General features: G+C 44.1%; 8 protein-coding genes across 15 annotated transcripts; 6 read left to right on the top strand and 2 right to left on the bottom strand.

Annotated features, from left to right (window-relative positions):
- The first annotated feature begins 2,832 nt into the window (after nt 1–2,832).
- Nucleotides 2,833–35,821, top strand: LOC142796497 (uncharacterized). Its single transcript, XM_075887272.1, has 3 exons — nt 2,833–3,172; nt 27,221–27,529; nt 32,387–35,821. Exons 1-3 carry the CDS (start codon nt 3,164–3,166, stop codon nt 34,994–34,996), a joined length of 2,928 nt encoding a protein of 975 aa, XP_075743387.1. The 5' UTR covers nt 2,833–3,163; the 3' UTR covers nt 34,997–35,821.
- A 29,551-nt stretch (nt 35,822–65,372) lies between these two features.
- Nucleotides 65,373–82,288, bottom strand: LOC119170474 (fatty acyl-CoA reductase 1). The gene is made up of 12 exons (XM_037421649.2): nt 82,027–82,288; nt 80,655–80,771; nt 78,333–78,511; nt 77,521–77,593; nt 76,139–76,245; nt 74,071–74,248; nt 73,038–73,082; nt 71,780–71,898; nt 69,738–69,977; nt 68,356–68,485; nt 67,442–67,569; nt 65,373–66,049 (listed from the first exon to the last, which is right to left on the bottom strand). The coding sequence occupies exons 1-12, from the start codon at nt 82,123–82,125 to the stop codon at nt 65,842–65,844; spliced, it is 1,623 nt and encodes a 540-aa protein (XP_037277546.2). The 5' UTR covers nt 82,126–82,288; the 3' UTR covers nt 65,373–65,841.
- A 534-nt stretch (nt 82,289–82,822) lies between these two features.
- On the top strand, nt 82,823–129,129 carry Liprin-alpha (PTPRF interacting protein alpha). The gene is made up of 25 exons (XM_075887271.1): nt 82,823–83,412; nt 83,948–84,049; nt 86,436–86,600; nt 92,344–92,418; nt 92,524–92,616; nt 93,577–93,795; nt 95,093–95,239; nt 95,572–95,682; nt 95,743–95,820; nt 96,236–96,430; nt 98,571–98,662; nt 99,516–99,792; nt 101,169–101,404; nt 103,520–103,739; nt 104,885–105,012; nt 105,758–105,844; nt 109,107–109,294; nt 112,120–112,228; nt 114,171–114,252; nt 117,535–117,735; nt 117,861–118,036; nt 120,968–121,065; nt 121,624–121,799; nt 125,908–125,976; nt 128,721–129,129. The coding sequence occupies exons 1-25, from the start codon at nt 83,164–83,166 to the stop codon at nt 128,775–128,777; spliced, it is 3,630 nt and encodes a 1,209-aa protein (XP_075743386.1). The 5' UTR covers nt 82,823–83,163; the 3' UTR covers nt 128,778–129,129.
- Nucleotides 129,130–149,092: 19,963 nt separating this feature from the next.
- Rab3-GEF (Rab3 GDP-GTP exchange factor) lies at nt 149,093–220,310 on the top strand. Of its 4 annotated transcripts, none has more exons than XM_075887275.1 (35): nt 149,093–150,191; nt 152,700–152,841; nt 153,636–153,794; nt 155,463–155,594; nt 156,392–156,586; nt 159,879–160,067; nt 161,684–161,842; nt 163,676–163,742; nt 165,041–165,184; nt 166,179–166,283; nt 168,027–168,210; nt 168,790–168,853; nt 170,465–170,710; nt 171,974–172,120; nt 172,811–173,096; nt 174,113–174,178; nt 176,144–176,279; nt 177,588–177,771; nt 179,124–179,300; nt 180,048–180,197; nt 181,038–181,122; nt 182,002–182,094; nt 187,213–187,394; nt 194,100–194,267; nt 197,007–197,199; nt 198,444–198,564; nt 199,591–199,807; nt 201,120–201,146; nt 201,381–201,491; nt 202,961–203,125; nt 203,923–203,995; nt 205,792–205,898; nt 217,163–217,235; nt 217,625–217,671; nt 219,991–220,310. In XM_075887275.1, the coding sequence occupies exons 1-35, from the start codon at nt 149,608–149,610 to the stop codon at nt 220,066–220,068; spliced, it is 5,256 nt and encodes a 1,751-aa protein (XP_075743390.1). In that variant the 5' UTR covers nt 149,093–149,607; the 3' UTR covers nt 220,069–220,310. The 4 variants fall into 4 exon arrangements, with proteins under 4 accessions (XP_075743390.1, XP_075743389.1, XP_075743391.1 ...); XM_075887274.1 differs by having other exon boundaries at nt 170,462–170,710; XM_075887276.1 differs by lacking the exon at nt 174,113–174,178 and having other exon boundaries at nt 170,462–170,710.
- A 5,611-nt stretch (nt 220,311–225,921) lies between these two features.
- On the bottom strand, nt 225,922–227,878 carry LOC119172216 (uncharacterized). Its single transcript, XM_075887282.1, has 4 exons — nt 227,547–227,878; nt 226,902–226,999; nt 226,478–226,814; nt 225,922–226,223 (listed from the first exon to the last, which is right to left on the bottom strand). The coding sequence occupies exons 1-4, from the start codon at nt 227,731–227,733 to the stop codon at nt 226,063–226,065; spliced, it is 783 nt and encodes a 260-aa protein (XP_075743397.1). The 5' UTR covers nt 227,734–227,878; the 3' UTR covers nt 225,922–226,062.
- A 78-nt stretch (nt 227,879–227,956) lies between these two features.
- Nucleotides 227,957–232,302, top strand: LOC142796498 (uncharacterized). 5 transcript variants are annotated; one of them, XM_075887279.1, is made up of 6 exons: nt 227,957–228,213; nt 228,508–228,678; nt 228,768–228,944; nt 229,018–229,092; nt 229,393–229,464; nt 229,815–232,302. In XM_075887279.1, the coding sequence occupies exons 5-6, from the start codon at nt 229,462–229,464 to the stop codon at nt 231,996–231,998; spliced, it is 2,187 nt and encodes a 728-aa protein (XP_075743394.1). In that variant the 5' UTR covers nt 227,957–228,213; nt 228,508–228,678; nt 228,768–228,944; nt 229,018–229,092; nt 229,393–229,461; the 3' UTR covers nt 231,999–232,302. The 5 variants fall into 5 exon arrangements, 4 of the variants coding, with proteins under 4 accessions (XP_075743394.1, XP_075743393.1, XP_075743395.1 ...); XM_075887278.1 differs by having other exon boundaries at nt 229,812–232,302; XM_075887280.1 differs by lacking the exon at nt 229,393–229,464 and having other exon boundaries at nt 229,812–232,302.
- A 6,582-nt stretch (nt 232,303–238,884) lies between these two features.
- fzy (cell division cycle 20 protein fzy) lies at nt 238,885–269,795 on the top strand. Its single transcript, XM_037421652.2, has 10 exons — nt 238,885–239,021; nt 242,545–242,768; nt 246,616–246,734; nt 248,230–248,365; nt 252,630–252,755; nt 254,053–254,243; nt 257,108–257,437; nt 258,266–258,391; nt 258,732–258,849; nt 269,360–269,795. Exons 2-10 carry the CDS (start codon nt 242,558–242,560, stop codon nt 269,539–269,541), a joined length of 1,539 nt encoding a protein of 512 aa, XP_037277549.2. The 5' UTR covers nt 238,885–239,021; nt 242,545–242,557; the 3' UTR covers nt 269,542–269,795.
- Nucleotides 269,796–282,676: 12,881 nt separating this feature from the next.
- LOC142793510 (uncharacterized) lies at nt 282,677–288,015 on the top strand. The gene is made up of 4 exons (XM_075885782.1): nt 282,677–282,731; nt 285,198–285,324; nt 287,390–287,478; nt 287,971–288,015. Exons 1-4 carry the CDS (start codon nt 282,678–282,680, stop codon nt 288,013–288,015), a joined length of 315 nt encoding a protein of 104 aa, XP_075741897.1. The 5' UTR covers nt 282,677.
- The last annotated feature ends 343 nt before the right edge of the window (nt 288,016–288,358 follow it).

Here is a 288,358-nt window from a genome sequence, read left to right as displayed (position 1 = left end):
ACGACCTGAAGAGAAATCGCTTTCACTGGCACGTCAAGAAGATGTGTGAAAAATACAAAAATACTGACTATAATTATTGAGAAGCCCAGTCCGCAAGCACTAAACTGACGCTCAAACTAGTGTTTCCGAAGCATTGTTCTCGGTAACCGCGAATGGTATGTGATGAAGCCTGCAACAACCGGCTGTATTTACTTGATATCCTATAATAGATAACAATGAAAGAAGCATGGATTTGGACATCAACGTTTGATGAAATAGCTTGAAGGTAGGTTTCGAGAAAGCACCAGTTGAAACCCTAGAAAAACTCATATTCTCTTTATTTGTTACCGGTAAAACACCACCCTCTATCCAAATTTCAGAAAGCGGCTAGAGTATCCGCCCTTCCAGGCTACGGGCTGGTTTAAAGGCAATCGTTTTGAATACAACTAGCCAATTTAAACAGCCGAAAACAGATTTTTCTTAGATATTCTAATAGGTGCTGAGCAGAGACGAAGGGAGAAATAATTTTCGAGGGTGGAGGGGGGGGAGGGTATACCTTTTTAATGCGGTGATTTTTCGCTCTGTATGTCATGGCAAAAAAAAAATTAGGGAAGGAGGGGGGGGGGGCAGGGGCCCGTTGTGCCCCTACAAGGATGTGCCACCTCCTAGATGCGCCACTGGTACTGACGGAATCATGGAAAGCTGTAGAGTAACCGCAACAGAAACTCTCGTAATCATTTCTGTCGAGTATTTGATGGCGGGATCCGCATTTACCGTGGTTAATATTTTCATCTGGCTAACTCAATTAGAAAAATCTCTCGTGAAAACTTTCGGACTACAAAGACCCAGAAAGAGTGATACTTGGGTAGGGAAGCTGCTTCAGTGTAGAGGAGCTACAAACTAAGTTTTAAATTGAAACATGCTTTGATTGATTGATTGATATGTGAGATTTAACGTCCCAAAACCACCATATGATTATGAGAGACGCCGTAGTGGAGGGCTCCGGAAATTTTGATCACCTGGGGTGCTTTAACGTGCATCCAAATCTGAGCACACGGGCCTACAACATTTCGGCCTCCATCGGAAATGCAGCCGCCGCTGCCGGGATTCGAGCCCGCGACCTGCGGGTCAGCAGCCGAGTACCTTAACCACTAGACCTCCGCGGCGGGGCGATTGAAACATGCTATTGAGCTAAACTGATAAGACGGAAGTGCACTTGTTTCAGTTGTGATTGCTTAAACTCTCTCTGTCTCTCTCTCTCTCGAAGTCCTAACTGGGCAATCATCTTTGTGTGGTTACTATCTCTACTGCTTCTTCCATACCTCCGTGTTAGCTGGTAAATGTTCTGCGATAGGGCCATTTCCCACAACGCTATCAAAACAAAGGTTCAAGCTTGCTGAATTATAGCAATTACTTGAGATAACAAGGTATAGTACGAACAAAGAAGTCACCACAGACTTTTAATAACAAAAACAGCACCAATTTTGGAGATCAACTGCACTCAATAAAAAACGTTTCAACGCGGGAGAAGCCCACTGCGCGCTAATCACGTTACATCATCATCATCATCATCATCATCATCATCATCATCACTATCATCAGCCTGACTACGCGCCCACTGCAGGGCAAAGACCTCTCCCATGAACTGCCAAACAAGCCGGCCTTGCGCTTTCTGCTACCACGTTATACCTGCGAACTTTTCAATCTCATCAGCCCACTTGACTTTTTATCCCCCTAGTCACGTTTCTCAGGACTACAAATAAATTTCTTCCATGCACCCATCTATCAGTAGTTACAATTGGATGCGCACGTCTAAGCCTGTAAGACAGAGAGAGAGAGAGAGAGAGAGAAAAAACTTTATTATTTATATATATACAGGGAGTAGGAGAGAGATGGCCCGGTGTGGGCCACCCCTCACAAACACTAGGTGGGCTCCTCGTTACAGAAGTCCATTAGCAGCAAATGCGACTCGAGCTCGGTTGACCAGGGCCTTCTGGATCGCAAGGTCGGAACAGCTAAGCAGGGCTGCCTTCCAGTCCTCCCGGGTGGGGTTTGGTTTTGGGGTGAGGCGCGGGATTAACTGGCATGCCCACACCATGGGGAACATGTCGGAAGGCTTCTCCGCACAGTGCGGGCATTTTCCTGTACAGGCGATGTTTCAAAACTGCCGAGCACAGCAGTGTTGTAAGCGTCCCTCGCCTTTGTAAGGCCAAATTTCGTAACATTAATCCGTGCTCATGCGCATCGCACTCCGAGCGTCCTTTCGCGGCCGGAAGACCGAACGAGTCCCGTACCACGGACTGCGGCCGAGATTCCGGACGCGTACTGACTTATTGCTCCTAGTATATGCCGCTAAACTCCATGGCGTGCAGCGAGAACGGGGTAATGGCAGACGGAAGCTGTAAATGACACGCAACCATAGCGCCTCTGGGCACAAGAGCGACCTTCCTCGAGGACCGCCCGTTCCCGCTTGTCCGGCAAAAGATGCCCACGCTTCTTGGTCGCCAATCCCACATGCCGCCGTACTTCGTACATCCAACCGGAGACGCGTCGCATTCCGAGGAGACGGCGTGTCTCGGGGGCGCGGACCAAGAGAAACGCCGATTGCGTGAAGACGTCTAATGGATGGTCGTCTACTGAAGCTGCAAGCGGCGGGAAAGGTGGAGGCCTGGGAGGGTTTGCCAGCGAGTCTGCAGGAGTACGCGTCTCCCCTCTTCTCGTGCATCGGGAAGCCCACAGCGCAGTTTTAAAGGGAGAGGATGACTCGGCGGCGGCGGACCCCCAAACACGGTGACCCAAATGTGGACCCAATGAGAGGCACCACCGGCAGATCGGCCGCCGGAGGAAACGCGCTTCGCACTGGGTCAGGCCCAGAAACCCTGCAGCTGCGGCGACGTCGGCCGGCTTCTTGCAGCAGCCGTGTGTGTCACCCGCGCGGCGGAGGAGAGCCTTTTTCACCGGCTGCGGTCGTCACACACTCGGGACAAGAGAGACGGACTCCGCGCGGCCGCGTGCTGTCTTCTTCTCTCTGTCAGTTCACGCCGAAAGTTGCGACTATATACTGAAGGGACTCACTTCTTGGGTTGTGACTCTGCCATTCCTTTACGACTGTGCTTCGACACTTCGTCTACCTCGAAACGACCCTCACCGAGTACAAGTGTGCGCCATCACACGACTCGACATCATGCATCAGGTGAGAATCGCGGCACCAGTGGTCAAGGAGCTCTTAGGAGTCGACAGCGCAGCGGGATAGCAGAGATTGTGGTGTGTATGGATAGAATCGCACTTGTCTATAGAGTGGTGGAGCGCACGACCGTCGACACTGTTATTGACCGCAGCTGCTACCTCACGTTAGCTACAAGCTTCTGTTCATGGTCGAATTAAAGCACAGGGACCTACCATGCGGTACGAACATGTTAGGCATGTACGAACATGTTAGGCATATTTATGTTAGGAACATGTTTATGTTAGGAACATGTTTATGTTAGGAACATGTTAGGCGGTATGAACATGTTAGGCATATTTCTGCAGAAAACGGCAGCTGCAGTGGCCGTCTGGGTGCTTAGACAATTGTAATTCCGCCTGTACGTATAAGAGACAATTCGCATTCCGCAAAGAGACTCTCAAAGTCTACTTTTCAGTGAGTAGATGCTGCCTGAAGATGAAGGTGCAAGACTTGGGTAAAGATTAATGAAGATTCGTTACCCAACAGATAAGCCGTAATTTTGCATTGTAAACTTGTACCGCTATACATGATACAGTGGGTGGCATGAGTAAAAAACTGTTCGGGCAATAACATGGATAGCTACTGCTAGTGCAACATGGAGTTCGAGAGTTTACCTCAGAAGCCGAGTAAGACAGAAACGTGTGCTTGAATATCGTGTTACTTTACAGTGAAAGCTTCTGCTTGTTACTGAGAGCTGCATACATTCCTTCGTCCGTGCTTCCTTTAAGCTGCACCAGAAGAAACCATTTCGTTTAACATCAGCATCAGTTTGACGCCCGTTTCTTGGCTGGAAAGGCTGCATTACAAACATAAACGACACATGCATAAGAAATACGAACGTGAACGAAAAAGCACTGCAGTGCGATAAGAACATTACGAAGGATAAAAGTTCATTTCTTAATAAGGCACCAATGCAATGCCGTACTGTAGATCCCAAGTGTATACTTTTTGAATACAGGTGTTTGGAATTCAAGGTGCAGATTATGTCCAGCTTCATTCTTTCCGTATCCGTGTAGACTTGCATAGATTCTCAGACGGCAAATGCCCACTCTTGCCCAATCATCATCCAAAACAAATTAATCTGAAGACACGTATTCATCTGTTTCTTATTTTTTTTCTCGAAGTACGAGTGACTAGCAAGCAAGTTACGATAGCAATCGACCAATGGTACTATAAGCATCATGCGTATGAACTCCGAAATCTAGCATTACCTTTAGAATTCGCATTGCTCTCCTCAGAAAGTGCTTCTCACTGCTATCAGCGTTGATTCCCAACCTCGTCAACAAAAGAAAGAAAGGCTCGACCCTAAAACGCTTTTAGCGTGTCAAGCGCGCCGCTGCCGAAAACGCACGCCGGCCGACCGCTCTAACCGAACGTGACAGGCGCTCATTTTGAGCTCGCTCCGAGTCGCTCCACTCAGGCACACATACAACATACACATACAAGCGAGCCCCAGAACTCTCGATTGCGGAGAAAAAGTAAGCATGAAAAAACGAAAAAAAAAAAACGCGGCGTCGGCCGGAGTAGCGGGATCGAACCGTGACCGGGAGAAGAAGCCATGACCCAAGCGGCGTCGATTGACGTCCTCGCTTCGTTTCGGTGGCAACAGCCTTGCCCTTGGCATTGCTGCCGCAGGTTGCTTGAGAGAGCAAGCCGCCGCGCCGGATAGAGGTCACAGCGCGTGAGAGCCGGATACTGGGGCCGATAGCACACGACGGACGCGTTCGGCCGACCCCCAATAAGCAAGCGATGCTGCCTTACACACGCCTGAAAGATGCACCTCTCGTGTGTCGGTGATTCGCCCCTTTTTTTTGTGTATGTGACTCTTCGTCTCCCTTCGGAGCGCCTCCTCTGCTTACCATAATGAACGGGCTCGCTGCCCGAGACTGAATACAAAGAAGCGTAGGAATTGGGGATACTCGCCCGGTACGCGTTACGTCATTAGCGTGGAGGAACTCCGAGTATTCGGCGCGTAAGCAAAACGAGGGAAGACAAAACAAACAAAACAAACAAACGCGGGGACGTGTTTTTTTTTTTTTTTAGAGAAGGGCCACAGTTCGAGCGCTATCTCGATGATTTACTTTATACGCACCCTCTTATCAGTCGACAGCGCCGGAACGACACCGCGAATTTACGACTGCGAGAATAGATAGGTTGATGTCCTCGCTCGCGGTGCCTTCCAGGGACGTCTTTACGCTTCACGAGAGTGGGGCACGTCGAAAGACTACATTGTTTTGTACGCGCGTATATAGCAGTGCCATTGATATTCCATCCGTGTAAACAAGATGAAAACAAATGCGGTCATTCTATCGCACTGCTGCGGTTCTTTACGATTCGGGCGGCGTTGCACGACAGACGCATGCTACATGTGTATATAACATCGGTATAACATTGGGAGGACAGGGCACTGCCCTTGCAAGGAACTGACACTGAAAGACACCACCCGAGACCACATATAAATGAGCAAGAGGGTGGTGTGTGTCTGTGTATGCGTTCTTAAAGAGAGTTAAGCGGCCCCGAATGCTTCTGCTACAACATTACAGGCTCAGCATATCTATGCTAACTGCTAAGTGTTCGACCAAGGTGCAAATGTACCAGCGGAACTTGGTGATAGATTTCTAAGCATGTCATTTTCTTGTAACATCGCGTACATATTTAATGTTTTATACATATCTAAGTAAATCGCACAGAGTGAATTGACTTGCCTTGATGATGTCGTTGGTTTCGACAAATGTGTACATACACAATATGAGTTGAAACATGGCGCCTGTGGAATAAGAGCCGCCAACATTGCTCGGTGGCGCTGATATAGCAAATCATATAGTTTTCTACAATACTTATACTAGATGGAACTCTAGCGCTAGTGTCTATGGAAGCTGCAACGCACGGCGCTTCAGCCAGCATGGGAATTATGCACAGTGCACAGATTTGTCTTATCTTCATTCTCATAGCTTCGTTTGGCTTCGCGTGAATTGGAGCCGCTTTGTAGCAGGTTGAAAATCAGCAAACGTTCAGCAGTTCTACTTCACCACAATAACATTCCAGTTTTACTGATTCAAATCTATTCGCAAAGTTCACAGTGATACACTCTTTCATTCAAAACAAACGCGAAAACATAAGGAAAAACGAAACCTCAAGAGCGTTCGAAGACCGCGAGCGCGAGGACTAGACAAATTTCAGTGCTACCCATCATTCCTATGGTGGATGAACGATCGCAGTGCCAGAGTCCTCTCCCACTGATTTTAGTAAACTCTGCGTAGCAAACAATCAGCGACAAAGACTTTTTCGACTACTGGTATTTTCTAAGACCACTTTAACGTTTCCCAGTGTTAGAGTGAAGAGTGTCAGAGTGATGAGCCGCCTTCAAGCACGAGCACCGTTTTGCAACTCATATTGGCCGCCACTCTTTAGTCTTCACAAAAGGTTTTGCGGTCACTTTGCGATTAACAGGATCTGTCGAAGGGCTTTGCCATCTTTTGGGCGTGTTGGTAAATGGAACTCGAAAATATATTGAGCGCTAGCAAACAGGGACGTAAGAAAGACGTTAGCGATAGCGCATTGTGTTGTCGTCTCCCTTACGTCCCTGTTTGCTAGCGCTCATTATGTTTTCGAAAACAGTCGAAGGGGTCTTTGGCGTGGTTACTGTACGCATTGCACGCTAGAGTGCAATGCATTCACTGTACGCATCACTGTTCCTAGCTATGGAGCAACACGGGTTTAAAAAACAAGTAAAGTCTCACTCAGATGTGAATATGGCAGTAGTTTCAAAACTTTAACGGCTCTTTATACCTTCAGCCTGGTTCGAGCACAGTAGACACGCCTTTTTCGCGAGGTGAAGAAAGGCCCTTATCCTCCACGTGTACCATGTGCGGCTGGTATTCATGTAGGCTGTCCTGAATTAAAAAAAAAAAAAAGCTGTGTCAGGCTGTTCAAGTGAAAATTGTGGTCATCATTGCTATCTACGATCCACGCTATGAATAAGTGATGAATGTCGTGTGAACTGCTCTCAGTAAATGTGCCGTGTAGCATCCATCAGTATTGTGTTTAGTTATATATACACTTTGCGGTATACACTGACATAATGACTACCATTTGGGAAAAGAAAAAAAAAACTGTGAAAAAGATATATAGCTGAGATACCGTTAATGAGTGAAAGTATAGTGATGTACGATAATTAGACAGACACATGAAACACTGAAAAGTGAGACGCCAAGCGCAGTCTTCCACAAAAAAACGTAACGCGGACGTTCTGACGCGTAACCACCTGCAGAACCAGTTAAAAGCGCGCATGACACCAGGGGAACACACAAGGCTGAGCACACAGGCTCGCCGCACACCCGAGCGCAAGCTCTGATCACGTGATCTCCGTTTTTCTCGTTGCACAATGTTTCGCAAAGCTGTAATATCACGAGTAATACGAGTGGTACCGACTTCATAGCGAAGGTGGGATCGTGCCTTGGTTTATCCCTTTCCTATTGTGTATGTCAGGTCTCGAAGCACGTGCAAGACGTAGAGGGGTTTGTGAACGCGAGACTCTGAGTCGTCGGTTATAGTTCAAAAGGCAGTTTACAAACTCGGTGAGCCTCTGTTCGGCCAGTAAACTCTCTTCCCGTAACGTCGCACATCTATTCTCGTTGTGTGTCATTCGCACGCGATATCATTGGCTAAATATTGATAGCCAAAAGAATCGAAGATTGTATAGGGATCAACATATGAAAAACAAGCGTAGAAGGAGCAAGAAGACAATTCTTAGAAGAAAACGATCGTGCTTGTTACATTTGCACGCAATGAACACGAGGTTTTTGTCAAAACAGGTGGACTCTGTACACATTTAAGTACTTAGAGTATATATACTGCTGGTCACTTAAGCAGAAATTACGCGTGTGGGAGCACACGTTTTATTTTATAGCAGCTGTGGCTGAAAGTGCGTTTGCATTCAGATCCTTATGGTTGCTTAGAAGAAAGAAACCAGAAACTTAAGTTCGTGTGCGTCTGCTTTATCTCGAAATTGACCATTTGTTGAAAAACTTCTTTAGCAGCTTGTACACGTTTCATTAGGGGACTGCCAGGTGACCTTGAAAAATTATCCAGAGGCAGTCGTACACAAAAAAATATGCCACCGTCATAAGTGCATGAGCCACTTCACACGTTCGTGCCGGAGTCCTTTATTGATGGCCCCACCCACTTGCCCAGCAAAGTTGTATTAAATGAAGGTTCTTACTCATGTATTGCTGTTGACACAGTTATGTTATGCTTTGCCCTAGCTTTAGGGTAGTGCAGTTGGCAAGTCAACAAATAATTAACACCTAACATGGACGTGAGCGACAGACTTGACATAGAACCTGTTTCATGTTATAAATTAAAACAAAAAAAGACTTCATTTTCAGTTTTTTTTTGTTACAGTTCGTGTAGGAAAAAGAAGGATAACATGGCACAGGCCAGAGTGAGACGCTATTAAGGAACGCCGAGTGCACTAAATTTAGAAGACAAAAAAGGAGGCCGAGTGTTCGAAATGAAATACGATTATCTGGCCATCATTAAGGACAGTACGAGCAGCGCAGGTAAGCGAGACGTTCGAACCAAAGGCAGACTGGCTATCAAGTGCGAAAAGCGCGTTGACTGGGACGCGGGACAACTTCAAAGGCTGCGTCTGGAGGAAGCCAGATCGCAGAGCTCTTGTCTTCTACAACTTTTCTACTAACGCCATTTTCTGGACCGCAATATGTATAAAACGTAACAGACATTCATTCGTAAGAGTCCCGTTATGGACCCCCGAAAATTCCGTGCCCTATCAACACCGTCCAGGTGTGCGCCCCCACGCAGTCGAGGAAAATATAAATCGAGGTCAGGCGCTAATTGCGCGAGATTCCTTCGCCCGTCGGCGCTCAGAGCAATAGGCGCACTCGCTGAAAGGTGTAGAGTTACCAAATAAAAAAACAGAAAGGTGAGATGGAAGCACCGCGAAATGAATAAAAATGAGGGAGCCGGCTTGTATGTAAAAAATAAAGCCCGGTTCGTAGGCTTGTTTCTGTTGTACACGCACGTGCACAAGGTCGGCGAGAATCTTTTGAAGAAGAAGAAGAAGAAAAAATTCATCCGTCTGGACGCTCCGGCGAACACGTTGTGCGGTCTTTAGCGCGTGTCCGTATTGGCGAAGCAGAACTAAAAACGGGGTAACACGTCGGGCATAGTATACGCGGATGTACTTTATAAAGTGTCTCGAAGAAGTAGGCGTAACATTACGTGGAATGCGCTCTACTTTAAAGAAACAGGGGAAGAAGAGGAGCACGAAGAATTGCAGGGCTGTCCGATGTATGACGTAGAGCGTGACATCATCAAAAACAAAGATTCACCAAGCATTTGTATCGGGCAAGGTCCTTTGGAATAGCGTATACACTGGTGAGACGACCAGAGTGCGGCAGCGAATTCATGAGTGGACTTAATAATTGTTGAGGTCTTACGTCCCAGAACAACGATAGGATTAAGAGGAACGCCTTAGTGGATGGCTCCGGAAACTTTCGACCACCTCGGGTTCTTGAACGTGCACCTAAATCTAAGCACCGGAGCTTTATCATTTCATCTCTATCTGAATCTTTAAGCCGTGGCCTGAATCTGATTTCTGTAGCTTCGGATGAGCTGTCGAGAACAGCGGCTTCTATAGGCCACCGCGGCAGGTATAGGGCAGAGTTCTTCGAGCACAGTCAGTGCTTAGCTAGTACTCGAACTTATAGTCAGTACTCATTTGGTACATCGAAAGCCAACTATTTCGGCTGCACAACACGGACTGCATAGGTGATGGGATGTACTTTGTGCTAAACGAAACAGTCATTGTACGAGTGGATACTACTCCGCATAACACAATATGCGAATCAGCATCATTCGATGGTGTTAAAAACTGCGGTAACTCACTTTTGTTCGCTAACTTTGGAATAGCTGTTTCAACATTACCGATCGGGAAAAGTTCAGAAAAAAAAGTTCAGCATGCGATGAACTTTTCGATGTGCGTAAGAAGTTTTGGAAGGAAAAAGGAAATAACTATAAAGTGAGTCCGGGGAGTTGGTGGAGAGAGCCAACCACGCTCAAAGTAGCAGAAACAAGACGCACTGAATGGCTGCTTCAAAACAATCATTCCAAAGATACGCTATAAATGCAGACTAACGCTTACTGATAAAAGCTATTACGAATATGTTTTACAGAATTTCTAACACTATGTGGGGGTCTTAAATTGCAGCGTGGTTCAACCCTTAAAGGGTTCTGAAATGAATTCACAATAAGTTAAAGTTCAAAGATGCCTTCACCGCGTCGTTTTTCATAACTATCAAACTTGGTAGAAATAAACATTTTTAAAATAAAAACACAACAGAAACACTTTTGCTTTACAGTTTATCGTCGTCGTGTTGTCAAATGGGTACTTGTTACCATTGTTCCAGATGATTTTCATCAAAAATTCGCAAGTTTGTCGTTCGCGAACTACTAAACGTATGTATACGCGAGACTTTGCAGAAATAGTGTGCGTTGATAAGTTAGAGTAGGCATCTGTTAGAAAAATGTAAGAGTTATGGGTACTTGGGGGGTGCAATAGAAAATTTCGACATTTCAAAATGTGTTACTGCTTTAAAAAGAACCTCGTTGCCTTTTAGGGCCGGCAAAAGGAAGTTCGACGTTTAAAGTCAAGCTGCTATAATAGATATAGGTCTTCCAAGCTGTGATGGGGGTGATGGTAAATATTTCTTAAGCTAACAGATACGTTGGAAGACAGAAATTAGCCCCTATAGTGTGTCATCTCCCACACTGCAAAAGGTAGAGTTTCGAGTCAGGGACCCCATTAGTAGTGGCTGCTGTCCTAGTGCGCCGGACCGATGCTTGTTGGGCCGAAAGGTCCGGGCAGCCAAGCAAGGCCGCCTCCCAGGCCTCTCGGGTTGGACTGGCGTTCAGGGGTAAAGGAGGATTGAGCTCTCACGCCCATACTATGTTGTAGGTGTCAGCCACCTCCGAACAGTACCGGCAGAGGCCGGAAAAGGAAGAGTTGAAATGCTCAATAGCACTACCGGACACAGTAGCGTAATGGTAAGAAGCAACCAAATACGCTTCATATTACACGGACGAGGAAGAGACGTAGGACTATAGTCGTATGTGTTTCGACACGACTTAGCGAACGATACTGACTGTGCAGGAAAAGTTTCCGTCATATTTACATTTTCACGAGCTCTTCCGCAAGAACCTTACTTTATACGCTTCCTCCTTTATTCTTACTTTGCAACAGCTTCTGCTTTTTCAAAACGCCTGTACCGCACCGCGTTGATCGTGAATCCTAATTCTCCCAGTTGTACACACAAATTGTCGACGCGCGTGCTTCCCCCTGTCGAAATCTTTCTGTTCATTTTCCTTCTTTCCAAATTCGAAACCGCGAACAGTGCACGCCTATACCAGCCCCACTCTTACAGTAGGTCTTAAGTGCACATCTACTTCTCCAGAGATACTGAGGCCTTGATAGAAATGGCGAAAACAACACCGCCTTGTTCCGTTATCGAACTTAAGGGGGAAAAGTAAAGTTTAAAATGGGACTATCGAAAGTGCATTGCCGTCTCTGATAACAGCGCAGGCGTTCGGGAAAGTAAGTGGCGTTTCCCTCGAAGCCGATCAAGCGTGGTAACTTTCACGTCGCGTATGCAATCGAATCCCGAAGGAGATCTCTGCAGCGGCTATAGACTTACGGAAACCACTTGAAAAGCCCGCGCAACATTGTACAGTGGGAAGTACTCGTTAACGAGAGGAAATAGCCCTTCCTTCCTAAAGGGTGAGCCGTGGCTCGGAAGGGAACACTTTCGGTGCCGTCCATCGGGTATAGCGCGTGCGGACGGCTTGTACGGGGAAGGAAAACAACGAAATCGCGGAACGCGAGCGCGCAGCAGTCGGCCGGCAACGTCACAACAGCGCGCGCCGTGCACGCACGAACGCGGACGTCTGAATAAAACGGACGTTTCCTCGACTCCCGAAACACTGCACATACGCTCCGTACGCACGTGCACCTCCACATATAGCCTGTATCGGATGTGGTCGCGGAAGCGTCACGTTCTGTCTGGCGGGACGCGAACGGCTGCCGAGAGTACGGCAGTGGCAAACCGGGCGTGTTCCGTGGCGCGCTCTAGTGCCGTTGCCGAGAACCTTGATCGCGTTCGCCGTCTTCTTCCTGCGCTCTCGATATGCCCGATAAAAGCTTACACGCACGCTCAAGGTGTGTGTGTGTGTGTGTGTGTGTGTGTGTGTGTGTGTGTGTGTGTGTGTGTGTGTGTGTGTGTGTGTGTGTGTGTGTGTGTGTGTGTGTGTGTGTGTGTGTGTGTGTGTGTGTGTGTGTGTGTGTGTGTGTGTGTGTGTGTGTGTGTGTGTGTGTGTGTACTGTAAACACTGTCCATCGCCGTGGGACGAAGCCGCATGCATAATATACGGCCCTGAGAGCGTGGCGTCTTCTGTGCCACGCCGCTGTCAGAAGACAACGTGGACTGGACAGCACTCGTGGAGACAGATGCGGAGGTGATGCGTGGCGCTTCTGCGGTCGCCTGTCGTCGCCTGCTGGACGACACTGAACAGGTTCGCGTGCGATTAAGGAAGAACGATGTGTAGCGGTGTGCCTCGCAGTGGCCTACTGCGATGACAGCTATCCGTTGGCTCTTGTTGTTGTCGTTGCTGCTCGCGTCGTGGATCGACGTGACCTTGCGGTTGGGGGACACAGCTCGGCATGAATTTTACCATTTACTGGACTTTGTCATGACGGGCGCTTATAATTAGTTTACTACTCTCTTTTGTTGTGAAAGTAAATCACGACCCTGATGTCTATGCGAAAGGTATGCGGCTGCGATGCACTGCCCCCAGCTTTTAATTTAGATTAACAATGAAACAACGCTATTACATATTAAAAGAAAAGCGGCGCACAAAAAGACGGAGACAAAGAAGAGAACCACACACAGCGCTGCACTCACAACTGAAAGTTTAATCCGAGCAACAAGAATTTAAAAAGTAACAGCCGCGCATGACAGGTGAGGTACAACGAGATTAAATGATACGCTCATCAATAAAAGTGAACTCTTTTTTGTGCAATGTTGTTCTTTGTCTCCGTCTTTTTGTGCGCCGCTTTTCTTTTAATATGAATATACAGCAACTCGCCCAACTTTCTATTCTGTTACAACGCTATTACAAAGGCTATGGAATCCATAGAAATTTCGCTTTCAGATCATCTTTCTCACTGGCCATCTGTATTCAATACAGCAGCATCGGAATGAGCTTAATTCTATCTTACAAACAATTTTATAGTTATTATGTTCAGCCAATAATATATAGGGATTAAGAAGAATGCTAGCTGTTAACATATTTTGTGTACGTCAAGCAAGATGTATGAAACTGGATCACCTATCAGTAGTAAAAATTGACGAGATTTTAGTACTGTATATGACGTCTTGGTCTGCCGCTCCCTGATGGCTGCTGTTTCTCCCCAACCCCAAACTTTCAAGATATCTCGTCTGTTGGTCGGTGTATTACCAATTTTATTTAACTTTTTCTACGAGTCTTTTCTTTTTTCTTGAAGGGTTAAAGATCTAGAACAGTGTCCCGCATTGCCATCCTCCAAAGGAAAGCTTAATACCACAACGCGTGGCTACAACACGCGAGTTGTTGCTCCGCGACGTTCTGGACGCTTCTCTCTACACTGTCGTTCGCGTGTTGAAAAAACGGTAACTGAAAGCTTTTTTTTTTCAATCAAGTTGGCTTTCTGTAAATCAGAAACAAAAAAAGAGAGCTCCGCAAGCCATGACTCTGAAGTCGTTTTGTCGGAGCACTTGTATTCCGTCGCGGAAATTTCGCAATTCAAAACATTATAAAACGAGTGTGATTTGAACAAGCTGGATCCTTCTGCTTCGTAAAGCTAAACTTCGTATATGTTTCCAGCACCAATTCAGCAAGCCGACATGCCTCACCTTTTTTTTTTAACCTGTACCTGTGCTGCTGCTGTTTCCTGTGCAAACATAAAACATTGCAGGACGCGTGAGATTTTTGTTTAAAAGTAGATCGTGATAGCGTAGTCCGGCCTCGTGCGCATCGTATTCTGAACTGCCAGCCGTCTTCGGCTCTCGGCGCCCGCCTCAACCGTGCAGCAACGGGAACGAACGACATTGCACGTAACATTAGCTGTTTCAAAGCGTCATTGAATGCCTAATGAATGGGCACAGTAGTTAACTACCCCCTACTCCACAATTATATCCTTTGCGAATCAGCGAAGGGCCCACTGCGTATTCGTAGCGCAACACGCGATCTTATACTGTGCTATTCACTAGTGCTGCTGCTACTGCTGCTGCTGCTGGTGGTGGTGGTGATTAAATGCCTGAGTGCTTTGTAATGACTGGATTCCCCCTAAACGGGGCCGTTACAACGCAGTTCCTCAGGACCTGAATAAAGTTCTTTGTCTGTCTGTCTGTTGTAATGACTCGGGTTTTGAAACACCCTCTCATTGCTCAATTCTCACACATTTTGACGCCTGGCACGAGTCTAAGCTTCTGTCGCGCTATAATACGATGCGTCAAGGAGATTTCTTCAACTGCATGACATTGACGTAGCATTTTTTTTCTTCCAAAACAATGTACCCCATACTGTTTGTAACAATGCAAGTGTTGTGTACGTAAAAGTAATTTTAATGAGACGAATAGCAATGACTGGTGCTCATTTCGTGAAAATAAACAAATCTCGCGGCTATGTCGCAGAACGGCTGCTTGCCACGCAGACGGCCTCGGTTCGATTCTCACTAGACCCTCAGAGGTCAAACTACTTGCATATGCTGACGATGTTGCGATATGTAGGATTTCTGATGAAGGTATCAAGCAATCACTAAGAGTTTATAAATCGTTCGCCAGAGTTTCGGGAAGTCAGACAAACTAAGGTAAATGCCTCGGCTTGTGGCCTGCTTGGCTTTCAACCTTTGAATTTTTTGCAGCCATTAAATGGACAAAAGCGCCAGTTAAATATCTTGGAGTTCGGCTCGAGTCATACAAACATGCTGATTATGATTGGAAACAGCAAACAAAAGAAATTAAAGAGAAAGCGAATAGGTAGAAGGCAACTTATCTGTCCATGTTTGCTAGGGCTACTGCAAGCAACTGGTTCTTTGTGTCTAAGCCATGGTATGTGATGCAAGTGCTGTACTGCTCCCGTGTCAATGTGCGAAAATTACATGGAGTGTTTGCAATATTTGTGGGGGGGGGTCTAACTGAGCAAGGCGCAGTCGCACGAATTTGTTTAGACGGGTGAATGGTGCAGACCTTGGGCTGGTACATCTGTTTGTCAAGTAGTTATAGTAAACAGGTTTTTTTTTTTGTGAGACAAGAGATCGTTTCCTGCTAACAGTGTGTCAAATAAAACTAGGTTGACTGTTGCCTGAGTTTTTTGTGAACACTCAAATTATGAGAGGTGCAGTGCAAGGCTACATGAAGAAAGTTGTGGCCAGCGTAAGGTTTTGTGTGTGTCCGTTTTTCGACTGACAACCTGTGGCCTGTTAAAACGAAAAAAAAACTTTACAAAGATTTATGTGACACTGTGTTCCCCGTCCCACTGTACTGGGTGCTATTCACAGCACGTGAGGGTCAGAAGGTACTTAAACGAGTAAAGAAAATGCAGGTGTACCTCCTAGTAGAAAAACGTTCGTTTTAAAATTACACACCGGAACCCTTCTTGTAAGAACCCTCATAGAGGATGAGTGTGGTTTTTATAGGCCACAGAGATCTGACTGTCTAATCTGTAAAAAACCGGAAACAATTGATCACATTTTCCTACTCTATTGGAAAACGATATACTTTTGGTAAGTTTTACAGACAACCATTAAAAAAGAATTTCCCTTAGACCCTCATGGAATCGGGTAGTTAGCAATAGAGAATGATGATGGACTACTTTTGATTTAATCATGATGACCGCCTTGCACAGTATATGACGCTCTCGAATCGCTGAATTTTACTGTGACCCTGACAGGAGACGCGCAAGTCAGTATTTTAAAGAAAGAATATCAACATTTCTCGAGGCAGTAAGAACAAATGTATGTGTTCCTTCATGGTTAGAAAGGGTAGAAACCCTGCTTACTATGAAGGAATTTTAAGGTGTGATGTGTTTAGCAGTACTTGACAGCCATAGCAATTCTTCTGTCGTGTTTGTTGTGTATTCTAGTATATTTACCTCGTCATCCCGTGTGTGTAGCCTAATCATAAAAAAAGAAAATAAAAAATCACGGCATATTCACGGAGTGAATGATGATGAGTGGGAAGAAGCGCTGAATGGTTATATATACTACTAATACTGTATATATTTATACAAGAAATTCTACAATTCGTAAGTTGTAGCTATACATTGCTTCCGTTCCCTCTTCATTATAGTGGCTTTATGGTCGGTGAAGTGGTGGTTCGGCGATGAAGCATAGTGGGATGTTTGCAAGGACGAAGTAGTGGGCAGCTTGCAAAGGTGGAACTATAGGTGGTCATGTACAAACAAGGAATGGAGACTGTGAGACAAACTATGGTTCTTTAACGCGCATCTGGATACAAGTACATGACCATTTTGCATTTCACATTGGCTACTTCTCAACAGTATTTGTTTCATGGTCGGTGAAGTGGTGGATCGGTGATGGGGCGTAGTGGGATGTTTGCAAGGACGAAATAGCGAGCAGCTGGCAAAGGTAGAACTATAGGCGGTCACATACGTACGTACGTACGTACATACATACATACATACATGCATGCATACATACATACATACATACATACATACATACATACATACATACATACATACATACATACATACATACATACATACATACATACATACATACATACATACATACATACATACATACATACGCACATACATACATACATACATACATACATACATACATACATACATACATACATACATACATACATACATACATACATACATACATACATAGAAGGGATGGACAGACCCTCACCTTTAGGAGCTTCGCACCTAAAAAGAAGCATGACTGTGAGGTGGAACACCCGCTCGCCACGCAAACGACCTGGGTTCAATACGCACTCGAACCCAATACTTTTTATAATTTGTTTTATTATAATCCTTCTCGATTTTTTCGGTCACGCACAAGATTATGATTTTTCGCTTACAACCAACGACACCGCCAACGATGCTGACGCCGGAATTTCGGTGAAACGAACTCTTTAACTAAATCCCGTTAATACGAATACGAAACAGTCAGCAAAGCTAACCTTGTTTGTATTCGAAATATGGTACGTTCGCGGCCGACTCCTAAAGTCCGGTCATTTTGCAGGCATGAGGTATAGTCGACTGATGCCTGGTAATAGCTGCGAGAAATGTCCCTCAGGTCTCCGTCCTACAGTAGGTTTCAATGTAATAGACGATAAACATTACAGGAGAAACGTTAGAAGACTAAGTAAGTGCTAAATGAAGAAACAAAGGGAAGCCGTGCAAGGTATAGGCGCCCTTGGTTTTCGCGCTCAAGCCTATAAAAGCAATTTCGCCGGTCAATGATCTTTTCCAGATGTGGTGCCTCCGCGAATATCGTCGGTATGGCGAGAATGCTGAAGTAAAAATAAAGAAGAAAAGAAAGGAGAAGAAAGGACGAGCAAGAAGAGCAACAAACAAACAAGAAAAGTGGACGGAAACAACGCCAGCGCGCGACTCGTGAAGCGCCATTAGGAGTTGCAGCTCGCATTCTGCAGAATGCCTCGGAGGCACGAAAACGGCGTTTCGCTTTGACGCAACTGAAAGCGAGCGACTCAGTGACTCAGTTTTCAAAATACAGAACAAAAGAAGAAGAAGGAACAACGACAGCGAAGAGGACAACCTGCAGCAAAGGAGTAAGAAAAGGAGAGAGAGAGATAGAAAAAAAAAAGACGACGTCGTTTTTACAGTCGACGTCTTCTGGAAGGAGCCAGCGAGTTGTGTAGAATAGGCGGATACTCAGGGGGAGGGGACGCTAAGAGGCTGAGGGGAAAGGATCGGGGATGGCAGCCTTCCACTCGAGTTTAATGCGGTGATATTTTCTCCCTTTTTTGTTTCTTTACTTTCGCGATCGCGCAACAACGAAGTCACTGCAAGCATCGTCGACGAAGCAATTTTCGGACGTCGCGCTCTCGGCGGCGGCTTGACAGCGCGGCAAATCGGTGCCGCCTGGTCGGATGGGGGCAGCGACACGTCCGAGCAGTCGTGTGGCCGGCAGGAGCGACCGCGGCCTACTTCGTTTTCGCTCTTATCTCGAGCGAGCATCGTCGGCCAGAACGCGAAAGCTCGCAGTTTTAACTTTTGCTTTGCTCGCTGGACGATCATATATGTTTGTTACAATGCTCAAGGGCGTCCTTGCTTGTAGGGAGCGCAAGCAAGAGTTGAAAATTCAGACCTTCCCCGTCCTCTCAAAGCTTACTTGAGGGACGGGAAAAGCGGCGTGCATCAAAAAAAGGTACTGTGGTAACCATGTCATGCGCACTTTGCAAAAATGATGGCTGTCACGGATGCACATACTGTTTTGGACGAGCAGCCTTTCGCGCTGTCGGGTGTGCGCTTGACCGGTATTGGAACGATATAAATGTAAAACTAACTGAGAGAGAGATAGAGAGAGAAAGCTTAGAAACACTAAATAGAGAAAGTATATAGTCCACCCAGAACAGCTATTTTGAGTGGTGTTTTGAGGGGCTTTTACAACGGTGGTATTGGGCGCTATGCTAGATTTTGTCAGACTTTTGCATTGTGTCCACTTTCACTGGACCACATGGCGGCTGCAGCGGCTTTTGCCTGACTGGCTTTAAACACGAGCGAGGTGAAGTTGGACAACGTGGCACAAATAGATCGGCTGGGCATATTTTCTTGTTTTAGGAATTGTTGTCTTGTTCTCGTTTTTGATGACAGAGTGGCACTCAGTTAAAGGAGATGTAAGAACCATATTTCCAAAATTAATTTTACAAAATTTGTTTCTCTGCCTCACTGTGCTGTGACGACAAGCACTGCTGAAAACTGTTCTGTTCTGTTCTGTTTTAACTGTTTTGCTGTGGAAAGGCCGAGGTGCCTATTGCCTCGGCTGCTCCATATCACAAAGTTCTGCAGCGAAAAATAAAATAATAATACAGAACGGTACCCAAAAATTAAAAATACGAAAAAAAAAACATAATTTCACACTGAAACCAGTTCAAATATCATGCCAATACATAGTTTTCTTCGCGCAGTTCACACAGTCATAAACTACTTACACACACACCTTACTAATCTAATGTCAGTAAATACATGACCACATTTTATATAATATCCATCTCTGGCTGTCAGTCATAGGCGCTTGTCCAGTCCGGTCTCCACTAAAAAGTCTGTCAGGAAGATTATTGCCTTTTTTCTGGAAATTCATCTCAGACCATGGTCCAAGTAGTTTCTTTATTGCGAGGGGCCGTCTGTCCAAACTTGCTAATTTGTTCTTTAATTTTTTTCTTTCATTCGCGTATTTAACGCACTCCAAAAGAATATGGCAAACATTTTCTTCTGCATGACCACAATGACATTCCGGTGAGTTGGATCGATGTATCTTGTGCAGGAAGCTGTTTGTGTATGCTACTTCCAATCTATGTCGGTGGATCAATGTCTCTAGGTATCGTGGAAGGTCTGTCGCTATGGAAAATTTTCTGTGTGGATCAACTTCATAAAGTACCGTTTCCTTAGATTTAGGGCTCTCAAACCACTTCTCCATCGAACAATGGTTAGCTCCTTGCGATATAAAATGTCGAATATCCGTTCCAGACATAGGGATTGCGCAATCCCATCCTTCCTTCAATGCTTTCTTCGCGAGACTATCAGCATCTTCATTTCCCTTTATTCCAATGTGGCTGGGTATCCATTGGAATACAATGTTGGGACCCTGCGATGAGGCATATTCCACAGTTTCTGCGATACATTGTGCTATTTCACCATTTTTGTAAGGTGATCTCACATTTTTGATTAGCTGAAGAGCAGGTTTGCTATCAGTGCATATCACCCATTTTCGTGGCTCAGGATTCTCGCAGATAAGCTTAACTGCTTCAAAAATAGCCACCCATTCTGCTGTCGTCGATGAAGATTTGTGCGATAATTTGTACATCTTCTTTTTCTGAATTTCGGGTATAAAGACCGCATGAACTGACGCTTCTTCAGTGCATGATTTGTCTGTATATATCTTCGTTTTTTCATTGTGCATTACATGAAGCTGATGATGCACCATCTGTGCCGCTACTAGAGGTGCCATGTCTGCTTTCTTCTCTATGCCGTCTATTTCACGGATAACGTTGAGAAGTGGCAGCGTCCAAGGTGGTTTTGAAGGTTTTCATTGTTTAAATTCTGGTACTACTGCTTGAAATGATGATATAGTATCCTGTAGTCTCGTTGCCGTTCTTTGTGTTAGTGCACCAGATAAAAAATGACTTTCATGTTGCGTGAAAATTCTAAATAAATTTCGAGGCGTTTCTTTAGTTCGGAGTACTGCCAAAGATGGCTCTCGAGCCTCCGCATACACTAAATCACTGGAAGTTGACCGTGGTAAACCCAGACATACCCTCAAGCTCCTTGCCAATAACAAGTGAAGTCTCCTTTCGGTGGAGGTCGGGAGTGCGTGCAGCAGAGGCAGTGAGTAAGTTACGATGGGGCGTATCCAGGCAACATATAGGGCTAATAACGACACTGTAGTACCACCCCACTTGGCCCCGCAGAGATGCCGGAGGATTCGAATGGCCTGATTCACTTTTTGTTCAAGAGACTGGACATGAGGCGACCATGTTAGTCTCCGGTCTAAAATTACTCCCAAGAATTCATGAGTTTTAACCAATTGAATAGGCTGATTTTGGAGAATAATCTGGAAATTTCCAGGTCTTTTTAATGTAAACGGAAGTATGGCTGTTTTAGCCTGACTCAGTGCCATACCTCTTTTTTTGAGAAACCGGTCTTAGCTGTCCTATCTTAGCTGTCCCGACCCCACCCCTCCCTCCTTCCCAATGCAGTAATTATTCATGCACATAATATCACTATTATTGTCGAATTGAAGAATGGGATCGGGCCGCTTCCCGAAGACACTACTCAGTGTTAGTGTGCGACATATATTTCTGCCAAGAAAAAAAATTGCAAAGAGAGCGAGAAAAAAGAAAGCGTCGAATGCATGTTCCAGCTTGCCATGTCTATACACGAAAACGTACTGACGAAGCCAGGCTGTTTTATCAGCGGTATTCTTGATATCATTCATAAAATTCAGTAAGGAAATACGACAAGAGTGTCAGGAGGATGCTACAATACGAACTCTGGTTGTTAGTCAAAGGAACGTTGGCCTCTTCTTACACATTCATTTCCGAAATAAACCTTCGTTCGATAGTCAAAGATTACGTCCTTGCTTGTTTCTGCGCTGAATTTTCGACACCGATTCGCGGTGACTTGGCGACTTCGCTACCCATGAAATCCCACCGTGACATGACCAAGTGTGAAAAATAAAAGAAAAAACAGGGAGCTAGAAATAGAAACAAAAGAGAGAGAAAAGCCTAAGGGCCTTGCCAGCAACAACTTTCTGCCGCGCTTAACGGAAAACACATTGTCTGATCCCAAGGGTCCTGGCACAAGTCGTGACTCGTAGCCTTTAAATACGCAGGCTGCGCTGTGCTTCTGCAAGCATGACTGCAAATCTTGCCCAGGGAGGCTATGAATAGTTTCGGAGCCTTTCTCGGTTCACCGGCGGGTAACCGGCTGGAAACGTGTTTCGAGCTGCACGCTTTCTTTGCACACGTCGGGCCGGTGCGCAGACGATGCGGGGCGAGAGCATCGCAGGAGTGGCGACGAAAAGAGAGAGAAGCCGCGCACAATACCGCGTACGAGGCTCTGCTTACCTCGGCATCTTGTTCCCACCCTAAATTATGGGCCTTACAGGCACTCACCAGGGACGCTGTGTGATTCAGAACGCGCGAATCGGCGATTTCAAACGTATACCTGAATCTGCAGGTGCGTTTCGTCATTCATTTCGTGCGTTTTCATTGTGGGAAAGCCCCGCCGCGGTGGTCTAGTGGCTAAGGTACTCGGCTGCTGACCCGCAGGACGCGGGTTCGATTCCCGGCTGCGGCGGCTGCATTTCCGATGGAGGCGGAAATGTTGTAGGCCCGTGTACTCAGATTTGGGTGCACGTTAAAGAACCCCAGGTGGTCAAAATTTCCGGAGCCCTCCACTACGGCGTCTCTCATAATCAAATGGTGGTTTTGGGACGTTAAACCACACAGATCAATCAATTCATTGTGAGAAAAAAACAAACAAACTCGGAAAGCGCGTGAGCTTCGCCTTCTAGAGTAGAACGCAATAGCGTAGAAACGGAATCCTGGTTTGAGCAAGTTGGTACTGGTTCACACCAAAGAAAATTCGAACGATGACGCTCAACACAAATGAACAGGACGGGTGCCAACATATAACAAATTTTATTCCCCATGTGAAAATATTTTATAGCGCTGTACACATGTGCACTCACCATCGCAGTTTTTTTTTCTTTCTTAACAGCCAATGCATCTCAAGGTGCTGCTGCGAAAACTTAGATCTTTATCTTGAAATAATAGTAAAGCTTTGCTGCGCAATCGGGCTCCGTGCACGTCGCCTCGAATCGCGCCGCAAGGAAACGTATGTTTGTGTGTTTTGCAACGAGCGTTTCAAGCTATACTGGAATGTCTACTGCACGCGCAGTTGCCAAGTTTCCATTACGCTAATTGGCGAAGTAGCCACCTCGCGTCCGTAAGGTGCCATGCGCACCAGCGCAACTGCACACTTCGTCATCTTTAAACCACCCACTCGTTGTACAGTTCTCGCGTTCTGACGCCTGGTGGGAGTATATGGCTCTACCACACAGCATTGCATGCGTAAAGGACACTCCACTTACTACGTCACGTTCTTTCAGTGTTTTCTTTTTTATTTCTTTCGTTTTTTAACACGAAAGTATTTTATACTAGGGCCCATCAAAACTTCAGTGATGTATTTCCGTCACGGAAATGACGTCGAAAAGTTACCGCAAGCATCTGTGACCACAACGGTTTTGTTTAATCATTGATCATATACTTAATTTCTTCGGGATGGAGATGTATCGCTAAACGTCAACGTGGGTGCGTTCACGCTAAATGGAGCTATAGCTGTTAAGTCAAAGATTGAGACAGTGTGCAAGCTCTCCTTAATGTACAGTAAACCTTGACTATTTCTGTAAGGACAAGTTTCAGTTCCGTGTTACACCGATTCATATGATGGAGAAATCAACCTCTTTTTTTTTTTTTTTTAGGAAGCAGGCTTAAGCACTGGCGTGGCTTGTTAGAACGCCTGCACACCATGCAGACGGCTGCATCAGACTCTCACCCGGAACGAACATTTTATTATTTGTTTATTTGCATTTATTTCGAGTTTTCGCTGAGAGATAAAGCATGTTTTTTGCTCACAACCAACGACGCCGACGCCAGGAATATTTGAGCGAAGTGAGCTCTTTAACGCTATCGTGTTAGAAGAAAGATCTCGATTCATGATCAACATAGCTGCCGTGAGCAGGCAAACGTCCAAGTCCGTGAATGTCTTAGTCTCACTGACAGATTTGCATATCTTCACGATAGGACACTGTGCTCACTCACGGGTGCATTGTGCCAAACTCGCACAACAATATTTGAGAAATTAAGAGTGCTTCAGAGCGTGAGGGCGAAAGGTTTCGCGGGGACGTGAGTTTGAGTGGGAGTGCGCGCATAAGTTCACATGAAATCACACAAGTCTGACTCGCAAATGCCAAAGTCTCGGCTGATTTACGTAAGAGAACAAAACGCTGTTCATTTTCTAAGGCTTACACACGCTCCTGATCGCGACTGTCATTCACAACGACCTGCCATCACGGCCAAGTTTAATGGCACGCAAATAGAGATAAACATTAATAAGATAAACAGTCATACTGAAGTTCTGATTCAAGTCAACCAAATGTTGCGAAAGATGGTGGCTTGCTGGGCTTCGCTGCTGGGCTGGTTGGAAATTCTGCATACTTAACTACTATTTTTGTGAAGTTATGCGGAGTTTCGTTTTTATAATAATGTTTATCTTTATTTGCATGCAGCTAAACTTGGCCACAAACAAAAATCCGCATAAATTAGCAACAATAGTAGCTAAGTATGCAGAACTTCCAACCATCTCAGCAGCAAAGCCCAGCAAGCAACCATCTTTGGGTACATTTGGTTGACTTGAATGAGAACTTGAGTATGATTGTGAAACAAACATATATTCACCGATGATTATGATACCGCCTTATGCGAATTCTGAGAGCAGGTTCGTGCTAGGGCAATATCGACTGTGCTCGCAGTTTTGGATTTCTACAAGGTAGCGACTACATCATTAAATAATAATTTCTGCGGAGTATGACAGATATCATTGCGCCATTATTAGTCTTTCTGCGAATAAGCGAGGCACTTGGCTAATGATCTGTCAAGTATTAGGTGCACTTTATTTATGCTGCATGGGGCTGATTGACTGATTGATTGAAATAACTTTATTGACAAAATGCTACCGGAGTTATTTTGTACTGGCAAAATTGCGGAGCTGTCGTTCTGCGGGGGCCGCACAAGGTTATCGCTGCGCAGGAGCATCCCACGAACTTGTGCATACCGTAACATATATTGTGGTTAACGTCTATATGTGAGTGATATTAGAAAACTCGTAGAATACTGCCCCGCCGTGGTGGTCTAGTGGCTAAGATAGTCGGCTGCTGAACCGCAGGTCACCGGATCGAATCCCGGCGGCGGCTGCATTTTCGATGGAGGCGAAAATGATGCTGGCCCGTGTGCTTAGATTTGTGTGCAGGTTAAAGCACCCCAGGTGGTCGAAATTTCCGAAGCCCTCCCACTACGGCGTCTCTAATAATCATATGGTGGTTTTAGGACGTTAGACCCCACATATCAATCAACTCGTAGAATACTCCAAACAATTAGTATATTGACACACCTAAAAACAGAACAAAAAGAAGGAGAGAAGAGGGTAGTTTCTTCATGAAGTCGGGAATTTAGTTACCCACATTTTCTCGCAAATGCGATATTTCACTTTTGCGCATGCTTATGACGGCACTCTATTTTCACATGTTGTTTTTTCTGCATTTCAAGCAAAACTGCAAAACAATCCCTTGTGATTGCTGTGATTCATCTGTGTCTTCTGTGCGAAGATGGATCTGTGCTTTAATTCACAGAAGCTTCTTACGCTAGGATCGTTAGCACGAGAAAGTTCCGGCCAACCATGGTATTGAGGATACCCCCAGCGACTCCTGTTGGCCAATGGGCAAATAACACTTACGAATGTAAAGATATATGAGCTCGACCCTTGAAAGGTGCGCCAGTGAAAAAAACATGCGGCTAGCTTTCACTGCTACTAGCTTCTACCGTTCCTAACATGCAGTGCATTGATATATAGCACATAACAGCCGCTCTCAACTGGCACTGTTTCACTGGGTGCACTCTTCGAGGCTACCAGCTCTGATAACGAGAGAAGGCTTTCGCACCGCAATTCGCCCGGCGCGCCACGCCCAAGACGGGACGCGCGTCGGTTCGCCGGCGCGCGTTTTCGTGATAGGCGCAGAACGTGCAGTGAAAACACTGGCCGCAAACGATGACGGAGCGCGCGCCCACTCTTTACAGACTGCCGCCGATTCCGACGCCGAGACAACCCAGATGGCAGCGCAATTAAGCGCGCGCGCTTTCTGCTTTACACAGCGTCCGCACACACGCTCAGAGCGGCCGCGGTTTCGGCCTAGGGGCTCGCTTGTCGGCTGGAATGCCGTCCGACCGGACCGCTGGGCCCGAAGACGCGCAGATAAAGGCGCGCACTGGGAGCCTCCTGGCTTCTTCGAACCATAAGCGGGGTGAGGAGGAGCAGAGAATCGCCTCGGCATCAGGAAGAATGTGTGTCAAGATCGGTGCGTCTGGAGAGGGAATGGCTCCGTTTTTTCCTGCTCGCGCAGAGCGAGCCGTTAGTGTTCGCGCGTGCGGAGCGGGGCAGCAGTCGCAGCTAGCCTGGCAGGCAGGCTGAGAGCAGCACCCTACGGGTGGGGCTGCAAACTTCGCCTCCGCCGCCGTCTCTGAGGAATCTCGGTCACTCCTCGGGAGCCAATATTGGCGTTTCTGAGAGTACGATGGTCCCTAAACCTCGTCAGGCACGCCAAACGCACCCTCCACATAGATTTTTATTTTCTTCTGCCATGCAAATGACACTATACGTACAAGTTTGATCTCAGTACGTGTGCAGGCAGGACAAACGTCATTGGATTACATGTTGAATAAAGCAGATGGCATATAGCCTACCGTGTTGCGTAGTCTCAGCGTTAAGTAGCGGTAGAGAGCCGAGTGGTGTTCGATCACCCCTGAGACTGTTAAAGCTTGTCCCTAAAGAGTCGTTGTAGATAGATTGCATTCGATTGACGTAAGTCGAGCAACGGTATAAACGGTACCCGCGAAGCCCTTGATATGGAAGAAGTGACATGAGATGACCTTTATTTGAGTCGTGAGGAACTGGGATATATAAGGGAGCTGAAGGCCCAGCCAGGTACTTGATGAAATAGTAACTAAATGTTCTTTTCGCTTCTGTATTTCCCTTGCTGGGAGACGGGCGTGGCTATGCAATGAGTGAAAGAGAAACCATTTGTAGCACCAAGCTAAAGCTTTCCATGAATCACCCTCCACCTGGCGGACTTCCGCAGAACTGACTTGCCAGCTTGGCTGTACATGTCTCCAACGTGACTGCGTTTTTTTAGCATATGTATGGTAAGGCATTATTATTCTTATATGTGGGAAGCAGTAGTGATGAAGAGCAATAAAGGGTATAATGACATCGATATATAGTTCTTCTAGTAGTGCAGATAATATTCTGAGCCTTCTAGAAAGCCAAAGTCCCGTTGGTGGAGAGATTACTGAATTAACGGTTAAACAAATCAATCGATCAACCGTGACCTGCTTGTTTACGCAGCCGTGGTTAACGGCGCTCTGGCTCCTGCCGCTGGTGGTAGCCTCCGCCAGCCAGTCCTCGGCAGGTGACGGCAAGGAGCAGTCAAAGGCCTCCGCAACGGCAACGCGCTCCCGTCGTGGTGCCATGGAGGACCTGCAGTCGCAGATCCGCTGGGAGTACGGCGGCTGGCGGCCCATCATGCCCGGTAGCCCCTTCTTCTTCGTGAAGACAAGCCGTGCCGTGTCGCTGGACGGCAGTGCGTCTGCACTCACGCCCGTCCGGATGCGCGCGCCGCAGTTGCACAACAGCATCCACAAGGACGACTCAAAGGTAGGCTCTTGCTTGAACGAGGCTCCATGTCCCAGCTGGTTGGCTAAGCCGCGTCTTTGAGCGTGTACAGACGCAATCACACTTGTCTAGAGCGCCTAGACGGCCGTGTCAGCTACCGTTGTATGCAGAAATATGCTATGACCACCGCCGTAATGATATGTAACACATCATACTGTACACGTTAGACCGTTGTGCTAATTCAAGCTTGAATGGAAGCTCGTAGGGTAATGTCAGGTATATAGCATCTGGGGACAGCAAGTGTCCACAGCCATGCGCTCCACTGCTATTGACAAGTGTGACTCTGTCTGTACAAGGAAAGCAGAGCGGACAGACGACAGATGCATAAAGCGCTCTTCCGTTTAGCCCATCTACCGTCCTGCCTGTTGCACTGTGCGCGCTTCAGATTTGAAGCTGACGCAAGATAAAACAGACAGCACAGTGAAATATTATCGCGGTTACTTGCGTATCTCACTTGACAAGCTGAGGCGTAGCGCAGCATTGCGCTAAGCTGCTGAGTATATATATAGGAGTTCGTGGGTAGAATGTTAGTGACATCATCCACACTCAATGGAAATAGTCGAAATGCAAATGCGCACATTTGGCGTGCACTGGGCACAAGTTAAACACCATGCATAAAGAAAGAAAAAAAGGAATCCCGAATCTTCCAGTAAGGTGTGCCTTGTAAAACACACCATATAGGGGCCCGTACGAGCATTGAGTTTAAACTTACGTAATAAGCGGCGTGGCTTTCAGAGTGAACCGAGTGGTCGTAAAAAAGTGTACAAGATGCTCATAATGAAACCTTCAGGCAGGTATCTGTCCTGGAAACATTACTTCCACATTTAAGGACTATGTACGGCCGTTTGTGAACAACTGTGGCTATTGCGCAGTGCCACCCTGCCACATATGTGTAAGCGCATTTATTGATAATTTCATTTCATTTTTCCCCACTCCTCCGCTCTGTCTTTCTCATCTTTCCACTTCCTTTTCTCCCAGAGCAGGGTAACCAAACGGACTGCTTTCTGGTCGAACTCCCTGCCTTCATTCCTCTTTCCTGTCTTCCACGTTTTTTATACAGCTCAAGTGGGCTGTCAGCATTGACAGGAAAACCTTCACATCGTCAAAAGTCAATCAGTCTAAGTGTACTTACGTGTCTTGAGTTGCCTTGCGTGTACGTATATATATGCTTTATGGCAGTCGAGGCCCCGCCGTGATGGTCTAGTGGCTAAGGTACACGGCTGCTGACCCGCAGGTCGCGGGATCGAATCCCGGCTGCGACGGCTGCATTTCCGATGGAGGCGGTAATGTTGTATAGGCCCGTGTGCTCAGATTTGGGTCCACGTTAAAGAGCCCCAGGTGGTCGACATTCCCGAAGCCCTCCACTACGGCGTCTCTCATAATCATATGGTGGTTTTGGGACGTTAAACACCACATATTAATCAACCATGACAGTCGAGAAAAGTGATCCAATGTTTAGTCGTTTCAACAACGCATTCTGATGAAGTAGTGAGGTACTTAGTGTGGTCAACCAGAACTCTTAAGCTTACATGGCCACGCAGTCTCAGAACAGTGCAACAGAATCCACTGCGAGTGGGGATTAGCCCACGAAGGCGCACTTACTGAGCCACTAGCTACATGGGTTCTCTTGTAGCACGGCGACCATTCGCTTATACGCTTACACCAGCATGCTTTCCTCGGTGAGGAACTTATTCAAAAGCTCCGAATTAGGCCAAAGGAGTGAATAATATTTTTTCTCTCCCTTGTTTTTTCTTACGTCTCGCCCAGACATGTAGGTTAACGGATTAATAATATTTGAGAAATATATTAGTACTCACTAATTCCGATCACGCATCAACCCTTGTGACGGAAATTATGATACATTATGATGAGCGCACGTATGTGGTAATCTTGCAGTACTATTGCACCGAGTCTTCATTTCGGCATAGCGAGGCTTGTGACAGGAACGGGTGCGGGTCTCCGCAATGGTTATGTGATATTTTATCCAAGAAAGGCGGTGTACACATGAAATGAATGCTTCCTATTTATTCCAGCAGCGCAGCGCTGCTCGTCGGCGACCGTTGACACGCATCAGGCCAACTCAAGAAGAGCGGACAAAATGCCCTAAGCACGCAAGCGAGCTGTCTGTTTGACCACTACCAGCGCTGTGTCCGCATTTCATGCGCTGAAGAGTATTCGTGAGAAAGACTCCGCGAAACGAGCACCGAAAGGCATGAGCGCCACGTCACACACTATGGAGACCCAGACCAGACGGAAGTGGCGCACGGAAAGCGCAGCACACGGCGCATGCAGTGATTCTAACCGGCCGTCATGCGGTGACAAATTCGCTCGTTCTATATTGCACCTCATTACACCGTGAGTCGCCGGCCCACTTATGCGGTTGTGTCCCGAGATAGTGCTTTGCACGACTTCAGAACGCGCGGCGCCTGCGGCACACACCGCTGTAGCAGCTCATATAGGACTACCGCGCCCATTTGGGAAAATAGAAGCAGCTCGTGATAATGGGCTTTAGTTTGTTGTGCCCCCATTCCACATCGGTTGAAGCCCTCTGTGCAAGTAATGGTCGATGCCCAAAATGATGGCTGCACGTGCATTCACTGTTTGAACAGCCACAACAGGGGTTGGTTGGTTGTACAGTACTTGGGGATTAAAACATGACAATCCATGACTAAGTAACTCGCATACTTTCGTATCTACCGTCTGCAGTTCAGGTCATATCGGCGTAATTTTGATCAGAACGCGTAGATGAGAGCCAGAACTTTCTTGAGAAGCCAAATTCATCGCGGCATGACGATGTTATCTCAAGGAATCATACATACCAGTCGTTATAGAAAAACTGATGCAGCGTTTCAAGCAGTGAGTACTACACATAGCTAAAATTTGCCGCACGTGTCTGAGACACACAAAGAAGGAATGACACAAGAAAAAAAGCCAAAGTGGTTAGCCTCATAGGCGTGCTCAGGGTTCACCATCAGCAAGAAACGATGGGGGGAGGGGGAGAGGTTTGTCACAGTGCTTCCTCACACTTTTTTGAGATGGTCGCTTCACAATAGGCGAAAAAACGGCAAATGAAGCAACGATGTGTTTCACGTGATGGGCTGCCTTTGGTTCCTCGCTTTAAAGGGCCACTCACCACCACACGTTTAAAGACGAGAAGGTAATTTCTCCTCTCCTTTATACACACGATGCATCCTTCTTGCCCCTTAGTTCTTGAATGCACGTGAACAATATAAGCACTAAGTGCTAGAGCCTATCAAGATTTCGCGCTTCTCGGCTGCACGCTGTTGTCGCCGCTTACGCAGTTGTAAACACAAAAAAAATGATGTTTGGACAGTTGATTGTGCGCCATATTCATGTGAGACAAAAAAGAACAGATGGGCGGCTGCATGGCAAAGCAGTGCAGGAGACAAATCGCATGTGATATTTTCGCGTATATCAATGAATCGAGACCATGTACGCTGTAGACGTCACGGGAACAACTGTCTACGTCACAGTAGTGCGCCAAGAAGAACGAGAAATATCAGGAAAGAATATTGCGCTATCTTTTGAATTTTGGGAACCTGGTGAGTGGCCATTTAAGCAAGTAAAGAATGCGAAGTAGACCTCTCGGAACACAACAGCAGGTGCCACCTGCGCCGTTGAATAGCTGCGTGGCCATAACCCTGCTTTTTAAAGGGCCAGTCAACAGGCTCCAACTTTTTTTTTTACATCCCCCAAACCAGCTCGCGCATCTTTCCTACGCCTGACCAACCTTTTTCCACGCGCATTGACGTCAACTTGGTGATCGGCGACGTTGATTTAATTACTGTTTGTTGAGACTTGGTTTGGACCAATCGACGAGCTGCGTGCCACGTCACGTCGCCGATTGCTGAGTTGACGCCATGCACCCAGACACAGCCCGCGCAGCAGCCAATCGAAGAGAAGCGGTATACAACGCCACCTAGAATATCCTCACTCAACTGCAGCTTGTGTGTACTTCCATGAGACAGCGCCGTCTATTATACTGTTCGAGAGATGCTGCCTTCCTTTTTTCTCGTCTCTTCTTCTCTCGGTTCCGCCACACGCAGTACAAGGTAAGACTAAGAGGATCTTCGCCCCTAAAAAGATAAAATGCTGCTGACAGATAGGCTATGTTTGGTTAACCAAGCCTTGTGTGATTAGCCTGGTATGGGAAGTAGTATAAGCCAAGAGGCTTAAATTTCCTCGCATGCTGCACTGGCCTTAACAGGATGATTGGAGGGAAGGCTCATTGGAGATAGGCAAATGAATAGAAAAATATGGGCAGAAAAAGGGGTTCACATCTCGTATCGAGTTGCGTCAGCGAGCAATGTTCTACGATACTGCAGTATGAGCTAATATAGTGAAAAGAGGCTCAGTAAGCCAGAAAAACACATAAAGGCGAAAGATGGGTGAAGACACTATGCTAACGTTTCTGGTACGGGATGACATCATACATTTTGTGGTGTGTGTTTGAGCCCAGTAGAATGCCCATCATAAAAGTGAACTGTACTGCATTTCAACGCTGGCAGAAACGAACGTAGCAAGCTTAATTTTTTTGTTAGCGACATCAAGTCAAATACGTAATAGCAACTTGAAGTGAGTGACGTCACACTTGCATATACAGGGACTGAGATTCGAGTGCAAATTTCAAAATATGGGGCTTTAGCTTTCTCTGTCTATATGCTAAGTAATCCAACAAATGCCACAGTGTAGATAACCCTCATCTCTAATAATCATTTTTACATTTGAACAAATTAAGTGTTTTTTGCCATTTATTCCAAACAGCTTGCATAAGAAGTAATCGCACGTTTATTTTGCTTATTCTATGATCAAACGCAGGAGGACCTCAAGGCAGAAGCCTCCAGTGCGTCGGAACGAATGGCCGAGTCGCAGTCCTTCACTCGCCACGTTCCGATGGGCGCTCCAACTGTCGGCAGCGGGGCGGGATGCTGTGACTTTCAGCCGGTGCTGTATGTAAAGCACCAGTCCAATTCCTATCAACAAGCCAAAGGTTCGAGCCCGGCGTGGCAAGCCACAAAACCAGAAACCAACTTGGCAGGAGACGATGACGAGGACTACCAGAAGGACACCGGAAAGCCCGAAGGCGACCTCAAGTCGAGCGGCTCGCAGATTGTGCACGGAAGCCCCATAGGAGATGAGAGACCCCAGCTGCCCCACCAACTCCTTCAAGATGGTCAAGATGCTCAATCGTCGCATTCATCATCGGCGGGCCTCGAGAGCGTGTTGAGCAAACTGCCGCTCTCCATTCACCCCGTGCTTCAAGGTCAGGGCGAGCATATAATGTCAGCCCTGTCGGGTCTGGACGGAAGCATCCAACCGGCCAACATTGAACAACTACTGCAACACGTGCACGCGTCAGGTGGTGTAGCGCCGGACATCGAACGTCTGATAGCAACCATGGTGAACTCGGCCCACGGGGGTCAAGACCACGGGCCTGGATTACAAGGTCCCAATGCCCACCAAGACAGTTCAGTGCCAAACCTGCCACCTGGCGTCCCGCTTGCTCACCCGGGTCCAGGGGGCCAGTACGGTGAGCACCCAAAGGCTCCTCCGTACCATCCACGTCCTGACAAGAACATTTTCCGCTGGTACCCCAAACCGAGGGCTACTGCACCTCCACCACACAAGCCCACTTACATAGAGATGCCCAAAAAGCCCGGAGACATGAACAGCAAGCAACAAAATTCACAAGGAAAAAGCTACGGTGGGGGTGGCTTGACCGAGCAGATGCTCGTCCAGAACGCACTTCACGCTATGCAGAATGTGCAGCACCAAATGATGGGGGCGACGCCCGTACACTTGGCTGTCGTTCAAGGTCCTATCCTAACAGGCAACGGTGCTCACCACCTACCACAGCACGGACCATTGCAACAGCTGGAGGCTCCCCCACTGGCCCATCACTACGGCGGACTAGATGGCGACGTGGCTCACGCGGACAGTCAACAGCACTTCGTCACTGCTAGGCCTCACGATCCTCCCAACTTCGACAGGCAAACGCCCAGAAGACCCCCACAACAGCTGCTGCCACCCCCACCGCCTCCACCACCGCAGCACCTGCAGCAGCGTCCACCACCAGAGAAACAACCAGACCAACACCAGCCACACCAGCAGTTGCAACAGCACCATCAAGAGTACCAGCCTCAACATCATCAGCAACATCAACAGCATTCTGTTCCTTATCCGGGATACCAGGAGCATACCATCAGCGCCGAAATTGTCCGTGGGCGACCGCAGGGAGATTACGACCCTAGACAGCCTCCCAGAATCCACGTAGAAGACGTTCCAGCTGACGTGCTGGCGACAGGAATCCATCCAAGCGGCCACCCCATACGCGTTGATGGCATCAACCTTAACATCATAGCGCCATCCCCACATGAGCAGCCACCGTTCCCTCCAAGGCACGCTCAGACGACAGCTTCACCTTCTCCCGCTCCCGTGTTCACGCACTACCACAGGCCCGAAGACGTTGCGAGCGCGCCCTTCTTCCAGCACCAGCACCATCAAGACACTTCGCAAGACACTCACCAGCATCACAACTACAACGCCACTGCGGACGCCACTGGCAATAAGGAGCACTACTATGACCACCCGTCCTATAACCACGACGACCGTAAACAAGACAATCGAAGCCATGGAGATCCCGTTTACCACGAAAGCCAGAAGGAGGGACACTACCAAGACAAGGCTCAGGAGGAAGACAGTGGAGAGCCGTCCAAGGATGACGGGGGTCACACTCCGGACTCCGAGACAGAAGAAGTCGATTATGACCAATACACAGATGAGATTACGGAGACCCCTGCTCCAGACTCGAAAGGAGTCAGCGAGACACCACAGCAGGAACAGAAAGACAAGAATACGCAGAGGGGAGCTATACATTTTCACCCGATACAGACAACAACCGTGCAGAAAGAAGAGGACAAGGCACAGCTGTATCACGCTTACTATGCGCCAGCCCAACACAAACCACCTCCAGGGTACGTGCGAATGACAGTGGAAGAATTTAATAGGCTTTTCAAGGACGCCGAGATTCAATTCATTGGCTCGGAAAGTGATCTGAACAAAAAATTGTCTGGGAAGACATCGCAAAGCAAGGTACAGTACTCGCAAACTGAAGACAAGGACTCTCAGACATCTACTGTTAAGATCGAGACCGTCGGATCTCAGGCTGAGGAAAAGAAAGTGGCGATAAAGACCTCCGTTTCCGTGAGCACTAGCACGAGTACGGGTAACAAGGGCGCCTACCACTCATTCATCCAACCCAGGGAGAACGCCGGCCGTGCAGCAAGCGACCCACCTCTGGCCCACCTGCAAGCCACCTCGCGCAAGACGTTCAAGACGACCACGAGCAAGCCTTCCACGCCAGAAAACAAGGACAACTCCTTTGGGGCCAGGATCAAGATGCCAAGAACACAAAAGAGCCAGTCGTGATCCTGGTCTGCGTATATGATCTAGTGTCTTTCTTTTTTTAAGAAGACAAATGGTCAGCCAAGAAGGCTGGTCTTTGCCGCCTTGTACAACACTGCCTACAAAAAGATCACAAGTACAACTCCATAGGGCGGCAAAGCTTTCGCCTGTAAATTGGAAGAAAAGAAAGTTACCATGGCAAAGGAAATGCTCTGCGATATCCACGATTAGTCAACGTGTGCCGAAGAGATCTCTTCGAGTTGATGTCACGCGCCGCGAAGAGAACAAAGAAATAGAAGATACTTGAGCACGAAAAGGGAAACATTTAGAAAATTATGAAGACAAAAAGAGAAAGTGAAGTATTCAGAGCAAATTGAGTTGAAAATAACGAAACGGTGTAAGCTACACGAATCACAAAGATGGGTGGGAAAACTGAAGAAACCGCGTTTTCGTGCAGCGTTTGCCGGATGATTGTTCTACATGTGTGCAAGTGTGTGCGTGACTTTATTGTGATTCTCTAGCATCAGCATTAGCCTGTGTGAGTGTAATATAGCTCCACCGCCCTCCGTGAAATGACGCCAAGAGGGACCAAACGCTTCACGCCACCGGATTTCAACAGCCCATCTTTACTTCGTCGCTTGTTCAAACGCCGTTCAAAGAACTTATTTATTCTTACCTCGGAACTAACCGGTAAAGATAGTGAGTGTGAGTGAAACTGAATGAAGGAGGCAGCATCGTTCAGATTTTGATCTGTAAACGACGTCGGGCTCAGACCGCAGCAAGCACCAGATGGCGCATCTTGTACATAGTGTAATTCAGTCCAGTAAAGCCGTTTGTATGAAGTCTCAATCATTCATTGTTCAACCCACAGTGGCATCACGTGGTATATAACGTAAACACACTAGAGCTGCGGTACGGCGATCAAACTAGAACATGAATTTCAAATGCTACAGCCCTACTATGCAGCAGATTTTTGTGGTAACCATTCATCACATGAAAGTATTCCACGCGCCCCTCCAGTATTTCATTAAACGTGCACCATGCGGTCGTGAGTGAAACGTTTAAATGTCTATAGGCGAACAATAAATGCCTATAGGGGAACACTAAATGCTATGGTGGAACAAACGCCTACTAAAACGTCTGGTCACGAATTGCTGTGCCAAAAAGATCACTTATGGAACACTTTTTGAACAAGAAAAAGAGAGAAAAGCTTGGTCCGAGAAACTTCTTTCTAGCCTGCTAAATTATAAGGTTTGTAGAAATTCACCCCTTAATAATTATGCCAAGAAGTTTCTAATGGGGCCTGAGGTGCGTATTTATCATCAGTGAGATGTTGTCAAAGGCCTTATAGAATTATCTTGCGAGAGTGGCCTGAATACAATACTTTGAAGGGTCTTCTGCTGTTCAAATTCGTCCGTCGCCATCTTCATTATAGTAAGCAACAGTGTCTGTATGTTTCTGTTCACACGCATTCCTCTTCGCCGAAACTCAAAACTTAAATATCAACCGTAGTACCTTGATTTCCTCATCTTCTAATAGAGCTATGGCGGTGAAAATAACTCCACCACAGTTCTCAGAGCTCGACTTGTCGATATAGCGTAATCAATGTTTCACTGTAGCATCCCTTTGCAACAAACATGAACTGAGCAACCAGCTTGCTTTCCATGCTAGTTGCCCTCTTCCATCTGCAAGCGCGTCACTTTCCGTTCCCAGACTGTGTGACTAACCTGCCGAGAGCGTCCGGAACAAACATTCTTTTATGTGCGCGTATGGCTACCATCATAGAGTTTCCTAATATACCCTAGAGGGAACTCTGGCGCTAGTGTCTACGCGAGCTGCAACGCACGGCGCTTCAGCGAGCATGGGAATGATGGGTAGTACACACATTTGTCTAATCTTCGTACTTCTGGCTTGCTTCTGGCTCCGTGTGTGTTCGTGTGGCTTGGAGCAGTCTTTTACGAAACAAAACATCAGCAAATGTTCAGAGGTTGTGCTTCACTGCCTTATTTCTTTAAAACTTACCCTTTCAAATCAGGTCACGAAGTTCAAAAGGGTTTATCCTTTTGTTTAAAATGAAACCGTAGCCAGCAATAAACGAAGCCGCAAGTACGATTCGCCACCCGCAAGTACGAAGACTAGACAAATGTGTGTACTACCCATCATTTTCATGGTCGCTGAATGATCGCAGCACCAGAGTACCCTCTAGTTAATTTTAGGAAACTATATGGCTGCCATATGGCAGGATTGTAGTGGCAGTGGGAACGTTAAGTTCGTCCAAACTACGCAAAATTATCTGGCTAGCTTGGAGACACTTTGCGCGGTGTGACTGAACGCACCATGACTGTGAGAGAGAGATAATAAATGTTTTAAAGAAGAGAGCTCAGGAGAGGCAGCCTTACTTCATGATGCCTTGAGCTCAGGCCACGTCCTCGGATGTTGTGACTATAGGCTCCGTTGATCGCCGAGGTTGGAATTAACGGCCATTCCCGGGACAAATTAAATCTATTCCGTCTTACGGTGAGAGCCTTGGCACACTACGAGACTGACGGAATTTCACTAGTCCCTGCGGTGTCAGTTACACGTACCAGGGCTAGTTCGATATTTGCAAACACCACGCCACTTCATACATGGTGCCACTATCGATACCTAGATTAAACAACAACCATGAAAACTCCCCCGAGATGACTCGAGCAACAGGACCAATTGAAAAGTTGCATGGAATATCTGGTCGTCGACGCGGCTGTATATTAAAGGGGTGTCCGCAGTTTGGTGAACATGAACTCATTGTTACCGTTACACAAGGGCTACTAACTGCGTAATTATACGAATGTTAAAGCATTCTAGAGGGGGCCAGATCACGTTGACCTCTTAGAGGCGAAGCTTATTCAAGCATCCGCTAGAAGTGCTGCTTGACCCAGGAGCCCTATAACGAAAGTTAAGTATGGCGTTCACATCATCCCGTGGTAAACGTGCAGGTCACTCTCGATTATACCGATGTCTCTGCTCACAGACCATAGGCTACCCTTTAAACGCCAGGCCAGTCGATGTTGCTGGTAAGCCAACGATGCGCACAAAAATACTACACTTACAAAACCAAGTCAGTGTACTTTTTATAACGCTTGGCTGAAATCCCGAAAATGCGGCACAGACAAATTATTCGCCCCCTGCCTCACATCGAAATCGGTTCCCACAAGGCGTGGAATCTGTCGAATTGTTTTACACATATTGCTGCCCTGTGGCCAGGGTGTAGAAGTAGTGGCAACAATAAATTAGTAGAAAAAAAGGCAAACCGAAAAATTCGGCAGATCCCACTCCTCATGGGAACCGTTTCCACGCGATGCATACGACGATTTATTTGTCTGTGCTGCAGTTTCGACTTTTGAGCCAAGTGTTACGAGGTGGCTCGGCGTGTTTTTATAGCTGTTGTTGTGGGCGCTTCGTGGGCCTGCATCGGGCCCACATTACGTCAGCATCTGGTCTTCCTCCGAAGCAGCTCGAAGTCCCGGCGTGGCTTTGGGGTAGAGTACCCGACGCCAACGGAAAAAGCTCGAGTTGGATTCCTGCTGGTACCACGATTCCTATTCTTCGCGTTCGTCGAGCTAACGCTCGCAATGGTGGTTTTTCGTAACGCTCTCGCATTTACATTGCCACGTCGGTTCTCGCTGTTCCTGAGTGGAAGTGAAGTGTCAGTCACCTTTGGTGCATAGCCGCTCACCACGTGCGTGGTACGCGGGTAACTGCCACACGTGCATGAAGGGAAGATGTTCGGCGATGTACGTGACAGGTTTTTCACGTTATTCACATCACGACCAAGCTGTTATACCCATAAAATCCTCTTATCCCCCCTTACCAGTTTTGGTAGACGCCAAGTTCAGGAGGTGATAACGAGAACACGGAGACGTAGGGGGATACATACATACATACATACATACATACATACATACATACATACATACATACATACATACATACATACATACATACATACATACATACATACATACATACATACATACATACAAATAGATAGATAGATAGATAGATAGATAGATAGATAGATAGATAGATAGATAGATAGATAGATAGATAGATAGATAGATAGATAGATAGATAGATAGATAGATAGATAGATAGATAGATAGATAGATAGATGGGCTGAGTAAGGCGGAAAGAACAGTGCTGGTACGCAGCTTGCAAAAAGGTTGTCACAGGCACGGGACACTTGATTTTTTTCTGAACGGCCCACGGCAACGAGTAGGAGCGTGTAACGTATTCTCACGGTTTCCCTGCGGGACACTAGAGTGTGACATTCGGTGACGGACAGCTACAATTCAGGAGATGCTCAGACGAAACAATTGCTGGCCGGTGCCCCGCCGCGGTGGTCTAGTGGCTTATGTACTCGGCTGCTGACCCGCAGGTCGCGGGTTCGAATCTCGGCATCGGCGGCTGCATTTCCGATGGAGGTGGAAATGTTGTAGGCCCGTGTGCTCAGATTTGGGTGCACGTTAAAGAACCCCAGGTGGTCTAAATTTCCGGAGCCCTCCAATACGGCGTCTCTCATAATCATATAGTGGTTTTGGGGCGTTAAACCCCACATATCAATCAATTGCTGGCCGTTAAGACCAGGAGTGCTATGCAGGATGACGCGAGCTTCTCGGGCAGACGAGTTTGCCCCGAGCTCGCTACACGGCGGCCATAGTAGCATCAAGACAGTGCGGAGCGCGTGACAGCAGCGTTGATAAAGAATTGCTACAAGAAAGCGCGTGGCGTTGGAAACGCATGTGGGACACTGCGGTGGTTATCAAGGAAACACCGCGTGCAAACACGTCAGGGCCGCCACTCAGTCAATATTGTAACAGTTCAGCGACGTTCAGCGTGATTGTCGGGCTATCTTTTTGTCAACTCAGCACGCGCCTCCCGCAGGCGTGTTCGTGGGCGCTTGTCCCCTTTCGGGCAGGCTCTTTCGTTTTTCCTGCAGCATGGAAATGTGCGCACTTGAAGGCAGCAAGGGTCCACACGCAGAACTCTCGCGCTGCTCTCGTTTCGCATCTATCAAATATTGCAACTAAATATTGCCCCGCCGCGGTGGTCTAGTGGCTAAGGTACTCGGCTGCTGACCCGCAGGTCGCGGGTTTGATTCCCGGCTGCGGCGGCTGCATTTCCGATGGAGGCGGAAATGTTGTAGGCCCGTGTACTCAGATTTGGGTGCACGTTAAAGAACCCCAGGGGGTCAAAATTTCCGGAGCCCTCCACTACGGCGTCTCTCATAATTATACAGTGATTTTGGGACGTTAAACCCCACAAATCAATCAATCAATGCACCTAAATATTATGACAGGTTGTCACCAGCGGTGCTCGCATCATGGCGGCAACGCGGCTGTGAGTGGAGTCATCGTGAGCGCGGGGAAGTCAAATGCGATAGCAGCGACGTGATGGTAAAACTTTTGCTTCTTCGTGTGAGTGAGCATAGTGTGCGCGATAAAGCTGATAAATGAATCGTGTCACTCGCTGGCGTTGTGGCGTGAGCACTGCTTTTCGGCAAAAGCAAATGTGGTGGGCAGACCCGATCTTAGCCGCGCCCATCTGTCAATCAAACTGATTGACACGTGAACTCGGATACATACTCGCTGTCAAGGTGCCTGTGTGACTGTCAAGCATTTGATGCGGTGGACGCTAAGCAGCAGCTTCTTTGCATCTAAAACAATTTGGTCATCTTGCACTATATGTGCAAGGCTGGAGCCATAGAGGACCTGTGGTAATCTACGTCTTCCAGCTTTTCGATTCGGTCGTCTACTTATCTAATTTGTCTGCTTGGAAGTAAGGCCGCATCAGCTCTGTTTTATATTTGATTATACCAATTACCTAGGGGACATAATAATGGTCAATTTTGTCCTAAATAATAAGGTACCAATTAAAACGTCAATAATTATCTCGGGTGCAATTAACAAAGGCATTATTAGTGTAGAGCTATTTAACGTAATTCTTATTAGTACGATCATAAGTGTCATCATATCATTAAGGTATAATTACCGTGGTTTTACCTAGCGTGGACATGATTAACGAACTAGCATGGTTTAGTCAGTGCATTTATTGGCATGTTTTAGTTAGCATGGTTCCAGCTTCACGTGGCTCCATTTCCATGGTCTAATTAGGATGTGGCGTAATTACGTCGGTCTTACTAGGACTTGGCCTAATTACCTCATAGCATGTCCTGACATAACTCAGCAAATATACCGCCCAACTGAATAGCTAATAAGCCGCCCGCACCGGCTCGGGTGCTAGCGGACGGTGAAGACAACCAAGGCGTTCACCAGCCAGGCAGCGCGCTCGAATGTGCAGGCTGGAGAAGATGACTTGATCAACACGTGGCCTCAGGTTTAGCTGCGGTTGCGATGTTGTGAAACTCTCGACCGGAACCACGGTGCAAAAATACTTTAGGTGAGCAAACGCCGGGACTATCCGTTGCCCGATAATGCTCTTCTTCGCAATGAGCCCTAGAGATGGCGCTGCAAACTTTGCCCCGGCTTCCCTTCTCCCTCTTAATGTAGCAAAGCCCCGTACGTGGGAAAGCAGCAACGCTCATTTATCGTCACCACAACACCCTCGCTGCACTGTCAACCTCCTCCCTTATCATCACCTCTTTCGCGGCGTCACTTTATGCGTGTCGCGTGGTTGTTATCACGACGGTTTCCAAAGCTGTTTTCTCAGATTTGGAAACCATCGTCCATAGAGTTTCTTAATATACACTAGAGGGAACTCTGGTGCTAGTGTCTATGGGAGCTGCAACACACGGCGCTTCAGCGAGTATGGGAATGATGGGTAGTACACACATTTGTGTGTATGACAGAAACAGATACGCAAGAATCCAATCAATGAGCTAGCACTGAGAGGGAAAATACCGGAATTCAGAGTCTCGCTTCAGAACAGGTAATCAATGAGCTAGCACTGAGAGGGAAAATACCGGAATTCAGAGTCTCGCTTCAGAACAGGTACTCGGCTCTTAGTGAGGAAACCAACCTTAGCATAGATACAATGAATGATAATCTGACGAGTATCATTACGGAGTGTGCAGTTGAAGTTGGAGGCAGGGTAGTTAGAGAGGACACTGGCAAGCTTTCCCAGGAAACGAAGAATCTCATTAAGAAGCATCAAATCATGAAAGCCTCAAGCACAACAGACAAAATAGAACTGGCAGAGCTTTCGAAGTTGATTAATAGGCGTAAGGTATGCGATGTAAGAAGGTATAATATGGAGAGAATTGAACACGCTCTGAAAAACGGAGGAAGCGTCAAAGCAGTGAAGAGGACACTTGGGATGGGCAAAAATCAGATTTATGCACTAAGGGACAAAGAAGGCAAAATAACTACCAATGTGAATAGGATAGTTAAAATAGCGGAGGAGTTTTACAGAGATCTATACAGTAGCCGGAACAACCACGACTTTAATACTATAAGAACTAGCAGTAACCCAGATGACACCCCACCAGTAATGATAGAAGAAGTCAGAAAAGCTTTGGAGAGAATGCAAAGAGGCAAAGCTGCTGGTGAGGATCAGGTAACATCAGATCTGCTGAAAGATGGAGGACAGATTGTGTTAGAAAAACTAGCCACCCTGTTTATGAGGTGTCTCCTGACGGGAAGAGTATTAGAGTCTTGGAAGAACGCTAACATCATCTTAATACATAAGAAAGGAGATGACAAGGACTTGAAGAATTACAGGCCGATTAGCTTGCTCTCTGTAGTATACAAGCTATTTACAAAGGCAATTGCTAACAGTGTAAAGAAAACGTTAGAATTCAATCAACCAAAAAAAACAAGCAGGATTTGGAACAGGCTACTCAACAATCGACCACATTCATACTATCAATCAGGTAATAGAGAAATGCTCAGAATATAACCAACCACTATACATAGCCTTCATAGATTACGAGAAGGCGTTTGATTTAGTAGAAATTTCAGCCGTCATGCAGAGACTGCGGAGTCAGGGTGTCGATGAAGTATATATAAACATCCTGGAAGAAATCTACAGGGGATCAACTGCTACCATAGTGCTTCATAAAGAAAGCAACAGAACACTAATCAAGAAGGGTGTAAGGCAGGGGGACACCATCTCCCCAATGCTATTTACCGCGTGCTTACAGGAGGTTTTCAGAAGCCTAGAATGGGAACAGTTAGAGATAAGAGTTAATGGAAAGTACCTTAGTAACCTATGCTTCGCCGATGACATTGCATTGCTGAGTAACTCAGGGGATGAATTGCAACTCATGATTACGGAGTTAGACAAGGAGAGCAGAAAGGTGGGTCTTAAAATGAATCTGCAGAAAACGAAAGTAATGTACAACAACCTCGGAAAGGAGCAGCGCTTCGAGATAGGTAATAGTGCACTTCAAGTTGTAAAAGACTATGTCTACTTAGGGCAGGTAATAACCGCGGAGCCGAACCACGAGATTGAAGTAACTAGAAAAATAAGAAGGAGGTGGAGCACATTTGGCAAGCACTCTCAAATTATGACAGGTAGATTGACACTATCCCTCAAGAGAAAGGTATATAACAGCTGTATCTTGCCGGTAATTAGCTACGGAACAGAAACCTGGAGACTTATAAAGAGGGTTCAGCTTAAATTGAGGACGACGCAGTGAGCATTGGAAAGAAAAATGGTAGGTGTAAGCTTAAGAGACAAGAAGAGAGCAGAGTGGATTAGGGAACAAAGGGGGGCTAAGGATATCATAGCTGAAATCAAGAAGAAGAAATGGACATGGGCCGGGCATGTAGCACGTAGACAGGATAACCGCTGGTCGTTAAGAGTAACTAACTGGATTCCCAGAGAAGGCAAGCGGGTATAGGGGGAGACAGAAGGTTAGGTGGGCAGATGAGATTAAGAAGTTTGCGGGTATAAATTGGCAGCAGCAAGCACAGGACCGGATTAACTGGCGGAACATGGGAGAGGCCTTTGTCCTGCAGTGGACGTAGTAAGGCTGATGATGATGATGATGACAAACATTTGTCTAATTTTCGTACTTCTGGCCTGTTTCTGGCTCCGTGTGTGCTCGTGTGGCTTGGAGCTCTTTTTTCACGAAAACATAAATTAGCAAATTTTCACCGTTTGCGCTTCACAACCTTATTCTTTTAGACTTACCATTTTGTATCAAGTCACTACGTTCAAAAAGGTTTGTTCTTTCTTTCAAAACAAAACCGTAACCAGCAATAAACGAAGCCGCAAGTACAATTCGCCGCCCGCAAGCACGAAGACTTGGCAAGTGTGTGTACTACCCATCATTCCCATGGTCGCGGAAGGATCGCAGTGCCAGAGTGCCCTCTAGTTAATTTTCGGAAACTCTATGCCATCGTTTACGTGCCTGGTGTGCTTTGAGGAATTCGCCAACAGCCCGCCACAGTCCTCAGTCCGGCGAGCCATCTATCAGCCTGCCGCAAACGAGAACATAATCGGCCCCTACCCGCCAAATTCTCGCTAAGCGGCGTTCACTCACCTGAAGTATTCTTGCACCATGACCGGAACGAATCTCAGAGACAACCCTGTTGATTATTCTATAGTAGACTTATAGAAGGCGTGAAAAATATCAAAATAAACCTAAACATGTCGTGCCTTTAAAAAAAATGGCAGCATATCCACGGAGTGAATGATGGGGAGTGGGGCGAAGCATTCGTCCGTCCATTCGTTCTTGCTTCCGTCCGTTCCTGCGTAAATCTCTGTAACCGTCCATGCGTCCATCCACCCGTCCGTGCGTGTGTCTGTTCGTGCGTCCGTCCCTGCGTTCGTCCATGCATCCGCGCCTGCGTCCATTCATGCGTCCGTTCATGCGTCCATCCATGCATCTGTCTGTGTGTCCGTTCGTCCATCTATTCAGCACTCTAAGTACCACCATCTCGCATCTTTTCATCATATATTCTCCATATAGAAGCACCGCCATCTAGCAGACATTTCAAGGACTAAATGGGAGGTGACACATGCACACTTTCTTACGGCTTGCGCTTCGGGTTTACTTCCCACCTTTAACCACCTCGAGTTCATGGTATTGTTACGACCGGCCCTAGGGAACCAAGCAAGAAGAGTTTGGGGGAGAACCGGTTCTTGACCGACGGGGTCGTCCACCCCCACCTCCCCATTCAGGCTCCTCCTCTCACCGGGAGAACTCCGGAATCTGCTGTGCGTTCGTGACCATGTTTGGTAACATTTTAGGGCGCCGTGACCATATATGGACATCGTGTTAGGTTGTGCCACTCCATGTGTTGTGAGAGGTGTTTCCCCCTCCCTCGTGGCCGAGGTGACGGGGACACCGTATTGGCTGACGATGCGGACAAGGCACCCAGTGTCAACAACGTGGCGCTATAAAATGCCGAAGACGTTTTGTATCACACTCACTCTTCTCTCTTTGGATCAGTTGACCACTTCTCCACATGTAAATAAATCTCTGTCGTTCGTTCGGGCGCTTCTTCTTGCTGAATTGTTGGACGATGGATCCTGCGACGGGGCCAGCTACCGAAAACGAGACCGACAGGACCCGGAGTCCCAACAACTGGTGGCAGCGGTGGGATGCCGATAACCCCGAAAGCGACCACTGGACGGAGTGAGCCCGAAGTTCAACAACGGGACGACAGGAGAAGGAGGACACGAGCTCATCGACTTCCAAAGAGAATCGAACGGCACTTCTGAGAGGCACGACGCCGGAGACATGACTGCGAACTGGGTGAGTGCCGGCTTTCTCTGTTAAATTTTGCCAGGCATTTACTCTATGTGTTAAGTAAAAGCTGGTAGAGAGGGGCTGTCTTGGTCATTGGGTTAACAGGTAACTTGCGTCAGGCAGAAATTGTGTGATAGCTTGGTTAAGCTCTTTCTGTCAGTGGCGTCAAGGTTAACAGTGGCAGGGCAGGATTCCGTATAAGAGCTTTTTGAAGCTTTATTTGTAGACTAAGTTAACGGAAAACTTGAGGCAAGGCAGGAACCCAGAGCTGTCGTTGCCGTCAAGGTTAATTAGTTGCAGGACAGGAATCTTTGTGGAACAGAGACAGCGGTACTGGAGGCAGCCATGAATCTGAAATCCCTGCGAAAGTCCATGTTGTTGCTACTTGCAAGGGAGTTGAATCTGGAGGTGTCGGACTCTCAAAGAAAGCCAGAGCTGATAGAGGCGATTCTCGCATTGGGGGCGGAGGATGATGAGCTGTCAGAATGTGTCGAGGAGATTCAGGAGAGGCAAGCGGCAGAGGCCGGAAGAAAGGCGGCCGCGGCCGAGGCTGAAGGAAAGGCGGCGGAGGCCGAAAGGAAAGCGGCAGAAGCCGAGGCAGATAAGAGGCGAAAGCACGAGCTTGAAATGAAGCGCCTCGAGCTAGAGATTAGCCATAATAGTAGAGCAGGAGGCAGCGAGGCATCCGGTACCGCAGAGCGGGGCAGGTTCAAAATGACGGACCTAATGAGATCGTACAAGCTAGGGGAGGACATTGGGCTGTTTCTCGTCAACTTTGAGAGAACTTGTGAAAGGCAAGGTTTCAGCCAGGATACGTGGCCTCAACGCTTGTTGTCCCTACTTCCGGGGGAGGCCTCGGAAGTAATCGCGCGCCTCACGAAAGAGGAGGCTGACGAGTACAGTGAGGTAAAGTCGAGCCTTCTCAAGAAATACAGGTTGTCAGCGGAAGGTTTCAGACAAAAATTTCGCAACGCCGTAAAAGAGAACAATGATTCATACCCGGAGTTCGCTTACAAGTTAATGGCCAACATGGGGGAGTGGCTCAAAGAAGCAGAGGCGTATGGGAATCATGACAAGGTGCTCGAGTGTATCGGTCTGGAACAATTCTATCAAAGGTTACCAGAAAAGGTGAGGTACTGGGTGCAGAATAGACCGGACGTGAACACCGTAACGAAAGCCGCAGAGCTCGCTGAAGAATTCGTTACGCGCCGCGCCCTCGGGGCAAACAGCGAGCCTAAAAGGGAAAAATTCCTACTACCGAATAAGGCGCCGTTTAGAAAACAACCGACAAGTCTCGCACAAAAGGGTGAGGAAAACAATTCATCTAACCATGGGGCGTCGGCAGAGGCAAGCAAAAGGAAATTTGAGGCGAGAAAACCGGCTGCTTGTTTCAATTGCCACGAAACAGGGCACTTCGCGAAACACTGCCCGAAAGAAAAGGGGGCCTTTTTATCTATAAATGAAGCCGACGAGAACATGAAGTTGTTAGAGCCCTATATGTACGACCTTACCGTGAACGGCAAGCAGTGTCGGGTTCTTAGAGAATCCGCAGCCACTATGGACGTAGTTCATCCGTCTTTTGTTCAGTCCGGACAGTATCAGGAGACTGTGCCTGGATTAGACAAGCCGTAGAAGCAAACAGTCAGTGCCTCCCCGTAGCTAAAGTTGTCCTTAAAGGCACATTTGGTACATTGGAAACGAAAGCCGCGGTATCGCCATATCTACCCCCTCAGTATCCTTACTTATTTTCAAATAAGTCAGATCAAATGCTGAAGGAGAAAGGTCTAACGTTGGGAGAAGGCATAGTGCAGGCACTGACTAGATCGAAGGCACGTGCGCTGGCTGCGAGAGCAACATTCACTGAGGCAAACAAGCCTCAAATCGACAACGGGCCTGGTTGCGAGTTGGACACCACGGTAACAAATCGACTTGTGCGAAAACAGGCTGCAGAAGCCGTAGTCGCGGAGGCAACCATTCCTAAAGGCGACGTTGAACCTCCTCCCGAATTGGAAGGGGTCAATTACGCCTCGTTGACCGAGCAAATAGAAAATGCCGTTGCTCCCAAGCCGATTCCTGGTAGTACAGAGGATAGCACAGAGGGTGACACATTCCAGGTACTAGGAAATAAAAAAGAGTTGTGTGTCATGCCAACTTCGGATAATTTCAGTCGGCTGCTGCAGGTGAGCCCCGCTTCATTAATAACCGAACAAAAGGGGGACCCGACGCTTAAGCAATTCCAGGACAGTTCGAAAGAGGGAATCGCCAAACGAAATGTGAGATTCCAAGAGAGGAGCGGCATACTCTATCGAAAATATCTAGATAGGCGAGGAGTAGAGTTTGACCAGGTAGTCGTACCTCAGGCGTATCGTCAGGATTTGCTTAGTTTGGTGCATGGAGAATCATGGTCAGGCCACTTAGGCGTAAAGAAGACGAAAAATCGTCCTTTACAGGAATACTACTGGCCTGGGTGCTTTAAAGATGTAGAGAGGTTTGTAAAATCTTGCGATGTGTGTCAGCGAGTGGGTAAGCCGGGAGATAAGGCGAAATTTCCAATGAAGCTGGTACCCGTAATCACGGAACCCTTTTGTCGGTTGGTAATTGACACAGTAGGTCTTTTGCCCAAGACAACTTCAGGCTACCGTCACATCCTGACCTTAATCGGCCCAGCTACTAAATTTCCAGAGGCGGTCCCGCTAAAAGAGCTAAGTTCCGTGGAAGTAGTGAACGCACTTCTGTCCGTGTTTGCCCGGGTAGACTTTCCTGCCGAGATACAATCAGACCAGGGCACCATTTTCACGAGTGCCTTAACGACAACCTTTCTAGAGCGGTGTGGCGTGAAATTATTGCATAGTTCAGTCTACCATCCGCAGTCGAACTCGATAGAAAAGCTTCACTCCGTGATGAAGCGAGTGTTAAGAGCCTTATGTTTTGAACGGAAAACTGACTGGGAAATATGCTTACCGGCAACGATGTTTGCACTAAGAACTGCACCACATGAGACAACAGGGTTTACGCCAGCGGAACTTGTTTACGCCCGCAGACTGCGGTCTCCTCTTCGTATGCTGAGAGAGTCGTGGGAAGGTCAGGGTGATGATCCTGTAGTAGTGGAATATGTCCTCACCTTATTGGATCGTCTAACAAAAGCCCAAGAACTGACCGAGAGTGTGATGACCAAAGCACAGCAGAAGGCTAAGCTTTACTACGATCGGACAGCTAAAGCACGACACTTTGCTGTAGGAAACAGGGTCATGTTGTTGAGGCCCTCCCAAAAGAATAAGCTTGAAGTGCAATGGGTCGGCCCGGCCGAAATTACTCGAAAATTGTCTGACACCAACTATGTGGTAAAATTACCAGGAAGTCGTAAGGTACACCAGGTGTATCATAGCAACTTACTCAAACCCTATAAAGAGAGGTAAGTCATCGTGAACATGACTTTAAATGTTCCGGAAGAGGTTCCGGCAGAAATTCCTGAATTAGCTCCCGAATCGGACGAAGTCCCGATCGAGAAAGGAGTTGAGGATTTTGTATCAAAGTCACAGCTGGCAATGAAGCAGAAGCAGGAATTGCGTGGTCTTTTGACCGAGTTTCAGGACAGATTTGTAAGCGAGCCAGGCCGGACATCCGTTCTCACTCATGACATAGAGCTTACCTCGTCGGAACCGGTAAGATCTAAGACGTATCGGGTGTCACCTCGCCGGCTTGAGCTAATAAAAGCAGATGTTAACAGGATGCTGGAATTGGGCGTGATTGAGCCATGTGAAAGTGATTACACTTCCCCGTTAATTCTTGTGGAGGTACCCGGCAAAGATCCGCGTCCTTGCGTAGACTATCGTAAGTTAAACCTCATCACCAAAGATCAGACATACCCAATTCCCCACATTGAGGAACGCGTCGAGAGGGTAAGCAGCGCGCAATTTATCTCAACGCTAGACCTAGTGAGAGGTTACTGGCAGGCGCCGCTCACCGAGAGGGCGAGCCGGTATGCGGCATTTATTTCACCATTGGGGACATTCCGCCCTAAAGTGTTGAGTTTCGGCCTAAAGAACGCGCCTTACTGTTTTTCAAACTTAATGGATAAGGTTTTGCGGGGTCAAGAGGACTTCGCATTGCCTTACTTGGACGACGTCGCCGTGTTTTCCTCGTCCTGGCCAGAACACTTGGCGCATTTGAGAGCAGTACTGACACGCCTACGCGAAGCAGGTTTAACGGTAAAGGCGCCCAGGTGTCAGCTAGCACAAGCAGAGGTACTCTACCTCGGGCATGTTATCGGTCGAGGGCATCGCCGTCCCTCTGAAATGAAAGTGGCAGCTATCCGAGACTTTCCCCAGCCCCGAACGAAAACCGATATTCGGGCTTTTCTTGGAATAGCTGGTTACTATCATAAGTACATCCCTAGATATTCCGACATTGCCAGCACTCTTACTGACGCGTTGCGCAAGACCGAGCCCCAAATGGTCGACTGGGATGAGGAGAAAGAAAAGGCTTTCCGCGTTTTGAAAGCGGCCTTGTCGAGCCAACCTTTGCTTAGTTCACCGGACTAATCGAGGCCTTTCATAGTCCAATGCGACGCTAGTGATAGAGGCATGGGGGCAGTTCTTAGTCAAAGGGATGAGGGGGATCAAGAGCATCCCGTCCTCTATGTTAGCCGGAAACTCACCCTTCGCGAGCAGGTTTACAGCGCTAGCGAAAAGGAATGTGCGTGCTTGGTTTGGGCAGTCCAGAAACTGGCTTGTTATATTGCCGGAAGCAAGTTCATTGTGGAAGTGGACCACTGTCCTCTCACCTGGCTACAGACCATGTCCTCTACGAACGGCCGCCTGCTGCGTTGGAGCCTCGTTTTGCAACAATATACGTTTGAAATACGCTACAAAAAGGGTGTACTCCATGGCAACGCTGATGGTTTAAGTCGATGCCCCTGACGCGAGAGGATGTCTCGAGAACTCTGGCATTTTTTTTCCTGACCTAGACAAGAGCTAGTGATTGCTTTTTTTTACTCTTTTAGGTGTACTTGTTTGAAAACGTTGAAGACACGGCTATCAAGGGTTTCGGGTTCGGTGTGCTTCCAGTGTTGTTGTTTTGTGTCACTTTAAAGTGTGAGTAACATTTTGAATAAAATGGTGTGTTTCCTTTAATATCAGTTAAGGGGGAAAATTGCCTGGTGGAGTTTGGCGGAATTGTCCGGCGCTCACCGGCTTAGTAGTTGTGTTTTCATGTGCGTATGTGATGTCTGTTGAGCCCACAATGAAGCAGGTGTTGCCCTCTACTTCATCAAAGATGGTCGTCACCAAACCGACTGCCGGCGCTGATCTCTCCTGACAGTGGCTGCAAACCTCAGCCCATCGAGATCTTCACCCCCCCGCGCGAGAGACTGTTACGACCGGCCCTAGGGAACCAAGCAAGAAGAGTTTGGGGGAGAACCGGTTCTTGACCGACGGGGTCGTCCACCCCCACCTCCCCATTCAGGCTCCTCCTCTCACCGGGAGAACTCCGGAATCTGCTGTGCGTTCGTGACCATGTTTGGTAACATTTTAGGGCGCCGTGACCATATATGGACATCGTGTTAGGTTGTGCCACTCCATGTGTTGTGAGAGGTGTTTCCCCCTCCCTCGTGGCCGAGGTGCCGGGGACACCGTATTGGCTGACGATGCGGACAAGGCGCCCAGTGTCAACAACGTGGCGCTATAAAATGCCGAAGACGTTTTGTATCACACTCACTCTTCTCTCTTTGGATCAGTTGACCACTTCTCCACATGTAAATAAATCTCTGTCGTTCGTTCGGGCGCTTCTTCTCGCTGAATTGTTGGACGATGGATCCTGCGACGGGGCCAGCTACCGAAAACGAGACCGGCAGGACCCGGAGTCCCAACAGTATATACTAGTTCACTGTATTTTTGGCCATGTGGCCCAACGCACGCTAAACCTTTCTAAAACCAAGGAGGTTACACCCAGCGAGTATAACGTAGCAACCCTTTCTTGTCAGATCCTGCTCAATGTACATGCCAATAGCTGCTAATGGGGATCGCAGCGTGCGCGTTACCTAAAGGCCGAATGCTCCTGTCTCTCATCCCCCCTTAGCAGCCATTAACATGTGCATTGAGCACTATTTTTTATTGTTCAACAACGCACAGAAGAAATCTCTCACCAGAACCACCTTGGAGGTCAAAATCGTAAGGACCGCTATTTCGAGTATGTGCCACTGGTGGTTCCGTACAACGAGAGACGCACAAGCCACGCCATAAATAAGATTCGCCCCTTAAAGTATCATCACGAGAAGTTTCTGAATTGCATGGGTGCACTTCTGCACTGAGTGAAACGAGAAACAAACGAACGATGATGCCTGTGGTTTGAAAACACCACCCAACTTTGTCGACATTGACGCGATGCCGGGTTCTGTCGTAACCAATGAAATGCCGCGCTCTGAGAAACGGGGTGTCGCCACAGCTCGGAGAGATCCCGAGCTGATCCCGAGTTTCGCCAAGCTCAGGCAATCCTGCACTGCAGCCCAGGCCTGTTGCAACACCACAACCACCACCACCGAACATTAAGGCGCCTGCATGCAGGTGCTCTAAGCATGCAATTATAGAACACTTTGATCCAAACACGGATGGATCACGATAATTTAAATTGAGAGACACACTACGCTAAGCCGCCGTTTGTACCATTCTCAACTGCTTTCTTTATTTTTTCACATCGAAACAGCTCACGACACTATTAAATACAACAATGCAAGCAGTGCTGAATCTGTTTTGCATGCGGGAAGTCGTCACCAGAAGAATAGCCTTATACAATAATATTGAGCGCAGTCCCTCAATACTATATACAAATCGTCGAAGTCCTGAATGACTTGGGATGCTTGAACATAGAGCAGCCTGCCTGCTTCTTCGTGTGATGCATCGCCACAAATACCACTCTATGCATTTTCACGACACTACCTGCAGCTCACTAGCTTAATTTTTAAATTAAAATACTGAATTCGCAAACATAACGTACACTCCTTGCGACTGCAGGAATTATGGTGGAGGTGTCGGGGCACAGATCCCAAGTGTTCACAAATGAAATGCTCGATAATACGCGCACAAAACGTTACAAATTTCTTTCATTTTGAAAGTCCGGTATTGACGACGCTACGTCGCCGTAGATGTGCTCGATTCTCCGGATGAACTAGAAATGAACGTAACCATAGTGCGTCGTCTTTGCCTGCCTGTAGAGAAGAGGTGAAATAAAAATAAGCGACGCATTGCGAGAAACGACGAAAACGAAACAATAGGTATCCACACAATAATAGAGTGAACTAAGAGCTACGCAGTTTAAGCCACGCGACTGACATGAAAGTGACGACACAACGCACAGCCTTTAGGATCGACCTATTATCTTCGTCATAAATAACACACCACCGTACCTCGATATCAAATGCAGGTGAAAGGAGCCAAGAATGACGCCATCTTTCATGTAATGGCTTGCTAGTGGTTTGTTATGTCTAATGTACTGTGGCTTAATGACTTTACATTAGACATAACAAACCACTAGCAAGCCATTACATGAAAGATGGCAAGCCATCTTTCATGTAATGGCTTGCTATGTATGGCAAGCCATCTTTCATGTAAGCAAGCCATTACATGAAAGACTAGCCATTACATGAAGTAAGTCTTAACAATGGCTTGAATTTCAAGTATGGGAAAAAGAAAGCCGATAAAGCAAGGGTGGTATTGAACGTCGTGCAAGTAGAAGCGGAGCTTGAACTCACTAGGTTAGCTAAGAACTCGAGACCTGCCCCGCCGTGGTGGTCTAGTGGCTAAGGTACTCGGCTGCTGACCCGCAGGGCGCGGGTTCGAATCCCGGCTGCGGCGGCTGCATTTCCGATGGAGGCGGAAATGTTGTAGGCCCGTGTGCTCAGATTTGGGTGCACGTTAAAGAACCCCAGGTGGTCTAAATTTCCGGAGCCCTCCACTACGGCGTCTCTCATAATCATATAGTGGTTTTGGGACGTTAAACCCCACATATCAATCAATCAATTAAGAACTCGAGACGATACATAAATCGCATGTACAAATGCATCAGATGAACATTCGTTGTCTGTGGCTGTGCGGAATGAGCACGTGGTCAGCAACCAACCATGGAATGAATCTCTCTCGGAGAAGAAATGGAGGACTCCGAACTGTACGTAGAAGGCCCCGAAGGCCACGTCATCAAACAGTATGAACGTCTGGTCTATCTGCATGACCGGTATAAGACATCCGGCTATGTAAGCGCTGAAGCAAGCACCTGCACGCAAAGCAAATGACGTTTATCAAATCCACTCTCCTTTATCTTTAATTCTTTATTACCCCTCCTTTTTTTAAAGATTCAAAGGAGTGATTCTCAAACCAAACGTACTTATGACTGGCAGTTATGAACATTGTATCTTCGCCCATCTCTGCATCTCCGCAACGCACCATCGTAACTGAGCGGGTAGCATTGGCAGCAAAATAAATTTTCAATAAATATTAGGCTAAGCTTCAACGACCTTCACGTTACAGCGCCAACGAGGTCACCGTGCATATACGCCAGTCGTAACTTCTCTGGTGCGCTTTAGCTGTGATTTTTGTGTGAACGAGTTAAGCCAGGCCACTTCAATCATTCTGCCATCTTGTGGAATTCAGCAGGAGTCATTTGCAGTACTCTCCTATATTTATTATTAAATAAATCATTTGGTAATAAACGATGTCGCAATTACGAGAAAATAATCAGTCACTGTCATTTTTTTAGGAGCAGACATTCAAAAAATGTGAATGCGTATGCATACCAGTACGCCTTCATACAAGTGGCATGTGCGTGTGTGTACGCTATAGTTCGCATATGATGAGCAGCATGACCATGTCGTAAAGCCATCGGCCCTGCACTGGAACGACTACACAAAACTTTTCTTCTATAGCGGAGCCCTTATTTCCCGATGATCACGCAGGCGATTTGTGTACTTGCTCATGCTACGACACCATAGGGCGACAGTATTTCACTTTCTACTCTCTCTATGCGAGTCGATGCTCACCGAATCCGTGATAAATAGTGGAGAGGACATGCAGCAGGCGCTGCTCCTTGTAGTGCGACGAGTCTCCGATGGCGAGCTTGAAGGTGGTCCTGGAGTAGAGGCCTACGCTGAGGCCCTGCGCTGCCTCGACGGGCAGAAGGGCCCAGTGCAACGGCATCAGGCCATAGGCGAGCAACCGAGTGAACAGGCTCAGGACGAAGGCACTCGCCGCGTTTCTAAGGCCTAGCAGTTGCACGGGTCGCTCAGAGGTGAACGTGTGAACCAGCTCGCCACCGAAAACCTGCGACAGAGGTATTGGCAGCACAAAATGTTAATCTGCATACTTGCGGTGAATGATAGGTTGAAATTTGTCCCAAGTGATTGGCAGGTGAGATATGATACATAATATATAAAAATTAAAAAAAGAGTAATAGTACTACAGATTTGACCGTAAACGAAGGCGTTCAGTGATCGAGTCATTGTTAAGACACACTTCTTCATCGATACAATGAGGCCTCATTTGCTCACAGCGCGTTCCCACGCGTTACGTCTATAGCACAAGCTATGAGTGCGATAAACAATTGCAATGAATTTTAATCTTTGCTTGAGACGTCCTGACGCTCAGTCGCCAAGAAGACGCAGAGCAGAGAGAGGGCGTGCGGCAGGGTGCGTGAAAACGGCATACCGCCAATTTCTTTATTACTTGCTTGTTGAGTAACACGTGTGTGTGTGTTAAACATAGTTGTGACCCACTTGATAAAGTAAAGCAGTGATAGAGCTATTTATGCATTCTGTGTCAGTTGCCCTAACCTTGAAGTCTGATGCATATCAAACGCTAAGCAACTAAAGGCAAGAGAACTATTCCAATAGTTCTAGACTTAACACACTTCAGCATTCCAGAGATCTCGACGTTGCGCTAAAGTCTCTCGTATATCTTTCCTACGTATATGCTGTCAGTCTTGTAAATGCGCAAGAATCACCCAATAAGTAGAGTGCTCGCAAGCATTACCATACGTCTTACCGCGTTTCACAGATTTCTTTGAATGACCCAAAACGTTAGCCAGACGCAGATGTGAGCGCAAGCTCTCGCACCTACGGCCGATGTGGCAGCCAGCAGTTGTGGCACTGCTTCCAAGAGGCACAGCCTGAGTGGTGAGTACCCAGATGGCGCCACTCAGCGAGCCCCCGACGCAGGCTCGCATGTGTCGTGGGCTGGTTGGTGTTCTGTGGCGAGCACCTTATAGAAAAAGGTGCGCCGCTTGTGGAACGCGCTCGGCTAGCAGGCGCTGGCACGGAGCCTCACGCTGCAGCATGCACAGCAACAAATGGCCACCACGTCAATTACGTTCAAGCCGGCGCAAAGTCGATGAACGTGCCTCCTTCGGGAATCTTCTAGTGGTCAAGTTGGCCCGTGTCCAAAGAGGCGGCGTCCCAGCCCGCCGTGCCCCATGGCCTCTTTGTGTCTGCGGAAATCGCTCGGAACAAGAGAGGTTGCGGCTCGTCCGCATCCAGCACTACTGCCTAGTTCACACTGAAACATCCGCTTTCCACAGCGACTGAAATTCCCCTGCCGCCGAAACACAGCGTTGTTCGCACTGGACGCGCCCCGCGCCGCCGAATATGCCATCTACTACGGGGCGAACGCGGGATGGATGCGCTGTCACCCGGTTGTTGTCGCGGCTCGCAAATGCCACTACGCTATCCAGTGGTGTATACTTCGACAATTCTCGTACGCAAGAAGCAAGAAAAGACAGTACTCCTTACTTTGCTGGCAAGTGGCTGTCTTGTAATGCACGAAGAGCAGAAAAACCACCGACGCCAGCGGCGTTGGTGCGTTAGTTTTGCTCTGCAAGACCGCAACAAGCTCGGTCACGCGACCAGCAAGCTCGGTCACCTCTTTCACGAAATACGCAGGCGAAGTAGGCACAGAGTAGGTTACACTGCCGTTGGTTTCAACATTCAGTTACGTGCACTGCGGCAAAACAAGTGAGTAGGGCTTGGCCACCATTTTTCAAAATTCCTCGACGAGCGCTCCTATTGGTCCGCGGTGACCGATTCGGCGGCAGACGCCGCAAAAATCGGTCCGAGAGCGATCGGCGCGGAGAGGGCCCTTTCGGCGGATCTCGCCGCCGCCGAACTGGATTCGGAGCACTTTCGGCGGCCGGAATGCTCAGTGTGAACGCGGCCTACGTGTGCGACCACGTCGGTGAAGGTGACGACGACACCGCAGAGCACGATGGCCAGCAGCCGCAAAAGCAGGTAGTTCCGGATGACGGCCTTGCGGAGCGACCGGAGGATGTCCGATCAATTGTTCGGCTCAATGGCGTACCTTCCGCGTCGCAGCCGCGGTTCGTGGATGGTGGAGATGGCCCCTCGTCGCACAGAATGGCCAGGTGCTTCTCCTTATCAACCACCACGAAATAACTTTGTCAGCAGTCAAGAAATATGCAGTCGTCTACGAGACACTGGTTCGCGGCGTGGTGACGCCTCGGACGCGTAATCAGCCTCCTGTAGATCCAAGAAGCATCCGCATTTCAGCGAACAGTCCAGCACCTGAGACGAGGAGTAGTCCGGGGCTATCTTGCGGTCTGCTGCTGCCAGGATCGACCGTCGACACTTGCGGACACAGACACGGCTGATGGTTGAGCGAGTTGTTCAAGCAGACTGTGAGTGGAGGTGTGGAAACGTTTTCGGCAGGCAGACACTGCATGCGCACGGCGAGGTCCACCGTGGCCGTGCGATGCGTAATTTTACCTATTCAGCCCACGTAGGAAAAGGCTGCAGCTAGAAGTTTGTCAGCAGAAGCCGCGCTATGCGCCATTGTCTTGAAATATATCCACGCAAAATGTTCAGAACAATTGTGTTTAGAAAATTTTCTTAATGATTTAGAGTACTTGATACTCTGCGTTTGGAAAAAGTGGTTAAAGATTTTGAGTACTTAGTACTCTACTGTGCGAGAGCATAAAGTCGTTCCATGGGCTTGTGGGTATAGAAAAAATTGGTTAAATGTAGTGTACTAGGTACACTATTATGGGTGAGCAGCCCCTGGATAAACTTCTTGTGTATTTAGAAAAAGTGGTTAACGATTTGCAGTACTCGGTACTCTACTATGGGAGAGCTCGACGCTGTCCAAGCATCAAACGATAATTCAGAACCCTTTTCACATTTCACGTTGGCTTGGGCTTACTGGTAATGCATACTGTGAATAGGTTTTAGCGCAGACCTTATACACTAGTTTGAAGGTCGTCAATGTTGCCCCAGTCAAGTTGACCAATCTAAGCAGGATGATATTGTTGTGTTAAAACCAAAAGAAGTGGAAAGTAAAGCACGGGAATAAATTCGTTGCACGGACCGAAGCTATTTACTGAATAACGCTTTTGCGCGGTGGTATATCTACGTACACCCTCCAGCAGAAGATTGCAGTGTGTGAAATTTTCCGGACAGCCGGCAAAAACAACGCCCTTCCGTGCAACACACGCCGCACCTGTTGCATCATGCGGCTGCCCGGTACGTGTTAAAATAAAAACAGGAAAAAAAAATCACAGCATGTCCACAGAGTGAATGACGATGAGTGGGGTGGAGCGTCCATCAGTCCGTCCGCGCTTCCCTCCGTCCATTCGTTCTTACTTCCGTCGTTCCGAGCGTCCGTCCGAGCCACCATCTGTCCGTCCGCCCGTGAGCCCGCCCGCCTGTGCGTCCGTCCATCCATACGTTCGTGCGTCCGTGCGTCCGTCCGTCTGTGCGTTCATTCGTCCGTCCGTGCATCTGCCTGTATGCCCGTACGCGCGTCCGTCTATCCATGCGTCTACTTGTACGTCTGTATGTTCGTGCGTCCATCCGTCCATCTACTGAACACTCCAAGTACCGCTATCTCACTTTTTTCATCATATATTCATCATATAGAAGTACCACCATCCAGCAGACATTCCAAGGACTAAACGAGAGGTGGTTACCTACTACTACTACTACTACTACTACTACTACTACTACTACTACTACTACTACTACTACTACTACTACTACTACTACTACTACTACTACTACTACTACTACTACTTACATCATGGACGCATGACCCGTGGCATAAGGAGCTTCGCTTCTAAAAAAGGCATGCTGTACATGGGAATATATATATTTCTTATGTCTGGCAACATAGCTTCTAATGAAACGGACCAGCCAGTAGCAGTTCTGGTGACACATACACTTATTCGAGTTAGATTAGAAGCCTCATGCACCAACAGTGCAAAAATTAGCATTTGTATTGGGACTATCAACCCGCAAACTATTTCTGCCGAATGTATATCTAGTTGGCAGAAGAATGCCCGAACTAGCGGGGAAGCACAGCATATTAGCATGACAATTATACGGCAGGACATACTTATGTCCCTTACGGGACACTTGGTGTGCTCGGTATTTTCTTAACGACACTGTAGTCATTATCAGAGAAATATTGTTGCATTCGCAATGAATTCCAGGCTACAACACTTTACAGATATTCTTATAAGTGAGTCAGCTCGCTGTCTCTTTCCCATTTCGCCAAAGGAATAAAATTTCTTCATTGGCATTGGTTAATAACCAGTGATGCAGACGTGGCGGTACTCGCCAATGATTAATTGTGTCCTTTCTTTGTCTTCCGCGTTGAGATTAAGTCATGGAACGTGTAGCTGTAGATATTACACTGAGACCATCGAAGAAGCTTCGGAAGCAACGCTAGTAATTGACGGGAGGGATAAAGCTCATTAACAAATATTTCGCTCTCCATCAGTAACACGCCCAGCTGTTCGGCCTCCACGGACGTGTTGGGCAGCACGGCAGCAAATGCTGCACCATACGTACAGTCGAGCAATTCTCGCGAGACAGGCTCGTTATTAACATAACCAGGACTGTGAGGCTTCTTCTTTCGTAAGGCTTCTTCTTGCATACCTGTATCTGCAGATACGTGCAGATACCTGTATCTGCACGTTCTGCTGCGAATGTCGTCGAAAGATAATAGTCTTCTGTCTGAAGGCGCTGCGTCAGATATAGAGACCATCTGGCGGCGTCATCGGGAAACATCAGCTTGTGCAGAGCCCACGGCCACTGCCAGATGGCAGCCCTATATCGTCGACAGAGTGCTTTTTTGTACCTGCGTCGCATTTTCAGCGCTTCGTAAGAAACACTATGGTATTTAGAACTACGTATATATGTAGTTTATAGCACAAGAACACATCGCCTAATACTTAATGTATTGATGTTGCGTCTCAGATATGCGTAATCTTTGCTTTTTGATCGACAATGTCCCAAGTACACAGCCACCAATTTAAGATGGCTGGGCGTTCAGCAAGTGCCAGAACATTGGCTGGGTGACTGAATTTTGTGACAGACAGACAGACAGACAGACAGACAGACAGACAGACAGACAGACAGACAGACAGACAGACAGACAGACAGACAGACAGACAGACAGACAGACAGAACAAAATTTCTGCGTTTAAGTTTGGATACTTGATCGTCTTTAAGAAAGAGAAAAGAAAACCTGGGGCCCTGTGTGGAGCCGCGCCCAATATGAGTCGCTACACGTAGCCATGCTTGAAGGGGCTCTAAGCCTCAACTGTGACCATGGAGAACGTCAATTTGGTTTAGAGTCATAGAGTACCAGTGATAGAAACATCGACTATTTCGCTAATTTTCACCATGAAGGTGCCCCTCGGCAGTGTTGACCCCGCTTTGAGCACGGTAATTTTACAACTCATTTTGGGCGCGAATGTTTGACAGGTTATCGGCAACGTACAAATAATATGTTTATAGCCAGAGTCAAAGGCATATAGGGTGGTAAGCCAGAATAAAAATAGTTAGAACAATGAACAACTATTTTTCGTGCACTTGCAGACAAAATAATAGCGAAATATATCCTTCACTTTCATAACATAATGAAGAGAATCATGAATGCTGATTACAAACAGTTTCTGAGGTTTGTGTCAAATAAAAATTTTGCAGAATGCGCTGTCAGTACGCGGTCAGAGTATGGGTGCGATAAACGTACTCTGCTGATTGTGAGAGTACGTCTAGCTATCAAGTTAGGCCACTGCGCGAGAAGGTGTTTTAGTAATAAAACTCTCCTGTAAGCATTAACCAACCGACCCTGATAAAGTGGTTAATAATGTATGATAAATTGTACGCAGACATTGCAGTTAACAGTTTTCGACCGTAGATTGTCACCTTGTTGTATTTCGTGTACGTATGTAAACACAGCTTTTTATAAAAATTTTAGGGGCGAAGCTCCTTGTAGCGGCCCCCGTTCATCTCTCGTAGTAATAGTCGTAGCCGTAGTGTGTAATTAGTCTTACGTTTTGACCTGCAAGGTGGTGCCGGTGGGAGGTTTCTTCTGTGTGTGGTAGAACAATAAAGAATTCGTAGCGTGCGCGTTACCTAAAAGCCGAATTCTCCTCTCTTTCATTCCCCATTAGCAGCCATTGGCATGTACATTGAGCACTATCTTACAAGAAAGGGTTGCTACGTTATACTCGCTGAGTGTAAGCTCCTTAGTTTTAGAAAGGTTTAGCGAGCGTTGAGCCGCAGCGCCATGAATACAATGAACTAGTATATACCATGAACTCGAGGTGGTTAAAGGTGGGAAGTAGATACGAAGCGCAAGCTGTAAGAAAGTAAAAGCCAGATTCTCCTGTCTTTCATTCCCCATTAGCAGCCATTGGCATGTAGATTGAGAAACATCTGACAAGAAAGGGTTGCTACGTTATACTCACCGGGCGTAACCTCCTTCGTTTTAGAAAGGTTTGGCGAGCGTTGGGCCGCAGTGCCATGAATACCGTGAACTAGTATATACCATGAAGTCGAGGTGGTTAAAGGTGGGAAGTAGACACGAAGCGCAAGCCGTAAGAAAGTGTGCGTGTGCCACCTCTCGTTTAGTCCTTGGAATGTCCGCTGGATGGCGGTGCTTCTATATCGGGAATATATGATGGAAAGATGCGAGATGGTGGTACTTGGAGTGTTGAATAGATGGACGAACTGACACACAGACAGATGCATGGACGGACTCATGGATGGCTACACCGACGGATGGACGCATGGACGGACGCAGGGGTGGATGCATGGACAAACTCAGAGACGGACGCACAGATGGACGTGCGGACGCACGAACAGACGCACGCGCGGACGGGCGAATGGACGCACGGACGGTCACACAGAAGGACGCATGGACGGACGGAAGCAAGAACGAATGGACGGACGGATGCTTCGACCCGCTCTCCATCATTCACTCCGTGAATATGCTGCCATTTTTTTATGTTTTGGGCTTTTCCACCCGACCTTCAACTTTCACAGTTAGCTTTAGCACTATTACAGCACGATACAGCTACCAGTCAAACATATATATTATCAGTTTTTGGCGCTATTTAAAAGCCTTCTGATTGCTCTAACCACAGGGAATGATGCGCATCATGCGTGCGCGAAATTCACAAAGCATCATGTCAAGAGCCTGATCCTCTTAGAGGATGAATATAACTGATTACGAAGTTTTGTACTTGTTTAGGCGGCGCACATCGTACACGTGACGTTGGTCGAAGGTTCACTGTAAACATGTACCAAGTACTTAGAATCGTTAAACATTTTTTTGGTGTGTATGTGGAAGTTGTGTTCCGTTGCAGTGTATTGTTGGATTGTAATTGATGTTCACTGTCCGTGAGAATACATTTTTTAAACACCGCCAACATTTGCAAAGCGTTCATATGAAAGCAGGAAACATGATGGTCGCCTCTCTGGGAGGCACCTTTATGGCTGTTCTAAGAGAGCTGTAGCGAATAGAAGTGCAACACGCAACGAGTTTTTAAATGTGTTCGTCGTAGCACGTGGTAAATACGTCAGCAGGTAACGTCATGATGAGGGCTACTTATTTAAAAATTGGCCGCGTATCCGCATGTTAATCTGCAAATGTCGTCGAAAGACGATAGTCTTGCGTGTGGAGAGAGTGAACAAAACATTTATTTGATGTTCTGCGCAAAAAAATCAGTGAATGGTATTCTGGAGGGGCTGCGTTAGAGTGCCTTGAGCGTGCAGCGGAGGCGAACGAACGCATCAGGTCACGCCACACGTGAGCGTCATCTGGCAGTTTTCTTGGCAAACAAAGCGCGTGGCTCTGAGACGGGTGTGCGCGCCCGTCTCAGAGGTGCTAAGGTGTAGAACGCAAGGCGACGGGTAGGTGCCACCACCATCTAGTCTTAGCGAAGCGTTGGAAACACTTGCCTTTTCGTGTAAGCGTTGCGTGGACAGCGCACGCCCCGCCGCGTTGGTCTAGTGGCTAAGGTACTCGGCTGCTGACCCGCAGGGCGCGGGTTCGAGTCCCGGCTGCGGCGGCTGCATTTCCGATGGAGGCGGAAATGTTGTAGGCCCGTGTGCCCAGATTTGGGTGCACGTTAAAGAACCCCAGGTGGTCTAAATTTCCGGAGCCCTCCACTACGGCCTCTCTCATAATCATATAGTGGTTTTGGGACGTTAAACCCCACATATCTATCAATGCATGGTCAGCGCAGCGTGATAAGCGCCACAGTCCTTAAGATTACTTATGTATGCCTTTTCTAGTAAAATACGTGCATGCAGAATATATACGTGTTGTTATGGTGCCCCAGACATGCGCAATAATTGATTTTGAATTGACAATTGCACAAGTATGAACGCTGAAGCTTGAGCAACGTTGGTGGGCGCTGCGGATGTTGTCGGCCGTTTCAAGTACCCGCTGCCGTTAAGAGTGGACAGACAGACAGACAGACAGACAGACCAAAATTTTTTAGTCGAAGGTCCCCAAGAAATACTATCGTCGTTTAAATCCCCAAAAGCTCTCGCGGGAGTTCAAGTGCATACACCGGGTCCAATCAAATCGAGACCAACGTTATTTCTATTAGCCTCCGTACGCACACACCACCGCAGCCCCTAGGTGGTATAAGCGTTCATTAAGAACGATGCACAAAAAAACATTAAGAGACAGTGTGCAGAGGAAAGAAAAACATTGACGTAGTTAGCAGTTGAAGATTTTAATGAGATATGCATACAAATACAATACAACAGGCCTACAGTCGTGCAACGCAACATATACTACATGTTCTAAACAACACACATGTGTACAGCAGAGAGAACAGAGAGCTGAAAGAGTTTAAAATTACAAAATTCATCAGATGGCTTCAATTAGATCAGTAGTTCATTTTTTTCTTTTTTTGACATCGTAGGGATAGAACGTTATATGAAGAAACACACGGGTGTGTTTGCCGCGTTTCTTTGTTTGTTGATTCCATTCGATGGTCCCGTTTTTTCATCAGAAGTACGCAGTGAGTTATCAAGGCCTCAGTTTTTATACTTGTTGACTTCCCTGTAGTAGTGAGCCTGTATAGTATCTTCTCGGAAATAAAAAAAATCGCCTTAACCTTCGTTTTTCAAGACCGCCAATACTTGTGCGTGTTATTGCCCATAGCCTGCAGCTTAGCGAAAACACATGCGCAAAACAACAATAAAAAAGAAGTTATCCAAATTTATACATTGATGGTTGTATTCTAATATGCAATGACTATCAGAAATATGTGGAGAGAAAATTGCGTCCAAACCGAAAGGTAAAGGGAGTCATAGTTCGGAAAGCCGAAAACCACTTCCCGCAATTGATTATTATCTTGATTCTTTCAGAACGAACCCAAATGATAGCTACTGTTAACTATAGTAATGTACGTTGCTCTCAGTGTTTGACCGTTGGAGTCTGCGTTGTTAGGTCTGTTGTGTTTTCCTTTCTCTCCTTCAGCCACGTACCCCGATATATTTGCTGTGAGCATCAGACAAATCTACAGAGAAAACAAGCTAACAGAAAAGAAACAGTGCAGAGGTTCACGGAAGCGTAGGCGTTTGAAGTGAACAGTGGGCGAACAGGGAACACGGAAGGAACACGAACAACGACGCATCGTGGTAGGTTAGTCGAGCAACACGCTTAAATGAAAACGCCCCGATGTCCCACAATGGCACCAAAGTGCGTCTGCTCAATGCAAATTGCTTCACGTAGACGGTACGGTTGTCTCTCGTACGAAATTTAAAGTTGCGTAGTGACTAGAAATGTATGTGACTGTGACGAATAACATTGCGGAGATTCTGCAGTCTCATTGATATTATCTGCGACTATATACGGGAACTGGCAATGAGTGAGTGATTAAAAAATAAGTGATTCGATGCTTGCAAAAAAAAATAATAACGCATGAGATATATTTGCTGAAGTATAACGCACCGGACACAGTTGTAACTTACTGTACATGCATACTCGGCATCTTCTGTACACCAATGACGAGGTAAGGGCCATTTTGCCATGCGTACGCGTATTTTTTTGCTTACGACTTTAGAGCTCAGTAGTGACACGTGACTGTTCATTCTCGGTTCCTTTTCTGCTGCCGTGTCCTCCTCGGTTATGGCTTGAGCGTCTTCCTTTGTCCGCTATAATAATTTATCTCTTCTGCCACCATTTCTTACCTTTGGGCCCTTCGCAAAAACCCCGCGTAAACTTATAGGAGAGAACGCGTTATTCTTAGTTGTGTGGATGACTGTACCCTCCACGATTGCATTGAATAAGCGAGGAAACAAATAAAATGTTAACAGTTATTGCGTTGTGTGTTTGTTCCCCCATCGCTCTTCGACCAGTCCCGAATACTTAAGCCAAATAAATTTAAAGGGCCTCTAAACTAGCTTTGAAAGTACAGAAAACGAGCGCGCTTTCCCTCCTGGCGTTTTCCGCATTTTGGGCACAATTCGTGACGCCAGCAGTTTGTTCATGGGGCGATCGTGAGGAAGTAAGCTCTCGATTAGTCCTTACACGAGTCGTATCAGTTTTGAATTGTCCCTTACCCTGCTTTCCCGTTCAGTCTTGCGACCGTTCCGCCTTGACTCTCGTGTCTATCGCACGGAATCGACAGATTTCACTTCACTTTGTTCGTTTTTGACTACGCAAGCAGAGATAACAACGTGTGGAAGAAAAGTGCGAAATCCTGACAGACTCGACGCTTAGCACTCACACGTCCACGTGATTTACGAATAATCAAGTGGCGACGAGGAGAGAGTGCCTGAAAGAAGAGTCAGCAAAGGCTGAAAAAAAAAAGAGCGTCTTTGAACGCCGAGTGGTTTGTAGGGGCGCTTCAACGTAAGGCTAACGTTCTACGGCCTGACGCTGGTAGGTGCGGGGTGTGGCGACGCGTCTTCCGGGTACGGCAGCCCCAAGGCGGACGACACGAGGCTTAGCAGGGGCAGGAAGAGCGAGACGAGGCCTTGCCAGAGGCGACACGCAGACTTGGACTTGAGCATGATGAGCCGCCAGGCGAGGGCGATGAGCGCGGCGTACAGCAGCTGCTGGTAGATGTACAGCCTGCGCAAAAAAAAAAAAGAAAAATGGAGAGACGCAACTGAAGGACTGTATAAAGTAAGCAATAAGTCAGTTTTGACTTGTATGCTGCCACCGTGAACGTTGTGTTCAGTACGAATGCGCAAAGAGAGAGAGAGAGAGAGATGAAGACGAATGACAGAGAAGCCATATCAAGCCCAAACTTTCAACTAAATTTATTTTGCCCCTGATTATGTACAGGAAAAAATAATAGCAGTGACGACTCAAAAAAAGTCTTCTACAAAGAGATTAGTGCTTTGTCGGTGAGGGCCCGTGAAGGTCCTCAGCGACAATCTAACTCATAACTGGTGTTTTGTCTATTCCATGTACGCAATGCGCAGTCTATATTGTTTCAGTATATAAACAGGTTCCGTGGCGTGGCTGTGTCTTTTGTATTACCCATTTCTTTTCTCCTCTCTCTTTTTTTTCTCCGTGCGCAGTCCTACTGAAACAATGGAAGCACCACTTTGCTCAAAACGTTGCTATCATTCATTCGTGTCGCATCGGCGGCAGAAGATTCATGAACGAGATCAAAGCCACACTCGGATCCTTTAATTCGGCAGCAAAGCCACGTCGCACAGGTGACGCCATCGGCGCTTCTCTGTATGTGCCCCCACACACTCCACGTTCCTTTTTATCTTTGTGCAAGATAACTTCACAGTATTAAACATGGTGTTTCATTTTTTTGTTTTTTGAGTGGGGGGTATTTTTTACCCAAACAAGTATTAGTATTGTTATATTCGTAACAAAAATGGGCACAATGTTGGTGAACCCCATGCAATGCGCAGATAGCAGGAATCAAAACAGCAAAGTTGCTACGTGAACGATTATTTTGTCCTTGTGGATCTATCAGGCAATAACCGAATCAATTGCTCAATCAGTCGCAATTGCATAGTTCCAAATACAATTGTCAAGCTTAACTCACTATTTCTTTTTTGCATCTCTTCATCTGCAAGCAGTCATCCGAAATAGTGTTCGCACGAGCGTTTTCAAAACTATAGGTCATGCACATTAGAAGCTTTGTGTAGTATACAGTCAAAGTTATTGCTATCAATTGATTTGAGGAATTTACTACAATTACAGCAACTGGACTTGGTGTCAGTTTGGGCAAAACGCCTATGATTTAACTGAACGGTGTGCATCGAAAAAATGGAATTGAGAGTTTTATTATCCAGCCAGCTTTCGTGCACACTCTTTGCCCTTGCCCTTGGATGCCCAGCCGCATCCAAGGGCAATACCGTTGGTAAGCCACTTTGGTGCCTCGCAACTAAAGCTCTCTAAAATAAAACAAGGGGGCCACGCGAAATTCGCTTATTTGGCGCACATTTGTAACAAAATGTGTTTCAAATTAAGCCCCGCTGTCAAGCAAGTGAATACCTGCGCAGAGCGTTCCGTCCCTCCGGCACGGTGGAAGGGTCCTCCTTGAGCACGAACTTTCGGGTGCCCACCACGTAATCCTTAAAGTAGTTACCCCAATCCAGCAGTCGAAGGTCCGCGCAGAACGTCTGCAACGGGGAAGCCCACATTGTGAGTGGGTTTCATTCAATACTAGCAGGCAGGCTTAGTTTCATAAAATAACGACAACGTGCCCGAGATGCCTGCGTCACACCCGACACAAATGTGCTGCACGAGTGTTCCTAAAGCTGGCTTTGTTGCAATAAGGGTTAACATGCAGTGAAGCCCCACAAAGCGTTATGTTGTTAGGCTTCACTGCATAGTAATACTTAATGCAACAAAGCCAGCTTTGCTATAAATGAGTGGAGAAGGCAAGAACGAGGGAGAGGAAAGGATATCCTGCGCTTTAAAAAAATACGTGCAATTTCAATTTTTTTTTGGCAAAAAAGTGTACCGACCATGCTCAACACATTCTAATCATCAACTGACATACAACCCCCCGCCCCCCCGAAAAAAAAAGAGCCAACAAAGAAAACTGTTCGTTTTCTTTGCTGTGAAACAATAATAAAATATCTAAACAGTGAAACAATAATAAAATATCTAAACGCTGCTCATCCTTTTATCATTTTGCCATCGTTCAGCTATAATGGACCAACAATGCTCGACATGGTATTGCGTGCGACAAAGTAACAAGCGCACAACACTATAATGAACAAAGAGAACAGGTACGCACGTCATTATTCCGCAACGAAGTGTAATAAAGGCGCCTAAAGGGAGCTACATATGTAACAGCGATATCGTCCAGAGCAATAGTTGGTTGTCAAGCACGCCTGCTCAGTGTGAAGCAAAAGCACCTGCACTAACTGAACGCCCCGTTTTGGGGCCAGTACACGCACCTTTCGATCGGCGGGCGACACCTCCTGCAGTAGTGCCAGCAGGTTCCCGCAGTGGAATCGCCACTCGTGGGTGGTGAAGTACTCGAGGGAGACCATCACCTTGTACAGCTTGTTGAACAGGCGGAGCATCCTGCGTCGGGAAGGTGTAAGAAAGTTTTGGCAGGACCGATCTCAAGACGGACGGTGACGTTACAGCGCGATGAGCATTGAAGAGTTGAGCGCCAACCTACTGCATTTCCTTGTCACCGGCACCCCTGTCTGTCTGGATGTTCGTGATTGTTTGAGGGTTTGTTCTTTAGTTCGTTTGTTTGGTTGGTTGTTTGTTCATTTGTGGTGAGCGCCATGTGACTGCAACCCACTGCGTGAATTACGTATGTACTGCACCCTGGCTCCCCATCGTTTGCATAATTTCCAAAGCTGGCGTCGTCCAGCGGCGTCTAACTAATAAACGCGCATCAAAAGAATACAAACATTTCATATGTTTACTTGCGTTCAATTCACAAAACCAAAGCAGCAGGCTAGTAGCAGTATAAGCCTGTCTGTTTGACGCGATCACATAGCACTCCATTCTTCGTCTAACATATTGAAGCGTACACGTACACAAGCGCACTTGCATGCTCACCACACGTACTGCATACGTTGACAACGCAGCAGGTTCTCTCAGACTGAAAGTCCGTGCCAGTGAATAATTTTGTATCAAGTCCATAGTTTTTTTTTATCTAAAAATGTGGGCGCGCTTATGAGACATTTGAGCTTATGTGCTTATGAGCTTATATAAGCCACGGTCATTCTCAAAAGAACTACTTACACACAACTGAACAACAGAGTCGAGTGACACTCAGAAGAGTGGTGGATCGGGCTAGGCAGTAGGTGCCTCAACGACATACTTTGCGAACATACAAATGACGTCCGGAACAAGAGGGATGGTCTTATGCCTCATCTCTGCAATCAGTGCGGTTGTCATCCGGTGTTTGATAACACGACTGTTTTGCACAAGGATCAACGCACCCGCCTCATTGCAGAAGTGGTTCAGATAAAGTGGTAGGGATGATCCCGCTCGAGTGAGTCGCGGTGCTCGTGCAAACATACGGGTACATCAGCAGGGTTATTTTGGTTTTTTTTTTCAGGGTTTTTCTTTTTTCAATTTGTTTTTTTTTCTTTTGTCATGTTTGTATACACGCACTGTTCTTTCTGTTGACGCGTGACTGACACGTGTCTGCCTTTGCTCGTTTTGTCAGTCACTATGCAACCACAGCCTGCATATATATACGTCTCGTTTCACGATAACGCTCTGTTGAAAGTTAGCACTTGTCTGCGTCCTTTGTTTTCCCGTCCCTTGTGTTTGCTTCCGTGCCATTGCGTTTCCGATGAGCGACACTCACTTGGGCTTCCTTCCCGAGAGCCAGAGGTAGGCGTCGAAGATCACCGCCGGACACCGGTGCTCGAAAAACATGGAGAGCACGTTCAGGAAGCGGCTCTTCTTGAAGCTGCCGCCAGGGTGCCGAACGGCGTGCGGCATCGGGTGCCACAGGAGAAGCGGGTAGGCGATTGTCTCGATGTCACCCCACGTCAGCTTGCGCAGGGTGCCCGACGCCACGTGGTACACAGCGACCTTGTCCGGCCTGCAGCGGGGTATCGGGGTTTCGTGTTGAGCCGCAGAAGTAAGCGTGTGATTAGTTCCTTCACGTTGGGCACAAATTATTTCAGGAAAAAAAAAGAGTTGCAAATATTTTTAGCATTTTGGGCAGCTCAGTTGGTAGCAGATTAAAAGAGATGATAATACGAGAAGATGAAAAATACCGAATCCAGCTATCGTCCACTTGGCTGCGTTTAACGCTGGTCTCGATTAAGGAAGATATCAGATGGTAAAAGAACAAATTCAGAGACACCCATAACCATCTGCGCACTTTTGGGAAGATGAAACGCAATTTATTGTTACCGTCATCCCTTCATGTGCCTATGATGTGTATGAAATCCCTATGTAGTGCTTTAGAAACATCTTACATCAATGAACTTGCATGCAAATGCAAATAGTTCCTGGTTAGTGTTATACTAAATTTTTAGCAATCCTTACGCTGAATCAACCTACCTACCTACCTACCTACCTACCTACCTACCTACCTACCTACCTACCTACCTACCTACCTACCTACCTACCTACCTACCTACCTACCTACCTACCTACCTACCTATTTACCTACCTACCTACCTACCTACCTACCTACCTACCTACCTACCTACCTACCTACCTACCTACCTACCTACCTACCTACCTACCTACCTACCTACCTACCTACCTATCTATCTATCTATCTATCTATCTATCTATCTATCTATCTATCTATCTATCTATCTATCTATCTATCTATCTATCTATCTATCTATCTATCTATCTATCTATCTATCTATCTATCTATCTATCTATCTATCCGCCTACAACTTATAGCTCACCTGGCCGTCTCAATAATCGTATTGATACGAAAAAATAGCATGGAATAACGTGACTGTATCACGAGCATAATTGACTAGTCATAACTTGAAAATCATTACATGTATGTCATGAGTGTCATGATTTACATTTCATGGTCTTTCTGCCCTTGCAGTGGTTTCGTTTACATGACGTTTTGCAAAACTGGTATGGTATGACATCACTGCATAGCGAACATAAATGACAGACCCTAACATGGAAATCATGACATGAATGTTATAATTTTCAAGTCATGACTAGTCATGAAGACATACCACGCTCATGGTATGCTCGCGGTCATTTGGCTAGCTTCACATATACCAAATTTGGTATATCGGGACGTGCGTGGATGACAAAGATACATGTCTGCTATATACATGCTATATACGCTCATAGCGTGCTCGTGGCCGTTTCGCTAGCTCCACATCTACGAAATTCGGTATTACGTGACGTGAACAGACGGCGAAGGTAAAGGACACTTCCAAACATGATAATCATGGCACGGTAGTCATGCACGGCATAATTTACGTCCACCTCGTAACGTTGTGCTCATTTTAAAGTGACATATCAACCTTCCTCAATCGTGCTTTGCATATCATCGATTCCCACAGCACGTGAGATCTGTTAAATTTTTACATATAGACCTCTATATAGTCTACAGTCTATATAGTCTAAGTCTATATAGACCTCTACGTGTAGGCGCAAGTACATTGATTAGTGGTTGAAGGGTGAATATAATGTTCTATGTTTCAGAGGCACGCATCACTGAGCAGTCCCGTGCGTGTGGCTCAAAAAGAGACGGGAAAGAAAGTTGATCGATCGATTGATTGATTGATTGATATGTGTGGTTTAACACCCCAAAATCACCATATGATTATGAGAGACGCCGTGGTAGAGGGCTCCGAATATTCGGCCACCTGGTGTTCTTTAACATGCGCCCGAGAGAAGGCGACTTACTTGTGCATTGCAGTGTGCCAGGCAACGATGATCATAGTGTTGATGACCACATCTACAGGCACGAAGTCGGCTGCCTTCTCGGTGTCTGCCACCATAGATCGGAGAAGACCTTTGCCGGACTTGTAAGAGAAAAAGAAAACTATAAACTACCCACAGACTATTTATCAGCTTATCTCTTTTTTTTAAATACTTCTCTCACTTTATAAAATGTGCGTTGGTACGGAGACCACGGGTTGATGCCTGTCCATGCGCTTATCGGAGTGTCTGTAATATGTCATAATGGCGTTGACCTTCATAATTTAGGCCGTGTAAGTAAGTCTGTTCCTTCTAATTGGATTGGTCTTCGGTACTCCGCTTGCTCAGAAATACCAGTGTTGACGACACCATATTTTCTGTTATACAGCAAACAACTATTGCTTATAGTTTATGCGAGTTCCACTGTCGCGAAAGTTTCCTTACTTAAAGGACTACTCATTCACCATTCGCAGATTCCTTTATCAACTGACTATATATAATCTGAATGACAACTGTTGCTTGAAGAACCGTTCGTAAATTTAGGAACAGAACGAAATAAAGCTTTCAGATTAGGTGGCCGTGGTGCAGTGGGTAGCGCGACCCGCCTCTGTTGTCACGGACCCGTAATGTCGTTCGTTGGACTCCTATTGCAAAACTTTTTTTGTTAATTTCTAATCGTGCGTATTTGTACGTCATTTCCGTGACAGAAATACGTCACTGAAGCCTTGGTGGACCCCGGCATGAAACACTTCGGTGTTTGAAAAGAATTATAGCGAAGGGGCATTAGAAAAGGGTGTTCATGCAGCGTGCGCTGTTGTTTCTTACAGCAAAACATTTACTCTTTGCTGCTTTAGTCGCCACTGGTTCACTAACGCACCATCACTTTACAGATACGTTCCAACAAGCGGTGTTTCAAATAGATGAGGTAGGGATCAACGTTTGTCTCTCTTGTTTTCGATAAAAAACTTCAGCGTCTTGGTTAATATTGTCGGGGATCCTGACACCACTGCTAAGCAAAACATGATGTTTTTAGATAGTAACGACAATCTTTTAACTCATACTATGCATAGTGTGGACTGATGGTGAGCCGTGGGATTGACCCCCCCCCCCCCTTTTTTTTGTGGCACACACACGTTAATGATGAACCATGATCCTAAAGTACTTCACCCGTAGAAATGCACCGCAGCTATGTTGAAATGCATAGTAAGTATACGTACTATCAACATACTGTGAAAATACTTACTGCGACAAGAAGTCCCGTGGGTCCGTTGATATTATCAATCCAGCCCTGCGAATGATAACAAAAAATTGCCTTAAATTATCTTACGATGGGCTAGTCTTGTGCCCGTTGGCAGTAACTTAATTGTCATCCAATAAGTCGACGGCGGGAAGGCAAATAAACATATGAGCTTGCCGAACAAGTCTGCCATGCAGTCGCGTATTTCTTTAGGGTGTAAGTTAGCAAGCCCCGAGTTATCGCTGCTCCTTAGCTTTTGATAGCTCAAAGGAAACGACGCATCAACAAGCGCCTGCCTTGTGTACTTCATCGGTGTATCGCTTCCTTTTTGCGGAAAGTCGTGGGATCAAATCCCGATCGTGGCAGCCGCATCTTCGATGGAGACAAAAATGTTTGAGGCCTGCGTACATATATAGGTGCACGTCAAAAAAACCCTGGTGGTCAAAATTTCCGTAGTCCTCCCCCAAGGGCGTCTCTCGTAGTCGTACCATGGTTTTGGGACGTTAAAATTCAACAAATATTGCAATATTATCACAAATTTGCGGTCAACGTGACGTCACATAACGCAAGGTCACATCAAATGACATCACCGCCTCAACCACCTTGGTCAGAGGAGCGCCGATCACGGAGGCATAGCAAAAAAGGCGAAATGTACATAGAGCCTCTCATGCCCCCTATCTTGGAGGCTATGCGAAATCAAGATAGTTGCAGCAAAGTTTCAGAGGAAGGGGATGATTAATGCATCGACTGAGGAAAAGCAGAAAAAGATGTCTGTCACCAGTGAGTCGTGCTAAATGAATTCATAAGAACACCTGTGGGTTTTTAATATTATTATTATATTGAGCTCTCAGAAGTTACGAATGCTTTAAATAACCAAGACTGCCAGCACAGACGCACTCGCGGATAAGGAGGACACGTGGTCAAGCAGATAAGTTCTGCGGTAAACGGCGGAGTAGCGACCGTTCGATTGGGCCCAATACAATACTAATAAATTTTATTATGGGTGCACTGTCACGTATAAGTTATAACACTCCCTCACCGGTATGGGTTCCTGCCAGGCGGCCGTGACGATAGACGGTCTGACGATGGCCACCGGCAGGGATCCCCTCTCGTCGGCCACCAAGGTCTCGGCCAGGGCCTTGGTGAAGGTGTACATGTTAGGCCGACTGCCCAGCAACTTGGGCGTGATGGCCTCCACCAGAGGATCGTCCATCCAGCTACAGTGTACGTCACCATATGAAAGAATAACTAGCGAGACTCAATTACATAAAAATGATTCGCGCGCGAGTTGGTTCACGGCACCTGAAAGGTTGTTTAAGCGTGTAAGAAGGAGACCAAAGGAAGTGGCAGAGCTGGTGGCATTAATGCGGAACTGTTTTCTTATCTGCTTACGTTTTCTACATAATGTTTTCTTTTTCTAGGCTTCTTACTTGCGCTGGTTCACCATTGAATAGGCTTCATTTGTTTCTGCGAGGAACGAGTAGGGGGAGAGTCGAATAAAAACATTGTGCTCTGTGATTCATTCGACCACGGAAGCAGCTACCGTGCACAGCACACAATTGTCATATACAGACACAAAAATATCTTCACATGTGCGCAAAAGGTGTGCCTAGATGCCACTTTTTTCTGCCACACTTGTACTACACTGTGTAAATGGCAGGTACTCCTGCAAATGTTGTTGTAATAAACGATTGAGTCAGAGGCGCAGCACCGCAAAATTCCGAACTTCACTTCTCAAAAAAGGGAAATTCTGTAAATCTGATGCCGTCTTGTATTCCACCTCAGAACTGCTACATCAAAATACTCTACTCAAAGAGCTAAGCAAAAGTATTGTGAGACATCACGATGCACATGACCAACAATTACAAGTAGTGCACAATCGATTCGCATATGATCGTGGTACTTGATCTATATGAGCCTAAATCATCGCTTTACATCTTCAGCGCAGTTGAGTGAAATTTACGTACATTTATAGCTCCTTTCATTACGACACCAATAATATGGACACCAAGGTGCATCTTCGCTATCGCCATCATCTTCCGTATCAAGTTCAAATGAATTACATCACCTCACACATCGTGTGTTCTATATGTGCGAGTGAAAGCTTTGTGAAGGCTGCATACGGGCGCTGCTCAAGCATAGATGAAAAGCGTCGGCCGGCCTCGTAGGGCGAAGGAGCATGAAGGAGGTAGAGTTGAGGTGCGGATCTGCGTCGCTCAAACAGCAGCTACGAACTTTGATCAAATTGGTGTGGTCGCGAGCGTTGTCTCGAGAGAGATCAGTAGACGGCTCATACCCTTGCGGGTTGTGTGCTTTCACCACTCGATCCGCTTTAAAGCGACAGACAGCACGAAAACTGCTTCATTAGCTGCAGAGGCTGTATTTCCTTGTGCCAAAGTTTTGCAGTTGCACCAGATCGAATCTTGAAAGAGTTTGCTCGCCTTACTTCTTCTAACATTCCAATTTCTTACTATCGCATTCACTGCTTTGCCCTTGCAGCGAAGGCTGTATTTTCTTGCGCCAAAGTTTTGCAGTTGCACCAGATCAAATCTTGAAAGAGTTTGCTCGCCTTACTCCTTCTAACATTCCAATTTGTTACTATCGCATTCACTGCTTTGCCTTTGCAGCGAAGGCTGTATTTTCTTGCGCCAAAGTTTTGCAGTTGCACCTGATCAAATCTTGAAAGAGTTTGCTCGCCTTACTTCTTCTAACATTCCAATTTCTTACTATCGCATTCACTGCTTTGCCCTTGCAGCGAAGGCTGTATTTTCTTGCGCCAAAGTTTTGCAGTTGCACCAGATCAAATCTTGAAAGAGTTTACTCGCCTTACTTCTTCTAACATTCCAATTTGTTACTATCGCATTCACTGCTTTGCCTTTGCAGCGAAGGCTGTATTTTCTTGCGCCAAAGTTTTGCAGTTGCACCAGATCGAATCTTGAAAGAGTTTGCTCACCTTACTCATTCTAACATTCCAATTGTTACTATCGCATTCATTGCTTCACCCTTGCAGCGAAGCTGTGACATCTTTAATTGTGGGACTATTCCTCACAAAGGCGGTTACCACAGCGATCCTTCAATGTCAAGCGAAAATAAGAAAATTTTCGTACCTGACCGCGTCTATGACGTTCTGCGGGTCGAAAGGTGGCGGGTAGATGACCTCCGCCACCTCCTCCTTGTCGCAGTTGCAGTACGCTGTCGACACGTGCACCAGGGCCTGCGCGCGAAATGAAATTCACGATAAGTTTGAGCACTTGCTTTATTATACTCACATGGCATATGCGCTGTTACCGCAAATTACCGATCACTACGGACAGTCAAAGCAAAGACAGCACAAGCACCAGACGGCTGAGGTTTTCAGTAGGCAAGACAGTGAGATACAGCAGCTTTTGGGCGAGAAATAATCCTAGAGATCGGCGCAAAAAATATATGGATACAATGAAGTATTCTGCCTTTCGCACGTGTGGTCTTCTCATTATCTACGTTTTTTGCACAGATCTTTTACGACGGCGGTGAGTGGCAAATACATCTCAGTTGAGTAGTCGGGGAACATAACGTGTCGAGAAGACTCAGCGTAAACAGCGTATGTCGCACTGCGACTTCCGACTTCTTCGCGGAAAATACAAAGCCTGTAATAAGGCTGAAAATGCGCGTGACGTCGAGCATTAAGCTTCTACGCAAAACGTGCGCTCTTTGAATGCTCCCAGAACGGCTACGTGACAATTAACGGCAAAGAATATCCCAGCGCTTTGCAGTCGTAACGGAGATGTGACCTGCACCAGCCAGAATTACGTTCAGCAATGACGATAGATTGCAAAAAAAAACATAACCGCAACATAGGCTCATTGCTGCAACAATTTACACGGGTGTTTTGAATGCTCCATTGACATTGAAGAAAGCATACGTATATTGTGGCTGTTTCATTTGTAATTACTCGTCATATGTTAAATCACCTGCGACGATCGTGTTGTGCCCCAACGAAATTTCGTTTTACCTACGTATATGCATCGTCTAGCTGTGTTTTAGTTTATGGCGTAATCGGGAATAGCGAACTATAGACACAATCGCACGAAAGTGAGGAATGCGTGACGATTCGCAAGAAAGCTATGAGAGACCATACATATTTCACAGCATGACTACCTTTAGCTATATGCACATTCTGAATCGCAGCTTATCTTTTCACAAATCTGGGAATCTCGAGAAAAAAATTACGCTCCCGCATTAGTTGAACATAAAAAAAAACAATGCTGAAAACTCACGTAGTGTAGTGTCAGAAGTATTTATCGGAGAAACCGCAGGAAAATGTTCGGCGCGACACAGTGACCTCACAGAGTGGAAGAACATTTTAAGCGGCTATTATGCGTAAGTGATTTTATTCAGGTTAATTAATTAGATAGCTTTTCAGCAATATTCTCAAGTGAAAGAATTGTGTGAAACTTGTTTCACCACTCGAAGAGCGAGAACCATGCAAGATGACGATATCGCCAATTACCTTTAGCTTGCTCATACCCTGACAGAGTTGCAGCAGTCTCCTTGTGCCTAGAACGTTCATGTCAATGGAACTCCTAGAAAACGGACACAAAAAAGCACATGAACATTACAATCCGAAACAATGTGGTCAAGAGAGCTCGGAAGTTCAGGCGGGATCGTGATGGTCAGCTCTGAATACAGGGAGACATTTCTTCGGTTCATGCAGCCAAACAGTGTCATAAAAAAAACGTATTGACGACTCCCGTTCCAGTATGTTCATTCTCATTCTATTAGCGCAATGTAAAAATGACTTCCAGAAAGTACTCTAGTCAGTCTATATGGTCGAACTATGCGAGCAGAGTAACCGATGGCAGTCGGTGCGTGTCTATATGTCAGTGTTGCTTTAGAACCCCTGTGAACACAAAACTGCCCGATGATCGCAATGTCACACTAAGGCTGACATTCTTCGTTCATGCCTGCGCCACAAATACGTAGATACTTCTCGCGTGCAGGACATTCGCCTTAGGGTTGTGGCCTTTGACCTGAACCAGTATTGACGGCCGCTCCAGATGATGTGACCTCCGACACATGATGCACGGGCATAGCGGGTTCGTGGGTAGAGTTACCCCAATCGTGGGGATGGTTTGGTATATCATGAGTTCGGTGACGACTTATCTCAATAAAAGGCCATATGTTATCGCAATGAGAGGCAATCGTTTATTTGAAGCAAGGCGACCGTAAAGCAATACGGACAAGAATGAGTGTTTCGAGAGTGACAACAGCAGATCATCCGGCATCACATCTCACTTAAAGTTTCTATAGGTGAGCACTCACTTGAGCGGTTCGTCGAACTTGACAATAGCGGCCGAATGGAAGACGACGTCGACGTTGTCAAGCAACGCCTTGCGGTGTTCGGGGCTGAGACCCAGCTCCGAAAGGGTCAAGTCCCCTTCCACGGCGATCACCTTGCTCCGCGCGAAGTTCGAATCGGAACAGCGCAGGGCGTGGAAGATCTGCGCCCAAGGGTGGTTACTACACGTCATTCTCGGAAACCGACACATGGGCGCATGGAAATAAGGCAAGGAAGAGGCTAGAATAAAGGTGACTTCAATTTATCCCAAAACAATAAAATAAGCCCCTCCGCAATGACCACAGGCATTGTATGGGCTGTTTTTTTTTTCTGGCGTAACCAGTTGTACACTTGGCCTGGAAGAGCATGTCAGAAGTGACCTGCGCTCCTAGAGAGGAACACAAGTGCTCGCAGCTCAGAGCTCGGCAGGAATGACAGCTCAGAAGTTCAACATAAATGATACTTTAACGCCTGCAGAAACACGTTAATATGCTTAGGAACATGACATCTCGTGCAGGCGCACATGTATGTAGAGTAATGCAGAACCTTGCTCCGCATACCGAGGCGATTGACAGTAGCGTTGATGGCACGTCCACCAGCGTTTGTCACCTCTGCAGCCAGACACACTTCCCGTGTTTTTTTAAAAAAACACTTAATGCACCATCCTCAGGCGGCGCATGCGTGCAAGAGTGAGTCAACATTACATTTGTGATGGCACAGACGGAATGAAAGTCCCCGATCGAGTGTATTGTAATCGCTCTCGGTTTCAGTTTATTTTCAACATCAAGATACAGCGTGCACTGATGTTGTGGGCAGTAGACAAAAAAGCCTCTAAAATAGGCTTGAGAGCGTCCACTTATCCATGTGACAGGCAGCGGTACAATAAATGCTGAGAATTCACAAGTAACGTGATGCAGTAAGTAACACTGATCCCGCAACAAAACGATCTTTCGAGCCATCTAATGCTTTGCCGAGTACGTAAAAGACAATGCATTCAAGCGTTCTTTTCACTTCCAGAACTTGTCTCCCTCAACGTTGCCCGTCAGCCTTTATGCTGCTCCGACCATGCTGTATCTGTCTCTTCGATTGTGTGGTAACGTTACTCTCAAATGAAACGCCACCGCACCACTCAAGGTGCTCTAAAGTAGGCTTCGCTGCATTTAATGTTTGCTTACAAAAAAGACAGCTTTACAAACATCATAAGCCGCTAGTAGTGCTTTTCCAGGAATAATTAGCCAATGCGTCATTTATAGATTACCACGGCGTTTCACTATGTAGCTGAAGTGCCCCATAAGAGTGTCCGGCAGATTTGTCGACCGACTTATGCATTTTGTATCTGCAATAACTGAGGGCTTGTTGTTTTACATATGACATCACGCATTAAGAAAGCCGGGGTAAGCATTCAGGCTCACACGTCGTTTCACAAACACAAAATAAATAAATAAATAAATAAATAAATAAATAAATACATGAATAAATAAAGACGAAAACACGCGTCATTGCACCCTATAGTTATGCCAAGTACTTATATATATTGGAAGCCTACATCATCGCAGAAATTTTGAGTCATGTCATGGGCCTTAAAACGAAGAAAGTATACCTTGCGCTATGAGTTTTAGAGTGCTTGTACTTATACTCGCACATGAATTAAGGAAGAAAGGAAGGAAGGAAGGAGGGAGGGAGGGAGGGAGGGAGGAAGGAAGGAAGGAAGGAAGGAAGGAAGGAAGGAAGGAAGGAAGGAAGGAAGGAAGGAAGGAAGGAAGGAAGGAAGGAAGGAAGGAAGGAAGGAAGGAAGGAAGGAAGGAAGGAAGGAAGGAAGAGCCTAGAATGGCCGGGATGCTACCCTTCACAGCGGGCAGGGATGAGGGAGTTTGAAAGATGGACAGAGAGAGAGAGAGAGGGAGGAGAGCACGTACACATAAGCCACACGTCACCGTCATCTTAACACATTAAGTCTATATTCGGCGGTACAAGTCTGTTGCCTTCAAGAAGTCGAGAACCGCCTTCGTCGGTAAGCGTAGCATTGGCGAGGTCATGAATAGTGAACATCGAAGAACGTTAATGGTGGTGAAAAGATGAAAGGAAGGAGGAGACAAAGCATATTATGTAGCTCTTTCAACATAATTAAGAGGAGAAAAAGTAAGAAAACTTGAGGTGAGTGGAGATCGTGCTACAGACTGCATTCCGTAACATTCACAATTCAGTTGTTTGTGTCGTGGTTCAGAAGGTAACAGAAAAAAAGTAAGCATGGCCATCATAAATGGAGGTATTGTTTTCAATTTCTGTAGAAAGAAAAGAACTCTTACTTCTGACTCTAGTAATTCATCTAGGCGTGCTTGGGGCGACGCTCCTCCCTTGGCACGCATCAGGACAAATATCCGGCGCAGACCACCGCATGATCGCAGTAACTTCTCCAACAGCACCTGCATTGGGTGTTACTTGAGGTATTGTGCACTAAGCATGTACCTATATGGAAAATTTGCTTAACAAATAATTTGGTGCTTTTTCCTTAAACACCTCGATACGATTAAGACGCACTTTAAGAGGGCCCCTTGGATTGATTCTGGCTATCTAGGGTTTAACTTGTAGCTATGTGTATAATTTTTGTTTGCAGTTTCTCATATTTTGTGTGGGCACGACATGGACGCATAAATTTCAAGCCAGTGCCAATATTACATTCACTCGTTCAGTGTACCACACGTATTCTGGAAACGAAACGAAAACGATTAGCATGTGAAACTCTGGCTTTCCATAGTGCATCGTGTTGCACATTTGATAAACCTTACAACAGGTTTGTCAAAAAGTTCTCGCTCTCAAACGACAATTTTCAACGCTCACGCGTTGTTTCCCATAGCCATGCACTAAAAGTAACCCTTTCTGCGCATAAGCAAGCTCTTCCGCAGTAACACTGTATTAGTAACAAAGCCAGCTTTACAGGCATCTTTTATGAATCGCGCATTATATTATTACTCAATGAAATCTGCGCAAAACATTTCTGATTGGTTGCAATATACTACTTAGAACATTCCCAGTTCTACTTGCTGAATTTCGTGAATCTTTTTTGTAGGTGCATAATCTATAAATACAACTTTTTCGTCTGCATATGCTGGGAAAGCACCCGCCGTTACGCTACGTTATTTCACTATGCATTTTTTTATCAGCTCGAATGTATATGGTGTAGCCTGTACATTCGATAACGCTAAATATTGGAATATTATATTTATTGATAACGTGGCTGGATTATCAAAATACAAAAAAACTCGCGTTTTGTTGGCCTCTTTTTTTTTAAACAGCACGAAGGTGTTTTGCAGCAGAGCCAACCTACATTTGTCATTTATGACTTGAACTATGCTCAGATTGTTATATTCACTCAAATCCTTCACTTTGTAGTGCCTGAGGTGTTTTGACACCAAATAGTTAATCGTACGCAGACGCGTTAACGTATCATGTACACTGCCGTTTTCTAAATGAATATTAGTGAGCCACCTGTCAAACAGCGAGCAAACGCTTAGTCTGCTTGCAAATACAAAACTTTAACAGGCTTCTTCTAGCAATGGAGGAGCCGTCGGCTTCAGTTTCGTTTGTGATTCAGAACGCGGATACATCTAAGTGTCTCAGGAGGAGAACCTATAGTGGCCTTTCGATCGCAGATACGATGTACGGGATGTAAACACTTACCTTTCCCATAAACCCGGTTGCTCCAGTGATAAAAATGTCCTTATCCTTGTAGAAGTCGGATATAAAAGGTTTATCCATTGATGCCATCCTGAGCTCCATCCGTATGTTTCCTATGCGCTGCTTTCAAGTTGACCAGGTTACATCGAGATGGCGCCGCTGTGGTGATAGCTTTGTCTTTGTCGTTTTCCTCCTGATACTAGCACTACGTGAAGCATTCATATGTTGTTATATGTGCAATGTACCTATAAGCACTCAGTTCTCCTGCGCCATTCTGAAAGAACGCAATGATCATGCACCCAAAAGTGCGCGCAGAAAGCACATCGCAGTATTGTGATGCCCTCACGCGGAGACAAGAGAAAACTACAAGACTCCTTGGTGGCTTATATAACATGTAGTAGAGCATGTGTATGCAAACCACATCGTTATAAACCAACTATTCATGCCGTAGATGTTCAACGAGTACAAAATACGTGGTTGGAAAGTTGAAGGTTTGCATTAGAGTGAGAAAACTTGTGGGCATAATGAAACGTTGAGGACTGCTAGCAACAAATAATAAACAAACGCCGGGTGGTCGTGTGCGATACAACTAGGACCACTAACAGTTTTGTTGGCTACCAGCCGGTGAGAAAGCAGGCATTGTGGGATACGCCTAGTTGTCCTCCGCTTTTTGCCATGTAGGCTGTGGGCACGGACTGGGTGAGTGAGTTGCGCCGATGATAAAAAAAGTGAAGTAAAAGAAATCGAACAGCGCAATGTCAAAATGAAACGATCAGCACCACAGAACGAGCGCAGCGAGCAGGCCTACGGCGAAGGCGGTGCGGACGGCTCCCGGGGCAGCCGTAGCAAGCACGGGCTCCCAAGATGGTTGCACCGGGCCCCGTAACGACGCCCATCCGTCGCTTCGTGCGGACCTCAACCCGGCGACGGTCTAAAGCCGCGTCCGATGTAGCCCATCATTCAAACAGGCCAGTGTCCGATTAGGCTTAGCACCCTGCGGCGGCTTGGCACACGGAGCGTTCGTCCGTACGCGCGGTGAAGTTGCCTCTGGGTCCCGCTGGAGAGACTGCCACGAGCGACGATCTAAAGCTTGCATAGAAGGGCCGCGGCGTTGCGTCGGCCCAGCGAAGCGGCGCCAAGATGTGGAACATGATGTGCGACGTGATGCCGACCATTTCGGAGGACAGCATCGCCCAGCGGAGCGGCCAGTTCTCCGGCGATGAAGCAAACTTCGAGCAGCTCATGGTCAACATGCTCGACGAACGGGATAAGCTTATGGAGACGCTCCGAGAGACGCAGGAGACTCTCACAAACACGCAGCAAAAGCTTTCGGAGGTTGAGAAGGAGCGCGATTCGCTGCAGAGGCAATTGCAGGCCAACTTGCCACAGGTAGGCCGCCGTGCATTGTTTTCTGTGTGCCGTTGATTCTCCCCTGTGTTGTGCGACCCCCCATGTTTCCGGCAAATGCTTGAAATTGTTCAAGTGCGCGAGTTTGTCGGGGACGCGCCCTGTGGATCTCGACAGTGCAGCTCGTGTGTTTCGTAACGCGAGAAGTTTGGCCGTGATAACACGCCCACGGGTGTGTGCGTTGGCTGTGTGGAATTCAGATTTGAAACGACTGCGACTACTCGACGGGCTTGCGACCATCTGTGAATGTGGAATGTAGTGTGGGTGAATTTGTGCTCTGCCTTCCCCGTTTCCTTGTTGGTGTTCTTGCGGTTCTCCTTCGTGTTTCACTGTCGTTTTGTTTTCAGTTCTGATCACGTTCGTCAACACGAAACGCACCATTTAAACTTGGCGATAAGACCTTGAAGAACGCCCGCATAGACGTCAAATATTAAATTTCTGGTGTGGAGATGCTTCTCATTTTGGTGTCAGTGGCTCACAGGAAACACGGTCTAAATATTTGCTCTGAAACTTCCAGGAATTTGCAACACTCACCAAAGAGCTTAATCATGCAAGAGAGCAGCTTTTGGAGAAGGATGAGGAGATACAGGAGTTAAAAGCAGAACGGAACAACACAAGGGTAAGAGCTTTCTTTGCACATAATAAGATAAATGTTTGTCTCGTCAATGTGTATAAAATGCAAAAAAGCAGTATTCGGCTGCTTCTATGTACCATGATTAGCTATATTATCAAACCTACCTATTTCTAGCATTACTCTCGGTTTAGAATTCAGCCCTAACATGCCTTAGCTTCGCTGTGGGCCAACACGGATGCCTTGATCTCAGGTAATAAAGTTATAGCTGTAGCCTGGTGCTATGATCACAAGCCCTTGGATGGCAATGCTGTATTTAAAACATCACTTTGTTGTGTTCTCCGTCATCAAAATTTCTTTAAACAACTCTGGTCAACACATTTAAAATTGTGGAGTGCACTGTTCATTTGGATTCCCAGATGACATGTCTCAGCTGTAGGATACATTCAGTAGCATGTCGTCACCATGCATCCTGTTTGGATGCATTGTACCAGCTGTGTTCACCGAAGCTTTTGCTGTGACAAAGCAGGCCCTTTGCTATGGGTGTAAAGGCATTTTAGTTGTTTGTTTCTTGATGCTTGTTTCACGAGAAAGTAGAACATTCTGATAGGCTGAAAAAGTATTTGTGATAAAGGCTCAAACAATCTGCTGTCAGATAAGAACCTTACATACTCCATCAGCGGCTATCTTGTGTGCCACTAAACTACGTCCTCTTGGGTCTTTATGGCTGTTTTGACTTTCGTTTGTTGTTTCCTTAAGGATGAAAGCGCATTCTTTTCAGCTGATCGGCACTGTAAGTTTCATATTTGCACTTGATAACAGCTGTAAGCTGATAAACACTTGTTTATCACTACTTCATGTCAATGTTGGCATTGTCCGAGCTTTGTGTTGGTCGTTTACTTTGCTGTCAGTGACCATGGATGAAAGAAACTACTGATAATTTGATTTCAGCTTGAAATCTTTCTCAATGTTTCAAGAAACAGTAATTTCTTTTTTTTTGTTTTTTTGCATAAGTATTGTATGTATGTAAACATTATTGGCTAGGGGAAAAACAAGTACTATATACTCTAGAGGGCTCTCAGCTTGCATCTGTCAGCTTTCGCTAGCCGTTCCAAAGCAGAAAAAAGCTGCTATTCATGATACCATTAAGTTCACATCTTGGTGCAATTGCCGTTTTGACATTATTCCTAATTTGAATATTGGTAATCGCCCTTAGCAGTCGAATGTATGAGCACTGAGGGCACATAACTCAAGCTTAGCTGTGTTTGGCCAGCTCTAAAGAAAGTTGTCTCTGCAGTATTTATTAGAGCACAACATTAAGAATTAAATGAAAGAAAAAAAGTACAAACTACACAGCCGTTACGGTGAAGCGGGGATAGTCCTATTTGCCGAGTTTATTGCATTTTATTTTGTGCGCCTCATGGTAAAGCAAATATTCTTCGGATTAACAGGAATACATATGTGCTTCCCTAAAAGAGGTGCCAGGCCAGCGCAGACCACAGATTAATACTCTGGGATTCTCGGCCAGCACCTACGTGCATGTAAATAAACATAAAGAGAGGAGAGGAAAGTACTATTTGAACTCAGATTAAAACGTAAAGCTAGCACTCTTCCAGACAGCCATGGCAAGCTGACAGGCGAAGGCAATTGATTTGAGCTGTACCTGCCAGTGGCAAAGTTTAGGGTAATGAGGGCACCATATGCTTGCAGGACAAGACAAAATAATGTGTTCTACATTGGCTTGTGTAGTAGGGCAGTTGGGACAGGACATGGGGTTTCGGGGCTGTAATAACATAGTCAGTCCTGCCGCGTTGGTCTAGTGGCTAAGGTACGCGGCTGCTGACCTGCAGGTCGCGGGATCAAATCGCGGCTGCATTTCCGAAGAAGGCTGAAATGTTGTAGGCCCGTGTGCTCAGATTTGGGTGCACGTTAAAGAACCCCAGGTGGTCGAAATTGCCGGAGCCCTCCACTACGGTGTCTCTCATAATCATATGGTGGTTTTGGGCCATTAAACCCCACATATCAATCAATAAAATAGTCATGGGCAAGCAGGCGTGATAAACGAGATAGAGGAAACATAATAGCAGTGAAGCAGGTGGGTATGCTAAACAGTATAACTGGTGCAGGTAAGCTTGAAGATGGGCTAGTCAACTTCACGAAACAAGTAACATCAATGACAAGCATTGTGCTGTGTGAAGCCATTGCAGTTTAGTCATAATAACATTCGACTCAAGCTTGGTTGGGAGCTTATTCCAGGTAATGCAAGGCACAGCGCCATTTGTAGGGAACGGTTGCCTTCACTATCGTCACTTGGATATCATCGCTTTTACTTGTTGTCGCAGATTTTCTTGCAGCCACAGCTAGGCCACTGCTGCTAAAAATCTCAGTTGTTGGGCAGAAATGCAAGCTACCTTTTCTGCAATGTTGCTCACAGTTGCTGCTGGAGCACCTGGAGTGCCTAGTGTCTCGGCACGAACGGTCCCTACGCATGACCGTGGTAAAAAGGCAAGCCCAGTCTCCAGCTGGTGTCTCCTCCGAGGTCGAAGTGCTCAAAGCTCTCAAATCACTGTTCGAGCACCACAAGGCACTTGATGAGAAGGTCAGTGCGTCTTTTTATATATATATATATATATATATATATATATATATATATATATATATATATATATATATATATATATATATATATATATAGGATTAACTTTTCGTGCTTTGCCTAATATTGGAAGTTCTTTAGGGAGTATTTTTTATAAAGAAGAGTTGCGTGGGAGCCTCTATTAGTTGCTTATAGTCAGTCCTTGCACTTTATCTTGCTTAAAAGGAAACCAAAGGGAGACAGTAAATTGGATTATACCGATAATTTAACTCTCAAAAGTGTAGTGTTGCTAACTTCTCTACGATAGCTTTATTAATGTATGAGAAAGACAACATTCCGACTGTCAAATTTAAATTTCGTGCCGAAATCTCTTACATTGACTTGAGATTTCAAAGTTTTTAAAAAAAATATTTTCGTCACATCGGCTCAATGAAATTTGCCTAAAAACATGCTATATTAAGTCTCTGGCTCTCCCGAAAAACAATATACTTCATTTTTACCGACTAGAAATTGCATAGGCTGTAGTAGACACCTTCAAAACCTAAGATGCCACGACAACTAGTGTGGGAACTTCAAGGTGGTGCCGCCACTCGCATTTTCTCTAGGCATTTTCTTGCAGCAAGCTTGGTGTTTTTGATATCATGAAAGAGTAATTTACTAGTACAGTTGATACTGGATATATCGAACTCTATGGTGATCGAAAAATAGTTTGATATATCGCTAATTTGAAATACAAAATATTTTAGGCCTAAATCAAAGCCTTTCAGGCCTCGGAAATCATTACAAATGGTAAATATAACAATTTGCTCGCAGTATATTGAAGAACAAGGTGTGAGTTACAAGTTACAGCACTTTATTTCGCATAAAACTAGTCCATGAACTTGTCTTGCTTTTTGCGTGCCGTCAAGATCCAGTCATCCTCAATGTCATTGAAGCTTCTCAAATAAGGAAATTCAGCTCCTTTGGCCACAACAGCGGTGATTGACGCATAACGCCAATGCAAGCTTTGTAACGCGGCAAAAGATTGGTTATCAGCGACAGCGAAAACGTTGGCATCATAGGCGGAGCGTACGGGGGTGCTGGGGGCTCGGACCCCCTTTGGGCTGCATCATGGGGGGGCAGAGTCCCCCCCCCCCCCCCCCCTGGTGTGGTCCCGGCACATTTTTTTAGAGCTAAGCTTAGACTCTCATCTTACGCCAATGTACTGTTGGCCATCCTGTCTTGCAGCTATTTCATAAAGGACTCTGTATACCCGTTTCTTTTCATTTCGTCATTTTAAAGTTTGATTATATGGCAGTGACAAGCAGGGAGTCTAGCGCCATGGTCGCATTGAGAACGAAGTCATAGGATGACGAAAACTGTGGAGTTGCATGGTTCTTGTGCAAAATAAGTTCGGGATATGTACGCGTACGTATCAAGAAAATGAGTTTCTTTTTAATTAAAGGGACTCTAAAGTCAAATAACAATTTACATCAGAGTGAAAGCTCAATGTATGACGTGTAAAACGACAGTATTATCAATAGCAGTGCCCTACTTGAATGCACAAGAACACATGCGCCGCAGTAGGACATTTTCAAAATGATCCCGGTGACGTCAGGCGAGTCACCTAAAATTATTCACTAGTAATCGAAATAGCTGCACTAAATAAAGAGCCTTTTGTTCTGCTTTGATTAGTGTCGGCAGCCGTGCAATAAAGCTGGGCAACCTTGTGCACGGCAACAGTGACGTGAGACGTTCCGTTTATGTGGGTAATTTGAAGTGCGTTAACCAGATGCGGACCACTAAAATGTGATTTTATTTTAAAATAAGCACTTCCTTTGCATAAAAGTCGCAATACGAGGTTTCTGGACCGTCAATTTAATAATCAACGTCGGCTTAATAGTTGCCTTTAGTGTCCCTTTAACAGACACTTGTTTTTTGTCTTCTTAATAGTAAGGCTCTCTCTGGGAGGGAGAGAGAGTGTGTATGTGTGTGTATCTATTGTCATGACCAAGAAACGCTGGGGCATGGGCGCGTGGGGGCAGCTAAGGAATGCGAGGAAGAAGAGGCAGAATAGAACAGCTTGCCCGACGAACGGGTGTTGTCTCTGTCTCGCTCAGTACAATGGCGCAGTTCGACAACTTAACCTTGCGGCTGAAGCCACCTGTACCTCTGTAACTCGTGGGTCGTCAGCAGCACGGGTCTTTCAATCCAGGAACGCCGTCCACGCTTCCTGAGTAATGGAGTTCACGACCCGACCGCTGCTGCAGCTACCCAACGATTCATCGGCCGATGGCGTCAATGCCTCCTCGATGGCAGGCTACCACTTTTATCTCAGTATGCGCATGGACTGCTATCATCTGAGAACGTTGCGCACGCTTTCCGTAGCCTGTATCTCAGGCACAGTCCCCTTACAACGGGTGAACAACCAAGGGACGCTCTTGAGGCTTCCTTGAGCATGCTTGTCGCCACCGTGAATACTGCTAGCACCGCATGCTAGCAGTATTCACGTGAACCAGAGTGGTTCCGAGGCCTCATGCGACAGTGCCGTGGAGCTGCGGCGTACCATCGCGCGACTCCCTGTCACAGTCAACGCTGTTACAGCGACGAGATCCGTGCTGTTCCCTGCCATCTTGCCGGTCCTGAGTGCTAGCATCGACATGTTGGATGCAGTCGCCTCACAAGACCTCAAGGCCTGCTCATCTGAGCAACGCGGAGATCTGATGTGCGCCCTCCTGCAGCTCTCAAACCAAATCTGCTGCTTCGACTCAGTAATCTCTGCATTCTCACATGCTGACCCACCATCACCGGCCGTCAGCGAACCACCAGAGTTTGACGGGCTCCAGAACGACGCCAACCACTGGGTGGCAACCGTCAACGCGCACACAGCGCGGGTGTCCTGGACCAGAGCATCAGAAATGGTGCGTGGCTGTGGACCGGCTTCGGGCAGGTGCAGTTGCATGGCACCGGTATGAAGGCGTGAAGCAGCACACCTGGGTGGAGTGGAGCTCCAAGCTCATAGCTGCCTTCATCGGATTTCTGATGCCTTGACCAAGCCCCAGACTTTCACAGAGGACGGAGCCCACTATTGGCACCACTTCGAGGCTGCAATGGTTCGTTGCAGCTCGTCGATGGAATGCAACGAGGGGTTTCTTGTTGCTGACCCTGACCAGAGTGCCTACAGTTCTACTCTGCAGGTCCCGGACTTTGCATCGGTATTCGACCTGAAGATACCCACACCAGACCTTCATTCGGATATACTGCCCTCGTGCACATCGTTGTCTGAAAACATGGAGGCGCTCGCCCCTATCGTACCAGACACAACTGACCCCTACCAGACCACAATCATGAGTAACAAAATGTACTCCTTACCGCTTCACAAAGCAGAACTTTCCGAGGATGCGAACAAGATCAGCCGTGACCTGACACAGCCATATTTTCGGACGCGCAGACGCTAGCCGCGCAAACACTCGGCTCCCAAGGGATGTTTCCTTCGTGAAAACTCAGCTATCTAGGCAGGCTGAGGTCCCTGCCCTTGAGAACTTGTCGAGGACCAGCCCCCCTGCTGTTCCCTCCAAGGACACCACGTATGCACGCGACAGTTCGCCAGAGGCCACCGGCTCGACTATGTCAGAGAGTTCTGCTGCGGTATTGATGCCCAACCATCAGCTGCGTTGCATCTCATTTCGAGAAATGGCGCGAACGTCCACACGGCTGCCTTGCAGAGCATCCCGGTGCAGTTCGGTGCCCCAGTGGTGGTGGGACAAACACCAGCGTTTCCAGGTTACTCTGCGACCTTGCCGGAGCAGTCAGGGCCGTCCACCTGAACTGTATTCTACGAATTGTCAGGAAACGTTACACCATGGGCGAGTTAGACTGCAGCGACAGAGCCAATTCCAACCACCAGAAAGCACACTGACAGATATTCAAGCAGAGGCGCACAGTGGCGTAGACCAACCAGCTCGAGGCAGCCAGTGTCGTCCACCAGAGACGCTTCTCCCTGACCGTCACCCAATGTTGCATTGTGGTCTGGGCGAACCACCATGATGCACCAAGCCCGCCCATCAGAAACTTTGCTGCCAGCTCCGCGCGCACAGTCATGGCCTAGTGTCATGACCAAGAAACGCTGGGGCTTGGGCGCGTGGGGGCAGCTAAGGAAAGCGAGGCAGAAGAGACAGAATAGAACAGCTTGCCCGACAAACGGGTGTTGTCTCTGTCTCGCTCATGACACTATATATATAGAGAGAGAGACAGATGAGTATGTGAAAGAGCAAGTTTGGTGCTCTGCTCTCTCTAGGAATATGAAAACTCTCCACCTATAGTTGGCATAGTGGCATACTCATAACTGCGCGGGTACACTTCCACGGCAGCAGCAACGGCAGCCATGATCACAGCATCCATGCAGTCAGAAAGAGCTACGTCGTCAACTGCACCGGTGCTATAATGCGAGAAGCCAAAAGCTGCTCTAATGCGAAAAACTAAAAAAAGCGTAGCCTTTGAGACATGCGTTTTAAAACCGAAAACACTAAAAGTACGTCATGAGCTTGCACATCTCGAAGGCCGTGTTTTTTTAGCTTAAGGAAGGGAATGCGAACATTGCAACGAAATCACCAAGTCACTTCGCATTCTCATTTTAGTGTCCTCGGCAATCGGTCTTTTTTAAAAATGCTGCCCCTGCGCGTTAAGACCTGCAAATCGTGCATTAAACATACTGGTGCACTCGCAAGCGCCGCACAACAAACTAGGTCAGCACGATAAAGTCACCGTCTTTTTGTCACCTGCGCGAGAGAAGGGATCAGAACTTCTTAGAACCCAGATGAAAATTTATCAATATGTGCTAGGGAAAATGCACTTTCTGGGCTTCAGCGCGGCATGGCGTTCCATATAGCGGATGTCTCACTGTGGGAGAGTTCATTATACGAGTGCACTGGTCCCATACTTTTTCATGGGAAATTCAAGGGAATTTCTCAACTGTTCGATATAGCCAATAATACAATATATCTGAATTTGATATATGCGGGATCAACTGTACAAGAAAAATCGTTTGTTTCTTTGGTGTTCCTTTAATCTACAGTAAAAATATTGTAAAACTTGTAAGTTCAAAATTACATATTGTTAATGATTGGCAATCAGTGGAAATTTTTGTGGCACTCTTGTAGTTGTCTATTATTCCGCCCTGTAAAATAAACATCACTCGTCGTAGCAGTACTTTTTTTTCTCTGGAGTGCTTGCTCCTTTCAATGACGAATCATTTCAGCTATGAATTGCATATAGTCAGTTGCATTATAAGGAAAAAGATCTCGTACAAGTCAATGCGCATTTCATTGAAGATGCATGTAGTGTCGCATTCAATATGACTTGCAACATGGGAGTGTGTAGCCTCATGAGCGCAAAGATTGTGCATGGTTTTAATTTGCCCTCATTTCCACATCCAAATTATATTCTCTAAGTTGGAGTGATCACCAAGTGAAAGAACAGCGTTTAGTTGTGGAAATGAGGGATAGTGGAAGCCATGGGTGAGCTTTGACTTCGAGAAGCTACGCACTCTCATGTTTCAAGTTATTAAAAGCACGAATGTGCATCTTAGTCATTTCATCTTGGCACTGTATCGGCAGTCTGCAAGTTGATTCTAAGCGATCCAGATAAGCAAGCATTGGTACAATGAAGGTGGGGTTGTGTGCATTACTTTATTCCATTTCTACGTGCTTGATTATTTCACAAGTGAACAGCTCCCATTAAGCTTCTTCCCTCACTTTCACTTGTGCAGGTGAGAGAACGATTGAGAGTTGCATTGGAACGTGTCAGCACCTTGGAAGAAGAGCTCAACAAAGCGAACGAAGAGGTCAGATGTATTTTGCTTCTTGTGAACTATGTTATTGTTTTATCGAGGTCTCCTATGCCTGGAAGCAGTGTGCGCCTAACACGGCTACTTGCCGTTTGGTTCCAGATTACCCAATACAAGACTAAAGGTGCGACCACAATATCGGAAGATAGGAAAAGCGGGGAGGGGCCAATAGAAAACTCTTTACATGTCAACAAGGTGAGTGTGCCGGTCCTTGACTGTCGCTCGATTTTTTTTGTTACCTTTTGAGGACTTCTGCTTTTATGTAGGAAGTGCATTAGATGAAGCCCCGCTGACACACACATTTTTCATCCTGCTCTTGCCTTTTTAGGCAGGTGCTGTCCCTGTATGAAGGCACAGGGCTTCACTTCGGTATCAATTTATTACATTGCCTTTTATCTGACCCACATGCCAGTGAGCTCGAGTATGATGGGTGAAAGCCCCTCAGTGACCCTTTTGTTTAGACTGCCCAGATAGATCTTCCATTTATGCACTTTTCTTGGCTGAGGCAGTTGTCTTGTACTCATTTCGAGGGTTTCTTGTTTTGTAGAAACTGATGTAGGTCTAATGCTCTGTATTTAGCTTACGGGTAACAGCTGAAATGGTATAGTTTATTGAGAAGTGGAAAGATATGTGGTGACCATAATGTGACAGAATTATGATAAATATGAGGAACCTTCTGACTTTGTAACCGGTCAGATGTCATAATTATAGTTTCCAAATTGCGGCTGCCATAAACATGGCTCAGGGTTTGTTAACTGTGTTTGCTCTCCTCATCCACTTGTCCAGAGTGTTAGTACATGATTTCTTTAGACGGAGTCTAATAAAACTTATGAAGTCTGAAGAGCAAGCAACCAAAGCAGGACAGCTGATTGCCTTGTTGACAAAAAAAAAATAGTCCCGCTCCTGCACTGGGCAATGTGCTCCGAAAGCGTGGTCACTGGCTGTTCGGCTTGTGACATCATTCTGGAGTGCACGCTTATTGGTGATGGCTTGTGTGCATTTGCCTTTGAGGAGGAAATGCCACAGACTTCTAAAGTCGTCTCCGACTACAGGCGTCCTTTGCGGGACAGCAATTACTTCGTACTCGCGAGCCATATCCCCCTGTTTCCTGTATGCTTCAGAGCCACTTGGCTTCACAAAACACTGCGCTTGTAGGTGTCTAATGGTACTGCGGACGCTGTGGAAGAAGCATGCAAGCTGGTGGAGCTGCGGGAACTTGTGGAGAAGCAGGCGGCAGAGCTTGCAGTGGCGCGCAGCCGACTCAACGAGTTGCTGCCACGGGTGCGTGAGCTCGAGGAAGCTCTGGCCCTGGCACAGAAGGAAGTCACTCGCATGAAAGAAGAGAATGCTCGACTTGCGAGGGACCTCAAGGAGGTATGTGGTTTAAATCTTTGGATCATGCTCTCTTCTTGTGTTTTTAAGGCAGAAACCTCAAAGGGTTGCTGGAGAACAAAAAATACAAAAAAATGATGAATACTTTGAAATTCTATTAGGTAGATGCGATTGTTTTGATGACTAAAGTGCACTTCATGTATTTATGTGCAGTTGGCTGTATTTATTTTAGAATTGTCACTGTGCATCGTGGCTGCATGGCAGTGTGCATGAGGCTGCACATTCACAGTAGTGACATCAGTAGCCCACTCAGCAAATGCAGGCTGCACCTCGCAGAGACTCTTTCTCTGCCTCTCGTTTAAATTCCTTTCTCCTCCCCCTTTTGCAGATGTGCTGAAATGTGTACTACCCTTTCGATTCTTTACTCTATCTAGGAGCATTGTTTGCTGCCAGTGCCACTCGTACTGGTTCTAGGAACCGTAATGGGAGCAGAGGGGGCTGAGGCATGTGGGTGGTACCTAGAGAGATTATCATGCCTGTTTCCGGAAGTGTCACCTCCCCTATTTCAGGACACAGCCACTAGACGTAGCAGTTTGTGAAAAATGCGTTAAATGTAAATTCATTATTTTTTGCTAGTTCCTACGTAAAATGAAAGTCGTGTCTCCCGATTTCAGTGCATCCAATCTTTTAATTTGACTTAAAATTTAGCCTGGAAAAATTTTGTGCGTTATCTCTTGTGGACTGCATTAGGTGCTGACCCTGATAAATGCGGCCTTGATTATCGTGACCTCAGTGAGTATAATAGAAATGAGATAAAAATCACAGTTCGAGCCATAATCAAACCCAGACATGCTGCATGGCATTGAAGTAATTCTGCCACAGAGCCACACCAGTGGTTGAAACCACTATGGAAGAAGGCCCTATACAGTCATGATGTCGGGCAAGGGGCCATGTTAACATATGTAACAATGTATGGCAGAAGCACTAAATTGCACCAGGCATGTCACTATGCAAGTTGAGTAAGGCGTGGATGGTTGAAAGATGCATACCCATTGCAAAGGGCTGAGCTATAAATCATCATCAGCAGCAGCCACAGCATTAGCAAAGTGGGGAGCTACTAACGGGACCACTCAAGCTCCAATGGTGATCATCATAAAATAGCCACACCTGATTGTTTTCACTTTTCACACATATTTCAAACAAAAGCAAAACAGCCCCTGTGAGTTTTTTCTTTTTCTTTTTGTATCACTGAAAATCTTTGTTTTCTCACACTCTTTATTTGTCTTGGTATCATTTGAGGTAGCACAATCTTTTGTATGTCAACTTGTCCCCATTGCAGAACAATGCACAGAAGGAAGACCAAGAAGAGAGGATATCAACGTTGGAAAAGCGTTGTCTCAATGCCCAGCGTGAATCGGTCTCCCTACACGACTTGAATGAGAAGCTTGAGCAGGAGCTTGCTAACAAGGAAGCGCAGCTGAAATTGGTGAGTGGCTACTTCTCCTGGCTGCCTTTGATATTTTTGAGTCTTTTCTATAAAAGCAAATAGAAAGTAGCTTTTGCATGCGCTGAAATAAATTAGCCGTAATATGTTTATCCTTTGTGTGTATCATCTAGTGCACATGGAATCTGAAGGAATGCATATGCATGCTCATGGTGAAGTTTGAGCAGAGCGCATAATAGAGGAAAAATGGCATTAACTTGACTTGCAGAAAGGCTATAGCTTGCATACATTTAGTGATCTTTGCGAATGGTTAACTGTGAAGAGCAATGCCGTTTAATGCAGTTGCTGTACGTCTCTATGGTCTGTTTTTTCAGAGTGAAGAAAAAATCAAAGCTCTCCAGGAACGCCTGGAATTGGCTGAACAAAAACTTGCGCAGTTTGCCAAGAAGGAGACAGACGTGGATGTTTCATCGATTATTGCTCACGTAAGCATCTTTCACCCTTGGACCTTCAGCTGTTTGTCTGAGAGTTGTTTTGTTTAATAGGAAAAGCATGGCTCCATGGAGGACACAGTCAGTCGACTGGAGCAGCAACTCGAAGAAAAAGCCGGGGAGCTTATGCGGGTAAGTGTGACAATGATATTCATTACGTTGGGCACCATGTACAGAAAGAATTTGATTGTTTAATTGATTGATTCTCATTGTAAATGTGTGCATCATTTCTTACTAGAAACTATACTTGAAAAAAATGTTATCGGTGATGCTCTAGACCCACTGGCAGGCACTTCGGTTGGGAAGTTCAGCCAACCATACACAATATTGTCCATTTACAAGCCCCACTTGTCAGGTGTGTTCTAATGCGCTCCAATAGTAAGGGCCGGATGAGTGTGAGAGAGGGTATTTTCGTGTTACATTTACTCTTGTAACAGTCTTTGAGGAGCTCTACTTGCAAGAAGCACAGGTTAGCCATAAGTTGCACGTTTAGCTGGTTGTCACATTTCTGCACTTTTATCACATGTGCTTTAATGTTCACTCGTAGGCACGCCAGCGGGAAAAGATGAATGATGACCACAACCAGAAGCTGTCGGCGACAGTTGACAAGCTTTTGGCGGAGAGCAACGATCGGTTGCAGATGCACCTCAAGGAGCGCATGCACGCCTTGGACGAGAAGAACATGCTGACGCAGGAATTGGAGCGCACACGCAAGGTCCTCGACGAGACCCAGGGAGAAAAGGTGTGGCCTCGGCTCTTGTGCTTTTGTGTTGCTCATAGCTTCTTCGGCCGTTTTGTTCTTGAAACTAGTTCTGCCCTTTGTTTTTTAAAGGTGCACCTCAGTAGTCTTGGACTTCTTGTGTGATAAGTGGTTGTTTGCCACTTGTACAGATAACTCACATGCCATCCCTATTGCTGGCTGATAATGTGTAGCCATGTTTGATGGTCAATCTTTCCTGTTGCTAATGTCTCAAGTGTACATCTAAAATCAAAGTAGGCTAACCGAGGGCTCCGCTATATGGCAAAGTTTCCTTGATGTCTTGGTGCGTAGCCTGAGACTGAAAACAGCAACTTGTTTTTAGTCTCGCCATTGTAGACATCAATGTGCACTACTGTGGTTTTGGGTCGTTAAACCACAATAATATTATTGTTATCAAAGTCCACTGATCAGCTCTAGATGATCGGCTCCTAAAATATGCTTTTCTACTGAAAAGCCATTGTTTGCATACTTTGGATCCAATATGTATGTACATTTAAGTATCAGCGCTGGCAGGAATATTTTGTCTAAGTTAAAACGCAAAAGCCACCTTTCGCTTGGATACAGGCTCGTAGTCATAAGTTATGGGTATTTCCTGGGAAAGAAGAAAGATGTGTCAAATATTCTGTGCAACGGTGGAAAGGTACTTCATTTTTGTTTCTAAAAGCACTAGCTATTTTTGGCAAAAAACATGAATTCGGCCTGTGGGAGCAAGGGAAACGAGCTATAGGGAAGCCTTACTTTACGCACGGCCTCGACAGGAAACATGACTCTTGCGAGGAATGCATTGCAGTAACCTCGCATGAGCTGAGACAATCATGAGGTGTTAGCCACAGCCGCTGTTAAGCATAGTCTGAAAAAGGTGGATGACGTTTGTAAATTACGCTTCTAGAAGTACCTGAAAGGTCAGCCTTGCCATGAGCTGAGCTAGAAAAAAAAATGCTTAACTTAGGCAATAAGTTCAAACATTAGCATGGCATGATCTGATGAGATTTGGGCAGACTGGTTATTGATAAACTTATTTACTATAATTTAAATTGCAGAGTCTAATCAGAAAGCAACTGAGCAGGGGTACAACAGTTGCTTTAAATGCACCAATTCGATACACATAGTTATTTTTGCAGCAAGTGAGCAAAACTGTGAAGTTTGTTGTAATTTTACCCCACTGTGCCAAAATACCCGACCCTTCGGCATTTTCTGAGTTGTGCTGACTTTAGCAAAATGTGGAGGCTGCGTTGGCCACCAGCTTCATCATTTTACGCAATTTACGTTCACCGCACTACAGTAAAGCCTTGATATAGCGAATACAGATGTAAGGAATTATTGTTTATGACGAAGTTAATGAAAAATAGTCATTGCCATTTATTCAGTATCATGAAACAGTCTTACCAAATTTGTTATAATGAAGCATTTTTCACGTCAGATGCAATTTTGTTTTAATGAGCCTTGACTTTAATGCTAACCCTGCTGTGAAAGAAAACAATGAAGTACAGGGATTCTAAAAATTTCTTAACTTGTTTCATCGCGTCTGTGACATCTACAAAAATTACTGGTAGTTATTCAAAACTGTGGATGACGTTTCTGTGGCCCTGAGGAGCAATAAACAGAAACGTAGGCCACTTTTTATTTTTTTTCTAGTCAACTTCCCATGTTGTATTGCAAGGTTTTAAAAACGTTGGAGAAAGTCTGCATCGATATAATGCAAAACGAGCTAAAAAATATCTCAAGCAGTCGGAAAATACTAATTTTTTGGTGCTATAAATACTATGCACTATACCATGTGATTGGGTTGTGTATGTTTGTTTTGTAAGAATAAATAATTATGCCGTGCTGCTATTTGCCTGATGTTAGTAAGCAGCACTGTCTTGTTGAGAAATTTCCCATCAGTTTAGCTAAAGCACGTCTCAGGAATGGAAGCATTGATTGACACAACGTATCAGAAAGATTGGGCGTGCATTGTATTTTTCCACCAAACAGCAGCAGCAGTGGTGCCCTTTATGTTATGTTGCAGCTGTAAATCGAATATAAACCTATGCATATTAAATTTTCTCTTTTGCACAAATTTGCTAATGTTATTGAGTGTGTTCTGGGAACTTATTTTTCTCTTCTCTTTGTTTCATCACAGGAAAAAATCTTTGAGGAATTGTCTAAAGTGAGAGCAGAGATGGAGATGATCCGCCGTGATGTCCAGAACTACAGGACAGAGTCTCTTTCAAGGTGAACTGTGACAGATCTGCGTCTATGCTTACATGGAAGGGCCTGACAAAGCTCTCATACGTCAAAGTGATTGCACATTTGCATTGCTATGCATATAGCGATGTAAAATTATTGTGAAACAGTAGAACTTGTGGGTCTTTCTCTGTGCATTCATTTGATGCCATAATGCTCTTATCACAATGCTTTTCAGCTTGTTCCACTGTTAAAGGGAATTTACAGTAGGGGTTTGTGTCATTGGTTATTTCCAAGATATGGCGCAGGGACTCTAAAATGAGTTCTTGTGTAAACGTATACCTAATTTATTGTTACAGGGTGACTTTTTTTTTTTTCATAAGTAGAGACTCGAATCGTGTCCGATTATGTTGCTTTTTTGATAGGTGATAGTTTTCTTCAACAGTGTACTAGACTGTACAAACAAAATCGTGCTCAATTTTAGCAAATTGGCACATGCTTGATATAAAGAATAGTGCTAACATTGAATGCAGGGTTCAACCTTTTAGCCTCATTTTATAACTCGTTTACAAGAAAAGCTTTTCACCATTTCTCTGTGTGATGGTGTTTCAGATTAAATCAGAAATTGCTTTTTCCGGGCAGTGGCTACCAGATTTGCTGGCTGCTCTTGTTTTCGTTAGACAGCTGCAGTGTTTTTCATGAATATTTTTATGCTGACTTCACCGGGAGTCTTATTCATGCTCTATCAAGTGCAACATTTTTTGTTGCATAGACAGGTTCTTTTGCTTACTGAGAGTTTATTTAGACAGTGGTCAGCATTTTGACATGTGTAGAGCTTGGATAGTAAGTGTGTGCCTTGAGGAGCCCCTGTGTTGAGTACTTTCTCCACAAAACATTGCAGGGTGACTTCAGCACGGAGTCTTGCGCACCATTCGCCCCTTTCTCCGCAACGAGGCGGAAGCAACGTACTGTCGCCACCGTCTATGGTGGGTCTGGTACCACCGTCCACTTCGGAGGCGACTTCAGGGGTGGTCTCTTCGGTGGACGCTTTCCGTTCCACTTTGTCTGTTGGTGGTGGTGGGCTGGACATCAGCTCGGGCCCACCCACCACACCAGGCACCCAGCACCGCACCCTGCCGAGGGTCAGGCGTCGGTCCCTCGATGAAGACTCTGGCAAGGTAAATTGGCCTTCCAAGAGTCGCAGGAGGATGCTGTTGAACCAATGCCTGCTAAAAAGGCTGTGCCTAGAACGTCACTCTTTCATAGAGAGCCTCCTGCTGGTGCGCTATTTCGGAGGCCACCGTGCCTCCAGTTACATGCTACGACCAGACGCCGTGGCAGAGTGCTTACCACCTAACGACTTGATCATGTGATCGACGCTTAGTCATGTGCTTCCGAGCAGCTGCTAACGACGTTGGCGGATGCTCAGAGGCAGTTGTGAGAGCTCTGCATGTCTTGAAGGAGCAATATAACGCATAATTGTATCTGAAAGCATAACTTTGCTAAGCAATTAAAAAAATGCACAAATGTTGCTGAAGTATGCTAAAGCTCTAATGTCTTAAGCCGTGGACTGGTGTTTATAGGAAGTACCATTTTTTAGCCCATTAGGCTTATTGCTAAGGCAATTAAATAGATCTTAGGAATTTGTAGCTTGGCTAGTTGGTACAACTTCAGGACAAGATGAAAAAAGCACGAACACATGTACATGTAAAGGCATGTGCTTTGTCATCTTGATAGGTTTGGGTTTGGAGGGGGGGGAAGGGAGGGGTTCAATTGTTAAGCTTTTTCTTTCGTGGTGTTTGAGATAGGAAAGAAACATGTAGAGAACACGTCCATAGTTCAGGGGCAGTGCATCTGTTCACAACTTGCTACTTCTCTCCGCCAACACTGTTTCACTGATTAGACTGCGTCGCAGTGCCCAACATGTAGTTGGTAAAATCAGCATCGCTGCAGGTCTTTAGTGCTTTGAATTGTAGAATTTTGCAGTTCATGTGTTTAATATGTGAAATTTAATTGTTCAAAACAAGGATGTGGTTACATGCAGAGCTGTTTTATTATTATATTTTTATCCTTGTCCTTTGCTGTCCAGTACACTATTCACCAATATAACCCATCAAGCCCACATTCTAATGTACAGTAAACTCTCATAAAACAGAATCTGAAGGAACCGGGAAAATATGTTCCATTTAACAGGATTTTTGTTTACTGAGAGGTGATCATGGGTTCAGAATACAAGCCCGAAACCAAGCATTGCAGAGGTAATAGTTCCGTTTAAACAGTAGTTCCGTTAAACAGCTTTCTGTTTAGTTAGAGTCTACTGTACTGCCATGGCATTTAGCATGCTTGGTAGTTGCTATTTGCCTGGCATGGTGAGTGATTTAATGTTTGCCTACTTCCCTCCCTCTATCCTCAACAGTGACTTTCGGCCCTTTCTTATCTAAGAGGATTCATTGTCTATGATCTGGGTCAGCCGAAGAGAAGTGTTTGAATGTGTGATGTTCAGATCTCTGACAATTCGCAAAGATGTTAAACAGCGAATGGCTTGTGCCCCCAGGGTCTGGGTGACTCTGAGTGGGACAAGGTGGTTCAGGGAGGTACTGGCAGTGGTTTGGACGGAGGGGTCAGTGACCCTGAGTGCAGTCCCACGGAGGAAGACGAAGAGGACGGTGGTGGAGCGGGCCTTTTGGACAGCATGGACCACCTGCTGTCCCCAGTGGGGCACCACTCAGATGCCCAGGCACTGGCGCTAATGCTTCAGGAACAGCTGGATGCCATCAACAACGAGATACGGTAGGTCTCTTCGTAGACCAGTGCCCGTTAGTTTTTTTTTTTTTCCACTTTCATGCTTTTTTTTATTAGTGCATTGCATAAATGCCAACAGGACGAGAACTTATTAGAACATAGGTAATAAAAAAAGCACCTGGCATTGCAACTTTCTTTAAAAGCATTCAGTGCATTATTACAGGGCCTACTGAATATGCACTCTGATCTGGGAATCCCTCGTCATTAGAGGCATGCAGTGTGCCTGATGGTCTTTGGCTGGGTGCTGTATGTAGCTTTCCTCGTTCTTTTACTTATTTCTTGTTTTTGTGTGCCTCGTAATAAGCAATTTGGCTTCACTTTTTGGCACTTCTGAAGAGTGCTATGTGCGCTCAGGCGCAAAGTAATGTCATAAGGGAGCAGCATGACACATACAAATTACCCTTGCAAGTAAACTGTGTTGTGTGCTGTGGATGATTAAATTCTTTTTGACAAATAAGCACACTTGAATAAGAAGTTGTTCTATTCATTACTGAAATATTAGAGAGTTCATAGAAATGGGTAAGTCTGCTGAGCATACAAAATTAGTAGATCCTACTGTAAAATCTGAGTTTCTGGCACTCATCAGTCTAAACTAGAGCTGTGCGTATAGCAAAAGTTCGGGTTCAAAGTGAATTCAAGTTTATGAAGTTTGAGAGTGAATCAAAAAGAATAATTTTCGAATATTTCTCAAATATCTTTAGAATACTTTGAAGCGAAATTAAAGAAAAAAAAAGTGGCTAAGAATCTTTGAGCATCTTTTTATGAGAAACGAACACTTACAAGTCACAAACAGTCACAGAACAGATTTATTAATAACGATTATGGGGCTTTTGTATCACAAGAAATAAAAAAGTCATTTGTTTTAAAACCATATATTTGCTTTTTGTGATCATTTTTTCCGATTCCACAATATCTTCATTGAAACCTATGTAAAAAGTGTGGTAAAAATTTGTTGTGCTTGCTAAAGTGGTAAAATTTATGTAGACATCACACGCACACAAAAAAAAACTGCTTATTAAAAGCATTATAGTTCCACAACGGCGTGACCAGGCTGCGTCATTTTGCACTCTTTGGAAAGAACATTCTTCAGTCTTCCAATTTCCAGCTCAGCGATGAATGAACATTAAAAGATGAATGCACAAAAAAAATGTTTAAAGTTCATTTCGAAGTCTTCGATTGGCTCTTTCCGTCATATTGCTCCAGCATGCCTCGCCATTGGTTCGATCCTCACTTCTGTAGAGCATTTTCCGCTGCTTGTGCATCGCAAGGTCACCGATTTTTAAAGCGGCATTACCCAGCGATGCATCTGCACTCGTTCTGTGTTCACGGGTCAACAATCGCTTAGAATGTAATTATGCATTACTTTGGCAGCTGCAAGCAAAAACTGAATGACCAGATTATGATAGTGAACCGCACTTGCTGTGAACATCGCTGATGCATGTCTCAGACTACCTGTACATTCTACTTATTAGCACTTCGCTCCTCGTGACGAACGCCATCGTGAGACGACTGTTATTACTCGTGATCAAGCACGATGCACTTTAAAACATCGAGTACAGCAGCCACGCACATCACGACCAAGCTTACTGCTTGGAGTCACCAATGGGCCTAACTAACTCCACTGTCACCGCCTAAACATATGCGAACTTTCTGGGCAAGGACATCGCAGCAGTGTACATGCGAAAGCGAAGCCGCAACGTGCTTTGTCGCAATGAAACGCCTTCTGGCTCCTCAGAACTGTCGATGGGCATGGGCATTTTGTGCATCGTCAGCGCCGTCCCTCACCTCCCCTCTCGGTTAAACTCGTTGTACAGCGACCGCTCAGAGCACTGGTGGAAGCGGTTAGCAGTTTCACTCATTGGCGTCCCAAAACGCAAGACCAAGCACACTGCATGCCAATTTATTGCCAAATTTATTTCCTGGAAGTTCAACTACTTTGAATAGTAAAATTTCTGTGCGAATCGAATCGAGTAGCAAGCTCTATTAGAAAATTATTCGCACCCCCCCCCCCCCCTAGTTTAAACTGAACTAGTGTTTCTCTATAGTGTCCTTTAGATTTCTGTAGCTGCTGTTATGCTAATGCTGGTGTCCATCTTTGTTCAGACTAATTCAGGAGGAGAAGCAGAGCACAGAGCAGCGTGCTGAGGAGCTGGAGTCGCGTGTCGGTAGCAGCAGCCTTGAGCCCTTGGGGGGCTTGCTGTCACGAGGACGCTCCTTCGACCGAGGTTCGCCACCCCTCAGTGGGCGGTCGACACCACCTTCTTCTGCTGGCCCACCAACTCACCACAGCCCCCAGCGGGAGTACCTGCCCAAGTACCACACTGTGAGCATGTGCCAGACCCCGATTCCTGTCATTTAATTTTATTTGCTGATTTGCAGATTCATTTTTTGTACTCATTACACACGGGCAAGCGTCAAGTACAGTGGACTACGCCCTCTCCATTTATGAGAAGTTTCATTTAAGCAAAGTCCACAAAATTAAAGAAATATGACTTCATTTCAAGAGCACCAACTGTGGTTGACTGAACAAAAACATTTTGAAGTAGAGAATTCTACTACAGTTGATTAGAAAGAAAAGTGTTGCTAATATTGCTGACTTAGAAAAAAGGAGATGATAACAATTTGCTTGGCCTTGTTTAGCACTTTCTCACATAGTAAGAGCGCATTGCTGAAAGGCTGGGTAGGAACTCTGTGCCACCGTTGTGTTCAAAATAGCGCTGCAACAGGATGACAGCATCTCTTGCTGCAATGTCAGCCACTGAAATGAGCTCGGGAACACACACTATCTCATCACCACTTGAGCACAGGTCCTCATCTTGAACTTCAGCTATAGGTTCCTCGAGGCTGTCCTCAAGTTCACGACAAGATGTCGATTGCTGCTCGATGTGCGCGGACATGCGGAATCACTGGATTGGCTTGGCTAAGCTAGCTTTGGAGTTTGATTCTTGGTTGCTAGACTGCCGTGGCCCTTTGTGCCGTTCATGGATTTTGCCCGTTTTAGTTTCATTTAACCGATGTAAGCGAAAAAAACTGTTCCGATTACCTGAAACTTTTTATCATTAAATATGTAGGAGACCAACCAAATAAGCTTAGATAGTTTCGTTTATGCGTCTTTTTCATTTAACCGAGTTTCGTTTAATGGGAGTCGACTGTACTCTGCAGTGAACCCCTTTTATTATCTGAGGGACCCTTTGCAGAAAAAGGTTGCCCCAATGACTCATGGTATTGCACTAAGTTCTATAGGTGGTCCAAAAGTAAAAAAAAAGAAAAAGAGCTGCTACTTAAATTAGCAGAAAAGGCAACATTTTAAAGAGCCATGCTGTTTGTTGATGGTGCGCATTGTGTAAACTCCAGTGCCTCACGTGCTTGCTTGGTCAACTGCAGTGTTCATATCTGAACCTCAGAATTTTCAGGGTACTCAAGTCACACTCTTGTGGCTGACTGATCTACTTCTCATGTGCGTTGCAGGTGCCAGCGTCCCTGGAGGTACGAGATGATCGATTGTTGAGGAGAGAGACAAGTCCACCTACGCCACGGTCGATGCGCATTGACCGAGTAGCCCAAGCTCTGGCACAGAGCTCAGAAGAGCTGCGAAGGTAATGCTCAGGCCGCGAAGATTTCACATCCATGAGCTATAATCCCAATGATGGATCTCGTATAGTTCACATGAGAGTGGTGCTTATGTGCAGGGCTTGTTATTTCTTATTTATGCTTTCATTGCCAAGGAAGATATGGCCGATGCTGACTATTCACTCCTGCTGTAGACATGATTCGCATGCAGTTTAGGTTTTTTTGTGTGTGTGTACAGGTAGCAGAACAATGCCACATACACCTGCTTTCCATTTTGTCAACAATTTAAATCTGCAATACTAGAAAACTTATATTGCTTTTTTTACACAAGGCATCACTAGCATACAAACATGGTTGTTGCAAGATGGGCTTTCCAGTCAGTCACATCTAGCCACATTTTATAAGCCATGAAATATGAGAAAAATAAAGGGGGGGGGGGGTGGAGATTCTTGACTACTATAAACTTGTAGCTTTGTGTAGTATCTCCTAAAAAGGCATCTCTTAAGATGTCTACTGAATTATTTCTAGTGAAAGTTCATTAATTGTGCGTTCCATTGTATTGTTTCTGTGCTTGCATCAGGTGGGATTTTTTCTGCGGCTTTTGTATATGCCCTCTCTTCATTGTCTTTGGATTTCAACAAAGCCAAGCTGCCTTCTCTCACCAAGTGGCATTTCATTTGCAGAACGGGCTTGAAGGTTCTTTTTCTTGCGAGTGTGTTACCTGGACGCAGTTGCTTGATTCCGCGCAATCTTGTCTTTCTCCTCTCGCAGGTCCTTTGGGCCATCTCTGTCACAGCATGCAGCTTTGGGCGGCAGCCCCGCTTGTCTGTCGGGCATCCCGCCAGATGCTTTGCTCAGGTGGGACACTTGCTGTCTCTCTGAGTGGCCTTGCATTTATTCTTTTGACAGAGTTCCCAAGCTTTGTTTGGCTACCTGTCCATACTGCTAGCCCTCTCTGTGCAGCTTGCTATAAATGTAAACTGGCACGGCAAAGAGCACCCAGTGGTGTTCTGAAATCCTGATGTTGTTGGCGGCCTCGTTGTTGGAATGTGCGAAAACCTTGCCTGACTAGCCATTGACGTCGCACCAAATTGCAAGTGCTCACAGGGTACATAAACTGTGCTTGGCAGGTTATACTCGCAGGAATGACTGGGTAGTCGAAAAGCGTATAACAGTTTCTCTACATGAAAAAGCTTAACTGCCATATGCTGAAAATCAGAAGAAAACTACACAGAAAAAACATCCGCTTTCCATAAAGGGAGCTTTAGAGTTGTAGAACAGTCTGCTCTAGTCAGGAGATGGAACCCAGGTTGCTTTCTTACACGAACTAAACGGGGGGTTAGCAGGTTGCAGGACATGAAATTGGGTATATCCAGATAAGGGTGAGCACAAGGAATGGGTCACGATTCCCAATTTCTACTAAAATTACTTTGGGTTGGGTGTAAGCTTTAGAGCTGAAACAATGATTCTGAAATTTTAGTAAAAAAAATTGTGTTTGTCAATGGAAAAATATATATAAATTTTGTTCGCTAAGTTCGAAAGCTGCTATGGCATTGCATGTGCTGCTAACTCATGCCTGCATGTGTGGAAAGGCAGCCCAGACGTGTAGGCTCCCATTCCTGGGGGATGCAGGCCATGTGGGCGATCATGTGAAGCTATGACAGGCTGCCAGCATGTAAAGAGTGGGAGAATGAATGCAGTAATAGTGGGAGCAGGACACGCAAAACGTTGCGAGAAGGGGGTCAGTGCCATCTATCGCATAAGCCATGAGATAACTAGAGCAACCACCATAGTTGTTCTGGTGGGGGGCATTTCCAGGGACTGCTGCCACCTTTAGTGCCATTTGGCACAAAGGGCACTACTGATCCAGTCCATTGTTACATGTGTGGGCAAGGCCTTGTCAAAATAATACTATGGCCGGTACTAGAGTGGTTAGATGTTCTAACTAGGGGTGTGCTAATATTCGAAACTTCAAATATTTTTCTAATAGTGTTTGCAATTCTATTCAATTCGCACCAAAGTTTTGCTATTCGAAGTATTCAAACTTCCTGAAGATCAATACAGTTAACGTCCAACTAGCAGTGACCCAGATTTTCAGAGTTTCAATATGCTTCACCCTATCACACTATTGCATTGCAACAAAGCTTCCTTCCAGACTCTGCTATAATATCAAATGTATTAACTCAATAAAACGCCGATTCCAACGTGAAGATGCACTGCGCAGTTACAGTAGTCCCTTTATATTTTTAATATGCTTCACCACATTGCAGTCTCGTATTGCAGCAAAGCTGCCTTTAGGTCACCATTATGATCGTAAACTGATGGACTCTCAAAAGCACTGGTTCGAACCTATGTGGCATAGATAGGGGCTTTAATTATAGCTATTTAGAACGAAAAGGTCCGAAAAAAATCACTTCAAAGTATTTGAAAAATAATGAAGTGATCGACAATTATTAAAAAAATATTCAACTCGCATTCAAACTCCAATTGTCGAATTTGCTTCGCACCCAAAATATTGCTACAGACTACCCCCTACATTCATCCCCCTACACCATCTACATGCACCCCCTACATTCATCCGCTGCAGTCCCGCTAACCGACACCTGGCGCCTGCTCATCTCTTCCGTTCTTTATTATTTTGCCGAACCCTTTCGACCAGCTCGGCCCGCTCCCTCCCCCCTTCTGTGCACGGCACGTCCCCCGCCTTATGTGTGCGCCACAGATGATGCGAGTGTAGAGACATCGCAGCTGATAAGCACACAGCGAGCGAAGGTCACAAAATTGCCAGCACCAACCAGTGGTCGCTTCCTGCAAATAAGAGAAAGCCCAACCCTGTGCACGCGATTTTCGAGTGACGACAACAGCTGTCACGTAAAGTCATTTGTCGCTATTGCGTCGCAGGTTTCTGGAAAACCAGAAAAAATTGCTTCTTGCCTGCAAAAGATCGTGACGATTTCTGCAACACGGTAGCACCCCCGATTCTCGCTTTGTTTGTGATTCGTGCGTACAAGAACTTCTCATGTGAAAGCAAGGCGGCGGTATTTTGTCGTTAGCCTTATTATCAACAGTTTGTTTTGATGCTTTGGGGTTTGTTTCCTGCAATGTTGGTTACTTGTTACAATGTTAACGGCGGCGTCACGGTCATTGTGCGAAGTTGCTGCCAAGTTGGCAAAGTGCGCCGTAGCGCTTCACCTTTGGGTGCCCCCTCGTGAGCACAGCAGATACCACTATTGCAGTTAAACGACTGTGAGAAAAGATAGCCACAAAATGCTTTTATGGCATGCGTGGGTGGCTCGGGGACAGCTTGCATGAGATAGCGCCATCAACCACCCAAGATGAATAAAGTGAAACAAAGCAGCTGTTTCCAAACAGTGTACGCTTATGTCAATTGTGAAGGGCTAAGCGAAATAACCTTTTTTTTTTTACATTACCGCATTTTTTGCTCCTCCAGAAAATGTTTTCATTAAATGTACCCCGCGTAATAAATGCACCCCCCAACTTTGCTCGAATTTTTCGAGAAAAAAAGTGCGTTCATTACACAAGTAAATACGGTTCATTGACTCTATGGGGAACTTGTTTTCGACGTGAGCAACCAACTGCCCCCTTGTACGAGTTTGTGTTGGCTGCCATGACCCTTGCAAAAACTCTCTCATAGCAGATCTTTTTGACATAAAGAGGGGGCATACTTACACGGGAGTACAAAGGCTGATGTCCTAGCCTTGGCAGTGCATTTCTGGGGGGGGGGAGGGGGGGGGTCCATATATTTACAACGCTTCAGCGGGGATTATTGCAGCACCCAAGAAACCTTTTCTAAAACAAATTTGTGAACAGCTTAGTTTGCATGAACATCTCTCTAGGTCCCTCCTCACTGTGCATGCTCAGAAACTTAAACTGCGACTGAGTGCTACAAAACTTCCAGATAATTAATTAACCCTCATGCACTCAAACAAACAAGCTCCCAGCCATAATAAGTGGGTCATTAGTTACCTTTTGCAAGAGAGAAAACATGATGAGAATTTTTGTCTTAGTTTGCCTTTAATGGTAACAAGAGATGTTCTGCATTGAGTTTAACGTTTGGGTGTAACCAAAGCCTGACTGTGCCGTTTCTTTTCTCGTCTAGGGTTACCATGGATGGGGGCCCCAGCTCACTCAGTGCTCAGTCTCCACTGAGCTCTACCAACTCTTCCCAAGACTCGCTCAACAAGGCGGCCAAGAAGAAAGGCATCAAGTCCTCACTTGGCCGTTTCTTCAGCAAAAAGGACAAAGTCAAAGGGAAGGACCCCTATGGACAGGAGTATGGCATGTCTGGTAAGCCAACCCTTAGCTAACCTTCAGTTCTGTGAATTGATGGGTCCCACTTTCTGACCAGCATTATTTGAATTCCCCATTTGTGTGCCAGATGCTGTACAGTGTAGACCGCTTATAACGTAGGTGACCGGAATCGCGATAACTGCACTATAAGCGGTACCGCACTATGATCGAAACAGTGATTTTTCAGGTCCTCTTATATGCAAAATATGTTGGCGCGCAGCCACGCGTATGCAACCCGATCGTGCAACGCTGTGGGAGCTTTTGTAGTCCATTTATAAACATAAAGGGTTACCTGTTTGTGCACATCCCAGGCTCCGTCATTTTGAACGGCCTTCACGTGAAGCAGACAAAACTTGAAGAGGATTCACGAAACGTCTTTAATTACATTCTCTGCAGATGAAAAAATGCCGTTATTTTAGTTTGCCGCTGCTTCTTGATGGCTCTAGCTATCACTTCGTCCTCAATAGCACGGACGAAAAAATGCCATTATTTTAGTTTGCCGCTGCTTCTTGATGTCTGTAGCTATCACTTCATCCTCAACAGCACATAGGCGTTGTAGAGCCTCGTTCGTTAACTTGTTTGCGGCGCAAAACCCTTTCAGCTTGTTCAGGTACTCTAGTGCCTCCTTGCACGACAGGTCTGGAATATTATCCTCGACAGGCGTGCAGCCTCATCATTGTCACCTTGGACCGCTGCGACGATTTTTCCATCGGTTGCAGCCTTTTCGCACACGTCCGCGTCGTCATCGATGTCGCCAAAAAAGTCTTCAAAAGTGTCGTTTTCTGACACAACGCGGTTACTGACCAAATGGGACCACATCTTGTCCGCACACACTGGTTCGTCATCATCAGCGGGCAAATCGGTAGAGTGATTGTGGGAGAAACCTGCTTGTTGAAATCATTTTTTTTATTGTAGACGGCTGCACTTGCCAGCACGAGGCTGTTTCTTGCATATGCGCTTCTTGCATATGCGCTTCTTGTACAGAGTCTTCACAGTTGCTATGACACCGTGATCAAGCGGCTGGCTCTTCACGGTGGTGTTGGCAGGCAAAAACTTCATGTTCGCAGCAGTTAGCTTTGGGTGCACATTGTGAGTGGTGCAATTATCCAATATGATAACGACGCTGCGCTTTTGCGTCACCATCTCCTCGTCAAATTTTTGCAGCCATTCTCTGAACAAGTCTTGGGTCATCCAAACTTTGCCATTGGCTTTGTACGTCACGGGAGGATGCTCCGCCTCCCTGAAGCAACGTGCCCACGCATACTTCCCAATGACAAGCAAGCGGCCCTTGTCCAACCCATCTAAGTTGGCACAGAACAAAACTGTCATGTGCTCCTTCTCTGCCTTACGTCCAATGCAGGGCTCCCCTCTCAATGAAAGTGTATGGCTTGGCAGTAAGTTGTAGAAAAGTCCGGCTTCGTCGACGTTGTAGATGCCGCGGTTCGCATGGGCCAGAAACATACTCTCGACATTCATGTTCAGCCACGTTTGAACTGCCGAGTCGTCAACTTCGCCACTTTCGCCAGAAATAACCTTACAACTTATTCCATGGCGATCCTTAAAATGTTTTGAGCCCGTACTTCTTTAAACCACCTGAATAAGGCGGCGTCAACGTCCTCGTATACTTCGATGTGCACATTCTTTTTCTGGATGATGCAGCAGAATTCACGTCCAGCTGCTGTCGCACCTTTTTCCAAATAGCTGGCACAGTGGTATCCGCGATACCATATTTTGCCGCCACAGCAGCTTTCTTGATGCCCTTTTCAGCTTCCTTCACTATGGCGGCCTTCGTTTCCAGCGAAACGGCTTGCCGTTTCCTGATGCCTGCAGATGTGGATGAAGCCGACAAAGCCATCAAAAGGTTGTGGTCGTGAAGGAGGCCCAGCAACTGATCACAGACACGGGACAACGTAGCGAAGCAAGCGAGGCTTACGATGTGATTAAGCGTGCTGCCAACCGTCTGTTCGACCAATTCGACAACACACGCCGTAGCGGCGGTGCTGCCATCTAACCTGAAACGCGACAAACACTACGAGGACACCGATTGGCAGAGAAAATTCCATGCGGTTTCGAATAGCCCAATAAGAGTGCTCTGTGCAAGCAGAGAGAGAGGTACGCGTGTGTCTTCGCTGCACTGACCGTATTATATTCGGTCCCGCTCTATAACCGGTTACGTTATAAGTGGTCTATACTGTATATGGCAGATTGGTTCAGTCACAACTTGCATGACCTTTTTTTCCAGTTTTCTCTTATAAATAAAGCAGGTGCTAAATTAACACAAGGTGTGTGTCAGTGAGCAGTAGTTTATTCGCAGGATTGCTTGGCTGCTTCTTATGTGATTACTTGAGCAACATTAAAAACGTAACACTTACAGTTGCACCTGTTTATAAGACATATATACCAGGCAGCAATTTTTGTCTTTTATGTGAGGTGTCTCTTATGAGCAAGTTACCACGTACACATTTTCTTATCAACACCTATTTCATTGTAAGCTCACTGGGTCTCTTATGTGCATTTGTCTCTTACATGAATGTCTCTTATAAAAAGGGTTCGATCGTATAAATTAAACTTCTGCTAGCATGGTTGCATCAGCAACTGTGCTAACAGAACTTAAGAGCATCGAGCAACATCACAAGAATGATGTCTTTTGAGGAAAAACCAGCAAGGAAACATTTTCTCGCGACTGATGCCTGGGCTGTGACTGTGACGAGGCAGGTTCGACAACAACTGTGTGAATCAGGCCTTGGTGTCAGCTTGATTGCATGAAGTTGAATGAGCCACTGTGCCGGCCCTGACAAGCCTGCTTTTATCTGTGCGTGCAGGGGGCATGTACATGGACAGTGACATTTGTGGGAGTGACACGGGAACCCTCTCTATGGCGGGAGGCACATTGGGGCCAAAGACTGACGTGGATCGGCGTACAAAGAAGAAGTGGGTTTCTTTTTTATGCTATTGTTCACATCTTTCCCAGCAAGCTGGCTTATCATTCATAGAATTGCAACTTTTTTTTGAAGGTGATGTGGCTCAGCCACAACACGACACATCGGTGAGCATAATTGTTAACACTGTGCTGTCACTTGTGGTCCCTGAGCAAGTACTCAACCTTACTTTGTTAGAGGATTTCTGAAGTCTGAAAATACACTAAATTAGGTGCAGCAGTTCAATTACTACACTTCCTGTGTCTTCGTTGGCACTCATTAAATAATAAATCTATCACAGTATTTTAGCGCACATTTGACTACACACCTCCTTTGCGTAAGAGTTACTATAACCATAAAAGGGAGAGGCTGGATGACAGGAGACGTCTGGTGGTGCTAAGACGAACCGGGCAAGCATGGAATTGATTTTGCAGAAATCTAGTGTATTCTACTTCTCTACTGGTATAAATTCTTGGCGATGGAGTAATTTCGAATGTGTTGCCTTTCAAAACATTTTTTGGTCAAGGACACTAGGCAAAAACATGTCTATAAATCTGGTTGTCCAAAGAGTCGCCACATGTCGGTGCCATTGTCCGGTAAAATGATATGCAGGTTACCGCTCAACGGTCGACATCTCTGCATATGTTGCGATAGCCCTCTCTATAAAATTTCCTATTAGGGTATTTTAGTGAGTACTGAAGGCATCCAAATGGTTGCTTGTACGTGTGTGTGCATGCGCACTATGCAGTACTGCATGCATTACAGCTTTATGGGCCCATGTGGCCAAGTTCCTAGATGGCAACGGCAGTGTCCAGCTCGGCACCTAGGAACCGAAAGTTGTTCACTTAAATAATGCACTATTAAGTTATTTACTGAGGCTATATGAAACTTCGAGCATGTATCATGCTTCCTGGAGCAATAAAAAACATTAGAAACAGATAATTTAAAAGCAACAAACTTTACGGAATATGTTTGTACTTGAAACTTTGTCTTGCCTTTTGGCACAGCTGTATGATCATCACCTTGTTGAGAATGCATAAAAAGTAATAATAATAAAAAGTATGCCATTTCTCGCGAAATGGAATCATGAGTAAATGCGTAACAGTGGGGACATAGTTAGTGGCACCCACAGAAGCTCGTCTACATCGCTTTAGGCAGGTGCACTAACATTCAGAACCTCTACTTGACTAACGTTGCTGGTAACCATTGCTTAATGCCAGTGACCACTGCCGGGAATGCTGCTGGTTACCATGACTATAGCATTGCTAAACAGCCGGTCCCTCAACGCGCACGCCAGAGACATTGAACGTAATTTCGTGCTAACCAAGGCAGACGTCGTGCTCTGTCCCATATAAACGTGGGATTCTGCAAGACTGACGATCAACGGCTATGAAGTGATCGCTTGCATTAAGGAGGCGTTTTGTTGCTTTCGCCGCCAACTCGGGAGAGAGGTTGTAGCGTAGGAGAAGAGAGAGGGGAGATGCGGATGTGCAGTGGGGCTATATGGACGCTGTGGTAAGGAGGGAGGGACAGAGCCCCCGGAATAAGATGCATCACATCTAAAGAAATGCACAAATTTTATAGAAGGGTCATTTTTCAAAAAAAAGAATATTCTAGGCTGGCTCTTGTGCCATAGTAACACAAATGAAACAAAACATCAAGGAAAGTGCGAGCAGTAACATATCAGCAGGATCCTACTATACGAATGGTCTGAAAGCTTTTATCCACAGAACAGTGTGTGTTTCGCATGAAATGGCCCAAGGACTTGAACTGTGCATGCCAGATTGTACATACATTCAGCATTTTCTAATATGCCGTTGTGCACAAACCTTTGCCACCAACTTTTCATGAACCTGAAGGACTTTCCTTTTTCTGTGAAATGTGGTTCTTCTGTGGCCACTATTGAGCACGTAGTCATCAGTAATACATTTCTAATGTGCGTGTTTCCCTTGCAGGCACGAGCTTTTGGCAGAGGCTATGAAAGCAGGCACCCCATTTGCGTTATGGAATGGGCCCACTATTGTTGCATGGCTTGAGGTGAGAGCTAACTTTTGGAACCGTTTATTTGCGAGATGAAGTGTCAAATGTACAGATGTAAAAATGTGTTGACGCTTTCGTTAGTGAATGGCAGTCAGCCAAAAGAGAGACTGGATTACATTATGTAATTTACTTGCCATGGTGGGCTTAGTTATTACAAGTTCTAATTATATGTTGTGGCTAGGGAATCTGACATCGAAGCAATGCATATATTACTGCTCCGCCTGGAACACTGGCCTGTCTTTGTGACACCTATATTTGTAAGTGCCATATTGACGCCATCATAAAGTTAACATCCAAGTCACTTGCTCGTTGTGTTGGACAAAGCTTATGGGATCAACGATAGTTTAAACTGTTGATGCAGAGAGCTTCGCTATCTTTATTAAGATTTTCCACAGTACAGTAGGGGTGGGTGAATATTATAAGTTTCGAATACTTTTTGAATAGCGTTTGCTATTCGATTCGATAAGCTCTGGAATTTTACTAGGGTTGTGCGAATATGCGAAAGTTTTTAATATTCGGCGAATATTGCATTCGTAATATTCGTATTCGATTTGATAACTACATATTCGAAAACTTTGAATATTCGAATTAACTCGAATATTCCTCAAATATTCGATGTTCACGAATATTCGTTCATAGGCTTTTGCGATTATACGAATGCTTCGAATATTCAAACGAATATTTGGGTATTCGAATTCAAATTATTGTAAATTTCGAAGTATTCACAAGGAACGAATAAATGCATACTAATCCGAATGTATCGCCTGTAAAGGTGGTTTCACTGCACTGTAGGGGTGTTGAACCGTGAAAGCATCTATCTAGAAGAAATCTGCTCTGCCATGAAGCCCCCCTTCAAATTTAAAGGGGCCCTGCAATTCTTTTTGAGCATTGTCAGAAAACGCTGCCGATCAGCAGTCGAGGCTACCAGAGACACGCAAGTAAAATGTTATAGTGCAGTGCGTGGTGTGCGGTTCACAACAAATTCTCAAAGTCAGCTAAAATTTGCTCTCTTCTGTCGGCAAATGACTCCACAAGCTCAGAAAGCACAAGTGACGTATTTTCTTTTCCCGTGCCTTTCCTTCCTGCTTAGCTTCCAGTGCTTTCGTCAGGATGAGAAGAGAGAATTTACTTGCACCGTGCAGAAATCTTTGCAACTCCGCACGTACCGTCGGATTAGAAAAAAATTTGCAGCGGTGAATTCATGAGGCAATAAATAAGCTCGAGTCTTCAGTGAATGCATTTCATGGCTACTTGAAAAAGTGTCACACGGCCCCTTTGAGTGAAAATATTATTCTTAAATCAATTCATTTTATTAAGCTTATAAGCTAGTTATGACGGCTTATATGCTCTAAGTATAATAAATCTTAAAATTTTACGTATTTTTAAGGGTTATGATTCGCATCTTGCTGAACGTAAAATCTTGCTACTACTCAAAGTTTTTTCGACTTTGAGTAGCAGTTCTGTGCAGGTTAGTTGAGTCATAATAAATACGCCCATTTTTCTTTATATACTATTCGAATTTGATAGGAAATTATTTGACCAAAAATCACTATTCGCTTCAAACCTGAAATTCACTGTTCGCACAGGGCTACTCGCTCGCATATGCCACTGTGAAGAACTTACGATTTTCCGCATTTGCCATAAGAACCTCAATAGATCATGCAGTGATTACTATGACTTCGGCACAAGTGCGGTGATCATGCTGGCATGGAAATTTATGGGAGTGTGATCACGGCTACCAACGAATGCGGTGGCAAATCATTGTGACAAACCCACCAATGATAAATATCTCAATCAATCTAATTCATGTACTGCCTGCGCGGCAGTTCGTGTGGCTTAGTGGTTTAGCGCTGGTACGGTTCCCGTAAGCATACTGACCACGCCGTGCGCTGCGGTGCTGTTGTGCGCGGGACCGCAAGTGCGTATCGCTCGTGGAAACGAAGGCAACTCGCTGCTGCTGCATTGGCTTGACACAATAGTCTTCCCACTTTGCTTGGTCCCGTGCTGTGCGAGCATGAAGAAAAAAAACCTCTACGCAAGGACAAATGCACGTGTATACGTCACAGGGTGCGGAGCTGATGAAGTGAGCTTAGAAGGCGATGCACTGCATGCAATTAGCTAAGGGCACACTCAGTTTGACGTACGATGATAAGGAGTTTCATGTATAGCCACGCCAGTTTTCGCCAGTGGATCACCGTAGAAACATACGCGCACATGTTAAAGCCTGACGAGTTGTCTGTCAGTTGTGCTGCTACATCAGCATGATAGCGGATATCCTCATGCAAATGAGCTGAAGTCTTTTTCCGCGCAATGGTAAACATAAAAAAGGCCATGCACTTTCGGTAATGTTACAATGCCGTCATCACATATAGTTTTTCATTGCTAATGGTGACACACGTAAGGTGACGGACGAATTACTGCGTAGTTCCGCTGCGTTCCCAAAAGCGCCTTTAAAAATCCATCGTACGCACATCGCGCTCGCACGGCAACATCTCCTGCAATCAACCCTCCGTTCTCACTCGTCATCATGGAAGTTAGGAAAGTTTTTCTTTTTGCTTTGTAATGAAGTCCTACCACATAAAAAAATATACAAAAGATTTGTTCAACACGTGGATTGAACCCGAGATATCAGTCACAAACTCAACTATTAAAGTCTTATGCTTTCTGGGATGTGCAGATGGTGACATTTAAAAAAATTGTGTGCAATAACTGACTACACTCAAACCTCGTTATAACAAAACTGGATGTAGCAAAATGTCCGTTATAATGAAATAAATGAAAAATAGTGTTGCAATAAATACAGTGTTAAAAATAAACCTTTATAATGAATTTTTGGATATAATGAACTTATTTTTATGTAAGATGCAAGTTTGTTATAATGAGGTTTGAGTGTATAATAACAATTGTATTGTTTCCAACATAAACATATGATTTGTGTAAAAGATTACTGGTGGAAAAAATAGCACCTCATTATTATTCGATATTCGATTCGTATTCGAAAATTTTGATACTCGCACACTCCTGACTTTTACTTTTTGATTTATTTGAACTTCCCATGGACAATTGCAGTCAACGTTCAATTGAAGTGACCCGTTCGGACCTTTAATAAAGTTCACCTCATCACATTCTTGTATTGCTGCAAAGCTGCCTTTTAAGCTCCGCTATGGTTTAATTTCTCGCAAATACAGTCATCCAATGAATCATTAATGCTGACAGTTAATTTTGTAGTTTGGAATTGCCTGCATTAATGGAATGTTAAAGCCTACTTTTACTTTGCAGCTATGGGTAGGCATGCCAGCGTGGTATGTGGCAGCGTGCCGTGCAAACGTGAAGAGCGGGGCCATCATGTCGGCGTTATCAGACACCGAGATTCAGCGGGAGATTGGCATCAGCAACCCTCTTCACCGGCTCAAGCTACGCCTCGCCATCCAAGAGATGGTCGCCCTTACGAGCCCCTCGGCGGCAAAGCCTGCTCGCACGGTGAGTCTTGCACAGTAGCGATACCTCCTCTGCTGTTGGTCTTAGTCGTGCTGGATTTTCTCCACAAGCTCATCCTGGCCATCTCTCTCACTGTGTGCTTTCATGTCTGTTTGTGTTGTGTGCAGAGCCTGGCATTTGGAGAAATGAACCATGAGTGGATTGGCAACGAATGGCTGCCTAGCTTGGGGCTGCCCCAGTACCGGTCCACCTTTATGGAGTGCTTGGTGGACGCTCGCATGCTGAGCCACCTCTCCAAGAAAGATCTTCGGGTCCACCTAAAAATGGTCGACAACCTGCACAGGTGCGGCTGCGCAATAGTCTTCCAAACTTGTGGTCTTAAAAGTGAATGTGTTAGTTTATCCCCCTGCCTTCCCTCATTCAATTTGACGTTTTACTCAAATATTTACCCTCAAACCTCATTATAACAAAGTCATGTCTGCCACGAAAATACTTTGTTATATCCGAAAATTCTTTATATCCAAATTCGTTATATCGAGGTTTGAGTGTATGTCTAAAAATACAAATTCAACACATCTTACAACTCCAGTAGCATGCTAATTTGTTTACTGGCTCTTGCATGCTGTCCTAGTTTAGGGTATTCGCAATGGCCATGAGCCATAGGTGGTGCGCCGTGCAATCCAAGATGGCTGTGAGAGGATAATCAACCTGTGAACTCGCACAGAAAAAGACAGGACGCATGAACATAGTACACCCAAGCCGCTTTCACTGAATGAACTCTTGATCGTCGATTGAATGTCTATCAGACCAAAGTACTTTCCCTAATGATAGGAACTGCTAAATGAGCACTACCTCATTTTTTGCCACAGTGAGAAGGGTGATGGTGTCAGCTGATCGACCATGCATCAATGACGCTTTGCGTAATGCTGTACATGCTACAGAAAACTGCGCGAACTTGAAGTATGAACTGAACAGCACTCCGAGATAATTTGTGCCAAGCCTTCCTGACGGATTCGCCATAGTAGTGGGTTACTAGCGAGCAGCATGCCGCCGCGGCTGCACGGGATTGAATGCTTATTATAGCGATGGTTTGTAAACATACTACGCCATCGCCATTACTAGGTGCTTCTTCAACCGAACACAAGCATTTAACTTCCCATTAAGTGGCGCTTGTATCGCAGCCATGAACAGTGCACAATTCACTGCACTCGGATGTTGCAGGTTCTATCAGCACGATCGCAACAAGCATATTGAAACTAATACACGCATACGCTTTTTGCAACGTTGTAATTGTGAAAATTCGTCAAACAACAACGTCATTGGGTCGGTACCGGTGAAGTGCAAAAGTTAGCAGAGAGGCGCGAACTGTATTCATAACTGCATGTTTCATTGCTCTTACCATTTCGTTTCGCTGGTCGAGCTGTTGGCGACATGCCTTACTCCATAATATCCACTATAATTAGGCTACATGCAATGCACAAGAAAACTATGCTTTTACTTTAAGCTCACTGAAGGGGATTATACAATAAATACAATCAAAAGTGACTTACGAGCGTGAAAAAACATTAACACACGAGGAAACGGGAAGTGCAACTCCCTGCTTGTGAGCTAGCAGCTGATAGTTCATCGTCGCTGTCACTCTCAGTGCGTTCTACATCTAGTGAAAAATCCTCGACGTCGCGACGGTTTCCATGAACACCACTGCCTAAAGTAATCTGAGGAATTCTCCCCGCCGAACGACTTCGATAACACCAGCAATGCGTCACTCACCACACACAACACCTCAACACTGCATCACCCACCATGTTTATCTAGGCGCGGAGAACAATTCACTCAGACACCCGGCAAGAAGCGAGTCGTTTGCAGTGTGCTGCCATCTATCAACGAACATAAAAATCAAGCAGCGCAGCATTGGCCAAGGTTTGTAAGAGAAAATCGCGAGGGTGAGCTACTTTCTGCGTACAATGAATGTTATGGGATTCATGCACTATGAAAGCACTGATGAATACTGTAAGCTTATAAAACAAAGTGAGTTACAACTGCAAAGGTCAGACAATAACATTTAGCTATCCTACGTGGCTGCAGAAAATCTCACGAAGCTGACATGTGTACTGAACGGGCTATAATCGAATATGCGAGGTGTCAAGTATTTTCTCAAAAACTTCGCGTCTCACAAGAACGAGCCAGATTTATCGCGTCCAGGACGATCTGGTATATTCACTGATGCATGAAACATACAAAGTGGTTTGTGTTCGGTTCTTGCAAACGCATTAATACTGAGGCTAACACAGTCAAACAAGGGAGCGTCTGCCTACTGATAATCCTCAAGAGGACGCTCCTGAATTTCGCTAGGCAGCACGACAGTCTATGAACGTTGCAAATACCTACACTCAAACCTCATTATAACAAACTTGCATCTTATATGAAAATCAGTTTATGTCCAAAAATTTGTTATAAAGGTTTATTTTTGACACTACAGTTATTGCAACACTATTTTTTATTCATTTCGTTTTAACCGATATTTCGTTATATCCAGTGTTATATCTGGTTTCGTTATAACGAGGTTTCAGTGTATATTTCGTTGTGATTATGGTTGGGGGAGTGTTTTGCATTCATTCATGGTGCGTTCACCTGTAATACATTGTTGCAAAAGTGGGAAATGGAACCTTCAGTGCAAGCCCTTTACGCTGGGTTGCGCTGTTCTTTTTCTTATACGCCCCTGCATTAAGTTTTGCTTTGTTTCTTTTTTTACTCTCTTATATTTGTAATAATTCATGAAAACATCGTTCAGCCTGCCACCTTTTGAGCTGGTTTTGTTCTTTTAGTGCATGAAATTTGACAGGCCTGGTTGCCGCTTTCGGAGTCTTCAGTCTAGCCCAAATAACATGATCTGGGGCCCACAACAGACAAGTGGCACACATCTTGTGACAGAGTTGATGACTGCAAGTTTGAGCCGATTTCATTCTTTGTTTGCTATTACAGCAACATTGATAAGTTGTTGAATAAAGGATGTCACTAAAGCCAACATTTCCACTAGTTGTTTTCTCAACATTTTGGTGCCACTTACGTTCTCTGCTTAGCAAATTTTCATACCTTCAAGGAGCCTTCTCTCCCTGAGCTTCTGTCCTTTCTATAGAATGAAAAGAGTGAATTAAAAAAAATGGTTCTGGCTTTGTTCATTGTGTTGCCAAACACTTGTGGAGTGGACTGTCTTACGAAATCACTCAGGATCGTCTAGCTTTTACTTTGTCTCTCGACCCTTTGCTGTTTGCAGAACAAGCCTCCAGTGTGGCGTGAGCTGCCTCAAGCGAGTCAACTATGACAAACAAGAGCTGGCAGAAAGGAGAAAAAACAGTGAGAATGAAACAAAAGGTGAGTCTCCCTTCTGCACTTCGCAGCTTGGCCAATTACATTGCCAGGAATCCTTCTTTGGCTAATGTCCTTGAAGATGTGATAAAGGGGTGAATGATTGCCCCGGTAATATAAATGTCATGCTTGTAAATAGAAAGCTGTCGTGCCTGTTCGTGGAGTTGCATATTTGATGTCTTAAAATAGTGCAGTTAAAGAACACACTGTTGGCAAACGAATTGTCTGTTGACAGTGTATGTACTAACTGCTCGTTATAATCTTGTCTGGCACGGCTTCGTCGAGGTTTTTAGAATTACAGCCGTGTACAACTGTTGAAGCAGCTCAGCCGTGTAACTGCGACTGGGTGTGCATGATATCGTGCGCAATTTTCCATTAGCTTTTCTTTTTTCGGTTTTTAAACCCAAAAAGCTTGATCATTCGACTAATGGGAACAATAGAGAAGCTAACTGGTAATACAAGAGTAACTTCGGCTGCTACTTTTCCTAAATTTGTGTTCTTGTGTATTGTGTTTCGATATCAACCAGCTCAAATCTGTATTTTGTTGTATTTTGTGGTCTCCAGATGTGGTGGTGTGGTCCAATGAGCGGGTGATCAAGTGGGTGAACACCATAGGGCTGCGCGAGTACTCCAACAATCTTCTGGAGTCCGGGGTGCACGGAGGGCTTGTTGCCCTTGACGACACCTTCGACCACTCCGCATTGGCCCTGGCCCTGCAGATACCCACACAAAACATTCAGGTGAGAGCTGTGGCAAAATGACTTACACTGAAATACACTTGAACCTGAATGTAACAAGCAATGTAGAGAAGTAAACTTTAGATACTCTATCGCCATTATCAACGTGTAACAAGAACAGAGGACTTTAATTAACGTGATCTTAGCGAGACTTACAGAATCGACTTAGTTATGCGACCAATCTAACTTATAAAGAGAGGCAGAAAAACTGCATTTCAGCGCGCCAGTGCTTTATTTAAAAGTAGTTATTTGATCTAAGCACCACACACTTATGTCTAATGCACACCCAACTTTCATGTGCAACTTCACATGCACCTGACTTAAGGGGGGACGCGGCACTTCGGGACCGAAAATCAGCCAAAAAATCGAGTTTTCGCGGACCTTCTTTTCGCGTTCCCGACATCATTGCGCACCTATTTACAAAATTTCATAGCCGAATACCATCAACTTTTATCGTTATTCAACTTTAAAAAACCGAAAACGGGCGTCCTGCCCTTTAAATTGAGGGCGAATAGCGCAGGTTTCGGCTCTACGATACGCGGGAACTACGCGCTCGATCGGCGCCATTTTGGTCTTGTTTGAAAGAACGCGTTTTCAGCTGTTTTTTTTTATTCAGTAAGCAACATTGAGCGTTTCCCCGGCTCGAAAAACGGGGCCTCAAAGACGAAGAGCCGCGCTCACTGCCATTGGCTAAACGGCGCACGTGACTGAAATGGCGCTTTCCGGTTGGCTGGAAGCTCGCGGCTTGCGCCTGCATACGCGACCCGACGCCATTTTGAAAGGGTTACCGCTGTGACGCCTCGAAATCGGCAGAGCACTCTGAAGCTCCTGATCGTATCGCCATGCCTGGAAATGCAAAAAAGTATCGGACCGTGCACGCATTTGGTCGCAGGAAACGCAAAGGTCGTGGGAGAGAGTCTACGAAGTCATCAGAGCCCTTGGTTGACTCCGACGAACGATGTGTCGACGCTCCGCGGCCGTTCAGCGATGGTGCGACCGAGCGCGTTGCCTCCGACGACGATGACGGTGAAGCGAACTCCGGACGACTACGAATCGACGCCAAGGTGGTGACAAACGCCGAAGTTGAAGAAAATCATGCCCGGGAGAAAGCGACGCTCGACCGGCTTTCATCGGCGCCAGCAACTGCACGGAAAATTGACTTTTTCACCGCGAGTTGTAGCGAGGCAACCGCACAGGACTCGGACCACGCTGCTCCTTATCTGCTTATGCATCTAGATATCTTAAACGCGATAATGGGTGCCTTGTGTTGCAAAGCCTGCCGCGGACCGGCTACGATCGTCAGAGGGGATCGGGACTACGGACTTGCCGTAAAAGTGCTAGTGCAGTGTGAAAGGTGCGGCGAGATCGCGAATGAATGGACTTCGCCCCGCGCGAACGGCACGAAAACGTGCAATCCGTTTGAAGTAAATCTTCTCGCTTCGAGGGCGATGGTGGCTACCGGCAATGGCCAAACGAAAATGAACGATATTTTCGCAACAATGGGCATCTCACACCGCGGTATGCACCACAAGACGTTTCAGCGGCATTTGAAGAACACGCTGGCACCCGCTGCATCGCGAGCGGCTGAGTCCGCTATGAGCGAATGTGCGGAAAAGGTTAGAACAATTTATGATGACTTGTGCTTCGGCCACCGGGGCAATATTGCCGTTAGCTACGACGGCACATGGAAGACGCGAGGCCATTCTTCCCACATCGGCGTCGGCACAGTTATCGAATTATTTAGTGGCTACGTGTTGGACTACGTCGTTCTTTCCAACTTTTGCCTAGGCTGTGAGGTGGGCCCAAAGCCTAGTAGTGAGGGCTATCAAGAATGGAAGGCTAACCACAAATGTCAAAAAAATACGAACAGCAAAGCGGGGCAAATGGAAGTGGAGGCGGCTCTAATTCTATTTCAGAGGTCGCTTGAACGCCATGGCCTGCGCTACACAACTATGCTGTCTGATGGAGACTCTAGGACATTTTGCGCCATACAAGACGCCAAGGTGTATGCTTACATTGACGTGCAGAAGGAAGGCTGTATTAATCATGTACAGAAACGGATGGGCACCGCATTGAGAAACCTGGTGCAGAAACAAAAGTGCGATGGGAAAAGAGGCCTTGGTGGGAAAGGCAGGCTCACAGGTGAGCTGATCACCAGGCTGAGCACATATTATGGCCGGGCTCTGAAATCGCATGAAGGTGACGTGGGCGAGATGCAAAAGGCTGTGATGGCCACATACCGCCACGTCACCTCCACTGGTGAATGCTCGGACCACAGTCTGTGCCCAGCTGGTGAAACTTCATGATGTCGGCACAATGCCGCAAAAGCAAAGGGTGAGCCCGACCCCAGGCATGCCTACAATCTACCGAAAGACGTGGCAGAGGCATTACTACCGGTTTATACCCGGCTTTCGAAAAGAGCCCTGCTTCAGAGGTGCGAACGCGGCAAAATGCAGAACTCCAACAAGAGCCTACATTCGGTAATCTGGAGTTTGGCCCCCAAGGAGCACCATGCGTCCCTGTTCACTGTTGAAGCAGCTGTTGCAGAAGCAGTGCTGCGCTTCAACACGGGCAATTTGAATTCTGCAATGGCAATCTTAGGTGAAATGGACATGAATGCGACAAGTACTGGTGCCAGGAGAGCGAGAGAAAAAGACCACCGTCGCAGCATTGTCTCCAACAAGAAAAGAACAGCCTCATTGGAACTCCGGAAGCTAGTGAAGAGGAGGCATGAGCACAGAATGCATTCAGACTATGCTTCTGGTGCGTTTTGAGGTTGTCTTGTTGCATCTTCTGCAATAAAAATGTGTGCCCACGTTTTTTCTCGATTTCTCAAAACGACAATTTTCATGTGCTTCCCATTATGCCGGAGCAATATCTCTTGTTCTATCTGGGTTATCATTACGATTTCTTTTTTGTTTCGAAGATAAATGCAGGGGATGTGTCGTAAAGTAAGTTTTATTGTAATAATTTTTGGAGAAAATTCTCTAAATGGATCTTTTGTTTCAAGTGTAGATGGGGAAATTTTTCATGTCATATTCAACATCCCACAACTTTGCTTCGAAATAGCCCAGAACAATGATTTATACTTTATTGCACACTGTGAACATACCGAATTGGTTCTATAGATTGCACATCAATATCCAAGTTACAGTTAATTAGCTAATTAGGCCTTAATCGAAAAGGTCGCAGTTCATTATATCTTTAAAACTAATTGTCACAGCAAAAAAAAGAAATAGATTTTTGAAATCAGCAGTAAAATCTACATAGGCTCTCCAAATTTGACTGAGGTACTCGCAAAAATAAAAGAGTTTTTGGAAGGTGTAGCATCCCCCCTTAAAGTAGCAGATTTGTGATTGTGGGGTTCCAATGTTTTGTTGATGAAATACAGAAGTTTTTGTAACTCAATCCTGAAAGCAGTGCGCTTGTCGTCATCTTGCATGCAAAAGCTTCTTTCGCCACCAGTTACAAGTGCCACTGGCAGCATGTGACTATTGCTAATGCCATAAAATCATTGATGTATGCTTTACATGGAATTAAGTGAGTGGTTAAATAGTTGACTGTGAGCTGTTATTTTTGCTGAAATTTGCCACGAAGACTATTGCTGCAGCTTTTGCAGTTATGGTAGGAAGATCCAGGGGGGTTACTATAAAAGTAGGTGCGCACGTGCACAGTCTAGTGGTGTTCAAATCTATGTTCTACCTTCCAAATGGAAGTGTACCAACACGTGTCTTAATAATGAATGAAGGGGTATTGAGGGACATTGAAATAATTTAAATTAAATTGGTTTAATTTCATGCAGTTTTAATGGAAGCCTGCTTCACACACTTCTAACCGATACTATAAAGTCTGTGTTAATTCTTCAATTATTTATGTCAAGGACATGACCTCTTTCTCAAGATTTTGGAGGCATGAACACCTTTCTAGCAGTATGATAAGGCAGTGTGCTTGCTACTGTGCAAAGATTTCCATTGCTCCTAATTGTTGGAATTTTAACTAAGCACAGCAAAAGTTGTGACTGGCTTTACAGTTCTGCTGTCAACATTGTGGTTCACTTCATCTATTGCTGTACATTCATATTACTTCATTCGGTCGCCTGCAACTTTTTCAGGCACGGCAGCTACTTGAGCACGAGTTTAGTAGCCTCCTTATCATGGGGACTGAAAGGAGACCAGATGACGTAAGTGTGCCTCCTTTCTTCATAATTCGATGTTTACCATATTTTTGGCTTTTGAAGGTTGTCTTCCTAACACGGATATTGTTGTGTAAAAATAAAAAAAAGGGTGCTTCTTCGGAATTGTAGAAATCATTTTTATTTTCCTGAGGCAGCGTAAGCAGGCAACCACGAAGAGAGGACACAAAAACCCCAATACTATGCAAGCTGTTTCTCCATGCTGTTTTAAGGAAATCACTTCGTACCGATTTGATCAGTTGAATGCAGTGGAACTTCGATTGTACGTCCTCTGCTTTTGTGATGACCCGCATTTTATGACGAGTCAGTTTGGCCCCAGAAAAATCTCCATAAAACAGGGTTCGTAGCAGTTCTTGAAACCCTTGAAAATCCTTGAATTTCGAAATGGCATTTTTAAGGCCTTGAAAACCCTTAAATTTGTCTGAGGTCCTTAAATGTCCTTGAATTTTGTCTATGGAAGTTCTTTAAGCCATAGTTTAGTGGATTTGTTTTAGTTAGCTTGGCAAATATGTGCTCTAAAGCCAACAAACCATCCAGTCGAATTCGTATCTCTAGCCATAGTGAAGTGTTGTACTGTGTGCTCTTCTAGTACACTGTAGTTGCGGTAGCATTTGTGTGGGTACAGCAGCAGCGAAACAAAGCCTGGATTTTTCGTGGAGACTGTGCAAGTGTGCGCGGGTATCTGCAGTCTCATCACTTATAATGGAACTATGCCGAGCAAGTCCAAATTCCAGCCGCCTTGATCTTGCATTGCTGCTTATTAGGAGTGGATTGCACCGGATATGTTATCATCAGGCAATGTCTTCCCATGTAGGAAGAGCTTCGACGTGTCATTAATGGGGGAGTCTACTCTCAAAAGTCACATGAAGAGTGCAAAACACATTGAGAGCACAATAGCGACCGCAGTTCATTGTAACTTGAGTGCGTTTATGGTGCCCACCATACATATAAAACAAAGTACAAATTTTTTCTGTAAAAAGTGGTGTTGTCATTTTCTTCAGTTTCAAGTGTCATTTCAGGTCCTTGAAAAGTATTTGTTGGGTCCTTAATAGTCCAGAAAAACCCTTGAAGTTTGTTTCACTTAGGGGCTATGAACTTTGTAGAAGTAATGTATTAAAAACCTTAGTAATGCGACGAAGTTTTATGCCAACCCCCTAACTTACGACAACTTTCAGATTCCATTTGAAAGAAAAAACGAGGTTTCACCGTGGAATTCGGGAGAACTTCATTAATTAGCAGTTGTTACAAGAGGCCACTTTTTCGAAATCTCAAAGCGGCAATCGGTTCATCACATAAAGGACTTTGATTCTCCCATTTGACTTGACTGCCTAACTCTACTAATTAAAAGGTCAATTAATTAAACTTTCCTAATTACTATTTCAAATAGTGCCTTAAACCTTCTTAAGATGCCTGCCACTACAGAAAAAGCAACTGAGAAGACAGCAAGCAAATAGCCCCTTTTGTTGATTTTTAAAGAACATTGGACACATTTTTTGAAGCACCCTGTATGCGGCTATCACAGCAGCGGTAGATTAAAGGCAATAAAGTTGTGTAAAGACCCAAACTGTTTAAGCATTCCTGTTGTTCTTCACTTACAGCTATGGTGGAGCAAACTTTGGTATTAGTCTTCAGTTGGCCTCGTAGAAAGCTTTGAGACTCATTTGTGGCAGCGAGCTGCGCCATTCCTTCTCAGAAAGACATATGCTAGTTATTTCAACGAAAATAAAATGTTTTGTGCTTGTACAGTGTACTCTAAGTAAACAGAAATCTCTTAAATGGAACTGCTGCTTAAATGGAACAACTGCCTCTGATATGATTGGTTTAATCCCTGCATACTGCACCCCAGTTCACCGCTCAATAAATGGAACTCCTGTTAAACGAAACATTTTCCCAGTCCCTTTATGTTCTGTTTAATGAGAGTCCACTGTACACTAGACTCTCAGTAAACGGAATCTGTTAAACGGAACTACTGCTTGAACGGAACAAATGCCTCTGCTATGTTTGGTTTTGGGCTTGTATTCTGCACCCTTGTTTATCTCTCAGTAAACGAAGCTCCTGTTAAATGGAACATCCCAGACCCTTCAGGTTTCATTTACTGAGAGTCTACTGTATTATGGTTTGAAAACGGATTTTGTTACTTTTTAGGTCACATGAAGTTTTTGGGGATGTGAATAGTTTTGCTCCTCCTTGAGATTTGTATCACTGAGATACTGCAGTAATGTGATGTTTGACCAACCAACTCATCTCTTTATTTTTGAGAGCTACAACCATGCCACCTGCTGTGGCACTTTAATGTTTTTTGTGTTGAACTGTTGAGCATTAGGTCATGAGCTCAGTGCCCCGTCAAGACTGATTGATTTGATTGATATGTGAGGTTTAATGTCCCAAAACCACCATATCATAATGAGAGGCATCATAATGGAGGGCTCTGGAAATTTCGACCCCCTGGGGCTCTTTAACGAGCACCCAAATCTGAGCACACTGGCCTACAGCTTTTTCCTCTTCAAGGCTGTCTCATTCCAGTAGAGTTAGAATGTAGATTAAGCTATGCTTTTAGGGCACAGTACTAGGCTCCACTATTGTTAATAATTGAGAGGTCCCTTGTGAGACATCCTTCATAGCTCTCTGCAGCTTTGGGACATTAAGGGTGGCAATTTTACTGCTGCAGTTGCTTGATATGCTTCGTTTTTCGCATTGTGTGCTCATCGACTTTCTTATAAATTATGATACAGGGGCCCAAACACATGGGTGCTGCGCTACCAGGTCTTCAGGGAGACCGGCTTGTATGATGGATTCTCCGTGACGGGAAGAACAGAGCTTTTTTTTTCCTTCAATCCGAAACCTTCAAGGAAGAAAAAGTCGTCCTGGCAACTCGGCAGGACTACTTTTGCGTGGCTCGTTTCGCATCATCGCTGAAAGGGTGTGGACTGTTTTCAGTGGTGACGACATTGATGGCGGTGTTTTCCAGTGCTTGTCTGCAAGGAGTGATGGCACACTGCTGTTCTACACCTTGCTTTTTTTCCCTACCATGGCATTTTTGGTTCACATTGTCACTTTGCAGACATTTGAAAAGCGAAAAATATGCACTGGCTCTTACTTTTAACTAAGTTGTCTGTCAGCAAAAAAAAAAAAAAACTTTTTTGGCAACTGCGCTGTAGTCAGCAGTGCAACTCAACGACCAAAAAAAAAGTCCCAAATGCACCAATTCCAAAAGACATTGCACACCACTGCTTTGTCAGGCAGTTTGCTTGGCAGCATGCTGAAAGAGATGAAGTTTCCAGGGTTGTAGATTTTGTTTTTGTATATGGTGCCCTAGATGCATACTCTAAATTTTTTTGCTGTCTATACATGTAGATCTGTTTTAGAACATTGTGCAGTAAATGCAAGACGAGCTGTGCACTATTTCAATGTTAGGCAGCAAAATCAGCTTTTAGTAGCTCGAAAGCATTCTGAAGGCTGCAGTACTTCCAAGAATATAAATGTTTTTTTCTTCTTTCTAATATATTGCTCGAACAACTTGTGAAGTGTTTCTGTCTCCATCTTTGAGGACTGTTTTTAAAACACTATTAGATTCATGTCGCTCACTTGTGGCATAAGTTCTTCGAGTAGAAGTAATGCACAATTAAACTTAACTTTGCTTTGTGGGAAAGGCAGAGTAAGGCATTGTAGTTCTCATTGCTTCTTAGTTTTGGTTTTATCACTCAATGACGACGGGTAAGAGGAGTCTTGTCTGGAGGGCTGAATGACACTGTGTAAACTCGAACACTGAAGCAGTTGATTGAATCACGTCAGTACACTGTCACTTTCTGCATCTTGCCAGCGCTTACAGGTGGAGTAAGGAAAGCTTACCTGTTTAGGGCAAGCCCAGGGAGCTTCTTTTTTTTTACTTCATTGTTTTTGGTACGCTCCCATGTATGCGGGCCTTTTGCATGTATGATGTTATTGACTGTGATCAAGTAAAGGTTTCCAGGAACACTGTTGAAGTTGTGACAGGGCATGATTTTCCTGTTTGGCATAGAAACAGCACATTCGGCGAAACCCAGGGCACTTTGAACACTCTTGAACTTTGTGACAGACATCCGGAAATGAGTATCACAGCAGAAACTCTCTCTAACACACGTGCTCTTGGTAAATGTGTTGTAAAATTCTTGGGAACTTGGTGCCGCCTACTTCGCACTTTTCACGTGGCACGCTGTATTGGGGAAGTTGCACTGAGCTGTTTCACTTGTGCAGGTGCAGATAAACAAGCATGACTTTAGTATAAACGTCCCTAACAGACCCACTGTCAGCCAATGTTTTGCGTCTAATGCAATGAGCAGGAACGCATAGGTGTATCTGAATGCATTCCAGTTGCTTGAAGAGAGTGCATCGTCCGGGTATGACAGACTGCCATGCAGCTTTAGCAGCCCTTGAAGGATGAAACTAGCTGGATCCAAGACCAAATTTTAACTAATGTTTCTTTTCTTCAATCTTTTGGCCTCAATGCCATTCCACTTTTGATCGAGCTTTGCACAATGTGGAGCTGTGTGCTATGTGAATTCCTTCGGCTAATAAGGCCTCTGTTGCTGCTTTGAGCTTACAGTAGCTTTGTGCCTGTGTTGCTCATTATTGAAAAAAAAAAAAAAAAACGGAAACAGATAGCTAATGGGAAACTTATTGTATTGTATGAGTCACTTAACTGCCATCTGACACCATTATTCGTTTTCATTTTTGAGGTGCACAAGAGAAGCCTTTGAATGGCAACATTTTAAAACAACATTCTAACGAAAGTAGCCTCATCAATGACATCTCACAGTGATCTTTTTATTTAAAGAAAAGTTTAGCTTCTTTAAGCTACATTACTAACCTGCGTTGTCGGATGTCAGCACGGCGCAACGCATTTTTCGAGGATGCTTGCTCGTGCTGACATGAAAACATTCGCACTGTTAGGTTGAGGCGAGATTGATGGGTCAGAAATTTTTTCCTTCTTGTCAGGTGGTCACATTCTCACATATTGAAATGTGTGTTTGAGAAGCAGCTTTCATCTACAGTATCTAATCTTTATTTGTACAGTTTTTTTCTTCTTTTTAGTGTTTATATATTTGCAGCAAATTGCGCTTTTGTTGTTGAGTAGTTTCCAATGAGTTGCCAAGGCCAGGCCTGGTTTACAATGATCTTTATCACTCAAGTCATAGTTAGCCCACGTTTTTATTTGCGAGCGTGTTCGCGCATAATAGTGTAATATATAATGCACAGCACCTGAAGCACATTTTGTTTTTAGTTTGCTTTCATGCCCATGCTATGCTGCGACTTTTTCTGGACAGTGTTTTTCATGCAACTGGGAAGACTAGTCAGAAAGCACACTTGTTGTTTATGTGATTCTGGTGTTGCATTCAGCCAGCATTTTTCCTTCCTTTTTTTTTCTTATTTGCAATTGCACTGGCAGCTTGCATGTCAGAATGACATGCAAATGGTCTTTTTCTCTCCTCCTATTTTATAATGTTCTAGGTGAGCCATTTAGCATATTAGAAATATTAAATTAGTTTTTATATTATGCATAGCACTTGATGCGATCAACTTGCTGGAAGGCAAGCGTGCGTGTCACATTCATCTGATGCGACCACAGCACTGATGAGAATGGGGTTATTTAAGTATTTTGACAAAACCTGCATCGCGGAGTTCTTATTCTCGAATGTTGTGTACGATATACTTGTGCCAGATATTACGGGCGCTGTCATTTGAGACTACTGATCACTTGCTCGGCGTACCGAGGTTTAATGAGTGTACTGAGGTGTACCAAGTGTATCGAGGTGTAATGAGGGTATTCAATTCGCCGAGGTGTACTGAGTGAGGCTGCTCCCCCAGAACCATTTGTGTCAAGCGTTCGTTTCGAGGTTGCTACATTCATTGACCTTGGCTTTGTGTCATTGCCATTCATGAAGGGTGTTTCAGTTAGCTGCTGTTCTTATGCCATTTAGGGGCATGTAGGACATGCAGAATGTATGCCTGTATTAAAAGGAACGTCACTGTTAGACGTTATGTTTTAGGCTTTTTTTTTTTACTTTCGTTTTGTTTCCTTAAATCCGGAATAACTACGATGCACGCAGTCAGTTCAGATTTACAGAATTTGTAAGGGAAAAAGAAAAGAAACAAAATATTGCATAATGTATTACGGAGTTCTAAAATGCAGCAGCTCGAAGGTGAGATGACTGACTGCATGACCTACACATATTTTGGAGCTAAGAATCGGTGTTGGTGCATTTTCATCCTTCCTTCCTCCTTCTTCATTTGTTTCACTCGTTAATGCTATGTCAATGTGTTTCTGGGTTGTCGCATATCCAGCATTTGGGGAAACATCACAGGAGGTAATGAGCACTGTGTTCGGTATGATCTATTTTGTGTGCAATTCAGGGCTTCTGTGCTTACCAAAGAAACCAGAGCAGTTTCCAGTACTCCTTGCAATGAGCTACGAAGTCTGGAGAAGGCACAAGCGCTACGTGCGAGGCTTTCAGTGTGTCGATGCTGTACAGAAGTGGGTTCAGTGCTGATGTTATATAATATGAGAGCAATATCTTATGGAAGGATAAACTAAGTGACAAATCGTAGGAGCTGTAAAGACACCCGTTTTTGTTTGCATTCTTGTTATTTACTGCTAATTTTGGAATGGAAGCTATGGGACATCTCTGACATGTGGCACATCTATGGTATGTGTTATGAATGAATGAGAATACTGGTCTGAAATGCAGTGTTGAGTTTTGTACAGGAGCAACTATGACATGCTTGGGAGCGTTTGAGTGTTGTCCCGGCCAACGGGACAAGAAACAATGAGTCAGTCAAACAGTCGCGTAGCTCATGAGTGTTGCATATCATGCATAGACAAGGCTCGTGCTTATGTTCCCCCTCTTATAATTGTTTGATTCTTCCTCCTTTCGAGCCCATCTTTCCATCACAACCTAGCAATCTGTTGTGCACGAGCGATGTCTGTGTGCAAAGGTCGTGTATACTATACGTCGGCTTTTACGCAGACTGTGGGCTGCCCACCATTTATGTTTTTCTTCGTGTTACCTATTTTGTTGTTATGCTGCTTGATTTGCACTTGGAAATGTAGGCTGTGCTACACTTATTACATTGCTAGCTCTGGCTGTCTGATTTATTTGTGCTTGTTTGCAAGGTTTTATTATTTGTTTGGCACATACTTTTCAATTGTGCTACTAAAATGAAACACTCTTAAAAGAATGTGAGTGTGGCAGTGGTGGTACTCAGTTTAACACTTATAGTGTACAAAACAACAAGACACCATACATAGTATGACATGGATACAACGCTTTGTTCGTGTCTTACTGCTGTGTCATGTTCCTTTTGTGCAAATGGGGTTGGGGCACAACTGATATGAGCGGAGGGCACTTGCAGCGCCTTCTCATTCACATACACTGTGTCTGCGCCAAGATAGCTTAGTTTAATTGACAGCACTTCTGTGAATCAAATGCCCTTATTCATTGGCCTGCATGTGCCGTGTACGAAGCCCGAAATTTTATATTCACTGAGAGGCATCAGAAAGGCCTTAAACAGCCAAGACATAGCTTTGTCTTTGAAGTCTCAGTTTAAGGGTAGATCTGAGCAATTTTTGCTGTGTTCATTTGACGATTGAGCGTTTACTCTTGGTAAGGTGGCATGCTGTAAATTATAGCCTATAAACTTTCTACATTTCATTACACTAGAGAGATGTGTAGTGTTCATAAAGATCACCTATAGGCCAGCTTTTATGATCATCGAAAACACTGAATCTAATGGAACTACACATTTATTTGTCTTTGTTTTGTTCACAAATACGGGTGAGCTCACAGTCACAGTTTCAAAGGTGGTCTTGTTTATTTCTTGTGCGACGTGTTGAATTACACATGGCCTGTCTGTTTCAAGTATGTTCCGTCATTGTGAATCACACCAAAAAAAGTCACGTGCCTTCACCAGTGTATCAGTACACCTTGGGACTTGAGAGTTGTGCTTCTTGACAATTGAGGGTTAGTTCTCTTCATTGTGTAAAATCATCATTTATTTCTTTGAGCACAGAAATTGGCAACCTCCCGTATACCTTCTCTTCTCAGTCCTGGCCTGATTTGTCACACAAATACATTGTTTTCGGAGCACAAGCATAGGTGTAGTTTTGTGTGCGTGTCGTGTGCATGTTTATAGAACCTCGGGACGCATCAGTACTACCCAGTGGAACATAGCTGTACATACTGGTGTATATTTAATGTTCATGTCAGTGCAAACCATCTATTTTATGCATGTCTGTTTATTTACCCCGCATAGCTGGTCTTGCCTTTCTTTTGTTTGTCTGCAGTTTTACCACTCGTTTCTCTATTCTGTGGACATTCACAAGCGCTGAGTTAATGACTGCTGCCCCTGGGTGTAAGTATGTGGTGCAGAGCACCATGCGAAATCCCAGAAGTGCACTGTACATTTTTCCAGAGGCTATGTAGTAGGACTGCTGTCACGTACAAAATGAAAAGTATTATACCTATACATGTTGCATTTATGTGCCAGCCAATTCCGTAGGATGCGCATGTCTTCTGTAATGTATAAGCAAGGACCTTGAGTGATGAGTGGCAGCGTTGCGATGTACCAAAGCGCACATGACTGAGCTCCTGTGTGAATCTTGAGAGACCTTTTGCTCTCAACAAGTCATAATTTCTTTTGTAAATAAAATTAACATCCAAGGAAACATGAAGTGTCTTCTGGTCATTATTTATGCATGGCGACTGCACTTTGCAATAGTTGTTGGTGCTAAGAGAGAGAAAGCATTACAGAGTTGGGGAAGTTAGTATGTAGTAGGTATGGTAATGAAGCTAATTTATGCATCAGCCAACCTTTAACGAACAGAAGTGTGCTTGCAGCAGTTGCCCAATGAGTGTTTAGAAAAGGCTCTGAAAGGCCGCTCTTCCAGCTTTTGCTGGGACTGCTGCGCCTCCCGCGCAGACCTGGCGTTTTTTTTTTTTTTTCTTGCTGTTTGCTTGCTGCGCGCACTATGCTGGATCTCAAACGTCCAGCATGGCTTCCACAGAGGCCACGGAACAGAAGAGTGATGCCGCAAAATCAATTTCTTTTATATTTTTCTTCGAGGTCTGGCGAGAGAGTAAGGCGCGGCTCCTCCTCGCCGCAATAAGCACTGAGAAGGCGGAAAAGAGTTTGCCAACGCAATTGAATGTCACAGAACTGTTTTCCTGAGAGTGTTTGCTGTACAGATAAGCTCTCTTCTGTACAGACACACCTGAAAAGTTATTTTCAATTCCCACGGCCTCGCATGTCGGGTTTGGTCGCAGTGATACAGCCCAGCGGTGGTACCGTTATATTTGCGCGCGCCGCAACGTAGCGCGCAAAATAGTGCGCGCGTAATCACGCACTGGGAAAAAAAACATGCAATGCTGGTAACACAAACTTGCGTAGCCGGCTCATCAAAAGCGCAATGACTACATCAATCTTTCTTCATAAGCTTAATTTTGGTTTTATTAACCGTATACTTCAGGTTGGTTGCATATCTTCGATGCCCACAGTGGCCGAGTGGCTTTTGACGTCACATCGTTGGAGGCGCTGCAGTTTTGCAGCCAGTGCGGCGCTTCTCGAGTCGCGGAGTGTGTCGTGCCTTGCCTCCACTGTGCACTAAGTTCCAATTTGAGTCATGGTTGCCCTGTTTACTGACAGCTTAGTTGCAGCTACTTCTTTCTGAAGATGTCATGGTCACAGGGAGGTGAGTGTTGCCTTTCTAGAAACATGAAGTGCCCGAAATGACGATCAAACATCGACAAGCATCGCGCGCTGCCTCCGCTCTGCGGGTTATGGCTTTCCGATTACGCGGATAGCCGATTTTCGTGCGCTCGGTCGCGTTAACGTTGCTACGACGGAAGGAAGATCACTCACAGTTGGGAGCACGGCGACGTTAACGTCAATATGGTCATAACATAATTATCCGCTAAATGGAAGGAAATGGGCCGGAAGATCGCAGGGCTTGCGAGACGCGCGCTGCGCGGAGCGGCGCCGTATTGATTTTTCGGTCGATGGGGGTTGGGCCCGCGCACTGGGTCCTCGAAGGTCGTTTGGCGCAGAGTTTATGTCACCGAAGTCGCGAAGAAACCGCAATGCTTCAAGCGGCGCCGATGTATGCGAACGTACTTCGCGGGTGGCATATTATGTCGAAAGCATCGCACGTCAGATGATGTGGAAGTGGACGACGGGAACACGATAACTTCGGATTTTGACGCTCGTATGTACACTCCACGATACACTCGGTGGGCGCTCGAAAACACGAAAGCTGCGGACGTATACACGTCATAGGCGCGGGTTATTGTTTTCCGTTTTTGTTTTACTTCGCAAGCAACTCAATCTGCCATCAGCCGTGTTTCGGTTTCGCTGCAACTAGATCAGCGGGTTTCGAGCGCGGTGTACTGCAGCAAAGTGGATCGATGGGCGCGGCCGGCGCAGCTTGATCTGTTGCGTAGCGCAGTGGATTGTGTATACGGGCGGTCGGAAACGGGCATCACAAGCGTATCGTATAGCCGGCTACGCCTTTTCCGTTTACGAGTAGCTGCCACTTTCTTGAACGTCAGGCGGGCACAGGACGTGTGCGTAGGTTGCGCGTTTGATCTTGACATGCTCGGTTCCGGTCGATGAATCCGCGTCTTTTTGTCTTGTTTTGTCTGTGTACGAATTTTTGGGTATTGCGGCTGGTCTTCATGCTTGCCGTTTTGTATAAATGTGCTGCCTTGTTAGCGGTTTAGACATGCCTTGCTCACGCTGCATTTACCAGAGACAGTTTCGAGCAACATACTTTTATGCTCCATCTCGATTGATCATGCCTGTTCACCCACACGAATTTAACTGTATTCATCCGATGAGCTGTAACATACCGCGCATCGCTGCTGAAGCTGCTCTAACCGCATGAATACTGGCATCTGTGACAGGAAGTGCACCTTTCGAGTCGACATTTTATTTTGATAGGTGAATAGCGCTTGAAGTACTACTATAGCGCGCACGAGATGCGGATCAATCATATGGACCCATTTACACATACTTAAGAGCTTTTGCCAGGTGGTGAAATACCAGATGAACACTTACGTTTTATCTTAGCTGCAAAAAGAACAAAAAAAGAGAGGAAAATGTGAGCACGTGTGTAAAAGCCATGCAGTACATAGAGATCATTAAATGCCTCAACACTCGCTGCCCAGAGCTTGGAGAGCAGGTTTTGTGGATGAATTGAATGCAGCAGCTGTCTGAAATGGCAGCCGAAATCCTTGAAAAGTACGACTGTAATATATACCTGCCTGCACAGCTGGTTTGATGCTGTACAAACAATGATATATATAAAAAAAGAAACATTCATGTGGTTCACATCCGGGTGTAGTGTTATGGTAGCTGCGTTTTATTGTTATGCACTAATGTTCATTTTCCTGTACCTTTTTGAACTGCGCGAAGGTATGAGCCCTTTTATTACTGGGACCTTGTGTTGAAATATACTTGCACAAGAACACTTAATTTTTTTTTGTACAACTTATAATCTCCTAATTTCTACATCTTAGCTGCATGCATTGTGATGGCTAGCATTTACTTGCTTGTTTCTTTCCAATATTTCTTGTTACGGTCTTTAAAAACACATCAATTTTAATTAAGTTACATAAACACTTCCTTGCATATATACTATATTACTTATGTTTCTTTTAATGCAACCATAATAGCGTTTAATTTGACAATACCATTGCTCTAATTGTACAAGCTTTTTAAATGCAGAATATTGAATAAATAAAAGCTTTTGAATAAGACTTGCAACTCCAGAACAAATTTAATATGTCATATATGTAAAGGAAAGTGTTGTCAAAAAGAACAGAATGTGCTGAAAAGGGACAATTAACAAGAAACAGTTATGTCTGGGTGCAATGTCAGCATTATGAATTCAGAACTTAGTATACTGTTGCTGTTCTTTTAATACTTGCATTATTGGCATGTACGTTCTAACATTGCGAGGCAACTCCTGGGTACATATTTAAATGTTCTCTTTCGTTGCCTGCGCAAGAAACACAACTGAACATTTTGTGATATATATATATATATATATATATATACACACATACATACATACATGATTTCAAGGGAATATCTGACAGGCCAGAGTAATTTTTGTATTCAGGCCAGACTCTGGCTGAAACCTTGAAATAAACCACGTTGTGCTCACAGAGGATCTACTTGACTACTTGGAACGCCACGGCTACTCCACCACCATGCCTATATATTGACCCGTGTCTACATGTGGACAAAAACGATGATGGGGTGATTTAGCGGACACCAGGTAGTGGGCCTCTGGCTTGACTCGAGAACGAAGACAATCTTGGGGCTCAGCTGTGGAGAACACGCTGCTTTCGCTGTCTCAAGTCGTACCTGTGCTTTGTTCGCGTTCGCGTTGTACCGCGAGGCTGGGAAGTGCGGGTATATATATATATATATAGGCATTGTGGTGCAGTGGCCGTGGCGTTGCAAGTAGTCAAGTATATATATATATATATATATATATATATATATATATATATATATATATATATATATATATATATATATATATATATATATATATATATAAGGAGCTACAAAATATCATGATCATGAATTAAAGTGAGTCTCATTAACACTATCAATTGTTTAAAGAAACTTTCCAGGAAAAAACCAGGTACGCATGTAGTTCATTGTTGAAGTAGAACAAGCGTCTGCAGCTTCGATGTGCAACCCAGAGGTGATGTCCACTCCGGAATAACTTCCCGCCGGGCCATTTGATTGGCTCATCCACCAGTTTGAACATGGGTCGGGAAGCAATCGTGATACCTAGACTGATAAGCTAAATTAATTTAGGTTTTTTTTGTAGTAACTAATGGGCTTAAAATAGTCAGGAGTCTTTAGGAGTTTTTTGGGGGGGAAACCTGTGTTTGCTTACCTTCACCATGGTAAGCATGGCATTATTTCGCAAAGCAGGAAAGCACACGCTGGATTTTCAGCCATGGTGGTGTCACATTTTTGTTCGTGACAAAGTACAAGAACACCCATGTACTTATATTTAAGCGCATGTTAAAAAACACCAGGTGGTAGAAATTCACCAGCAATTACTCGTCATGACAAATGTTTTTATCATTTGAGCACGTAAACCCCATAATAAAAATTTTTTTTTACAATTCATCACAACGAAATCACATTAGAGGTACTAATCTCTTACATCAGTGATGGTTGAAATAAAAAAAAAAAACATTCATGGGAATTCAGCAGTGGTTGCATTTATTTTACAATACAATTTGGCCATCTCTCACTCTTTTTGAGGTGACCTCATATTCATGCTAAGCAACCACATATAATCAACGGACGTCTCAAGTGTTTAGTGATATTCACTATATCAAGTTTGGTCATCTGATATAAGTTGTGCAGTGCCAAAGGTTGAAATGTTCTTTGCATTAGTCAATGCAGCAATGTATTTGTGAACTCGAGGTTTGTTGATGTGAAAAGTAGTATTTTTCAAGGAATGTTTCAAAAATTGTGTGCTGCAAAATTTTACGGTAGCATGCGCTATAAACTTGTGTAAGTTTTTTGATCTCCTTAATACCTTTCTTCGTATTAAAAAAAAGACGTAAATGCTAGAGCTGAGCCTTTTCTCTTGCACTGTGTTTTTCTGCAGTCTCTCGAGTTCCTTTGCTGAATTGATAAGTTGCTCAAAATATTCAGTTTTTTACTACGGTGCATGTGTATATATGTTGGTTTTTACAAGGTTAAACTTATTTTTACGCCGTTTTGCATGGACAGGAAAGGATTCACCATGCGCTACCTTCTTCATCTTCTGCTTTACTCCCAGAAAATGTGCGCTGGTTTTTTGCGGCATGGGATGCTATAATACTGATGGTTGAGAGAATGAGCTTGGAGACAGAGTTAGAAAAAAAAAAAAGAAAATATGGCCACAAAGTTTCTTGAGGTGGGATTCGAATCAGTGTACCCTTGATCCGCAGGCACGTAACATGACCACTCGGCTATCCAGGCCCACTAGCAGAGCACAACATTGCCTTGCACAGTATAGTATACCAAGAGGGCCTTAAAGGGAACTGAGGGATAGAAGAGAAAGGAGAATGGGATAGAGTGAAGCAAAGCACGGAAAACAAAAAGAGAGAAAGAAAATGAAAAAAAGCAGAAAGATGTTGAGAGGAAAAAAAATGGAAATAAACATACAAAAAAGACAGAAAAGATAGAGAGGAAAGATAAAATAAAGGAAGAAGTGAATGAAGAAAGAAAAGAATAAAGATAAACAAAGAAGGCTGCCCAGCTTAGCACCTCCTTCAGGATTGGCACCGCTAGCGTGAAGCTGCCTTGATTTTTTTTTTTATGCCTTTTGACCCACAGCAGCATGACGCCTGCTCCATGTAGTGCTAGAGTCTCATATTGCTGGCACCACAGGGCTTCATGTCTAGCAGTTGGTCTGTTAAGCGCTGCGCTCAACGATGACTGCGGCATCTGTTAGTTGTCACGGCAGGAAGGTTGTAGACCTAGAATCTGCACGTTCTTCTTTTTTTAAGAAGCTTTAGCTGTATGCTTTAAATCATCTCAAAGACCGCTGGTTGTGAAACGGGATACAAAAAAAAGTTGTAAAGAAAGAATGCTTATTAACAGTATAAGTGGGAAAATTATATATATGAAAGAGTTTTATTTAGGAGGAAATAGAAAGAATGTTTTTAGGTGTCGAAAATCGAGCCTCCTGCTGTGTAGAAGGGGTTTATTTACTTGCCCGACTCCGTGGGTTGCTGCTGTAGCGCGTGAATTGAAGACCAGCGCTCTCGTCGTCTTCGTCTACAATCTTTCTCCAAAAAACTCTTCCCACGCCGTAGTTCTCGAAAAAGTTTGGTTCCAGTGGGTACATATGTTGAACGGACCGTGCGACGATAGTTTCACCTGGATAAGATCTTGACTTATCGGTCCCTTTTCTTTTAATATTTCAAGCTCACCGAGACGCACTTTTCCACTTTGCTTTCGAAGCATCTTGTTGTAACCAAGCTGTAGCACGATTGGTAGAGTTGGTGAAGATACGGCGTGGTGACTACTTATTTTCTTCTCAAGCAAGCCATCGCAGTCCTGTCCACCTTTCTCGGGTAGATGCTCCCCTTGTTAGCAAGTCACCAGTCTTCTGTTCTCCGGGGTTCTGCTTCCTCTTAACTAAGGAAGACTTCAACCTGCCACGTAGGTAGCGTAATCGAGATGTGGTCGTTTCTTGTCGGCCCTTCGCTGAATGAATTCTTGAGCGTTTATCGCGCTACTCCATAATACGCCGGTGTCAGTGTGCCGTAGCAGTCTCAAGGCCTCCGGTTCACGCGCGACAGCAGCAACCTACGGAGTTGGGCTGCGGTTTACTGTAAATAAACCGCTTTTTCTATGCAGCGGAAAGCTCGATTTTCTATATACATTATAGCTGTCTGGTGCATAGCTGACAATTATATGCATAAGCAGTAGTGGTTTCGAAAGGAGGAGGGTAGGAGAAGTGCTAACAACCCCACAAAGATAATTCGGATGGAAGCTCTAAGTGGCAAAAGTTCATAAAGTTTGAAATAGACATATGCTTTTAATTTTTTTAGCTAGTTGATGCTATTTTGAAAAGAAATGCCCGATTGAATAGTACTGTTTTTGTGCTATCAAAATAATGCTATGAACATGTTAAGGTGCTGTGCCTTTTAGAGATTTTTACCTCACAGAAAAATAAAGTTTTTTGCATGTAATTTTACTCAGCATGACTGATAAATGTTAATGCTGTTGCTCACACCTTAGTTGTGTATGCTGTATTGGTATTGTAATATTTATTTATTTGTTTCTTTTGGTTAAAAAGACTGACAAACACTGTAGTGAGTCACCCTCTCCAGAGACATACATGTAGTGCGTCTATTTCTACCGCGCATTGCTCATGGACGTTGCTTGCCCTCAGGGTTCGTGATTTGAAACATTAATTAATCCACCAGTCGACTGGTAGGGCCCTTGCAGGTGTCACTTGGGGGAAGGAGACATTACGATACAAACAAGATAAGTAAAGAAAAATTAAAATAGTCCACTCAGGATCCTGAATTTTTTCAATGCATGGTTGGCTGACATGACTCATTCCTTTACCATCATATGTGCGTTAGGTCCACCTTGTGGTCAGTGTTGATGCTTTTATCTTTGATTTGAGGCACAAGTAAGTTAGGCATTGCCAAACAATTTGCGTGGCAGTTATGTATGCAAGGGATCTATCTCTACTGTTTAGTATCAATGTCACTTTCCCCAGATGCGATACATATTTTTACAGCAAAAGCTGTTATGAGATCTGCGACTACTTCACATGAAGTAAGAAAAAAAAAACTAGTTTTTAAGGACACAGTGGGGCTCGAACACTAGTCCGCTGCGTGTCAACCCAGTATTCTACCACTGAGCCAATCCAGTGCTTCGAACTCGTTTGCAAACTTGCCTTAGGCAGGCTTGTTGTCGGGAAAGGAATCACAATAATATGAGTCATAAAGCCACAGTCATATGAGTCACAATAATATGAGTTGGTCGGTCGTCCAATGCTCCAACTCATTACAAAAGCTTGTTCTTGATCACATATTAGCTGTAGTGCATACCCACTTCAGGTATAATTCCTCATCGTCGTCAGCCAGTAATGAACATTTGGCTCAAAATTCTTTGCAAGTTTTTAGCGGGTACCACACTTCTCAGAAGAATGGCGAAGGATAGCATAGCGAATGCTGGCCTACTACCCAGAAATTATTATTGACATAGTGGGTAACCTGCAAGTGTGCTTGCAGCAGTTATGCAGTGAGGGTTAATAAAAGGATAATAATAATAATAATAATAATAGTAGTAATAATAATAATAATAATAATAATAATAATAAATGATTCTTGGGTGAGGTGCGGTCGTGTACGGAAGATGACTGCATTCGTGCCTGCGCCTGCGTTCCTTGTTCCATCCTCAGGGTTGCGGTCAAGTAGCCGGCGGTTACTTTTATTTTATTAGATCTACCTCTTGTTTTGCAACTGTTTTAGTGCATTGATAAGCGTAACTTCTTCTTATTTCATGTCTGTTTCTTCTCCGGGCCAGAGGCCTGCCCTCTGGTCAGCCTCTGTTCCCCCTCAAGATCTTCCCCTGGAGTTTTTTCTCCACAGTGGAACCCGTAGCGTTCCTGTCGCTTTGGTGCCGACCACCGGTGGGTTCATCCGCATGAAAAATCCCAAGACAATCCAAACGGAACTTCGTACGATCACTCCCCACTTTCTACTGATAACAGAGGTTCGTCAGTTTGAACGCGTGGGGATACTATGCTGCTCACCAGACAAGGCTTGCATCCAAGACCTTCTGAAGTGCACTACTTTTGCATCACATCCGGTGAGCTCTTTTATCCCACCTCATCTAGCTTGCTGCAAAGGATTGGTTCGGGGGGTAGACGCAAGTCTAAGCCCAGCAGAAGTCTTGGATATCTTTTCCCCAGCAGGTGTTATTTCTGTTTACCGCTGTACCAAACAGGAAAACAAATGGAAAGTTCCCACTGAAACTGTAATTGTCACATTCGCTGGAACAGATCGCACTTCGGAGATCAAGGCATGGCCGTTTATCTATAAGGTCGAAGCTTTGGCTCCCCGTCCGCTGCAATGTGCTAAATGTTGGTGCTTTGGGCACAGTACTAAAGGTTGTCGATCGGAGACTCGATGCCGCATATGCGGGGCCATATACGGGGCTGGTCATAGTACTGCTAAGTGTCAATCAGACAATAAGACATGCTGTTTGTGCAAGGCAAATCACGCTGCAGACGATCCTAACTGCCCTGCAAGATCAAAGGAACTTCAGGTGATTGAAATGATTGAAAGGAGACGATGCTCTCGTAGAGAAGCAATTGCAGAAATTCAAAGCAGGAATCAGGGTTATGCCGGCATAGCAGCTCGTCCATCTCTTTCTATGGATGCATCACTTTCTCAGTCCATTTCTGCTATGGTAGAAGAGGCCATAGAAAAAGTATTAGAAAAAAAAATTTTTACTCTATCTGTCCGACTCACTCAATAATATTATGGATTCACAGATGTCGGGCGCATCTGATCGAATAACTAAGCGTATCCAACCTCCTAGTGCCTCAATTAATAAACCTGCCGAACATCAGTCAGATGTCTCTATCATAATGAGGCAATGCCTTCCAGATCTAACACAACTGAGCAGGAAGGTATATTTGATTCAGAATCAATAAGTAATCGGGATGTAGATATGGATGCTCGCCTTTTGAAACGCACCAGATCACCCACTAGCAAACTTAATAATTATTCTCATCCAAAAACAAAAAAGAGTGTGAAGGAACCTAGGACTAAAGCAGACTTCTTAAAAGACAGTATCTTAGATCAAGCAGTTGCTACTGCTTGCTTATCATCATAGGGTGCCTTAGAGTACTTCAGTGGAACTGCCGTTCAATTCTCTCTGCAACTACAGATCTATTATACCTAACTTCTCAACAATCTCCAGACATCATAATTTTACAAGAAACTTGGCTGTCTGCTGATCAAAACTTCTATCTAAAAAACTATCAGTGCTTTCGACTGGACCGAGACTCACGGGGTGGAGGATTAATGTTTTTCATTTCATCCAAAATTTGTCATAAAGCACTTTTAGTTTACCAACAAATATCACACGATTATGAAGTATTGGTTCTGGAAATTCACTTTCCCAGATGCGCGCCACTATCTATAGTCAACAACTACTTTCCGGCTGGAATACAAGATGAAAGAGCCCTTGACGTGACTGTGAGTTTTTGCAGAAACAGTATACTATTAGCGGGAGACTTCAATTCCCATCACGTGTCATGGGGATTCCGCACTGACTCATCAAAAAACTGTTGTGGGACTGGACTAATCCAAATAACCTTATTTGTTGGAACTCCAGAGTTCCGACACTCATTCGATGTAATTCGAGATCCGTCTTAGATTTGACATTTGCTAGCTCAAGTGTGACAATATCGTCTTGGACTGTTCTTGATACCGCTACAAGTAGTGATCACTGCCCCCTGGTATTTGAAGTCGACATTCCTTTAGTGACGGTAGATTGCCAGGTGCAAAGTTTTGTAAACTACTCTAAATTTAAAAAGAATTTACAGTCAACGCTGTCTTCCTTGCCCAATATGGAAGCAAATATGAAAGCTATGAGCCTTTGTTCCACCCTAAAGTGTACAATCAAAAAATCACAGTTCACTATATCTTCAACAAAGGGAAAATTCATATCTGCCTGGTGGAATGTGGATTGTGCCAGAGATTATAGACGCCGCAACGCTGCATGGAAAAAACTTCTTACCAACCAATGTCTGACTAATTGGAGAAATTATTTATATGCTAAAGCTACCTTAAAGAGAACAGTTTCATTAGCGAAAGACGATTATGAAGAAAAACGGTACAGCTATCTATCCAAGAGCGGCAACAAGAAAGCTCTATTCAGATTTCTCCGTAATCGTAAAGCTATTACAGCATACGTAAATATTGACTCTGTTATTTTTTCTCCAACTGAGTTGGAAGATACATTAACTGAAATTGCATTAGGATTGGAGAAGAAATTTACATCACAAATCAAAATAAAGTGTGCAAAACCGTCATTCGGAAATGATTTTATTGAAGTAAGTAGGGTTGAACTTGCGCACGTCGTTCGTATTCTGCCAAACACAGGTCCTGGGCCAGATGGCGTCACTTCAGAAATGTTAAAAATATTATTCGACATCTCTCCTGAAGACCTCCTTAACGTTGCCAACTATTCACTTGAAAATAGTTGGATACCTCCTGACTGGAGACTTGCGAAAATAATACCGCTTCTTAAAAAACAAGGACTAGAAATGCAGATAGATAACATTAGGCCAATCGCTTTAACATCACTTATAGTTAAGTTAATAGAAACAATACTTTACATTAGAGTTACGAAGTTCATAACAGATAATGCGATACTCAGTGCGTGCCAGATTGGATTTAGACCAGGTTACTCTATATGGTGGGCGCATGTTGATTTAGAGGCTCATATAAAGCTTGCTTGGCACAGACGACGATATGCGGCCCTAGTAACCCTTGATTTAGCCAAGGCATATGACAGTGTTGAAAATCCTATTCTTATCAATGCCCTAAAAGAGCTTAAGTTCCCGCAGTACATAACAAATTGAATATACGAATTTTTAAAAGACAGAAAATTTTATTGCTTCCAACGAGGTGTTTCCACGCCGAAGTATAGCCAAACGAGAGGTGTTCCTCAAGGCTCTGTTCTATCGCCTGTGCTATTTAACATTTTGTTAAGTTCAATACCACTGAGTGATAAGGTACAAGTATATGTATATGCGGACGATATCGCATTTTTTGCATCTGACAGCGATATTTATTTACTGCATTCGACTTTACAGTGTTATTTGGCAACATTGGAAACTTGGTTTCAGAAAATTCATATGAACCTGAACGTAACTAAAAGTGCTATATTAGTTTTTCCATTGGGCGCACCAGTAAATATTTCTCTTCAGTACCATCAAGAAATAATTCCCCAGGTTAACTGTATTAAATATCTGGGTGTACTGTACGATCAAAAACTGAGCTGACTTGACCACATTGAATATATTAAAATTAAGGCTACACGCGCTGTTGGAATGATAGGTAGGCTTGGCCGCCTCCATTCCGGTCTTCGCAGAGATACGCTGATCATGATTTATCGCATGTATGTTCGTCTGATTCTTGAATTCGGATGTGTACTATTCTCTGGTGGACCAGCATACAAAATAAACCCCCTGATTCTCTTAGAGCGGGAAGCCCTACTTTAGGTGTGCCAAAATTCACAGCTAACAATGTTTTGTATCAAGAACCTCGGATACTCATCCTTGCTTGCAGATTTCGTATTTTAACAGTAAAAACCTATTTAAAATTTTCTGAATCCACGTTAAGAAGGCGACAGTTTGTATTCTTTGCCGAGCCTGGTGTCTTTTTCAATGAGCATTGGTCCCGTGTATATAAACCCCAAGTGCTATTTGTTCAAACACTTCTAGATGCTTTAAATGTTAACATATTTGAGATCACACCATCTGTCAAACCAATCGGCCAAGTGCAAATAAAATTTGACGATATCTTCCCCATGAACGCTAAACACTTGCCCTCTAAATATTTGATTGGTTTATTAGAACAACACCTGTCTCAATTAGGTACTAATATAGTAATTGCAACGGATGCATCTATGAGTGGCAAGAAGGCAGGTGTGGGTATTTTTTCTCTCTCATTATTCTGGTCATTTTCATTACGCCTCCCAGATTATACACCAATATTTGAAGCGGAATTAATGGCCGTTATACTAGCTATTCGTAAACTTCCTGCGACTCATTCGACAGCTGTGATAGTGTCTGACTCGTATTCCGTGTGTTCATTTTTATCATCGTCGTCGACATCAGCAGTATTAGAAACTTTTAAATCATTAATCCCAGCAAACATTCGTCTAGTGCGAATGATATGGGTGCCAGGCCATCGTAGTATATTTATAAACGAGATGGCTGACACACTTGCGCGAACATCTCTTGATCTTCCGATTGTGCCAATCATGCCTCCTACAGCTTATGTAACAGCAGCGAGGTTTAGAAAACTTTCCCTTCTTGAAGACTCATCAAAAACCATGATACCAAATCCAGATTTCTCGCACCTGCACTTCACATGGAATAATAAATGGTGTCCCACGCGTAAATTGGAAGTCTTGATAACAAAATTACGTTGCCGTGTACCACCTCTTAATTTCTACTTAAACAGGTCTGGTCTAGTGCCATCCCCTCTGTGCTCAAGCTGTAACGAACCTGAACATATCGACCATTTTCTTATCACATGTCACCGTTTCAAAAATCAAAGAAAAAACTGCTTCGAAATTTTATTCAGAAAACTAGGAATATCACTTAGTACTCCCAATATTTTGTTTTTTGGGGCCACTTCATTGGGACACAGCGACAGGAACATCTGCGGGGCTCTCTGCGAATTCATATATAACACAAGAAGATTACCCCTTGCTGAGTCAGCGATCAGCTCTCGAATTTTACTAGCCACACTACCACTTATTATTTAGCTGATACACTGCAATGATTCAACTTTCAGGAGAATTTCATATAACGATTCCAACTCAGATATTCAACAAATTCTATTATTTCTCTCCCCCCTTTTTTTTCCTTTTTTTTACATTGCGCCAAATTAATTTCACAGTCAAAACACAGTAATCATATTCTCCTAGTCTAGAAAACCTAAAGGTATTGACTTGCATTAACCACCGGCTTCTTGGCCAATCCCCCTTAGTGGGTGAGAGCCACAAAAGAAAGGAACAAGCAAGCAAGGCTCTGAAAGGCTTCTCTTCTAGCTTTAGCTGTGACTGTGCTGTGTCTTCCGCGCAGGCCTGGCCTTTTTTTTTTCTCACATAATTTTGAGGCAAATGATATTGTTTACTTTTTATGTTATAGAGAGTGTGTTCAAGCAAAGAGAATTTTTGCTTGTAGCTTTCAGTACTCTAAATAAATTTTCTTTGGAAGCATTATATTTAAGCTTAAAGGCACTTTATGTGGCTAAGGTAATGTAGCGATATATATTCCTTTTGTGTATGCAACTGCCCCCACGAAAACTTTTCCTGAGTAGTTATTTTTCTTTAAGTGAGGAGCCTCATGGTGTTATTTGGGGCAATAAATAATGAGGTGCTGGGAGTATGGCTATGAATATGCCCAAATCACGAATAGATCTAAAAGTAGCATCAAAGTGTCATTTGCACATGAGGGATACCGAAGGAGATGTGACTTCAAGCCCACATATTTGCCAGCTTTGCATGTCTGCATTTGCTGCAGTGGTTTGTGTCATGAAACTGTTGCAGTCACTGCATGCCCTTACTTATAGTATGTTTTCTTCTTTTTTAAATTTTGGTGCAGTGCAAAGGAATGACTAAGCCATGGCATCGGTGGGCACAGCACTTCCGGAGGAGACGCGGTGGGCCATCTTTCGAGCAACGGTGTTTATCAGCAATATAACTACCATGGAGCAGCCCACACGCACGGTCTACATCAACAGATAACTACAAATGAACTCTTCTTTTTTTTGCCCCTCCTTAGTTGTTATTTAGTTTTATTCTTTTTCTTTATTTTAATTTTTATTCTTGCCCATTAGAAGCTCAGTTTATTGTGCAAACCCTCAATTTCTTATCAAACCTTCCTCTGGAGGCCTTGCTTCTCACACACTTTGTGTACATATCTCATTCTGCCAAAGTGCTTACATAGGATTCAGTGCTTTAAAGGCTTCTTTCGTGTCTTTATTTAAACTTGGAACACATTCAAGTACTTGTGCGCTCGAGGCAAGTTTGTTGCTGGAGGACATTGGCATCAAATTTGTGATAGCTGAAGCAACTTCTCCGAGTGGACCTCTTTTTCACCGACTCTGTCAACAAGACAACAAGGTCTACCGAACACAGCTGAAGTAAATTGCGAGAAAAACTTGCGCGAGCAAAGTAAACATTTTACCCCTCGGGGATCTAAGTGTTGTGAACTGTAGGCTTGGGGAGGAGTCTGCAAAATAAAGAAGGAAAAGAGGCACACAAATATAAAGAGAGGCGTCGCCGATGGACGCCGTGCGCAAGTACTTCAGCCCACGCCTACTAGACTACATCGTTGTGTCTGGGGTCCGCCAACCCAACCGGAATCTGCCCGTCCAGCCACCCGAGCTGCTGCGACGGTACCCCATCGAAGACCATGCAGACTTCCCGCTTCCGACAGACGTGGTGTTCTTCTGCCAGCCTGAGGGGTGCCTGCTTGTTGGGCCCAGGCGCACAAGCCTTCGCGAGTCGACGCCCTTCGTCTTCTCCCTCACCGAGAAAGACACGAGTCGAGTGCGGTACGGCATCTGTGTCAACTTTTTCCGGCCCATCGATCGGGCGACGCTGCGTACACAGCGGTCTTCGTCTGTCGAGAGTGGTGACGGAGGAGGCGGTGTACCCGAGTACCCAGGTGGGCGGCCCATACCGGCACCCCGGGCAAGGCGACGCAAGCGCCTGTCGAGCCACTCTCTCGTGTCGCTGTGCATCATTAGCCACCACCCATTCTTCTCAACGTTCCGTGAGTGCCTTTTTGCGCTACGCAAGCTGGTCGACTCATCGCATGAGCGCCTGCTGCTTGGCTCAAGGATGGCCAACCGGCTACCCAGCAGGTACGATGGGCTGGCGGGGTTTATGGGGCCAGGTTCTAAAGCCTTGTTGGCCAGTTGCTCTTCATCTATGATATTGGGCTTGAAAGGGAGCCACTGTAAAAAATGATACTGTCATTGGGCTTCTCTGGTGCATCATTGTGGCTCGTAGGCTGTCAGTGTGACAGACAGCAACACCAACACTTGACAAAAGAAGAGTGACCTGTTGACATCCGTTTATTTTAAGTGATAATTTGTGCTTACGAGTAACTTTCTTTCTTCTGGGTTTATGATGTTATGCTTTCATGGGCCTTGCTGGGCACACACTGTGTCATTGATTCAGCTTACATTTAGCTTCTCAATTTATCATTTGTGTGTTTATGTAGGTGTGTATTAAAGACCAGCTGTATATGAAGCTGCAGACAGTTTCCTGTAAGAACTACTTTTGTGGAGTTGTAATTGCTTCATGTAAGTGCAAGTCCACTGTTTAAAATATTTGTACTGTTAAAGCATTTACTCACCCTAACTTGCCTATCATTCGTCTATATATTTATTTATAGCAAGATTCATGCAGGCAATTCATCACATGCTATCTAAACATGACCCACCACTGTAGTCTAGTGGTAACAGTGCTCAACTGCTGACTTGCAGTTCACGGAATTGAATCTTGGCTCTGGCGGCCGCCTTTTCGATGGAGGCGAAAATCGTTGAGGCCCGTCTATTTACATATAGGTGTTCTTTAAAAAAACCCCAAGCGGTCGAAATTTTCAGGGTCCTCTGCTACAGCTTGTCTGTCGCCTTAAGTTGGGAGTTGCTTTCACGAAAGCATATACCACGTTAATTGGAATGACTGGCAGTGCAGCATGCGATGCTTGCGGCACCTACAAAAATATTGAACTCTTGCTGTGCCACTGTCCTCGATTTGCCTTACAGAGGCAAGTACTTGCCAATGCATTGCGGTGACTAGATGATTGGCCACTTTTTGTGCAGGTGTTATTACAGCACCGTCCACACTTCTCGACAACCCCCAAGGCAGCAAAAGCTCTCTTGGGCTTTTTGAGAAGGGCAGGCTTGTGTGAACGCCTCTGAATTGTGGTAGAGTTTTACACACTACAGTGAATTCACTGTTTCTCTCTCCCTTTTTCTTTTCTCTCCTCACTCTTTCTCATGTTCTTATTCCCCTTCCCTAAATCCCCAGTGTAGGGTAGCCAACCGGAAGTCTTTCTGGTTTACCTCCCTGTCTTGTCCCTTTCTGCTTGCTTCCTCCTCCTCATAATCATATGGTGGTTTTGGGACGTTAAACCTCCTTAATTATTATTACTGCCGAAACGTGAGCAAGTCCGGCCCAACTTGAACACAATCTCAATTCCCACTTTTGCCGACTTGTGTAATGTTGCAGCAGTGTCAGCTTGTGTGGTTACCCCTGTAAGCTGGAATGTCCCTTCACCCATGACTCCAACTTGGTGAGCTCAGTGGTAGCACCACACTCTTGGCAAAAGTGATCACTACATATGACTGATGATCTTCAGCCCATCTTGAGATGCACAGTGTCATGTTCAGTTGAGTGGTGCCACTGTGCGTACCTTACTTGAGTGAAGGACGATTTTCATGTTGAAGTTTGCTTGTAGAAGGGGGGTTAGTGTGAGGCCTGTACTAAGTTCAATAAAATAGATAAGTAGCAGTGTTCCATTGTGCTTTCAGGGTATTACTTGCGAAAACGTGTTTCTTTTTGTAATCTCTTGCATTTGTTCATAGTAGCACATCTGTAGAACAACCTCCACTTGCACATGTTGTACAAAGAACCATGATGATGCACCACAGTATCCCTGTTTTTGCACCTGAGGTGTCGCTGTTGTGTTTTTATGTTTCTTGTGCTTAAGCTAACCACCAACTCTTTTTGTCATGAAAGGGCTCTGTGAAGGGCAGGATTCTCAGTCAATCTCTCCCAAGAATGTCAGTCTCTCTGCCTAGAATCTGCAATGTTTATAGCTGGTCATTCTTGGAAGGGTTAGTTTGTGTTGCACCGTTCCCAAGTGCAGTGAAAGTTGCCAGTTAAATGAACATTGGGAAACTGTCCTCTTGCTCCTTATTAGTTTGTTTCTTAGTTTGTTTCTTGTTTATATGCTGCTTTAGATGGTTATAAATTACTGGCCCTGCTAAAGTGTATTACTGCACTGGATCTGCCATCATCAGAGACAATAAAGATTGCGGGGGGTATCTGGTCAATAATATTACTTCAGTATCTTTTCAGTATTGCCAACTTCATGGTCAGTGAAGGTAGTGCCACAAGGAATGAGCTGAATAAATGATATTGAGTGTTATATCGTCATAAATGCTGTGTGATGCATTGAACAGTCATTATTTGTGGGTGCTTCGTGCGACTTCTGCTTTCTCCCCAATACTGTTGTTCAGCTATCACGCCATTGATGGCGTTTACTAGTCATTTATGGCATTTATAGTCTTATAAACCTTCTTAGATTGCAATGCTTTTTTTTTAAATATTTTTTACTGCACTTTCATTTTTTTTTGCAGAGACAATGTGTGGAACGTTTTCCTAGGCCGTGTCTCTGAAGGGTACTCAAGTGCCGTCCTCCACGAAGTGAGAGAAATTGAGACATGGATGTTGAAGCTGCTGAGTGCACCTGTTCCTGTGCCTGGCAAGACACGTGTTGAGGTTCGTCCCTCACGCTCGCCCGTGCCAGTGTGAGACGGGGAGACTGAATCACACAGCAGCGTTTTTGGTTTGTTTTGTTATGTTATAAGTTGAGATTATACGGAATGAATAGGAATGTGTCTTGGCAAAAAAGTTCCCGAGAAGCATGAGTGGAGTTGTTTGAATGTATTCTGTAGCAGTCTTTTAGTTGTGGCTTTATAAAAATGGTTAAAGTGGAGTCTTTTGGCGTATGAAGGCACAACAAAAAAGTACACGAGGACCAGCTCAGACTATATACTTTCTACTACGGGGCCAAACAGCTAGCCTTTCTGTCTTATTGTAGCCGTTTGGCCGATATGACATTTAAGTTGACAATTACAGCTTTTCTTTTTTGCTGTGGGGAAGATGTATTTGGAAGAAGTGCAAACATGAGTAGTGAAACCCTATCTTATCACAACATGTGGTCCTGTGTTGGTAGGTTGCTTGGTTATCTCAGACTGCTCACAATATTTAAAACACTGATAAGCTGCTGCACAGTTTCTAGGACTGTTTGATGGTAAGCAGGCAGCCTACACCTTGTCGAAAATGCCTGTACGCTGCAGCAAAGCTGACATGAGGCTTCTTCGCGAGGGTTTGAACTTGCAGCAAAGCCAAAGTCCTCTTGCGTAGCCCATTTCATGCTTATGTTAGCTGTACATGTTAGTCCTGATGCGCTAATAGCTAGACCTTGCTTTGTTGTGCTGAAATCATTTGTGCGAGACATTATCGCTGCATTGTATGACCATATCGTTTCGCTGTGCTTTCCCTTTCTGCAGGTTGCCATTTTGCCTAGACGCGTGGAGCAGCCTCTGATCTTTGCACTTCCCGACCACACTCGTTTCTCCTTGGTTGATTTTCCGCTACACCTTCCGTTGGAGCTTCTCGGGGTGGATACCTGCATAAAAGTGCTCACTTGCATTGTTCTGGAGCACAAGGTGAGTGCATTCTTCTTTCTTTCTTGTCAAATTGTACTTGCTGCACAAGTCTACCGTGTCCCGTTGTATACCGTCGCGTCGTGGAGACAGTGAAAATGTGATGTAAAGGGAGCATGTTATTGAGGTTTTGCTCAGGTAGAACATGTGGCACTGTGTTCTGAGACAGCAGCTAGCCATATTCAGCTCACTATCATTTACTGTATTTCCTCCATTCTTTGCATCAGAATCTGAATGTTTCAATTTCTGTGATCTTTCATGTGCGAGCTTGTGCTCTGTGAGACAGGTTTCTCTTAAGCACTTACAGTGAAACTGTCAGTATGGTACTTGTAGTTACTGAGCGCATCATTTAATTTGTGGCCTGAACCTGGGGCACTTGGACAGCACCCGCAAATATAATCTTATGAAGTATACTACATATATAAGGGAAGTGTATACATAAGGGCTCGTGTTTCATGTTTTGACACAATATTAACGAGATCTAACAGACAATAATGCCAAGGGATGTATAGGGGAAGTTATTAGAACCAATGTAATGTAAATAGGAAGAAAGAAAAGTGGGTGAAAAAATAACTTGCCGTGAGCAGGAATGAAACCTACGACTTTCGAATAACGCGTTTGATGCTCTATTGCATTATGCATTATTGTCTGTTAGATCTCATATATATATATATATATATATATATATATATATATATATATATATATATATATATATATATATATATATATATATATATATATATATATATATAAATAAATAAAAGGAGAGCTAAGTATAAAATAGCCTAATGTTTTAGCGCAGCATGACGACTACTTTGCTATGGTGATGAACAGCGATGCAGAGGACAATTTTTACACTCCTCCACAAAAGTTTTCGGGACATTGGAACCTGAGAAAACCTTCCATTTCTTAGTGGTTTGCAGTTGAAGCTGGTAAAACTGTGCAACACCATGTTGTAACACAAGCTGGAAATCTGAACACTATCTACTATGTACTGCCTTTCGGGGCCTCATGAGTGTTGCAGAAATACGTACAGATTTCTTAATAAGAAGAAAGCTTCTTACTTGAGAAGTTAATTCTGGTCTTGCGAAATGGGTAGATTACAAATTTTTTTCTTTCAAGAACATGTGCAAAAGAACCTCTCTATAAGGGACATGCACTTGGGAGAATAGTTCTTGTCCCTTATACGAGCTGTCTTTTGTAGGCAGGGCACCGTGTTCTCATTTTCAGTTCGACCTCTGCTTCACTGTTGGGTGCAGTGATGTCTTTTATAACCAGTTGCCTGTTACATCAGTGTTTCTCATAAAGGTGTCAACTACAATGTGAAGTACTAAATTCATGAAACAGTACTGAATGTTAATGTTTTTACTTATCTGTTCTTTTGTTTTCTTGTCTGTATTTTCTACTGAATGTTAATGTTTTTACTTGTCTGTTTTTTTGTTTTCTTTTTCACACTATATGGATGTGCAAAAAAAGAAAAAAAAAAGAGAGAGTAAGTTTTTAGCGAGTTTGTGTGAGTTGTCTGAAGTGGTAGATTGTTCCAAAAAGCTTCAGTACACTTTTATTTCGTGATCTGTGTGAAGGAGTGACTTTACCCGGAGTGGGTAGACTGCCACGGTACAGCACGGTTGTCTGAGGTATAAATGTGCCACATATTTTTCCTTGCAGCTCGTGCTTCAGTCGCGCGATTACAATGCGCTCTGCATGAGCGTAATGGCCTTTGTCACAATGATCTACCCCTTGGAGTACATGTTTCCTGTGATCCCACTTTTGCCTACGTGCATGGCGTCTGCAGAACAGGTGAGCGGGGGTTTTTCGATCAATTATGTACCTCTGATTACTGTTATTGGGAAGCACACTTCGACATTAACGACAAACTGTTGTGGTGTAGCCCGTTTTGTGCTTAAAAGGGGTTAGCATTGGGCCATAGCTGCGTTGGGCAAACTAATTTGTTACAGTATATGTTTGGAAATTTTACTGCTCTCACACGATTTAGTTTTTAGAAAGCAAAAGTAACTGCCAGTGATTCTACTGAATTTTGATGGGTCACAGAGTTGCAGATACTATGCAGTGCGGTGTCAAATTTTTTTGCTATAGGGAATAGACTTGATGAGAAGGCTTGTCTGGTCACAGTTAAATCATATTCACGAGAACACAATCACAGGGGGCTTTTGATGACCTAGAAAATGGTTTAGAATGCTATGAATATGACATCAACTAAAGGAGCATGATGCGCTCACTCCTAGCTGCATGCTTAAAGTGACTGATATAGTGCATTGGGACATGGGGTCTGCAGAATGCGTGCACCACTGTGTGGGTGTCACGCTAACTTACCGGCCATTGCAAAACATTGCAGTTTTCTGTCAGAATTGATGCTGCTCAGCCGATAGGATCCAAATGGGCTCTGTTAAAGACATCTTGTGTTCCATGTTATGTCTGAACAAACTATATTCAGTTGCTCAAGTGTTCTACGAATTAGTGCCATCACCTGCTTCCCCTTTCATCGTGCTTTCTCTATTCTATTTCAGTTTAAATGGCCAGCATGTCTATTACATGAGAACTTACACATATTGCCATTGCTTTCTCCGTTCTTTCAGCTCTTACTGGCCCCAACACCATTCATTATTGGTGTGCCGGCCACATTCTTCAAGGTTAAGCGCTCCTTCTGCCTGCCGGATGATGTCTGGTTGGTTGATCTCGATTCCAACAGTGTGCTCAAACCGCCAGGTGTGGAGGATCTTCCGCCACTGCCTGACCCTGAGGGAAGCCATCTTGCATACCACCTTAAACAGGTATGCACATATCTGATGACCTTTTCTCGCTATAGTAGGGGACTGTGGAGATGAAAATCAAGAGCCATATTTTCTTCTTTTGCAGCTTGTCTTGTGTACATGTTGGTCTCAATTACATGAATGAATGCTTAGAGGCCATCCTCGTGTAAAGTTTTAATTGTGGCCTAGCGAGTTTATGGTTTGGGAGCTGTCCCCTAAAGCCGTGTGTTCGGCCTCACCTTAGTTTGGTAGCTCTAACTAATATGTTTCAAATAGCACTACTTTTTTGACGGAACCACAATAGGTGGTGTATGTTGAATTCTGTCATCCACCATAATAATGAAAAAGTTATATGTATGAACACCCTCCAATCGGAAGGGGTATGGCATTTCCTCACCTAAGCTAAAGGTTTGGTTTGCAACACCTTTGAGAGAACATTGTGGACTGTTGAGAGATCAGTAGACTCATTTGCGATTGGCGCAGCACGAGCTTGAGAAGCGAAATGAACAGCAAAGAAGAAAGCAGGTGAGGTTCGTCATGCCTACATAATCTGCTTTCTCTTCTTGGAACTTGATGGTCAATGAAGAGGTTTGCTGAACGCTAGATGAAGCAAACTGGGAGAGTCTAGCAGTGAAGCTTGCCTTTTAGAGACAAGATTATAGAACAGTTCAATTTCTTCCAACTTTACGAATAATGGGGTGATTTGAAGAGCTGTTTCTGTAGAACACTTTTTGTGTCGCACCTCACAACTTCGAGTGATTAACCAAAATTTGCAATGGAGCTTGAGGAGCAGGTTTTTGAGCAGTAATGCTTGAAGAAAAAAAAAAGTCACAGCTTTGCGTAAAGGCAAAGCAATGAACGCGATAGCATCAAATTGGAAGGTCACGCGCAGAATGGCATGCAGATTGAAACATGCCCCGCGTTTCTCATGCACAAATGACGCACAAAATGTACTCAAGGTACAGATGAACGCGAATAAGCGTCTCAGTTGTTGCTTCACTGTGTCTGAAAAACACGCCCTTTTCGCCAACGGAGACTGTGCAATGATTGCAGTGACCTTTGTGCGTCTGGTAACTACAACAGAATCATTCAAATGAAAGCCCAACGCCAGCCAAGACATACAAGACATACGATCCTCCCCACCGTGAGATAAGCCCCCTCCTCTTCACGGTGCAAAGTACACGTGGGAGATGAGAGTGCGCACCGCCGGAGTCGTGGCTATGTGGGCACTCATTGCACTATCTTGCTGGCAATGTGCTGGCAATGCTGAAAACATGATTGCCCCCCCCCCCCCCCCCCCAAGATACCGGTCACCAGTGGTAAGTGGTAGATATAAATAGCTTGCCGTTTGAACGTTGAAGGACGTTCTCCTCCAAGGCTCAGTGGTTAACGCCTCGCACTCATGTTTCAGAGGTCCTACGTTTGATTTTGCGCGCCGAAGTCTTTTCTGGATTATTTTTCTTTCTTGAGTTTTCGTGTATATAGATACGTATACGTATGTACACTGACGCCGGCGGCGAAATCCAGTCGAGAGTGTCCATATAATTGCTATCGCAATAAAAAAAGAACACAGGCAAACTTGCATTTTATAGCTTTGAGAAGAACAGGCTGTTGGATATCTCTGAGGTAGAATTCTTGCCAAATTTCATAAATGCTAAGATATGTCCAGTTGTGCTTGCAGTCACTGCTGTCCAGTAATAGCTGTATCTACAGCTTCTACGATTACTGGTATATGCAAGAACAGACATGCATACCTGTACATACAATATACTTGCAGAAAAAATATAAAAAGTTCATTTGCCCATAAGTGGCTTTCATTTATTGCTAGCTAGTCTGTCGCTTTGTGCTTAAGTGTCCAAAAATAGGGAATATACCGTATTTACTCGATTCTACCGCGCCCTCGATTGTAACGCGCACCCGATTTCCATGACCAAAAAAAAAGGAAGAAATCGATTGCAACGCGCACCCATTTTTCTCGCTGGGCCGCACGATCACACCACTCGAAAAAAACGACTCCTTTCGGGAGCGTCTTCCATTTAAATATGAGGTACGAGGGAAGCTTGTGCCCATCTGACGTGTAACAGAGCATTGCCGTCACTGTAGTTTTACCGTGGACCGATGTCAGCACTCGAACTTGCTTCGCCTCCTTCTTCTCGACGGTTGTGGTGCCAGGCATGTCGAAGTAAAGAGGCGTCTGATCGGCATTCCCGATTTGCCCAAGCAGGTAGCCGTTGTTGTGCCGCAAGTTTAGGACGAACCTCTGAAAACTATGAAGCTTTTCATCATACTCCTCCGCAAAACTTTTCGCATATGCCCATTCACCTTCGGAGGGAAAAGCCTTTCCTCTTCATAAAGTTAGTTAGCCAGCACCTGCTCGCTTTAAACTGGCTCCGCATTAGACCCTTTTCTAAGGCTAATTGTATAGCCCACACTTGGGGCAGTTCTGTCGTCACGGGCCGCTGTGCCGCTCGCTGATCAAGCACATATTCGCCGAGCAGCTCTTCAATTTGCGGAAACCGACCCTGCTGTGGTCCACTGAAGCCTTTGCGTGAAGCTTTGCTGTCGACAATCTTCTGCTTTTGTTTCCACCAGTACCACACGCACGTTTCGGGAACTCCGAACGACCGCGATGCCCGATTTCCGCCCGTTTCTGCACACACGATGACTTTTCTTTTAAAAGCGGCATCGTGGTGTGCTCGAGTTTTTGGAGTCGGCCCTTCCATCCGTCGATGCTAGTGCACTACAAGATGACGAACTCCTCAGCACACGTACGAAGTGCCGCACATGGGAAACACATAGGCAGAAATGGCCGACGCGCCCTGCCGACGCACGTAGGGGGCGGCCATTTTGGAAATGCTGATCGCAATAGAATGACCATATTCATTTTTTATTTAGTACTTGATTCTAACGCGCATGCGATTTATGAACTCGTTTAACCGGAAAAAAAGTGCGCGTTAGATTCGAGTAATTATGGTAGCTGTAATCTGTTTTGTGGGCAACATATGGACTTACTCGCTGGCTGCAGTACTTGAGTTATGCAGGTCTGCGCCTCTTTACTTGATACAATTGTGCTTTTTTTGTTTTGTTACTGGTGTTTTCTAACCAATTCCAAGAATAAATGAACAGTATATACCAACTGGAGAGCATTTCTGTAATTTGAAAGACATCAGTATTCGATTCAAGATCTGAAAGTTACACAAGTCTTGGTGCACATTTGAAATTAGCTAATTGTAAATATAAACATTGTCGTGTTGTAATAGAGTACGAAATTTCGTGTGTAATTTTCTGAACCCCCACCTTTTTTTTTCTTTAGGCGCTTGCCTCTATGAGCATCAATCCGCAGCCAATCAAGAATCTCGACCGGGTCCCCCCTCCGAGGCCTTCTATTGGTGGTGCCCCTGCAGACAAGCCACCTGATGCACCTGCTCCTCTCTCCGGTTTCAACCCTTTCATTTATGGCAACGACGTCGACTCTGTGGACGTGGCCACGCGAATAGCCATGGTAAGATTGCAGATAGCCACGACTGCTTAGTCGGCCAGTGTGAAGAGTATGCGATAGAGGGTATTCTTTGTGCCACAATGGCTGAACCTACCGTAATATTTTCCTCAAGGGTCTAAACCTACTGTAGTTTCTTCTCAATATCTCAATCAATATGAGCTGCCGTGCTCGAGCAGCAGCTCATGCCCAATGCTCGTGCACAGCAGCTCATACCGTATTTACTCGCGTAATCCTTGCACTCGCATAATTTTTGCACCCCACACATCGCCAAACAAATATACGATTTCTTTTTTTCCTCTAGTAATTATCGCACTCCCAAAAACTGCCGCAAGAATGTCGTCTACTCGTTCCAACTATTGATGATAATAGCACACGCAATCTGGCATCATCTTTTAAGCATCAAGCATACCATTATTGCACGGAGATTCAATTCAATTCAAGCCAAGCCAAAGTGGCAAGTGCGCGTTGCGGCGTGTTTTGTGTCGATAATCTTGTCACATTATGAAGCGATACTGAAGCTACACGGCTGCTCTCAAGTTGAAAGTGATAGATCATGCACTAAACAATGGCAACAGGGCCGGCGGTAGGCGCTTCGGAGTCTACGAGTTTTTTGTTCGCTACTGGTGACGGCAGCTGAAAGCTACCAAGATGCGTTTTGCCTGCCATATGCCTAAAACTGGGATTGATGGTAAACTTTATTTCTTCAGAAAGAAACTGTGGGCGATTCTGTTAAATAGCCATCAGCCCAATACTGACGTCATCCGCTTACGTTTTGAGGGTTCCTGTTGAGCGACGAACCCTACCGCTATGCCTGCAACGCCCACAAGCTTTGATTATGGTATTCTAATCCTCGACTATTTGCTTGCACTTTTTGTGTCTCAAAAAAATCTTGCCTTGTGTTGAGCCTGTGCTTTTATTATTGAGGTAAGTTTTAATTAGTACTTCTCAAAGCTTGCTGTTAGTTGCTGGTGTGAGAATCCCGATTTGCGGCCACTTCGTTTTCTTTTTCGCTCTGTACAATTTCGTGGAAAGCTTTCTCCGCGTAATTCTTCCACCCCCCAACTTTGCATCGGTTTTCCGCCAAAAAAGTGCGAGGATTATGCGAGTAAATACGGTATTGAGTGTGATAACACGTGTGCAATCCACTGCTAAAGAGAACTCATCATTGTAAAGCAGTTGAGAATGTGTAAAAGTGAAAAGTGTGAAGATTTCTTCATTCACAGCAGAGAAATTGTGCTCAATGGTTATTGCACTTTTCTACACTCTCGTACAGTGCATTAAATGGTACTTGAAGCTTGCAGACTGCATTGTATGTATGCTGAAGCTGTGAGTGTGAGTGAGCATGCACATAAAGTTCTTGCTTATAATTCTTTTGTGTTGCTACACTTAATTGTGTTCAACGACATAAGCCTGCACTTGCGGGATATAATACAGGCTACTATATATGAAACGAGCTGGGTCATTGTATTTGCAGGTTTATGATGTAAAACTTGCTTATGTGACTTTCCTATTTGCGACGTGTTCAGAACTTTTCTGCAGATAGATTATACTTTTCCTTGCCCAACACTTTGAACTTGAAAGAATCGTTTGCTTATGCCCTGCCTCCTCCCCTTGTGCAGGTGCGCTTCTTCAATTCTGTGGGAGTTCTCGCACACTTCATGGAACACACGCGGACACTACGCCTCTACCCTCGTCCTGTTGTTGCCTTCCAAGTGAACTCCTTTTTGCACTCGCGTACAAAGCAGTCTAATTTTTTGCGCAAGTTTGTTAGGACACAGGTGAGTCCTAACTTTCTTTTGGCTCCATGTGTTGCTATAGGCTACGCTTGCCACTCGTTGTACTACTGTCTTGTGCAAACATCTGCGTAACCTTACATTGTGCCAACTCCTTGGACATGAAACTCTTATCTTGATTGGTGGAAGTAGTGAGGTCTTAAAGGGCTCTTCATCAGATTTGTGTATTATCTGATGAACAATCACAGCACATGGATCGGTCAGTGACTGCAACCTGCAAGTCTGCAGGTTGCAGACTCATGTCTGCAAACTATGAAAAATTGTGAAAATGGTGGGATTTTAAGACAGAGGGCTGCGCATGCTTTCTTTCGAGGGAGCCACAGTGACGGGGAGAGTGTATACTACATAACAGGTACTCATGAGAACTTTCGCTGCTGGTTTGTATACTTGCACCCACAGACTGGCCTCGGAAGGTCACTGACCACTCTATGTTCGTATACTAATATACCTAGCAGTGTGTGTATTTACTACTTTGCGAGTGTAGAGAGAGAAAGGAAATTGAAGCACAAGGGTGAAAAAAAGAAGTTTGGATCATGTCAACATGACGTGCTCTCTCTCCCCTAGCATTTGAGGGAACGTCGGGGAGCTACACTATTTGTGGAAGAGATAAAACAATGACTCTGGCAGTGAAGGCTGCCTCCTGCAGCAGTCGGGACAGGATAGTTCGTCGAACATGTCCATTGATGAACCGACTTGAAAAGCTTTTTGATTGAAATGCTCACCAGAGCACTCCTTACAACTTCACGTGATGATGCAAATTTTGGGACGGGACCTGGTGAGGGGCCCTTTAATGATACCATCTACCTACCCTTAGATATTTAAAGGCAGTCTGCTCTTCAAAGGTTTTGCAGCCCCCATCAAAAGTTCTCTGCCCACCTTAGTCTGATAAAAGTTTACTTTGTCTTGTTTAGCAGTAGCATGATCCCATTAGATTCCAGTCTTGCAGAGTACAGTTCTGAAATGAGGATGGCAGTCTATCTCATTCTTTACAGCTTCACAGCACCAAAGGTGTGTTGAAAGTCCTGCCACTTTTCTTTAAAGAGGGAAGCTAGCACATGTGGTGCACTGAGAACTTTCGACACTGACCATGCTTTAGCAACAAAGGATTGTGCGAGGGGCTCGACTGTTTGCATCTGGTATTATCGGATGTTATTTGTGAAATAACATCTGGAGCCAAGATATGGGGTGAATAGCCATTGTTTAGTTTTTGGTGAAGTCTGCCATTGTCGTATTCAAAGCATAATTTAGAAAACTTAGTATGAATATGTACTAATAAGGAAATACAGTAAACGGAACTGCTGCTTAAACGGACCAACTGCCTCTAATATTGCCTTTAATAATTGGTTTTGTACTCGGAGCCTGTTCTTCCAGTGTTCAAATGGGATTCCTGTTAAACAGGACATATATTCTTGGTTGCTTCAGGTTTCGTTTAACGACAGGCTACTGTAGTGAATCTGCATTAATGTGCTGCTGCAGTAGTGACAAGCAATCTTTTCAGCGAGTGTCCCCATTTTCTTGAACAGATCAGTAACACTGTAATCCACATGTTCCAACAAGCCCTTCATTGTACCGAGAGGAAGTATGCTATTATTTAGTTAGCATGTGTGCCTAGAACAATATTGAAGAAGGAGTTTTATTGCATTGATGTTATAGCGTGGTGTCCACATTCATAGTCAGTAGTGATTATAATATTTCTTGCTTTTGTTTCTAATTTACAAGCATATACCTGCTCTCTTGAATCTTCAATAAAGTTCGCTAATTCTCACAAGAAACAAAATGTTTTATTCCTTGTGTAACTTACCCCTCATTTTGTTTCAGGCTGTTGAATTTTATGCTGAGTGGTCTCTTTGCCCGACCAATGTTGCTTTTCTTCGTGTACATACAGGTAGGCACGTATTCTTTTGCTCAAACTCAATGCATTGATTTTTACGTACACACATGCGAAAAAAAAAGCTAAAAGAAAATTTCACACCATAACTAGTAGCTCTGAGTAGTGTTCATGCGGTATTGGTGAAATAACAATATTTTGTAAGAAGCGGGTAGGCTTCTGTTGTTGGGGGCCCCTAAGAAGTCTTACAGAATAAAATGCTGAAATAATTTTATGCAAGGAGGGGTACGGGCTCACGCACTTTGGCAGCCTGCCGAGGTTGAATTACCAACTGGTTTCATGTGGTCGCGTTGTTAAAAAAGTGGCTACTTTGAGTGAGTCGCTCAGTGATCGATTTTTCAGTCGGGTGACATTGATCAAAACTTTGCTTAACCAATCAGTGACACGGGAGCAGTGCATCTAGTGTTTCCACTGGTGCGTATTTCAAGCAATGGGGGCAGTGTAAGCTGACGTGAACAGCGCAATGCAAGATGTTTCACTGTAGTGAGGGACTAGTCGAATTGGCTGCTGCAAACAACAGTCGCCTCAAGTTACATCTTGGTCCTCAGATGTGCTTGGTTGCATAAACTCTGCCAATTACATGTGGGAATGTGCCCCAAGCACTGGGACAGGAGCAGGTCTTGCATAGCTATTTGGTGGAATTGGCACTTAATTATCACTTGTAGAAAAACGGACTCATACGAGCACTGACGTTTCTCATCCTTTGTGTGCATCTTGTGTTTAGTGCTGGCAATATTTACAAACATTTCAGTGTTGGTGTGCTGAAATTTTCACTGGTTCTTTTATGATGCATTCGGAGCCCATTGGTGCTGTCTGCCACATTTACCAAGCTGTCATAAAAGCTAGAATAATATTTTACTTAATATAATAAATTGTATATCAATTCGAATTTACTATTTAGACCCATGCTATGTGTTTCGCACAACAGATTCAGAAATATGTGTCTTAGTTTTGGTGTTGACAGCTCAAAGAGTGAAAGATCTGAGAAAACTTGTTTCTGGGCAGTTTGCATCAGTAGTCAGTAACTGTAATTAATTAACTTACACAGTTATGACCTCATTACAGCATGATAATTTTGGCTCCCCCTTCAGCTTTGCTAAAGTGAAGATTTCTACAGTTTGGTTCTCTGGGCATAGTAATACATAGCCAAATTTTTCTCTGGTCCTATTGTCCGTTAACATGATTCATACTGTACAAGCTGTACACACGAGGAAGGTTCTGCTAACATCAGCGTAGGTACACTCTGGTCTTCGAGCTTTCATTAATAATGACTTCTTCTTGCAATTCGCTTGCAGGTGTGTTTGACCCTGCCGTGATAGGAGATAAGGGAAAGTGGTACAGCCACCAGCTAGAACCCATTCAGTTCGACGTGTGGTCGGAAAATTGCACGCTCAACATCGACATGGCTTCCATAAGTCAAGCTGACGAAGCAAGCACGGGTGAGTGTTTGCTCATAGTGCCTGCTATTATTTTTTTTTTTGTGCATTGAAGCATGCGACTAGGGTGCTCTTTGTGTGTTCTTTCTTCTTCTCTCTCTCTTTTCTTTTCTTTCTTTTTTTTAATGCGGCAAAACATTACCTTATGAGGGGTGACATGTTTCCTCTTTTTTGTGTGTGTGTGGGGGAGGGGGGGGAGAGGGGTTATCACCTAGTGTGATTTTCATGCTTGTAAAAAGAAACTCTGTATGTAGGGATCCTTGGGCAAGAGGCGTGACTCAGCAATATTGATCTCGCATTTATCGTTGGGAAGGAAATTTAAAGCGCATGTTGCTCTATGCTTACAGGGAATGTTCTTTTAGCATGAAACTGTTTCTTCTGCCTTTATTATAGTCCAATGGACAATAAACTATACGTGCCAAAAAATAAAGCTGACGGCACATGCCATTTGCAAGGTCCTTTCATTGCAATCGCTTGTGCTTGAATTCATTGGCACACAGAGTCAAAACCCTCAAATAAATTGGTCAAAGATGCATTCAACATTCCTCTCTCTTTATAATGTTGATTACTACACAATGTAGAAGCAAGTTCTTACTGCCAAGAAAGCAGGGGGGACTGAAAAGAACTTGCTGATCTTTATCCTTTCGTTATGAGTTTATATTTTTAAATCATGCGGAAGTGGGAATCAACACTTATAAAAGTGTGCTGACCTGTGTGAAAGTACAGGCACAATGCATTGATGACATTTATTTAGTTGCCATAACCATGCAAAACTTTATGGCTATAGTGAAAGAGTACCTTTTATAAAAGCTTTATAGGCGATTGAAAAAAGTTTTTCCGATTGAATGTACCAATGGATTGCAATTCGTCGAATTTAAGTAAAACTGCCTCTGTCTGATTTTTCTTTCTGCCTTTATTTTTAGTGATTGGCCAGCTTCTCTGTGTAAGTGGAGACTTTGAAATATGGGGCCATAAACTGTTTCTTCTCAACTTTCAGGTGAAAGTGGCAGCGACAGTGATGATGCCAGCAGCACGAGCTCCTCCTACTCTTCCTTAAGCGACTTTGTCTGTGATATGGTGGAATTCAATGGGGATCACTTGGGTAAGTGAGACTTAGACCACTTTTCACTCACTTCTGGCGCCAAATTCTTTTGACTTCTCGCCGAAATCCCCCCCACCCCCCCAAAACGGCAAAATTTTAAGATTTATGAGAACTAGCTATTTATTTTAAGCTTTTTTCATAATCGTGATAACAACTTTGAATGTGTTTTCTTTCTCATCTTACCTATGGTCAATATTTTTTATTGTGTTTCTGAACTGTTGTTAGCAAAGATCACAGAAACATTCTGTGTGAAGCTTGTGGTGTACACGTATCCCGAAGGAGTACGGCCACCAGCGTGGGTTCGGTCTTAGCGAGCCGCAGGGCACGCGTTAACCGTCGCCGTGGCGGGAAACACGATACTGCTCAAGTCGCAACACTTTATTGTGGCAACACCAAACGCAGTACAGCCCGTTGCAAAAAGGCGCGGCGGGAAAGCAAGTAGGCTTATCCACGCCACGGGCACAAAGTACTACACAGGGTGCCACGAGCACGTCTCCGCGGTAAAGGTAATCCACGGAGACACCGGGACAAAGGGGGCCCGGTTGCTCGAGCGAGGGCAAAGGCGCTCGCGTTGGCTTCGAAGGGAGACGGGTCGGCGTAGCTAGGCCACGCACTAGGACACCGTACTGCCCTTCGGCCGTGAGTACGCAGCGGGGCAACAAAAGGTGAGCGTTCGCATCGGGCGCGAGGCGCCGTCAGCGAAGTCCGACGAGCCCCGAGCGACGGGACTCGACGGACGGAAAAGAATGCGTGGCTCACCGTTTGAAGTCCCGGACTGTACTCTCCGCTCCCGACGCAGCGCGCGAAAAACCTCTCGGGGGGCTCCTCGCGCGCGGCGCCACAGTCAACATCCGCTACCGGGTGAGGGAGTTAAACGTCACTCCGCCCTTCCCAGCGCGGCTGACGGCAAAGGAGGGCAGACATGTCGGGACATGAGAATGGCAGAAAAGGCGGGAAAGCCCGCGCAAAGGCAGCGGGCCAGCCTCAATTCCCACAAGCTTAATGTTTCTTAGAACAGAATTTGTTTTAACTTTTGTCATCCTCAATGCAAGGCATTGTTGTTGGCGCAATTCTTTTTAATTACATATACTATAGCTTCTGTATTGAAACTGCTGGGGCCCTGACCAAGTCCACTCGATATCCTGACTGCTTAATTAGCTTCCTTATGCAATACTAATAGAACTGCCAGGAAGTACAATGCAGACTAAAAGAGAAAGAGTTCTTGGAATGAGTTCTGCCAAAGGTGCTGAATACGGGACTTGTTCTTTCACTTGTCCCTGTCAAAATTGGTTGAAGATGAACCATCACCCACCGTTGTAACTTAGCAGAGTGTTGCACTTAGTTGGGCTTGAGGTAGCAGGTTTGGTTCCTGGCCACAGTGGCGGCATTTCACAGGGGTAAAATTATAAATCACCTATGTACTTATATTTAAGCATATGTTAAAGAACCCTAGGTGGTCAAACTTATTCCGTAGTCCCCCCTAATATGGTGGCCTCATGATCATGTCATGGTTCTGACACCTGAGACCCAGGAATTCTTTTGATGTTTAAGATGCAGCATTACCAGCTTGCCCAATTTCCCATCCTAAGACGCAATTAAATTATTCTTGTGACAAGAAGTGAACGATAATGCAGAGAGGAGCTTATGTGCTAGTAGTCACTGTGGATGCTTTGCACTTTGGCCCAAACATAAACCTTTTCGTTTTCATTGTGTTAATCAGTTTCTCTGTGCATTTTTTCACAGGTGGAGCTCATATGGAAGAGGTATCAGCAGCAATACTCAATCGTGCAGACTACATGGCTGCATTCAACCCTCCCAAGACTCTTCAGCTTCCAGGTGCAAACCAGCAAAACCTGAAACGTGCAGACTCCAAGAACTCTGTACACGGCTCTGTGTCTTCCTCCTCTCCAAGCTCTTCGCTTTCCAGGTGAGTGCTGCTCCCCTGAAAGGCAGCAAAGTTCGCTTCACTTTGTTATCACCTGCAAACTCGCAAAGATGCGTGCATGCATTAGGCCAATGCTAATACAGTGAGTTTCAAGGTGGGACACATGTGTAAGTTTAGCAGGTAAAACGCATGTTGAAACAAGTTATGTGTGGCCATAAAATGCTGTCGTGTTGATAATACACCTATTAGCTAAACAGCGACATCATGAAAACTCTTAAGTGGTCCCCCTTCCCCCACCCGCAATCAATGCATGAGACAGTTCGGGCCTTTAAACTGACTAGTAAACAATACCAGAAAAAGCAGAACTTGTGTACAGTGTGAACATTAGGTGCAAGTGGTTGCATACATTTGTGCAATTCATGTTAAAAATATTTTCAAATAATCTATTGTTTCAGGCGGTAGAAACTTGTTAAAGGACTCCTGCAGTTGTTGTGCACTCATTGAAAAGTTAGTGAACTTGGGCTACATATTTGAGCAGCATTCAGTTACCTTGGAAGTATACAAACACTTACCATTCTTACAGTATCGAAAGTAATGTGTGATCTTCTGTCGTTCCCACAGCCCAACAGGTCAACCCCAAGGAGATCCTGGAGATGCATTTGAAGCACCCAAGGCAGGTGCTAAGGTATGCCTGCCTTTCTTTTTTTCTTTCTGCTTACCTTTCCTTTGGGAAGTATGATTACACGGGCAAGGCATCGCAGTACAGCAGAACTTTGTTCATACATTTTTTAATAGAATTCATAAAGAAACTATGATTCAGGAAAACGCGCAATCTAGATTCACTTTATAATTGCAGTTTCACTTGAAAAGCAGAGCACTGATGGAGATATCAGCGGCTTTTATAGTTGCACGAAGCTGTGCCCTTTGTCTCATAGATTATGTGAAAAGCTCTAGAAGCTGTGCTTGTAAGTCTGCGCATGTAACGGTTGAATGTCATCGTCATTAACATGGCCTCTGGGATTGGTTCTGACCTCACGTCATTGCAACTGATCAAGGAGGCCGTGATAGAAAACAGGCATTACAGAGCAACCAATTGACAAACGTATAAATATTGTGGTTTATTTCTAAGGCACTAAGCATCTTCGCTGATTATGCAGTCTAAAAGGAGGGAAAAAAATCAAATTACAGTTAGTAAAATCATTGAAGTATTTCTTGATGTTGATGCATCTACTGCTAGAAGTATGAAGTGGCATATAGGCCAGTGGTTCTCTCGATCAGTGCGAGAACAAGCCGTGGGGACACTGGAAACGCTGGGTGTGAAAAGAGTGTGTCTGTTGGGAAGTTGTATAAGGGCAGCCAAAAGCCGGTGTTCGCTGTCAAACGGATTTGGATGTTCAAAAATGGTCTTGACAGACTTGCTCTTTGCAGAATTCGCAGACACATTTGTAGCTGAAAAGACGCATTTTCCAAGCGGAACAATAAGATGATCGGTAGCATGTGGCTGTAGTTTGTTTCCATGTGGGGCATCCTATCAAAAGTGACTGCATCTTCAGTTTGAGTAAAGTGGAATATATTGTAGATTCTACTGTGGCGCTGAAAATATGCCTGTGATGTGCATTAGTTGCCAGTCTCGGAATAACAGAAACCTTAGGTGGTTAGTACCCCGCACCTTCACTAAATGTCACAGGGTTGTGACATTGACTAAGGCAGCAGGAGACATGTTCGAGACTAAACGTTTTATTTGTGTGAATCTTTGCTAGGAAAATCAAAAGGTGAGGTACCACAAGCACTTCATGTAGTGGAGAGATAGCAGTGAACAGAGCATCGGCCACTGATTCTCTGTCAAGCAGTGAAGCGCGTCGGCATTTATACATGTGCCATCAAAGATCTCAGCCTTATCGCTAGTGGCCACGTAAGTTCCAGAACAAACTCTAATGTCCGTGTTGTGTGTGCATTCTGATCGGAAAATTCTGAAATTGTCTAGATATCTTTTAGTCATTCACGGTGAAGCTTGCCCGAGGTAGCAGTGACATGTGGAATGGGGCAGTAACATAAAAATAGAAAGAAAAGGAGCACGTGCGGCAATATTTATGTTAAAGAACAAGGGGTGCAAATATACACAAGCAAAATTGTGTCCTCAATTCTCGCACATGCCCGTGTCTGCATGCCCTTTCTTTTATCATGAGCTGACAGTCAGATAGTTCTGCTTACCCTGTTTACCAAGCGTTGCAGGGCCCTTAGCCTCAACCTGGAGCAAAGGAAGTCACTCATTCTCTGTCCCTGTTATTGACAGCAGGAGGCAAGGCCAGAGACCAGTGGGATCGGAGGGAGCACTAGCATTTTAGGCGGTGGCGACAACTCCAACGAGGGGGAGCCCCCGACACCGTCGACAGTGCGATCTGGACGCAGTCCGGGGGGCAGCCTGAGCAGCGGTCGCAGCACACCGCCTGACACCACCAGTGGTGGCAGCGGCACTCCCCGCAGTGCCCCTCCTCTCGGAGGCCTAGGAGGCATGCTGAACCGAGCAGGTTTGTCTTCCCAGGTGAGCATCAGGGTTCATCGCAAGGTGTCGCTGGATGTGTAAATGCGCACAGATGAAAATTGCTGGGAACTTGCATGTTCGTGTGCACCATCGTGGGCAGTGACAGATCAACTCAGTCGCACAGGTTGCTTTAGTAGTGCTGCATATTTCCTTGACTGCTTGCATAGTATGTGCATCTCGCATTGCTGTTGTGTTACCTTGGCGCCAAGGGATAAGTGTTATGTGTAGGGCCTGGTACAATTTTCTTTTGGCAAAAGTGTAAGCAATTGCTCTTGTTTTTTACAATAATTTGTACGGTTATACTAAAAAGCTTCTGTGAACATATTCAAGTAATGTGGCTGGAGGGCTCATCATTTATTCATTGATTCCTTCTCGATTTGTTTCATTCCATTTTATTCCATACAAATGAAAGAGCCGGAGGTAAAAACCATGTAAATGTGGTGTGAGGGGTTGCAAATGTAAGTCCTAGCATATAATTACCAGGCATGTAATTGTTGGCAAACTTTTATTTATACACCAAGACACCCTTGTGTTTCTAATGAAATGGTTCTTAGTTTTAGGTTGGTTCAACACTGCAATGCAAAAATACTAGACACTACGTGTGCTCATTTTTGTCATGACTGCTTTTTTATTATTATTATTCCTTGAATTCTTGCATTCCTCTCATAAGCTTTGCATTATGCCAATGCATAGCGCAAAAAAACATTTCTTTGATTTTTGCCACAGCATGTACATTTGCGACTTCCTTACATAGTGGTGAACCGTGCCTTTTTGAGGCCCAAGCAGTAGAAGCAACTGCGGGAAAAGCGTGTGCCAGTTGTTTTTCGCTGTAGCAGCACTGCTTACCAATTAATTTGGAGAAAAAAAAAGAATGTGACACAATAGAATATTTAAAAACAAACAATACATAAAAAAGATGAGCAAGTCCAACACTGAATATTTCACGGGCATGTCCGACAATAAAGCCTTATACTGTAACTACAATGCTATGGATGCAGACATCAGTAGGTTTAATACTTAATAGAACACCCTTAAGAATTTCCCACATTTAAGCCAGCATGTTCAGACGTCTGACACATCTTCGTTCTGCACAAATGTACGGGTTTCACAAGCTCGACACATGTGCATCTTGTATGCTAATGACTTGCATAATTCCTTGCTGGTTGATGCTAGCGTGACCTGTAGATAGCATGTTATCAGAATTCAACATTATGCTTAGGGATTTCGAGTTGCCCCGCTGCTAAAGAACGTGTTATTTTGCAGGGAAGCCAGAGCTCACTGTTTGAGACTGTGGCGCGCGAGGCCAAGGAAGTGGCGCGCGAGGCCACAAAGGCTGCCGCAGAGGTCAGCCGCACTGCTCTGGAGGCCACCAAACCGGCTCGTGAGGCTGGCCGCAAAACACTCATGAAGGTCAGTAAGCTGCCCTTCCCAAGCTCAGGGCTTGCTGTTTCTAGTACAAGTCATGGAATTTGTGGACACATATGTAGATAGCCCTGATAATAAAAATCGCATCTAAAACGCATAGACACAGGACACAAGACGATTGCACTACTAGCAACTGGGTTGGTTGCTAGTAGCACGTCATTCTGTGCACTTTCATTCTGTGTGCCGTTTTAGCCGCGCCTTTTGACATCATGAATCAACTCGCCCAACTTTTTATTGTGCTAGTCTTCTTAGTAATGTCACTAGCTGTGGTGGTACAGTGGCTGAAGCATTGAGCTGCTGATCATGTGTTGACAAGATTAGCAGTCATGATGGTCATGTTCTAATTAGGATAATTAAGATAAAATGCATGAATGCCCATGCACCATGATTTAGGCATACCTTCCGCAATGCTTGGGCAATCACAAATAATCGAGAACCTCTTCAACAATGTCTTTCATAGTACTACCGAGGTGTGTATCTGATATATTCTGCACATCTTACACAGTAAAGGGCAATGTTGGTGAGATGGAGTGCAGTGCCTTTTTTTGCAGAGAAGCTTTTAAGCGAGTCCTGATTTTTTGCTGGCAAAACCACTTTGTTCACATTTCTCTTGCAATAAACAAGTAATAAGAAAGAGTCTTGCATGTAGGCGCATGTGTTTGTGTATGAATGCAGGCCTTGAGTGACCGGGACAAAGAGAAACAGGAGAGTGGGTCTCTCGAGACACCAGTTGAAGGGCAGCAGCAGCAGTATCAGCAACAGCAGCATTATCAGCAACAGCAGCATTATCAGCAGCAGCAACAATATCAGCAGCAACAGCATTACCAGCAGCAGCAGCAGGCACAACCGGCATTGTTTCACCGCCGAGACTCGGGCTCCCTCATGTCCACTGTGAGCAGCGAGCTCAACGGCTTTGCTGCACACACCTCCAACGTCATCCAGGGCATCTCTGGGCTCTTTGGTAAGAGTGCTAGACCACAGTGGTACAGACGTGGTGCACGCGTTTGCTAGCGAGGGTGACCTGTTGTCAACTCATCACTTGCCTTAGTACATAGATTCCTCTTAGAGATCATGTCTAGTTCATTTATTTATCAGCCTGTTTGGCTTTATAGCTAGAGTTGGCAGTTGAGGGAAAGGAATTTGCGATCGTAGATGCACTGTAAACATTTTATTGTCACTGTCTCCGTTTCATAGCAGAGTTTTAAAAAGAAATCAGGATATGCAAATTGTAGGTGATCTTATCTAATGCTTGCGATATCTCAGGCACCTGTCGTAATGCTTTGGAATAGTTTGTAAAAGTATGGCATTGCTTATAAATATCAGAAAGCTTGTTGTTATCTGCTGCAATGAGTAGGCTGCTAACACTGTTAGTCTTTTTTCCCAGCCGCTTAGTTTGAATATATATACAGAGAGCCAAGTGTACTCTGAGAACTCTTGTCTTATTTTGTGAGTCCTCCGCAGCATGTACTGAAGTACTGCCAGCCTGTAAGCAAACTTAATAGCAAGTGAATGGGCATCTGTCAAAGTGTTATATTAAGTTTCAGTGCTTTCTTACTGCTAGTTCGGAATCGGAACAAAAATGCGAAAGCTGTATTCGGGTGAAAGCTGCAATCCACGTGTTGCTCATAACCAAAACATCACTGCCGTTGTACTCTGCTACAAAGCCTTTTGTGCAGCATTTGTGGAGTCCTTCCTACAAGAGAAATTTTTGCACTTTTGAATGTGGTTTAAACATTCAAATGATAAGGTTTGTATGTTTCGAGCCATCTCTACCTAATTCTGCGGAAACCTTAGGTGTTTCATATGCACTGTGCTCAAGGACATGCGCTCAACACCCTTTTGTCAGTCTGTGCTTCTTCTTGTTGCTGTAGTAGGTGCACTAGGTGGATTCAGTTGCTTTCTTCTGTACTCTGCACCGCATTCCAAATTGCTTCAATTGCCAATTGGACGCTTTGCAACATTCTCTGCTGCTTTCAGGCAACAGAGTGTCGGCTGCTGTTAAGGGTAGGGAAAGAGCACCTCCATTCGGACCCTTCCCCAAAGGTAAATGGAGCACTATTTTCTGCCTGCATTAATTTTCTGCAACCAGTTTGTATGTTTTGGCCACCTGTGTTCCACTCGCCTTCTTCTTGTTTCCGAGCATGTGCATTTTAACCTTGAAACTGAGAATACCAATAATAGACTACCTCTCTTTGTTTGCATGACGCAAGCTGCATGACCTGTATTTTTGCACAGTGCGCCATGTTTCTGTATTGTTTTGTTGGCTCTGATGAAAAAAAACAGATATGAAGGGCACAATAACTGAAAATGCAGGAGTGTCCCTTTTTTCTCTCTCTTTTCACATGGTACATGGGAACAAAGAAATGGTGGATGTGTAAATGCAGTAAAAATATGTATCGGGGAGTCCATAAAAAACGTATGAATATTGCAGCAGAATAAAGATTTTAACCAACCATTGAAGTGTAAAAAACATGTTAATAGGCTTCATTGAGGTCTGAGAGATAAATACATTTTCCTTTGACTTTACCACTCTTGTATTTAGCTTGCAACGTCCTGAGATCTCAGCAGTTTCTTTTGATCTAGCGAGTATTCATAGCCCGTACCAGAAAGCCCAGCTTACATGTTATTCAAGGGGCCTGGGGGAGAGTTCCGTCGTGCTTTCTCTTAAGAGCGTGTAAAGAGTCCGCTGGGCACAATGCCAATTGCCAGCCAAAAAAAGAAACCCAGTTTTTCATGCACCCAGATGAGCTCATCTTTGGCTAGCGCCACCGCTGGAATGTCGGTGCCGACTCTTGCACGACTTCGCGGCTATGCAGATCCTGCATAGAAAACATTACGAGTTGAAGCTGACTTACAGGAGATGTGAGAATTGCACGGTGAAAATGTGTCCTGGGAAGAGACACATCCACACTAACAGAATCGAATCTTTCCCCCTATTATAGGTTACGAACAATCACCAATTAAGCACAGGACTTAATTGAATTTAGAAGTACTTCACTGTGTGCACTTCATAAGACTTCATATGTGTTGCTTTTTGTTCCCCTCTACTGGTTTGTAGCTTTCATGCTGTATCCCACATCATAGTGAAGGGAGCATGCCGTTTGCATGCTTTGTGGAACAATTATGTTTTTTCTGCACGTGTGGCTGGGTCCCATTGTTTGACTAACAATACTAATCTTCATGGTTCAGTGAACTTGGAGCGCGGGGGTAAACACAGACACAAAGCAAAGAAGAGGCACACAGCACGAGCGCTCAACTAACTGCTGGTTTGTTCTCACGATTGAAGGACATATAAGTACACAAGGGTGCGCACGTCAAAAATAGGATGATAGTGTGAGCAGCAAGCGTGGCGTTCATTCGATGCACTTGTCTACGAATTATCAATATAGTTAAACTCACAGTCAAGTAGTCAAGATGGTTGGCTAATACAGTGATTCTTATTTCTAGAAATGTGATATGCTTCGAAAATTTCACACGTGGTTTGAAGCGGATGCCGGAAAAGTACACTTGTTTTTTCAAATAACGGTTGACACTTGCAGGATTTGCAATGTGAAGCTAAAACGGAAAAAGGAGTATTTTTCAAGGAACTCAAATGCTCCCTGCGGCGTATGTTCAAACATCGCCCGGTCTGGCCGATGTACATGCAACCGCACGTTAGCGGTATGCTATACACCACTCCTAAAACACACTTAACAAAATGTTTTGCATGTTTCTGCAAACATCCTCTGCTTTTTGACGTGCCTTGCGCCCTCCTGTGCACCATGGCGCATATACGGCCTAATTTATTTGGTGCAAAGAAAACAACGCGCACACCAAACCTGTTCCCCACACTTTTCAGTCCATGCGCCAATTTATGAATGTAATTTATGAATTATGAATGTGTTTACCCCCGCACTCCCAGTTCGCTGAACCATCATGAATTACCAACTAGCCCACCTTTCCATCCTATTGCAATACTAACCTTACTAACAATTGGCATGATGCGTCCCTTGATGCCGCACGCGCCAGCTAACATGGGAAGGAGGGGCCCTGTGGAACGGACCCCGCTCATCAAGCACATCACACCACAGCAGGGAAGAAGGGTCCAACCCCAGGAACAACCGCGCTCTGTGCAGACCTTCGAGGAACAATCCTCAACGCAGAGGTGGGTGGATGTGATGCTTGCTCTTTTTTTGTTTCCTTTTTGCTGGTTCCCACTCTCATTATCCTATCACGTTATTTCATACACAGAAGCTTGTGCTGAAAAGCCTCGCTTGACTTTGCCTACTATTAGTATTTATGACAAAGAATAATGGCTATATACGTAGGCACATCTGGTAATTCGTTGTGCTACTCCGAAAAGCATTCCTAAGTGACACCTCAGCAAGTGCCTGTGGTGTGCCTAGTCCGGAGAAAGTTCAATAATGATATCTCCAAATATCTTGAGGCCAGCTTTAGCATGTACGCATGTGTGGTTTGTACGCATATACTACGTGTATCTTTTATAGCATGTACGCATATTCCTCAACAAGCTTTTGTGTAACAGACTTAGCAGTAATCACTGAAGTGAAGTCTCTCACCTTAAACCAAATTCAGCCCCGCCGCGGTGGTCTAGTGGCTAAGGTGCTCGGCTGCTGACCCGCAGGGCGCGGGTTCGAATCCCGGCTGCGGCGGCTGCATTTCCGATGGAGGCGGAAATGTTGTAGGCCCGTGTGCTCAGATTTGGGTGCACGTTAAAGAACCCCAGGTGGTCTAAATTTCCGGAGCCCTCCACTACGGCGTCTCTCATAATCATATAGTGGTTTTGGGACGTTAAACCCCACATATCAATCAATTAAACCAAATTCAAACAGTTTCTTGAGTAACCTGTTCTTTTCAGCCAAGCTTTTGCGTTACGAACTTAGCACTAATCATTGAAGTGAAGGCTCCCACCTTAAAATATATTCAAACTCATTTTTTTGAGCAACCTGTCCTTTTTTATTATTATTTTTTTATTTTGAAGATTACCCGCAGCGCCATCTTGGCATTATTGCGGGGGGCACAGTGACTCATAGAAAGAATCCGCAGTCTTGCGGCCAACTAAATCAGCTGGTAACATATTCCATTCGACAATGGCTATGGTTTTCAGCAATGTATAATGGTTTACATGATTGCCTTTGCTCACCACCCTTAAATCAGTAATGTTCACAAAAAGGCAGCAGTGTTCTTGCATTTGATCCTGGGAGCTCGCAGGCTTATAATGACATGCCTCTCTCAGAGTTCCAGGCATGTTTTTGGTGCCAAATGATGCTGAGCATGATTGAGTTTACCTGATATAATTCATGTTTATCCAAGCTCAGTTTATGAGAACGTGAACAGCAACACACAGAATGGCTTAGCATATGGAATGTACAGGTGACAAGATTTGAGTAATGCGTACATACTGCAAGCCAGTTGTGCTGTGCTGTTTGTAACCTAAGCTTTGTGACTGCAGCGACAACCAGCAGTTCCTGAAGGAGGTGCTAAACTCTGTGGTGAACGGCGAAGGCATCAAGTGGTTCAAGAAGAACCGCATTGCACGTCTCATGGAGGATGAAAGCTACAGGAACGTAGTAGTCCTGCGACTCAATCGCACCCTCGAGCGAAGGGTTGGTCCTGACGGTCACATCAAGGATGTGGTACGTTTACACCACCGTGCTGGGTGGTGTTGATGCGTCTGAAGTAAAGCTCTCCTAAAATTTGCTGAAAACTGGAAAAAATTGGATGTGAACGAAGTTTCAAGATAAGCAGAATAGGAAAAATGGCTTTCTGCATACGGTGCAGCTAAATCTAATGCATAATTCTATTTTTTAATTTTTTTCAGTGACATTGTAATTGCACAAATGATGTAGAAGCCTCTATGACGTTTTTGTTTATAGGATGTTTTCAGTGTCATTATTTTGAGGTACTCAGACTCTACTGCAAAAGTTTTTTGAGATAAGGTGGGAAGATAAAAAGTGATACTTTGGCAAAGAAATATCTGAACCGATCCATAATCTAAGATATTAAGGTTTTAATGTGCCATGTGTTAATTATATTGTGTACATAAAAAATGTGGTGCTAGCCTCCATTTCAGTTTTAAATATATACATGAATTAGTTTCTCAATGCTATTCTTAAGTGAACAATGATGCTTCTTTAGCAGCTTCATAGTCTTTTACGAGGTATTCAGGTTGCATCTTACTGGGGCTAAAGGAATTTATTAAGTTTTTACGAATATTCGACCGGCTTGAATATTTGTATGAATATTACAGTATTCGAATTTATTTCCATTCAAATTTAAATTATTGTAAATTTTGAAGTATTCAAAATTAATAGATGTACTATATTAGTATGCACGCAACTTTTTGTAAGGGTGGTTTTACCGTGGTGGAGGGGTGCTAAGCCATGAAAACACCTAGCCAGGGGAGATGGGCACTGCCACGAAGTCCCTCTTTAATGTTGAATTAACATATTGCCCTCAATTTGATTGATTCATTATTTTTTAAGTTTAAAAGCTTGTTATACCGGGTTATAGGCTCTAAGTAGTATATGCAGTAAATTTTAAAATGCAATGTATTCTACAGTTTATCACTGGCATTCTACTGAAAGTCAAGTCCTGCTACTATTTTAAGTTGTTTCCACTTCCTTTGAACCAACAAGACTAGCATTTTCTCATGCCATGTTTCAATTAAAAAAATGTTTTGCAGTTGAGTTGAATCAGACCAAACATGCCCATTTTTCTTTATAATATATGATATATACTATTCGAATTCGATTCAATATTATTTGACCAAGTCACCATTCATTTCAAATTCATTTCTAGCCTAAAATTTGCTGTTCACACAGGCCTAGAATTTATGCATTAGCCATTCAGTAAACTGCATTTGCGAGAAACGAAAGCATAGATGCCCACTATTTATTTATAATTTTGGTACCCCAGTAATAGTGGTTTAGAAGAAAAGGAATCTTGTGAAACACGTGCCTGTCTTTTTCTCCCTGTATCATGCCAGATGATCTCCAAAGCAGTGTATAAGGGAACCCTGCGGATGCTTCAGTTGGTGATTGGAGGCCTGGAGCACAGCTACAACAACTGTGGCATGGGGGGAATGGCCAGTGCCATGCAGGTCTTGGAGATCGCCCACACACACTTTTGGACCAAAGACCTTAGCGTTGAGGCTGGCATGCAGGTACATAACTGATACTGCATTAATCGTTTTAGTGCATGATAGGTAATGATTCAGATTGGCAGCTCGCATTCTTATCCTGATGGCAAAATTGGCACGCCCCTGTCGAAGGTTTTTCATGCTCCACATAAGCTCTGCTCGTTGTCTGAATGAGTGAAAAGTCAGTATAAAGTTGGTACTACTTTTTATATTTCCTAACTTTTGTGGTTCAAAGGGTCCTTGCCTCTGTAAAAGGCTACCATTTAATTCTGGTGGCCTTTTACTGTGGGGCCAAAAAGAAATAGTTAGGCAGTTTTTCAATAATGTTGTCACATGTCTAGGTAGAGAGACTGCTGTATTGGGAGATACACTGAAATGCTGAGGTGCAGGTGCCGTGTGACCTGTGTTTTTTTTTCTTTATTTCTTTCTCTCTTGTTTAAAGTTTTTTCATTTCTGTACACTGTGATAAAATTCTAGACTGAGCATGGCATTGCAGGATGATTCTGACATAATGATTCCACAGTCAGGTGCTGATGCAGGCTGCAAATGGTTTCTTTGTTTTATTGTTGAACTACTTTATTTTCCATATTTATTTGTGCTCAAGGTCTTGATTGAACCGGGTAATTACATGGTACCATCAACTTAATTGAATACAGGTTTACACGTAGAACAATGCATTGGTGTTACATGTCCTAGCACTCTCCGTAAAAGCGCTTCCCCTTGTTTCCGTAACACCTCGTTCTCGTGCTCTTTCTTGGCCGTGGTCCCCAGGAGAGCGTCAGCAGCAGCACCCGTGGTTCCATCAGTGCCGCCTTTCGGCCGCAAAGCACAGAGCCTAGCAGCTTCCTGGACCACTCTGCCGCATCCTCACGAAAAAACTCCCTCTGTGCCCAGGATGGACGATGTAACAACCGTAGCTCAGTAAGCAGTCTTTTTTTTTTTTTTCGCTTCATGACATATCGTATTTACCTAATTGTAAAGCGCACCCTCAATTCGGGAAAAGCAAGCCTTAAAATTTTATGCGCGTTAAATTCGGGTATAAACTGATGCTGCCCCACAGCTGTCCATTGTCATCGTTGTTATGCAGTGTGACCGCTCATTTGTTTCTGGAAACCACAGTATCATGTTTTCCTATTGATTTCTGAGTCGCTAGAGCCATTTGAAATTGCTTGCGTCCTGTCCCATCGTTGTGCGATCTGCCAGATGTCTTGTTCGAGAATGGATGCAGCAGCCGAGAATACGTGTTGAGTTCGCCATGACAATAGTCCTAAACGAAAATTCTGCATGAAGGAGAGAGTGCCAACAGGAGTGCAGCCTGTCATTTTGGCGGTCCCTGTACCTGCACGTGCGACTGGGGAAAGCTGAATCATCAAGTGCAAGTCTTGAAGTAAAGGTTGCCATGGTCCGCAAGCCGGGAGATCTCCACGTCTTGAAAATGAGCTGGTGAACAAACAAAATGTTTGCCCAGTTTTGTTTGTGCAAATTGCATGTATAGCTTGTTACTTTTTCTTTTCGGACAAGGACCACGGGGACGCGTTACAATCAGAGCTTACTATCAGGTCATGTGAATCCCGGGCGCTTTGGATTTCGGTAAATACGGTATTTGCGTATCTTTTTTTTTTTTTTGTTATTTGGCACAATCGATTTCAGTTCGTAAGACTCGTGTGCTTGTCGTTTACTCGTTCACTACTGTGAAGCATGTCGCTGCTGTTCAGGATCAGTTGCCCACCCATAACTTGTGCGCATGATTTCGTTTTGTAGGACACTACACCATTTGGCAGTGGTGAACACTTGAACAGACAGCCAGGAGACTCGTTGAGAGCAGATGACATCACAGCATCATCTGGTGAGCGTGACAATGTTACGAGGGATTACAGTGTTCTGGTGGCGTTTCCTCGCCAGCGGTTCAATAAGATGAGCAAGGTATTTAACTGTAGCACGCCCCCCCTCCTGCAGGTCCCCTCCTGCAGGTCCCCTCCTCCAAAAAAAGAAAATATGTATCTTTTCGTTCCAGTGCATTCTGAGCAAATGCATGCATAGAGAGACCTTAGTCAGGCAAAGGTAATCTGCCTTCAGTCCCTTCAATCTAGGCAATATTTTTCTGTCTGAATAAACAATAAATGAATGAATGAATGAATTGAAGATTCGCCACAGTTGTCCCGAGTACAGAAATAAAAAAAGCGTTGTAATTAAAAGACTCTCCACGAAATCAGCAGGATGAAAGAGCACATTGGAGATCATTGCGAGAGGCCTTCATGCTGCAGTGAACCTAAAATGGGCTGACGAAGACGCTGATGATTGTGTTAGCCAAGCAAATTAACAACAGATTCTATTAGCAGATAGTGGAAACAGTGCCAGTGGTCAATTAAATTTTCTAGCTTATCCTTATGTCCCTGGAGCACACTTGTTACCTCTGCACACTGAGCCTCCATTGCAGAAGTTTGCTGTCTTGAAATCTAAACTTTAGAACTACAGTGGACTCTCCATAAATTGAAATCTGTTAAATAAAATTGCTGCCTAAATAGAACAACTGCCTCTGATATGGTTGGTTTTGTACTCGCATTTTGCACCCTGTTCATCTGCCAGTGGACGAAACTTCTGTTAAATTGAACATACTTTCTTGGTCCCTTCAGGTTCCACTTAATGAGAGTCTGATGGATTGTCAATTTCAAAGTATCTGTCACATCTGGTCATTGCCTGAATGTGTTTTTTCTTGCCTTTGCAGACACTTATGGAAACAACAGCCCTGTGGATGCTTCTCCACAAAGAGACGACAGATGCTCCTTCGACCGCGGTTCTCTCGTGGATCATCGTTTCAGTAAGTGCATAACCTATCTGCTTTGCTTCATTCCAAAATTTTGTAGTTCAAAGAAAGGGTGGGCCACCTTGTACCAGTGCCTTCTGCTCCAGTCTTTGTCATTCTTATTCCCTCATGCACCTAGATTTAGGTGCATGTTAAAGAACCCCAGGAGGTGAAAATTTCCAGAGCCCTTCACTACGGCATCTCTCATGACCATATCGTGATTTTGGGACATTAATCTCCAACAATTATATCCTTGTTATCGACTATTAATGGCTGGCTGATTCTATTGATAACATGGGCAGATTGTTGTTCTGAACACTTACAAAATGTGAAAGCGCAATAGAGTCAGAAAATTCACTTTTACAAAATAGCAGCCCTGATGGCTTGCGCAAATATTACTGTATACAATTTCATTACGATTCAAATTTAAATTGTTAATAACTTCAAAGTATGAACGAATAGGCATACTCAAAATTCAGTACAACGAACATGGATATAATGAAAATATCGGTTATAGCAAAGTAATTGAAAAACAGTCTTGCAATAAATACAGCATTAGGAATAACCTTTATAATGAATTTTCGAATATAACTAATTTTCTTGTAAGATTGAGTTTTTTTACAATCAGGTTTGTAGATTAGTCCACATGTAACACTTTATTAAGGTGATTACACTGCAGTGGATGTCTGCTAAGCTGTGAAAGCAGCTGTTTAAGTGTATATTGGTTTGTATGTAACCCTCTGTAAAGGTGGTTTAATTGCTGTGGAAGGGTCGTAAGCGAGGAAAATGTCTATCAGTGTGATAGCGTTAAAGAGCTCGTTTTGCTGAAATTCCGGCGGCGACATCATTAGTTGTGAGTGAAAAATCATAATCATTATGTGACCCAAAAATCTTAAATCTTTGCAGAACCGAAAAGTCAAGAAAAATGCAATTAAAATAAAAAATAAAAAATGGCAGCATATTCACGGGGTGAATGATGGAGAGTGGGGCAAAGCATCCGTCCGTCCATTAATTCTTGCTTCCGTCTGTCCATGTGTCTGTCTGTGTGACCGTCCGTGCGTCCATCCGTGCGTCGGTCCCTGCGTTCGTCCATGAATCCACCTTTGCGTCCGTCCATGCGTCCATCCGCCTGTGCAGCCATCCGTGCGTTCGTTCATGCATCTGTCTGTGTGTCCGTTCGTCCATCTAGTCAACACTCCAAGTACAACTATCTCACATCTTTTGACATTATATTCCGCATATAGAAGCACCGCCATCCAGGGGACATTCTAAGGACTAAAGGAGAGGTGGCACACGCATGCTTTCTTACAGCTTGCGCTTCGTGTCTACTTTCCACCTTTAACCACCTCAAGTTCATGGTATATACTAGTTCACTGTATTCATTGCACTGCAGCCCAACGCTCGCTAAACCTTTCTAAAACCGAGGACGTTACGCCCAGCGAGTGTAGCGTAGCAACCTTTTCCTGTCAGATAGTGCTCAATGTACATGCCAATGGCTGCTAATGGGGAATGAGAGACAGGAGAATTCGGCTTTTAGTTATCGCGCACACTGCGAATTTTTTATTGTTCAACAATGCACAGGAGAAATCTCCCACCGGCACCACCTTGCAGGTCAAAGCATAAGACATGTCACGTACTACGACGAGGAACGAACGGGTGCCGCTTTAAGGAGCTTCACCCCTAAAAGCTCTGGGTTTTAGTGGGGTTCGAACTCAGGTCATTTGCATAGCAAGCGGGTGTTCGACTACACAGCCACGCTTCTGCTTGCGGATACAGTGGAAATCACTTCCTCTGCTTGGAAATGCAGTGACAGTAACCTTCATGATTTACAAACACATGCATCCCATATACATGCTTTCTAATACATGAAATATTGTTGTAATAATGCGGTGTACAAGCATTCATTGCCATCAGGCGTCAGAACATGGGATTATCACAATGGCTTCATAGTTCAAAGCCAGTCACCCACTACAAAAGGCACACACGCTACTGCACCCTTGAGGCCATGTAGTGGGTGCATAGCAAGTTCGAAAAGATTTTATACACTAAGCGTTTGAAGTACGCCCTAGGAACAGAATATCGCTATTGCACTCAACTCTTAAAGCTGAAGCTTAAGGGTCCCGCAGTATTTTTAGGAAAAATCTGCACTGCCGTGAAGCCCCACCTCAATGTTAAATTAACATTGCCCTCACGTCTATTCTTCGTTTTTTAAGTTTAAAAGCTTGTTATTCTGGCTTAAATGCTCTAAGTATAGTAAATTCTGAAATGTAATATATTTTGCAGGTTATCATGTGTGTTCTACAGAAATTCAAATTTATATATTTCTATGTAGTTTCCACTTTCTTTGAACAAAAAGGAATATCTGCACTGGCCTTGTTTAAAATTTCAAAAAGTATTGAGCAGGTTAATTCCATAACGACAAATATGCCAATTTTTTCGTATAATAGGTAACGTGTATTGCTATTCGAATTCGATTCGAAATTATTTGACCGAAATCACTATTTGCTTTGAATTTGCTTCGTACCTAAAATTCTCTATTCCCACAAGCCTACCATTTACTTGTCAATTGTGTTGTGCAGGGGCGCAACAGCTGCGCCAATTGCATCATTTTGATACATTCTCCTATAGTTGCTTCGAGCTGCTCCAAAATTGTGAAATTGGTGCGGCTGAAGTTGAGCAACGCTGCACCAAAATGCACGACTAGCCTCAAAATTATCTCAGGTGTGCTAACTTTAGTGAGAAATTGAGGCAACATTGGCCACCTGCACTTTACATCATCAATCAAACAAAGCACGCAGGCCCAAACCCTAAACCACAGTGTTATATACTCGTTAGGTGAGGACACTCGCAAGGCGCGATCGACCAGATAAACTATATATAAAGTAACAACGTCGTGCGCTCATCAGTCCACTGATCACAGCGGATACCTATCGCTGGTACGATGGAACGTCAAGCGAAAAAAAAAAAAAAAAAGCTTTGCCGTAGCCATCAATGCTTTGTGGAAATTATGAATTTTTTAGTCTCCAGGTGCTTATGGCATGTTAGGAACGTATGCCGCATTTTCCGCGCGCGAACAAGATCGATATGCTGCGAATGTCGTCATTGCCAGCCGCCATGTTGGTTGCCATAGCAACGACAGAAATATTTTTCTAACTTGAACTTATGTCGTTTTGGCAATATATATCTGGGGCCATCGCCGGGCCAACAGGCATGTGCCTCTGCTACTTTATCTGGTCGAATTGGCCCCGCAAGTGAGCCGAGAAGGTGTGGCTAAGCCTAATCCCATCGTGAAAGAAAGAAAGAAAAGAGTGGGGGTAGAGTTGAGGGCGTGTGAAGCGGTTCGAAAATTGCTTGACCTTGTTCTAACCCGCGCAGAGCGCTACTTAAGCCACCTTTTCTGCAGTACACGTCACGTGGAAAAGTGTTATGATTTGGAAGGGGCTGTTAGCTGTAGTCACGGTACACAGCACATTTTGTTCAATTACTCATACGTCAATGCACCACATAATTGTGAGTAGTAGTATGATCGCTGAAGTCAAAGAAAGTTACTGGCAATCATTTGGACCAGCAGATGACATTCCTGTTGCCCATAGAAAAAAAAAAACTAGTGCGCCAAACTTTTTTTTTTTTTTGCCACCTCCCTTCTCGGTTTTAGGAATCGCTCGGATTTCAAGGCTGCTAATTCGGTATAGCCACATTCGCCTTTGCAGAGTCTGTCAAAGGATTCGACAGGCGTGGCAAATGCTAATATGGACTTTAATGTTTGCTCAGTGGGGTAATTTAGAATACCACTTTATTGAAATAGTGGTGCTCATGTTCACTCAGCACGGTTTAGGTGGGTTGAATGTTTCGAACAGTTTTTTTGTAAATGTAAGCCTTCTTTTTTATACTGCTCCAAATTCGCTCTTTTATGATAAGGAATGTTTTTTTTTTCCGTAACCTGCTCCAAATTTGGATTTTAGTGCTCCAAGAGTAACATTTTGCTGCTCCTAAAATTGCTGCTTAATTTATTAAAGACGATAGTCTTTCTTGAAAACCTTCAACGCAAAAATTTTGGTCTGTCTGTCTGTCTGTCTGTCTGTCCGTACATTTGTCTGTTTGTCCACTTTTAATAGCATCGGGTATTTGAAACGGCCGACCCCATTTGCAGCGCCCACCTATGTAGCTCAAGATTCAGCGTTCATACTTGTGAAATTGTCAATTAAAAAGTGATTATTGCGCGTGTCTGGGGCACCATAACAACACGTATGTATTCTGCATGTACTCCTTTTACTAGAAAAGTCCTACATAAGTAATTTTAAGGACCGTAGCGCTTATCACGCAGCGCTGACCGTGCAACGCTTGCATGAAAAGGCGAGTGTTTCCAACACTTTGCTAAAACGAGACGGTGGTGGCACCTACTCGTCGCCTTGCGTTCTACACCTTATCACCTCTGAGGCGGGCGCGCACACCCGTCTCAGAGCCATGCACTTTGTTTTTGAAAAAAACTGCCAGATGGCAGTCATGTCTCACGTGTGACGTGACTTAATGCGGTCGTTCGCCTCCGTTGCATGCTCGAGGCACTCTTAACGCAGTGCCTCCAGAATACCATTCACCGATTTTCTTGAGCACAACATCAAATAAATGTTTTGTTCACTCTCTCCACATGCAAGACTATCCTCTTTCGGCGACATTTGCAGAATAAATGCATAAACGGGGCCCATTTTTTTGGCTATTGCACTCCTGGTGGTGCTGAAATTCTGATCTAAATGGTAATTCATGATCTGATGAGCTGCGCCTTCTTAATTTTCGTAGCAGTAGAATGGGAAGTGTGCCTAGCTGAAATACATATTTGCATCGATGCAGCTCTGAAAGACAAATACAGAGAACTAGAAAGCACAGGACGAGTGCTCGTCTTGCACTTTTTGGTTCCACGTCTTCTTCTTTCAGCGCTGCATCAACTATGTTTTGCAGCACTTTTGGCTTCAAGCTCAGCACACTCTCAAGGTTACGTCTTTTTTGCAGACACAATTTTTTTGGGTTGCACAAGGGTTTCATTATTTATCACTTGCTCTGATGATGAGTTTGTGGTGAGCCGTTCATTAAATGGAACATGCTGCGGTCTTTTTTTTTTTTTTTTTTTTTTCATTCCAGGCCTGACTGACATGTCTCAGCACGCACCACCACCACCCCACCAACAGCACCCACTTCCGCAGATGAATGTGATCCCTTCTACCGGAAGCATCGACCATTCAAACGAGCCATCAGACATGTTCCGGGGGCTACTCAATGCCAAAAAGCTCGTCCTCTCAAAACTGACAAGCATCGACTCGGAGGTACGATAAGTGAATACGAACCTGCGATGCTTTTTCTCTCTTCCTTCTCGGTTCCCTCGGCTTTCATTCTTCTGGATTGTCTGTCTGTCGTGTCCGTTTCCTGCTTCTTGTCAGCTGTGGTTAGGTGTGCATGCCCGCCTTTGGCACTGAGCTTTGTTTTTAGACTCGACGTCGAGAGCTGCAGGGCTTGTTTTGAGACAGGGTTCGATCGAGAAGCACTGGTTTTGCAGACATGCATTTTCTTTTGCTCTGGGGTTTTTCCATTGGAGTGTGCTTTTTCAGGACTCTTAAGGAAGAGGGCAAACTGTGGTTGTTCTTTACTAATTACCTATCTGATGCTGACAAAGAAATCCTTGAAATCTAGAAACCTCCCTGAAACGGCTCCTGGAGCTGTTATTCTGGCGTGAAATGTAGTAGCGAGTTGCTATCTGTGATCGTAGATGAGCACACTGTTGCATACTAGAAATGACACGCGAATGTCGAGTTCTATTCAGGACACTTCCAATTGATTCTGTACTCTATGATGCACTCAGCAAAATAAAGATTCCTGACTTTAAACTTCATCTGCATCAGTGTAGTAATGCAGCTCCCACTACTTTGGCTGATCAATCATCACAAATGTGTCACCAGATGTTCTGCATCTCTGATACATGCTGTTTGTCATTGGTGTGCCTCGTATAATTCACACCATTCTAACCCCTAAGGGTTGTTGTGTGTACTGTGGCATAGCAGTCTCTTGGAAGCACTGTGGTATTCTAAAGGCTGGTCCTGACTTCGTGTCCTACAGCTGAAGTTGGAAATGATGAATATGACTTTATCCTTTTCGTTTAGCTAGCACAGTACAGTTAAGCAGGCACTTCGCTGAATTCAGTGAAAGCTTTTATCTGACAGCGAGTTTTTGTCACGTTCTGCATGTGTATTTATTATTAATTATATCACAGCTCGTTGTACATAAGTAACGTTAGGTATCTTGGTACACATGCCTTGTGGGGAAAGCATGCTTCTTTTTCCACATTTTTTATCTTTCTATTCTTTTTTCTTGCCTCTACATTTTGAGGTGCCTTTTGCACAGTTATCTCTGTGGCTTTTGGTGCTTTGAAAAGTTGGTGCAATGTTGTATTCACCCAGTGATTTTTTTTTTTTGCACAAATGATCACACCGAGGCCTACATTATTTTGCATGGACGTTGTCTTGTGGCACCTCACCCTTCTCTCTTCCTTTTGTTTCTGACTTGGGAAAGAGAGACAGAGGGAAAAGAAAGAAAAACATTTTGCTGTGTCATGCACACTTTTTGGAAAAAGCACCTCTTTTTCGCTGCAGCTTGCCTACGCACTGTGTGATAAACTGATAATTATTGGCACCTCAATTAAAGCTGACGACCATTGAACGTATGTAGGGCACTTGAGTAAGCTGTTTTGACTTAAGCTGTTACATTTATTCATGGTGAACATTTGAATGAGTTTTGTCTCGAGAGTAGCATCTGCAGAAAATCATTCAAGCATCGTATGCACCGAATAGTACTTCAGCTTCCGCTACAATATTTGCTCTAATTGTTGGTATTTTGTCTTGACTGCTTGAAAAATTCGGTTATGTAATGTTCCTTATTAATAAATCATAATAGCCCATATACACTTGCAGTATTGCAATACAGCACCCGTGCATTTGACCAAACCTCTATGGGCTTTTAGTGTGGTTTTCCAGTACAGTAAAAGCTAGTTAATTTGAATTTCATAAGGATGTTCATTAAGTTCGAATTGAACCAAATTCAAACTAACAACATTTATTGAAATAACGGCAAGAATTGAGACCGTGTTGTTGAAAAAATCATTCAAAATATTTATTTGCAAAAATGATCCCTGATCACTTTCTGCTTCTCTTCTTTCAATTCAATCGCCATAGTCTTGTTTCTTACATGTAAACGTCGCAGAACACATTCTCCTCGCCTTCCTCGAAGCTGAAGAATAGGCACGCGACACGCATAGATTCCATTAGCTCTGAAGCTGAGGACCGCCTTAGCACCTCATCCTCTTCATCATCCTCACCTACATCGATGGCAAGTGCTTCTCCGCTAGTCACTTGCGCGATGATATTATTGTCGGTGATTGTGCCATAGACCATTGCGCTGCGATCTGCATCGACATAGTTGTCGAAGCTCACATGCTCCAGCGCATCGCAGTCCAGCAAGAATGACCTCAGCCTCGCACTTGTTTTACTCGGAAGCTGTGCCCTCATTGGGCACAAAAAAGCCACTGTAGTGGAAGCAATTGGCAACAGTTGTTGCCGTGACCTGGCTACACCATCACTGCACGTAGTACAAAACTCGCGACACGGCACCGAACGACTTCGTAGCTCTGATGTACACGAGGCCTAGCGACTGAATGTGTGGCACACAAAGAACACGGAGACTACACAGACACGTATGGCACAAACCACCGCATGATGCGAAAAGTGAGAGCATTGACGTTGCGTGTCCGACTATAGTGTGCTCAGCGCTCGGAGCCATTTATCGCTGAGCCATAGAAGCTTGCTGCAGCAGTATAAAATACCACAATGCAGTGGCGCAGTTCAAAGTATTGATGGAGGAGCCCATGTGCACGTGAACTAATGAGATGGTTAACCTACAGATGCCTATACAGTCTAAGCCCTTTATGAGACATTAATGTAACGGACAATTGGTTATAAGAGACACCACTGTGCCTACATTGAAGTAGGGGTTGATAAGATAATGCGTGCGTGGTACGCTGCTTATATGGAGCATCTCGTATAAAATGATTCCTAGTGCTTGATGAATAATATGTGGGGTTTAACGTCCCAAAACCACCATATGATTATGAGAGACGCCGTAGTGGAGGGCTCCGGAAATTTAGACCACCTGGGGTTTTTTAACGTGCACCCAAATCTGAGCACACAGGCCTACATTTCCCCCTCCATCGGAAATGCAGCCGCCGCAGCCGGATTTCGATCCCGCGACCTGCGGGTCAGCAGTTGAGTACCTTAGCCACTAGACCATCGCGGCGGGGCCTTCCTAGTGCTTGTCTCTTATAAAGGGGGCTTAACTGTGTCGTGGTCGTACTGTGACCATCAGTTCAAATTACCCTGAGAGTTTGAATTAATGAGGTGCAAATTAACGAACTTTCACTGTACATGTAGGATAAGTATGACTCTGTTCAGGAACGCATAGCATTACTGAAAAATTTTCACTTCCAGGAGTCTTTTTGCATGTTATGGCTCTTCTGATTATTTTGCGTAGCTTGTTATTTTACAGCTAGTTGGGACCTCATAATAGCAAAATAGGATTTAGTGATATATATAATGAATATGACAAGCAAAATGAAATTTGTCCTCAGATCCTTATAGAAATAAATAATTTGCTGCATTGTTTCAATAAAGTGAGACTACATCTAAAAATATAGAGCAGAACGTTAGTATAATGAAGCCATAATTGCAGCATCAAGCTTTATTACATTGTGAGTTTTCCCATTCTGTGTTTCTATGTTTTAACAGTAACATAACCTGAGGGACCACTAGAATAATCTTGCATCATAAGTAAGCTTATTGATGCACATCGACCAAAAAAGAGAGAAGTGATGCAGCATGACCATTTGTCGTAAGAATCCAGGCAAAACTCAGAACACTAAAAAATCCGGCTCTTTTGCACAATCATGCGATAGCAAAAGATGGCAATAACAAAGTATCAAATCTTCAACAAGGAACATGGCTTGTTCGGCTTTTGCCAACACATATGTGCGCATTTGTACGTAGATCTGCTATTGAGTGAAAACAGGCACCAGTTCGTTGAAACACAATATCTGCTCCTGCGCAGTACTGATTGCCCCTAGCTAATACTGTGTCACTATGACATGAAATGTTATTTGCCTTCAGTGTTCCTTTAGATACCAGGTTGTACTGTGCAGTACTAGGAAATACTAATAACTGGCTGTGACTGTAAACCTTGCGATTGTGACAAGACAATTGAATCCATAATGAGACGAGCGGGTAGGCGAGAGTCGCACATTGCCCCATGGTAGTTTAATTCCCTGATGTACACATTGTAGGCTACCAGAGGACAAACAAGCTTTTTCGAGTTCTTATGATGTGTGCCTTTCATCAGCGCATAGGCCATGTGTATGTCATTGCAGCTGTCTGCACTTACTCCATGGGCATGGATATGTGCCACAGAGGTGGTCTTATGGCTTTCTGAGTAGAGTAGTCATCGCTTTAAAGAAACGACGGGGCTTTTAATTTCTTTGTGCTAGTTCTGCAGCAAACAGCCTTAGTCGAAGGGCCATGATGTCAACAGCATTGGTGAACTGTGAGGGCTCTAAATGGAATACATGTCTCGTCTTCCCTCTTTGTGTTGTGCCTCATTCCAAGCACCTGTCCAAGTGCTTCTTGTTTTCACCGAGGCAGTGAACTCCAGACTACATCATGCATAGGATGAGCAAAGAAGGTAGTCCACTTGATACAATCAGCGTCACTTGAACGTCCAGTGATTCAACATCGGTCTTCTCCAAGCAGTAGCTGTTGCTCCTGAAATTGCTTTGTGCATGCTAAACAGTCATTCATCGTTTATGTGTCATTGTATGCACAGAAGTAAAGTGAAAAAGTTTAGTATCTTTGTTTACCGTATACAATGATCCTTAGTCTATTGTTTGTTAGACTAACCTAATTTATAGTGTATCATGTTAATTTTTTAAATCTGCTAGTCAGTGGGGCACTCATTTTGAAAATTGCTAAATTTTCTTTGAAGTCTGATACTATACATACATCAGGGTCCAACTAAGTGGTATCACTTAACATTGTTTGATACAAGGTGTCACATTCGTAACTGGTCTTTCTCATGCGTATGGAACGTATAGGTGATGTGTTTAACCATGAATTTGCTTCGAGGACTGCAACAGGGCCTCCACCAAATTTGTGCCTTTTTTTGTTGTATCCCAACATTCGATTTGTTGCTGATATAATCATACAACAGTCGCCACTACATTATTATGAATTTCTAAACCTTACTGAAGCAAGCACGAGACAAGCATAAGCAAACACAATGGTACCGTTGCTGGTATTCGTTGGTCAGATATGGCAGTTCTCGTCAGGTCATCAAAACAGAGTACTAGTAGTGCCTTGTTTGACTGGTACTTGTAAAGGGGACTGCCTAGGAAGTGTTGACAGTTTTTCTTCCTCGAAGTTATAGCCTGTGTGTTGCTTGAGTGAATTCATTGTAAGGTTTCAGGCATAAAATGTCCCTTGCCCTTAACTATCAGTGAGCGCTGTAACTTTTGTGTGACAACTTACGTAAGGTGCCGATGACTGACGCATTACTGGCATCACAGTGTTTGTTTGTTTTTTGTTTTGTATCTTAAAAAGTACAAAAATGCAGCAATTTACCTTGCATAAAGTTTTGCTGGACTTGGCCAGATTTGCGAAAATTGTAGTTTGGCTTGCAAAACGAATTTGTATGCTCATATATGATACGGGTTTGGCTGTTCTGACGTTCAATGTTCTGCGGTTGACCACATTATGTATTGAGTGAGGCAAAGAAAAAGAAAAATTATCTATCGGATTGTCTCGAACAGGCGCTCAGTTAGGCACACTCTTTGATTCAGAATGAGTGAAAATTTTCGTCTTTCTTTCAAGACAATTAAAGGGAAGCTGAGGGCACTTTTTTAAAACAATGACTTTGGAGCATGTAAGGACAGTTTGATCCCTGCTGAATTTGAAGAAGCAATGTGACATTTCCTAAAGGTGAATGTAAGTAGGTAGCACTTTTTGGCAAAAAACGGAGGTTGCCGCCAAAGGACTTCTTGAGATGCTGAGTGAACGCGGCGACGTCTTCCTCGGTATGCCACTTTATCTGCACCAGCAGCATTGCTGAAGCATGGTCTTTTGGATTAGCAGTGGCAACCGCACGTTCCGAGTTAGTCGTTACTTCCACGGTCGAAGATACGAGAGAAACGTGTTCATGCTGCGCTTGGCTGTTCGTCATTATTTTAGATGTCATATATGGCTGCATAAATTTCATCTTCGCTGTGCTTATTTGAGCCTTTGTCACAGAAACAGCACTCGCGCTGTTTTGTTGAGTAGGGCGGCGGGTACCTTCGGTTAAAATGCAGCACAGTTTCGCCAAAGGAAGTGAAGATAACGTGGGTTGCCATGTCCACACTTTCAATGCGCTCATGTAGGAGGAGCAATACAAACTTTTCCTTCGCGTAGTGTAAAGCTCATGCTGCAACAATCACAAAAAAAATTGCAACACTGTCGACAATAAAGTTGGTCCTTGCTCACCCCAAAGTTTCATTGAATTTTGAAAGCCCTTCAGCTTTCTTTGAAGATAATAGTGGTCAGAGACATTTTCTAAAAGTCTAATTTATTCCAGTTGGTTTCTTTATAATGAATAGCGAGCGACCACATTAGACTTCAATGTAACTCCGTATTTCTTGGGAGTCGAGTTGTATCCAGGTCATATCCCAGCGGTGCGACACAAAATATGCATTGTGGAAAGACATAGCGATTTTTTGAGCCCCATGACCTGTCCTCACTGAATGCATACGGGCGGATGCATTCAGCTGGGCTGGTGGCTTGCCTGTTGTCATCCCTTCATGCTTCCTAGCTGGCACTTGTGTGGTGGTGGTGGGTAGAGTGAGTTTTAATCATAGCGCATGATGTGAACCAAGAGCCCGCTCCTGTGTCTGGGGTGGCCCTGCATAGGTGTCGGACGCCGGCACAAGCCAGGGCTCGGATTTGACGGTGCCCAGCGGCAATGTCAGCGATACAGGCAGCGTGACCATGAACCCTGCCTTCTTTCGCCAGTCGCGTGGTGGAAGCAACGCCTCCTTTCGCTCGGCCGTCTCTGACAGTGAGGTGGAAGCGGGCGGCGTGAGTATTAAGCATCCTCTGCTGCTTCCTCGTAGTGGTAGTTGGCCTAGTGGGCATGTGGCTGCTCGAGTATACCACGTTTGTGAATATTTTTATCATTCGCGTGTAGTACTAGATTAGTGCTTACCTAGTCGTTTGATTACTTTCTTTTTTAGTTTGTAGGCATTGAATTAGGGGAGCATTGCGCAAAAATTTAGAACATGCTATTTTTGTATCTCTTTTTTACATATGTCACTGTGTAGGTATGGTGAACAGCTAACATTGTAATAAGCAGACTTAACATTTAACAAATACACCTTTGGTATACCTTCAGTATGAAAAACACTTCACATTTAAAAGCATCGTTAAAAAATTTCAGTTAGTTATAGCTTATACATTTATGAATGTGTCACACATTGCAAAAGTGTTCAGGTTTTTTCTAAAGCGCTTCAAAGCACATGTGGATGAGAATAAGTATTTGAGCTGTATCACTGCTTATTACAGTGTAGTTGCTTCTTGTATACTTGGCCGTCTAATATAGGAGTACTTCTGAAAGTATGATATAACAGGAGACTTCTCCTTTAAGTGTATCCTTAACTTCTAGATTATTTCAGAGGGCCTCTCACCAGGTTGACGTACCACAAACAGACAACAGTTCAAACTTGGGACAACAGAGGAGAATGTTGTCTTCAGCTTTATTTTAAATAAAAGTGGAAGAAGAATGTTTGTGAATACTTGTCAAAGGAGCAGGAGAGGGTACTGTATTGGATTAGCTAGTTCAAGTTTTTATGAAGGGTGTAGCATATGAGTAAATTTGCAGAAAAAAAAATAGATTGTGTGACAATCTTTGTGTATATTTTTTCTCAGCAATTTTAACCTTGCTCAAAATTATTTCTGAAACAGAAGAAGGCCTTTTCTGCGGGTGGGATGGGTTGCTCGCTCAGCTTCTTGCAATCAATTTTGTTGGTTCTTGACCACCACTTCGCCCTTGTAAATAAATATTTTACCAGCACTTGTCCCTGAACAGCAATTTACAAAGTCTAGTGTGCAATCGAAATTTCCAGACGAATCTAGTGAGGGGCCCTTTAGTGCACTGCGAGTCAGATTCCAGCCCTTAAAAATTTTTCATGGCGCAATGCGAAATAGGATATTGTGTGCGACCTAGCTAGATGAGTTGTCATAATTCAAAGTATCATTTTGTCGTATTAAAAGAGAGAAACCCTCCTGATAAGTCATTCAGTTCAGAAACCCCCCTGATAAGTCATTCAGTTCATTCACTGATATTTTGCTTACTAGTTTGTGATGGTTCATGTTTGGTTGAAACAGCACACACGACAAGTAAAATAGGGAACTGCAGCGACTCTGGTCTCACGTGTTGAACTGCTTTGATCTATAAGATCGAATGGAGTGCATTGTAGTTATAGTGAAAAGTAACATGCTGGGGAAGACCTGGTCTGCCTGTTTACATAACATAGAAGGCACCTAGTGCACTGGTGTACAACCTATGTTTGCGTTGTGTAGTTCATCTTTACTTGCTGTTTCAGTGGCTTGTTTGCTGTGTAAGCAATCAAGCTAGTACTATTGATGCAGCATACGTCATAGGCACAGTTACTTATTGGTGATAACATGGGCGTAAAAAAAAAGTATTTTCTTATTCGGTACTGTACACTTGGTGGTATTGCGTAGATGGTAGTCTTTATCATTTTCTTTGAAAAACTAGGCTATGACACGAACGGTGCTTTTTCCAATTATTTGCCCTGCATATTACTGCATGCGTGTGTTGTTTGCTTGTGTGTATGCGTGCTTGTTGTATTAATGTAGTGTTCTGTATTACTGTAATGTGAGAGGCAAGTTTTCTCTCTGAAAGCTTAAACCCGCTTTTTGGCATGACATTTTCGCACTTTGGCTTGTCGCATGGCAAGAATGTGGAAGTGCATTACAACTACAGGATGACGCGAGAAAGCTAGTAGCAGTAGAGGGCATATTGCAGGTGTAAATGAGTGGATCAAGATAACACAAGATTATTCTAGCTTGTAAAAGCAATCAAAGCACGAGCAAGTTTGTAGCAGTAGTCCAGCACTTTATGAAGCATAGTGAAATGGCACTGAAAACTTATAACATTATCTTCGAGATGCTTTTGCAGTAATGAAAAAGAATGCAAGGTCTCTCATTCGATTTCCTCATGAGATATTCATTTGGCCAAGGGTTTTTTGCCCAGGGATAGATAGTGAAAATTAAACTTGCTCTGGTGTGAGGACGTAATATGTGTGAGTAGCTTGTGCTGCTTAATTTTAACAAGAACTCGAAGGGCTGTGTGAGGGGGGACTTGTTTAGATTAAAGTTTTTGGGAAATTCTCAAAATTTTATATTGTCTCTCTGGGGAATCTTTTATGGTTGGTCTCTACGTTACTGCAGCCATAGACTCTGCCAGTTCAATGCTCTCACAAATCTCATTCACCGTGGTGTATTATCACAGCATGCTATTTATTTTTTTCACGCGTACCTCTACTGATAGTTGTATCCAGTCTTACCAACAGTCATAGCAGAGCGTGCAAAAGACATGTCAGGTCATAATTACAAGGAAATCTACTAGGCATTTTCCTCAAACACCGCAGTAGTTGTAAGGTGTTTGAAACGAAAAGGCTCGCCAATTATTTGACTGCATTGAAGATGCTTGCCCATGCCTGGAGACACCGAAAACCGTGTTATGATCCTGGTTTGTGGTATGGGTTCCTCTTTCTTCCTCCTTTACCCCCACAGTTCATGATGTCACGGCAGATGCGTGCCTCAAGCATCTGGAGCACCAAGAGCAGCCTTAGTGGGGGCTTTGGGTTCACCAGTGGCAGCAGGAACCCCAGCGGCAGCCAGGCGGGCCAGGGGGCTAGTCCCAGTACACCCACCCGCTCGTCTCCGCCACCACAGTGCCGCACGTACATATATCAGGGATTGATAGGTCAGTGTTCACCGCTGAGCTTGCAAACAAAACAATCATAACCTCAGAGTTGTTACATCAAGTTGCCTGTGTGCCCCGTCGTAGTTCTTAAAACACTTAAATAAATGTTTGCAGATTAAGCAGGGTCTGTTTTGCGGTTTGTGAGCCTCCTGTTGTGCCAGCACTACCAAAAAGCTGTCGAAAGGGGCAAAATACTCGCCTTTCCTGAAGTTCTTGCAACCACAAGTTTTATGTGTAAAGTGCTTCATCAACTACACTTTGCTAACTTTGCTTCCCTTCATGAAAGGTTTACTTGATCAGCTACCACTGGAGAAATTCGTAGTTTTCTTATTAGGCAAGTTTCTAGAAAGTTGGTGTTCTTGTTAAAGTAATGCAGGGAACACAGTGGATATATGTTTTACGGTGTTGTACTTATATTCTGTTATTCTCTGGCACCTTTGTAATGTTTGCACAGCTAAAAAATAACTAGAGTCTTAACCGTCGTAGTCAATTCTAACACGTTCCTACCAACATAACTTAATAAACGTGCAATTTTATTTCTTCAAAGCTGCGCCGTTCTTAACAGAGCCAGCTGAAATTTTAAGATTACACCACTTGCACTATTCAGAATTATCGCTACTCATCAAAATCACACTCAGCCTTGATTTAACGAACATGGATATAACAAATTACTGGTTATAACGAAGTAAATGAGGAATACTCTTGTCACAGGTTTATAACGAATATTTATAACGAATGTCAAATGTTTATAACGAATTTACGGATATAATGAAGTTGTTTTGGGAGCAGATGTGACTTTGGTACAATGAGATTTGAGTGTATAATATCTCGTTATATTGACTGACTGCATTCTGTTCTATAGATAACAAAGTGCTGCTTTCTCTGGTTGCTAGAACCTGCCAGTTCGTTTTAAATGTGGCATATATCTGTGAAGTTTATCGCTGCTTCACGAGAAAACATCTGTCTTTACCAGAAAAGATCCATGAAACTTCTTTGAACTTCATGCTTTTTTTTCTCTTAAGTTGAATTTAAATGCAGTACCTACTTGTGTGTCCATATTGGTTTGGATGACTTAGTCAATATTATTGCTACTTTTAATACAAATGATCTGTTAGTTGCTGGAAAATATGGGATATTTTCACTATAAATTGTTCAAACCTGAGCTGTCATGATGGCCACATTCTGGCTTTATTATTGTCTTTAGCAGGATACATCTGTGTGCTTTCGTTTTTCTAATTGTTCAGGGAAAGATCGGGCCAACATATGGAGTGAGCCTCAGTTCTGGGAAGATGCCTTCTTTGATGCTGTTGCTCAGGAACGCGACCTCATAGGGATGGACCAGCAGCCAGGGGTTTTGATGGAAAGGCAAGCATGCCAGCTCTTTGCACTTCATGCTTTCTTAGCCGACCACAGCACTCTGTTACTGCCGTTGTTGTTAGAGGGAGCAATGCTGAAATCGGACAATTTGAAGTTAAAAAAAAAAAAGAACGGCACTTCACGATTGATTTATGTGCTATACAAAATATTGGGAAATGAAGTGACAAAATTGTTGCTTACTATATGCATGTGACACGTACAGCTACCATAGAGCATGGTAAACCAACGCCATAACGCCATGGCTATTATTTCTAGCTCATCTCATTGGGCAAGACATCAAGTTTCCAATAGAAGATAATGCTTTTTGTGAACTACGTGTTATAAATGCTATAAGACATAGTTGCAATTTGCCGTATTACAAATTTGTCGTGCCCGCATGCTGGCTCTGTCAGCTACTGGGCTGACGTGACAGCATAAATAGGGTTGGTTGCCGGTTTGACTCCTTGCTGCATCCGTGCATTGCAGAGAGCGAAATAGGCCAAGTACTCATTCTTGGACGTCCCTTAAATATGTAAGGAGCATAGTGACTTTCATGCCTTCATTTTGAACTTATGGTGTGCGTTATAGTCACATTTCACACCTTGTGAGCGGAATCCATTTCGAAATCTACGAAAGGCATTAAAGGAGCCCTGCAACACTTATTGAGCTTGGTTAGAAAACGCTGCGGATCGGTAGTTGAGTCTCCTGAGAACTCGTGAGCCTAATGACGTGTTTTCGTGAGCATGTGACGTGTTTTCTTTCTCTGTGCCACCTATTCCTGCTTAACTTCGAGTGCTGTTGTTGGGACGAGAGAACAGAGAATGCAATTGCAGTGTGCGACAGTTATTTGTAACAGTGCTCTTACTGGAAGGATGTAAAACGTTTTCGCAGTGGTGAATTCGTGAGGCAGTAAGCTTTTTTATTGAATCCATTCCATGGCTACTTGAAAGAGTGTTGCAGGACCCCTTCAAGTGCTTGCTCGCTCACGTTACAGCTTTGTGCCTCTGCCAATCAGTGGTGTCCTCCTATCTCCAGGTACCGGTACCTGTCAAGCCCAGAAAAGAAACGTCTGGAGCATGATGAAGACCGGCTACTGTCAACGCTTTTGTCCAACCTGATCGCCTTCATGCTGATGATGGAGGTGCCTGTGGATGAGATTCGCAGGCGGGCTCGCCGCTTGCTTGGGAAATGTCACATCAGCCTTGTCTACAGTGCGGAGATCAACACCATGCTGGACACACTTGACTGTGTGGTATGGCTGAAATTCTTTTCTTGTTTTTCTTTTTTTTTTTGCTTTGATATATAATGATTTTCTGTGTCTGTCGATTGGCTATAGTTGCAAGAGTAATGAGGCTACTGAATAGAATAGTAAAACATTGATGGGTCGTCTGTCAACAACATAATTTAAACAATACATTCAGGAGCAGTTGTTTTGTTGTCAGGCGTGTGGTCAGGATGAATAAGCGCTTAATACTGATCTCAGACAGCATACTTCTATGACTAAACATAACACCTCATAGTACTCCTGGTGTGCAATGCCTAAAGGCATGAAAAATGCTGTCAAAGTGCTTTTTTTTAGAAGCAGTAGCAATTTGTAAAGCTTGTCACATTTGGTGGTTTTTAGAACATTTGTTTCACCATAATATTGTGGCGACATTGGAAGAGTACCTACCCCTTTTAATGACTTGGAAAAGTTATAACCCTGCACTGATTGCTCTGGCAATGTGCAACTAAGTATTAAGTCATCGGTTTATTTACTGGCTGTAGAGGCTGCTTTATTTGATGTTTGCATTCATCCAAAACTTTTTTGATGATCAAGAATGTAGCCTAGTTTAACCATCCACTTTAGTGCATGAGTGCTGAGGTGTTCCTTTGGTGCTCCAAAAGCTATTGCGAGGTCATCTCAAATGCTCACTGCAAATGCTTGTTTTTGAAGCATTAGGACATGCATTGCATGGATGGTACACCTGCACACTTTTTATTGTAATGGACTGAACATCTGCTGTGGTGACTTAGCGCTGAGGTTGCAGTGTAAAAACCTGGCCGTGGTGACTGTGTTTATGTAAGCACATAATGCAAAAAGTCTATTTTTTATGTATTGGGCACACGTTAGGGACGTTACAAAGTGGTCAAAATTTATCTAGTTCTTTACTACAGTATGTGTCATAATCAGCTAATTGTTTTGGCACACGAGATGCCATATTTTAATTTTTTTTTCTGACAGACTTTATGTACCTTACCACTAACTACCTACTTCAGCCAGTAAGCATGACCACTGGGAGCTTCAAGATAATATTCTGTACTTTCGAGGTTTTTTTTGTAGCTTCTGTGTTACAGATAATAAGAGAACTTCTTAAAGTAACAGATAATGAATAATGAAACAAAGTTAAATGAAACTACTTAATTGTTCCTGCTTTCATAAGTACACTTACATAGGTTCGTTTTTTGATGAAACACAGGAAAAATGTAGAAGTTGATGCTGTATCTTATGGACGTGTCTTTGTGCACAGTTTAATAGTTACTTAGTTTGCTTGAATTGTATATATATTTTTTTCTTGTCGCAGGACCAGAATGGAACTAGGATCAGGAAGGTATGTATTGCTGGCAGTCCTCTTTCTGTCCTTGACTTTATATGTGTTGGTTGAGGATACGTATACCCTTTTCAAATCATAGGAACAACTGAAGTATTCAGCAAATGGGACAGTAAAGTGAAAAGTTACAGCTACATAGTCTTTTACTGCATTTTTTGCAAAAGAGCCAACAGAAATTTTGATTACCTCTTACTTCTACCTTTTGCCATTTTGGTACCTCCCTTTATCGTACAGTACGGAAACGAAATTGACCTCAAGCCCCTGGGAAGCCGACAGATGCAGTCACAGTGTTTTACCGTTCACACCACCACAAACACTGATGACGAGGAAGTGAGGTTTCTTGAGGTGAGTGCATTTAACTACGTTGTTACTCTGGAGAGTTTCCTTGGTAGGACCTTAATATGTGTAATTATACTGTATCATTCTTTGTACAGTACTCATGGATTGAAACTGGACATTTTAGAGCTGAGTAATGCACATGGAAATACATTTTCCTCGTGTTGTCTCTTTTTGCCTTTCGTTGCTTGCCTTCCGTAAGCTTTTCTTCTGTAAACTTTTGTGCTTGCGCTGCAAACTGTATTAACATGGAATCCACATACCTTCATTTTCACCGCCTTCAGTTCAGGGCACATGAGCACTATTTCAGGTTGAATGTGTAGACCAAAGCCAGCATCATCTTTAGAGGCCAGATTTGTTGTGATGTGATGTGGTTATCTTGAGCGATTGCGCATACCAGTCGCTATACTAAAGATTTGGTGTGGCTTATGCAAGGGATAATGTGCTGCTAGAACCACTGACAAAGTGTCAAAAGGAGTGACATAGCGTAGAATCGTCAGCTCATGTTACTATCAGGCATGCAGAAGATATCCACTATTTAACAGAAGTTTGTTTATTGAGAAAGATGAAGGGCACACAGCACCAAAATACATAGCCATCCTAATTCAAGGTGATTCTTTCATTCAAACTGCCGATCCATTTAACTTGACTAGTACTGCAGTTTAAGCAAGTTGGTGCTCTAATGTAGTTGCTTGTCATTCCCTTCTTCGCTTTTGCGTCCTTCGTTCATGCTCAAACTGAGCTGAACTATAGCATTACGATGTTCCATTCAAGTTCCTTCTGTTTACCGCAATTCCACTCTCCCTCCTCACTTGTGTGTGTGTGTGTGTGTGTGTGTGTGTGCACGTGCACGTGCACGTGCATATATATATATATATATATATATATATATATATATATATATATATATATACACACACACACACACACACAACCATTGAGTTTTTACTTAGGGCATTGAACCAAGCAGTGAAACAAGGAAGTAACTTATTGACAAGCAGGAAATGCACGCAAAGTTTTAAGAGCTAGGATTGCTACTTTCTCCTTTGCATTTATTCTGTGTCCATGTGCTTCGGGCTGGTCAACTACTGTGGACTCTGGTTAAACAGAACCTCAGGAGACCAGGTGAATGTGTTCTATTCAACATATTTCTATTAACTAAGAGTCTCCTTAAATTCACCGTCACACTGCCAGTTGCTAGCTTCCCGGTTAGTTCAATCAGTAGAGTGACCGCCTCTGGAAGGCGTAAGTCCCGGGTTTTATTTCCGGACCAGCACGAATTTTCCACAATCTAGAAGCTTCATTTTTGAAGGTCCGTACAGATTTCCTTGTGGCTTTATGCTACGAAAAGGTGAGTTTCAATTACCTCCCTTCACAACCCTTCCACCACCTTGCAGTTTTCTGCATATCTCATTTGCAGTTACTTCCTGCCGGCTACAAAACTTACGGTCGCCCTTTGAATGCTTGTGTCTTTCAAGGTGAGGGACGATGGACTGGTGCTGCGCGGTGCCAATGGGGTTGTGATCGAACGTTGGTGGTACGAGAGGCTGGTGAACATGTCGTACTGCCCCAAAAACAAGGTACTTTGTCTCTGGAGGCGGAGCTCAGGCCAAACGCAACTCCACAAGTACTATACAAAAAAGGTGAGCAGCACTGGCAGTTTATGATTGTGCGAGAATCAATCTTGACATGAGTGGAAGAGGAACACTTTTTGTAGTTGATTGTCTTATTGAAGTAAGCTGTTAAAGGTGTAAAAGCTGCTGTGCAGTTGTGTGCAATAGAGGCAGTACATGTCCATAGTGCGTGTTTGAGGTGCAGAATATATATTCTTTGTAGCTATGTGCTACGAGTGGTTAATTTGGCAAGTTTATAAATTCTAGCTTGTCTAAGGGCTTTTCAGGAAACCCTGTTAACAATCTTTGTTATACATTAGGATCAACCACGTGCTAGTCCAGGTAGAACTCTGCTGCAAGAACTTTTCCAGTGTTTAGTGTGTCAGTGGAGACAAATGTCAAAAGCAGTAGGAAAAGAACACGAACTTCCCTTTCCTCAGCAGAGGCTGTCGACTTCTCCCGTATGTTGCATGTACAATCTAGGTTGTGTTCGCCATATTTTTCTGGGGTGGGAGAAATGTTTATGCAACTGGAATTGCAGTAATGCTGTAAAGTCCAAAAATTTCATTAAAATTCTAGAACATCAGTCTTTTTTCTCTCGTGTTTTTACCAGTCCCCCCCCCCTTTTTTTTTTCACCTTGATCACGCATTTGTTGTATGTTTAGGCTTTCTTTGCTGTAGTTATGTCAGAAATTTACTGGCTGCGTATTTTAAACATATCTTTGTTAGAAACAGTTAGTAAGTGAAGTTGCTTTCATTCTCTGCCTTTGGTTGTCATCTGCGCAGATGCTTGCATCTTACGAGGAACCTTTCTCTTTCCTTCCTAGTGTAAAGACATGTACTACTGTATCAAGGAGGCGATGGAGAGGGCTGCTGCCCAAGGAAATGTGCTCAAGTCTGGTGAGTAGCACACGCTCACACATAGTACTGTACGTAGCAGTCGTTACATGTGCAGGCATGGAAAGAAGAGGAGAACTGCGTTCCTCTGTAATGCGAAAAGTTACTTATTTGTAAATTACTAGATCTGGCACAGCTGTATCTGGAAAGATTGGCTTGTGAGCACTCTACATGCAGCTGCAGCAGTATCTGTCTCAGAAGTAAATGCATATTGGCTGTAGCAGCCGCATTTTCGATGCAGGCGAATATGCCAGAGGCCAGCGTGCTCAGATTTCGGGGAGCGTTAAAGAACCCCGGGTGGTCAATATTTTCGGAGCCCTTGATTATGGCGTTTTTCATAATTTTTGAGACATAATACCTCAGCAATTATTATTATAGCTGAACCCTTTTATAAGAGGCATGAACTGATAAGCATAGGTTGGCAAAAATTGTGGGGCTCACTCAAACTCACTTGAGAAATATATCTTGCGCTTTGGACTCACTCTCTTGAAAATTTTCTTCAGCCGAACTCACTCGAACTCACTCAGACTTAGATGCTCGGCTCAATCTGAGTCTGAGTGTTTCCAAGTGAGTTGACTCATGAGTTCGTTAGCCTAGAATTAGCTCGTTCGACCGTGGCATCAATGCTCTTTAACACTAATATTTCACGTAATTGGTGCTCCTCCTGGCGCCTTTTAATATACACTCACACCTTGATATAACAAACCTTAATATAACGAAATATTCGTTATAATGAAGTAAATGAAATATAGTCTTGCAATAGATATATTGTTAGGAATAAACCTTTGTAACGAATGTTTGGGTATAACGAACTTACTTTCATGTAGGATGAAACTTTGTTATAATGAAGTATATGTGTGGTACTTTGGATTGTGAGTTATGAATGATTGCCAATGAGTAGGGACCTTTTTCTTTAAATAGATGACAACATAAGATATAGTATTTATCAAAACCGTCTCTGGAACATAAAAACCATCGTGAGGGCGCAGCTAAACACAACACACAGGAAGAGACAGACGAGGACAGGTGTCCTCGCCTGTCCTCATCTGTCTCTTCCTGTGTGTTGTGTTTTGCTGCGCCCTCACGATGGTTTCTATGTGAAAGCACCAACTCGCCCAACAGTCCACTCTTTTGATCTTCTCTGGAAGATTTGGTGAGGGGGAGGCCTAGGCACGCCCTAAGTAATTCACGCTTCTGAATAGATAAAATTGAAATGGTTTATACATGATACTGCTTTGGAATACATGTTAGTGGATGGGAGTATAAAGATAAATTCAGATAAGGCTGATAGAAATGGTGAAAATGAGTATACAGGACAATACGTCGAAAAAAAATAAAAATAAAGGTTAAACTCACCGAGACTCACTCAAGAAATATATCTTGCGCTTTGGACTCGCTTGGACTCAGACTTTCCAAAATTTTCTAGAGCTAGACTCACTGGGGCTTGTTCTTCAACCGTACTCACTTGGATTCAAACTCGCCATAACATTGCTCGCCCCCCACTCACTCAGACTCAGACTCATGGCTCGATCCGAGTCCAAGTGAGTCGACTCGTGAGTGAGTTTGCCGACCTATGTCGGGGAGCAATTCTCGTGTTTCATATCAGGGATTCCTTATACACAGGGTACTGTGTTTGCATTTTCTTATGAAATCCTGTTTCGATGTTGGGAACACTGGTGTCTCTCATGCCCATTTGTCTCTTGCATCAGTGTGGTTCGACTCTACATCAGAAGTAAATGCAAGAATTGAGCTCTTGAAATGTTGCTCAGGGTTGAGTTTGATTCTTCTTCACTCTGTAGGCACGGAACTTGGAGGAGAGTTTCCAGTGCTGGACCTGACTACACGTGAAGGTGGCATTTTGCAAGTATGCATGGAAGGCGTGGGCTTGCTTTTTGCCAATAGCAAGGTAAGCACCCTCAACGCCTGCGTCTGCCTTTCTGTGTCTTTACTGTGGTTTTCTTTATGCGAATGTTCTCTCCTCACGCATGTGCTTTTATTTCGCGTTAACGTTTCTGTGCTGTCATTTGATGGCAGTTGTGATTAACAGAGCTGCGCATGTCTCACGTTTCACAGTCTTTTGATGGTTTTCTATTTCCTTGCTGCATAACCCAGCAGCATCTTGCAGCAAACTTTCTTAACGGTCACTGTATGTCTTCGGGCTGTGGTCCTATGCTGTTCGTGTGGGAATTGAAATAAGCCCAAGGGGTCTACGGTTTTTCGTAGAGCATTTGACCAGGCTGCTTTCTGGTGCCGCTGTGTTTCCCAGCTTTGGCGTGTTATTTTTCGTCGGGTCTATGTATTAGATAATGAAGGTGCGGCTAACCTTTTAATTTGTAATCTGTGGCCCTCTATCATAACAGAGTGTTTCAGGGAATTCATGTGCTTTGCAAGTTCTGTAATGTTTGCAACACGGTTTTTATGCATTTAGTCTGTGTGGCTCTCACCAGAGGACCTAGCCCTGCTATATCTGTATGATGTGCTCATTTTGCTCTTGGCTTATCAATATTTATCTGCATATGACATCCACTGTAAGAAAGTGTGTTGCTGTTTCAAAATTTTTGTTTTGAAAGTAGCAGATTTTAACATTTTTTTGAGATTTAGAAATGCCGCGCTATCTGACGGTCCGGGTTTCACCAGCACAGAGAAGCAAGGCATGCAATGGGAGAACTTGGGAACACAGGAACGTGGCTGCAAGTGTGGTTTTATGACTTTTTACACTCTGGAAGTCTAACCTGGTGGTCTCACAGCCCACATTATCAAATTCTGTGACTCCTCTGCACACTTATTTTCGTCGCTTGTATCCCGACTTCATTCACACCGGCTGGCTCGGATCATACTTGAAAGGAGTTCAACAAATTTTCCCTTGTGCTATGCACTTGGAACATAGGTAGTATTACCAAGATGTTTAGTATTGGAAAGTTGGCACCAGTCTTGCTGCTTTGCCTGCAGCTCATGGATCCTCTTGTAAGTGTATATTTATTCACGAGTGAGTCCGTTTTTCAATTCCATACAAAGTTGGAAGTCCATTTTTCAATTCCATATAAGGTTGGAAAGATGGTTGCATTTTAGTTGTCAGGGATTGCGAACCTTCTCTTTTGTACGCCTTGACATTTTATCACTTGACTAGAAAAAACCAGAGAATTATTGGAAGGATTCGTTGCATATGTCAGGCGTCTCTGTTACAAGAGAAGCAATCTGTGGAACACCTTCAAGCATCTGTGGTCCTAAATTAAATGTCTGAAAGAAAACTTTTGACAAAGCCTTTTGCTGTATCGCCAGTATTTGTGCAGCAGTATCTTTATGACAAGGTTATGTCATTTCGAAGTAAGAACACTTAATGTCTGGGCAGCCAAAGTTTATTCCAGCTCTCTTTTTTTTTTACTATGAGATCCAGTTTCTAGTTGTGACAAATAGACCTGATCTTTTATAGACTCCAGATCTGCTGTAGAACTTTCTGTGTAGTTAAATCACCTGCCTATTGTAAATACTGTTCTTTAAAAATGGAACAGGAGAAACCTAGCCATTTTTATAAACAGCAGGCATAAAATATCGAGCTTTGTGTTGATCCACGATACTAATAAAGCATTGAAAAAGGATGACAAAGCCACATGCAAAGTGTAGAGGTTCTGGCTTTCTGCTGACTCGTCAGAGAACTGGAAGTAATGTTGCACCGCCACTTCTGCTATTTGACACTGCATCATACTTGAGCTAACATTACCACTTTTGACATGTTCCAACATTGATGTTGGATGGCTTCATATTTTTTCTTCAAGAATTTTGGTAGTATTAGACAGTTATAGTTTACCGGGCATATCGGGCTTATGGGATAGTGGGATCGAAGTGCGCATGCACAGTAATGTACGTGACCCGTACTGCTCCCCATATGCATGCTATTTTTTCAGATTTAATGTTACCGCATTTACGTGGTTGAGTACGTAAAACATGGTGGCAGTTCTGGATGCCCGCTTTGTAGTGACTCTGGCATAATTCTACGTTAAAAGATTCATTTTGTTTGCAGCAATTAACTGTTTAAAATGGTCTTGCTTGATTTCAGAATTAGCATTGATGACCGAGTATTATGGATAGGTTAGCATAGTTTTTGACATAGCTTCCCATTTTGAACGTCTTTAGGCCTAACTTGAAGAACAATGTAAACAAATCGGCAACATAAATATTTTTGCATTTGGTGTATGGTTCATGTGTACTTACATTTATTATTACAAAAAAAAAACTTGTAACATTGCTTCGAGCGGTAACACAGGCAACCATTCTCGTTTTATTTACCTTTTCACTATTCTTTAACTTATTCACCCTCCGCTAGGTGGCGTTATGGTTCCAGCTGGGGCACGTAAACCATGTAAACGCTATTCCCCTAAAGTATAAGATGCTGTCCGCAACTAACGCTTGCGGCACGGTGACGCTATTTCTTTAACCCCCGCTATCACACTAATGGTAAACTATAGCTGTCTATTGAGAGTACTCTATTTTAATAATAGTATATCAAATTTGCTGTTGCTCAGAATAGGCATGTTTTTTCCAAATGTCAATTGAAACATTTTTGCCACAAACGAGCAGTTCGTTCTCTTACAGGAAAGAATTAAATTAGAAACTTACCTTAATTTTGAGAAGCCGGAAATATGGCATACAATGACAGGTGTGCATGTCACTTTCTTTTTTTTTAATGCTAGTGCTATTATCTAGTTTTTTTTTACTTCTTCATGTGTGCATTTGTAGTGAAGCAAGCCTTGTCTACAGCAAGGTGCCTTATAGTAGTTCCAAGCTAGTAAATTCATTGGCAGTACTGCATAAGTTTGCTGTTATTGTTAGCTCTTGTTTAGCCAAACCAATGTTATATACTTATAGTTTTGCTTTGACTTTTTTTTTTCGTAACTCTTCTTACACATTGCAGGCTTATGCAGAACTCATTTTTTTTAGCAGAAAGTTGTTCTGCTAGAAAGTTTGTGAGGTTAATGATATTTTCTTGCCTGTATTATAAACCCAGTACTATGTGTGCACACATACAACTGCAGCGCAGTAAGCACAAACTGTTAACCATAACTTATGACTATAAAGGACTATATTGGTTCCTGTCTTCACTATTCAAGCAGAAATGATGGCTACTTATGTCAACTCTTTGTTTCATTTCCTCTATTTGAATCCTACATTTCATTAAAGAAGGAGAGGTCTGAATGGCATCTGTACAAAAAGGAACACTTAAAATATGAAATCTTTGTAAACTTGTACCCTTTGGATGAGCCTGCAAGATGGCAAATTAAGGGGTTGTCTTCTCATGTAACCAGGAAGAACTTATCTGTGACATTACCCAGGCCATATAAGGAGGACTGAACTTAGCGAAGTTTTGACGGAAAGTCAGGGCTATGATGCATTGAACTTGTGCACTCTTTTTTGTGAGAATCTGCTGTGTACAAACGAAGCCACTCTAACACGTAGGGTTTTAATTGTAGAATTGCCATTTTCGTGTGTTGGTTTTACAACAAGCATCATAATCCAGTTGTGTTTCGATGTTTGGTGTTAGCGAGTACTAAATCACCTGAGTGATCTTCTAGTTGGCTTTGAGTATAGTAATCTTTGAACTGGACTTAACAAGAGCCCAATAATGAGGTCTTCTAAAAGATAATTGTTGATTAACACTGAATAGTTATGGCTTAGTGTTCTGTGAGAGGAATCATTAAAAATTCTTCGTACAAGATTGTCTCATAGTGTGCGTTAATATTTACTTCATTTTTTTATTTGTATATTCTATGTGGGTGTTCGAAATTCACTTACACCTTATAGAGTCAAATCTGCATATATTGAACCCACATGTAATAAGTTATTGTGCATATTGAACAGTGGCAAAATATCTGAAATATTTCTGATATATGAAATATTTTTGTATGTTGAATTATGTGTATATCAAACTTTCTCGTGGTCCCGTTGAGAATCAATATGTCTGAGTTTGACTGCATCTTACATCTGTTGCGTTTTGGGTCATACAGTGTGACGAAACAATAAAACAAACTTTAGGACTCGCTAGTCTTGTGATGATCTTGATTTAACTTTTCATGTACGTTGTAACGTTAGAAAAAAAAGGAGCAAGTGAGGCACCAAACGAGACTCGTTCTTCTATGCTATACCCTAACTCTTATTGTATCATTATGTTCGGGACTTATCCCAACCAGCGTGAGGATCACTAGGTATTAAAACAAGCAAATCGTGGTTGTGCTTTGACTCTCAAGATTACAAGGTTGAATAAGCATGTATAAGGATCGGTGTGGACTATGAAAAAACTTAGTGCGCAGACTTGATGTGTCATTAAATAGCGTAGAATGCAAGGGGACGTTGTTTTTTCCTTTGTTGTGTCAAGAGGACCTTCTCAAAACTCCTCCTATGGCTTGCATTGACCATTATTTGCTTACTTTTGTGGTACAGTGCAGCTGACTGCTTGATGGCCCTGTTGTCTTTAGTTTTCTTTTCTGTATATATATATATCTTTTCTCAGTTTCTGGCCAATTTTTTTAGATGACTAAGGCTGTACTTCAGAAGCTATTTTTGCTCCGTGCTTTTGCCCTACTGTAACTCCCAGAACCGCATTCTGGCCCGTGCTGCTTCGAAAGAGCAGTTATTCTCCTTGCCCATTGCTTTTTTTATTTGAATCCTCGCTATCTTTTGATTCGTCTGTTGTTTTCATAAGTTACTTTTAGGTTCTCTGATAGGTCCTCACACAGTTGCTCTGGATAAATGTGTTGCTTGTCACAAACGCTGACAGATGACCTGATTCTCACCATAAGGTCTCTATTCATTCAACATTCTTTTCGTATATTAATTCTTTTTTTTTTACTTTTAGACAGTAAGAACTCCTCCACTCTTTATTATGAGTGGCTTTTATTTGTTCTTTGCTAACTTTTTTTCTTTGGAACTTCCTGTAGAGGCTTTAGTACTATTGATGCTCCAGCTCGTACATTGCCCAGACCAATATTTTGAAAGTGTTCTTGCCAGTGCACACTTTTCCTTTTTGTTTATTATTTAATTTTTCCTTCAATTTTTGTCATCCTGGATACTACTATGTACAGTTGTGGGGTGCATAGAGAAAAGGAAACTTAAGACTCTGGGGGGCGAGAAAAAAAAGAAGTATGTTATTTAAGTGTATGCAGCAGTCTCGTGCCTTTTGAAGCCAGTTCTCTTTTTTGCTCTTCTTCTCTAGCGAGGTGAATCTTGGAATGAGGTCTGTGCATGCAATTTTTGAAACATTTTGCCCTTCCCTCTATTTTATTCGCTTTTGATTCCACCGTACATATTACCCCCTCTATATATATATATCTACAACCATCTTCTCTTGCATATATGTATACCTCTATTTTTCTGCCTCCTATATCTCTACACGTACCTACATCTCTCTATCCCAACCCACAAAAAAAAAATCTTTTCGTATGTTCGAAAAGAAAGGAGCAACCGAAGGGACTTTTGAGATGGTCCTATCATTGTGTCTTCTCCACTGATTTTGACAACATGCCTGTCTTTTTGCCTCTCATATTCAAAGCCCTATAGGTTGTATTGTGAGCCAAATAACAGATCCCTGTTATTTTCTCAACTAGGTTCTGTCCATCTTCTGTTCTTCTTGTATGTGTACAAATTTTGTTCGATCCTTCTGATGTGTTCACATCTTTCTTTTGCTCTGATTCCCTGGCATGGTTCATGAACCAAGAACAAGCTTAGCCTTAAAAAAAAAAATATTGGAGCATTGTTTATTTGGGACAGTTATGAGGCTGTTTCTTTTTGTCTTTTCTTTTTTCTTCAGTTTCAGTTTATGTAAACAAGCTGCTTGTTGCTTCCTGTACGCATTTCTTTTTTCGTACTACTTTTCTTTTCTCTTTTCTTTTTGGGCATCCTGTTCTCATGGGGATAGGCTTTTACAGACAGTGAATAAATTGACATTTGGGAAAGCTAGGCTAAAAGACAGAGAGAGATACAGTGTACCTAGATCCGTCAGTTAGCATTGCTGACCCAAAAAGAAAAAAGAAAATGTCGGTGTGTGTTCAAAAGAAAAACGCTTCAGACTCGAACATGGTAGCACGTTCAAAGCACACGCGCTAAAAAAAAAATATAAGTGCCTCCTCCTTCTAATCTTTGTGCCACTTGCAGCAAGACTCTTCTGTAGACCAGTTGAGCAGCAAGACGGCACACAGTGGTAGCAGTGTTTACCATGCCTCTGTGCTCTGTCATTTCTACAAAGCCAGCATTTCATTTTTCTCGTTTACTTACATTTTTACCATTTTCATGTATGTACTACAGTCTTTCATTCCTGTATATACATATATATATTTTCCCCTCCCCTTTCCCTTCCCTTCTCTAACTAATGCCAACCCTGGGGTTCTTTCTTCTATGTCGCTGTGTGTCTCTTGTCCACTCCTCCCACGTGAACGGGAAAAAAGGACTTTGAGGTACAGACCCAACTTTTATTTTTTTCCTTGTTGCTACTTTTTGCAACTCGTATAAGAGGGCTTAGAGAGTCTAGCAATAATGCAAGACGTTTCTTATCTTGTGCCCTGTAAGGATGCATTAAATTCTGACGAGCTTTCTCTCTTCGCTTGTGGCTAACTGTCGAGTAGTGGTGCTTCTTGGCGGAGCACGTTTTCTCTTTCGTGTGCGCAAAAGATTTATTGAGCTGAAAAAAAGAAGGGCGGGGGCTGCTTCTACAATGGCTGTCACTACAACTATCATCGTAACCACAGCTGCTGCTACAACTGCAGTCACCGCTTAGTGTTAGTAATAGTTGTTTAGGCATTGCTTATACTTAGCTGCACTTGTAGTTGCACGCCATGATACTGTTCTATACACACAATGCAAACACACATGCACACACACACACACACACACGTACAATCGTGTACACGCCAGTGGCCGAGTATGCTGCATCAGCTTCAAGGCTGACGCAACTAACAGTTGCAGCAGTCTTGCAGAGGCAGGTGACACTCGTGCCCGTGAGCAGACGCACATGCACCACCTTAATTCCTTCTCTGTCTTTCTCCTCTTTCTCTTTTTCAACCTGGACTTAAAAAGAAGCATGATGCTGTGTATTATTACTATATATCTATACTGCTTGGTTCCTGTAGAATTGGAGTAACACCAAATTATTTGACTTGACCATCTCCAAAAGTTTCTTCTTTTGCTGCTGCTTTCGGTTTGTGGGTGTCACCCCCTTTCCCATGCAATTTGGGTTTCTGGGCTTATTTTTCTCTCTTTTTCTTTCCTTCTTCATATACTTTCTGCTTTTGTGGCTTCCCTTCTTGATGGGTTTGTATTCGCTTGTTGCAGATGTTGGTGCCTGTGAAGACTTGTTGCACGTCCTCCCCGAAATCTTCTGCCGCATTTTACTATTGCCTTCTTTTTGTCTCTTTGCCATTTTGCTTATGACGGTGTTTCTATCTTCTTGGATACCTTTTTTTTTTTGTTGGTGTGTGAAGCTTCAAAGTGCTGTATATACTACCGTGGCTCTATATGCATGTGTTGTTGCGTGCATGTTGTGATGCATGTGCACAGATGCAGTGGAAACCTGCGTGCATGTTGTGATGCATGTGCACAGATGCAGTGGAAACCTGTTCCTTGCGCGCCTCACTTTGCACATTTTTTTTTGTTAAGACTGCTGAGTTTAGATTAGTAAAGGGCATAACTTTAACAGGTGTCGAAGCAGGCATTGTATACAAACCTGAGGACTTATTACATGCCGTAGCATGACTTTGAGTTAAATACTGCCATATAAAATGTAGCTGGCATATATGTTTCTGAGTACTTCACTTATAAGTCTTAGCTGCCTAAGCTATGCGTTCCTGAATGCTGCAAAAGAACCTGGTGAATTACTTTTTCCCTCTGCTGTCGCCCTAGTCAGTTATTTTTCTTACCTAAAATATTCTCCTGCGTGTGATCTCATACAAAGTTTGCCTAAACGTTCACAGGCAACTGGCAAGTGTTCAGTAAAGCTAACCGGTGTTAATATTAACAATTTTGAGTACAATACAAGTTTGTTCTTGTGTTCTCTTCAAGCATTTCACACTTTTTGTAGCATCTGCACGTGTGTCGTAGTTTAAGAATAGTACTTGGCTTTGTATGTTTTGGCAGACGACTCCACGTTTGTAATGGAGAGAGTGAGCTAGTGAAAATTTTACAGTAGCGCTGACTTCAAAACTTGAAAGGTTTGCACTGGAGACTACGAGCTTCGTCATTCTGCGGACTTTTTCATTCTGTGAGCAGAGAGCGTTTGATGCCTTCTGTTCTTTTCCTGCGCGTCTGACCTGACCTCTTACGATATGTTTAGTTGGGAATCGGCAGCACATGTAGTATGTACCACAATGCACCTGGTTGTGTCTTATCACCTGTCCGCCTCACTCTGCACTGGCATGACACATTGTTTCTTAAAAACCAGATGGAGTAGCGCATGATGTTCTTTGCGACCCTTCCACTGAAATGATCCGTGTTTAGCTGTAGATATCCGTTTGTTGCCCAGTTGCTTCTGTTCTCTATTTTTATTTCCCCTTTTTGGTGTATTTTGAAGCCTCTGCAACCTTTTTTTATATGTATTGTTATACTCAGCGACAGCTTATCTTGACAATGGAGCGAAGGCTACAGCAGGGGGGCTCCCACACATTTGCATTGCTTGGCAAGTAGTACGGCAGCTTGCGACTTATTCCGCCCGCTTGCATCATCAAAGCATCATCAAATTATATACACTCAAGCCTCGATGTAAAGAATTAAATGAAAAATAGTCTTGCAATAGGTATATTGTTAGGAATATACCTTTATAACGAATTTTTGGTTGTAACGAACCTATTTTCGTGTAAGATGCAACTTTGTTATAATGAGGTTTGAGTATATACGTAAAATGTGAATGGTATAAACGTTTTGATGGTTCAGTGCACATTTTAATGTCATACTATGAGAATATTTTTTCTGGAGAACTGAACAGTGTGTTTGCAGCTGCACACTGACCTACTACGTCATTGGCACCATGTTTACTTTGGCAAACGAGTGTGCCGAAAAGGTGGCACTGTCCAAGAAATGGGGAGAAAAGGAAAGCACTCTTGGAAAGTGAACAATAACTTTATTTTACCTACGACTTCCGCCAGCTGTTTGAGGCTCGTAATAAGTGCAGCAGCACTTATTTCAGCAAGGTGAATGGGAAAGTTATCGATAGACTTAAGCACTATATTTCGACACGACAGCAGGCATGCGCTTTGGTTCTGTAGTTTCCACATTGCTGTCAAGAAAAATTGTCGCTGAGTATAGTGTTTTGTTCTCTAGAATCTGGTGCGCTTGCTCTGGCAGTGCGTCAACTTACAGCAAAACCTTGGAGAAAAAAAAAAACCACATTTGAAAAAAATTTTTTTTTGTTTCGGTACATGACATGCCTTTGAAAGCATAGCGTCTTGCTTCATAAGACCTCTCCCTTCTTTTTTCGTTACATGTACAATGCGACCAGGTGTCTAGCACATAATAAACAATGCTGTATATTTTAGTAGTACTGAGTGAGTTGCAGTGACATGCACAGTGTAGAAGCAGACTATTTAGCGTAGCCTGCCTATAAATTTGTTGTGTGCGCACTAACTTCCAGCTCTTGAGTGGAAAAGTGTACAAAGAAAATGTCGGCAGGACTGTTTTGAAAAATTTCGGAGCAGCGAATGAGCACGGAACGACGCTCAGGCACTCGAAACCGACAGCATTCATTAGATCAGCACATACAACATCTATGTGCACATTTAGAGTCAGTGTGCTGAAGATGCCGCATTTTCATTGACTTATTTTTTTTAAGTTTGCTCGTTGACATAAACAATAAATGCACGAAATTGTGGTGATTTTGGCAACACACATTAGAGAGGCTTCATGGTTGGGCCCATGGAGACGAATTTGCCATATGTATCATGTAAGCCTTGTTTTGTCAGCTTGTAATCGATTTTGTCAGACGTGAAGTAGTAGCAGCTTTTTGTGTTGCATCCTAATGAAATTTTGTGTAGTGAATTTGCCCTGAACAATCTCACTCAGTGAGATTGTTCAGGGCAAATTCTGTGTATGCTGTAATGTTGTTTGCCTTAGCATAGTTTGAATCTCTTCATATGGAATTACTTTTTTGTAATGAGAAGTAGAAGATTTGAAACCTTTTCACTGGTCACTCTGTCATTTAAGTTGGCACCAACCATGGTTGGCAACTCACCTAATTGAATGCCGAGAACTGGTAACTCGGATGCACCCAGAATTGAACGAAAATGTATTATTGTTGCTTAGCTCAATTTCATTAGTTTAGGTTTGTTAACTTTCGAGTAATCCTATTATTGCTAGGCAGCATTGTTTAATCGTGTCATGCATGTCTAGGATGCTAATTTATTTTTAAATATATGCATCAAGTACAAAAGCTTTTTATCTCTTGGTCAGCTTCCATCAAGAATAATGCACAAATAACAAAAGGAGCAACAAAAATCGTTTACTCGTGCAACTCGTGCACGAATCGCAAGCATTGCGTATCATGCACTCTCAGATCCATTGGTATCAAATGTAATACATGTGTTGGCTACTTTAACAAGTGAGGTTTAGTTATATCTTTCAATCCTCTTTCCTTTATTTTTACCATTTATCCTGGCTCTAAAGCCATGAAACCCGAACATCAAACACACTAATTGTAATAAAATAAGGCCATTGAGGGAAACAAATTAGTGTTTATTTTATAATAAGCACCATAAATACACATGTAATTATTACCATTGACATGCCATGTCGCAATAAAATTACTTGGAAACAAAGTACTAAAATATTGCTCCAAGTTTTCAATAATATAGCTCAACCGTAAATCAAGAATAATAAATAAATAATTATCAACATCAGGAAGTAAACAACTATTATTTATAGTGGGAGCATGTTTTAACCGATGTCTTTTTGAATGATCTTTTTTTTTGTTAAGTTTGTGCCGATTAAGTCATGGTAATTCTGCAGTGCGAGAACATTATGCTTTCTTAGCTAGTTGCATGAACTGTACTTTATATGCTGCCCTGAAGAAATATGTATATACTATGTAATTCAGGAAATATGGTTGCTTTTAAACTCTAATTGTCTTCTATTTGAGTTAATTGCATGCAGTTCTTATAAGTGTTGCTCTATTTCTTATACTGGGAAACATCACTTTTGCAGTTCTTTGTAAGGATAGAAAATATCAAGAGATGCTACACTCAAAAGGATATCATCTTTGTACTTGAAGAATACAGTAAGTACACAACAACTACGAAACAGTTTGTTTACTTATGTCAGTTTTCTACATCTTATGTGGGCTTGCTTTCATATTGCTTAAGATGCTGTTGCTTTTTTTCTATGGATGGCAGAACATGAATAGAATTGTTGCTTAATAATTCTTTTCTTATGTTGACGTTTTTTGTTTTTTTTGAAACTGCAACAGAGCTCAAGGTTTTCTGTTTGCTTTTTAAGAAGACTTCAGCGTTGTAATTACTTTTTTTAAAAAGAGGCCCGACATCTACTGCCATAAATTTATTTGATGTTTCAGTGCAAGTTTAACAAAGGTACCTACAGTAATGTTGTGGCGCAGCAATGCTTTCATACATTTTTATGTGCAAAACTTCAATATTTCTTCTCTTGCAGACCCTAAGACTCATCGTATTATTGAGAGGAAGTATGAGTCTAAAATGGTAAGTATCTTAGTGAGTAAGTTGCTTGAAAGTCATGTATTAAGACTTCAAAGCCACAGCTGTGACCAACACTAGGAGGAAAGAAGTGTAAATTTGAGGGCTAATTTTTTTTTTTAGACACAATAATAATGAACTTGCATGGTTAAAGGAGCAGTGACACCGTAGTTTCTGTAGCATTCTCTTTCTCAGACTTACGGACTTAAGATTTTTGAATTGGTGCACATATTGTACCTTCTGAGACCTGAATAACACAGGTATAAAACGCTCGGTCAAATCACTGTCATGGCATCAGCGTCCATCATGAGGCACCATTTTCTCATCACCGTCTCCTCAAGAATGACATACTGCTAACTTTGGCAGAAGTTTTTAATGGTACCTGAAACAATATTTTTATATTATGTGAGTGCTTTGGAAAGATTCAAACCACGAATTCACAGACCCAAATGCTCTATGTGCATGCAGCCAATCTGAAAATTCCGCACAATCTTTGCCTTATCTGACAGCCCTCAGAATGGCACTGACTGCCCACTCAGTCACAACTAGAGTAGCTCACTCTATAATTTTGGTGAAGCAGTTTGTACTGGGGTAGCTTCAGTAAATTAAGTGTCGTAGTTTTCCCAAGCCACGCTTTTCCTCCTCAATTTCCGCACTGTGAAGTTCAGCTGAATTTTGTAGTTAATTTCCTCCTCCTCGACTAGCTTCTACACTAGCCTATGAGGGAAGATGTTTGAGGTTCGGAATGGGTCCCCTCGATGACTCGAGTGCACTGTGGCAGCGCGAAGGAAGAGTCGTAGTCCAGTGAAGAGACGCTTTATTGCAGCCTCAGGCTACTGCCCAAGTCAAAGCCCGAACATCCGCTCTCCTATTTCAAATTCAAACATCCTCTTTTCAACACTCGGTTGAACAAAGGATCTTCACACACACCAATCACATGTTGGGACTTGCATCATCACAACCAATCGCAGTAGCACCTTCATAACAGGCACTACATTAATTAAAACCACGTTACCAAATAAAACACGCAAAGGGAGAGGTTCTGCGCGTGTGACACTCTCTCCCATCGGCAGCCGTTCTCACGCTTGAGCGCCGTCAGCTCTCTCATTGAATGTTGCTTTGTAGAAGCCTCCTTAAGAGCGGTGAGTACACCGTTGGGCTCCGTGCGCTCAACAGGTGTGCATGCGACAGCAAGGCGCCCCGACATCCTAACAGCACCCGGTAATGACATACAGCGGGGGAGGTTATGCTCATTCCCCTGCCGCCACTATGTCTGGGTCAGCCAAGTGGTCGGGTCCCCGCGTCAATCTCAACGGCACGCGTGCATGCCAACAATGGCTTAAACTCAGACGGCGGTGCCTGGCCTGCCTCTTGCCAGACGCTCTTCCGAGTAAGCTTTCCCCTTCTAATCCAGAACGAGGGCGACCTTGACGGCTCCGCTCGTCTCCCTTCTTTCCCGTGCTCGGGTCGTCCGCCTTCGCCTTCGCGGAACCGATCAGCTTCGTTAGTTGACGGGACAAGAGCTGGCTACGCGCTCTTCATCAGCCGCATTATTTGCGCTACACGCAACACGCCAGTAATTGGTGCCTCATACTAACTTATGTATTTCGCGGTCATCTGTTGGCATACAGAAAACAGTAAAGGCCACACTCTGTGGCTTTTTGGTTGATCTCGACATCACCAGGTGCCTCAACAAACCTATCCGCTTTCATATGAAGCTCAAACTATTACCAACGACATCACTGAGGCAGCCAATTAAATCGGCCCCCTAAGTGGTGTTATCCATGTTACACCCCAAAGTAGAGGCGGCTGAGAACTTGTATCAGGCCACCACTGCGATATTTAGTGATGCACACGTTTTAAACTGTCCCTGTTTTATTATATTGCAAAATGTCCCTGTTTTACTACATTTAACTCTCACTCCAAAATCACATCTGATCAATATTGAAAAACAAATACAGTGCCAGGAAAGCACCATCATTTGATTAAGGACTTACAATAAGTTGTGCACTTTACACTTTTGCAAAGTTCTCAAATTAGTCTTTTAGGGATCCTAAGGGCTTATGCTACCAGCTCAATGGGTGCATACACAGCTGTGGGAATCATTCTCGAGTCTCTCTACTATTGCCAGCATTAAAATACTGAAAAAAAAAGTATAGTGAGAGAATGCTATTTTATGACTGACATCACTACTATGACATTGAATTAACAGTGTGTTTGACAGCTGTGTAACTTGTGCTCCTTATTAGACTGTATATCTATCAAATGCCACTAATTGTAGGTCTGTCTGCTATTTTTTTAATCTAATTATTTTTTCTTTTTCAGGCAAATGATATATGCTATGCAGTTCTTTGTGTTTTTTCATACGTTGTTTCTGGTGATCCCCGGCCCAGTCATCCATGAACTCTACAAAGTTGCAAGAAGCAGAGTTCACATCGCCGACAACAAGGCGTTTATATTATACATATAAATATATATATATATATATATACTTAGCAAAAGGACACTGTCGCAAGTTACAAGATGTGTCATGCGCTAGTTTCAGGCTTGCCAGAGTCATGAGTGTGAGTGTTGCATGGTCTGGAGCACGATTGCTCCTGACGCTATTGTACTTGAAAAATAAAAGCACATCGATGTTACCCAAACTAGGTGTCTTGCCTTTGTTTTTGAATTGCACACTGTGTGATGCCAGCTCACCTTTTGCAAAAGTAGTCCCACCTCTTGTTCGGGTAAAGTACCAATCAGACAGCTTTAATCAAACACAATGTTCAAAAAGAGCAAGGCTCTCATACCAGACCCCTCTTAGCATAAAGTTTGCTTATTTATTCAGTATTTCAGATGGTATTTATTTGGTAAAGCTAGTGAATCGGTGGTAATTGCACATGAAGAAAAACAAAAAAAAGCATAGAAACTGGCAAATGTAAGGTCATATTGTATCCTCATAATTTAAACAGGAATGCAAGCTTTGTGTAAGGTGTACTGCTAGCTTTTGTGCTTTTCAGTTGCTTATTTGCATTGCCCTGCTTTCATGACAATGTCATGAGTAGCTAGATCTCCATCTCTTGCTTGAAAAATGCACTCCTGGGACAGTAATTTACAGCTGAAGTTATGTACAGTGCCCATGAATTAAATGCATCCTCAAAGCTTCTCATGTTGCTACGAATTGGGCTGCTAAAGGTGACATCTGCACTGACGTAAGCACCCGAGTTAAAATCATGCGGATGTGACATGAAGAAAAGATTGTGCACGGAGGTCAAGTTATGTGCATTGCTTAGCCCTAAATCGTCGCGTTTGAATCCATGAATGCTGCAATACTACTATAGCAGATGAACACTGATGTGACGAAATATAGAACTGCAGTTCGTGACCTATACCCACCTTATGTCCATTATGGCCCGAAACTGTAGGAGTCAAAGCTTAAGTAACAGAAGTTTACTTCATCTATTAGAGATAGCGCACAATGTCCTTGAAAAAATGCATGCGGTAATCAACCACAAAAAAGCTTGTTGAAAAGTGTGCAACCACAGATCACTGTCGCTCTAATGCATTATTGACAACGGCCCTACAATGGACTCTAAATGGTTAAAAATGTGCTAATTCATTGAGACAGCACCCCATCTGATCTGCGTATTTCCCGTATTATCTTGAGGTATTAAACTGGCCAGAATTTGGGATTAGATCAAGGTGGAAGTGAAAAGGCTTGGAACTATATCGACAGATTGCAGTATCCTTCTTGAATGCTTAATAGAAATTTATTTTTAAATCATGTTTTAAAGTAACAAAAACATAGTATGCCACACAACCTGGCAGGAAAGCTTTGAACCTGGAATATGGAGTGGATCACATTGCTGTACGTAGTCACATAGTCTGATATGCTGCTATACGTGCTATATTTAGTCCTAAAAATTGTGGTATATATATTATCATTTACTCCCGCTTCTTTTTGTGCTGCTTACAAGGTAATCATTTGCATGACGAGACGCCGCATTGCCTTTGCGGCAGCCGGTGCAAAATGTCGAGATGCGGCACGTGAGTAAGGAGTGTACACATGCGCTGTAAATCGCCATGCTTGAACATAAACCACTCTCGCGCTCATTGTTTGCAGTATTGTTACATGTGTATATACGACTTAATATGCAGTGCAGATAAAAAAATTTTGATTCCAAATTTTTCAAGGTGTTTTCCACGTTACCATTCTACAATTAGACACTCTGAACAATAACTTTGCATTGTACTGAAGAAAATAAGGACCCTGAAAATTGGTTGTTGGTCCTTTTATCATGAACTGCATCTTCAGTGCTCTTATAAACCTACAATTTATTTAATCAAATATGGAAATTTTAATATGCTGCTTTTCAATGACTCACGGAGTACGATTGATTAACAGTGACACTTGTTGGCCTAGAAGAAGAATTAACAAGGTAATACACGGCTGATAAAACACGAATGTCACATGTACATGTTATATAATATAGCCACAGTTTATTGACCATCAGGCTAGTACTAAAGACTTTTATTCTATTAGAAGTTTTCATAATAACATTACACACCCAACTAAGAATGCAGCTTGATTATTTAATGTAGGTGTTCATGGCAGCATGTGTCTCATATCGTACAGCCTGCTGAAAAAGTATACAGTCAGCAGGCTGCCTGCTGAGACCAGTTGAAAACCAATAAGTGTTTTACTGTAACCAGTGGAAAACCGGTAAGTACCCTCCTGGGACCAGCACGACCAGCAGGAAGCCAGGAGGTTACCTTCTGGTTCCACCAAAAAACGATACAAACTAGCTGAAAAAAAGCAGGAAATTTTTACTGTGAAAAAGAATGGGGAATTGAATAACACGTGACTGCTGTTTTTCTAGTATCACAATTAGCAACAAAACACTGGCACCAATGACATTTAACAGCTTTGTGCGCTATATAGCACTCGCTCGGGCTTTTTTTCTATAGGTGCACAAAAAAAGCCAGCCGTTCCACTACGTTTCTCATTCAGCATATGTGGAAGGTCTCCAGCTGTTGGTTTAAACTGAAATGACCGGACGTCCTAATTTAGGTGAGACAGGTCCCCATGTCCCGCTTTTGTGGCTTGTGCCCCGCCAATTAACCTGCTTGCGGGACAGTGTTTTGTCCTGCTTTTGCTGAAAGCTGGCTCTTAGTTGTGATCAGGCTCGGTCATCAAACCCTTTTGCCAAACAATACTTTAGATGGCTATGATCCACTTTCTTTCTTTGTTTCTCTTCCTCCAGTCTTCCTTTTTCTCTCTCTCTCTATTTTTTGTTATCTAGCCCATAAGGATTGACACCATCATATGGTTCCCATAAATGCTTGTTCAGCTGCCATGCCTGAAAAGCAGAGTGTATGCCTTCAGATTCTGGATACTCAGTTGTGAATCCTGGTTTGAAACTCTATTGTGTTTTTTAAAATTAATTCTCCTCGTCCTCTCCACTCCCCATTTCTTTTCCTTTCTACTGCTCTCCATCACTCATCTTTACTTCTCTACATCCCTCTAATTTGTCCACTTACCGCTTTCTATCGCACCCACTTAGTCGCACCCCCTGCTCCACTTAGGAGATAGCGAATATTATAGGCTCTATAGTTTAAACATGTACAAAACACACTGAAAATGAATCAATGCGAAGGTTTCAACAGAAATCGAGAGTCTAATTTTGTACTATTTGGTTTTTTTCGTGCCAGCAGGTGGCGCCAAACTTGTTGCGACTGGTGAGCTTATGATACAGGAGGCCACGCTAGAAATAACGAATAAATACAAATATTTGGGCGTATCAATAAGCAATGGGACCGAGTACCTAAGGCAAGACGAAATATACGCAATGACTAAAGAAAACAGGAATGCAGCTGTGATGAAAAATAGGGCACTGTGGAATTACAATAGGTACGATGGCGTGAGAGGAATTTGGAAAGGTGTTATGGTTCCTCATCTGACTTTTGGCAATGCGGTCTTGTGCATGAGATCAGAAGTTCAAGGAAGATTAGAAATTAAGCAACGAGAAATAGGTAGGCTTGCTTTAGGAGCTCACAGGAATACACCAAATCAGAGAGTACAAGGTGATATGGGATGGACATCATTTGAGGGCAGGGAAGCTAGCAGCAAGATAAAATTTGAGAAGCGATTGAGATAAATGGGGAGGAGCGTTGGGCTAGGAAGGTATCCAGCTACTTGTACATGAAGAATGTCAATACAAAATGGAGAAAGCGAGCCAGAAAATTGACAGGTAAATACTTAGAAAACGGCAGGGGGCCAAACTAAAAAGAACTATTGGTTAAGTAGAAGGTCAAGGAAACGGATACTGACACGTGGAGAATCGGCATGATTAAGAAGTCCGCACTAGAGATCTATCAATCTTTTAAGCAGGAAATTGCCAACCCAGTCAAAAATATTCAATGGGTCCAACTGGAAAATTTCCATTTAAAATCAATGGGTGTTGGACCAGTAGGATTTTCGCCACCCATTGAACATTATCCCGTTCGAATCAATGGGTAAACCCTTATATTCCAAAGGGGGATCCAAGTGGCTCACCACTTCAATGCAACTGGTTCAACAGGGGACCCCATTGGCTACCAGTTAAGTGTGGCTGGTGCTGAGCAATTGCCAGTTAGTTGCAATGGTGCGCACCATTTGAAATTGGTTGGTGACAAACTGGTAGCCCCTTTGGCCTCACATGGCCAGCCCATGAAAACGAAATGGTACGCTGGTGGTTGTCCAATTGGTGTGAATTGGCTAACCCGTTGAATCTAACTGGTGGTCAATTAAATATCCCGTTGATTTCAAATGGTCAACCCATTAAGACTAAATGGTACGCAGGTGGTTGTCCACCTGGTGTGAATTGGCTGACCTGTTGAAGCTAACTGGTGGTCAATTGGAAACCCCATTGACCTCAAATGGTCAACCCATTAATACTAAATGGTATGCAGGTGGTTGTCCACCTGGTGTGAATTGGCTGACCTGTTGAAGCTAACTGGTGGTCAATAGGAAACCCCATTGACCTAAAATGGTCAACCCATTTATACTAAATGGTATACTGGTGGTTGTCCACTTGGTGTGAATAGGCTGACCTGTTGAAGCCAACTGGTGGTGAATAGAAAACCCGTTGACCTGAAATGGTCAACCCATTGAAAATTAATGGTAGGCACGTGGTTGCCCGGCAGGTCTCAGTAGACTAACCCGTTGAAGCTAACTGGTAATCCTGTGGTTCCAGATGTTTGGCCCACTGATCGTAACTGGCATTCCAAACAGCCCCCAATTCATTCTAGTTGGTAAGCAAATTCAATGTGGCTGGTAACCACATGACTTCCCACATTGTTGCAAATGGTCAGCACTTTGATGGTAATTGAGACTCCAATGATTCCATATGTTTCAATAAAAGGTTGAGTTGGGCTAGTTGATACATACTTGGATACATGCAGCGCGAACTTAGACAAAGAACACAGACAAGCGCTCGTCTGCGTTGTGACTCTCTGGTCTTCGACCAAGCTGCACTGCATGTATCCAGATGATTGGCCCAGTGACAAAAGCTGGTGTTTAGCCAGTCACCATTCTACCTGGTAAGCCAATTTAATATGGCTGGCCATTAGTTTCTGGTAAGCACTTGGTTGACGCTAAATTGCTAACTGCATTTCAGCCAGCCAGTGGTTGGTATACAGAGAGAGCCAACTGAAGCTAAGTAGTAGTGTAGTAATTGCAGTCTCTTGGCTGACCTATAAACATGATTATCACATTTCTGCGGATGCAAGTAGAAAATGACAATCCTGTAGAAGGCTGGCTGTCATCACACTGCACTTCATTAATTGCAATTTCACAACACAGTGGAAACAGCACAGGCTGGATTACCTAGTGTGAATGTGACATTAATGCACACTCAAATGCATGCACATACAAGATAAAAACAATGGTAGAGAAAAAAAAAATATGAAAGAATGAAAATTTATTCACACATTCCATAATATTTACACTGCACATGGTGGTGTCAGCACCACAGTATTCATTGAGAGAAAGTGCAGCCTTTGTGCAAGACCAGTTTACAAAGTGCCTGCACCTTCTCAGTGAGGTTGTGCTGAATCCGCGCAGCACGAGATGGCTAAAACAGCAGCAGACAAGGCCAAGTGTATTCCTTAATATTTCTGTCCAACAAGTACGTTAGTGAAGTTGTTTTAGTAAGTTGTGTTGCTGACAACGAAATTCATTTTTTTTGGTTGTTCATAAGTTCTGCTTAAAATTTACACATATCTATAATGATCACTGAACTCTTTTTGGAATGTCTTGCTCAGCTGTGCAGAGACAAACTTCTATGACAAGTAATCTATAATGCTCAATCTTGCTTTATATTATTTTAACATGCTTTCAAAAGAACAGTTGTTTGTAATTTGGACAGCTGCACATTATTGACATTCCAGATAGAATACCATTGTTTCACTGTCATTCGGTTGCGGATTGGATGAACCTGGGCGAAGGGCTCGCTCTGTCAAGGTGTCTTGTAGATCCTCAGACACGGAGGGGCTCGACTGGCTGCCATCCATGATCCTTTTCATAATTCTGCAGCCTGCATTTATACATGAGGTGCCGTGCTGTTTGCATTGCCCAGAGAGGAAAAAGAGCTGACAAAATATTTTCATTAAATTTCATCAAACAGCTGTAAACAATAGCCATTTGCAGTCTAAACTCGAAATATCTTCACTTAAAGACTGCCGAACGTTTTATGGTAACAAGCTGTACACACTGCTAAATGTCAGAAGAATGGCATTAATGCTTTCACAGCACAAAATCAGTACAATGAAGACATTTTCTGCTTCATACCTTTCATGTCTTCCAGTGCAGAAATAACCTTGTCCTGAAGCTCCATGTTCAGTCTTCTGAGTTGAGCCATCTCCCTGTCTTTTTCTTCATTTTGTTTTCGCAGTTGGCGAATGATGGTAGATTTTTTCTCTACCTGCTCTTCAAGGTTATCAATGGTTTCATGAGCCCCCTGAAGGCGCCCACTGTCCATTGCTTCTTTGTGGTGCTTTTTAGAATGTGGCCCATCTTGATTTTTCGCCTGCCTCTTCATATTTTCTTTCTTGCTTTTTAAAAGCTGAAGCAGGCGTGCCTCTGCACCACTTGTTGTTTTGTTTTTCGTTTTTTCTTTGATAGGGCTCTGGGCGAAAATAGAAAATAACTTGTTACACACTGTTTACACAAGTGTTGACAGGACCTTTTGTAGGAGGTTTAGATAATAATTTACCTCCGCTTCATTCTCGTAGTCCGAAGACGCCGGCGAATAAACCCTCTTCGGAATACGCGTTCTCTCTCTGGCCTCTGTCTCCGCGAAGTCCTCCGATTCTGGAAAACGTGAGGGCGGATTGCAACATTAACATTTACTGAGTTAGTGTCACATCATCCTCTGACGCGTGCACATTTCACGATCTCTAGCATGCACTTTTATTAGTTTTATTGCATTGTAAATTAACCATCGAACCTCGTGTGAATGCTTAAGTACCGTTGTAACACAACGTCATATGCCGCGAGCGAAATAGTAGCGTATAGACCTTGTCATTAGGTATAAAAGCTGCAGTGCCACAAACAAAGGCGCGTCCTACCGCAAAAGGGCCTTATATACTCCAGGCTGATATACCCGACGCTGTTGGTATCTCTCTGCGGCCAGGTAAATACCAGCGTCATCTCCGTAGAGTTTTCAGGTATATGCATAAATTAATAATGACACCATACTTATTTGCGATTGCACGCGGTAAATTAACAAAATGAACTATGCTAGTGGAGATTATCGATAAAATACTTTGTAGTTACTAACGGTGAACAGTGCTTAGCAGTCAGCCAGGCCAAAGAGAATGCATTTCGCCGGCAACATATCAAACAAAAGCAGGCTTACCTCCCAGTGCCAGAATCCGGGCCCTATAGTAATCGCTGTCTCCACTGTCGTCCGTCCATTTGACTAAATAGAGGGATTTGGACTTGAAGTCTTGCTGGTGACGGGGGAAGAAATCTTTAACGTCTTCTATTGGCACCGTTCCAATTTTTTTATCATCTTCGTACCGGACTCGAACGTGGGTAATCATCTTGCAATGCTGAAGAAAACATCTACACACGTGCGCTACAGCTGGTCAAACGCTGGTCGCACACAGCAAGCAACAAGGGTCGACCGCAGCTGCGGATCTGATAGTTTGTCAATGAAAATGTTATTCTTCATTATAAGTAAACAAAAAATCAGAATAATTTTAAAAGTATTTTTTTACTTTTATAATGTTTGTTTAACGCTACGCTGTTTCAATCAATTCACATGCAGACTGCTGGCTGCAGGGTGTCTATGCAATATGGCAGCCGCTGTGGCCGCAGGCAGCCGGTGCACATTGTCCTATCGCTTACATCGCCGTTTCTGTACTTCGTGTCCCGGAGTGAAATAAGCCGTCTTGTTGCTTCAAGACCTCGCGATGGAGCGCGGTCCGAAGAAAAGAAAGAGAGGACCCTACAAGACTTATTTAAATCCCAAGTCTCAGTTCCAGCTACCAAGGAGCACCGCACGCGCTTGCCCGCCGACCGTAAGTTCTGATCATTTTCAACATGGATGGGCACTTTCGATCGGGGTTTTAGCTTGATCCGGGCCCTGCTGGTATCAGATCAGCGGTTGTCCACAACATTAATCTGCATGTTGCTCAACGACTTCGATCGTTGCGCCGTGTTTTACGGTCTTCCTTTTTACCACCCTTTATAGTTCTGCCCGCGAATGATCGAATGTGCTCGGCCGTGTTAAATTGCTATTTTTTATCAGTGCATTTTCTTTTTCATTAATTTAGCGCAGCAATTTAAGTCCAAATCTCATTATTTTCTTCTAGGGTGCCAGCCCTAGCATGCCTTCTTCGAGTGATGAGGCAGACAGCGACACTGAAAGGGCAGATCCACCAAGTCGAACAACATCACTGAAGAGCCGGAATAGTCACATAGCTAGTCCGGGCTCCGAACGTCCGGAAAGTGAAGAAGATTTCCCCGAGTCCGATAATGAGCCGGTAAATTGAGCTGGTAGTAGAATGCTACGAGAACTATTGTTTCTATACGATAAACCGTTTACTATATCGGCGCACTTGTTCTATCACAGGTAACGTCAAGTGGAGGCCGGTTAGGCTCGTCAGCTGGCAGTGCTATGGAAGCTCCTGCTGCAGCCCCTGAAGCACAAGAGCAGAGGAACAGCGCTGATCCGTCACAGAAATTTCCTGCACGCGAGCCTCACGCCCCAGCAGATGAAGTTATTTTACTAAGGCTTATCAGTTAATTAGTAAGCATACACATGCTATTTTATGCTTATGTATTACGATGGGAAATTATAAATTTTGGTTGGTTTTTTTTAGGACTCTCCACTTCAAGACGGCATTGCAAGCCTTTCTGACGCAGATGATTCGTCACTGTTTGATAAGGATGAAGAGGTAACTTTTACACACTAGTTGCACTCTACAAATATGTGCAGCTGGAAGATTCACATCCACTAGAATAGCCTTGAGCAAGTGCATTGGCACTGTGGTTTTCTCTTGCATAATCAGTTCAAGACGAGTTATCACTTGGGACAATAAACTCTGGGAACAACCTGCAACAGGTTTTCAGACCATGTTCTTAACACTGTCTGTTGTCATGTAATTTACGTGCTATGAGTGAACTAGCACAGCTAACTAGAATAGGCAGATTGGGTTACTGTGGCACTAAATGCTTCTTTTTTTTTTTCTTCACAGGAAGCTTTTTCAAGTGACCATGCTTCACAGCAAGGTTTCCCTGGAGATTTTCTCACATTAGATGATGACATGGTGTGTTTGTTTTCACTGGAAATAACTAGATTTATGGTCAGGTTTTAAGGGCACTACTTTCACAGGCTCTTTTATGTACTGGAAAATGTCTGTGTAAATTGGGCACTGTTAAGAGGGACACGTAGCGGTGATTTGGTGAATGATTCATTTCAAGATCACTGGCTCTTTCATTTTAAAGAATATCTCACCAGTTGGTCTGTAAAAAGTTATCAGCCTAGCAGGCATGATATTTTGTACTGATCAATAACAGAGTTGTTTGCTCATATTCATTGGGCTTATCACGGTTCACTATAACTGAATTCTGTGATAGCTTCATTGACGAAAGCTTTTTTTTTTTTTACTTTCAGCAGCCTGCTGCAGATCCAGTGACAGAGCCTGATCCATCTTGCAAGGCACGCTTTGGAGACCTTTTTACACAACTTGTCACTGAGAAAGTGGTTCTTTCGAAGGGAGATATTCTCCTAATGGCACTAAAGCATGCTGTGAAGAATAATTTGACTCTTTTGGGTTTAACTAGCTTAATAGATTTAATTAACAGAATTTTTGATAAACCTATATTACCTCACTCACAGTATCACCTACATAAACTTTTTAGCGAAACTGGCACCACTATGACTTTTTTCTTTTTTTGTCCGAGATGCTTTTCGCATATTGGCAGTCTTGAGACAAATTCTTACTTGAAATGCTCGAAGTGCAGTCACACAACTTTTGTGTCTTCCCTTTCGGATGCCCCCTTTTTTGTCACTCTCGATGTGGAGTCGCAACTTCAAAGGCTACTTAAGGACTGTGATCTTCTTGATTTAACAAAGCCCCTTCCGACGAATGGGACATTTTCAGACATCTGGGATGGTACAATGTATCGTACTTTTGTAGCCGAATCTCAACACTGTGGACCAAGAATCAGTTTCTCGTTGAATGCAGATGGGACCCCGCTTTTCAAATCAAGTGGGACATCAATTTGGCCCATCCAGCTAATTGTTAATGAGCTCCCTCCACAGCAAAGAATGTCCAAATTGGTCCTGGCCGCATTGTGGTTCTGGAAAGAAAAGCCAAACATGGCACTTTTCCAAGGTACTTTTGTTGAGAAAATGAACGAGCTGTGTGAGAATGGCGTTGAATTACAACGTCAAGGAAGGGTTGAAAAATATAAGGTCTATTGTATCTGTTCAAGTGTAGATTCTGTTGCTAGGGCACCGATGCAAGGTGTAACCCAATTTAATGGGTATTTTGGATGTAATTGGTGTCTCCAAAGAGGTGAGAGAGCTGGCGGGGCAACTAAATACCCAGTTGAGGAAGTTGAACCCACAGAAAGAAGTGAGCTCCAAATGCTAAATGACATGGAGATTGCTTTGAAAGGGGGGGTGCCTGTGCAAGGAGTCAAAACAGTGTCACCGTTGATAAACCTGCCCCATTTTAACATAGTGTGGAGCTTTGTGCCAGACTATATGCACTGTGTCTTGCTGGGGGTAGCGCGCCAGTTCCTAGAATTGTGGTTCAATTCTGATAGTGCCTGTTCAATAAGCCGACATCAGCACATAGTGGACCGCAGGCTTATGTCTATTAAGCCACCAATGGATGTGAAGCGATTGCCGAGGCCGACAAAAGAGCGGAAATGGTGGAAGGCCAAGGAACTTGAGAGCTGGCTACTTTGTTACAGTGTCCCTGTTTTGCATGGCATTCTTGAGAAGCCATACATGCAACACTGGGCTTGCCTAGTTGAAGCCTTGCACATAATGTTGCAGCGTGCAATCAGCCCAACTGAGCTCACCATTGCCGAGGGGCTATTGTTGGAGTTTCATGTGCGTGCAGAACTGCTGTTTGGCAAGTCAGTCATGACATTCAACATGCACCAACTGACTCATATAGCAAAGAGTGTGCGCCACTGGGGACCACTTTGGGCACACAGTGCGTTCCCATTTGAAGCTGGGAACGGCAGCCTAAAAAAAGCTGTAAAAGCAGCTAACGGAATTCCCCATCAAGTCTGCCGAGTCCTACAGATGGAAAGCATGGTAGTAGAACTTCAACGGCAGGCTATCAGTCCAAGTGTAGCAGAGTACTGCTCGTCTTTTGATGGCACAAAAACGCAAAAAAGCGTACTTAGTAGTGGTGGCTACCGTTTTTTCGGACACGGTTCCCGACGTGCATCAGCAGGTTTGCAGCCATCTTTACATGACACTACCCTTGAGTTCACCAAATACAGAAGAATGTTGGCGAAGGGATCAATTATCACTGATAGCATGTATGCATCTAACAAGAGGACCAATAGCTCTGTTGTTGAACTTCAAAATGGGCATTTTGTTATTGTTGAAGAAATATACCATGGCAGCGACAACAAAGCATATATATCTGCAAGGAAATTAAGCTGCAGTCCAGTGATGTACAACTTGGTGGCCATGTCACATGTGCTGAAAGTAAATCACAAGGCAGCGAATACATCACTGGTCGAATGCTCTGAAATCAGAAAGGTGGTTGTGTTTGTGGAACTCGAAAGAGCTTCCTATGTATGCTTCCCTCCAAGTTCCTTTACATTGTAATGTATTTGAAGTGAAGAACCTATGCTGTGTAAGTTTTAAAGGAACCCTGTTTAGTGCACACTATGCCTCAAAACATGAGCGTTTTTTTATGTGAGTGGCCCTTGAAATGCCTTGAGGCGATCGACGTGAAATCGCCACCCGTGACTAGTTAGCTCTTCTAGTAGGCAAGATGTTTGTCATGATGACTCATACCATTGAAACAATTCCGTTTGAGTATATATAATGTATATAGTTCATCAAAAAGTATATAGTGAATCCAAATGTAAATTAATAAACATTGAGTATGTTATGTATATATAACATTGCCACGTCTATATATGGTATTAGAAGATTTGTACGGAGGATTCGCGGGTGACCTGATCATCTCCAAGCAAGCTCACCTAACATCATTCACTTTCTGGATATGGTGATGATTTTTTGTTTCACGATTATGTTTCAATGCATGGTGACAACATGGTGTACCTCATAAAAATTGTTCTTTAGAGCAGTCATGCCTGTGTAGCTCATGAACATACCAAGAAAATGTTTTTAAATGTGCAGTGAAAATGGTTATGTGTGGGCCCGCACATGAGAGCCTCCCCGGCTGCATATTTGAGACCACTGATATAGAGGGATTTATCGTGCTGTGCAGATTAAATTGATTGACCACATGGCTGTGACAAATTGTGAAATATCTGTCTGTAAGCCAGCTTGCTCTCTAGGTTTGATTGTTTTTGGAAATATTTTTTTTTCGTTAAAGTCTAGTGTTTTGCATATTGTATTAGGTATCTGAATATTACCGAAAAGAGATCGGTGGGTCTGAATTTCTTTAAATTTATTATGTCTCTTTTTGTGTGTATTAATGTTTTATATTTGCATTGTGTACTGAATGTTTTCCTATATTTATTCAGTGGGTGCTGTATTTTTTTTATTCTTACTGCTATTGTATTCTTTATTTTAGTGTGTGTGTCGGGGTACTGCAATATTACATGACGCTTTTTATTCTTTTTCATACAAGTTCAGTCTTGTACACTATGCATAGAATGTGTGCTTGTCATTCATACATAATTCATTGTGCCACTGTGAGCATCCTTAAAGGCCAACTCCAGCGATTTTTCGACCATGTCAAGGTAATGGTGTTTCTGTGTTCCTGAGACACTCTTGTCACGAGCCCAATAGCTGAAATGCTCAGGAAATTCGAAAACAATTTTTAATAAGCAAAAAGGTGCAAAACCGAAACCCGACCGGGCGCCCGGTCTGCATATGATGTACTATTTGTTAAGAACTGGAGGCCGTATACTGGTTCTGCCGGCACGTAGTATGAAAACTGTGAAAGCCAGACCAGCGAAGCACCGGCAAAACACCACAGAGGAAGGAAGAAAGCTCTCCCGTGCTATGGTCGTGCCAAACACCACCGCTGTCGTCTTGGGGCCAGCACAATAAACAATGTAGGGGCCAAAGTAGCGATGCCATCGCCTGCGTCACTTTCGTTGACATGACAAACTTGACATCGCACTGACAGTGTTGCCAATAATTCTGGCAAGCGAGGCGAGTTTTTCGAGGCAATCTTTAAAATTCATTTGCAAATAATCTGCGCATCTCTCAAGCCTGTAATTGGCATAAATGACAGGAATGTGCGTAAGAGTGTACCCAGCGAATTTGATTGAGATTCGTTGACCTCGAAAAACCACCGGAGTTGACCTTTAAGCATCCTTAAATAAGTAAAGACATGCTGTTCACGTGTAAACTGTTAACCTGTATGAAACCTGTTTCTCAGTGCTTTACTGAAATGCCAGTTGTATGGCAATGCCTTTTTCCTCCTTTGGAACTAAAATTCCTTTTATTGTGATTCAATTTACTGTTATAAGTATTTGTAATATTTGAAGTATCTTGTACGCCTTGTGTTGCAGCACTGGCCAAGAAATTTTTTTACACCAAAATATGTTCTGTGCTATTTAAATCCTGTTTGCCTTGAAATAAAATTCTTTTTTTTTCAATGTTATTGTTGCCTTTCATACCTTCTTTCGGATATCTTGTTAGTGAGAACATCTAATTGTTTTCTCTTAGTTGCATAACCTTTTCTATCGTATGAATATTAAAAAAATTCAGTCATATCCTGCAGCAGCATTATATGCAGTGACAGGTAGCCCATAAACACGTGACATCAGGTGCTCACTGGTAGTTAGCCATATTCCCTAGTTTGGGAATAAGACATCGTTGGTACATTGTGATGCTGCAAACAGTAGAAGGTGCGGTTCCAATGTGTACTAGTACTTTAACTGCTGCATTTTCATGATGCATATATGGAAAGCTTAATCAGATGCCCTGATACAGTGGTTGTTTGTAAACCAGGCAAGTGTTGTAAACAAGCTTAATTTAATCCAAGGTTTAAGTAAGTGACCGAGCTCAGGGATTCCAAGCTGAAGCACTAGCTCGAATTCTGTTTGGGTAACACACATAAATGAATTGCTTTATATGGAGGGTTGGATGCATCACCGTAGATTTCCATTTATGACTTTCAATACTGCTCAGGTAGAGAATTGTAAAAAATAAACTTCAAAGTTATGCATGTACTGCAATTGGGGTGTCCTATTGGACTCTCCCATTGCAGCTTGGGTCCCATTGACGTCCATTTGAGTCCCATTGCAACCAACTGGAACCACCTATCATGACAGCAGGTCATCCTGTTAGAACTTCAAATATGCAGAGTTGGTTAAAATGTTAGAAGCCACTACATGGGAAGTCCAATTGGACAGTCCCATTGCAGCATGCACTTCCAATTGGGCACCAGTTAGACACCATTTGAACCCCACTTAGCCCCCTTTGCCACCCATTGCTCCTAACTGGAACATCCAGTTGGACCCATTAACTATTTTTGACTGGGAAGGAAAGGATCAATAGTAATACTCGGAATATTTCTCTACTGTTTAAGGCCAGGAGGACAGGAATATTGGGAACCAAGGCATGTCGGGCCAAATACGAAGGGGTACACACAGAATGTAGTGCATTTTGAGAGGAGGAGGAAACTGCCGAATACTTGACAATGTTATGTAAATTGCTTCAACCTATCGTTCAGGATGATGGCGCAGAGTTTTTCAAAGCACTGGGGTTTAGGGACAGGGAGGGCAATATAGACTTTAAGCGGGTAGAATTAACTAGGAGGAGGTTATCTGATTGATGCCTAAAGTCAAGGCACGAGTGAAAATTAAACCCTTCACTGCAAAGTGCCAATCCTCAACTTCACTATTTAAAGAAAAAAAAAAGATAAATCTAGTTGTTAGTTCATCAAGTATTATGGCTAGATGGCGCTAGCCACTGCCTAATCTGAAGGGTACAGCCACATCAATCCACTTCCCTGTAATTTGGCCTCTAATCCTTGTAGGTACATCATGAATAACAAGACAGATGACACCCCTGTCTAAGCCCCCGTTTTACCTAATCCCGGCTGCGGGAGTGAATCCCGCAGCCGGGATTCACTCCCGAGCTACTTGTACATGAGAAATGTCTATACAAAATGGAGGAAGCGAACCAGAGAATTGACAAGTAAATACTTAGACAAGAGCAGGGGGTCTAAAAAAGAACTATCGGTTAAGAGGAAGGTACGTGAAGGAAACGGAGACTGATATGAGGAGAATTGGAATTGGCCCTTAAGGGCTTATGACGACCTGCGCTCGTCAAGAGCAGTTGCCACTATTTTGCTTATGACGAGTTGTGGTCGTCATGAGTTTTCCGCAATGCTCCTACAGGCTTTTGACAAACCCGAGTCGTCAAACGGGGATTTACGGAACCTGTGCTGCCATCTATGTTTAAGCACCGCAAGTTCCGTCATTGGCGGTGGTATTAAATTATAGTTTGCACACTAGATGGCGGAATGTGTGCGCTTGTTTCCCGCGCGTTTTACAAACATGGCCTCATCCGTGCGGCGTTCTGATGCGGAGAATCTTCCTTCTTCAGACGATGAAAGCGAGAGTGATAAGGATGCCACCGTAGTGTTTTATTCTTCAAGTGAAGAAGACAGTGATTACGTTTTTACGGACAGTGACTCTGAAGGAGAAGACAGTAGCGATGATACAATGGCTAGCTCCCGTGAATGGTTTCGCATAGACCTCGACAACATCCCAGCCAGACCTCCACGGTTTGATTTCAGGGGTTTCACGGGACTGAAGATCCCAGTAAGCTCTCCCCCTCATCCACTTGAGCTCTTTGAAGCTTACTTTGATGATGAGCTGCTTGATGTTATCGTCGTGGAGACAAACCGGTACGCTTCTCAGCTTCTGAATTCTAGCAAGCTGGGACAACATTCTCGCTTCCGAAAATGGTATGCACTTACGCGAGAAGAACTTCGCGTTTCTCTGAGCCTCCTGTTGCTGCAAGGCATTGTGCAAAAACCAAATGAAAGGATGTACTGGTCTAGGAATCGGCTGGTTGAGACTCCGGTCTTTGGCGAGATAATGTCCAGAAACCGCTTCGAACTAATAATGAGAATGTTGCACTTTGTCGACAACACGACAATCGAAAATTGTGAAGGACACCCTCAACCTCATCTGAGGAAAATCTGGCCGGTTTATCAGGCACTTCTTGAAAAATACCGGACATTGTATGTGCCGGAGCGGGACGTCAGTGTCGACGAGAGCTTGCTGCTCTTCAAAGGCCGGCTCAGCTGGAAGCAGTATATGCCCCTGAAGAGAGCGAGCTTTGGCATAAAGTCATTTTTGCTGTGCGAATCTTCAAGTGGGTATATATGGAACTCTGTAATTTATACAGGGAAAGAAACGAACATTGAGATCTCGTCAGAAGAAGCAGCAACCTTCGGAATGGCGACGAAAGTTGTTTTGAAGCTTCTGGAGCCCTGCTAGACAAAGGCTACTGCGTCACAACTGACAACTTCTACACCTCACCAGAACTGGTTGACTTTCTTTTGAAGAGATCAACTGACATCTATGGCACGACGCGAGCCACTCGCAAAGACCTTCCGCCTGGTTTCGCCAAGGCAAAGCTCAAGAAAGGCGAGATGGTTGCCTTTCAAAGGGGCAAGTGCTTGGCTGTTCAGTGGATGGACAAAAAACTGGTGACGGTTCTATCTACAGTACATAGTGCTGAAATGGCGCGATTCATTGACAAAATGGGCAAAGAAACCCTGAAGCCAGAAGTTATACTTGATTATAACCATACAATGGGAGGAGTTGACAGAGCAGATCAGATGCTGGCGAGCTACTCAGTGCCACGGAAACGAAAAAAGATCTCCTACAAGAAGATCTTCCAACACCTCTTGGATGAGGCGACCTACAATTCATTCGTTCTGTACCAGAAAGGAGGAGGCCGAGCATCTCATCTGGAGTATAGGCTAAGGCTTATTGATGAGATCATCACGAAGTACTCTCCCAACACCGGCACCAAGAAGAAAGGACGGCCAGGGCGCCCCCTGAACGCAAAACGGTTTGGTGAGCGCCACTTTCCATCGCACATACCACCAACAGAGAAGAAGCAAGAACCGACACGCCGCTGCGTAGTCTGCTACATGAAGCGAGATGTAAATGGCAAGAACATCCGCAAGGAAACCAGGACCTGGTGCAGGTGGTGCGAGAAGGCTCTCTGCGCAGTGCCGTGCTTTGAACGCTACCACACGGATGGTAGCCTCAACTAGCTTCAAGTGAACTATCAAGAAATTGTTTGTTTTCTGCAAGGCAATTCAAACCCGACCCGTGCTTTCTGGAGTTGCAGAAATTAATTTGTGAATACACCAGAAATGCCCCAAATATAGGGTATTATATGGGGTAAAGAATGACCAATTAAACATGATTATCGACTATAAACAATTTTCGCAAATATTTTTGTGTTTTGAACACGTTTCTGAAGCATATCACATCATTAAAAAATTTGGCCATATTGGTGCATAATATATTTGTTTAATGAGTCCTTAAGGGGTTAAAAAGTCTGCACTAGAGATTTATTGAACTTATAAACAGGAAATTGCCAAAAAAAGGATCTATGATAATACTCAGGGTAGTTCTCTACTGGTTGAAGCCAGGACGGGAGTATTGCGAACCAAGACTTATCGGGCCAAATACGAAGGGGTACACACGGTATGCAGTGCGTGTGGAGAGGAGGAAAAAATGCCGAACACGTGATAACAAGGAGGAAGGAATTCCTCCTTGCTTGATAATGCTCTGTAAGGGCTTTGATGGCGCAGTTTTTCAAAGCACTGGTGTTTAGGGACAGGTAGGGCAAAGTAGACTTTAAGTGGGTAGAATTAACTAGAAGGAGGTTTTCTAATTGGTGGCTAGAATCAAGGCACGAGAGAAAATTAAGTTCTTCACTGCAAAGTGCCAGTACTTAACTTCCCCATTAAAGAAGATAAATTTAGTTTTTGTTCACTAAGTACTACGGCTAGGTGGCGTTAACCGCCGCCCGATCTAAAGGGTACAAAAACCGTACAACTAAGAGTGTACTAGAAGTGTAGTACAGCTATGAAAATCAATCAATATACCCATCCATCCTGGCCGACTGCTACTAGTGCTGAGGAAGTAGCTGTGGTTAACCAATGCACCATATGTTTTCACAAGATTTCACATGCGTAAAAAATAGTTCATTTTCTTTTTTTTTTTCTCGCCCTGGACTCAATGCTGCATTTTTGTCACCGCACAAAATTTTTGTTCTTGCGCCCATGACTGCAACTCACGACGGCTAACATTTTCAATAGTTACATTTTACATACAAAATTTATACATTTCAAAATAAATTTAGGCGTTATTTAAAATTCCAGGTTTAAGGTTTTATGGTGCACGATTTCAAAAATAAGATGCAACATTTAAAAACAGTTTTGTGCTGCCATCTGTAGTTACCTAAAGGTGTTCTCTTGTGCAGGCGACATGCAGGTGTCGGTAGCGTCGGTGAGGGTTGCTAGGCGCCACCGTTCAAATTGTGCGTGCTTCCTCTCAACCGCTCTGCTTGCTGCGGTTGATCTCGGCTTGGTGCTCCGTGGGACTGCGAGGTCGCAAAACTTGTTTCTTTTTACTCTTTTCATCACCGACCCCTGCTTCAAAGGTAAGGTTCTACGGGCGCTTTATTCGGCTGCGCTTGACGTTTGACGAGCTTTTGTTATGCGGGCGTTGGGTCACTCGGAAATCGTTGCATCTGGTGGGCGTTAGGGCCAGTGCGAAGACAAACGTGGAAATGTGCACCGATAAGCGGTTGGGAGAACGTTCATAGCGACCTCGTTTCGCTTGCTTCGCACAGAATTCAGCTTATTAGGAATATGGTACTGGGTGTTGTCATTTCAGCTTGAGTCACTCGCACGCAGTTGCGATATTAGTTGTCGGACTGTTAGTTCTTTCCATGCGTTCTTCCCCCTTTCTTTTGCCCTCTTGATTATTCTGCTCTTGTCACTGTTTATGTTTCGGTTCTGGATGAGCGCGTACACGGCAGTTTCTTATTATTAAAAAAAAAAAAACTACACGGACCCATTCCATCGATAACAGCGGCACTCGCCGCGTTCACCATGGCCCACACGAGATGATGATCTGCCCGTATGGTTTATCAAGTATTTCAAGCGCACTATTAAAGCGCATATTGTTACGGGGAATAAAGTATACACTGGTGAGCAAATGGGTACTGGCGAATATACTGGCGAGCAAATGCGTACAGCGCTGCTGCAGTCCGAGCACGTTCACGTTCAGCACTTCTTCGTCGTCATTCTCAGGCATGTACTTAGCCCGTGACAATATTTCTTCGTTTTACGCTGTTTCGCTTGCACGATATGCCAAGCCTATTTGGCTCTTAGAGCATCCGAAGGGCCACCGTGACTCATTCAGTCAGCATGTTTGGCGTGTTTGCGCACAGCAGTGGGAGTACTGTTCCCGCACAGTCTCAATCAACGTTACTGATTAGAATAACACTTGCCTAGAGCGGCCAGTGGGCCGCTTCAGCTGCGTTTTTTTTTTTTCGAAAAAGATCCACTGAGGCCGATGCCGTAATGATACCAAACATAGTCGTACCGCATTAGGACCTTGCACTATAATTCCGGCAAGCGTGAACGAAAGCTTGCAGTTAATGCGAGGTAGCAGCTGTGGGTGGTGCCAGCATCCACAACCACTCGCTCGACCGCTCTAGACTAGTGATCCCAACTGTACAAGCTCATACGAGGCGCTTCCTACCTACCTCTAGCAGAGCGTTAGTGTCTTCGTGTTTTAGTGCCATCTATGCTTTGTGTTGTCGACTTGTATATGAATTTCTTCATTATCTATGAATATCAGCTGTGCTACCAAAATCCGTTAAAGTTGACATTTGCCACTGGGTTCTAGTTTGTTGGTGAGGTTTGTTCAGAAGGCGTAATTCATAATTAATTGGTTTAATGTGCTCTGCGTTTCACAACTTCTGCAATGAAATGGATATTCATAACTTGTATGATGTGGTCTCTTGAACAAGAATATTTATGTATGCCACATATGGGTGCTCAAAGTTCCACAATATTAGGGAATTTTTGAATAGGGCCCCCAAAGCCCTTTGCATATGCACACTTTGAGTCAAGCAGGAGCGAAGAGTTTTTGAATAGGGTCGGCGGCGCTTTGGATATTCTCGGAATTCTTGGTCATATCACTTCAGTGGGTCTCGTCACGTTTGTGTGACGCAAAGCTTTTGGGGCTATTGTTAATTAGAGAAATAGCGTCCCAAACCTGGTTTGGGTTTTGCGCATGCGCAGTGGCCTTGTCTCTATTTCTTTGGGGCTCCAAGCTTTTGGGGCCCCTGTTCGAAAACTCCCTATTAATCGTTGATTCTTTGCCGATTTGGCAATAATATGACTTATTCCTGTCAGTTATGCCGAAGAATTCCCATTTTAATTACTCGAAATTTCCTATTTGGGGCATATTTCCCTGCATACGCTGACAGAATTCCCAGCATATTTTTTCTGCACATTATTTGTATTATACGAGTGCCCCTTCCCTCATAAACATGCACACATACCCAAATGCATGTGCGTGTCATGTTTGTGACTATTGATATCGGAACTAGTGCCTGTGCTCCTGCACAACAACAAAAGCATCATTTTTTTCAACTCTCGTGCGGTAGGTACTACATCGCAGATAGTGCTCACAGAGTCCACACCAGCAGTACTCTAGAAGATGCTTTAAATAAATGAGTAGTCCCAAGGGCTGTGCTGCATGCGCCAGAATCATTTGCAGATGCCAAAGGCGCACTTTGATCGCGATAAATTGATCTTCATTGGTGAATATAACCATTTCTGAAATTTCTTGCAGTATCGCAAATATTCCCTTTTCCCCTTTCATACAAGATGATGGCTGAAAATTCCCCAAAAATGGAAAATTTTCTGCACGGAACATCACTGATGCCAGTAAACGTTTACAAACTCGTTGAGTGTTGGGGCTGTACATACACATCCAGGATCGGCAGATGTTGATACAGCAGCACTTTGGTTACGTGCTGTTAATAGTACTCAAACAGCTTTTATGAGGTACACAGGTTCATTGCACTGGTGTACATGTTCAGGTTTATTCATGCTGAATTAATGAAAATGATAACCTTTAACATTGCAGAGTGCTGTAGTGTTACAACTTGTCAACTTTGGCAAATCTAGAAGTTGTGGGACTCAGGGAATCGAAACAGTATGGTCTCAAATAGCCTTGAATGGCTGATGATTTTGTTTAGAAAGTGGCCTTCAGTGCAGTCACTGCAAAATAAAGAAGTGAAAATTGTTTTTTAACATTCACTTCTCTTTGCGACTTCAGTGTACTCTCATTTCGGCTGCTTTGATAGGATTACCTTGGAGAGTTCTGTGAATGAGCCCTCAAACTACCATGCTGCCTTTATCACAGTTGACTTTTGGAATTGGTTCAGCATCAAATCTATATTCATGATTGATTTGTGGGGTTTAACGTCCCAAAACCACCATATGATTATGAGAGACGCCGTAGTGGAGGGCTCCGGAAATTTTGACCACCTGGGGTTCTTTAACGTGCACCCAAATCTGAGCACACGGGCCTACGACATTTCCGCCTCCATCGGAAATGCAGCCGCCGCAGCCGGGGTTTGAACCCGCGACCTGCGGGTCAGCAGCCGAGTACCTTAGCCACTAGACCACCGCGACGGGGCAAAAATCAATATTCAGCCTTGTTCACAGAAGTCCCCATATTACAGTGCAAATAGCACATCGGAAGCTGTGTGTTAGTTAATTGACCTTATCTCAGTCAGCATGGTGGAATCTGTGAATATAACAAGATTGCATGCGTGATGTTTGAGTAATTCCTATACTAGCATTAATGACCACTGCGGGAGTGTGCAAAAGTGGATGTTGTCAGTGTCTTGACTTCTGGATCTTTGCTATGGCTTGCTTCTTGTTGCAGCTGCCGTAACACGCACTCATCCCCCCCCCCTCAAATTAACTCCTCATATTGAAACACTGTTGACATTCCAAGCAATTCCCTCGGCTCTGTTTGTTTTGGTAGCTTTCTAACTTTAGTCATATCTGACTTTGCCCAGAAAGTTCCACAAAAGTGGACAGTGCCTACAAATTCACTTCTGTTGATTTGTATATTGAAATTAAAACTTGCAGCGATACCAGCACCATGCCACTGACGGAAAGGGACAGCAAAGACCTCAACAACAGCTGCGGGCATGCACGTTCATGCAAGACGATGGACTCCTCTGTCCTGAACACCACCAGCACCACCATTTTATCCACCTCAGCGCTAGTTAACTCTTCATCAAACCACTCTGCATGCCAGGGTAACAATGCCACAAGCAAGACGCCCACAAAGACTCCGAAGAAGACCCCTGGTGAGTTTTTTTTTTTTACCCCTTATGCATTCGCTTAGAGTACAGACACTAATTATAAATATTTTTGTGTTGCCCTAAATAAGAACATGGACGTCAAGAACCCTTAAAAGTGTATTGTGGTGCCTGGGAATACATTGTATGTATTTTTAATACTGCTACCTTACGAAAACTTTTGGTTTCAATATTGAGGCGGCAGCTTCTCATTGACTTGTCATGTCAGTGTGATGTCGTGGGAAGATGGCCTTTCGCGATGCCACCAGCTTGTGGTGCACGTAAACAATGATGAGGGCATTGTGTCCACTGACCCTGAAAGTGATTTCTATGGTTTACACAGCATGCAGGACGTAGAGTTCGCAGACACGGTGGAACTGTGTTGACTCATTGAGATGATGTTCATTGCAGTGGGGCTGACCTGCTAATGCTCTGTGACAAAAACATTAAAATCAAAGAAAATTTTTTTGTAAGTGTTGGCTGAATCTAGTGTGTGGAGTGTTTCACTCTGCATACCAAGGAAACAAAGAATGTCAGTTTTGCAAAGTCTCAAAATTGCATCGGTACACCTTTAAGACTACTTTAAGGCATCTTCTTTTACTTGTCGGCCTATAATTTATGCTGCCTCGCCACCCTTTGGAAGCTTTCTGCACTAGTTGAAGAACCCCAGGTGGTCAAAATTTCCAGAGCCCTCCACTATGGCGTCTCTCATAATCATATGGTGGATTTGGGACGTTAAGCCCCACATATCAATCTATTAAAGCTTTCTGCACTAAACACTTCTTTGCACTACCTGCAAGATCAAAGATTTGCACCTCATCTGCTTTTGCATTGCCTTTGCGATTGGACCACATTTGACCAAGCTTCTTGGATGGAATCCTGGCTGCGGTGATTGCATTTTCGACGCAGGCGAATATACTGTAGACCTTTGTGCTCAGATTCGGGTGCGCGATAAAGAACCCCAGGTGGTCAAAATTTCCAGAGCCTCCCTGTACGTTGTCTATTGTAATCGTATGGTAGTTTTGGGACGTTAAACCCGACATATCAATCGATGACCAAGCTTCAGTGCTATGTGATGTCATCATGTGACAGATTTTTGGTGATCTGAAACAGATTTTTGGTGATCTGCGGCACCATACAATCATTTCACCTTGTAACGATTTTTGGCATCCCTCATTTCTGAGACTGTGAGGTGGGAGACATCACTCATGCGGTATTCGGACAGTCAAATTTTGCATTTGATGAGGCATCAAATGTGAAATCTAGTGTAAATAAAATTTTCTTAGAAATTTTACTTGCGCTAGATTTGCTATTGGTGAGGAGTATACGCAGCCAAAGCAATCTTGTCAAGGCTGAAGGACTAGTACAGTTTTTTTTAACAGCCTTGAAAAGAGCACCTCGACAGATGACTTGTCTATTTGTTGCTGCAACATATGTTAAGGCGTGCAGCCTCAGATGATTGAACGCTTCCTTATCTTGAGGGTAATGTTGAGGAGCCACACATTATAGGTCATGCCCTTGCTATGTACTGCTACCAACGAACTGTAAGGGCACTTATAGTTTTGCTATTGCAAAGTGTTTTTGTCCGATATGTTCATGGTGCTTCTACTTGTTTTATGGGTCAAATTTTGCAGCGGGGCTCCTCTATACTTACACTATATGAAACAAAGGTTTTGATCTCGTCTAACATCCTCTTGTGGTTAGATTATTACTAATGGAGCATTGTTATATCATCATCATCAGCCTGACTACGTCCACTGCAGGACAAAGTCCTCTCCCATGTTCCGCCAGTTAACCCAGTCCTGTGCTTGCTGCTGCCAATTTATACCCACAAACTTCTTGATCTGATCTGCCCACCTAACCTTCTGTCTCCCCCTAACCCGCTTGCCTTCTCAGGGAATCCAGTTAGTTACCCTTAATGACCAGCTGTTATCCTGTCTACGCGCTACATGCCCGGCCCATGTCCGTTGTTATATAACTTGGTTCGAATGTAGCACGTAGACGCTATGTGGATGTACCTTGCAAGATGCACCCACATAGCCTAATGCGTGAATGAAAAAGAAAACAGAATTTTCAATTCATAACTTCTGGAAACCTTAACTGCGACTCTGGCAACAAAACCTACACAGTACCACGACCAAACTAGAGGAGTGGCTCGCATGCACTCTTTCATGGCCTGCGCTTTGTGTTGTTACATATTCAAAGGCTGGATGACAGTTTGTCCAGGAAACAAACGACCCGAGCAGTGCCAGGAGAACTAATCCCACTTTATTCAGTTTGCGACGCGTTCTTGAGCGCTATGCAGCCAATCGGAGGTTGGCTGCATAGCGCTCAAGAACGCGTCGCAAAGAAAAAAAAAAGCAAGATAACATAGCAAAGTGTGAGCACAGTGAAGGTTAGTCTAGTTCACACCTTTCACAGCTGCTAGTTCATGGTGCTGCAGCCCAACCCTTGCTCGCCCTCTCCAGTTGAGCTATACCATGGGCGTGGCCCGGCATAGACGTGTGGCACATGTGAATTGTCCTCTCCTTTAGCTTTGCCGTTGCTACACATGATGCATACCTCTTGAGGCTCGCATACATGGGAATCCTTAAAATAGGCCATTCCTTCCACCCTTCTGAATTCCCTGCCTAAGATCGAACAGCGTAACTTGCATTTGGGAAATGCTGAATCGCTAACATTTGAGGGACATTTTAACAAGAGGCACCTGAAGAAAAAAAGTATACGGACGAATTGTTTCGAATACTTTTTATTGAGTAATACCTGTCGCACTTCACATTCATCTTAGCAAGCGTTTTTTTGATTTCTACGAAGGTAAAAAGAATTAAACTCAAAATAGGCATTAATACGAAAAGAAGCAGCTTGATGAAACATTTTTTGTTCTTGTTGGGAATCAAGAGTTCATTTGGTCACAGTCTGATAAACTTTCTGGAGTGCTCGTGTGCATAATTGGCAGGCTTCCCTTGCGAGTCGGTGGTCTTCTTTGCGTGGTTTGAGACGTATTCTCGTGAACTTCTCGCCAAATAAAGCTGTGAATCACTTCGTGTGGCTGTCGTCCACATTATCTGGGCAGTTTAGTGCTGGCGCGCATTCAAGCTGATACTCAATGAGTATCAACTGATACTCGACGAGTTCTGGGCAGATGTGTTGCCACGCGTTCAAACGAAATAATTAAATTGTTCAACGAGCAAGAAACTCTGGCCTCGAGTAGCATAGCTTGCTCCTGTATTGGCCTTGCAACAGTGCATACAATGGATCATTTTTGTTTCATGTTGTGGCTAGGATTTCACAGGATCTGCATCCAAACTCTGTTATTAACTTGACAATGTAGCTGCCAACATATGCCAAGCCAAAGCTAGTTACCGATCTTGGTCTAAAGGTCGGACATTGCATTGTCTTTCAGCTCGTCGTGATTATTGTCAGTGTGTTCAGCATCAATATCGGATACTTAACCCACATTTACATGATGCCCCCTGAAAATAGTATAACGATGCAATCGCAAATCGACTGAGAAAATTATGTAACTGAAGTGCACAAGTACTCTTACTTGGCAAGCTACATAGTAACGACTGTATTCATTGGTATTGCTGATATGTCGGGGAAAATTCAGACACGTGCAGCAAGCGTGATTCAGAGCAGCAAGACACGTGATTCATGTGCACTGCATTTTTTTCCTGGCGTAAAAATTTTGCCGCAGTCTTGAATTTTGGTGCCTTTCTGAATTAGTGTTTTCGTTAATTCACAAAAGTGCAGCAGTTGCCTCAGTTTTATGTTGCAGGCATTTCTTTTGCTTTTTGTTGGTGGTACAGCTTTTTCGCGTTCGAGCTTTCTCATTTTTGCAACTTCTTTTTTGCAGGCAAGCACAGTCGAAACCACAAGAACCCATCCAAGCAGACGACACCAGTTGGTCGAAATGGCGGGGATCGATTCATACCAAACCGGCAAAAAATGCAGTTCGAACTAGCGAATTACGTGGTCTGTATTCATTAAGTACTGGCTGTATGCATTAAAAGTAAATACGGGTTGTGTGCTCATGCTGTAGGTATAGCAAATAGGGTATTATGGCTCTAAACTATTAAGCTTGTAAAGGTGTTCATTGAATGTTGGCGCAACAGTAGCCTGATAGTTTGATTAGTGGCTTAATTCGCAGACCCCAAGAGCGAGCAGTGCCCGTGTGCCATACACGGTTGAGACAGACCAACTGGATGTCATTAAAGAGAATGACCTTCCATGACATTAGTTCCTCTTCTATACAAGCTTGTAATTGTTGCCGACATATGACTGCATGACAGTCTGAAAAAGCATATGCTCATCAATGAACTTTTGATCTGCCTGCTCTTTCGTGTCAACTTTTTGCGATGCTTATCTTTATCTGTGCTCTCTTGCGGTGTCTAGACAATAGAGTAATCTAAAATTTGTTTTACACATGCCTAAGCTTAGGGCAATTTCCATCTAGAACATGGGATCTAAAACATTCTGGCCCTGGGGAACATTAACAACTTTTCCAAAGTGCTGTGTAACCCTTCATTAAATCGAAAGCTGGGGAAAGAAGGCGTAAGCGCTATAATGCCTCTCAATGCGTGCAACCACAGTACACTGCCCGCAGTTCGGCGGGCAGTGTTCTCTTTTCTTTAATATCGAAGACCATCGCAATTGCTATAGAACTTCGATGATGGGTAGACAAGCGACTCCCTCCACAAGTTGTTTAAAGCACCCGCCGTTCATACACTTCATGATTCAAGCCCCGTTTAGTGTAAGCAATGCGCTCATACAAACTAGGCGCCGGACCTACAACGGCCTGTTTTATTTCTCGCTAAGCAAAAAAGTAGCCATGGCACAAAGAAACGGCCATCAACTGTTATAACCGCTCTTAAAGCTAAGCCTAAAGACTCATGTAGCTCGCAATTGGCGCGAAGCGTCGCCTCTTGGTTACAAAACCAATGTAGAGTAGCGGGAAATCGCCGTTTACGAAAATTGTGCCACGTGGTCACTGATCCACCAGGAGCCACGAATGGAGTGCAGAGGCGGCCGTTAGTGTTGTTTTTAACTCATTTGAACACTCGCGGGCTTGATTTACCAGCCCTCCACGCGTTCTGTCACCGCAAATCATGAAAATTTCCAGGCGTGCCCTAGACTAGTATTTAGGGCTGCTATCGCGTTGGTTTATAGCTGTCCGCATACACCCGATGTGCAGATGCAGCTTGTGATGGCTTGTCAAATGCCTAATGCAATGCAAATTTGCTGGTCTAAATAAATTGGTTGCTAGGTAAAACTGTTCCATTTACTGTGGCTTCTCGTGGAATGCCTGAGTCTGCGGTAGCTGGTTTGTAAATCGATTATCTGGAGCGATTATTTGGATGTGTGATCATGTAGTAGTCGCAGGCTCTGGGTTGCTTTTCCCATTTTTCTTCTTATATTTGAACATGTCACTTCACTGTATTCCATCCTTTTTTTTTTTTTTTTTTTTCAGCTGACTAATCAAGATAACACTCAGGAGAACACTGATAATGCAGAATATCGAGCAGCACTTGAGGAGCAGCTTAGCACGGACCTGGCAAACTTTCGCATCATGGCCTACAGTGACAAAGCCCCTCCAGCACCTGAAGGTGTTTTATTTTGCTTGTATACTTGTATAAACTAAGTTCTACGAGATTGGCAGGTTAAATGGTTCATTACTAAGTTTTAAGTAGAGGTTACGATTAACGGTGCTTTCCTGCCCCTTATCCTGATGGCACAAACCATTGTTGGGCACATATTTGAGAAGTTCAAATACAGTGGACTCATTGTTGGGCACATATTCAAAAATTTCAAGTAGTATTGATATCAAATGTCCCATTTGATTCAGTATTCATATGGAAAAGAGTGAAATACATTTATAACAAACTCGAAAGTGCCACCGTAAGTGTTCACTACATCAGTAGTTCATTGCATATCGACAATCCCTTAAAAACATCCACATAGCAGCCAAATGTTTTTTACCGAATTTTTATTTAAGAGTGAGCGCAAACTCTCCAATGACAAGTTAAGTCTTTTCACGTGTTACGCGACACCCACTGTGTGCTCGCGAATGAGTTAAATCGGGTTTGCAATGATGTCGCACTGTAGCGCGGTACCGCCTCTGGGAACGAATAATTCGTGGCTAGTTGCATGCAGTGCGTCGCTTACTCTGCTCTCGCCATTGCACGCCGGGCTGTTTGCAGTCTAATATACGCGTGGGTTTGTGCATTCTATGTTCATGCTTCGCTCGGGATCATGCTCGGGTATGGCGAGTAGCATGTTCATTCAACACGATGAAGACATCGCGAGCAACGCCCAAGCAGCCTCAAGGCAGTGTCGGCAAACTTCTCAACAGCAGCATGATGCGCTTGTGTACCACTGTAAGCCTGTGCAGTTTAAACATGAGCAGATATGTGCAGATATCTGTGATATGGTTGTTGGCTGAGAGTCAAAATGGCTTATTCATTGCCTTCCGCCACCTTGCTTTTGCTTTTTTTCTGATGCTTATCTGTGTAGACACCGCCACAGCTGCACGCAAGTCGTTATCATTGATCGACCAGTCTTTACCATAACAGAAAGGTAGAAGACATTTTGCGGCAGGTTGTGGCATTGATGAGTTGAGCGTCGCAGTGAACTTTTATGCGACACAATTCTGTCGCTTCTTGCTATTAAAGGCATTGTTAGCTGAATCCTCTGTGGTCGAAGATGCAGATAATGGGGGCAGAAAAGTTTACAGTGTAAAAGCTGACCGCAAGTCTTCATGCTGCTTCTCGTTTGCAGTGCTCACCAGGGTGTAAAATATTTTCGTCGCAGGTAAACTGCAGTGAAGCCCGTGTGAGCGTGGCTCTCGCATGCTTTGAATGTGTTTCAAATTTTGACTTTTCTTTGGCTTTGTACATGCCATATTTTTACAGCGGCTGTGTTGAAAGTGTTTGCTGTAAAAGTAGGAGGCTTTGAAAAAAAAATGTATGCTTTATGTGGATGCAGTTTGAATAGTAAAATCGTAAGTGCAGCGAAGTATGGTCGTCATAACTGCTAGATAGTTGTTATATCTAAAATCATTTTAAGTGAGTACAAAATGAACACACATGCACAAATGGTGTGTTACAGTTGGATAGTATCCATGTTGAAAAATCTCAAATGAACCTAAAAAAAAAAGTTGAAGCAAAACTGTGCTATTATATATAGAATCATATTTACTCTCATTTAGGCTGTCCCGATTTTAAAGCCGGCCCCCAAAAGTCCAAAGCATGGGAAAAAAAATTATTGCAAATGTTGGTCATACGAAACAGCGAACGCAGCATTCACAATGAGAAATTATTTATTGAACATTAAGATTAAACAAAGCAGTTGGTTCATGATGCAAATAACTGTAGAAACACACAGCCACTAGTCCTGTTTTTTTGCTTTGTTTCTGCTTATTTGCATTGTAAAGATGCTGCACTTATTCAGAAATTTGCTGACTTCTTTGTTGCTATCTTCAAACAGTGCACAATCCTCGCTGCCATCAAGTGCATTGGATATGCCGCACTTCTTAAAAATGCGCACAAACTTTCTGGGATGTCGCTTTGCACTGCAGCCCCTTCAGTGCATTTTTTTCGTCCACTCCAAAGTTCCGCCTGGCTAGGACAATTTTCCTTTTATAAGCGGCACTATAATGATGCCACCTGTTTGGCGCGATTGTGCTACGCCACGCACCGATCGCTCAATGTGAAACTCAAAAATGGCTCGCCTCAACACTCGCCACAAAAATGAAAATGGTGGCCTCACGCGCGTGCTTAAGCCTGGTGCTGGCTTGACTACTAACTACTACAATACCCTCTAGGTGGCGCTATTTGTGCACTACTTTTCTCAATGAAAAAGTGAGTTTCAAAATCCTCTGATCTAAGCAGAATATATATATATATATATATATATATATATATATATATATATATATATATATATATATATATATATATATATATATATATATATATTAGGCTTGTGCGCATAGGGAATTTTTAGCTCAAAGCGAATTCCAAGCGAATAGTGATTTTGATCGAATAATTTCGAATTGCATTCGAAAGGTATGTATGACATGTAAAAAAAAAAAGTGAATATTTATCATGACCTAACCTGCACAATATTTCTTTTGAATTGAAATAGGGGCTCTATGCAAATGCCTTTTTTTTTTTTCATTCAAAGGAAGTTGAAACTACCTTAAGTAGTAGTTTTGGTAGGATGCGAGTGATAACCTGTAAGATACTTAACGTGTTAATATTTATTATACTTGGATCATATTGGATTATACTTGGCATTAGGGAATTCTGTATTTGAACCAACATTTGTCAAATATTACGAAGACCCTAGGTCCTGCTTATACAAGCTTACCTCAGTTTCTGTAATTGTGGCATTTTGAGTCTATTAAAACCAACTGTAATGTTCTGTGGTGATAGTTTCTGAATATTTGTTTCGAATAAAATGTTACGGTGTTCCAAGACTGTTTTGGAAATGGACTATTTACCATTTGAAAATTATTTGAATGGTATTCGATTTAGCGTCATTACTGCTGTTAGATTTGTATTTAATTCGGTTCCTAAATTCGCTGTTCGCACACTCCTAATCAATGTGCTAATGAACTTCCTTGTTTTGATCGCAACAATTACTCATTTCTGGGCCTACCGCATAGCACAATTTTTGCACCCTTTGTATTGCCACAAGTGCTCCTTCCTTTCTGTGCTTTTTGTTACTGGCAGTTGTGCAGTTGGGAGCATTTGTGCAAACTGCTCCTGAATGTCTGCGAACATTCTAGAATCTTCCGTTAGGCTTGAGCAGGAATGCGTAAAGCCACATTTGTTCTGGTACTAACGTGGCTACCAACGATAAGGCTCGAATGTTTGATGCCACATGTATACATGCCGACGCGCTTTGCAGCACATTGGATTATTGATGGTTCACGCTCTGTTTGCCGCCATTGGTATACAAACTGTATCGCTTGTAGCTTGACTTGTTTACCTCGTTTACCAGGCACAGGTTTGTCCATGTAAAAGTTTTTTCTTGAACCAGCTGACTGCTGCCTTCTTCATAGTCATGATCACGTGACATCGTCCCTCCTCTCTCAAATGGTAGTGGAGAGGAGATATTCACATAAAAAAACTTAGTATTACTTTTTGCTTTTTGAAGTGACTATCCTAGGCCAGTGCTAATATTGTATAGCTTTGAATATTTAAATTCGTAGTATTACAGTAGTCGTATTTGCTTCAACCTGGCTTCAAAATTTTAGAAATGTAGAAATATTCAAAACAAACTAGTAATACTTGCATGTATGTAATCTGCTTGAAATGTTGGTATCGCGATAGCATGCAGCCGTCGCCCCATGAAACTGCCTATTCGTAGAAAATCTTGACTGCTGTGAAGCCGCACTTTGAAGTTAAATAAAGGGCCAGTAAGCGGGCCCAGTCATTTTACGTAGGTATGTATATGTATTCAGTGGGAAACTACAGTGGGTCCAGTATTTTAATAACAAAAAAAGAAGAGGGTACACGTACAAGAAACAAATTCTTCTATGCAAAGCAATATCGTTGGGTATAAAAGAATAGCTTTCTTCATTACGTGCACCTGCCTTTTTACCATTGCCTAAATACCAGCGATTTGATATCGTAAAAAAAGCAGCATCATTGTCTTACGGATGTTCTGGCTGTGAGGGAAGGTGTGCTTGCAAAAATCCAGTGCCTTTTTTTGTTTGCAGGCCACAGTATTGTGCTTGTGCTCAATCTCTAGCGACAATCCTTCTTTAGTGCTCACCCTAGCAACCTTGCTGTCATTATGTCGTGCCGCTGAGCTAATTTTAGCCCGTCTTGCTAAAGCATTTTCGCTTCCAATTTTTCACAGGGCATAATGGCAACAAGATTCTCTACAGTGCTTCAAAACAACTTCCTTCAGCAAAAAAGTACTTCCGGTTCATACCAAAGTCTGCCGAGCGCATACTGGACTGCCCTGACATCAGAGACGACTTTTGTGAGTTGTGGCTTTCTTTGCAGTCTGATCACTCGCGTCGCTTATATTGCAATGGGTCATTCTATGTAATAGTTGTCCTGTATTAAGGATGTACATTTATTCAAGTGTATAGCACATGTGTTTTGGGTTTGGTAGATTTATTGGGAGGAGAGCCGACAGGTATCTTCAATGAATGGAAATACACTCAAACCTTGATATAACGAATTCAGGATATAACGAATTATTGGTTATAGTGAAGTAAATGACCAATGGTTTTTTCATAGCATTACAAATAATCATTTATAACAAATTTCTGGGTATGACGTATTTTTGTGGCAGATGTGACTTTGTTTTAATGAAGTTTGAGTGTACTAGATTGATGTTGTGACGTGTTCTTACTGTTCCAATGTGTTGAATGAAGTATTCTGATGTAAAGGTGCTTTCTAGGTGGAAATATCACGGCGAATTCTTCTGCATACCTCTACATTATTGCTTTTAGTGTGCCAAGCATGCCGAGTTGAGTTATTCTGAAAGTCCTTGGCTGTTTGCTAAGAGGGCAATTTCAGCTTCACAAGATGTCGAGATGTCTTGCAAGATCTAGCTGGTAGTTGCTACAGCACGAATACCAGTTAATGGTGCCTCCAAAGTGCAACTGACACAATCTCTTCTCTCCATTTTAGCTGAGGTCTTTGAGGTTTCCTGAGGTTTCCCTTGAGGTTTCCTGTTACATCTTGTTTGGTAACAATTGAACATTTTCACCAGCTTTTAGAGTAAATGTGCAATTACGCCTAGATGACGGGTGTTTGCCACTTGTCACATACATAAATTCCTGAAGCACCTCTTGTGCTTGGGGAGAAAATGCATTCTGCAAATACAAGGCTGATTTGTGAACATCTTGGTCCAATTTAATAGTAGTGCGCACTTTAAACACTTTTGTGGCTTTGGAAAAGGTGGATCCGGGAATGGGATTGGGTAAGGTGGGTGAAACAACTCGCAAATGCTAGTAGGGCAGCTGCATTTGCTGAAATGCACAGAGTGCATGCCATAACCAGCGACAAAAGATAGTTCTTTAAGCCTTGTGCCAGTGTACAGTAGACTCTTACCAAATGGAACCTAAAGGAGGCAGGAAAATATGTTCAGTCACGAGTTCCATTTACCGTAAGGTCGACAAGGGAGGCATTATTCAAATACAAAACCAGCCGTATTTGAGGCACTTGTTCCATTTAAGCAGCCATTCCATTTAACAGATTTTCATTCACTGGGGCGAGGCCACTGTAATGTGCTATGGAAGCTGTTTCTAATTTTCCCCTTTCTGTAGACTTGAACCTCATGGACTGGTCGTCCAGCAACCTTCTGGTGGTGTGCTTGAAGGGTCAAGTGTACACATGGAATGCCTCATCTGGTGAAGTGGATCAACTGGTGGAGCTTCCTTCTCCAGCGGACTATGTCTGCTCGGCCTCTTGGTGTGCCGACGGGACATACCTTGCCCTGGGTACCTCAGACAGCCAGGCACGTGCGATCATCTGTTTTCCACAGTTGTACTCATTGCCTACATGCACTTACAAGGGGAGTCTCTTCGATGGCTTGGCAGCCTGGTGGCTATAGCATTGCATTGCTTGGCACGGGGTTCTATGTTTCATCACCGCTAAGGTTGAAGACTGAGCGTGTTGGTAAAGCATCTCTGTTGCATAGCGCAACTTCTCAATGGGACTCAAGAATGGCATACACATGCAGGCATATGGATCTGCAAGCTTTTGCACTGGCAATGCCCCAGGCAAGCGTGCTTCTACCATGAATGCCTCTTCCTTTGGGTACAAGTTAGCACTCTGTTGTATGTGTATCTTTTTTGTGCCCCGTTAAATAGTCGTGCTGTACAAACTACAGTGATTCAATCGCCGGCCACAGCAGCTACATCCTGACGGAGGTAAAATGTAGCAATGCCCCTACATTCAGATTTGGGTAAACGTTGGGGTATGCCATACTGCCTGAACAAATTTGTGATGTCCACCCTTCAGTGACACGCTTCATGCACTAGAATCTGAAAAAGTAAGTAAACAGGCCCAGGCTTATTTTTTTCCTCCCAAACAAGCTCGCTCATTCGCGTAGAAGGCAACAGTGATCGCATTTTTCAAATATTGCTGAGCCATGGAGGCTCTCTATTTAGAAAAAAAATATTTCCATGCACCTGTTCAATACCTGACCAATTTTCATTGTCCACTAAGTGATGTAATGTTTTCTATGGGGAAACTATGTAATGTTGAGCTGCGAGATCGGTTCTCTGCACTGTGCTTTCGCTCCGTGGTGATGTGGTTCAGACTGCACAGTTGCCATGCCTACTAAACATTCGATTACCTCGTTGCTTCCTCTTGCCGCACTTCATTACTGTGTCGCTTCAGAGTAACTGACGCAAGCGATGTTACGCGAAAGCTTTGCTCGGGCATCGGCTACATCAGTTGCTTGATTTTTGTTGCACTGCGGAAATGTGCATACCGGGGACAATGGGCTTTGTTCATACCCTTCACGGCAGAGATGGTCAAGGAGGTTGAGTGAGAAACTGAAACCAGCCAAAGGAATTGTACAAAGATTGATATAGCGCCCGTAACTTCATTGATACATCACTTATTCGGAGAATTTTCGCAGCATGTTCACATTGTACAAGGTGCAGTTATTTCTTTATAGCAAATTTGGTACTTCAGGATTGTTTGTTGGCTCCTTCGAATTAGTGTTTCATGTGTCAAAATATCAACATATTGAGTTGTAATGTCATGTTTTTGGCACATGATACCCCAGAAATTGTGTTATAATGGGCCATCATGTTCTTTCCATTAAAAATAATTTGATTTGCTGCCTGTTATTGAACCAATACGTACTTAAAAAAAAAAAAGCAACCCATAATGATGTCAATAGTCTATACTTCAGACAAATTTTCTTGGTAATGAATCGGAGGGTCCGGAGCCAACTCACAAGTATGCTACTGCCAATTAGGTAATGTAGTTTGACGATTGCATGAATATTTTTCGCGCAATAAAAAAAATGCCCCCACCTTCCTGAAGGAAATCGTGAGGAAATGCGAATGCATTTCTTGTGCCGAGATTACGAGCAAAGTAATTTCAATTGTGTGAATACAATGACGAGATGAGGATTTGTACTGTAATCATTTATTTACACATTCATAGCCAGTGAACAGCGAGAGAAAGAGCGGCAAAGCACTGCACCTGTCATTGTACCTGACGGCCATAATGTCAGCGTCTTGTCAACATAAATGCTAGACAAATGCTGGCAACACAAACGCTACAAATGCATTTGAAACGCACTGCATTGAGGTGGTAACAAGTCACGTTCAAGTCAAGGAGGTTGATTTTTGTAATGTAAATGAGGATGAAACTAGTTTTCTATATACAGCCTTTTGAGACGGTATGCAGCACACTCATTCAGGAGATAATTGTATTTACGTCACTTTATATGTTAGCACTTTGCGTTTTTGCGTGCATGAGAAAGTACTGCCTTTTACGTGTGCCTGAACTGCCAAGCAGAGTCTGCGATTGTATGCAACGCTGATAGTGTGCCGCCATAACCTTCCACAGTGGTGCGAGACGGGCACCTGACCAGACTACTTTACGTAGAAATGCACATGCAGAAGCTCCGCCCACGTCGCTTTCCCTTCATTGCCAAGAAAAGTTGTCCTCGAGTATAGAAGTACTCTAGCTATAAGGAAACATCACATTTGTGCAAGTGTCAAGGGAAACAGCCTTTCTCCTGAAATTTTTAACCTGCACATTGGTGCAACACATTGGTGAAAGAAAAAAATGCTAAGATTTTGCATCCTGGAAACCTTGTAGTTTTTCAATGACAAAAAGTTTGATACCCCATAAAAAAATTAAGGGACATCTCTAAGAGGTGCTTGTGAAAAAGCAGGTTTCTTTGTGTGTGTGAAGGAGATAACCTTGCACTTGACTTTACCAATGGTTAGTCGCAGAAGGAATTATGGGTGGCATAATGAAATGGAGTACTGTGTCCCTTTGCAGATTGCAGCGTGTTGTTGTTGACTGAATGCTATACCAGTGAAAAACTGTGTGTAGTGTTGAATGTGTCGAGTGGCTAATCCCAACTACAAGAGTAGGGAGCAAAAGATTAGTAGTGCAGGTAATCTGGAGGAGAACCATTGCAAAATCGGCACATGTACGAGTGAACATGTGGTCGGCCAGACATTTATGACAGTTCTCAAACAGTAGTACGCTTAAAAATGAATCTCCAGCCAGCTAGAATTTCGCTTTTTGCGTTATTGCATTTGCAGCCCATTAGCTTGCATACAAGTGTCTGCGGTTTTGTGCTTTCCAGCATGCCCTTCAAAAACCTTTCTGCACCGTGCACAGGTCCAACTGTGGGACATTCATCAGCGCAAACGGCTGCGTACGCTGACGGGGCACGCGTCGCGGGTCTGTTCGCTGTCCTGGAACGGACACGTGCTGTCAAGCGGCGCACGGTCGGGGTTTGTACACCATCACGATGTGCGTGTGGCAGAGCACCACGTGGGTACTCTGTCAGCACACCAACAGGAGGTGTGCGGTCTGCGATGGGCGCCTGATGGCCGCATGCTGGCCACCGGTGGCAACGACAACCTGCTGCGCGTGTGGCCAAACGCCATGAGCCACGGGGCTGTCCAGCCTTTGTACTCCTTCACAGAGCATCAGGCTGCCGTCAAGGTCAGCTTGCGCTAGTGGCATTGAAGGCTAGCACCAACATTGTGTGTGGATTGGCGCTTGTGTGGGTGCGCACGTGTGTAGTTGTGTGTGAGAGAGGGAAATACAGTTGACTCCCATTAAATGAGCATATCTTAATCAGAATCGCTAATTGCATGGAACAACTCTTTCAAATGATTGGTTTCTCTCTTGAATTCTGTACCCTGTGCATGTTAACAACTCTCATTACATGGAACATTTTCCTGGTCCCTTCAGGTTTAATTTAACGAAACTTATTGTAGTAGAGCTTTTATGGTCTCATTTGCATCCCAGAAGAGTCCGATTTATGCTAGTAAATGCACTATTGCTTAATTTACAATGTAGGGGTTATATTTCAGGAGTGTGTGAGTTACACGAATAAGTACTCTACTTGCAAGATGTGTGCGTACAAGAATGCCAGCACATTTCTCAGTGTTGGGCATGTGTGCCGTTCGACTGAAGGTAGGTAGCATTAAAATTAACAGAGAAGTTTTGCTACACTGAGTATTGGAAGCCTATGAGGCAATCTTATTTCAATCAGCCTACAGCTTCGTAATCCCAGTGTGACAATTTCGTTTATTGGGCATCTGCTCTGCGTATATAATCGAAGAATGCTGCTGTACTTAGTTCTCTTGGCTCACTAATGTAGTGTACTATCAACCTGCTAGCTATATGTTGGGCAAGCTTCTTAGGATAACATTTCATAACTCCTCTCTCATTTGCCCTACATGTAGACGGATTGAACCAGAACTAAATGCAGAACTGCTTTAAATCGCCAGACCGTGTCGCTTGCATTTGCTCCCGTTATTGCAGGCCATCGCCTGGTGTCCTTGGCAGTCTAGTGTTTTAGCAAGTGGAGGTGGTACCGCTGATCGCTGCATTCGGTTCTGGAGCTGCAGCATGGGTACTCAGCTAAATCACATTGACACAGGATCACAGGTGAGTCATTTGCTTGTGTCGCCTCTACACATTGAGGATTGCAGTCGCTGCTGAGTGACAAGTGTACGTACACGCACACTCGCTAAGCACCTGTTATGCGTGCAAAGAAAAGTCAAATCTTTGTCAGACTGGGTAAGGGATGACTCGCTGATATATGATGCACCAAAATAGTCAGTCTACTCACTCTCGCTCTTAAGCTCTTCCTTGTGACATTCTGCTTTAATGGTTCGATCAAACTGATGTATACGCTCGGTTTGTGTAGTGATCTGCAGAAAAGACTGCTGTCTCATTGTATTATGGTTTTGGCACATCAGACAATAGAATTTCTTGAATTTAACAGGTATCATCTCTCCTGTGGTCCAACGAGTACAAAGAAATCATATCGGGTCATGGCTTCTCCAAGCACGAACTTGGCATATGGAAATACCCATCGATGAGGAAAGTAGCGGATCTCATCGGTGAGTGTAAAGTATGGAATGGAGGTTAGACATACCTGTCACATATTCAAGATACTATGCATAGGAATACCTTGTACAATTTTGCTGACATTGCATGAAGTTTTATCAAAGCATTTTGTTCCTGAAAATATGTTCTAGGTGTACAAGGATGGCATAACAAAAAAAAGTGCATGCAAGGAATTTTGTGCTTACCTGTATCACCTTTTTGTAGATTGCCAGATGCAGAGTCCAACAGGTGTATACAACAGGCTTGTGTGTATGGTGAATATAGCTAATGGTGATTTTGGTCGAATAATTTCAAATAAAATTCGAATAGCATGTATTGCATACTCTAAAGAAAAATGGGCATATTTGTCATGACCCAGCTTCTATTGACCTAAAATTAAAAAAATTTAAACAGGGCCTGAGAAAATGCCTTTTTTTAATTAAAAATAGTGAGAACAACTTTGTATAATAGCAGAATTTGACTTTTGATAGAGTATACTACTGATTACCTGTAAAATATGTTACGTTTGCAAATTTACTATTTTTAGAATGTATGTCAGTATAACAAGGTATAACAAGCTTTTCAACCTAAAGAAATGCTAAATCTATGTGATGTTAATATTGTTACGACCTCAGTAGGCGTCTGGGGGTTTATTGATACACGGTTCGAGGGACGAGCCGTATCGGCGCAGGCAGATGATGATGATCTTCTTCTTCCACACCCCTTGCTTCTTTTTCCTTCTTCGTCCGGCACATACGTGGCGTAACATTTCCCCCCTCGCAGACAAAGCGCGCCGCGCGTTTCATGCAGTGTCGCGTTGACTGAAAGGCTTCAGGCGAGCGACATGCGTGACCTCTGTCTTTCTGGAACGTCTCCCGCTAGCTGTAAGACGTGCGATGCGGTAGTCGACTGCGCTCAGGCGGTCAAGGATAACAAAAGGTCCGATGTAGTGCGCGAGCAGTTTTTGGCACAAGCCACGTTTGCGTAAAGGCTTCCACACCAACACGAGATCTCCCGGAATATATGTGGCCTGCCGGTGCTTGCTGTCATAACGAACTTTCGATCTGTCTTGCGAGGCTATTGTACGTAAACGAGCAAGACGACGAGCTTCTTCGGCGAGACAAAGAGTTTCTGCTAGGGAGATTTCTGATTGGTCCCGATCAGAGAAGGAAAATATTGTATCCAGAGTATAACGGGGGGGTCGAACATAGAGGAGGAAGAACGGGCTGTAGCCGGTGGTCTCATGTTGGGAAGTATTAAACGCGTATGTGACGAACGGCAAGACATCGTCCCAGTTCTTGTGGTTCGAAGCAACGTACATAGAAAGCATATTCACCAGTGTTCGAATTGTTCGCTCGACGAGACCATTCGTCTGCGGGTGATAAGGCGTCGAGTGTCTGAGCTCTGAGCCACACATACGGAGAAGTTGTTCGACAACGTCTGCCGTGAATTGACGTCCACGGTCACTTATGATGACGCGAGGGGGCCCATGACGCAGTATGATAGAATGGAGAAGGAAGGACGACACTTGACCAGCAGTCGCGGATGGCAGGGCAGCAGTCTCGCAGTACCGAGTAAGATGGTCAGCACATACCACAATCCATCTGTTGCCTTTCGATGAACGCGGAAAAGGGCCCACCAGGTCAATGCCAATTTGTTCGAACGGAGAACTGGGAGGCGTCACAGGTTGTAGATGTCCGGCCGGAGCTGCTGAGAGAGATTTGTGCGCCTGGCATTGCGCACAACTGGCCACGTACAACTCAACTGACTGGCGCATACGTGGCCAGTAGAAGCGTTCCTGGGTACGATGAAGAGTGCGCGTCGTTCCGAGGTGACCTGAAGTGGCGTCATCATGCATGGCGTACAAAACAGATGACCGTAGTGCCTCTGGAACCACCAGCAGGAAGCGGGAACCGGTGCCGGAGATGGATTTCTTGTACAGTAGACCATCACGGACGCAAAAGCGGCTTTCCGGAGTGGATGCTTGTGCGATCACGAATAACGGATTCAAACTCACGTCCTTCCGCTGCTCAGTTTCAAAGGTGGCCTTATCCGGGAACGCTGGTGCTACGGACGCAATCAGATGATCGAAATCGTCAGCGTCGCAAACTGTAGCATCAACTGGCATCCTTGAAAGGCAGTCTGCGTCCGCGTGTTTCCTGCCGCTCTTGTACGATACCGTGAAGTTGTACTCTTGCAGCCGGAGGGCCCAGCGTGCTAGACGGCCTGACGGATCCCGAAGGTTGATAAGCCAGCACAAAGAATGATGATCCGTAACTACTTGGAAAGGACGACCGTATAGGTATGAGCGGAATCGCTGCACAGCGAAGACGAGTGCAAGGCATTCTTGTTCGGTCACAGTGTAATTGCGTTCCGGCTTACTTAAAGTACGACTGGCATATGCGATTACGTGTTCCACTTGATTACATCGCTGTATCAGGACTGCACCTATGCCAATGCCGCTTGCGTCGGTGTGAACTTCAGTCGCCGCAGAAGGATCGAAGTGCCGCAGGATAGGCTGCGACGTGAGCAAGAACTTCAGTTGGTTGAAAGAAGTTTCACAATCAGGAGTCCATTCAAAACTAGCACCTTGGCGGAGAAGACAGGTCAGTGGAAAGGCAACTTCTGCAAAGGCGGGAATAAATCGGCGAAAGTAAGAGCAGAGGCCCAAGAAGCTCCGAAGCTCCTTCACTGAGCCAGGTGGTTTAAAAGCTCTAACAGCCGCCGTCTTATTCGGGTCGGGCCTGATGCCATCCTTGTTGACGAGATGTCCCAGCACCAGTGTTTGTCGAGCTCCGAAATGACACTTCTTTGCATTAAGAACCAAGCCAGCATTTCGAATACATTTCAAAACCAGCTCTACCCTTTCGTTATGTTCACTGAATGTACGCCCGAAGATAACAACGTCGTCAAGATAACACATACAGATGTTCCACTTCAGGCCGCGCAGAATGGTGTCCATGAATCTTTCAAATGTAGCGGGCGCGTTACATAGACCAAAAGGCATCACGTTAAATTCATATAGTCCATCCGGAGTAACGAAAGCCGTCTTTTCTTTGTCCATTGAATGCACAGGTATTTGCCAATAGCCTGAGCGTAAGTCTATGGACGAAAAGTAGGATGCTGAATGGAGGCAGTCTAGAGCGTCATCAATGCGTGGGAGAGGGTAGACATCTCTCTTTGTGACGGAGTTTAGACGGCGATAGTCCACACAGAATCTCCAGGTACCATCCTTCTTTTTGACCAGAATCACGGGAGCCGCCCAAGGACTCGATGATTCTCGAATGACACCCTTCTGCAGCATATCACGCACTTGTTCATCAATTATCTTGCGCTCAGACGGCGACACTCGGTAGGGTTTCTGGCGGATGGGCTGTGCTGTTCCCGTGTTTATCCTGTGGAGAATCCGAGACGCGGGAATCGAGGGCGCATGGTCATGGGAAAAATCGAAAATCGCCACGTATTTCGACAAAACGTCCAGAAGCATGCGGCGTTTGTCAGTAGTAAGTGACTTGTCGATCATAGGTAAAAGTTTTGAATCGGCCGTAGAAGTATTGGCTGAGGCCCCACCTGGAGCATCACTGAGGGCAGCCACTGCCATCGGTGAGTATGTTTTGAACTTGGCAAGCTTCAGTCCTCCTGGTAGAACCACCGACTCAGCTGAACAGTTTACCGCCCATAGTCCTGTGCGTCCTTGAACGAGTGACACTATGCAATGCGGCACCAATGTGTTCTTCTTAATGCAACTGAGATGAAAGGGCTCCACTAATGCGTCGAACGCACTGTCACTGTTTTCAATGCGTGAAGAGTATACAGGAACACAGACTGCAGAGAATGCCGGCACAATGCTATCTTCACTGACCCGGAGCGCACCGTGCTCCCTGTCTGAATTCTCTAATAGTTCTCCAGGGGCAGCATCACATATGTACACCTCTCCATTTCTACAATCAACAGTGGCGCCACACATTCGAAGGAAGTCAATCCCCAGGATTATGTCGTGTGTGCTCCTTGGAAGAATCGTAAACTCTGTGACAAACACTTGATCACCCAAGCACACTTCTGCGGTACAGACACCAATGGGACACAGCGAGTTACCACCAACGCCACAGAATGTTGTTGCCTTCTCCCACAAAAACATCACCTTTTGTCCTAAACGGTGTTTAAAAGCAGCACTCATAATCGAAACTGTAGCACCAGTATCCACCAAAGCCATCGTACACACACCATCAACAAAAACTTCTACCTTGTTCTTGAACATCAACACAGACGGGGGTATTTCGTTTTGCAGCAAGTCACCAGCGACCTCACCCCCATCGGCCGCACTGTTTAGTTTTCCTGATGTGGTGACGATGGGCGGCGCCGTGGCGATGGAGACCGGTGGGATCGAGGCGCAGGAGGTGGCGTCACACTTCGATCAGAGGCAGGGGAGTTGTTGCGCCAGTGTCCGTGCCAGAAGCTGCCGCCGGGTCTTGAGTCGGTGGGCCAGTGTCCTTGAAAAGGTGGGACAGCAGGTTTATCGGTCAAGCTTGTCCACTGATCATAGCGTGGTATGCGCGAACGATCGCAATACCTCGATATGTGACCAGTCAGACCACAGTTGTAGCACACAGGCGCAGGACGAGGTCGTCGCCGTTCTTCGAAGTGTTCACGTCTGCGAGCGTTCGCGTAAGCCCGAGATTCAATGAAATCAGTTGTCGGTGGGTGGTATGGGCGTACGGAACGGAAACGTTGAGGGTACTGTGATCGCTCGTAAAAAACCGGACTTGACTGCTGAATACGCCGAGGCCCTGCAACCTCCGTTGCGTTGACGGATGGATGTTCATAAACTGTAAGCTGTGGGGCAGTGGTGTCCTGCGGGAAATAGGATGGAGACGTGGCAGCTGCCCGTTCACGTGTCATTTCGCCATGTCTGAGTAACTCTTCCCGAACAATTTGGCGGATGGTTGCCGAAAGGTCACCAGTTGAGGCCGCTTCTATGCTGGCTACTGAGGTGACATTTGCCAGACGACCAAACTTAGGCGCTATTCTGCGCTGCTTCAGGGTTTCAAACGTGCGGCAGTGCCGTACAACGTCAGACACTGAAGTCAGGCTTTCCCTGCTAATAAGGAAGTTGTAAACATCTTCTGCAATTCCCTTCAGCAAATGCCCCACCTTGTCCTCTTCCGACATGCTGGAATCGACTTCCCTACACAGCCTCAAAATCTCTTCAGTATACACGGTGCAGGTCTCACCGGATAGCTGGGCCCTCTGTGCAAGACTCTGCTCGGCAAGCTTCTTTTTTGCAGCTGAGTTGCCGAAACACTTCTTGATTTCTTCAACAAAGCGTTCCCATGTTGTCAGAATATCTTCATGGTTCTCATACCAAACGAGGGCAACATCAGTGAGGTAGAAAACAACGCGTGACAGTTGGGAGGCAGCATCCCATTTGTTGCAGTTGCTTACTCGCTTGAAATGTTTGAGCCATGAGTCCACGTCGTCATTGGCCCTCCCGGAGAAGGTTCGTGGCTCTCTGTGATACGGCCAAGAACTGCTGGGGACTGGTTCCCGAGCTTCTGTTTCGTCAGGCATGATGGCCAAAGAAGGAGGCAGGCCGGCGAGGCGACGACTCCGGCGAAATCCGAGGGGTAGCGGTCCCGTCGTTGGTTCCTATACCCAGCACCTTCCACCACTCTGTTACGACCTCAGTAGGCGTCTGGGGGTTTATTGATACACGGTTCGAGGGACGAGCCGTATCGGCGCAGGCAGATGATGATGATCTTCTTCTTCCACACCCCTTGCTTCTTTTTCCTTCTTCGTCCGGCACATACGTGGCGTAACAATATGTTCATTTAACCTTGTCGTGGGGCTTCGTGACAGGGTGGATTTCTCCAAGGTTAGCATTTTCGCGGCTTAGCACTAGTTTGATGCAGTGAAAGCTTCTTTACAGGTGGTTACGTGTGGATTAATATGCAATTATTTGTTCACTTTGAATACTTTGAAATTTTCAATTACTTAAATTCAAATCGAAGTGAATTCAAATTATATTCGTTCAAATATTCGCATCAGCCTAGTATACTGTAGAATATTGGTGATATGAATTTCGGTAGGCTTGTTCAACTAGTGAATTTTAAGTTTGAAGTGAATAGTGATTTAATCAATGAATTGAGTTCGAATAGTGTATATAGCATACGAAAAAGAAAAACGGGCTCGTGTTTATTATGATAAAACTAACTTGTGCAATGTATTCCTTTTAAATTGAAATGGGGCATGTGCAAATGCCATTCCTTTTTGGTTGAAAGGAAGTGAAAACTACTTTGAATAGTAGCAGGACTTCACTTGCGGAAGAATGCAAGGGATAGCCTGTAAAATATGTCAAGGTTTAAAATATACTATACTTGAAGCATATAAGCTGGCATGGTAAACTTAAAAAAAAAAACCTTTGTGGTTCGTTGTTGGGCCACTGCTGACAATGCAACACGATTGCCGTGGTTTGTGGTCGGGCACTGCTCGACAGGTTGTTTATCGGTTGATTCACGCCTACGTTTTCTCATTCTATTACTCATCATCGCCAGATAAGCAGGTAAACCTATTTTACTCTAGTTTTGTTTAATTTCAACCTGGTAGAGGACCGCAAAAAATTAGTCTGGATTTCTCTTGGGTAGGTGCTTTCGTGACATAGCACTCATTTACTGCAGTGAAACAACTTTTACAGGGGTTACGTGTGGACTAATGTACATCTTGATCGTTCATTTAGAATACTGTGATATTCGTTTGAATATTTGAAAAAGTATTCCCACTATCCTAGTAATTTAGTATAATACGAATTCGTAAAATTCTTTGGCCGTGTTTCTTTGTGTGCAATGGACCAACATTTGGATGTTCCAAACATTTCTTTTTATGCCGTGACGGGTGATGTGAACTTGGGTGTTGAAACTGCCAAGCGAGGGTCAACAACAGCGTCCCCTGGAAACTCAAAAAATATGCATACAGCCAGCACGCACGCAGTCAAAATTATCATTTGCCATAATTCCTGTGGAAGAACTGGCGGTCTCTAACAAAGTGATCATGTATGGCACAACCAAGATCCTGAAGTATACACACAGCCAATGTTCGCAGAGTCAAAGCGATGTTGCTTGCCACCACTACTGTGTACAAAACTGCAATAGGCTTGATTAGTATAGCAGTGATGCTGCTCTGAAGGCACCTTCGCAAAAAGCGCAGGCGGATAGCAAATGGAGCTATAACTTGTTACAAACGCTGTGGACAAAATCACTGTCGTCATTTATGGCATTGGCAAACTAAATGTATAAACGCATGCAACGTTCGTAATTGCGACGCTGTTTTCCGAAGGCTAAGCAGTGGTAGATGTAGTTGTAGCAATAACTTGGTTCTAAGGGCACTTCCATGTGCACTTGCATGGCCAGCGCACATGGATTTTAAAGGGACTATTATTAGCCCTAACAGCTGCCCATGGAACCGCCATCGCTGTTGATGGTTTCATCGATAGCAACTACGCAGCTCAGAATGCATCCTCCTATTACAGTGGTAGATCAAGGGCATGAAACGTTTTGGCATTTCTCTGGTTCGTTTACGACTGTGATGAAGTGGACTTCGACAGTTTTCAGTTGGCACGTTAAAGAACCCCAGGTGGTCAAAATTTCCGGAGCCCTCCACTACGGCGTCTCTCATAATCATATGGTGGTTTTGGGACGCTAAACCCCACAAATCAATCAATCAATCAATCGACAGTTTTCAGTTGGCCTGAAGCGAAGCGCTGCTGTGTGCGTTTATGGTTGCCAGCTGCGCCACCCCTTACTGCTCAGTCTGTGTGTGTCGCACAAACGAGGGCTATTTCTACGGAAATAAACTTTTTCATGCATATCATATTTTCAAAATGGATTTTTCTACTTTCTTGGCAAAACCAGATTTTTGGTGATAAGGATATTTTTTCACTTTTCCTTGAGATTTGTATTGCCTAATTTCCAGTGCAGGGGATATCAGCAACAGCAGAAAAATGTAGCTGAGAATTTACTCCTTGTCACTGATTGCTGCTGCTAAAGGTATATTGTTCTTGATAATAAGGCTAAAGTATTCCACAATATCTCCAAAATCTTTTGAATAAATGTACTGTCAATAAAATACATACTTAATGACATCCCTTCCTTAAGATGTCCACAGGATTTTTGCAAATTCTAAAATTGCATGTTGACAGCTGTGTACAGTAAAACAGGTAATACTAATTGTGCTGTCTTATAAATATATAATCATAAAGTACCCACCCTCAAGAAAATTGGCAGAAAAAAAAATTTTAATATCAGTCCACATTGTGATCAAGAATTCAAAGGATTGCTTTCTAGTCATAAAAAAAATTGTCACATTGCCTCAGTGCATTATGTTCATCTTGCTTTCTGGCCATCATTGCTGCAGCATGCATAGTCTTGTTTTTAGCTGGTTAAAGCATCCAGCTCTGACTTTGGAAAGCTCCCCAAAGTTCTGGCAATGAAGCTTTGTATGCAAACCAAAGGTCAAGTGCTCGTGAACTGCAGTGCCTAAATCGATTATGTTCGGTAGAAGTAGGAACTGCTTGCTCCCTCCCATTTTCAATTCCAGCTGCAACGTTCACTCTTGCAGCTCTTTCAACTCCCTCCCCGAGCTGCACATGTGCAGGTTTTGCTTCTTAAGTGTGAGAATTCACTACTCTGCATTCTCATACTTGTGCTGGTGCAAGCAATTATGACAGCACATTCAAGTAGTATTGCAGTTGAACGCCTTTGTAAGAGACAATGATGAAACTCATCTGTGCCCATCATCGAAATATGGGTTGATCAGAAAATGAGAGTGTAGTACTGTTCTTAGAAGAGACACATCGTATAAGGTGTGAGAACTCAATACAATTAAACCCCTTTATAAGAGGCATATTCTGGGGAGCAATTTGTCTTTTATATGAGATGTCTCTTATAAGCAGGGTACCTCATACACATTTCCTTATCAGGCCGTAATTTACCTTAGGCACACTGGTGTCTTTTATACCCATTTGTCTCTTATATAAGGGTCTCGTATAAAGGGTTTCGACCAGGCTCATGCAAAGTAGTGAATTTTAGGTTCGAAATGAATTCGAAGCAAATAGTAATTTTGATCGAATAATTTCGAATGGAATTGTATGTATGGCATATAGAAAAAAAATATTTATGATGACCTAACTAACCTGCCCAATATTTTTTTGAATTGAAATGAGGGCTCTATGCAAATGCCATTTTTTTTTTTCATTCAAAAGAAGTCGAAACAACCTTGAGTAGTAGTTTCGGTAGGATGCGAGTGATAATTTGTAAGATATTTAATGTTTTAAAATTTATTATACTTGGAGCACATAAGCCATCATAACAAGCTTAATAAAATTAAGAATTGATTTGAGGGTAACATGTTCCTTTAAAGGGGCCCTGCAACACTTTTTCAAGTAGCCATGGAACCAGTAAACATGCTTGTTGCCTCAAATTTACTGTCGCAAAGTGTCTAGAATTAGTCCAGTGCGAGCATAGTTTCGAAAATTGGTCCCACCCTGCAATTGCATTCACTTTTCTCGTCCAGACGAAATAGCTGGAAGTTGAGCAGAGAGGAATGGCACGGCGAAAGAAAATACATCACACTCGCCCTGTGACCTTGAGCACCTCATTTTTTTTCCCTTTGAATACGCGGTTTTTCAGTGCGATCGCACATGAACTCATGGACAAGCGGCGGCCTCGGTAACGACGAGCGCGCCATGCTCAAATCGGCCAATGGCTGTATTCGGAGCCGTATATTCCTTCTTGGCTGTGGCAAGTGATTATTGAGCTTGTAGTGTCATTTGCCGAGGAAAGAAAGCAATTTTTAGCTTTGAAAATTCATTGTGAAAAACGGGCTTCGTGCAGCTCTACAATATTTGCCTCGCGTGTTCTCAGTAGCCTCGACTACCGATCGGCAGTGTTTTCTGACCATGTTCAGTAAGTGTTAAGGGCCCCCTTAAATTTGAAGAGGGGCTTCACGGCAAAACGAATAGCTTTGGATAAGTGCCTTCGCGACTTATTATTTCTACATTGCAGTGAAACCACATTTACAGGCGGTGACATGCAAAATAATATACATTGATTTGTTCATTACGAATACTTCAAAAATATTCGATAAGTTAAATTCGAATTGAAGCAAATTCGAATACTCAACTATTTGTTCGAATATTCACACAAGCCTAGTTTTGACTGTATAAAGCAAGAACTCCACTTTTTTTCTTATAAATGGATTCAGCTGTACTAGCATAAAAAGTGAATGAAATGACTTGCGAGATTCTATTTGGAAACTGTGCTTGCCACTTTATTCGAGTGTATTTTGCCTATCCTGGCACACGTTTGGCAGTACTTATTGTACTTCACCAAAGTCTTGCCATGGATCTTTGGTCTAGCAGCGACAGATGTAAGGAGTCAAGTTAACTGATGCTTGCATGCCTGCGTTTCCCTTTTGTGCATAATTTTGGCATTTATGATGTGCACGGGTGACTCTTCTTTTGTCCTCTTTCAGGGCACACTGCTCGCGTTCTTTGCATGTGCCTCAGCCCTGATGGAAGCATGGTGGCATCGGCGGGTGCGGATGAAACGCTGCGGATATGGAACTGTTTTTCAGTCGACCCATCAAAGAAGAAACAGAAGAAGCTGCACATGAACGCTACTGCCTCAACCATCTTTCGGCAGAGCATCCGTTGATGCTTCCACTGTCTACCATTTATTGAGCATAACGGCCATATCGAGATGGTGTTTCAGAGTGCTCAGCATTCTTATGCCCTCAGTTTTTTTTTTTCCTGCTTCCATTCACCATGGAGTTAGAATTTGGCCAAAGCCAGCTTGTATTAAGCAAACAAAATTTCTAAGGGAGGTCATAATCAGCCATTGCCAGTTCTGTTGCTTTGCCATGTTTTTACCATCGCATGAGTCATCATAATAAAGCATATGGAACTACACTTTGGACAGTCTTCTGTTTTTCTTTGTCCCTCAAGGTTATTCCATTTGTTAAAATTTCTAATACTTTAATTTGCTTGAGCTGGTTCATATTGGTGAATAGCAATTAGGATTGTTGAAATATTTCTGGAAGCTTTGTAGCAATGCTTTTTTTATGCTGAAGAATTTCTTGGTTTAAAAGAGGTCTAGTTTTAGGGGTCAGTCTACTGTTGTAGCTACTAGAATCCCCCCCCCCCCCCCCCATGCCGGTGAAATGCCTTCAGATGATGACATTCGGTATTCCTGCACCCCCCATCAGCGGGTGCTGCAGAGCGAGAGGCTTTACCAGAGCACAGCCTGGCTAACACAGAACTTGCACCTTTCTCAAGGGTAACCTTAAAGTCTATTTTGCATGTATTTGGCTGAAATACTGAAATTGGATTTTATTCAGTCTTTTAATGGAGTGGAATGTTTTTTTTTCTTGCAAGTACTCTGAATACTTGTGAATAATTGCGCTGGTGCCCTATTACGTGATCGGTACGCTTGTGCAAGTAATCGAACACTTCGAATAGTCGAATGAATATCGATATATTCAAATTCACTTCGATTTAAATTTACAGTGAAGTATACAAACTGAATGAACAACTGTTCGCTCGTAAACTCTCTGTGAAGGTGGTTTCACTGTAGTAACGGAATGCTATATCGTAAATACACACACACACACAAAAAAGAAAATTTCCCTCCGCTGTGAAGCCCAATTTCAAGGCCAAATGAACATACCCTCTGATCGATTGCTTTTTAATTGAAAAGCTTATTATGCCTGTTTATGCTGTGGAATCGAATCCAGGCTGTGGCGGCTGCATTTTTGATGTAGGCAAAAAATGCTGTAGGCCCATGTGCTCAGATTTGGGTTCACATTAAAAAAACTCCAGGTGGTCGAAATTTCCGGAGCCCTCCATAACTGTGGCTCTCGTAATCATATGGTGGTTTTGGGACATTAAACCCCACATATCAATGAATCAATCACTGCCTGCTTATACGCTCTAGGTGTAGTAAAATTTAAACGTAAGGGAGAGGGCGAGCGACTGCACAAAGCTGCGCAACCTCTTTCTTCATACAAGGGAGAAAACGTGACGCCGAGTGTACAAGCCACACGCTGCAATGCATGTGTGGTTAGGCCTTAAGGAAACCTGACCGCTCCAGCGAGTGAAAGGACCATCGTCGCTTCACTTTGCAATGAGAACACAATACATTGAAAGGTGTGAGCTGCCTGCTGATCTCTTTGATTCTGTGCGTGCAATCGACCGTTAGTTACAACACCTTGGCTGTCAAAGTAGGCAGGTGAGGGCATTTGGGAGGATGTCGGTACCCGTGCGTAACACTCATTGTAAGAACTTTTCTCATGCTGCCGTGACAAGGTGAAGTGAACGAAGTGGACGTGGTCACGTGGAGGCGAGTGCACGGGCCATCAAAAACCAATGGATGGATGTATCCGGCTGTACCCTTTAGATCAGGCAATGGCTCACGCCACCTAGCCATAAGTTTAAATGTGCTGAAGGATTGTATTTCACTCGCACCTTGATTGTAGCCACCAATCAGTTAGCCTCCTCCTGGTTATTTCTACCAGTTAGTCTGTTTTGCCTTCACTGTGCCTGAACCCCAATGCTTTGAAAAGTTCCACACCATTATCTTCGACTATAGTTCGGAGCCCTTTAAAAAACATTATCAAATGTCCAGCCATTTCCTTCTCCTCTCCACATGCACTACATACCGTGTCTGTGCCTTCGTATTTGGCTCGGCACGTCATGGTCCGCAATACTCCGGTTCTTGCCTCGAACAGCAGGGAAGTGGTTCGAGAATTATCGTAGATTTTTTTCTTTTGCAATTCCCTGCTTGAAAGTTGGGTAGGTCTCTAGTGATTATTTCATAAGCATTCCGATCTTCCAGATGTCCCTCTCTGTTTCCTTCACCTTCTTCTTAACCGATGTTTCCTTTTGAAGTGGTATTATACTGTTGTCTAAATACTTGCTTGACAATTTTCAAGTTCGCTTCCTCCATTTAGTATAAACATTTTTCGTGTACAAGTTGCTGAAAACTTTCCTAGCCCAACGCTCCCCTACCATTTTTCTGAATCGCTCCTCCAATTCTATCTTGCTGCTAGCTTCCCTGCACTCGAACAATGTCCATCCCATTTCACCCTGTATCCCCTGATTTGGGGTATTCCCGTGTGCTCCCAAAGCAAGTCTACCTATGCCACGTTTAATTTTCAATTTTGCTTGAAGCTCTGATCATGCACAACACAGCATTGCCAAACTCGGGACCAGGACACCTTTCTAAATCCCTCTCGCAACGTCATACCTATTGTAGTTCCACAGTGCCCTATATTTCATTGTAGCTGCATTCCTGTTGCCCTTAGTCATTAAGTATTTTTCGTGCTCCCTTAGTTTCTCAGTCCCGTTGTTTATCCATATGCACAAATATTTCTATTTATCCACTCTTTCTAGCATGACTTCCTGTATCTTATGCTCACTGCCTTCATTATCTTTAAAAATCATGATTGCCGATTTTTTCCTACTGAACTTCAAATTTAATCTATCTCCCTCATTACCACAGATGTCTATCAATCCTTGCAGATCTTCCTTGTTGCTAGCTATTAATACTATATCATCTGCATACATCAATGCTGTTATAGACTGTTCAACGTGTTTTCTTTGCTTGGCAAAAGAGAGGCTGAAGCCAAGTCGACTCCCTTCTAATTTGGCTTCTAGTTCCTGTAGATACAGCATAAATAACAAAGGTGACCAGGGACATCGCTGTAGAAGCCTGCGTTGTATCTCTATAGGTTCAGATACCCGTTCTTCCCATTTTATAACTCCCTTGTTACTTTTATAGATATTCTTTATAAGATTAGTTATTCTATCTTCTACATCTAGTGTGTCCAGTATTCCCCACAAGTCTTCTTGAATCATGCTATCGTAAGCTCCCTTTCTATCTAGAAATGCCAGCCACAGGGGCCTGTGTTCTTTTTTCCGCTATTTCAATACATTGGATCAATGAAAACAGATTGTCCTCCAACCTCTTTCGTTTACAGAACTCATTTTGTAGTTCTCCCCGCACCCCCTCATTTTCACCCAGATCTGTAGTCTTTTCTTTACTATCTGCATCACCAGCCTGTAAACTATTGATGTCACTGTTATAGGACGGTAGTTGTTTATATCAGCTTTGTTCTCCTTTCCTTCATAGATAATGCTCATCCTGCTTAGTTTCCACCCATTGGGAGCTTCTTTGCTTGCTGCCTCTCTTGCTTGGAGTTTGGTCCTAGTTTCTTTATTAGCACAACTGAGATGCCGTCAGGGTCTGTTGATGCGCTATTAGGAACCCTCTTCTCTGCCCTTTCCTTCTCTTGTCCCAGTGGAGCCACTGCACTAATTGGTGCACCCTCATCTGGTATAGTGAATGCAGCGCTTCCTTGGTGTTTAAATTTTTCTGTCGTTATGGTTCTTATATATCCCATTGCCTCATCCCCTTCTAGCCTAACCCCTTGAACTGTTGTTGAAAACCTCTGTTCCATGCTTGTCTTATTACTCAGAGAAGTTAGATGGCTCCAAAACTTTGCAGCTGCCTTTCTATCCTTTTTGTTTACTTCCACCATTTATTGCGCTCTCATTCTTCTAATATTTTCACTGATCAGATTGTACACTTCCCTTCTGCAGCTTAAAAATTTATCCTATTTTCTTTCAACATCATCTTCCGGTACGCCTCTCTGTTTAGCATACCTGTGTTCCCTGGAGGCTTCCTGACGTCTTACTATGGCTCTCTTAACTTCCTTATCCCACCAGCTCTTGTGTTGGTGTCTCTTTTTTCCAGTTGATTTGAGTCATACCTTAGCAAGCCCTAACTCAAACAATCAGGTTAGATTTGTGTACGTCCTCTCTGTTCTAGTATTCTCATTGATTATTTTCTCAATATCCTTAGTTGCTATTATTATTTGCCTTTCTGAATGAATATGATCATGTGGTTGCTTATAATTCCTTCTTCCCATTTTCATTTCTATTCCGAAACTCCGCTTGATACGTTTGTGATCACTACCTAAGCTTCTGGACCAATATTTTTCTATGCTCGTCACCCTTAGCCGATCATACATCCTATGTGACATGATTGTGTAATCTATGGTCGACTGCAGCGTTCTCACCTCCCAAGTTATCTGCCCTTCCCACTTCTCGGTACTGTTTCAAATGATTAAATCATGCATTTCACACATATCCATTAGCATTCTGCCTGCTGGGTCAGTGTATCCATCCATATCTTCTATATGTGCATTCATATCTTATGATATGATTACCTTGCACTCTTCTCCTAGTTCATTAATGTCATTTTCTATGCACTGCACCATTGCTTGATTAATATGTGGGGTTTAACATCCCAAAACCACCATATGATTATGATTATGCCCCGTCGCGGTGGTATAGTGGCTATGGTACTCGGCTGCTGACTCACAGGTCGCGGGATCGAATCTCTGCTCCGGCGGCTGCGTTTCCGATGGAGGTGGAAATGTTGTAGGCCCATCTCTCAGATTTGGGTGCACGTTAAAGAAGCCCAGGTGGTTGAAATTTCCGGAGCTTTCTACTACGACATCTCTCATAATCATGCGGTTGTTTTGGGGCGTTAAACCCCACATATCTATCTATCTATCTATCTATCTATCTATCTATCTATCTATCTATCTATCTATCTATCTATCTATCTATCTATCTATCTATCTATCTATCTATCTATCTATCTATCTATCTATCTATCTATCTATCTATCTATCTATCTATCTATCTATCTATCTATCTATCTATCTATCTATCTATCTATCTATTATGAGAGACGCCGTGATGAAGGGCTGCGGAAATTTTGACCACCTCGTGTTCTTTAACGTACACACAAATCTGGTACACCATTTCTTGGTTTTCCTCTCTGGCTTTTGCGCCTGTCCACAAGTATACAGAACCCAGGAGCATCATCTGCCCTGCCACTTTCCCATTTAGTTATAAATGTTCCCCTTGCCAGTCTCTACTTTTATGAATAAATGCCCCAATACCATGTTCCCTGCACTACTGCTTGACCCCTTGCCAGTCTGTACTTTTATGAATGAATGCTTCAACACCACCACCCCTTTCAGCTGCCTTCTGTTCTATTACAATATTTCCATGCATAGTCCGGATTGCTAGGTGGTTGTTCCATGTCCCTAAGATGTGTTTCTACAAACCTACATACCATCAGCTTCTCCTCCCTTAGCTGTTCTTCGATCTCTCCCCAATTGTACCTATTCCTGTCGCCCTGCATGTTAGTATACCCTACACCTGAATTAGCTTGGCCCTTGTGCCTACGTCGATTCATTCCTTGGACTTTACTTGTCGTATATTGGTGCCACTTTAGAATCGTATCTGTCTACACCACCTGTAAAAGAGTCCCCCTGGCTGTTTTTTCTAGTTACTAGCTACCCTAGACCCAGAAGAGCCCGCGTGCCCCCAAAAAAGCTACTGCCTGTTTTGCAAGTCGCCAACCCACCTCATGACCTATCGAAGTGAATTCTGTCTCAATAAAAACTACCCCACCTATGCACCTCTCTGTTTATTTCGACTACCTCAAAGCCTGTATCTCGACTCATCTGCCATAGCTCCTTGTTTTTCGTCGACAACCGCCCTTTGCAGGTTTCTGTAACGCACCGGTACCTCTGTTATCGTGCGTACCACTTTTGTACCTGAGGGCAATGGTGCGCATGTCATCGACCCCTTTCGCCAATGTGGTCACTAGTGCTGCCGATTCTTCATTCTAAACATCATTTAGACCGGCCGCAATCATCACGGGGTTTCGTCCATTAGCTTTAGTGTCAAGTTTTGCACTCGCTTGCCTCAACGGATTCTAACTTATGTCCTGGGAACGTCCCTGTTGAAACCCTCTTGTCACCTCTTACGCTGTCTTTGATTGCTTCTGCGCATCGATTTAAATTCGAGTCCCCGGCAATTATTACGTGCTCCGACTTTTCTGTTGAATGTCCCGAACCTAGAGGTTACTTGCGCTTGTACCCCCGGCTACATTGTCTCCTCCCACTCCCACAACTACTTTGCGGAAGTTGGGTCTTGTGATTATTGAACCTGTTTTTTCCGGAACTATTTTCCCTTTCTTCTCCGCTGTTCTGGGTGCTGGTGCCCTACCGTTCCCGCTATCGGCTGCTCATCGACTGCCAACGCAGTCTCCAGCTCAGTGATTCTCATCATCAGTTCACTCTGGGTAATCACCATTTTCTCCATTTTTTTTTTCATCGACCTCACATTGTCTACACTTGGCGTCAGCTTCCTCTGCATTCACATCTGCACTACCCTCCAAATTTAAACCCGCCCCGCATCATGTCTTTTTCACCATGTCTTTTTTTTTCTGACAGTGTTTCTGACACTAATTCAGCAGTGTCCATGAGTAGCTGAATTCCCCCTCTCAATAATTACAGAACTCGGAGTACGACAAACACTGCCCTAAGTAAAAAAAATCTAAAATCTACTTCAAATATTTACGTGGTTGGTGTACTTGCGCTCCCACCCCGTGGTGGCAGGAGAAAAAAACACAAAGAACCAGGTGACAGTCCCCCCCCTCCCCCAACCCTGCATACTATTTAATAAGACCATCAAAGGTTTGCACTACTGCCTTATCAATTAATTAAGACAAGCTCGAAGCATGCAAGAACACTTATCTGCGCAGCTGATCTGGAGCACTCGCAAAACACGTCCATCCGCCGCCAAACCAGCTCGTCAACTCGGACGACAGACGCACCTATTGCTACACCAGCGCCTCTTGCGGCGGCCAGGATATTCGCTATGTTTCGCGTGCCCCTCTCCCACGGAGGAAAGAAAACCCTTTTCCTTCCTCCGTGCCCTCTTCCAAGGCGAGCATACTTTGCGCGTCACGCTTCCCCCTTCTAGCCACCATAGTAATGCTATCTGCTTTCTGTTTGGGATTAATACGAAACACAGTTACCAGACGTTACGGAGCTAACGAGCAAGTGATCATCACAAAAGAAGCCCCCCAAAAAGCGGAAATTTAACAGATGTCTTTCTTGAAAATATTTCCAATTAGGATAAAAACGTCACTCAAGTACGTAGGCACGTTGAAAAAATTGCTTTTTGAACAGCGAAGATATGCGTAAGTATCAACAAGAGCGCATATTAATTTGTTAACATTGTCTCCAAGGTAGTCCCCAATCGGCTTTGACTTCAACATTGGCTACTCATAGCCATCGGACGACAACTATTAGTGAGTGGCAAACGTGCTATTGGAGAACGCGATGATCACTAACATAACTATATCCTCTGCGAATGTGCAAATAAGCCCCCAAAACGCGACAAGTTACTATATAAAAAATCGTACCAGTGACTTCGAGAAAAAAAAAACCCTAGTCAGCTCATTATAAGCGGTACCGGTAATCCTGATGCAACCTCACGGCGACGGCAAGAATGCCCTTGAAGTGTTTATATTGTCAATGTCAAAAAAAAGTCGAAATAAAAAAAAATTAGGCAGATCACACGTATCTGGGAATCAACTTTATGCGAAGCACGTGGAGGGAAGGTGACCGTGTTGCATTTTTTTTATCGTCACGCCATGAAATGACGCCAGATATATGTACAAATGTTGCACGCAAAGACATAAGTTGAAGAGTTGCAGTTGTTTATATAACCAGTTTTACACTTGCACAACGATGTCAGCTGGAAATGTGTTTTAGCAACACCAGAAGCTGATATGAAGCGCTGATGCTCGCGAAGATGCTGGCCCTTGACACTGCTACTTAAAAAGAGTACTGACATCAAATTTACTCATATCAATATTTTTGCGTCAACGAGTGGCCTTCGACCCCATAGTACTCATTCGCGACCTAAGACGCATCTGAGTGACGAATAAATATCTGTAATACTGATTAATATATTCGCTCCAAAAACATGGCACTTCACCACAATTGACGTTAACTCGACGTGACGGCTGTATGAAAGGAGTACATTTGTGATGTTTATAAAATTGGGTAATTGATTGATTGATTTGTGGGACCTAACGTCCCAAAACCACCATATGATTATAAGAGACGCCGTAGTGGAGGGCTCCGGAAATTTTGACCACCTGGGGTTCTTTAACGTGCACCCAAATCTGAGCACACGGGCTCAGATTTGGGTGCACGTTTCCGCCTCCATTAGAAATGCAGCCGCCGCAGCCGTGATTCGATCCCGCTATAAAACTGGGTAGGCAGTATTGCAAGCACTATTGACGTTTCAAGAAGATTAGCGTCTATTCGAAGAGTAGTTCCGAGACCTGGCGTAGCTCTGTGGTAGAATGTTTGACTGCCACGCAGAATGCTTGGGTTCGGTTCCTGCTGGGACCCTGAAATTTATCATTTGCATTGGTCGGGTCGACGCTACCGATGTAGGATATTTCTTAACACTCACCCGTTAATATTGCCCATGTGTGTTCTCGTCGTATCTGCGTAGATACTAAGTGTCAATCACCTGTGGCACATAACCTCTTACCAGTGGCACATACCCGCTCGTTAGTATGTGCCCCTGTCTGACGGGAAGTGTTTGACGACGTACGCGACGTGATTGTGACGTTATTCATGTCTTGACCAGCGCGTCATATTTGTCGAACCATCTTACCCTCCTATGCTCATTTTGGTTCACGCTAAGGTAAGGGGGTGACCACGAGAGCACCCAAACGTAAGCGGCTAGATAGATAGATACACTCAAATTCGCCGAAGTTCGCTAAGAAATGCTTCGCATTTAAAAGCCACAGTTTCACCGCAAGGGTGAAGCAACAACTTGGAATGTAACGCTCAGAACGGCAAGCAGATCAAAACGTGCAGCGCGCTGCTCACACACAAATGACGCAGGAAAACAACACTGTAGGACCGCGGTAAGAGGTGGATGCGTGACAGTTTTAGTTTACTTTTATTTACGTTGTGCCGTAAGCTTGGGGAGGCATGTCAGCCGTAGCGCTGCATTTGCCACGGCCCGCAGCATTGCTTGCAGGGCACTAGGTGTCCGACCAGTTTGGCTCTGACCGTAGATACCGTGAGCACGCACAGCGCCTCCCGAAGTGCTGCAGCTCCTGAGGCGCCTTTCTAGTTCCTGTTAACTCAGGAAAAAAAACGTACCCCCCCGTGGGCCACAAAAGGGGTGGAATCAGAAACGTCATTGTGACGACCCCCTAATTGCCTCACGCAACTTGCAGCCGGCGCATCGATGGCCCTCTTCCGAGACCCGGCGCAGCACGGTGACTCCTCAATTCGATTCTGCTGCGGCCCAGCTGCATGCTGTTCGCGCGCTTTCAAGGCTCCGCCGCGTCTGGCGACGTGCCTGACGAAACCTCGAGGATCGCCATGAACCTTTCGTCCCGGTCGGGCTTAGTTCTGGTAGCCCTCAGAAGCGGGTGGGCTTGAGACACGCGAAGGCGTGTCCGACGCGTGAACCGGGCTCCCGGTCGGCGATTTGGTGCGTTTTGTCGCATTGACGTGTCTTCGACTGCTTCCGTGTTTATCCTTGCAAATGAGCTCGCAAGTAGAATCCCGTGTGGTCAGCGAGCTGGTTGTCTCACAGCACGCAGCGGACAGTCGGATTATCGCCTCGTCGACAAGAAGCTGGCATGTTTCCAGGGAAGCCGTTCCTATGGTCGCAAACCCCAATACGTGCAGCTCTAAGTCTAGATAATTGTGCGCCGCTGAGCTGGCCCTTGCCTCTATGACTTTTTCTAGATTTCTTTTATTTACATTTTGGTTGTTGTGTTATTTGGGGAGAGGGCTTGAGCCCTCACGTACACGGAGGTGGCGTCCTTGTGGCAGGTTTTTGATGAACCAAGTGTACTGTTCTATCAAAGGACGAACAGGCGACCATTCGCCGAGAGTTGTGTAAGGGCGGAGCACCGAGGGAATAAGAAGAGGCCGCCAAGTTCCGCCAAGCGTTCTGAGCAGGGCTTGAGGCGTTAAGCACCATCGGCTCTGCCGAATCCAGTAGGGTCGCCCTACAGAAAACGGTTCATTTCCAAAGCGTTTATTGTTTGGTTGTATGATGTCCGTAACTTTGTAAAATCTGCACAGTCTGTAAATACAAGTTTTTCGCAGCCTACTAGAACTTCTCCAGCGTCTGCTTCATCTTCAAGCAACCAGCAAGTCAAACGCCGCTATTTGTATAACGGCAGTACGTTTTCTTCTACCCCTTTGCTGTACCACCTCGAGTGGTCCGTCTCGGGCGCCGAGTGATGAGAGTTGGTTTCTACAACATCGAAAAGAACCTGAATTTTACTAACACACACAGTATGAGAGCGAACTAGCAATGTTTACCGCTTGACATGTGATGAGCTGTTTAAACGAAAAAAAGTCACAGCTTTGCCGCAAAGGCGAAGCAATGAACGCGATAACGACACATTGGAAGGTCACACGCAGAATGGCAAGCAGATCGAAACGTGCCCCGCGTTTCTCACGCACAAATGAAGCACGAAGCGTACTTACAGGTACAGATGAACGCGAATAAGCGTCTCAGTTCTTACTTCGCTGTGTCTGAAAAGTGCGCCCTTTTCGGAAATGGAGGCTGTGCAACAATTGCAGTGACCTTTGTGCTTTTCGTAACTACAACAGAATCGCTCCAATGCAAGCCCAACGCCAGCCAAGGCGTATGATCCTCCCCATCGGGAGATAAGGGCGCGCGAGAGATCGTCCACGCCCCTCCTCTCTGTGGGCCAAAGCACGCGGGAGAGATGAGAGCCGCCGCTCGTTCATTGCGCCATCTTGCTGATAATGCTGAAAACGCAATAGTTCTCTCCCCCCGAAGATACCCGCCAACAGCGGTAAGTAGTAGAAAATAGCTTGCCGAAGGAGGTGCCTCTCGGTGGCTGAGTGCTTAACGCCTCGCATTCACGACGCTGAGGTCCCACGCTCGATTCCACACGCCGAAGTCTTTTTCTAGATTTTTTTTATTTCTTGAGTTTTCATATATATAGGTACGTATACATACATATATTGTGAGTGACGGTGACGCCAATGCCGGCGGCAAAATTCAGCTGAGAGTGTCCATATAATTGCTATCGCAACAAAACGACGCACGAAACATAATCACAGGTATAGATGAGGGCAAAATAAGAAGTGTCCCAGTTGTTATACTTCGCTGTGTATAAAAAGCGCGCTCTTTTCGCTAACGGGGACTGTGCAGTAACCGAAGTGACCTTTGTGGGCCCGGCAACTAACGAAATCGTTCCGGTGAAAGCCGAAGGCACATGGTTCTTCCCAGCAAAGGATAAGCGCGCGCACACAAGCATCTACCCCCCCCCCCCCCGTTTGTGTGGCGAAGTACGCGTGGGAAATGAGCGCGTATCGGCGCATCGCGACGAGCTGGGTGCCGAGCGTGCATGGATTTTTTTTTCTTTCTTGTGTATCCATATATATAATTGCGGTGAATGACGGCGGCCATGGCAAAAAACCAGTGGAGACTGCATTGTAATTGCTATCGCAATAAAAGGAAAACGGGAAGGTTTGTTCGTTTGTTTGGTGGATTGGCCTAGAACACACATAGAAACCAGTGGATGAAAACTGCACTATTAGGTAGGGTGATTTTTTCTCACACTTTTTTTACAGTGAAAGTTGTTATAAGATCACAACATGGGTCACGCGCAGTTGCATGTTGTCCGCCGCCGCCGCCGGTGTCCGTAAACCTTGCACCAATGACACAGTGGGGCTTGAACCTGGGTCCGCTGGGTGCCAGCCCAATATTATACCACTGAATTACGCCGGTGCTTGTGACTTGTTGTCAACCTTGCCTTAGGAAGGCTTGATGTCAGGAAAGCAATCGCGTGAATACGACTTATAAAGCGTTTTACAACAGCCAAAGAGCAACTAGTCATCGCACAATGCGATTAGCCTAACGAGTAGGCCATCCAATGCTCCAATCCATTACAAAAGCTTGTTCTTGTTTCCCTATCAACTGTGACGCATACCCACTTGAGCCATAATTCCCCCATCATCGTCGTCAGCCACTGCACGGACAATTGGCACAAAATTCCTAGCAAGTGTTTAGCGGATACCACGCTTCTCAGAAGAATGATGAAACATAGCATAGCGAATGTTAGCCTACTACCCAAAAGTTTATTAGTAATGCCCTAGTGGGTGCCAAGCAAGTGTGCTTGCAGTAGTTACCCAATGAGTGTTTTGAAAAGGCTCTGAAAGGCCGCTCTTCTAGCTTTCGCTGTGACTGTGCTGCGCCTACCTTGCAGACCTGGCGTTTTTTTTTATGAGCCAAATGGGTGATATTCGTTCATGCTTCAGATAAATGCTCGGGTTATCTGATGCAATAAAAGAAGTTCCAAATAGGTAATATACGCCACATTCATAAGATGTCTGAAAAACTGCGTTTTTATGGTTGTTACCTCATTGATTCTAATCAAGTGCGGAAAGATGAAGATGATATCCTTCTTTCGCAATGCCAGCGAGACGTGAAAGCTAAAATTAAGATCCATCATAACTTGCGCTTCATTGCATTTGCATCTGGAAAATTTATTAACACTCGAAAGTTGTAGCAATAAATCCGGTCTGTATGATCCACCCAATTCTGCCGACCCACTGAGTGGGTAAGTGCCAATCACCCAAGAAGTAGTATCATCATCACCATCACCAAGAAGAACTTGCGGTGTCGAGAGTCTGCCCATCTTGTTGCGGTGAGTCCCCTTCGACGTTACCAAAATCTTCAAGAGGCGGTATTGCTCGAATAAAATACGGGTAGATATATTCCTTGGGTACACGTGCGCGTACAGGGAGCGAAAGTTTAAATATCAATCTCGATGGCTATAACGGTGAATATCTTGACCTTAATGGGATCGCCTTCTCTCTTCCATGACAGGAGATGTGCTTCACGAACACCCCAGGAACGATCAAGGTGCTGGCGGCCTTCTGCTTTGTACGTTCTTTCCTTTTTTGTTTTTTTTTATGATAACAATTACACGGACACACTCGGCATACTTTTGCTGTCGGTGTCACCTTCCGTGTAAAGTCTAAATCTATAACATCGCCTCGCGCATTCTGTGTTCTGCGAGCGAGTAAAAGCGTGCCAGCGCTGGGGACGAACGCGGCTGAAGCAGAGATAAAACGAGCCGTCAATCTCCGCCGCACGAAGGGTGCATGCGATTACATCCCGATTGCGTTGACTGCCGTCGATGTCTCATCAGGTAGAGAGAAAACGCTTAGCCTGTTTTCTTTCGTCGGGCCGAGGAGCATAGAGGGGGACCTGTGCGGGGGGGGGGGGGGGTAGTTTTGGATAAATATTACTCCAAAGATTAAGCCTAGCCATTATTTTAGCATGAGACATCAAATGCCATAGTGCCAAGTACAGCTCAGATATATTACAAACATCGGGTTCGATAAACTAATAATAATAATAATAATAATAATAATAATAATAATAATAATAATAATAATAATAATAATAATAATAATAATAATAATAATAATAATAATAATAATAATAATAATAATAATAATAATAATAATAATAATATCCGGGGTTTTGCGCGCCGAACCCACCACGATATGGTTATGAGGCACGCTGTAGTGGAGGGCTTCTGAAAATTTGACCATCTGGCGTTCTTTTAACGCGCATTGTCATCGCACACTAGTTTGATAGACTAGTGATAAACTTCGTTTCATTGAAACAGTGTCCAACTTGCTGGCGGGCACACAGCCACACTTCATAAATATAATGAAAAAATTTCCTCTTTACGACTAGGTACACGTCATCATGCTCGAGGTTTAAAGTGGGAACGACTGACAATCGGTCGTGGTTTCACAACCTGAACATACCGGATTTATTTAGAATATTTCAAAATACTTTTGATAGACTTTACACGTAGAAATTTTACACATTCACTGAACTTTTCTATTTATTTATTTAGAATATGTCATGTAGCTTTAACATTATTGTCTTAAGAGCTGTGACTACAAATTACGAAGCTCTTTCTGTAGCGTTAAAAATCGGGTGAGAATGAACTTGTATTATGGTGAGGGCTTCGTTTGCTGAATGTGTTTAGTTTATCGTAGAGCTTTCGTAAGTAATGCTTTCTAAGCCTACTTATGTAAAACCATTAAGCTTGCTGTATATAGATCAACATATTAAAGTTGTTTTGTGTTATTTTTTCGCGTTTCCTATGCTGCGATAACATATACGAGTAACCAGTGCGTACACATGCCAAAAGGGCCCAGTTGCCGTAACGTGTAGTTGCTCCCCCGCAGACTGTTGCGTTTTGAGAATTTGCACTTGTTAAGCTGTCTGTCCGCACTAAAATGGTAATCAGAAATATCGCGTGCTATTTCGCTCTTGTTCTGGGAGCCATTGATGTCGCAAAACCATTTTTTTTCGGTACCAGACGACGCAAGAGTGTTTCACCGCAGCATAAGTATTATTGCGGTGATGCACGCTTTACAAAAAAGAAAAGCTACCTGTTTCAGAGCATATTTCCGACATGTCGATGAGGAAACTTAGCTAGGTTTTCTGTGTCGGCATTTTCCCCGACAAGCATACGTCCCTCCCCGCAAACATATAACAGGAGAGGAGACGATAATTTAGAGCTAAATTCTGATGGGGGCATTACCCGACATATTCCCGACGTGCTATCGAAGTTTCTGATCTCGGTGCAGTGCAAATATTACGTCATACTATTCTACATTGGACTGCTCCCATACCTGACAAACATGAAGATAGCAGTGAGACACATGTTTTAGCATAGGAAGCACGAATGTCCAGCTCTCCGACGAATGAGCGCTTTTTTATTAATTGGGCTGAATGGGCGGCTAAATTTTATAGAACCTTTCACGATTCCCCCCCCCCCCCCCCCTCCTTACTAATTTGTTCCAACAGAGCTTTCTGTTATGTCCTGTTAATCGGCAGCTTATGATAAATAAAGTGTAAAAGATATCAAGTTTTAAGGTTAATGGGCCAGGATTTCTCATTTTTGGCAATTTTCGGTTGCTCTTTCGTCGGGCACGGTTATAGCTAGCCTGAAAGCCTTGTCTCGCAGAAGAATCGGAACTGATATTTCTTGTTTACGCACTAATCGATATTTTTTCACCTGGTGATGCTCTAATGTGTACAAGAGAGACAAGGATGACAAAAAAGACCGTGTTTTATTAAAATAATTAACAGTAATCTAGACTTACCTGAAAATCGCAGTGGAAGCTCCAACCATTTTTTTAAACAGATCGTATGATCTTCTTTCCCTGCTTTGTGCTAGCCAAGTACAAGCTACGCTGCCACTCATCGTCAACACAGAACATAGATGCTAAGATAGCGGCGCAAGTGACATGCATGCGAGGAAGAGAAAAAAAAAACACAACACAGATGTTGAAGCTATGTGCTTGGCCCATGTTGCAGTGCGTCAACATGTTCAACCTGGTGTACCTCTTCATGCGGTACCAAGAATTGCTGCCGTCCAAGGCTCAGCAGCTCAGGAGCCAGATAGAGAGCGTGATGCCTGACGTCAAGAATCTTGACAAATACAGTGAGTACACCGTGCCACTGGTACGCTGGCCGTTCACTTGTACGCTTGTGTGCTAAAGGTCTTGGACCTCCCCACTACGGAAAAAGGACACATAACAGGCTGATTATGTGCGTCTGTTGGCTTTTTTTTCTCGGTTTCAGTGTGCGTGGTCACAGTTCTAGTTCAGTCTTCCTCTTGTGTTTGTTAGCCGTTATTTTTTCTTTTCCACACTTGAATGATATCGCAGTTGTGATCGTGCTGCGCTTCTGAAACCGAAGTGCCGGCTGCATTAGCTGCATTCTGACGAAGCCCAAACCGAAAAAAAAAAGCCTTGTACAGGTTTCAAAAAAGCTTTGAAAAGAAGCCTGTGGTCTTCATTGCCTGAAATTACAATGCCTTCTTGATGCGGCAATGAATGCTTTAAGGACGTTCCTAAACGTCAAGAATCAATTTGCAGTGCTACGCGTATAAGAAAACGTGCATCTGTAGTAAAGATGTGGCAAGAACAAGTAAGCTATTAATACAGCCCATTTCAGTTGGTCCCCCTATAAGTATAGCTCCAGTCACACTGAAACATTACCGATCGCTGACACATCGGCGACAGACAGACAGACAGACAGACAGACAGACAGACGGACGGACGGACGGACGGACGGACGGACAGACAGACAGACGCACGGGTGGACGGGTGGACGGACGGACAGACAGACAGACGCACGGGCGGACGGGCGGACGGGCGGACGGGCGGACGGACGGACGGACGGATGGATGGATGGATGGATGGATGGATGGACGAAAAAAATGGCAGCATATCCATGGAGTGAATGATGGAGAGTGGGGTGAAGCATTCGTCCGTCCATTCGTTCTTGCTTCCGTCCGTCCATGCGCCCTCTGTGTGACCGTCCATGCGCCCATCCGCCCGTCCGTGCGTGCGTCTGTTCGTGCGTCCATCCCTGCGTTTGTCCATGCATTCGCCCCTGCGTCCGTTTATGCGTCCATCCATGCATCTATCTGTGTGTCCGTTCGTCCATCTATTCAACACTCCAAGTACCATCATCTCGCATCTTTTCATCATATATTCCCCATATAGAAGCACCGCCATCCAGCGGACATTCCAAGGACTAAAGGAGAGGTGGCACACGCACACTTTCTTACGGCTTGCGCTTCGTATCTACTTCCCACCTTTACCCACCTCGAGTTCATGGTATATACTAGTTCATTGTGTTCATGGTGCTGCGGCTCAACACTCGCTAAACCTTTCTAAAGTTAAGGAGGTTACGCCCAGCGAGTATAACGTAGCAACCCTTTCTTGTCAGATAGTGTTCAATGTACATGCCAATGGCTGCTAATGGGGATCGCAGCGTGTGCGTTAACTAAAAGCCGAATGCTCCTGTCTCTCATTCCCCCTTAACAGTCATTGGCATGTACATTGAGTATTATCTTTTATCGTTCAACAAAGCACAGAAGAAATCTCTTACCGGCACCACCTTGGAGGTCAAAATGTTATACTTGTTACACACTACAACGGCTACGGGAGACGAACGGGTGCCGTTATAAGGAGCTTCATCCCTAAAAAATTTTATTGAAGTCCTGAAGGAAACCACTCCCGTTTTATAGGGGAAGATCGCGGGTTTATCCCACGTAGGGACGAGGAGGGCTAACGTCACCCCTGCGTCATGGGCATTCTAGGCAGTCTTGAGTTGTAGGAGAGAGAAATAATAAAAAAAAAACTCCAGCCTCGACGTTAGGCCTGAGATTGAATTTTGTTGTTGGCTGAAGAGCTCACTTTGTTGGAAGCGTCTTTTTGCCTTCTCTCATAACGCAGTGTTCTGAGTGGCACGCAACAAGAATTTCTAGTCGGAAGCAGTTGTTTTACGTAAGCCTCGTTCAACGTGGTACGAATAACATACATTTCTCGTGAAGTGCTTCAGAAACATAAAAGCAAAGAAACATACGCTAGTGTAATTCCTGTAATTAGAAAGTCTGAATAAATCAGATTGTGACACGTTGCACGATGGAACTGTGCAAGTGAGGCAACAACCCGTCCAAGTGAGGTTATTAAAATAGTTATTCTTTATATCCACAGTGCCTCAAAGAGACGGTACTATCTTCGTCAGCTTATTTGCGGCCATCAGTGCTTTCTTCGACTACATCCTCTACGTGGGAGTCGACAGTGTAAGTGCGTGGACGCGAGTTTATTGCCCGGTAATACTCCAGGACAGAGAGCCTATGCGCTTTGAGTGATGACGTCACACGTGGAAGCTGGTATAATAGTCAATAAGGGTAGAAGAAGTCATGGAGACGATGGTTAGCGGAATAGTCCGTATGCCAAAGCGTTTTTTTTTTTAGTTTGACCGCACTTTCACGTTCAGAGCGATGCCGCGATTGAATGAATGCAGTGACATGCTGCCAATTTTGTGGGGAAGGTTGGGTAACAAAACGTCTCAGAGCGTTGCTATCAGGGCTACAAAAATTTGAATTAGACAGCTTACGTGTGAAAAACTTCATAAATATCACAAGTTTTTTAAGCTTGATAAAAATTTGGAAGAGATATTAAAAGCTAAACATTCTTCCAGTCAGAACCGCGCTTGAAAAATAGGTACATAATTAACCCTGTGTAGCTGTAGTGAAAGCTATCACGAACTTTCGTCTTCATTTTCGAGGTAGGTTTCGCACAAGATCGAGTATCCCAAGCCATCGGTGGCGCAGTAAACCTTAGGTATTGGTGCTAAGAAGAGCTGAAGTCTCTTGACGCACCCACGAGGTAAACGTGACCTTCGTACAGTGCAGTATCGAGAGCTAACGCTCAATTTTAGTTCGGGCAAAAATTTGAGCTGATGTACGCCAGAAAGTGTAGCCTGTAGAACCAGGACTGTGATTTAGAGTATTGTTTCTCGAGTATTTCCCGAATAGGTCGGATATAACTTTTTTCATGGCGCAATAGAATGCTTCGTACTCCAGCTTAACTTCTGAATAACTTCGGACGCAAACAGCACGTTAACGATTACAGAACAAGTGCTGCAAACGCGAATTGAGTGCAATTACGAAAGCTGTC

Source organism: Rhipicephalus microplus, chromosome 2 (assembly GCF_043290135.1).
Source record: "Rhipicephalus microplus isolate Deutch F79 chromosome 2, USDA_Rmic, whole genome shotgun sequence".
Lineage (NCBI taxonomy): Eukaryota > Metazoa > Arthropoda > Arachnida > Ixodida > Ixodidae > Rhipicephalus > Rhipicephalus microplus.
This window is presented reverse-complemented; position numbering and strand designations above follow the sequence as displayed.

Excerpts from the sequence above, each read along its gene's own strand:
- LOC119170474 (XM_037421649.2), bottom strand. The coding sequence starts at position 82,125 with ATGGAGCTCAGGATGGCATCAATGGATAAACCTTTTATATCCGACTTC. Across the intron at positions 80,772-82,026 it reads CAACCGGGTTTATGGGAAAG|GTGCTGTTGGAGAAGTTACT; the intron begins GTAAGTGTTTAC and ends CACCCAATGCAG. Across the intron at positions 69,978-71,779 it reads TGGCACACTGCAATGCACAA|GCCGGACAAGGTCGCTGTGT; the intron begins GTAAGTCGCCTT and ends ACCCCGCTGCAG.
- Liprin-alpha (XM_075887271.1), top strand. The coding sequence starts at position 83,164 with ATGTGGAACATGATGTGCGACGTGATGCCGACCATTTCGGAGGACAGC. Across the intron at positions 84,050-86,435 it reads CAGAACGGAACAACACAAGG|TTGCTGCTGGAGCACCTGGA; the intron begins GTAAGAGCTTTC and ends TGTTGCTCACAG. Across the intron at positions 96,431-98,570 it reads ACGAGACCCAGGGAGAAAAG|GAAAAAATCTTTGAGGAATT; the intron begins GTGTGGCCTCGG and ends GTTTCATCACAG.
- Rab3-GEF (XM_075887274.1), top strand. The coding sequence starts at position 149,608 with ATGGACGCCGTGCGCAAGTACTTCAGCCCACGCCTACTAGACTACATC. Across the intron at positions 168,854-170,461 it reads CACCCAAGGCAGGTGCTAAG|CAGGAGGCAAGGCCAGAGAC; the intron begins GTATGCCTGCCT and ends TGTTATTGACAG. Across the intron at positions 217,236-217,624 it reads CTTTGTACTTGAAGAATACA|ACCCTAAGACTCATCGTATT; the intron begins GTAAGTACACAA and ends CTTCTCTTGCAG.
- LOC142796497 (XM_075887272.1), top strand. Across the intron at positions 27,530-32,386 it reads TCCACAAGGACGACTCAAAG|GAGGACCTCAAGGCAGAAGC; the intron begins GTAGGCTCTTGC and ends GATCAAACGCAG.
- LOC142793510 (XM_075885782.1), top strand. The coding sequence starts at position 282,678 with ATGTGCTTCACGAACACCCCAGGAACGATCAAGGTGCTGGCGGCCTTC. Across the intron at positions 285,325-287,389 it reads CAAGAATCTTGACAAATACA|TGCCTCAAAGAGACGGTACT; the intron begins GTGAGTACACCG and ends TTATATCCACAG. Across the intron at positions 287,479-287,970 it reads TCTACGTGGGAGTCGACAGT|GTTTCGCACAAGATCGAGTA; the intron begins GTAAGTGCGTGG and ends TTTTCGAGGTAG.
- LOC119172216 (XM_075887282.1), bottom strand. The coding sequence starts at position 227,733 with ATGATTACCCACGTTCGAGTCCGGTACGAAGATGATAAAAAAATTGGA. Across the intron at positions 226,815-226,901 it reads ACTACGAGAATGAAGCGGAG|AGCCCTATCAAAGAAAAAAC; the intron begins GTAAATTATTAT and ends ATTTTCGCCCAG. Across the intron at positions 226,224-226,477 it reads TGCACTGGAAGACATGAAAG|GCTGCAGAATTATGAAAAGG; the intron begins GTATGAAGCAGA and ends GTATAAATGCAG.
- fzy (XM_037421652.2), top strand. The coding sequence starts at position 242,558 with ATGCCACTGACGGAAAGGGACAGCAAAGACCTCAACAACAGCTGCGGG. Across the intron at positions 257,438-258,265 it reads AGCATCAGGCTGCCGTCAAG|GCCATCGCCTGGTGTCCTTG; the intron begins GTCAGCTTGCGC and ends CCGTTATTGCAG. Across the intron at positions 258,850-269,359 it reads GAAAGTAGCGGATCTCATCG|GGCACACTGCTCGCGTTCTT; the intron begins GTGAGTGTAAAG and ends GTCCTCTTTCAG.